Source organism: Anomaloglossus baeobatrachus, chromosome 1 (genome assembly GCF_048569485.1).
Source record: "Anomaloglossus baeobatrachus isolate aAnoBae1 chromosome 1, aAnoBae1.hap1, whole genome shotgun sequence".
NCBI lineage: Eukaryota > Metazoa > Chordata > Amphibia > Anura > Aromobatidae > Anomaloglossus > Anomaloglossus baeobatrachus.
The window spans coordinates 352,655,384-352,943,741 of NC_134353.1; positions in this window are offsets into that span (position 1 = coordinate 352,655,384).

Sequence of the window (288,358 nt, forward strand, 5' to 3'; positions counted from 1 at the left end):
ACTTTCTTCAAATCTTCTGAAACAGCCCTCTTGTGGAGCGACTGTACATGATAAAGGTCGTTGGGCCGAAACGTCAACCATTTTTTGTCGCCATCAAATAAAAAAATCACTTTTTTGCAAAGAAAAAAACCTTTTGTCTTCATTTTAACAAGAGAGTGCAGTGAACATTGTTATAGACAGTGTAGCCTCGACAGTGGTTGTGCCAGTGCATAATGTATAAAGGCTTGAAAAATATTGCCCTGGGTTATTGGTATTTTTGTTTTTGTATTGCTGCATTCTGAGAGCTATAACTATTTTTTCACTGACAGAGTACTGTTGGGGCATATATTTTGCAGGACAAGATTAGTTTTTTAGTAGTACCCATTTGATTTACATATGATTTTTTTATTGCATTTTATTCCACCTTTTTGTCTGCTTTTAATGGCGAGACATAGTTTTTGTTATGTTATTTATTTATTTTTTTTTAACAGTGTTCCCTGAAAGGATTAAATAGTATCACTGTTTTATAGATCAGGTTGTTTTGGATGTGGTGATACCAAATATGTGTACTTTTTTTTTTGTTGGTTTTTTTTACATAAATATACGTATTTATTGGTATAAATTGTTTACATTCTTTTTTTTTTTTTTACTTATTAGTACATTAACTTTTATTACTCTGATGACTGGTATAATCCATTGCAATACACTGACATAAGCGTCTTAGACCCTCTTCCGGGCTAAAGATGAGCGATCCTGAGGATTGGTTTTCAAACCAAACACCAACTAAAAAACACACGGCTCGGATCCGGAGGTTTGACCACAGAGTCTGAGCTCGAGATCTTTACTGGCGACATCTGGTTTTCTCGGCTTGACCACTAGTCTGGACTCTAGATCTTGACCCGCAACATCAGATCTTCTAGGTTTGACCACTTGGTCTGGCCTCTGAAGATGCTTCTTGGGAGCAACACAGTTTAGGCATGCTTAGATTATCAATAGGCCCAGTTGCTTCCTCAGCAGGATGGATAGAGCTCCACACTTCTGCTCGCACGTCTGCTTCCTTCTTCAATTTGGCGTCAACTCCACTCCTTCTCTAATGTACTGAGGTTTTATAACTGTGTGCTGTGCCACACATACCACCTGACCCAGAGTCTCTATGAATCTCTTAATATGAGAAAATTGTTGTGCTGCTCATCAGTTCCGGGTGGTTTGTTTGACCAGCAGATGGCAATGCTCTCCCATGGACACTGTTAAATCCAATTAAGTGCATCTGCTGCTGTTACGACTTCCCTACATAGGCTAAAACTAGAGGTCACTATGAATAAAACAAATCAACACGTACTATGTTGGGTTTTTTTTAATCAACATAGTTAAATAACTGAGGTTAATGGCAGGCTATGATGACATTATTTAATCATATTGTGTTGATATGATACTAAACACTTTATCTTATATTCTCATTTTACAGAAATGTTATGAAACTTACTGAATCAACAGTATTGGTTGTTAGCCATTAAGAATAACTCATGGAGAGTTCATTTTAATATATTTGGGTGTAAATAGCAGCACACAAGTTGTTACCATTTTTTCCTATGTGGAAAATAATTAGTACTGCGCAGAGTGTATGATGCTTGTTAAAAATCCCGACAATGGAATGTCTCCTGAACTATATTGCAACCATTTCCACCACCCAATGCTTTTTGCATCTCATTGGCATTTTAGAACATTAATTGACTCATTATTCTAATTCATATTCAGGACAGGAAGTTGATTAAGGAAGGCAGATGCAGATTCTCCAGACACATTTGTATCTGCGTTGTTTGTCCCTGCAGTTTACTCGAGTTATTAGAATACTTAGTAAGCATTACTGCAGAGGAAACAGAAAATGTGTTTCACTAAATAGTTTTCTCATAGGATTTTTTTTTTGTTTTCAGATTTTCTTTACTATCTCACCCTACAGCTGCTCAGTGCTGAATCACTCCCACCTACTTTACCGTACTTTAACCTACACCTTTAAAGTAACACACATACTAGTAACGCTACCTGAAGTATATTAATTTATAATATATACCAAGATTTTTTTTTATTTGCATGTTTCGAGATTAGATTTGTAAAAGTATCAGATATAATTGTCAGAACTTTAAAAGTATACAAAGGTGGGCATCCCTACATAGTGTAGATACTCTATTACTTATCACTTTCTTCAGAGGTAGTCTGTCTTGAATCCCTTTTATGGAAATGTCTTTCTTCTATACCAACGAATGAGAGACACATATGTATCGCTCCTTATTCTTTAAAGTACCACTCTGGCATTTTTTTTTTATTTCCCCCTAATGCATGTTCCTTGCCCTTAGTAAAATACTTACTAAGCTCATTCCAGCACTGGCCATATTGTGACTGCAGTTCCTGACTGACCAGAAGCCAGAGCAAGCGCTCACAATCTCTTAATGTAGGTCTATGAGAGCCTTGTTCTGGTTCATGAGAAGTGGGAGTCACATTATTAAATGACCAACCTGTCTACCACCCATGATGACAAGATGAGTGTTTCCTGCAGGTCAGCATTGCCAATAGACTTAATGCACATACTGTACAAAGATTGTTTACATGGTTTACACAGTTTACACGGGTGGCATGGTGGCTCAGTGGTTAGCACTGCAGTCTTGCAGCGCTGGGGTCCTGGGTTCAAATCCCACCAAGTGCACCATCTGCAAGGAGTTTGTATGTTCTCCCAGTGTTTGCATGGGTTTTCTCCGGTTTCCTCCCACATTCCAAAAGCAAACTCGTAGGGAACCTAGATTGTGAGCTCCAATAGGGACAGTGTTGCCAATGTATGTAAAGCGCCGTGGAATTAACAGTGCTATGTAAATGAAAAAATATTATTATTATTACACAATCTTTAATCCATATATATTAGACTCCTTGGTATGTAAAGAACTCTAAAATTCACAAACATACAATATGAACTGTATTACTAATGAAACTGGAGTGAAAGGTTCAAATAGGGCAAAATATTCCCGTATAGTAACAAGGCATGTGGGGAGATATTTATTTTTTTATTTTTTTAAAAGCCCTCTTATTTTGATAGACAACCAAGATAAGCACATGGCTGGTGGATTCAGCCTGTAGCTGTGGCTTTATCTGTGCTTGAATCAATACAGGGGGATCCTACACCAATTGTTTTATTTGATTATTTATTTATCGCCAGTAAAAGTACACAGACAGCATTTGTGATTCCAACCAATCGCAGACGCTGTTTCAGAGGGTGGGGGTGTGGTCCAACAGCAGCCAATCACAGACGTCGGTGGAAGGGGAAAGCAGTGAATATGGATGAGGGATAATTGTTGGCCCCAGAAGAGGCGCTGTAGCTGTGGGGAGACTTGGTAAGTATGTCCTGCTTTAACTCTTTTTTTTTTTTTTTTACAGCCCCCCACACCATTTTACAGTACATCACTTTTTTGTTTCCCCTGGAATTTAATGTGTTCGGCTAGGATTGACGATCGGATTGGCTAGGATCACCAATCCGATTGCCGATCTCAGGCAAGTTCGGTGATCCTGAACCAATCTGGTCGTTGGCAGGATCACTCATCTCTATTCTCCACCTCTGAGAAAAATGGATCCCACTCAGGTTAGACTTTGATAAAACTGTGATCAGATTCTGATTAGTCTGATTAGCATAATCGGATTGTTTTGCTCAGATGGAGAAAATACAATAGTGTAAACCCAGCCTTAGATTGTGAAAAAAAATTGCTCTCCATTACTTCTAAAACTTTGAAATATACCACATAATCATAGATCAGCACTGTTAAGGAATTAAGAGCCAATATATGCAAAGAGGTCATCCACCACCAGTATCCGACCCTGGTTACTACCATCCATCGCACACTGTTTCTTCTTTATGAAAAACATAAAAAAGTGGTATTAGTATAGTGTTTACTCATATGCTTTGTTAGTGGTCTGTAACCTGAGAAACACACAGGAGGATTGCCTCTGAGCACCTTAAGAACCTAGCTTTGGATCTCAATGACACATTCGTGATTTTTTTATGGTTTACAAAAGTTGTTCTGAGCTTAATTAGTGTTTTTGATCTATGAGTGTCATCTCTATTAGTTCAATATGTCTACATGCAAGTTGATCAATAATCACAAAAATTAATATTTAATATTACAAATATTAAGCTTGTATTGATACATAATTAAAAAAGTTACACTAAAACAGTTAGGAATACAAATACATTACAAAGTTCAGAAAAAAACACATCTGGAATAGGGTATCACATAAGTGGTATGAACATGCATTTTATGGAGTAATCACGACTCAGATTTAATATATAAAATAATTTAAGATAAAGTGCAAAAATGATATAAAGTGCAAAGTGAGCTGTTTAAACATACCATATTATAAAAGCAAGCACAGACTCCGACGTACGTTTCGCTCAGGGTTTTCTAAAAGAGAAAGTGAGAATGTTCATACCACTAATATATGATACCCTGTGCCAAATGCATATTTTTTCTGAACTTTCTTATGTGTAAGTACTCCCCACTATTGCAGTTGAATTTTTTTAATTATCAATAAAAAATGAATAGTTTTAAAAGTGAAAAAATTATTTTTGTGATCATTCTTCTTCTTGAGTATAGTCATATTTTATTGAGGTGAATTTTCTTAATCACATATTAAATTTCTTTTGCTTTGGTGTATTATATCTATTTCTTCAATGTGTCAGTTTTTACCATCAATTTTGCCATCAGAGTTTAATCAATGATTTTAACATTTGAAAAAAGCTTCTACTGTGTTTTCAAAAATATGCCCTCCCCAAAAATAAGCCCTAGCAGGAATTTTCAGCATTTTCAGTGTAAGGCTTAAATATAAGCCCTACCCTGAAAATAAGCCCTCATTGCGGTTCAATAATGAAGTGTCCATGCAGCTAAAAAACTTAAAAAAATGCTGCAGGACACTTCATTATAGAAAACAGACACCCCAAAAGAGAGAAGAAAGAATATAGAAGACCAATAATCCTACTCACCAGACACCAGAGAGGAGGACCTGCAGTGGAATGCAAACCCACACACATCAGATAAGATCACACACCCACACATCAGATTGCACACACGCACACACACAAACATCAGATCGCACACACACACACACATCAGGTCGCACACAATCACACATCAGATTACACACACAATCACACATCAGATCGCACACACACACACACACTCACATCTGGCAATACCGATTGCTTCTGGCTGGCAGGAGAAACTGGGATGCAGTGCGGTGGAGCGTGATAACCTGTGGTGCAACGCAAGGAGGACTTGGTGGTAGAATACATCAATGCGTTCCACCACAGGTCCTCTATGCGTTCCATCACAGGTCCTCACACTCAACTACACTGCATCCCATCTTTCCCTGCCGGCAATCGGTATTGCCAGATGAGGCGAGTGAGTGTGTGTGTGTGCGACGTTTGATTGTGTGTGCGATCTGATGTATGTGTTTGAGAATGAGTGTGTGTGTGCGATCAGATGTATGTGAGTGGGTTGGCCAGAAGCAGGGGAGGACCACATCAAGCATACCTGCTGGGAGTGCCCATCAAGGATTGCAGGAGGACCCTGGTAGCCACGCAGACATGTAGGGTCTGGTAAATATGATTCTCCTTGAAATGGGTCTGCTTCTTTGGGTGGTATGCAAATCAAAAAAGTCTGTGGAACCTCTGTTACGAGTCTCGACACGGAAACTAGCCAGATATTCCTCCGGGAAGGACCCAACCAAGGAGTAGCTCTTTTCAGGAAACCACCATATTAAGTGGCCCTTTTAGTCAATATCCAACTCTTTGACAAGTTTAAAGATATGACAAGGGAAATACAAGGGCCAGGTATCCATCCACAGACAGCTGTTTCGGGGTATTGCCCCTCATCAGTGTGGAGTAGGAGCCTGGCCAGGTGGTAGCAATGCCTAGTAGACCAACAAGACAAAACAATCACTGATCTCGGGGAGACCGACATAGTGAAATCCTAGGTGCATTGCCCCGTGGGAAATATGCAAATCAAAAAAGTCCATGGAGCCTCTGTTATGAGTCTCGACACAGAAACTAGCCAGATATCCCTCCGGGAAGGACCTAGCCAAGGAGTGGCTCTTCTTAGGAAACCACCATAACCATCATATTAAGTTGCCCTTTTAGTCAATATCCAACTCTTTGACCACCTACTTCACACTGATGAGGGGCAATACCCTGAAACAGCTTTCTGTGGATGGTGGTTTCCTAAAAAGAGACTCGTAACAGAGGCTCCATGGACTTTTTTGATTTGCATATTTCCCAGTGGGCAATGCACCTAGGATTTCACTGTGTTGAGCGCAATCGTTGGCTGCTGCCAGTGTTTTCTCTGGCTGGTCTCCCTGAGATCAGTAAATGTTTTGTCTTTTTGGGGGGTAAACTTACCCCAACAGTGTTTCCTCAAGAATAATTCGTAGCCGAAAATAAACCCTAGCACTTTTTGGGGGACAAAAAGTATACAGTTAGGTCCAGAAATATTTGGACAGTGACACAATTTTCGCGAGTTGGGCTCTGCATGCCACCACATTGGATTTGAAATGAAACCTCTACAACAGAATTCAAGTGCAGATTGTAACGTTTAATTTGAAGGTTTGAACAAAAATATCTGATACAAATTGTAGGAATTGTACACATTTCTTTACAAACACTCCACATTTTAGGAGGTCAAAAGTAATTGGACAAATAAACCAAACCCAAACAAAATATTTTTATTTTCAATATTTTGTTGCGAATCCTTTGGAGGCAATCACTGCCTTAAGTCTGGAACCCATGGACATCACCAAACGCTGGGTTTCCTCCTTCTTAATGCTTTGCCAGGTCTTTACAGCCGCAGCCTTCAGGTCTTGCTTGTTTGTGGGTCTTTCCGTCTTAAGTCTGGATTTGAGCAAGTGAAATGCATGCTCAATTGGGTTAAGATCTGGTGATTGACTTGGCCATTGCAGAATGTTCCACTCTTTTGCACTCATGAACTCCTGCGTAGCTTTGGCTGTATGCTTGGGGTCATTGTCCATCTGTACTATGAAGCGCTGTCCGATCAACTTTGCGGCATTTGGCTGAATCTGGGCTGAAAGTATATCCCGGTACACTTCAGAATTCATCCGGCTACTCTTGTCTGCTGTTATGTCATCAATAAACACAAGTGACCCAGTGCCATTGAAAGCCATGCATGCCCATGCCATCACGTTGCCTCCACCATGTTTTACAGAGGATGTGGTGTGCCTTGGATCATGTGCCGTTCCCCTTCTTCTCCAAACTTTTTTCTTCCCATCATTCTGGTACAGGTTGATCTTTGTCTCATCTGTCCATAGAATACTTTTCCAGAACTGAGCTGGCTTCATGATGTGTTTTTCAGCAAATTTAACTCTGGCCTGTCTATTTTTGGAATTGATGAATGGTTTGCATCTAGATGTGAACCCTTTGTATTTACTTTCATGGAGTCTTCTCTTTACTGTTGACTTAGAGACAGATACACCTACTTCACTGAGAGTGTTCTGGATTTCAGTTGATGTTGTGAACGGGTTCTTCTTCACCAAAGAAAGTATGCGGCGATCATCCACCACTGTTGTCATCCGTGGACGCCCAGGCCTTTTTGAGTTCCCAAGCTCACCAGTCAATTCCTTTTTTCTCAGAATGTACCCGACTGTTGATTTTGCTACTCCAAGCATGTCTGCTATCTCTCTGATGGATTTTTTCTTTTTCTTCAGCCTCAGGATGTTCTGCTTCACCTCAATTGAGAGTTCCTTAGACCGCATGTTGTCTGGTCACAGCAACAGCTTCCAAATGCAAAACCACACACCTGTAATCAACCCCAGACCTTTGAACTACTTCATTGATTACAGGTTAACGAGGGAGACGCCTTCAGAGTTAATTGCAGCCCTTAGAGTCCCTTGTCCAATTACTTTTGGTCCCTTTAAAAAGAGGAGGCTATGCATTACAGAGCTATGATTCCTAAACCCTTTCTCCGATTTGGATGTGAAAACTCTCATATTGCAGCTGGGAGTGTGCACTTTCAGCCCATATTATATATATAATTGTATTTCTGAACATGTTTTTGTAAACAGCTAAAATAACAAAACTTGTGTCACTGTCCAAATATTTCTCGACTCAACTGTATTACAGTGTCTTATTTTTGGAAAAACACAGTACTACAAATTGCAATTTTAATCACAGAGATCACATAGTCTGCACACAAATGACATCAGTGTGCTCTCCGTGAGTTTCACGAACCACTAGACTTATATTGGTAATTTTGATCCATGACTCAGATCAATAACGAATATGTTACCAAGATTTATTTAATGTGAACAGCACCATGTGTAGAATATATTTGTGAAAAACAGACGTCTGAATGAGGCCTATGAGTGTACTGTATTTCCTAAATAATTGCAACAAATAAAAGCAGATCAAGTCTATATTTTTCTAGAAATTATTTATTGCGTTGCATGAATGATGTTATTAAAAAATTAAAAACTTTATGCATTTTGAAAGGCTGTATTAAAAGTGGAGATTAATTCTAAACATTTATTTAAGTGTCTTCAATGTGCACATTTTTCAGCACTGCACATTTATACTGGTATGTAGCCTTTCCCATTATCTCATAAGAATGTTTTGTTAAAATTCCAGGAGTCTCATTTACTATATTTCAATGTAAAATATCATTTCAATTCAAAGATGCTAATACCATTCTCTAATAAATATAGACATACTAGTATCCGTAAAATGTGATGCTATATAAACTCTGGACTCAAACACCGCCAGCGAAACTACCCTTTATTGGATCTGGCATGATCAAGGTTTCTTAGTGCCAGAATATAAGACTTTTTAATGCAGCTGACAGAGAGCCACATTTAGACCTTTTCAAATCATCTTTATGACTTTATCGTACGATTAACAATGGCATGGGCAAAAAGGTTTGAGCCTTCTTTTTACATAGCCTGCGGTTGTAAATTAACAACATTCTCTTAAATGATCAGCAATTGAGTCATAGGTGCTAATGAGTGGAGGCTAGCCAGCAGCTATCGAAAAGACTGGAAACATACAAGTTGAGACTCCTAAAATGGCACTGTGAAAAATTCTCCACAATTCCTGAAGTCAACATGGATATTAATCACTGCTTCATGAAACTGCTGGAGACGTCATACAGTGACTTCCTTTAGCTGTAAAAGTGAAAGTCTGGTTACACATTTGCATGCTTCTGAAGGTCAAATGTCTCCTTTTCTATGTCTTCCTGATCCATATGGGCTAGAAATGCCACAATATGCAATCATCACAAAGGCAGATTGTATACTGCAAATCTTTCCCTTAACACATGCAAAGTGTACCGTATTCCAGATAATAGATATCCACCATGAAAACAGAATTTGGATCTGTTCATGCTGTACAGTGTCATAGTTGGTTTTCATATTGTATTATCAGGACACTACCAGACACGCCTACATCAAAATGACAATATGAAAAAAAGAGTAAAATACATATTAGATACAATATAACAGCTGTGAACATACCATTGGTGCAACCTGTGCGGTCGCACCAGAGCCCAAGAGGTCAGGGAGCAGACGTCTACCTGGAAAGTAGGTGCAATTATGCATTTTTATGAGCTCTTGGGCTGCAATGGACCCATATGTTCCTCTTGTGCTGGTGCCCTTTTCTGTATGAGTCCGCCAGGGCAATAGAGAGACACACAAAAACAACAAACACAATCGGTGGTGTTAACAGCACACCACCGGGTATAGGATCTCCCTTGTTAGTAGCACAGGGAGAATTTAGAGGATCAGCTACATGCATAGTGAGCACAGCTGGACCAAGGATGCAGCCCAGTTGACATCACTGGACTGTCTGGGTAGGAACGGATTGGGGATCGGTAGGACAGGAGCAGATTAGCACTGGCACCGAGCCTCCTCTTGCCCAACATCACACGTTCAACTGTATTGGCATCATGGATGAAATCAACTGTATTGGCATCATGGATGATAAAAGGCGGATAAATCCTCTCCCTCTTCCATCATTCTGCCTAAAGATAAAGTGTAACTTCTAATATCTGATTTTTGAAAAACTGTGGACATCTTTAGTGCTTCAATTGTAGAGATTCACTCACAATTAACAAACTATTTGCTCAGTGATAGTTAGAACATACTTTTGTCTAATTGGATAACTTTGAGAAAAGAAATAATAATTGTAATTATCCATTGAATTTGTTGGGGATGAGAATTAAGTAACCAGAAATACTTAATTCAGCCATTTCATACACTCAGGTATATAGTTTAGTAAGATGTAAAACTAACACATATATCTATGCATGTCTTTGTTCTCTCTTACTAACACGTATATATAGGTATATTGCATATTTAGTGATTTTCCTTGAACACAGTATATACTAGTATATGTAACTTGAAGATGGCTGCCGTATCCTGTTTGGACCCGGGACAGATGAACAAAGGAATTCCTTAAAGCCTGGACTGTCCAATCAAGAAGAGGATGTGCAGATCTCTCTACGTCATGAAGCCCCGACCTACGATACTTGATTGGACTAAAACTTTTGTTTACACCCCTTTACTTCGTGGGCTAGGTGTCCAAGAATAAAGACTTCAGTCTTGCCTCAGCATCTGTTATGAGAGGAAGAGTCATAATTGATTCAATGAATTATTATTCTTTTTCGACGTGCACACACGACATTTTAATTTGGAACAGCGGTCAGATCCAAAAAGGGATCATTTAGGTCCTGTCCTTAACAGCTGGAGGAACTGCTGAGATTGTGTAAGAAAGATTGGCCGAACTTCTCTCTCGGATCCAGGAGATCATTTCCCAATACCCAGAGACTGCCGACAGAGCTGATCACTAAAATATCGCAGGTAGGTGTCATATATAATGTATATGATGATTTACCTGAGATTCAACGGCCTGTGGCGAAGGGTTTGATCTCTGAACTGAGGGGGAGTTTACGTTTTATACCCTAACGTGGCTATTATCTTTTGCCGGTAATCTAGAACAAAGGAAAATAAACCCCACACCCATAGGTGTTTGGTAAGGGTTAAACCGATCTGACCGTCTGTCTTTATTTCTGAGTTGTAAACGGGGTTTTTTTTAGCCTCATAGCCTGTAAATTTTTCGCTTGGACTTAGTTTTCAAAGAGTTAATTGCCTGCTGCTAGCTATAGAAATGGTGGAGAAAAGCCCAGTGCCTGCAGTTTTTCTTCTTCCCTGAGAGCGAAGAGAGGGGGGGTCAGTCCCCCACTGGCTGCTTACACAGGGACAGAGAGCGTGGTCGAATTACGCAGCCTGCATTTCTTCACTGTGAACAAAGGAAGCAAGGAGGGGTCATATACCCATAGCTGCTTGGAGTGAGGAGAAAGGGAGGCCAGTGTGTAGTGAGACACGGAAGAGAAAGGAGGAGGGCAAGATAGCCCAGGGACGCAGCTGCTGTCTTTGTTCTGTGAAGGAGAAGTGGGGCCATTCACCCACGTAGCTGCAGTTTTGTGTAGCAAAAGCACAAGATGGAGTTGTAGTGATTTGTAAGAAAGACAAGTGCTATTTTGTTTGGATTAGAACAGAAACTAACTGGTTTATGCGTTTTTCAGTATTTCCGATTGAGTTTGTTTTCTTTTTGAACAGAGGTATAGGAAAAATAATAGTTTTGAATTAGCGTATCCCCTCTGCGTTTTACTAAATGCGTGCCACTGCCTGTGTGTAGGTTCGTACAGAGGCGAGGTGGGGGAAGGCTTCAGGTAACTTAAAGTGGAATTAGTGTATTCCCCTGCGTTTTAGACGCGCGTCACTGTCTGCGCATTAAATACGCAGACGAGACAGGAAAGGATGCCAGCTTAGGTAATTTAAGGTGTTGGAATTAGCGTATTCTCCTGCGTATTAGACGCGCATCACTGTCTGCGCATTAGACGCGCAGACGAGGCGAGAAAGGATTCCGTTGGAACCGGCCGGTCCAATTAGAGCACCATGTATACTCTGCTCAGGAAGAAATCCGTTTTTCCGGAGAATGCTGAAGGCGCGGTTGCCTTAGTTGGTAGACGGGAAGGGAAAAAATATACGAAAAATTGTAAGAAATTGTGTAAAGTAGTTGGATTACCACCAGGTGGCAGGCTGAAGCCCAGTGTATGGAAGTCAATATTGAGCTCTAGTAAGGATATACTTGAAGACAATAATCTGTTGGATACAGCAAAAGCTTGGTTTCGGACAGCTGCAGTTTTGCAGAAAGAGGGCTGGAAGGAGATTGAAGTAGACCAAGGACATGTTAAACTGTATGGTTATGTTTTAAGTGAAAAAATCAAAGGTTCAGGTGACAGATTCATGAACCTTATTGCCGCCGTCTTACAATAGTACCACGGCCGGTCCAGGGGTTGGTCCAGGCGGGTGGATATGCCCTGTTTGTGATTGCCAAAATCCTGATTATTGTGGTGTTTGTTATAATTGGGGAGGACAAAGACCTCATTCACTGCCTGCTATAGCTCACAGCCCCTCCCATTACCCTCCTTTGCATGTTGCTGTTTCTGACATCACTAAATGTCTTCCTCCAACTGTGCCCCATTGTTCTCCATCTTTAGGAGTTACTATATCCGGTACTAACCAAATCACTCCTTTGCATGCTGTAATGCAAACTAGTTTACAGCCATTAAAAGTAACGCCCCTGTCACCGTCTGTAGCTTCTTCCCCTCCCAGTACACCCATAGTGTCCCAACATGACAATACTCCCGGAAGTCAGGTGCCTGGAACTTCCTGTGGCGGCCATCTTGCTACACCCACTGAAAGCAATACACCTCATACACCACAACTACTTTGTCCAGTCATCACCCCAGCCGGCACCTATTATAGCCCGGTGCCCAGGGCCGTATTTACCATTAGGCACCCGTGGTCCCGTGCCTGGGGCGGCAGGATGCAGGGGGGCGGCACCTTCTAGCAGTAAAAAAAAATAATTTTTTTTTTACACATTCATTAAATCCGCTGTATTTTCGGAGGGGGGAGGGGGGAGAGGCGCACCTTTATTTATTTGTATCCACGTCAATTAAGACACGATTGCAGACAAACTGCGGCGGCGGGCACAGAGAGCTGATTGAACTGCCGGCGCCTGCACTTCCGGGGTCACAGGTGCGCTAATCAGCTCCTTCCTCTGTGCTGCGTCCAATGCTGTGTGGATTTCACATGCAGAGCTCACAGCAGGACGCCGAAGAGGACGCCGCAATGGAAGCCGGTGTCAGAAGAGGATACTCACGTGAGCCAGGAAGATGACGGCGGGCCCTGGAGCAGGTAAGTGCTCGCAGAGCTGAAGATTCATAAGGAGCGTGGGGGTGTCTCTAATGCAGACTGGAGATCTGCGTATGGGGTGGGAGGAGAGAGGCTGATACTAGGGGAGACTTGAGGGAAGAGAAGCTAATACTGGGGGAGGCTGGGAGGAGAGTCTGATGCTGGGGGAGGCTGATGTTGCGGAAGGCTGGGAGGAGGGAGGCTGATGCTGAGGGAGGCTGATGCTGGGGGAGGCTTGGAGGAGAGAGGCTGATGCTGGGGGAGGCTGATGCTGGAGGAGGCTGGGAGGAGGGAGGCTGGTGCTGGGGGAGGCTGGGAGGAGGGAGGCTGATACTGGGGGAAGCTGGGAGGGGGGAGGCTGATGCTGGGGGAGGCTGGGAGGGGGAGGGCTGATGCTGGGGGAGGCTAGGAGGGGGGAGGCTGATGCTGGGGGAGGCTGGGAGGGGGGAGGCTGATGCTGGGGGAGGCTGGGAGGAGGGAAGCTGATGCTGGGGGAGGCTAGGAGGGGGGAGGCTGATGCTGGGGGAGGCTGGGAGGGGGAGGCTGATGCTGGGGGAGGCTGGGTGGAAGGAGGCTGATGCTGAGGGAGGCTGATGCTGGGGGAGGCTGGGAGGTGAGAGGCTGATGCTGGGGGAGACTGGGAGGAGGGAGGCTGATGCTGGGGGAGACTGGGAGGAGGGAGGCTGATGCTGAGGGAGGCTGGGAGGAGGGAGGCTGATGCTGAGGGAGGCTGGGAGGAGGGAGGCTGATGCTGGGGGAGGCTGGGAGGAGGGAGGCTGATGCTGAGGGAAGCTGATGCAGGTGGAAGCTGGGAGGAGAGAGGCTGATGCTGGGGGAGGCTGGGAGGAGAGAGGCTGATGCTGGGGGAGGCTGATGCTGGGGGAGGCTGGGAGGAGGGAGGCTGATGCTGGGGGAGGCTGGGAGGAGGGAGGCTGACTCTGGGGGAGGCTGGGAGGAGGGAGGCTGATGCTGAGGGAGGCTGGGAGGGGGGAGGCTGGGAGGAGAGAGGCTGATTCTGGGGGAGGCTGGGAGGAGAGAGGCTGATTCTGGGGGAGGCTGGGAGGAGAGATGCTGATGCTGGGAGAGGCTGGGAGGAGAGAGACTGATGCTGGGGGAGGCTGGGAGGAAAGAGGCTGATGCTGAGGGAGGCTGATGCTGGGAGAGGCTGATGCTGCAGGGGGCTCGGAGGAGAGAGGCTGATGCTGAGGGAGGCTGATGCTGGGGGAGGTTGGGAGGAGAGAGGCTGATGCTGGGGGACGCTGGGGGGAGAGTGGTTGATGCTGGGGGGGGCTGGGGGGAGAGAGGCTGATGCTGGGGGAGAGGCTGCTGGTGAAGGCGGGGGAGAGCGGCTGCTGCTGGGGGAATGGGAGAGAGGGGCCAATCCTAGAGACTGAGGACAAGGGTTGAGGGATAGTGCAATAATAAAATCGATGGGGGGGAGTGTAAGGACTCAGAATGAGAGGGGGGCAGCATTGGGAGCTCATTATGGAGAAGGGGCAGCATGTGTGGGCTCAGTATGGAGTGGAGCAATGTTGGGGAGTCAATATCAAGAGTGGCGTAGTGTGTGTGTGTGTGTGGGAGGGGTGTCTCAGCATAAGCGTTAGTTTGGTGGTCTTAGTATGATGAATGGGGCAGCATGGAGGTGTCATTATGGAAAAGAGGAAGGCAGCATTAGGAGCTCATGGAGAGGGACAGCATGCATGGGACATTGTGAGGAGGGAACAGCATGCACGGGAAACTGTGAGGAGGGAGCAGCATGCATGGGACATTGTGAGGAGGGGCAGCATGCATGGGACATTGTGAGGGGGGACAGCATGCATGGGACATTGTGAGGAGGGAGCAGCATGCATGGGACACTGTGAGGAGGGGGCAGCATGCATGGGACACTGTGAGGAGGGAACAGCATGCATGGGAAACTGTGAGGAGGGAGCAGCATGCATGGGACATTGTGAGGAGGGGCAGCATGCATGGGACATTGTGAGGGGGGATAGCATGCATGGGACATTGTGAGGAGGGAGCAGCATGCATGGGACACTGTGAGGAGGGGGCAGCATGCATGGGACATTGTGAGGAGGGGGCAGCATGCATGGGACATTGTGAGGAGGGAGCAGCATGCATGGGACACTGTGAGGAGGGGGAAGCATGCATGGGACATTGTGAGGAGAGGGAAGCATGCATGGGACATTGTGAGGAGGGGGCAGCATGCATGGGACATTTTGAGGAGGGGGCAGCATGCATGGGACATTGTGAGGGGGGACAGCATGCATGGGACATTGTGAGGAGGGGGCAGCATGCATGGGACATTGTGAGGAGGGAGCAGCATGCATGGGACACTGTGAGGAGGGGGAAGCATGCATGGGACATTGTGAGGAGGGGGAAGCATGCATGGGACATTGTGAGGAGGGGGCAGCATGCATGGGACATTGTGAGGAGGGAGCAGCATGCATGGGACACTGTGAGGAGGGGGCAGCATGCATGGGACATTGGGAGGAGGGGGCAGAATGCATGGGACATTGTGAGGAGGGGGCAGCATACATGGGACATTGTGAGGAGGGGGCAGCATGCATGGGACACTGTGAGGAGGGGGCAGCATGCATGGGACATTGTGAGGAGGGGGCAGCATGCATGGGACACTGTGAGGAAGGGGCAGCATGCATGGGACATTGGGAGGAGGGTGCAGCATGCATGGGACATTGTGAGGAGGGGGCAGCATGCATGGGACATTGTGAGGAGGGGGCAGCATGCATGGGACATTGTGAGGGGGGACAGCATGCATGGGACATTGTGAGGAGGGGGCAGCATGCATGGGACATTGTGAGGAGGGAGCAGCATGCATGGGACACTGTGAGGAGGGGGAAGCATGCATGGGACATTGTGAGGAGGGGGAAGCATGCATGGGACATTGTGAGGAGGGGGCAGCATGCATGGGACATTGTGAGGAGGGAGCAGCATGCATGGGACACTGTGAGGAGGGGGCAGCATGCATGGGACATTGGGAGGAGGGGGCAGAATGCATGGGGCATTGTGAGGAGGGGGCAGCATACATGGGACATTGTGAGGAGGGGGCAGCATGCATGGGACACTGTGAGGAGGGGGCAGCATGCATGGGACATTGTGAGGAGGGGGCAGCATGCATGGGACACTGTGAGGAAGGGGCAGCATGCATGGGACATTGGGAGGAGGGTGCAGCATGCATGGGACATTGTGAGGAGGGGGCAGCATGCATGGGACATTGTGAGGAGGGGACAGCATGCATGGGACATTGTGAGGAGAGGGCAGCATGCATGGGACATTGTGAGGAGGGGGCAGCATGCATGGGACATTGTGAGGAGGGGGAAGCATGCATGGGACATTGTGAGGAGTGGGCAGCATGCATGGGACATTGTGAGGAGGGGGCAGTATGCATGGGACATTGTGAGGAGGGGGCAGCATGCATGGGACATTGTGAGGAGGGGGCAGCATTATGTGAGGTCAATGTGCAGATCATATTTCATAATTGAGGAAGGTGTGGTGGGTATAATTTATAAGGGAGGGCAGTGTGTAGTTTATTAGGGGCAGTGTGACAGTCACAGTATATAAGTGGGGACGGTGTGGTGGGAATATTTTATACTCATGCTATGTTTTGATGTGCCTGTGTGATCCCCATGGGGGAGGGGGGGTTAGTGCCCTTCGTTTCTCATTGATACTTTTTCAAGTGTTCTACAGAGTAGATCTGCCTTAAACAGATGTCGTGTGCGAAAACTCAGTGTTCCGTTGTCACTAAGGGGCGCGACCACTTAAAGTGCCTAGTAGAGATGAGCGAACCGGTCCCGGTTCGGCTCGAGGTCGGTTCGCCGAACGGAGGTCCCGTTCGAGTTCGGCTCGTTGAACGTTCGACGAACTGAACTCGAACTGCATAGGAAACAATGGCAGGCAATCACAAACACAGAAAAACACAAAGAAAACACCCTCAAAGGTGTCCAAAAGGTGACAAACAACTCACAACACAACACAAACACATGGGAAAGTGACAAGGACATATACTCATGCGAAAACAAAACAGCTGGACAAGGAAAAAGAGGAGGACACACAGATATAGGCATGGCACGCCCTTCTAAAATCATGTAAAACACCGCAAGGTGACTCCAAGCGTAGTCTCCCTTTTTTCCAAAAATTGTGCCCCACACACCCACCCATTCAGTGGCAGCACTTGTGCCCTAGTTGTACACTTCACAGCTAGATTTGCATCAAGCACATTCCAAAATATGCTATTCTTAACCGTCCCCAGGATGACACCGGGGTAGGTAGCAAAGTCTTTGCTGAACCATGACTTGTTCATCTTGGCTTCTTTTAAAAACAATGTAAGCAAGGGTTACTCCAAGCGGAGTCTCCCTTTTTTCCAAAAATTGTGCCCCACACACACCCACACCTTCAGTGGCAGCACTTGTGCCCTAGTTGTACACTTCACAGCTAGATTTGCATCAAGCACATTCCAAAATACGCCGTTCTTATCCGTCCCCAGGATGACACCGGGGTAGGTAGCAAAGTCTTTCCTGATCCCAGCTCTGTTCATCTTGGCTTCTTTTAAAAACACATCAAGCAAGGGTTACTCCAAGCGGAGCCTCCCTTTTTTCCAAAAATTGTGCCCCACACACCCACCCATTCAGTGGCAGCACTTGTGCCCTAGTTGTACACTTCACAGCTAGATTTGCATCAAGCACATTCCAAAATACGCTATTCTTAACCGTCCCCAGGATGACACCAGGGTAGGTAGCAAAGTCTTTGCTGAACCATGACTTGTTCATCTTGGCTTCTTTTAAAAACAATGTAAGCAAGGGTTACTCCAAGCGGAGTCTCCCTTTTTTCCAAAAATTGTGCCCCACACACACCCACCCCTTCAGTGGCAGCACTTGTGCCCTAGTTGTACACTTCACAGCTAGATTTGCATCAAGCACATTCCAAAATACGCCGTTCTTATCCGTCCCCAGGATGACACCGGGGTAGCTAGCAAAGTCTTTCCTGATCCCAGCTCTGTTCATCTTGGCTTCTTTTAAAAACACATCAAGCAAGGGTTACTCCAAGCGGAGCCTCCCTTTTTTCCAAAAATTGTGCCCCACACACACCCACCCCTTCAGTGGCAGCACTTGTGCCCTAGTTGTACACTTCACAGCTAGATTTGCATCAAGCACATTCCAAATCCACAAGCATTTACTCTCCCCAGGATGACACAGGGGTAGTAAATTCCTTCTGGATCCATGACTTGTTCATTTTGATGAACGTCAGTCTGTCCACATTGTCACTGGACAGACGCGTGCGCTTATCTGTCAGCACACACCCAGCAGCACTGAAGACACGTTCAGAGACAACGCTGGCAGCTGGACACGACAAAATCTCCAAGGCGTAACTGGATAGCTCTGGCCATTTTTCTAGATTTGAAGCCCAAAATGAGCAAGGCTCCATTTGCAAAGTCATGGCATCGATGTTCATTTGTAGATACTCCTGTATCATCCTCTCCAGCCGTTGACTATGTGTCAGAATTGTTGTCTCTGGTGGCCTTGCAAAGGAGGGTCTAAAAAAATTATGAAAAGATTCCATAAAATTGCTGTTACCAGCACCAGATACGGTCCTCCTGGTACATGTAGACTGTTGAAGATGACGAGCCCGTCTCATGTTTGTCAAGTTACAACTGGGAGATTCACTCCCTGCACCTGCACGGTTGTTTGGTGGAAAAGCGGATCTAAGATCGAGTAACAGCTTCTGCTGATACTCCTGCATACGTGTGTCCCTTTCTATGGCTGGAATTATGTCACAAAATTTGGACTTGTACCGGGGATCTAATAGTGTGGCAAGCCAGTAGTCATCATCACTTCTAATTTTGACAATACGAGGGTCATGTTGGAGGTAGTGCAGCAAGAAGGCACTCATGTGTCTTGCGCAGCCATGCGGACCAAGTCCACGCTGTGTTTGTGGCATAGAGGTGCTAACCGTTCTTTCTTCCTCTGACATCTCCCCCCAACCTCTTTCAACTGAAATTTGACCAAGGTCTCCCTCATCTGCTGAGTCTTCCATGTCCATGGACAGTTCGTCCTCCATTTCTTCATGTCCTCCTGCACCTTCCTCAACATCTCGCCTGCTACCATGCGCCCTTGTTGATCCCTGTCCCCCATGCTCCCATGCCTGGCGCCTTGGTGATGATGAACGTCTGGACCTTGGTGATGTTGTTGTGTCTTGCGCATATGAATACTCCTGTAGTTCATCCCCTTCCTGTTGTCCCACCCCCTGACTCCGAATAGTGTTTAGCGTGTGCTCCAGCATGTAAATGACTGGAATCGTCATGCTGATAATGGCATTGTCAGCGCTAAACATATTCGTCGCCATGTCGAAACTGTGCAGAAGGGTGCATAGGTCCTTGATCTGAGACCACTCCATCAGGGTGATCTGCCCCACCTCTGCATCTCGTTGGCCCAGGCTATACGTCATGACGTATTGCACCAGGGCACGGCGGTGCTGCCACAGTCGCTGTAACATGTGGAGAGTTGAATTCCAGCGTGTCGCCACATCACATTTCAGGCGATGAACCGGCAGGCCGAAAGACTTCTGGAGCGATGCAAGTCGCTCAGCTGCGGCGCTTGAACGGCGGAATTGAGCAAACAGTTTTCGTGCCCTGTTCAGAAGGCCATCTAGGCCGGGATAGTGTGTTAAAAATTGCTGCACGACAAGGTTCAACACGTGAGCCATACAAGGTACGTGTGTCACCTTGCCCAGGCGAAGGGCCGCACCCAGGTTTGCAGCATTGTCGCACACGGCCTTACCAGGCTGCAGGTTGAGTGGAGACAACCATTTATTAAACTCGGACCGCAGAGCTGACCACAACTCCTCAGCTGTGTGACTCTTATTCCCAAGACATGTCAAGCTAAGGACCGCCTGATGCCGTTGCGCTCTGCTGCCAGCATAGTAATGAGGGGTGCGTGATTCCTTCTGCGCAGTGAGAACGCTGGTGGCCTGACCAGGCAGGCTTGGGGCGGAGGTGGAGGACCCAGATGAGGTGGAGGATGCAGAAGCAGTGGCGGAACTTGGACAGACAGAGGATTGACACACAAGTCGTGGGGACGGCAAGACTTGTGCAGCAGACCCTTCACCATCTATCACCATAGTTACCCAGTGCCCAGTGAGCGACATGTAACGTCCCTGTCCATGCTTACTGGTCCAAGTATCGGTGGTGAAATGCACCCGTTCACACACAGAGTTTCTCAAGGAAGCGGTGATGTTGTGTGCGACATGCTGGTGTAGCGCGGGCACACCTTTCTTAGAGAAGTAGTGGCGACTAGGCATCTGGTACTGGGGCACAGCGACAGACATAAGGTCTCTAAAATCCTGTGTGTCCACTAGGCGGAAAGGCAGCATTTCGGTAGCCAACAGCTTACAGAGGGATAGAGTCAACCTCTTAGCTTTGTCATGGGTCACAGGAAATGGCCTTTTATTTGTCCACATCTGAGGGAGAGAGATCTGGCTGCTGTGTGTAGACGGTGTTGAGTAGGGTGTCCCTGGAAAAATGCAGGTTTGTGAGGAAAGTGCAGGCGGAGACATGATGTTGCCTTCATCCAAAGTTGGTGCTATCTATGTCTGAGAGAGCTGTACACACTCACTTGTTTCCCCTTCCAAAACAACTGACGACCTACCAAGCAAACTGCCTGTTGCGGTTACAGTGGTGGAAGTTGTGGGTGGAAAAACAGGTGTGACAGCTGTCCCCACAGTCCTAGAAGATGACGAGCGCGCGGATGCACTGGAAGGGGCAGGCGGTGGATGGTTCGCTCCGCTAGGCCGAATTGCAGCACGGTGAGCTTCCCACCGGGCCATATGATATTTATTCATGTGACGATTCATGGAAGAAGTTGTCAAACTGCTGAGGTTTTGACCTCTACTAAGAGAACCATGACAAATTTTACAGATCACATAATTTGGGCGATCTTTTTCTATGTTAAAAAAGGACCAGGCTAGGCAAGGCTTAGAGGCCATGCGACCTGTTGATCCACCCCGAATAATGCTCAGAGGCAGAGTGGTGGCTGAGGATGCAGTTGTAGACGTGCTACCAGTACTCCGACTCTGTCCAGGAAGGCGCAAGGTAACTTCGTCATCAGTTGCATCCTCCTCCACCACCTCTGTTGACCTCCTCGAGTGCCTGACTGTGGGTAGACAGTAGGTGGGATCTAGAACTTCATCATCAATTGTTGTGTTTGCACTCCCCTCCCCCTCAGACCGAGCCTCTTCTTGCCCTGACCGAATATTTAAGTTGTCATCCCAATCGGGTATCTGAGTCTCATCTTCATCAGTATGTTCCTCATTGTCTATAACCACAGGTGTTACAGTTTGTGACAAAGGGTCAACATTATGCTCCGAAACTTGGTCCTCACGGCCTGAATCAGAGTCACAAAGGTTCTGGGCATCACTGCAGACCATTTCCTGTTCTGTAGTCACTGTAGCTTGGGAGCAGACCTCTGATTTCCAGGCTATAGTGTGACTGAACAGCTCTGCAGACTCAGCCATCTCAGTTCCACCATACTGTGCAGGGCTGATGGAGACTTCAGAGCTGGGAGAAATCAAGTTTGATTGGGAAGACAACTCAGAGGACTGGTGTTTTTTGGATGCGGTACTTGAAGTGTCTGAGAGGGCACTTGTTGGACCACTTGAGATCCATTCAAGCATTTTCCTTTTTTGGCCATCATCTACCTTTGTTCCTGTTGTTCGTGTCCGTAAAAAAGGGAGCACATCGGATTGTCCACGGTAAGTAGTAGAAATCTTACTTTTGCTGGTAGATGGTCTATCTTCAGCAGATGATAATGGAGCTTTGCCACCTTCCCCACGGACAAAACCTTTTTTGCCTTTTCCACCACGCCTCTTCCCCTTTCCACCAGCATCTGTCATTTTGCCACTCATGTTGATTGCGACAAGATTGTGGACTGAAAATGTGGTAGTAAAAATTGAGAGGTGGTGTAGATTGCAGTGGTGGTCTAGCTTTATTAACAGCAGAATAATAAAGAATAAATATCCCTGACAATGCAACTACGGCCCTTAAACTGGCAGCAAAAATTGCTAGTATAATGGCTTAGTTATAATGAGTTGGAGTGTGCAATGCAGGCAGAGGTGCTGCAAATGTCTTTGCACTAGTGGGACTATAGCAAAGTCCAATAGCCACGTTTAGGATGCCACTAGGTACACTGAGTGTTTGCTAGTATAATGGCTTAGTTATAATGAGTTGGAGTGTGCAATGCAGGCAGAGGTGCTGCAAATGTCTTTGCACTAGTGGGACTATAGCAAAGTCCAATAGCCACGTTTAGGATGCCACTAGGTACACTGAGTGTTTGCTAGTATAATGGCTTAGTTATAATGAGTTGGAGTGTGCAATGCAGGCAGACGTGCTCTGCAAATGTCTTTGCACTAGTGTGACTAGACAAAAGTCCAATAGCCACATTTAGGATGCCACTAGGTACACTGAGTGTTTGCTAGTATAATGGCTTAGTTATAATGAGTTGGAGTGTGCAATGCAGGCAGAGGTGCTGCAAATGTCTTTGCACTAGTGGGACTATAGCAAAGTCCAATAGCCACGTTTAGGATGCCACTAGGTACACTGAGTGTTTGCTAGTATAATGGCTTAGTTATAATGAGTTGGAGTGTGCAATGCAGGCAGAGGTGCTGCAAATGTCTTTGCACTAGTGGGACTATAGCAAAGTCAAATAGCCACGTTTAGGATGCCACTAGGTACACTGAGTGTTTGCTAGTATAATGGCTTAGTTATAATGAGTTGGAGTGTGCAATGCAGGCAAAGGTGCTGCAAATGTCTTTGCACTAGTGGGACTATAGCAAAGTCCAATAGCCACGTTTAGGATGCCACTAGGTACACTGAGTGTTTGCTAGTATAATGGCTTAGTTATAATGAGTTGGAGTGTGCAATGCAGGCAGAGGTGCTGCAAATGTCTTTGCACTAGTGGGACTATAGCAAAGTCCAATAGCCACATTTAGGATGCCACTAGGTACACTGAGTGTTTGCTAGTATAATGGCTTAGTTATAATGAGTTGGAGTGTGCAATGCAGGCAGAGGTGCTGCAAATGTCTTTGCACTAGTGGGACTATAGCAAAGTCCAATAGTCACGTTTAGGATGCCACTAGGTACACTGAGTGTTTGCTAGTATAATGGCTTAGTTATAATGAGTTGGAGTGTGCAATGCAGGCAGAGGTGCTGCAAATGTCTTTGCACTAGTGGGACTATAGCAAAGTCCAATAGCCACTTTTAGGATGCCACTAGGTACACTGAGTGTTTGCTAGTATAATGGCTTAGTTATAATGAGTTGGAGTGTGCAATGCAGGCAGAGGTGCTGCAAATGTCTTTGCACTAGTGGGACTATAGCAAAGTCCAATAGCCACGTTTAGGATGCCACTAGGTACACTGAGTGTTTGCTAGTATAATGGCTTAGTTATAATGAGTTGGAGTGTGCAATGCAGGCAGAGGTGTTGCAAATGTCTTTGCACTAGTGGGACTATAGCAAAGTCCAATAGCCACGTTTAGGATGCCACTAGGTACACTGAGTGTTTGCTAGTATAATGGCTTAGTTATAATGAGTTGGAGTGTGCAATGCAGGCAGAGGTGCTGCAAATGTCTTTGCACTAGTGGGACTATAGCAAAGTCCAATAGCCACGTTTAGGATGCCACTAGGTACACTGAGTGTTTGCTAGTATAATGGCTTAGTTATAATGAGTTGGAGTGTGCAATGCAGGCAGAGGTGCTGCAAATGTCTTTGCACTAGTGGGACTATAGCAAAGTCCAATAGCCACGTTTAGGATGCCACTAGGTACACTGAGTGTTTGCTAGTATAATGGCTTAGTTATAATGAGTTGGAGTGTGCAATGCAGGCAGAGGTGCTGCAAATGTCTTTGCACTAGTGGGACTATAGCAAAGTCCAATAGCCACGTTTAGGATGCCACTAGGTACACTGAGTGTTTGCTAGTATAATGGCTTAGTTATAATGAGTTGGAGTGTGCAATGCAGGCAGAGGTGCTTCAAATGTCTTTGCACTAGTGGGACTATAGCAAAGTCCAATAGCCACGTTTAGGATGCCACTAGGTACACTGAGTGTTTGCTAGTATAATGGCTTAGTTATAATGAGTTGGAGTGTGCAGAGGACAGGAGGGTACAGTGCCAGGATTGTGGGGCTCTGGGTAGAGGAAAGGAAGCCTGCCTTTCTATTCCCTCCTAATAGGGAAATGCAGGGAGGAAATCCCTGACCTTTGCTACACAGACGCTGTCGCTGTTTTCAGGACCTGTCACCTATGGCTCTGACCCTGCCGGTTTGAGCCCTTAAAAGGACTGATAGAAAGTGCTCTCCCCAAGCTGTCCAGCGCTGTGTATGGAGCGCATACAGCTGTATCAGCGATAGGACAAAGGACGGAGCTGCGACAGTGATGTCTGACACCAAAGACGCAGAAGAGATAATGGCGTCCTGGAGGAAAATGTCCGGTTTTATAATGCAGGGACATGTGACATGGACATCCTATCACACATGCCGTTGCTTCTCTGGCTAAAAGTCCACTTAGCTGTGTGTGTGTCTGGGATTGGCTGACATGCTGGCCCGCCCCACAAGACGCGCGCGCTTAGGGAAGGAAGACAAGGAAAAAAAAAAAAAAAATGGCGATCGCCATTATAGAAACAGCAGTGATCTGAAGGCGCTGTTCCCGCACACTATACACTGAAATGTCATAATAGTGTGATTCACAGAGTGACTTACACTATTACAGCGGAAACCAAGCTAGGAATTAGCTGTTTTTTTGCTGCTAGAACCGTTCTCGAACGTTTCTAGAACTATCGAGCTTTTGCAAAAAGCTCGAGTTCTAGTTCGATCTAGAACAGGCCCCAAAATCACTCGAGCCTAGAACTGGAGAACCTCGAACCACGAACCGCGCTCAACTCTAGTGCCTAGGGCAGCATGAAGGCAAAATACAGCCCTGCCGGTGCCTGAACCTGGTTTACTTTGTCCCAGTCTTTTAGTATCCTTAGTGGCACCTCCAGTTCTGAAACCTCACAGGCCCACACCGCATAATACCCGTTCTGTACTGTCACATGAGCTTATTGATCTGGGTCCACCCGGACAGGAGGGTGTAACTTATGCACAGGACGGTGTGGCTTATGATAACCCCCATACAGATAGAGGATCACAGGATTCGTTTTCTACAGAATCCGAGGAGTGGGACCCTGTCTTTAAGCGCTATTATGCCTGTGCCAATGTCATTCTCCTCCTCTCAGTTGGAAAAGGAGACATCACTTTTTTTGTCTGTAGGAGCCGTGGTTAATCCTGCCAACGGCCACCTGCGCCACAGAGGTGGCCTAGCTGCCCGTATAGTCAAGGCTGGGGGCGAATCTATTCAACCTGACTCAGACGCCCTAGTATGTACACAAGGCCCTGTCCAACCGGGACGCATTGCTATTACAGGCCCTGGCAACCTGCCCTGCAATCTAGTCATTCATGCAGTTGGCCCACTTTATGATTCCAATCAACATGATACCAGTTGCCGGATCCTCCTAGAGGCAGTCAAAACAGCCATCATACACGCTTCCCAGACCTCTCAGACCCAGATGCCCTTACGGTCAATAGCCCTCCATTTCAGCAGGAGTTTTTGGATTCCCTAACCAAGCTTGTGCAAACGAGATTGGTAAAACCATAATGCCCCTAATCCATAGCCAGATGTTGAATTTGCAAGAAATTCATCTAGTCGGAAGTTTGGAAACGACTGTTAAGGCACTCCAGGATGCCCTCCAAGGATATGTTCGCCCATCCAAACCCACTACCACCTCCAGGAAACTACCTATTATGGTTGAAGATGCAAGTGATGATCAAGTACCAGTCTGGACACAGAAAGCCATACTTGACAAGGATGACTCAGAACCCTTGATGTATATAAAGTTTACTCCTGGACAGGCAGCTACCTTAGTCTCCACATTGCCAGACCCAGAGGCCCAACCTATGCCATTCTACCGCCGTATCGTACAGATCCAGAAGATGTATGCAGCTACATGGCAAGATTTAATGTCACTGGCCCAAATTAAAGCAGGAGAATCCTATTGGCTAGTCATGGAAAGGGCCCTGAATGATTCTCGCCTGTCTTCTGAAGAAACCTGGCAGTCCGGTGTCACTTTTTGTGAACAGTTGTAATCCTGGGCACAAGACCGTCTATCTGATCAAGCTACTAGCCTTAAGGATGCGATTCAAGAACAAGCAGAGTCAGTTGAAAAAAACGCTTCCAGACTCCCACAGATGTTCACAGACCTCGGATTCTCACAACAAATTAAGCCACAGGCTCAGCTTCTGTCACAAGCCTTTGTTGCTGGCCTGATGGAGGAGCTTAGGAATAATATAATGAAGACTCGCCCTGAAATTGAAAATGCCACCATGACAGATGCTATTATTATAGCAAAGAGCTTCCAGAAGAATATGAAGCCCTCTAAGAAGGCGATGGTTGTCCTGACGGAAGAGGACTCTGAGGACCCTCAGTACGTCATGTCTAATGTATCACCATTTCCTACACAAGTGAACCCTCCCGCCATCTATCAGGCTACAGCCGAACCTTCAACACAATTTCAAAACTACCCTGATCGGAGAGGATTCAGAGGCCCTTGTTTCCGATGCGGAAGGGATGGACATACCCAACGTGATTGTCGAACACCGGCCAATAGGTGTTATCCTCGGAATGTCAATAATCGGCAATCAAGAAGACAATACTCAGTACTTGAACAAGGGGACCGAGATCAGGCCCAGCAACGACCACAATGATGGTCAGGCACGCCTGAACCTGCCATGGCTTCTACCACAAGTGCCTTTTCTCCTTGCTCTGCAGTCAACCTATTGGTAGATGAGAACCCAATCAAATTCATGGGGGACACAGGTGCGTCCAAAACGGTTATTAGACAACAAGATTTACCATTGTCAGTTCCTCTTACTTCAGACACTTTTACTTGTGTTGGTGTAGATGGCACACCAACTAAAAAACAACTTACAGTGCCGGTCCCAATCGGCCCTTTCCCTGAAGTTTTGACCAGACTCCTGGTGTCGCCTACCTGTCCCATTAATCTTCTTGGTGCCGACCTCTTACACCATTTCCGAGCCAACATCAATTTCGACTCAGATGGCATGACGGTAATTTTCCACAATCCCAATGTGTATTGTCTCAGCATTGCCTATAATGCTCCTGTATCGAGACGATCCGTTGTATGGAATACCTGACAGTGTTATAGCCCTTATACCACAGTCTCTATGGTCAACGGGACCCGAAGATGTTGGTCGTCTGCAAGTACCTCCCGTTATGGTGCATCTTAAAACTGGGGCCCAGCTACCTCGAGTGCCGCAATATCCTCTGAAATCCATCCAGGAAGTATCACTCAAACTGCAAATATCAGCTCTCCTTGAAAACGGGGCACTCATTCACTGTGTTTCGCCATGCAATACGCCATTGTTTCCTGTCAAAAAGAAGACTTCTAAAGGAGAAGCTCCTAAGTTTCGGTTAGTGCAAGACTTGAGGGCCGTCAATGCTGCTACTCTGTTGGAGACCCCAGTGGTACCCAATCTACATACTCTTCTGGGACAGATCCCACTATCAGCGACCATTTTCACCGTCATTGATCTCGCCAACGCTTTCTTCAGTGTACCTTTACATCCAGACTGTCAATATCTGTTCGCTTTCACCTTCCAAGGGGGCCAGTATACATGGACAGTCATGCCACAAAAAGCACAAAACAGCCCTAATCAGTTCACTCAAGCAATGTCTATAATTCTCTCACCATGGCAGCAAGAGCATCCGGAAGTGGCTCTTTTACAGTATGTGGACGATCTGCTCCTCTGTGCCGGAAGTGAACAAGACTGCTACGACTTCTCCGTATCTTTGCTCCAATTCCTTGCAGCCCAAAATTGTAAGGTCTATAAAGCAAAGGTTCAGTAGTGCCAACTAGTGATGAGCGAGTACACTTGTCACTACTCGGTACTCGCACGAGTATCACTGTACTCGGGCTACTCGGCGGGTACCGAGTAATTTCGCGATACTCGTGCTGTACTCGTGGTCTTCATCCCTGCATGTTGGCGCTCTTTTGAGAGCCAGCCCTCATGCAGGGATTGTCTGGCAGACCACTGCAATGCCACAGCCCTGTTAGTTGTGGAATTGCAGTGATTGGCCGGCCCGCACAGTGTGACCGAGCCTTTATACCGGCGGGCGCGCTGTGCTCTGCACACAGCCATCTCGTATTCCCTGCTTTCCTCGCCCACAGGCGCCTATGATTGGTTGCAGTGAGACACACCCCCACGCTGAGTGACAGGTGTCTCACTGCACCCAATCACAGCAGCCGGTGGGCGTGTGTATACTGTGCCGTGAAATAAATAATTAAATAATTAAAGAAACCGGCGTGCGGTCCCCCCAATTTTAATACCAGCCAGATAAAGCCATATGGCTGAAGACTGGTATTCTCAGGATGGGGAGCCCCATGTTATGGGGAGCCCCCCAGCCTAACAATATCAGTCAGCAGCCACCCAGAATTGCCGCATACATTAGATGCGACAGTTCTGGGACTGTACCCGGCTCTTCCCGATTTGCCCTGATGCGTTGGCAAATCGGGGTAATAAGGAGTTAATGGCAGCCCATAGCTGCCAATAAGTCCTAGATTAATCATGTCAGGCGTGTCCCCGAGATACCTTCCATGATTAATCTGTGAATCACAGTAAATAAACACACACACCTGAAAAAATCATTTATTAGAAATAAAAAACACAAACCAATTCCCTCGTAACCAATTTAATAAGCCCCAAAAAGCCCTCCATGTCCGGCGTAATCCACGGACCTCCAGCGTCGGTTCCAGCTCTGCTGCATGCAGGTGACAGGAGCTGCAGAATACACAGCCGCTCCTGTCAGCTTCACACAGCAACTGAGGTGAGTAGACCATGGCTCCAGAAAACGCCCAGTTGGATACTACTCCTGCAGACTAGATACTGTGGCAAGGGCCTCACCCACCTGTCTTCGTGCGGTCCATGCTGCACATCTTCTTCTTGACAAAACGGCCGACATTACCCTTGGCCACCCCACGGTGGTTCAAGCACCCCATGATTTGAAGGCGATTCTTGACCAGACTCAACCAAGACACCTGTCTGCCCAACATCACCTTCGTCTTCAGTGCTCCCTACTGCTTCCTGACAATGTTACTCTACAGCGGTGTACCACCTTGAATCCTGCCACTCTTCTTCCACTTTCTAGGGGGGACTACCTTATATGTCAGCAAGAAGCCCATGAACGCTGAAGCTCCTGCGACATGGTTGACGTCCCTGTTTGCAGCCATGATTGCTTAAAGGAGATGGAAAAGGAAACTACTACACCTTGTCAAGTATCTGAAACACCTTTGCCAGCTGCAGATCTTACTTTGTGGACAGATGGTTCTCGGTACGCGGATGGTGGCATGTTCTACACGGGATTTGCTGTGACCACTCTGGATCAGCCAATTACATCGGGAGCCATACCATCCCACATGTCAGCACAAGAAGAAGAATTGGTAGCTCTCATCAAGGCGTGTGAAGCAGCAGAAGGGAAAAGAGTCAACATCTGTACTGACAACAGGTACGCTTTTGGGGTTGTACACGATTTTGGACTGCTATGGTTGCACAGAGGATTCATTAACACAACTGGAACTCCAGTGAAGTATGCGGTACTTGTCCAGAGACTGTTGTAGGCAGTTCAGTTGCCCAGAGAGATAACTGTCATGAAGGTCAGAGCACATGGACGGCTGGACAGCCCAGAAGCACTTTGCAATTATTATGCTGATGAACTAGCGAAGACGGCAGCCCAAGAGAAACCAGAAGAATTGGCGGATATTCTACTCATGGTAACAACCAGGACGGGAAAAACTACACAGCCAGAAGACTCAGGCAACAAGGTGGGGAGGACTCCATATGATAAACTCATATCGGAACAGATCCATGCTCCAAATGATCAAAGACAAGAATGGAAGAAGATGGGAGCCAAGGTGGATTGGAAACTTTGGAAGCTCGAGGGTCGAGTCTGTTTACCAAGAAGAATGTTCCCTGCAGTAGTAGCATGGGCCCATGGCTGTACGCACAGAGGCAAGAATCAAATGTTGGCACTCATCCAGAAGTTCTACTACGCACCAGGAATTTCCTCAGCAATATCCGCGTACACTAGAAGCTGCCAGACTTGCATAACATGTAACCCTGCACGAACAGAGAAGACACCACAAAAACATCTGGCAAAGGCTCTTTATCCATTCCAAAGGATACAAGTGGACCACATCCAACTACCCAAAGTAGGGAAGTACGAGTATGTTTTGGTAGTTGTCGACATCTTTTCAAGTTGGCCTGAAGCCTACCCAGTAGTCAACATGACTGCTAAAGTCACAGCCAAACGACTCATCACAGAAACCGTGTGCAGGTTTGGAATGCCAGAAGTCATCGAAAACGATCAAGGACCAGCCTTCACAGCTAACATTTACCAAGAACTGTGGAAAATGCTCAGAGCAAGTCTCGGACTGCATACTCCTTTTCATCCCCAGAGCAGTGGGAAAGTGGAAAGGATGAACTCAACTCTGAAGACTAAACTGCTCAAGGCCTCACAAGACAGTGCACTGCCCTGGACAGAACTTCTCCCTATAGTCCTGTACCATGTCAGAAACACCCCTGTTGCAAAACATGGCCTGACCCCCTTTGAAATACTTTTCGGTTCCGTTCCCAGATTAGGGTCTTATTTCCCTCAAAATTTGTCTGATCACCATGACTCGGTAGTGCAGTTTGTTATTGAACTAAGTCGAGAGTTAACTAAAATACATGCAGCAGTTTTCTCTTCTCTTCCAGATCCTGAGACAGATCTAGCCACCCACACATTGAAACCAGGAGAGTGGGTGGTGGTTAATAAACACGTCAGGAAGAATTGTCTGGAGCCCAGATACGAAGGCCCGTTCCAGATAATCCTGGTGACTCCCACCTCCGTGAAACTCGAATGCAGGACAACATGGATCCACGCCTCGCACTGCAGAAGGGTCGATGCACCAGAGCTGCACTGAGTGTCCTGCTCATACTTATCCTTTTCACAAAATCTGTGTGGTCTCAGGCCACTGTTACCAAAACAAATGAGGTGGTTACGTTTTGGTACAATAGTTCGACACAAGTTGTCACTTTTACGTTTGATTACTGTGATATTGTGAAATGTGAAATAGGACGGGTCCCCCAAATGGGATGTCAAGCACACTTGAGACAAGGACAACAGTACATATGTGTTACAGGAGGTGGATATGGAGACACATGTAGCTCATGGAAGGCTGTTGGGTGGAATACTGGTGAAAATTGGGGATACAAACCAAGTGTGGCCTTAAATAAACGGGATGAGAAAGGCAGATCTTTACTTACCAGGATAACACTCTTTCGTGCACCAGTCACTAGAACATGTGCTACAAATAACCAGTGCAACCCTTTAGTTCTCAACATAGAACACCCCCAACCACAGGATGAAGGTATATACCTTCTGGTTACACATATGAAGGGTGGACACAATGGTTGTACGCAGTTGGGAAAATTCAGGTTATCACAGATGACAAAAGTTCTACCAGTATTTCGAATGATTAAACATATTCAGACCTTTCACAGTATGGTAGCCATAGCTAATCCCTCCATGGAAGATGTATATGCAGTTGAACAGGGTTATACAGACACCAACCTGTGGTTAGAATGGATGAAATATACAGTACACCAAGCCAACAGGTCAGACTGTTATGTATGTGCAGGAGCCAGACCTCATTTAGGAACCGTCCCATTGAATTTAGATTACGAAGCCGAATTATGTCTTGTTAGTCTGTTTACAAATATGACAGAGGGAAATGCATGTGAAGACTGGAAAAAGAGATACCCGATAATAGCCAAGGCCTTCTCCCCTGGGAAAGGGATCACTATATATCCTGGCAACTACACCTGTTATAATGTGAGTGGTCAAGGGAGAGATATGGGTAGATTTGGATATGGGTTCTGTGAATCCTATAGCAATCTCACTCGTGATCACTTAATTAACCAGATACAGTCTGTGGCAGATGTGTTTTGGATTTGTGGGGATATGAAAATTCGATCACGAGTAGAAGGAAATTGGACGGGAGAATGCACTTTAGCTACGGCACTTATGAATATACACATAGCCCCCGCTGACCACACTGTCAAAGAAAATGACTTTCTAGCACACATCAAAGTCAACATACGGAATCGACGAAATACACCTAAAGGCTCTTTTGACCCGCATGTTTACATTGACGCTATCGGAGTGCCCAGGGGGGTCCCTGACGAATATAGAGCTAGAGACGAAGTCAGGGCGGGATTTGAATCCATTATCCCCATAATTACTGTAAATAAAAATGTAGACTGGATTAATTATATCTACTATAATCAGCAACGTTTTGTTAATTATACATGTGACGCCTTACAGGGACTGGCAGAACAACTAGATCCGACTTCCATCATGGCTTATCAAAACAGAATGGCTTTAGATATGATTCTCGCAGAGAAAGGTGGAGTCTGTAAAATGGTGGGGGATGTTTGTTGCACATATATACCAGATAACACTGGAGTGGATGGGAAGGTCACCTTAGCTATAAAGAAACTCATTACACTGTCTGAAGAATTAAAGAAAAATTCAGGAGTGACCGACCCCTGGGGAGACTATTTTGGATGAACGAGTTCTTTTAAAGGCTGGTTGATCCAGATAGGGAGCACCTTAAGTATAGTACTAGTCATATTATTAGCCATTCTGGTTTGTGTAATTCCATGTTTAAAGAAAATATTTTCCAAAACAGCTGAAGTCACATTAGGAGGGACCTTTCCTTTACTCGAAACAGAAGACCTAGGTATGACAGACGACATGCCCATAAAGACCAACATGACCCTCTACCCCAGTTACAAAACGATTCTGCTAGAATAAATGGAAGAAGAGAGGACTTAGAGAACCTTGGGACATGGGAAAGCCCCACTACAAAGGGTGAGGACTCGCCTAGGAGTCCTTGGTCTCAAACCGGTGAAGAAAACCCTTTCCCTTCTCCGCCCATGCCTCAACGTTCAGTTAGGCAGGTTTTCCAACAGGTCTTTCTACCTCTCTTCCTAAGGGAACATAGTACCCTTAGAATTCAGAAATGGCAGAAATAAGTCTTTAGGGGGGACTGTTGGGGATGAGAATTAAGTAACCAAAAATACTTAATTCAGCCATTTCATAGACTCAGTTATATAGTTTAGTAAGATGTAAACTAACACACATATCTATGCATGTCTTTGTTCTCTTTTACTAACACGTATATATAGGAATATTGCATATTTAGTGATTTTCCTTGGACACAGTATATACTAGTATATGTAACTTGAAGATGGCTGCCGTATCCTGTTTGCACCCGGGACAGATGAACAAAGGAATTCCTTAAAGCCTGGACTGTCCAATCAAGAAGAGGATGTGCAGATTTCTCTACGTCATGAAGCCCCGACCTACGATATTTAATTGGACTAAAACTTTTGTTTACACCCCTTTACTTCGTGGGCTAGGTGTCCAAAAATAAAGACTGCAGTCTTGCCTCAGCGTCTGTCGTGAGAGGAAGAGTCATAATTGATTCAATTAAATATTATTCTTTTTCGACGTGCACACACGACATTTTAATTTGGAACAGCGGTCAGATCCAAAAAAGGGATCATTTAGGTCCTGTCCTTAACAAATTTATGCCAAATGTATTCTGTATTAAACTACACATAGATTTTTATGATGAACCAGTGAAATTGAGCTTTAAGGTTTTAGACTTTTGTGAGGCTTGACAAATAGGATCTCCTTACAGTATTAAAGGGAACCTGTCACCAGATTTTTCCCTATGCAACTAAAACTACCACCTTCTGCAGCTCCTGGGCTGCATTCTATGAAGGTGCGCCTTGTATCTGGCCCCCTTTTCAGACTGCAAAAACAACTTTATAAATATTGCCTTTTCGTCTGTAAATTTTTTAGTAGGGCCTAAAGGGCGGGCGGTCTTTCTCCTTTGTTCCCCCCTCTTGCCGCTGTGCACCATCCCCTGTGTTAATTTGAATTGATGACGACAGTCCCATCATCCTCCACGCTGTGCCGAAGTCTCCCGCATGCGCCGATATTGTAGGCTACTATCACGGGCCTATGCACAAACTATCCCGCACGCGCTCCCGGGATGTATTTGTTCAGGCATGAGATTATAGATGGAAACTAGCATGATGCTGGTCAGGTCATGCACAGCACTACCCATAATCTCATGCCTGAGCAAATACATCCCAGGCACGCGATACTGGCCTACGATAACGGCGCATGCGCGAGACTTCGGCACAGAGTGGAGGATGACGGGACCATTGTCATCAATTCAAATCAACACAGGGAATGGCATAGAGCGGCAGGAGGGGGGAACGAAGGAGAAAGAGAGCCCGCCCTTTAGGCCCTACAAAAAAACTAACAGATGAAAAGGTAATATTTATAAAGTTGTTTTTGTGGTCTGAAAAGGGGGCCAGATACAAGGCGCACCTTCATAGTATGCAGCCCAGGAGCTACAGAAGGTGGTAGTTTTAGTTGCATAGGGAAAAATATGGTGACAGGTTCCCTTTAAGGCTTTAGAAAGGACTAATCTAATGGGATAGAAAACATGGTTTTGAAAACAGACATATGGAAAACAGCACAAAGTCCACAAAGCATGTGATCATTGTCTCAATAACTATGTTTATCCATTTCTAAACTGATTGTTTTCTAACTAGATTATTTACTCAACATATTGTGGAAGGACAAAGCAGTTGGTGTGAAAAAAAAAAGAAACGAGGTGCTATTGTGAACATTCTCAAAGATGGCAATAATATGTTGTCTAAGTAGGAACAAAATATGATCTGATATATACTAGAATTATCTTTGGATGTAGAGAATACATTAAATCTGTTAATGAAACAATATGTTTAAATCTATGAAATATTTTGTAAAGGGTTACAAAAAAGGAAGGAGATTTAAATGTGTAGGTTTTGTACATTTGTGTGTGTGTGTTAATACTAATTATTAGTTAATTAACATGTCTGTGTAAAAATCCTATAGCTGGTGTATGACCTGCTCCATTACATAGTTTATTTTTTATGTTATCAGAAAATATCATTATAACATGACTGTGTACATAGGTATTCTACGATGCAGTGACTAGTATCGACAATGATTTGCAACTCACCTCCATTTAAGTACATATACCATAAGTGTACATAAAAGACATGGATCACATATCTAAATATAATTCATTGTTCTATTAGGGCTAATCTAAATTTAAAAAACTCAACTTGAAGTTATTAGTTTGATCAAAATGGATAAGCCCACTGTTACGTCATGGCAAACCTATTAGCAGGTGGAGGGCCTTATGGCACCCATTCTGTCATGTTGGTTTTTTTTTTAATTACTAAAAGACTGCAAAAATGGTCTTGCACATTTTGGTGTCATCTTTTTGTCTTAGACCACATAGAAGTTGTGTTTGTTAGACCAGTCTACTCAGTGTTGGTACTGTAAGGCAGCCATTGTTGCTGTGGTTCTGTGTCTCTGCGGTGATTTTTCCGATAAGTCTGGGGACTTTGCATAACAACTTGCTGGGGAGAACCTTGGTCACTCACCCTTTTGGAGTGGTGTCAGACACATACTTGACATCACACAGTAATATTTTGCAATGGACTTATACACTTTTATTAAAATGGTAACTTAAAACTTTGAGTTCAATTTTGAAAATTACATTTAGCAGCAATAGATCAATATATAATATTTAAAAACATGACCCATGTCATTTTAAATCAGTTCACATTGTATTGATACTGTGTGACAGTCATTAGCCTGGTACTATGTCTGTGGGAAAGTGGGGCCTAGAGCCATGGGGGCCTTGCATTGCAACCTATTTAAAAAACAACATAGTAGCATCAGGACTGCGGGGCATCTTGATCGCTCTCACTGATAATGTGGTATTGCAGCACTGGTGGTCGCCGCACAGCTCTACGCATCATAAGTTATGGACTCACTAAGAGATTTGCTATGAAGTGGCAATGGGCTCATACATTCTGTTTAAACAGTTAGTCTCTTGGTAAAAACTGCACAAAAATGGTTTTCATGCAGTTTGGGCATACATTTCAGAACCAAATTTGCACCTCCTGGAAGAAAACTGCACCAAAACGGCATCAAAACCGTTTTTGTGCATTTTTTTACCAAGAGATCCAAATTTGGTGCTGATATTTTTACAACATATTCCTGCACCCAATGTACACCTCCTGGCAAAACCCCCCACATCACTACCACATCGTACCACATGTGGTAGTGATGCATTATTTTGTCAGGAGGTATAGATTGGGTGCAGGAATACATTTAAAAATTTCAGCACCAAATCTGTGTCTATTGGCAAAAAAATGCAGTTTTCTGACAGGAGATAGAGGTCTGTGAGAGTTCATTGAGGTCACCTGGGCTCAAGTTACCTGCGATCACAGGTGGAACCTTCAGCTGGGACCATAACTAATCTGAGTGACGTCACTGCTCATCGCAGCTCAGTTTCTGCCTGAACCTCGCAGCATTCGGACATGTTCCGTGATTGCGTGCTGTGCTTTCAGATGTAGCAGAGACTAAATCGTTTTGGGACCTCATGTGGAGTACATCGGACCTGCAGGTTGTTTTGAGGTTTAATAAAGTGGTGAAAGAGGGTTTTTTTTGTCTTTTATTTCAAATAAAGGATTTTATTGGTGTTTGTATTTATTTACATTCACTTACAGATTAGTAATAGGGGGTCTCATAGATGCCTGCACTTACTAATCTAAGGCTTAGTGGCAGCTGCGGGCTGTGATTAACTCCTTATTACCCCGATTGCTACTGCACCAGGCTAATCGGGAATAGCCAGATAAAGTGCTGGGATTGCCGCATCTAATGGATGTTGTAATCCTGGATGCTATTTTTAAGCTGGGGGGCTCCCAATAACTATGGGTTTCCCCAGCCTAAGAATACCAGTCCCTAGCTGTTGGGCTTTATCATGGCTGGGTATCAAAATTGGGAAGGGCTGCACACTGTTTTTTAAATTATTTAGATAAAAATTAAAAAAAGCTGCATGCGGTTCTTCTTATTGTGATACAGAGCCAACTTAAGCACACGCCTAGGGGCTGAAGCCTGTAGCTGTGGGCTTTATCTGTGCTGGGTATCATAATACGGGGAGCCCCTACTCCAATTTTTTTTAATTTACTTTTACTGTACAATATAGACTGCAGACCAGGCCTGTGATTAGAAGCATCAGACATGATGTCAGTCATGGTGGGGGCGCATCTGACTGAAACCAATCACAGACCCTGATGGGCAGTAAAAACAGTGCATATTCATGAGCCTAATGAGTGGCCCTGAAAGTGAATGGGTGGTCGCAGAAGCAGTTACAGCTATGCCGGAGGCTTGGTAAGAATGAAGCGCCACTTACTTTATTATTTTTTTCTTTATTTTTCTTGAATTACCCAAGTGCCGGCACTGATTATTAGCCAGAATTCCCTGAGAATTCCGGGGCTGGATCCGGCACCTGGATACTTTTGAAACCTTGCGGATCCGGACTTTTAGGGGTGCTTTGCACACTACGACATCGCAGCTGCGATGTCAGTGGGGTCAAATAGAAAGTGACGCTCAGCCGGCGTTATCGTAATGTGTAAAGCGTTTTTGAAATGATTAACGAGCGCAAAAGCGTCGTAATCGTATCATCGGTGTAGTGTCCGACATTTTCATAATTGCACGGCAGCGACGGTACGATGTTGTTCCTCGTTCCCCTGCGGCAGCACACATCGCTGTGTGAGAAGCTGCAGGAGCGAGGAACATCAGCTTACCTGTGTCACCGCGGCTCACGCCGGCTATGCAGAAGGAAGGAGGTGGGCGGGATGTTTACATCCCACTCGTCTCCGCCCCTCCGCTTCTATTGGCCGCCTGCCGTGTGATGTCACTGTGACGCCACACGACCCGCCCCCTTAGGAAGGAGGCGTGTCGCTGGCCAGAGCGACGTCGCAAGGCCGGTGAGTGCATGTGAAGCTGCCGGAGCGATAATGTTCGCTACGGCAGCGATCACAAGATATTGCTGCTGCGACGGGGGCGGGGACTATCGCGCTCGGCATCGCAAGCATCGGCTTGCGATGTCGTAGTGTGCAAAGTACCCCTTACAGTCTGGGTCTGCCTATCACTAGATCCTACCTATTTTGTTCTCTGCTTTTTGTCTGAGTCAAAGTAAAGGGTTGAGTTTTTTAATCATTTCACTTGGTGTTTGTGCCAATTTATAAACAGCAGCATGGCAGCATGGGCGCTGTGGGCACCTCCTTTGTTGCTCCCCCTGCTTGTGTGAAGTTGCAGCATAGGTGGTCAAAACAGCACTTGTAGCTGCTAAAAAGTGGTACGATTAACAGGTTAAGGACCCACTAATAGGTTCACTGTAAAGTGACAATAGGCTTATACATGCTGATAAAGTTTTAAAAATTTTGCTTAACCACAGTAGATCAATATTCAATACTTTAATGTGCGGTTGTGTTTATTTTACCATTAGAGTGTTTTTAAATGAAGTTGCTGAGCTGGAATACTAGTCACAACTTGTGGACTGGTGTTGGAGATAGAAGGCAGTTTTCCAATCTGCTCAATGGTTTACATGAAAGAGAAAGTTCTGATTAAATGATCAATGTTTCATATCTGGTATACAAAATGGAACTTTATTGGTAAGATTAAATACTGTTTTATGTCTCAAATGAAGACCAAGACTATCAGGATAAGCCACAGCATCACCCAGACACTTTTTTGGGTGGCTGGACAATTTCAACTATGCTCTTGTATTGAGGGCATTGTCTGCTACTCACAGCTGTAGAAAAAGACATGAATCACACATCCAAAAATCATACTTTAATCTAATGCGACTAGGTAAAGATTTATATACCTGAACATGAGGTTCTTGGTTTTTCATTCTGACTAGACTGTATGAAGCCCACTGCTACATCACGGCAAACCTCCAAGTGGGTCTCTAACCCATTTGAAGCCTTAAAGGTGCGGTGCCGCCGCAGCGACAGTGCACCAGCAGGGCAGGTGACCTGGTGCCTCACAACATCCATGCTGCAAGACTGAGCCCCATGACTCCAGACCTCACTGCCCATCTGATACAAAACCACCGCAACAATAGCCACAACACAGCACAAGCACCCTGTGAAAGGAGGTGGCCAACTCACCTTCCCAAGCTCCCAGTATGTGAATGTGGCACACCTGAGGTGTAAGGTGCCACAGGGTATTGCACCCGATAACAGGTGCAGTGCTAACCCCAGGTTCCTGGAAGACCAAAGCTGGTAAATACCATTCAAACACACACATCCATGCCCTTTCTCCCAGACTGGGTAACAGGCTAGAGATGGATCTGATGGATGGCCACCTATTGGTCGGGAATTATCCAGTCCGCTAGTCAGAAACTTGGGAGAGGGAGGGGCTAGTTAGAGCAGTTGACAGGAGATGGAAATCTTGACAGTCAGTCAGTCAGTCAGAAGTTGACGTGAAAACAGAAAGTGGAAAGTGGCTTGTTGGGCTCAAGGCATACGGTCACCAGGAAGAGTACAGTGTGAGTACTCATGGGACCGAGCACCGGCGGGGTGCAGAGTAGAGATGAGCGAACCGGTCGCGGTTCGGCTCGAGGTCGGTTCGCCGAACGGAGGTCCCGTTCGAGTTCGGTTCGTCGAACGTTCGACGAACCAAATTCGAACTGCATAGGATACAATGGCAGGCAATCACAAACACATAAAAACACCTAGAAAACACCCTCAAAGGTGTCCAAAAGGTGACAAACAACTCACAACACAACACAAACACATGGGAAAGTGACAAGGACAAATTCTCATGTGAAAACAAAACAGCATTACGAGGAAAAAGAGGATGAGACACAGATATAGGCATGGCATGCCCTTCTAAAATCATGTAAAACACCGCAAGGTGACTCCAAGCGGAGTCTCCCTTTTTTCCAAAAATTGGGCCACACAGACACCTTATCAGTGGCAGCACTTGTGCCCTAGTTGCAAACAGGATGTTTTGATTTGCATCAAGCACATTCAAAACTACGCTATTCTTAACCGTCCCCAGGATGACACCGGGGTAGGTAGCAAAGTATTTCCTGATACCAGCTCTGTTCATCTTGGATCATTTTTAAAAAACACAGCAAGCAAGGGTTACTCCAAGCGGAGTCTCCCTTTTTTTTCCAAAAATTGGGCCCCACACACACCCACCGCTTCAGTGGCAGCAGTTGTGCCCCAGTTGTACACTTCACAGCTAGATTTGCATCAAGCACATTCAAAAATACGCCATAATTAACCGTCCCCAGCATGACACCGGGGTAGGTAGATAAAGTCTTTCCTGATCCCAGCTCTGTTCATCTTGGCTCCTTTTTAAAAACACAGCAAGCAAGGGTTACTCCAAGCGGAGTCTCCCTTTTTTTCCAAAAATTGGGCCCCACACACACCCACCCATTCAGTGGCAGCAGTTGTGCCCCAGTTGTACACTTCACAGCTAGATTTGCATCAAGCACATTCAAAAATACGCCATAATTAACCGTCCCCAGCATGACACCGGGGTAGGTAGATAAAGTCTTTCCTGATCCCAGCTCTGTTCATCTTGGATCATTTTTAAAAAACACAGCAAGCAAGGTTTACTCCAAGCGGAGTCTCCCTTTTTTTCCAAAAATTGTGCCCCACACACACCCACCCATTCAGTGGCAGCAGTTGTGCCCCAGTTGTACACTTCACAGCTAGATTTGCATCAAGCACATTCAAAAATACGCCATAATTAACCGTCCCCAGCATGACACCGGGGTAGGTAGATAAAGTCTTTCCTGATCCCAGCTCTGTTCATCTTGGCTCCTTTTTAAAAACACAGCAAGCAAGAGTTACTCCAAGCGGAGTCTCCCTTTTTTTCCAAAAATTGGGCCCCACACACACCCACCCATTCAGTGGCAGCAGTTGTGCCCCAGTTGTACACTTCACAGCTAGATTTGCATCAAGCACATTCAAAAATACGCCATAATTAACCGTCCCCAGCATGACACCGGGGTAGGTAGATAAAGTCTTTCCTGATCCCAGCTCTGTTCATCTTGGATCATTTTTAAAAAACACAGCAAGCAAGGTTTACTCCAAGCGGAGTCTCCCTTTTTTTCCAAAAATTGTGCCCCACTCACACCCACCCATTCAGTGGCAGCAGTTGTGCCCCAGTTGTACACTTCACAGCTAGATTTGCATCAAGCACATTCAAAAATACGCCATAATTAACCGTCCCCAGCATGACACCGGGGTAGGTAGATAAAGTCTTTCCTGATCCCAGCTCTGTTCATCTTGGCTCCTTTTTAAAAACACAGCAAGCAAGAGTTACTCCAAGCGGAGTCTCCCTTTTTTTCCAAAAATTGGGCCACACAGACACCTTATCAGTGGCAGCACTTGTGCCCTAGTTGCAAACAGGATGTTTTGATTTGCATCAAGCACATTCCAAATCCACAAGCATTTACTCTCCCCAGGATGACACAGGGGTAGTAAATTCCTGGTGGATCCATGACTTGTTCATTTTGATGAACGTTAGTCTGTCCACATTGTCACTGGACAGACGCGTGCGCTTATCTGTCAGCACACACCCAGCAGCACTGAAGACACGTTCAGAGAAAACGCTGGCAGCTGGACACGACAAAATCTCCAAGGCGTAACTGGAGAGCTCTGGCCATTTTTCTAGATTTGAAGCCCAAAAGGAGCAAGGCTCCATTTGCAAAGTCATGGCATCGATGTTCATTTGGAGATACTCCTGTATCATCCTCTCCAGCCGTTGACTATGTGTCAGACTTGTCTCTGGTGGCCTTGCAAAGGAGGGTCTAAAAAAATTATGAAAAGATTCCATAAAATTGCTGTTACCAGCACCATATACAGTCCTACTGGTACGGGTAGACTGTTGAAGATGACGAGACCGTCCCATGTTTGTCAAGTTACAATTGGGAGAATCACTCCCTGCACCTGCACGGTTGTTTGGTGGAAAAGCTGAGCTAAGATCGAGTAACAACTTCTGCTGATACTCCTGCATACGTGCGTCCCTTTCTATGGCTGGAATTATGTCACAAAATTTGGACTTGTACCGGGGATCTAATAGTGTGGCACTCCAGTAGTCATCATCACTTCTAATTTTGACAACACGAGGGTCATGTTGGAGGTAGTGCAACAAGAAGGCACTCATGTGTCTTGCGCAGCCATGCGGACCAAGTCCACGCTGTGTTTGTGGCATAGAGGTGCTAACCGTTCTTTCTTCCTCTGACATCTCCCCCCAACCTCTTTCAACAGAAATTTGACCAAGGTCTCCCTCATCTGCTGAGTCTTCCATGTCCATGGACAGTTCGTCCTCCATTACTTCATGTTCTCCTGCACCTTCCTCAACATTTCGCCTGCTACTATGCGCCCTTGTTGATCCCTGTCCCCCATGGTCCCATGCCTGCTGCGTTGGTGATGATGAACGTCTGGACCTTGGTGATGTTGTTGTCCCTTGCGCATATGAATCCTCCTGTAGTTCCTCCCCTTCCTGTTGTCCCACCCCCTGACTCCGAATAGTGTTTAGCGTGTGCTCCAGCATGTAAATGGCTGGAATTGTCATGCTGATAATGGCATTTTCAGCGCTAAACATATTCGTCGCCATGTCGAAACTGTGCAGAAGGGTGCATAGGTCCTTGATCTGAGACCACTCCATCAGGGTGATCTGCCCCACCTCTGCATTTCGTTGGCCCAGGCTATACGTCATGACGTATTGCACCAGGGCTCGGCGGTGCTGCCACAGTCGCTGTAACATGTGGAGAGTCGAATTCCAGCGTGTCGCCACATCGCATTTCAGGCGATGAACCGGCAGGCCGAAAGACTTCTGGAGAGATGCAAGTCGGTCAGCTGCGGAGGTTGAACGGCGGAAGTGAGCAGACAGTTTTCGTGCCCTGGTCAGAAGGCCATCTAGGCCGGGATAGTGTGTTAAGAATTGCTGGACGACAAGGTTGAACACGTGAGCCATACAAGGCACGTGTGTCACCTTGCCCAGGCGAAGGGCCGCACCCAGGTTTGCAGCATTGTCGCACACGGCCTTACCAGGCTGCAGGTTGAGTGGAGACAACCATTTACTAAACTCTGACCGCAGAGCTGACCACAACTCCTCAGCTGTGTGACTCCTATTCCCAAGACATGTCAAGCTAAAGACCGCCTGATGCCGTTGCGCTCTGCTGCCAGCATAGTAATGAGGGGTGCGTGATTCCTTCTGCGCAGTGAGAACGCTGGTGGCCTGACCAGGCAGGCTTGGGGCGGAGGTTGAGGACCCAGATGAGGTTGAGGAGGCAGAAGCAGTGGCGGAACTTGGACAGACAGAGGATTGACACACAAGTCGTGGGGACGGCAAGACTTGTGCAGCAGACCCTTCACCATCTATCACCATAGTTACCCAGTGCCCAGTTAGACATGTAACGTCCCTGTCCATGCTTACTGGTCCAGGTATCGGTGGTGAAATGCACCCGTTCACACACAGAGTTTCTCAAGGAAGCGGTGATGTTGTGTGCGACATGCTGGTGTAGCGCGGGAACACCTTTCTTAGAGAAGTAGTGGCGACTAGGCATCTGGTACTGGGGCACAGCGACAGACATAAGGTCTCTAAAATCCTGTGTGTCCACTAGGCGGAAAGGCAGCATTTCGGTAGCCAAGAGCTTACAAAGGGATAGAGTCAACCTCTTAGCTTTGTCATGGGTCGCAGGAAATCGCCTTTTATTTGACCACATCTGAGGGACAGAGATCTGGCTGCTGTGTGTAGACGGTGTTGAGTAGGGTGTCCCTGGAAAAATGCAGGTTTGTGAGGAAAGTGCAGGCGGAGACATGATGTTGCCTTAATCCAACGTTGGTGCTATCGATGTCTGAGAGAGCTGTACACACTCACTTGTTTCCCCTTCCAAACCAACTGACGACCTACCAAGCAAAGTGCCTGTTGCGGTTACAGTGGTGGAAGTTGTGCGTGGAAAACCAGGTGTGACAGCTGTCCCCACAGTCCTAGAAGATGAAGAGCGCGCGGATGCACTGGAAGGGGCAGGCCGTGGATGGTTCGCTCCGCTAGACCGCATTGCAGCACAGTGAGCTTCCCACCGGGACCTATGATATTTATTCATGTGACGATTCATGGAAGAAGTTGTCAAACTGCTGAGGTTTTGACCTCTACTAACAGACTCACGACAAATTTTACACATCACATAATTTGGGCGATCTTTTTCTATGTCAAAAAAGGACCAGGCTAGGCAAGGCTTAGAGGGCATGCGACCTGCTGAGCCCCCCCGACTAGTGCTCAGAGGCAGAGTGGTGGCTGAGGATGCAGTTGTAGACGTGCTACCAGTGCTCCGACTCTGTCCAGGAAGGCGCAAGGTAACTTCGTCGTCGGTTGCATCCTCCTCCACCGCCTCTGTTGACCTCCTCGAGTGCCTGACTGGGGGTTGACAGTAGGTGGGATCTAGAACTTCATCATCAATTGTTGTGTTTGCACTCCCCTCCCCCTCAGACCGAGCCTGTTCTTGCCCTGACCGAATATTTAAGTTGTCATCCCAATCGGGTATCTGCGTCTCATCTTCATCAGTATGTTCCTCATTGTCTATAACCACAGCTGTTACAGTTTGTGACAAAGGGTCAGAAACTTGGTCCTCACGGCCTGAATCAGAGTCACAAAGGTTCTGGGCATCACTGCAGACCATTTCCTGGTCTGTACTCACTGTAGCTTGGGAGCAGACCTCTGATTCCCAGGCTATAGTGTGACTGAACAGCTCTGCAGACTCAGCCATCTCAGTTCCACCATACTGTGCAGGGCTGATGGAGACTTCAGAGCTGGGAGAAAGCAAGTTTGATTGGGATCACAACTCAGAGGACTGGTGTTTTTTGGATGCGGTACTTGAAGTGGCTGAGAGGGCACTTGTTGGACCACTTGAGATCCATTCAAGCATTTTCCTTTTTTGGCCATCATCTACCTTTGTTCCTGTTGTTCGTGTCCGTAAAAAAGGGAGCACATCGGATTGTCCACGGTAAGTAGTAGACATCTTACATTTGCTGGTAGATGGTCTATCTTCAGCAGATGATAATGGAGCTTTGCCACCTTCCCCACGGACAAACCCTTTTTTTCCTTTTCCAGCACGCCTCTTCCCCTTTCCACCAGCATCTGTCATTTTGCCACTCATGTTGATTGCGACAAGATTGTGCACTGAAAATGTGGTAGTAGAAATTGAGAGGTGGTGTAGATTGCAGCGGTGGTCTAGCTTTATTAACAGCAGAATAATAAAGAATAAATATCCCTGATAATGCAACTACGGCCCTTAAACTGGCAGCATAAATTGCTAGTATAATGGCTTAGTTATAATGAGTTGGAGTGTGCAATGCAGGCAGAGGTGCTGCAAATATCTGTGCACTAGTGGGACTATACAGAAGTCCAATAGCCATGTTTAGGATGACACTAGGTACACTCAGTGTTTGCTAGTATAATGGCTTAGTTATAATGAGTTGGAGTGTGCAATGCAGGCAGAGGTGCTGCAAATATCTGTGCACTAGTGGGACTATACAGAAGTCCAATAGCCACGTTTAGGATGACACTAGGTACACTCAGTGTTTGCTAGTATAATGGCTTAGTTATAATGAGTTGGAGTGTGCAATGCAGGCAGAAGTGCTGCAAATATCTGTGCACTAGTGGGACTATACAGAAGTCCAATAGCCACGTTTAGGATGACACTAGGTACACTCAGTGTTTGCTAGTATAATGGCTTAGTTATAATGAGTTGGAGTGTGCAATGCAGGCAGACGTGCTGCAAATATCTGTGCACTAGTGGGACTATACAGAAGTCCAATAGCCACGTTTAGGATGCCACTAGGTACACTCAGTGTTTGCTAGTATAATGGCTTAGTTATAATGAGTTGGAGTGTGCAATGCAGGCAGACGTGCTGCAAATATCTCTGCACTAGTGGGACTATACAGAAGTCCAATAGCCACGTTTAGGATGCCACTAGGTACACTCAGTGTTTGCTAGTATAATGGCTTAGTTATAATGAGTTGAAGTGTGCAATGTAGGCAGACGTGCTGCAAATATCTGTGCACTACTGGGACTATACAGAAGTGCAATAGCCACGTTTAGGATGCCACTAGGTACACTCAGTGTTTGCTAGTATAATGGCTTAGTAACTATCAGTTTGGGTGTGCAATGCAGGCAGACGTGCTGCAAATATCTGTGCACTACTGGGACTATACAGAAGTCCAATAGCCACGTTTAGGATGACACTAGGTACACTCAGTGTTTGCTAGTATAATGGCTTAGTTATAATGAGTTGGAGTGTGCAATGCAGGCAGAAGTGCTGCAAATATCTGTGCACTAGTGGGACTATACAGAAGTCCAATAGCCACGTTTAGGATGACACTAGGTACACTCAGTGTTTGCTAGTATAATGGCTTAGTTATAATGAGTTGGAGTGTGCAATGCAGGCAGAGGTGCTGCAAATATCTGTGCACTAGTGGGACTATACAGAAGTCCAATAGCCACGTTTAGGATGACACTAGGTACACTCAGTGTTTGCTAGTATAATGGCTTAGTTATAATGAGTTGGAGTGTGCAATGCAGGCAGACGTGCTGCAAATATCTGTGCACTAGTGGGACTATACAGAAGTCCAATAGCCACGTTTAGGATGCCACTAGGTACACTCAGTGTTTGCTAGTATAATGGCTTAGTTATAATGAGTTGAAGTGTGCAATGTAGGCAGACGTGCTGCAAATATCTGTGCACTACTGGGACTATACAGAAGTCCAATAGCCACGTTTAGGATGCCACTAGGTACACTCAGTGTTTTCTAGTATAATGGCTTAGTTATAATGAGTTGGAGTGTGCAATGCAGGCAGAGGTGCTGCAAATATCTGTGCACTAGTGGGACTATACAGAAGTCCAATAGCCACGTTTAGGATGCCACTAGGTACACTCAGTGTTTGCTAGTATAATGGCTTAGTTATAATGAGTTGGAGTGTGCAATGCAGGCAGACGTGCTGCAAATATCTCTGCACTAGTGGGACTATACAGAAGTCCAATAGCCACGTTTAGGATGACACTAGGTACACTCAGTGTTTGCTAGTATAATGGCTTAGTTATAATGAGTTGGAGTGTGCAATGCAGGCAGAGGTGCTGCAAATATCTGTGCACTAGTGGGACTATACAGAAGTCCAATAGCCACGTTTAGGATGCCACTAGGTACACTCAGTGTTTGCTAGTATAATGGCTTAGTTATAATGAGTTGGAGTGTGCAATGCAGGCAGACGTGCTGCAAATATCTCTGCACTAGTGGGACTATACAGAAGTCCAATAGCCACGTTTAGGATGCCACTAGGTACACTCAGTGTTTGCTAGTATAATGGCTTAGTAACTATCAGTTTGGGTGTGCAATGCAGGCAGACGTGCTGCAAATATCTGTGCACTACTGGGACTATATAGAAGTCCAATAGCCACGTTTAGGATGACACTAGGTACACTCAGTGTTTGCTAGTATAATGGCTTAGTTATAATGAGTTGGAGTGTGCAATGCAGGCAGAGGTGCTGCAAATATCTGTGCACTAGTGGGACTATACAGAAGTCCAATAGCCACGTTTAGGATGACACTAGGTACACTCAGTGTTTGCTAGTATAATGGCTTAGTTATTATGAGTTGGAGTGTGCAATGCAGGCAGAGGTGCTGCAAATATCTGTGCACTAGTGGGACTATACAGAAGTCCAATAGCCACGTTTAGGATGACACTAGGTACACTCAGTGTTTGCTAGTATAATGGCTTAGTTATAATGAGTTGGAGTGTGCAATGCAGGCAGAAGTGCTGCAAATATCTGTGCACTAGTGGGACTATACAGAAGTCCAATAGCCACGTTTAGGATGACACTAGGTACACTCAGTGTTTGCTAGTATAATGGCTTAGTTATAATGAGTTGGAGTGTGCAATGCAGGCAGAGGTGCTGCAAATATCTGTGCACTAGTGGGACTATACAGAAGTCCAATAGCCACGTTTAGGATGACACTAGGTACACTCAGTGTTTGCTAGTATAATGGCTTAGTTATAATGAGTTGGAGTGTGCAATGCAGGCAGACGTGCTGCAAATATCTGTGCACTAGTGGGACTATACAGAAGTCCAATAGCCACGTTTAGGATGCCACTAGGTACACTCAGTGTTTGCTAGTATAATGGCTTAGTTATAATGAGTTGGAGTGTGCAATGCAGGCAGACGTGCTGCAAATATCTCTGCACTAGTGGGACTATACAGAAGTCCAATAGCCACGTTTAGGATGCCACTAGGTACACTCAGTGTTTGCTAGTATAATGGCTTAGTTATAATGAGTTGAAGTGTGCAATGTAGGCAGACGTGCTGCAAATATCTGTGCACTACTGGGACTATACAGAAGTCCAATAGCCACGTTTAGGATGCCACTAGGTACACTCAGTGTTTGCTAGTATAATGGCTTAGTTATAATGAGTTGGAGTGTGCAATGCAGGCAGAGGTGCTGCAAATATCTGTGCACTAGTGGGACTATACAGAAGTCCAATAGCCACGTTTAGGATGACACTAGGTACACTCAGTGTTTGCTAGTATAATGGCTTAGTTATAATGAGTTGGAGTGTGCAATGCAGGCAGACGTGCTGCAAATATCTGTGCACTAGTGGGACTATACAGAAGTCCAATAGCCACGTTTAGGATGCCACTAGGTACACTCAGTGTTTGCTAGTATAATGGCTTAGTTATAATGAGTTGGAGTGTGCAATGCAGGCAGACGTGCTGCAAATATCTGTGCACTACTGGGACTATATAGAAGTCCAATAGCCACGTTTAGGATGACACTAGGTACACTCAGTGTTTGCTAGTATAATGGCTTAGTTATTATGAGTTGGAGTGTGCAATGCAGGCAGAGGTGCTGCAAATATCTGTGCACTAGTGGGACTATACAGAAGTCCAATAGCCACGTTTAGGATGCCACTAGGTACACTCAGTGTTTGCTAGTATAATGGCATAGTAACTATCAGTTTGGTTGTGCAATGCAGGCAGACGTGCTGCAAATATCTGTGCACTACTGGGACTATATAGAATTCCAATAGCCACGTTTAGGATGCCACTAGGTACACTCAGTGTTTGCTAGTATAATGGCTTAGTTATAATGAGTTGGAGTGTGCAATGCAGGCAGACGTGCTGCAAATATCTGTGCACTACTGGGACTATATAGAAGTCCAATAGCCACGTTTAGGATGACACTAGGTACACTCAGTGTTTGCTAGTATAATGGCTTAGTTATTATGAGTTGGAGTGTGCAATGCAGGCAGAGGTGCTGCAAATATCTGTGCACTAGTGGGACTATACAGAAGTCCAATAGCCACGTTTAGGATGCCACTAGGTACACTCAGTGTTTGCTAGTATAATGGCATAGTAACTATCAGTTTGGTTGTGCAATGCAGGCAGACGTGCTGCAAATATCTGTGCACTACTGGGACTATATAGAATTCCAATAGCCACGTTTAGGATGACACTAGGTACACTCAGTGTTTGCTAGTATAATGGCTTAGTTATAATGAGTTGGAGTGTGCAGAGGACAGGAGGGTACAGTTCCAGGGTTGTGGGGCTCTGGGTAGAGGAATGGAAGCCTGCCTTTCTATTCCCTCCTAATGGGGAAATGCAGCGAGGAAATCCCTGACCTTAGCTACACAGACGCTGTCTCTGTTTTCAGGACCTGTCACCTATGGCTCTGACCCTGCCGGTACGAGCCCTTAAAAGGACTGATAGAAAGTGCTATCCCTAAGCTGTCCAGCGCTGTGTATGGAGCGCATACAGCAGTATCGGCGATAGGACTCAGGACGGAGCTGCGCCAGTGATGTCTGACACCAAGGACGCAGAAGAGATAATGGCGTCCGGACGGGCAGATACTCGTTTTTATAATGCAGGAACATGTGACATGGACATCCTATCACACATGCCGTTGCTTCTCTGGCTAAAAGTCCACTTAGCTGTGTGTGTCTGGGATTGGCTGACATGCTGGCCCTCCCCACTACACGCGCGCGCTTAGGGAAGGAAGACAAGGAAAAAAAAAATTGGCGATCGCCATTATCCATACAGCAGTGATCTGAAGGCGCTGTTCCCGCACACTATACACTGAAATTTCATAATAGTGTGAGTCACAGAGTGACTTACACTATTACAGCGGAAAGCCAGCTGGGAATTAGCTGTTTTTTTGCTGCTAGAACCGTTCTCGAACGTATCTAGAACTATCGAGCTTTTGCAAAAAAGCTCGAGTTCTAGTTCGATCTAGAACAGGCCCCAAAAATCACTCGAGCCGCGAACTGCAGAACCACAAACCTAGAACCGCGCTCAACTCTAGTGCAGAGCCCTAGTTCATGAAGACGCTTCAAGCTCATATGATAAATTTGCCCAGTGAGAGAATTATCAAGGTTCTTCACAAACGTTAGTGTCCGGGGCACAGCAGCAAAGAGAGAACCTGGGAGTTGGGACAAAGATCCAACCCAAGAGAGGTTCAAGTTGCCTGCCATACAGGCCAGGACTGTGACAACAGGAGGGGAACCCAGAACGCTTCACGCCACGGGGATCCACCAACTGCAGACGGGTGCATGGAAGTAAAGCTCACCAGGTCACCACACTGGCACTGGGATGAAGGGAATACTAGATTATCTGAGGCCCAGATTGGTAGAGACCAGCACCAGCCGGGTTGCAGCTACTCAGAACCAGTGAGTAAAGAACAAGTTAAACTGCAGCTCCTGTGTTGTTTGAATTCTTCCTACACCTCTGCATCACCAACTTTCACCATACTACTGTGTCGCCCTGGGCAAGCCAGGGGACACAGATCACACACCACCACACTCTACATCCCAGGTAGGCACATCTAAGCTGAACCAAAAATCCTTGTTGCCTTCCTCCAGAGACTGATGATTCCCACCAGGGGGTGGGCCAGGCGGTTGGCTCCGCCCACCAAGGAGATCACAGCTCTGGAGGCGGGAGAAACCAGGCAGATTAGCCCAGGCAGGGCAAGAGTGCAGAACAGTCAGGGGGGAGGAAGTGGAAGGAGTGGAGGAGTAGCCCAGACAGGGCTAAAGTAAACAACTAAGTGAAAGTAAGGAAAGTAAAGTAGAAATGGAGGAAAGCAAGAGTGGTGACAGAGAGAGAAAAGCCTGAAGAGTCCAGCTAAGTGCAGGGCAGGTCAGCAAGGTCAGCAACGGCGGTGACTGTCTGGAGGGGGACCGTTTGGAAGTTCCTGGAAGGACCCCGTAGGCTGTGTGCCCGGTGGTCTGGAGCAGTGTTCCGAAGTCAGCACCAGGGCAGGAGCCTCTCGGACCCCGGCAAGGCTTGGAGTCGCCGTAAATTGCCGAATCCGTCAGTGAAGGGGACGTAGATCCCCCAACGACCAAGACCCGAGTGAAGGCAACAGCCCAACCTGTACAACAGAGACACCGCCACCGCCAAGGCACCAGTTTCTGAGGGCCAGCGCCTGCGGGCAAAGAGTAGAGCTCCCCCGGTCCAGCTTGAAGCCGGGGAGCGGGTTACCGGTGGGGACCCATCGCAACCAACTAGTACACAAGGTGCAAGGAAGAGGGACATCACCGTCACCTACTGGGAGAGCAATTGCAGCCGTCCGTGGGACCGTCTTACTAGCCGTTTGGTTTACCGTATAAACTGTGTCAACGTCTCAGGCTGAGTGAGTACCACAGTGCCGCAAGGCACAGCGCTGCCCCCACGTCCCTGCGCCCACCAGGCCCTGCACCTCCCAAGCCATCACCGGGCCCCGGGATCACCAACCCCTACCCACGGAGGGGCAACACAACACCTAGCTGCTCTGCATCACCATCCCCGGGATCCCCGTATTGAGCAGCGGTGGTGAAATCACCACAACCGTGGGTGGCGTCACGGACAATAAACAATCCCCACACCCAACAAACCCCTTTCACTCACGGGCGAGGAGTGCCGCTCGAGAAACCCCCGGGATCCGGCCTACAGCTCGAGCCACCACTGAGCAGCGGCCGCCGGACCCGAGCAGAAGGGGTGAGCGTAGTGTGCTGACACCCTCCTCCCCGCCCGCGACACTACAACCACCATCATTCTCCCCTGGGGCCTAGCTCTACTTGTGGAGGGCCATAACACCCAAACTGCTTAATACCACTAGTCACAGCTGTGAGAGACTTTGCAGTGGCGACTTTCCCCACATAGCCGCATACCGCAAGTGGTGTCACAAAAAAGATTTTTATTTTTATTCTCCTTCATTCCCCTTTTTTAAGCGACCCCCAGGGTCATGGAACCGGGCACCGGCCATTCACATGACACGTCCCTGTGAATCAAAGCCTGGGACCGAGTACCCCACTAGCCCTGGGCGCGTCATGAACTGAGAGCAAAAGGGCCTGTGCCAAATTTGAAGAGTGCTGGTTCAAGTAAAAAAACAGAGGGGGACAGACCATGCAATATGCCTTAGCTGTAGAAAAAGACATGAACCTCATGTTCAGGTATATAAATTTTTGCCTACCGGCATTAGATGAAAGTATGATAGAAGTATGATTTTTGGATGGGAGGTTTGTCTTTTTCTACAGCTATGGCATATTGCATGGTCTGTCCCACTCTGTTTTTTTTTTCCTTTACTTGAACCAGCACTTGGTACAGGCATTTTAAATTAATAGGAGACTGCAAGGAGGGATAGCTTGTGAAAGGTGTGTTGGCCAGCTCCTTTGACAGGATGCTGGTGCTGTGTGATGGTTTTGTGTTGGTGGGGCAGTGGGGCCTGGAGTATTTGGGGTTCAGTCATGCAGCATGAGTGTTGTGAGGCAACAGATCACCTATCCAACTGGTGCACGGTCACTATGGCAGTAGTGGGCACGCAGTGCCACACCTTTTTTTATTATTTCAATTTTTGCCTAGCAGCATTAGATCAAAGTATAATTTTGTATGTGAGGTTCATGTCTTTTTCTATAGCTATGGCATGTTGTCTACTATTCAAACAACCCCTTTACAATTTTTATGTTTTCCCCCAACAAAATAATAGCACTTAATCCCTAGATATTTTTTTGGGATTTTGGAATAACAGCAGATGTCCAGATATGTATTACAAATCAATAGGAAGATTATTGGAACTGGTGACCATCACAAGTATTCAACACTATGTGTGTCTTTAAAGAGGTTTTCCACTACTCAGACAATCCCGTCTCAACCTGTCATGTTATACTAAGGAAACACTGAAGCTAGCTGTAGGAATAACTTCAGTACGTAGTCAGATGACTAACCACTAGAGGGTGATAGAGTAGTCAGAAAGTCGGGTCTGCAACAGGAGATCTCGTCCATAGTACAGGAGAAAGCATGACGCAGTCCAGTGATAGCCAGGGATCAGGAATCGGGAGGTCACGTAAACAGCAGTAGTGAGAGATAAACCAAGGTCAAAAACGAAGATACAGGTCGGAGACCGGGAAGTAAAAGTAACATACGAGGGTGAGGAATTATGGGTCGGGACCAAGGTAAAAAAGACAGGACTAGGGTAAGCAGCAGGCAGGACTGGGGAGTCAGAGAATGGGACGTACAAACAGAGGGGATGACATGGGTCAGGACAAGGTAGCAGGGAGGCAGGACAGATCAAGACTAACTCATGAGAGCCAGGCATGCATGCTGCAAATCAGGCTCTATTACTGCTGATGTTCTAAAGGAGCAGCGCCAGGATATTGCGGCCTGTCCTCCGGAACGAGGCAGACTTGAATTAACCCCTCCCATGACCTGTAACCCTAGGATAGGATACAAGCAAAGGTTCAGCAGTGGCTGAGCCAGGCATGAATCATGACACAACCCCTATGTTTTCCTCCAAAAAAATAACACATACTCATCTTCAGTCCTGATTCCTTTATAGGGGTGTTGACACTGCCTCTCCTCTGGATCATGCCATATTGTTATGTCACATAGTCCCTGTGGCCAATGAGCTCTGACTTCACATATCCCTCTTTCAGATGTAATTGGTATTTAAAGGAAATGAGAGTTGTGGCTGCTCTTTCACATCCTTTAGATGTTTTGATTAGTATAAAGGAGGGGAGAGCAAGGCCAGCACTTTTTGTTACGTCACATTCCATTTTTTTCATGTTTGGTGCACACTACATCCGACCACGCTGTTGTTACCAATAGTGAGAGCTGTTAAAACACTGCAAGCAGCTCCTACTGGGCTAAGCTCATAGCATACCCAAGCACAGCGATACTCGCATGATTGGTTTGCATACGTAAAGCACCTGAACTCCAAACCCAAACTTTGTTTTTTCTAAGATCTGTGTTTGGTATGAACAGACCATTTGAATATTTCCCTGAGGAGCATTGCACCTATAAGACTCCTCACCACTGACAGGCAGATTGGTTTGTCAGTCTCCGCAAGGAGAACAGTTTTCCCGAGACCCCAGTAGAGCTTCTCATTCAGCCAGATCAGACCTCATACTTTGCACTGAAGAGGGACAATCATCCTGAAACACTGTGTCTGCAAATTGAGGTTCTGATCTAGCATAAATCCTACGTCATATGAAAAGGCTCTCTGGAGAGTCACTTTTGACTATTAGGATCGCTACTTCCAATAGGTGGTGCTAGAGATTATCTCCTTCATCCCTGAAGAGACAATTTGGTATAAACACTGAACACCAAACCTCGGGTTCACTCATCTCTAATAAACAGATTAAGATCATAACATTTGTCTCACTACATGATGCGTATTCTACTTAAGGATTCGGAACTGCTGTCACTTCAGCGCTCAGTAAGTTGAGAAAACTTGGGCATCAGCCACAAAGCTGTCTTAGTACTACCAATTAAAGTGGAAATAAGTTTCCAACAACAAAGATTAATATATCATATAGCTACAACTCATGTGTGTTTAATCTAATAAATGGGAAATTGAGCATTAAATGGTGTGTATTGTATTCTCTTGGCAACACCTGAGATCAAAATTAATATATGTTAATTTATTTTATAATTATGACACATATTCCAGAATCTTATTGCATTTTAATATAATACAATAATTGATCATTTGTTTTATAAAATCATTTGTTTTTTCATTTTTGTATATGAAAAAACTGGATCACAGTAATATCACAGCTTTTCCTCAATGAAATGTGTCTATGTAGATTTGTTGCTCAGATATCTGGGACAGCTGAAATAGAATACTAATGGCAGCCATATTGATTGACATTTTCCAAATTTCTAGGCTTGGTAGAGTACATAAAGACTGTTAGGCGGGCTTTGCACGTTGCGACATCGCAAGCCGATGCTGCGATGTCGCACGCGATAGTCCCCGCCCCCGTCGCAGGTACAATATCTTGTGAATATATACCCAAATCAGAAGGTTAACCGGATTTATCCACAATTGATTAATCCTACCAGGATATACAAAACAGTATAATACAATATCTTGTGAAAGCTGGCGTAGCGAAAATTATTGCTACACCGGCTTCACATGCACTCACCTGCCCTGCGACCGTCGCTCTGGTCGGCGACCCGCCTCCTTATTAAGGGGGCGGGTCGTGCGGCGTCACTGCGACGTCACACGGCAGGCGGCCAATAGGAGCGGAGGGGCGGAGATGAGCAGGATGTAAACATCCCGCCCACTTCCTTCCTTCCGCATAACCTACGGAAGCCGCGGTGAAGCCGGTAGGAGATGTTCCTCGCTCCTGCGACTTCACACACAGCGATGTGTGCTGCCGCAGGAGCGAGGAACAACATCGGACCGTCGCGTCAGCGTAATTATGGATTACGCTTACACTGTACCGATGATACGATTACGACGCTTTTGTGCTCGTTAATCGTATCATCTAGGCTTTACACACTGCGATGTCGCATGCGATGCCGGATGTGCGTCACTTTCAATTTGACCCCACCGACATCGCACCTGCGATGTCGTAGTGTGCAAAGCCTGCCTTACATTTACGGAGCAAGGAGTGATGTTATCAAAGTCACCGTCTATTGTTTAATTCTTTGTTGCAGCAAAGTTTAAAGTGTAAACAGTACATTTTATGGCAATGATAAGTTTATTATCAAATTGCAGAAGAGTTACAGCAGAGTTAACAGCAAAAGTAACAGCAGAAATGTTTGATATCAGGTAGCTATCACAGGTCAAGGTGTGAACAGCTGCAGTAAGGGTATGTGCGCACGTTGCTTTTTACCTGCTTTTTTGCTGCTTTTTCTTCTGCGCTGTTTAATGCCAAAATGGATGTGTTCTTCTATTCAAGCAAAGTCTATGGGAATTTGGGTTTCTTGTTCACACTATGTTGTTCAAAATGCTGCCTTTTTGTGGCAGAACTTTGGTCAAAAACTCAGCTTTGCAGTGCAAAACCCAAATGGCAAAAACAATTGACATGTTGCTTCTTTGAAAAGCTGAGTTTTTGACCAAAGTTCTGCCTCAAAAAGGCAGCATTTTGAACAACATAGTGTGAACAAGAAACCCAAATTCCCATAGACTTTGCTTGAATAGAAGAACACATCCATTTTGGCATTAAACAGCGCAGAAGAAAAAGCAGCAAAAAAGCAGGTAAAAAGCAGGTAAAAAGCAACGTGCGCACATACCCTAATAGGAGAAATGAGTAAAGATGAGCAAACCCATGGAAATTCAAGTTAACCTGGTTCAGCAATACTTTAGTTATAAGTTCGGTCCCGGACTTGACCCAAAATTGTCCCCGGACCATATAGGTCAATTGAGACCCAAACTAATGGACAGTAAAATGGCTGTATAATGTTCATAGTAAGAAATAGGGGGTTGCAAAAGGAAGCAAAATGAGGACAATTGCCCTGCAAACAAATGAGAATAGGAAATAAATAAACAAAAGACGTTGGCTCCGGCCTATTTTTGATAACCAGAGCTTTACCTTGGCTAGATATCAAAAATAGAGGAGACTGTGAGTTGACAGCTGACATCAAACCTAGAAGTTGGTAATGGATAGGAATCTATCATCAGACACCCACATTACTAACCCGGAAGTGTAGAGTTAAAAAACAAAAATAGACACAGAAAAATTAGTTTATTTGAATAAGAAATACCCCAGATGCCCTCTTTCACCAATTTATTGAATATAAAAAATATTTGCTGTCCCGACATAATCCAATAGGGGAAGAAACACTCCCCCACACTCCTTTGTTGACAAACGTATTAATTAACAAGAAATCCTGGATGTTCACACGTAATACAATATATACATATATATCCATAGGAAATATCAACAACATGTATTCACAAATAGAACATGCTAAAAAGCATTACAAATATCATATGGAAAAACCTGTGTGGTTAACCATAAATAGAAAATGCAAAAACCACTCAAGGAATATAAGAAAAACAGGAGAACAAATGTGGTTTGAATGCAAAAAAGGTATACACCAAATTTTATTACAACATGAAAAATTCAATGAAGCACAAGGGTAAACATATATGTGCAAAAGACAGAGTTCACATTGGCACTAGAAAAAGTAATCACATGGAAAAAGTATCATTAAATAACACCTAATTTGGATAACATTGTAAACCATGTGATAACAGAGAACAATAGCTGGTAAGAAGGTTGCTGGTAAAAAGCAATCAAACAGTCAGCAGCACACAAAAAGCCATCAGCCTGTAGCAATCACATGGAAAAAGTTTCATTAAATAGTACCTCATTTGGATAACATTGTAAACCATGTGATAACAGAGAACAATAGCTGGTAAGAAAGTTGCTGGTAAAAAGCAGTCAGTAAACAGTCAGCAGCACACAAAAAGCCATCAGCCTGTAGCAATCACATGGAAAAAGTTTCATTAAAAAGTACCTCATTTGGATAACATTGTAAACCATGTGATAGCAGAGAGCAATAGCTGGTAAGAAGCTGCTGGTAGAAAGCAGGCAGTAAACAGTCAGCAGCACAAAAAAAGCCATCAGCCTGTAGGAACTACATACCAGAGGCTGCTGAAAAAGGTAATCACCAGCAGAAATAATAAAGTGCCAATAGTGCAAGACAAGACCAGGAGGTCCCCCCAGGAAGAAGGTAACGCGCGTTTCACGTGTTGGTAACTACCGCTTCATCAGACCAAAGGGGGTAGTGAACTACTGACTGTTGCTGCTGACTGTTTGATTGCTTTTTACCAGCAACCTTTTTACCAGCTATTGTCCTCTGTTATCACATGGTTTACAATGTTATCCAAATTAGGTGTTATTTAATGATACTTTTTCCATGTGATTACTTTTTGTAGTGCCAATGTGAACTCTGTCTTTTGCACATATATGTTTACCCTTGTGCTTCATTGAATTTTTCATGTTGTAATAAAATTTGGTGTATACCTTTTTTGCATTCAAACCACATTTGTTCTCCTGTTTTTCTCACACGTAATACAATGTAGTAATGTTCCACAACATCCATCAATTCTTATGGAGCTTTACTCTGAGAACTTTCTCCATAAATCCCTCCTGGTTAGCCACAGTCCAGAATTTTTTTCACAAGTGTTTTACATTGTCCCATTGGCTTACTGTCATTTTAATAGGTTACATATAGAGTCTTAAGTGTCAGTGTACTGCCCCTGAATCCATCGGGGTGCTACAAGGTTCTGCATCCCCAGCAGGATGCAAGGCCTACCCCCTAGGGCCCTGGAAGACCATTGCCGGTAACACACAAAAACTCCAGGTCCTCCCAGTTTTCCCCAACTATCCCCCACACAATGGTACAGGACTAGGGTTGGACCAATGGATGTCTGCCTAGAGGTGGAGCCAGTCCAGTCCACTAGTTGACTAGGTGGGAGGGGCAGACTGTGGACAGGAGTCAGTACAGAGTAGAGTGTTGAGGAGTGAAGGTGGACAGGAGGAGACGCACTGACACAGAGTTGATGGTGACCTGGTGCCCAGGAGGGTAGTTGCTGATGCAGTACAGTGGAGTACTTTCGGAACTACGCACCAAAGGGGTACAGGACCCTAGGACAGGCAGTAGTTCCAAGCCGACCTGTTAACACCTGCACAGCGAGGGGACCATCAAGGACCTCCATGATCCTAAAAATCCGAGACTCAATCAAAGAGAGAGCTGGGGACAGGACCATAGAATCCCACCCTACAGGGTTCACACTACCGTCATACGGAGAGAAGTGAAAAGAAACACCATCATACGGGGACCCCCAGTTGCTTTAAGCTACGGAGACCCACTTAGCAGAAACAGGTGCAGGGTAAGAAGGTACCAGATTACTACACTGGCACTGGGACAAAGGTGACCTGAAGGTGAAACCAGCCGGCCTCGAGTAACCAGTTACCACCAGCAAAAGTGAGTAAAGACCAATTGCGCTGAACCCTTGTGTGGACTACCTTCTTCCGGTACCCATCATTACACCTACCCTCTGTGGCATGGCCCTGCTTGCGGAGGGCCTTCCATCCAGGCTGCCATTAACACCAGCCCCAGCAGTGGACATTGTGCAGCGGTGGCTCTATACACATAGCTGCAACACCGCAAGTGACGTCATGGGTGAACATTATCCTGATCCCCTGTAAATATTCCCCCTTTACAAAAAGGGCCCAGGGCACAGGACTGGGCAACGGCCACCAAAGTGTCTTTACGCAGTTATACACTGCCCGGGACCAAGTACCCCATATCCCTGGGAGCGATATCAGCATCTTTGAAATTGTTTCGAAATTGTTCCAGAAAATGAAGTAAATGTTTGTTTCCTTTTTGTGTATTGGATCAGCACAAAAAGAAAAGAGGAAATAAGCCAATTTTGACATAATATCACGCAAAACTCCAAAAATGGGCAGGACAAAATTGTTGGCCCCCTCAACTTAATATTTAGTTGCACACCCTTTGGAAAAAATAATTGCAGTCAATCACTTCCTATAACCATCAACAAGCTTCTTGAACCTCTCAAATTTAATTTTGGACCACCTTTCTTTTGCAAACTGCTCCAGGTCTCTCATATTTGAAGGATATCTTTTTCCAACAGTAATTTTAAGATCTCTCCATAGGTGTTCACTGGGATTTAGATTCAGATTAATTGCTAGCCACTTCAAATCTTTCCAGCGCTTTGTTTCCATTCATTTCTGGGTGTTTATTGAAGTATGTTTGGGATCATTGCGCTGCTGGAAAATCCATGACCTAGAACACAAACCCAGCTTTCTGACACTTTGCACCATATTGCAACCCAAATCCTTTGGTAATCTTCAGATTTCATAATGCCTTGCACACAGTCAAGGTACCCCATGACAAAGGCAGCAAATCAACTCCAAACATCTTTAAAACTTGACCATATTTAACTGTATGTACTGTGTTCTTTTCTTTGTAGTTCTTCCTTTTTTCAGTAAACATTAGTATGATATGCTTTACCAAAAAGACCTGTTTTGTAGTGATGAGCGAGTACTAAAAAGCTCGGGTGCTCGAAGCTCGGGCCGAGCCTCCCAAGATACTCGTGTACTCGGCCCGAGCACCGAGCCCAATGTTATCCTATGGGAGACCCGAGTATTTTTGTGAAATGACCCCCCGGCAGCATGTAGAAACCCTAAAAATGTCACAAGAGTCTCAGAAGAGTGCTCAAATGACATGGCATCAGCATGGGGAAGACCCCTTGAAGCATTTCTCACTCAAAAGTCACAGCTGTGAACAATTTTGTCCAAGTTTTACGCCATTTTTACGGACTCACCAGAAAACCTTCCAAAATGACACCAAAATGAATTTTCATGGCGGAAATGTTAAGGGCACATACCCAATAGTGAGATAGAGCTGGTGTATGTTACTTTTTGAGATTAATACATGAAAGATTTTACGTGAAAACCTTGTGTGGCACTCCGATGTCCAAAACGCATGTTTTGTGCTTTTTACTAACGATGTCGGTCATTTTTTTTTTCATTCTATCTCCCGTCGGTCTGTCTCTCTCTGTCTTGTCTGTCCCCCTCTCACAGTCTGTCGGTCAGTTCCCCCCCCCTCTCTCTTACTTACCGTTCCCCGATCTCCGGCGCGGCGCTGCACGGCTGTTCAAACTCCGGTGGCTTTTCCTCTTTTGAAAAAGCCGGCCGCTCATTAATCAATCTCGTATTCTCTGCTTTCCTGCTTTTCGGCACCTATGATTGGTTGCAGTGAGACACGCTCCCACACTGAGTGACAGCTGTCTCACTGCACCCAATCACAGCAGCCGGTGTGTGTATACTGTGCAGTGAAATAAATAATTAAATAATTAAAAAAAACGGCGTGCGGTCCCCCCAATTTTAATACCAGCCAGATAAAGCCATACGGCTGAAGGCTGGTATTCTCAGGATGGGGAGCTCCACGTTATGGGGAGCCCCCCACCCTAACAATATCAGCCAACAGCCGCCCAGAATTGCCGCATACATTATATGCGACAGTTCTGGGACTGTACCCGGCTCTTCCCGATTTGCCCTGGTGCGTTGGCAAATCGGGGTAATAAGGAGTTATTGGCAGCCCATAGCTGCCAATAAGTCCTAGATTAATCATGTCAGGCGTCTATGAGACACCCTCCATGATTAATCTGTAAGTTACAGTAAATAAACACACACACCAGAAAAAATCCTTTATTAGAAATAAAAACACACACATATACCCTGGTTCACCACTTTAATCAGCCCGAAAAAGCCCTCCTTGTCCGGCGTAATCCAGGATGATCCAGCGTCGCATCCAGCGCTGCTGCATGGAGGTGACCGGAGCCGCAGCACACACAGCCGCTCCGGTCACCTCCACACAGCAAATGAACACAGCCGCGCGATCAGCTGCTGTCACTGAGGTTACCCGCGGCCACCGGTGGATGCAGCGGTGGCCGCGGGTAACCTCAGTGACAGCAGCTGATCGCGCGGCTGTGTTCATTTGCTGTGTGGAGGTGACCGGAGCGGCTGTGTCTGCTGCGGCTCCGGTCACCTCCATGCAGCAGCGCTGGATGCGACGCTGGATCATCCTGGATTACGCCGGACAAGGAGGGCTTTTTCGGGCTGATTAAAGTGGTGAACCAGGGTATATGTGTGTGTTTTTATTTCTAATAAAGGATTTTTTCTGGTGTGTGTGTTTATTTACTGTAACTTACAGATTAATCATGGAGGGTGTCTCATAGACGCCTGACATGATTAATCTAGGACTTATTGGCAGCTATGGGCTGCCAATAACTCCTTATTACCCCGATTTGCCAACGCACCAGGGCAAATCGGGAAGAGCCGGGTACAGTCCCAGAACTGTCGCATATAATGTATGCGGCAATTCTGGCCAGCTGCTGACTGATATTGTTAGGGTGGGGGGCTCCCCATAACGTGGGGCTCCCCATCCTGAGAATACCAGCCTTCAGCTGTATGGCTTTATCTGGCTGGTATTAAAATTGGGGGGATCGCACGCCGTTTTTTTTAATTATTTATTTATTTATTTTACTGCACAGTATAGACACGCCCACTGGCTGCTGTGATTGGGTGCAGTGTGACACCTGTCACTCAGCGTGGGGGCGTGTCTCACTGCAACCAATCATAGGCGCCTGTGGGCGTGGAAAGCAGGGAATATGAGATGGCTGTGTACAGAGCACAGCGCGCCGGCCGGTATAAAGGCTCGGTCACGCTGTGCGGGCCGGCCAATCACTGCAATTCCACAACTAACAGGGCTGTGGCATTGCAGTGGTCTGCCAGCTAATCCCTGCATGAGGGCTGGCTCTCAAAAGAGCGCCAACATGCAGGGATGACGACCACGAGTAAAGCACGAGTATTGCAAAATTACTCGGTACCCGCCGAGTAGCCCGAGTACAGTGATACTCGTGCGAGTACCGAGTAGTTATAAGCATGCTCGCTCATCACTACTGTTTTGGTTTCCTCTGTCCAAAGATGCTTTCCTAGAAGGTTTTTAACTTACATTTTGGCAAACTGCAGTCTAGCAGTTTTAAGTTTCACTGTTAGCAGTGGGGTCTTTCTGGGTCTCCTAACATAGTATTTAATTTAATTTAAATGTCAACAGACAGTTCGCACTTAAACTGATGCACCCTGAGTCTGCAGGACAGCTTGAAATTCTTTGTGACTTGGTTCGGGATGCTTGTCCACCATCAGGGCTATACTGCATTGCAACCTTTTGTTAATTTGTCTTTGCTGTCAACATCCTTCTTAATTATGTTGGGCACCTTTGACAAAGGAACATCAAGCTCTCTGGAGTAGAGTTGAGCGCGGTTTGCGGTTCGAGGTTCTCCAGTTCGAGGTTCGAGTGATTTTGGGGGCTGTTCTAGATCGAACTAGAACTCGAGCTTTTTGCTAAAGCTCGAGAGTTCTAGATACGTTCGAGAACGGTTCTAGCAGCAAAAAGCAGGGCTTTTTACAGCTACAGTGTGCAGGAGCCATCGCTGGCAGCCTGCCACAAGCTGGTAACCAAGATAAACATCGGGTATCCAACCAAAGCGCTTTGGTTAGTAACCCGATGTTTATCCTAGTTACGTGCAGGAAGCCCACACTTCCCCGCTCAGCTCGCTCCGCCCCCTCCTGCCCGCGGCATGTACACACACACACACACACACACACACACACACACTGCACTCTGCACACATGGTCCCGCTCGGCTTACCTGCGATGATGAAGTCCCGACCTGAGTGCTGTCACTGTCCTTCATGGCCGCCGCTTGTCACATCACCTTCTCTCGCTTCCGACCCGAGACTGACTAGCGGTGACGTCACGGGCCTCTCGCGATGCTTGGCTGTGAAGGCGGCGGTCATTGAACTCAGTGACAGGTACTGTCGGCAGTGCTGGAGATCAGCGCAGGTAATGTACCTCGCTGACAGCAGCACTTGTCATGCCCTGCAGTGACCTGGGCTGACCCATTGATGTTAGCTCAGGTCACTGCATTGCTCTCCCATCCAATGGGGAACATTCTGCTCTTCATTGACTGGGACAGTGTGGATCGTCATGGCAACCCCTTGGATTACACCAGACCTGGATTTGTTTTTCTTTCTAATAAATTGGTTAAAGAGGGAATGTTTTGGGGAGTGTTTTTTCAAATAAAAATGCGTTTGTCGTCTATTTTTTTTTATTACTGACTGGGTTGGTGATGTCGGGTATCTGATAGACGCCTGACCTCACCAACCCCAGGGCTTGATGCCAGGTGACATTACACATCTGGTATTAACCCCATATATTACCCCGTTTGCCACCGCACCAGGGCGCGGGATGAGCTGGGGCGAAGCACCAGGATTGGCGCATCTAATGGATGCGCCACTTCTGGGGCGGCTGCAGCCTGCTATTTTTAGGCTGGGGAGAGTCCAATAACCATGGACCTCCCTAGTCTGAGAATATCAGACCCCAGCTGTCTGCTTTACCTTGGCTGGTGATCCAATTTTGGGGGGACCCCTACATGTTTTTTTTTTTTAATTATTTATTTAATTTAAAAAACCAGCGTGGGGTGCCCTCAGTTTTGGATTACCAGCCAAGGTGAGGTTGCCAGCTGTGGTCTGCAGGCTGCAGCCGTCTGCTTTACCCTAGCTGGCTACAAAACTAGGGGGAACCCTACGTCTTTTTTTTTTTTTTCATTTTTTTTGGCTAAATACAAAGCTAAGCACACCTTAGTGCCACATGAAAGGCATCAAAGGGTGCAAAATTACAAAATGCAGGACAGTGGGACATTATGTGTCTTTCTGCCATTATAATGACAGAAAAGACTGATATGAAGTGCACAAGCAAAAGAAAATCACCAGAGCGCTCTACGCTGTGAAAAGCAGTAGAAAATGGCACTGGAGTGAACATGTGACCGCCTCATGTAGGATGATGCTATGGATCCTGGGTAAATTTATGCATTTACCCTCCTTCAGTTTTTTTGCAGTACACAAAAAAAAACGGAAGGCACACGGATGACAAACAGATGACATACGGACCGTCTACGGAACGGAAACGGATGCCACACGGATGCACCCGTGAAAAAAAACGGACTGTTTTTTGCAGACCGCAAAAATGGATCGGTCGTGTTAATGTAGCCTTATTCTGATCTGCCGTTTATAAACAGCAGGCAGAAATAAGTGAATAACGCCCCCCGGCGTCAGAAAATCTCCGGGGTTTCAGGGCTTGCTGAGACCCTGGAGATCATGATTCAGGATGGTTTTTCCAGTCCCCGCTCACGTGATCACAGGTTTACACCGTACACCGATGATCACGTTACAGTAAATGACAGCGCCGGTAAAAAATTATTTATCTCCCATCCGGCATGAACAAACACTTCTTCTCCACTTCTTCTCCACTTCTTCTCCATTTTTTCTCCACTTTTTCTCCACTTTTTCTCCACTTTTTCTCCATTTTTTTCTCTACTTTTTCTCCATTTTTTCTCCACTTTTTCTCCACTTTTTCTCCACTTTTTCTCCACTTTTTCTCCACTTTTTCTCCACTTTTTTCTCCACTTTTTCTCCACTTTTTCTCCACTTTTTTCTCCATTTTTTCTCCACTTTTTCTCCACTTTTTTCTCCATTTTTTCTCCACTTTTTCTCCACTTTTTCTACATTTTTTCTCTATTTTTTTCTCCACTTTTTCTCCACTTTTTCTCCACTTTTTCTCCATTTTTTCTCCATTTTTTTCTCCACTTTTTCTCCACTTTTTCTCCACTTTTTCTCCACTTTTTCTCCACTTTTTTCTCCTCTTTTTCTCCACTTTTTCTCCACTTTTTCTCCATTTTTTCTCCACTTTTTCTCCACTTTTTCTCCACTTTTTCTACATTATTTTTCCATTTTTTTCTCCACTTTTTCTCCACTTTTTGTCCACTTTTTCTACATTTTTTCTCCACTTTTTCTCCACTTTTTCTCCACTTTTTCTACATTGTTTCTCCACCTTTTCTCCACCTTTTCTCCACTTTTTCTCCACTTTTTCTCCACTTTTTCTCCACTTTTTCTCCACTTTTTCTCCATTTTTTTCTCCGTTCTTTTTCTATGGTCTGTCTACCCATTAGCTCTGCCATGCATAGTGTAGCTCTACACCTACTGCACATGTTACTTTATGATTGACATCTCTTTCGTACCAGAGCGGTCTAAGCCTACTCTGACCCCATATTTGTCATTACTATATTGTCCTTGTACTGTATTATGACATTTGTATCATGTGTTTCATTTCTTGCTGTGTTGCAATTTTTTTGCTGCATCCCAATTGTACCTCTACATTGTTCGAGTTTATGTTATTGTTCTCTCACTCTTATGTGATACTGATTATTGTCATTTTTCAGGATTACATGCAGATAAGTCCAATCTGACGAAGGCTCAGGCCGAAACGTCATTTGTAACTTGTTTTGGACAAAAACATATATGCTTATGAAAAAAAATGTTTTCTTAATACGGACCAATAAAGAGTGATTTTGCATTACTATCCGTTGTGACTTACTGACTTAGTCTGGGAGATTTAGAGTGCCGAGGTTACTCACTAATTTTATCTATTATTACCTCTGAGCACCTATATACCAGTGAGCAGAGCTTCCTCTACAGTAGTTCTCCTGATTAGGTATGCCCTTACCTCATGAACAGGGCATTGCAGATTTGGTAGCAACCATTACGACATGGACTCTGCTGCTGTGGACCCGGGGAGAGTGAGTGCAGATTCATTGCACCCACACTCCTCACATGAAGGGTCCACACTCCTAGAAAAGGGGGGATACGTTCCCTGAGTGTCTCCCCCCATATTCTAGACGGTCCAGAGTCATCGTGGGACCCCTTTATTTTTTTTCTTACAATAAATTGGTGAAAGAGGAAATGTTTTGGGGACTGTTTTTTCAAATAAATTTCTTTTGTCGATTTTTTTTTTTTTTGTTAGTACTGACAGTTTATGATGTTGGGTATCTAATAGACGCCATGACATCACAAACTGCTGGGCTTGATCTCAGGTGACTTTACAGCTAGTATCAACCCGATTTGTTACCCCGTTTGCCACTGCACCAGGGCACGGGATGAGCTGGGGTTAAGCGCCAGGATTGGCGCATCTAGTGGATGCGCCACGTCTGGGGTGCATGCGGCCTGCTATTTTTAGGCTGTGAAGGCCCAATAACTATGGACCTTCCCACCCTGAGAATACCAGACCACAGCTGTCCGCTTTACCTTGGCTGGTGATCCAATTTGGGGGGGACCCTACTTTTTTTGTGTAATTATTAATATTTATAAAATAATTATAAAAAAAGAGCCTGGGGGGACCTCCACATTGGATCCCCAACCACGGTAAAGCTGCCAGCTGTGGTTTTCAGGCTACAGCCGTATGCTTTACCCTAGCTGGCTATCAATAATGGGGGGACCCAACGTCATTTTTTTTTTTAACTATTTTTTAAATAGAAAAAATTAATGGGCTTCCCTGTATTTTGATTGCCAACCAAGGTAACGGCAGGCAGATGGGGGTGGCAACCCATAGCTGTCTGCTTTATCTGCGCTGAGAATAAAAAATACCGCGGAGCGCTACGTCATTTTTTTTAAAGATTTATTTTTACAGCACTGTGATGTCCAGCAATCAAAATACAGGGAAGCCCATTTTGTTTTTAGTTATTTAAATAAATAATTAAAAAAAATATATATGGGCTCCCGCTGCATTTTTTGTATTGCTAGCTAAGGGTAATCCAAGCAGCTACTGGCTGCTAACCCCCACTGCTTCGTGTTACCTTCACTGGCAATGGAAAATCCAGGGAAGCATTTTTTATTTTTTTTGCCAAAAAACTACAAAAAAAGGACGTGAGCTTCGCCATATTTTTGTATGCTAGCCAGGTATAGCAGGCAGGTGCTGGAAGAGTTGGATACAGCGCCAGAAATTGGCGCTTCTATGAAAATGCCATTTTCTGAGGCGGCTGCAGACTGCAATTCGCAGAAGTGGGGCCCAGAAAGCTCAGGCCAACCTGTGCTGCAGATTCCAATCCCCAGCTGCCTAGTTGTACCTGGCTGGATACAAAAATGGGGCGAAGCCTACGTCATTTGTTTTCTAATGATTTCATGAAATAATAAAAAAAGGGCTTCCCTTTATTTTTGGTTCCCAGCCGGGTACAAATAGGCAACTGGGGGTTGGGGGCAGCCGTACCTGCCTGCTGTACCTGGCTAGCATACAAAAATATGGCGAAGCCCACATAATTTTTTCAGGGGGCAAAAAACTTCTGCATACAGTCCTGGATGGAGTATGCTGAGCCTTGTAGTTCTGCAGCTGCTGTCTGTCTGTATGGAGAAGAGCAGACAGCAGCTGCAGAACTACAAGGCTCAGCATACTCCATCCAGGACTGTATGCAGAAGTTTTTTGCCCACCAAAAAAATTACGTGGGCTTCGCCATATTTTTGTATGCTAGCCAGGTACAGCAGGCAGCCATGGGCTGCCTCCAACCCCCAGATGCCTATTTGTACCCGGCTGGGAACCAAAAATATAGGGAAGCCCGTTTTTTGTAATTATTTCACTTATTTCATGAAATAATTAAAAAACAAATGACGTGGGCTTTGCCCCATTTTTGTGTCCAGCCAGGTACAAATAGGCAGCTGGGGATTGGAATCCGCAGCACAGGTTAGCCCGAGGTTTCTGGGCGCCTCTGCTGCGAATTTCAGTCCGCAGCCGTCTCAGAAAATGGCGCTCTCATAGAAGCGCCATCATCTGGTGCTGTATCCAACTCTTCCAACAGCCCTGGAGCCGGGTGGCTTGTTGGGTAATCATGAGTTAATACTGGCTTTGTTTTGCTAGCCAGTATTAAGCCAGAGATTCTTAATGTCAGGCACGTTTGACCCGGCCATTAAGAATCTTCAATAAAGGGTTAAAAAAAAGACACGGAAACTAGAGTATGATCTCCAGCACTTCAAAGAAGGTTAAAAATATTTATTGAGGTTCTATTAAAAAAGATCCATCGATCATGAAAACAGTGAGGGGGGACACATTAAGAGAAATCCAACATGTTTCAGCTAGTAGAGCCTTATTCAAGGATTCAAGGATTGGCAATCCTTGAATAAGGCTCTACTAGCTGAAACATGTTGGATTTCTCTTAATGTGTCCCCCCTCACTGTTTTCATGATCGATGGATCTTTTTTAATAGAACCTCAATAAATATTTTTAACCTTCTTTGAAGTGCTGGAGATCATACTCTAGTTTCCTTGTCTGTGTTCTGCCTGAGGCCAGGGCAGCTCCGTGCACCAACACCGATCCTGACCTGGACTTTAGGAAGGGTGAGCTGAACTACTTTTTCTATTTTCTGTCAAAAAAAAGACACCACACAGAGAAAAAATTCTTTAATAGAAATAAATACACAGACACATTAGAGACTCCATCTTTATTACCCCCTGTCAGCCCAATAAATCCCCAATAAACCTTGATGAGCTGGGGCACCTCATCCTCACTACAATCCTCACTAGTGTAGTAGTAGTGACGATTGTAGTGAGGATGAGGTGCCCCAGCCCATCACTTGATGAGCTGGGGCACCTCATCCTCACTACAATCCTCACTAGTGTAGTAGTAGTAGTGACGATTGTAGTGAGGATGAGGTGCCCCAGCCCATCAAGTGATGGGCTGGGGCACCTCATCCTCACTACAATCCTCACTACAATCGGGAAGCAGCGTGCAGCCTTCACTCCGTGAGTGATCAGTGCTGCTAGCGGTAACAGCGGTAACGCTGACAGACGCGTTACCATAGCAATGGTGCTCCCGGAGCCGCGGTTAGCGGTGACGTCACCACTAACTGCGTTGCTATGGCAACGGTGATCTCCATTAATGACCGGCTGAGTCAGCCGGTCCCTAACGGAACGGGGAGTCGACCGTGTGCTAGAGCATATCGCCGGTACACGGCGACACACAAATGTGCACCGTGTACCAGAGAGATGCACTCGCAGGTCCTACATGACGCGTGATAGTCATGTGACCAGTCTGTAGCCAATGAGATAATAGCCACGTGACTGGTCACATGGCTATTTTGACGTCACGATAGGTCCTGCTTCTCTGCTGGCAGTGCCGGTCACCGGGAGGATTCAGCGATCATCGGATGGAATAGCGGCAGGAGACAGTGCAGGAGGGATCGCGGGGACCGGTAAGTGTTATGGCAATGTTTATTTACTGTATGTGTACATTTATAATGCATTTTTATGTGTTTGTGATTGCCTCCCATTATAGCCTATTGGTTCGAGTTCGGTTCGTCGAACGTTCGACGAACCGAACTCGAACGGGAGCTCCGTTCGGCGAACCGCCTCGAACCGAACCGCGACCGGTTCGCTCATCTCTACTCTGGAGATGGACTTCAAAGCTCGAAAGATTTTTCAATAATTTTATTCTCAAGTCCTCAGGTAGTTCATTTCTTGTCCTTCTGTTCTCCATGCTTAGTATGGCACACAGACATACAACGAAAAGATGGAGTCAACTGCTCTCTTTTTTATCTGGTTTCAGGCGTGATTTTTACATTGCCCACATCTGTTCCTTGCCACAGGTAAGTTTGAATGAGCATTACAAGCTTGAAACAAACTTGTTTACCCAAAAATTTGGAACTTTTTTATCCTTTGCATCTGACGCAGCCCAGGGCTGTGAGGTACTCAGATCCGGGCTGTATGTTACTGGGATATTTCACTGTACTGTTTTTAGGGTTTTTACACCCAGTTCAGATTTAGCGTTTTTGCACCCAGTTCAGACTTAGAATGGTGTTCCAGACGTTATTTCTTAATTGGGATATATCACTGGGTGGCCGTTGCCCAGTTCCGTGACCCTAGGGGTCGCTTAAAAGGGGATATTGTACAAGAGATAAATAAAAATAAAGTGTTTTTCATGACGCCAGTATGTGGCTATATGGGGAAAGCCGCCGCTGCAAAGTCTCTCACATCTAGGGCTGGTGGTATTAAGCAGCTTAGATGTGATGGCCCTCCGCAAGTAGAGCTAGGCCCCAGGGGAGGATGATGGTGGTTGTAGTATATAGATGCGGAGGTGTAGGAAGATTTCAGAAAACACAGGGGCTGCGGTTTAACTTGTGCTTTACTCACTGGTTGGGAGTTGCTGCAACCCGGCTGGTGCTGGTCTTTACCAATCTGGTATTCCCTTTGTTCCATTTCCGGTGTAGTGAATTGGTGAGCTTTACTTCCATACACCCTTTTGTAGTTGGTGGGTCCCCGTGGCCTGGAGCATTTTGGGGTCCCCTCCTGTTGTCTCCGTCCTGGCCCATATGGCAGGCAGCTTGAACCTCTCTTGGGTCGGATCTCTGTCCTCATTCCCAGGTTCCCTCTCTGCTGCTGTGCCCCGGACACTAATGTCGGTAAGGTCCTTGATGGTCCCCTTACCAGGCAGAGTGTTATCAGGTGAGACAAGCATCTTCCTGAACTAGGGCTCCGTACCTGGCAACCGTACTCCTTTTTACTCAGTAGTCACTTTACACTTTCTGTCAGCACGTCAACTTCTGACTGTCTGACTTTTCACTATCTATCTGACAAGATGTCCGTCGTCCATCCGCTCCACTGACTAGCCCATCCTCCTCCCAGGTCTCTGACTAGTTGATTGGATGAGTCCCAACCAATAGGTGGCCATCCCCCAGTTCCATCTCTAGCCTGTTACCCAGTCTGGGGAAAAGGGCGTGGATTTGTGTGTGTGTTGTGGTGGTTACCAGCACTGGTCTTCCAGGAATCTGGGGTTAGATGTAGTACCCTGTGGCACCTGACAATCAGGGGGCTCACACATCTTTGGGCTTTTGTGTGAAATTATGTACAATTTGCCTTTGTGTCGCCAGGGGTTAAGGAGATACCCAGAACCGGGCCAAGGGGTCGCTTCTGGAAAGGGGATCACGGTGTCGTGACCCGGTCTGTGCTCCCTGGTTCCACAATAAAAGGGGGGGGTTATGTTCGTGACGCCACCCGTGGAATGTGATCAGAGATGACCACCGCTGCTGCAGAACCTCCGGGGGTGATGGGAAGCAGCTTGAGATGGGACGGCTCCCCACGGGTAGAGCCTTTTCCCCGGGGCAGTGTGTTAGTCTATGGGGGGGGAGCAGGACACGAGCACAATAAACAGGCAGACTCACGGTTTTGCAGTTTCTTTGTCCTTTACTGTAGATGGCATTCAGCAGAGTACTGTCCACGGAGTCTGTGAGGGGTTCAGGGTTTCTCCCACCCAGCCGGGCCGTTTTGGCTTCCTTGCCTGCACTGTGTGTCTGTGGCCCTGCTGCTGTGTGAACTATGCAGCTGGCTCTGTGCTCCTCGGTACCGACCTGACAGGCAACTCGAGTCCTTACTAGTATGTTCCTGAACTCTGCGCTTGTTGCTTGTGTCTGTGGTACAGGTGAAAGATCTGGAATCTTCACTTCTCTGGTGGTAACTGTGCAGTATGTAACCTGCAGTCTCGGATCCAGCATCCGTTCTGTGTGCTCCACTGGGGATGAGCTCTGCAATGCTCTGTCTCCCAGGAATGTTCCTCTGTGTACTCTTTCTCCTTCCCTCAGACCCTCAGCTAGGCCTGGAATTGGTCAGTGGATCCTGAGGTGAGCTAAAGCCAGCTTCCAACCTACAGATCCTTTCTCCTCAGTGCTCTGCACTGAACTTTCAAACTGAAACTACTTCTGACCATTTCCTCCCCCCCAGCAGAATGTACAGGGAAGCAGCTTGGTCTCCCCCTTCTGGCCAGGAGGTCTTGGTGTTGTGTGTGGGGAGTTAACCCTTTGTGTTGTTACTGTGGCAACCCTGGGGTGCCACATTCCCCCTTAGTGAAGAACAGTACTCCGGGACTGTGAAACAAACAAACAAGTTATCACAACAATTATATATATATATATACAGAGTCTGAAAAGGAAAAAATACAAAAACCTTAAAGTTCAAAAAGAGTCCAAAATGTTCAAGAATATGTAAGTGGTCATACCGTATAGTCTCTGTAGGTACTGGGCTTTTGGTCTTAACGTTGCAATTAAATAAACATTTCAATCAACAAACACTTCTTAAAGGTGTCTCTACTCTGGTCATAAGTGCAGTAGGCCTCACGGCCCTCGGGCCACCAACATGTGATCAAGTTGTAACTCTCCGTGCTGCCACCTTACACCACTCTTCTCTCACCTTTACTGTACACTAAACTGTTACGGTTTTTCATATAAACATAACATATGTACATTTTATATGCAATTCCACATTAGTCTTTATATCTTGCTGGTATCTGACCCTGAGTACTACGCTGTGACCTGCGTACTGCTGGTGTACTGGGTGTACTTAGCATAATGGTGTGGGTGGAAGTGTACCTATTTGGTGTTTCTTGTACTTGTGAGGATAGGGGGCTGACTGTAGGACTGGCAAGCTCACTGGGACCAGGAATCTGTTCTTCCTCTACGGTTTCAACTTCCAGTTCTTCATGTCTTGGGACTTCTTGTGGTATGGATTCTGATGTTGGTTCCACCACTTGAGGGAAGGCGATCATTGGGACTACTACTGCTCCATAGTAATTTGGCCATGTTTTTGGGAAATCTCCTAAGACTGTATGGAACACGTCTTCTTCCTCCTTGACAGGTTGTACCTGTATGGGTAAGGTGACTTCTGGTGTCTTCAGGGTTTCAGGACACGGTTTGAGTTGATCTCTTGACACGACAGCTGATGTCCTTCCTTCATCCTTACTGATGAGACACACTTTGGGATTATCCATACTGGATGGTAAGACTGTATATGGGGTGGTTTCCCACTGATTATCCAATTTGTTTGTGCGCCGTTTCCTCTTGAGAACTTGGTCACCAGGTTGCAATGGGGTTGCTAGAGCATGCTGGTTGAAGTTTCTCTCCTGTCTTCCCCTAGCTTGTTGGAGACTTTTCTCTACGCACTCTTGTACTTGGCGATACTGTTGCTGACGTAGGGTATCCCAATTGGATTCTTGAACTTCCGCATCTGGCTTCAGAATTCCCATATCTAAATCAATTGGCAGTTTACCGGGCCTTGCACGCATGAGGTAAGCGGGGGTGCAGTTTGTAGAACTCACCGGGACATGATTGTACAAGTCCACTAGGTCTGGCAATTTCTCTGGCCATTGATTTCTTTCTGACTCTGGTAAGGTCTTCAACAGGTCAATCACAATATGGTTCATCTTCTCACATAAGCCATTTGTTTGGGGATGGTATGCTGTTGTGCGGATCTTTTTACAGCCATACATGTTGCAGAATTCTTGGAAGATCTGTGATTCGAAAGCTGGACCTTGATCTGCAAGGACTTGTTCTGGGTAACCATGGGGTCTGCAAAAGTACGTCTGGAATGCTTTAGCTGCTGTTCTAGCTGTAAGGTCTTTCACGGGTACCACCACTAAGAAGCGTGAGTAATGGTCCACGATGGTTAAGGCATAGACATAGCCGGACCGGCTTGGTGACAACTTGACGTGGTCTAATGCGACTAGCTCGAGTGGTTGCTTGGTTACTATGGACTGGAGTGGAGCTCTCTGGTTCTGTTGATCCTTTCTTCTGAGGTTGCATGGCCCGCATTTTCTACACCAATCTTCAATTGATTTTCTCATGCCAACCCAGTAGAATCTTTCTCTTAAGAGCACTTCCAACTTTTTCCAACCAAAATGACCAGCACCGTTGTGGTAAGCTTCCAGAACCATCTTGACGTCTCTCTTGGGCACGATGATCTGCCAGACCAACTCATGTGTTTTTGGATTGGTGTGCCTTCTACAGAGCTTCCCTTGGTACAGGAACAATTTACCTCTCTCCTTCCAGAGATGTTGCGTCTCAGCTGGGGCATTCTGATTAGGGTATGCACCTTGTTGTGTAAGCAGTTCTTTCACTAGCTTCACAGCTGGATCGCTGTCTTGTGTGTCAGCCCATCCGTGGTGTGCTAATGGGTTGAGAGTTGCCTGCTGTTGTTTTTGGTAGACACTCGGTTGATACTGCCCAATCTTAGGACGGTGAAAGGCCGGCAGCTCAATTTCTTCCAGTCCCTCCGGTTCCTCTTCCACGTTCCCCGAGTGTGGCATCCGGGATAAGGCATCTGCATTCCCATTCTTGTGGCCTGCCCTGTACTTGATGACAAAGTTGTAGTTTGACAGTCGGGCTATCCATCGCTGTTCCAGCGCACCTAATTTTGCCGAGTCCAGGTGGGTCAATGGATTGTTGTCAGTAAAGATGGTAAATTCTGCAGCTGCCAGGTAGTGTTTGAAACGCTCTGTTACAGCCCAAACTACTGCCAGTAGTTCTAACTTGAAGGAGCTGTAATTCGCAGGGTTTCTTTCTGTAGGCCGGAGCTTCCTGCTTGCAAAGGCAATAACTTTCTCCTTGCCTTCCTGCTTTTGAGACAATACTGCTCCCAGTCCTACGTTGCTGGCATCCGTGTACAAAATGAAGGGTTGATGGTAATCTGGATATGCCAGGATCTCTTCTCCTGTCAGTGCCCACTTCAACTTCTTAAAGGACTCTTCTCTCTCATCACTCCACTGGAAAGGAGGATTTCGGGCTGCAGACTTCTTTGACTGTCCTACCAGGATGTCTTGTAGGGGAGCTGCTAGCTTCGTGAACCCTTTTATAAATCTTCTATAGTAGCCTACCAGTCCCAGGAATTGCCTCACCTCTTTCACGCTGGTGGGTCTCGGCCAATCTCTGATCACGGTAACTTTTTCAGGATCTGGTGCTACCCCTTCTGAGCTCACGACATGTCCCAGGTACTGTACCCTTGGCTTTAGAAGGTGACACTTGGATGGCTTGATTTTCATGCCGTATCCGGATAAGGCTTCAAACACTTCTGCCAGGTCTTGTAGATGCTGTTCATAGGTCTTGGAGTAGACTATGACGTCATCCAGGTACAGGAGGACAGTTTCAAAGTTCTTATGTCCTAGGCAGCACTCCATCATTCGCTGGAAGGTTCCAGGTGCGTTGCAGAGTCCAAACGGCATACAATTGAACTCACAGAGGCCCATCGGCGTGGTGAATGCTGTCTTCTCCTTATCAGCCTCTGCCACAGGAACTTGCCAATACCCACTAGTCAGATCTAGGGTGGAAAAGTAAGTAGCGGATTTTAATGCAGCCAATGACTCTTCTATCCTAGGTAATGGGTATGCATCCTTGTGTGTAATGCGGTTGATCTGTCGGTAGTCTACACACATCCTCATGGTCCCATCTTTTTTCTTAACTAGCACTAGTGGGGCTGCCCAGGGGCTACAACTGTCTCTTATTACCCCTGCTTCTTTCATTTCTTTGAGCATGTCTTTGGCGCATTGGTAGTGAGCTGGTGGTACTGGTCTATACCTCTCCTTTATGGGTGGATGGTTACCTGTGGGTATAGTGTGCTCTACCCCTTTGATCTGCCCAAAGTCTAATGGGTGTTTGCTGAATATTTGTTCATATTCATTCACTACCCTGTATACTCCATGCTTTTGATGGGAGGGTGTAGAATCGGTACCTACATGTAGCTTTTGGCACCAATCCTCCAGCTTTCCCTCTGAGCCATTGTCCTCCGCCTGATTTGACGGCTTCAAGGGCTCAACGGTGGTGATGGCGTTGTTATCAACCGTATATAGCTTAGCCATGGTAGCATACTTAGGTAGGGTGACCTCATCTTCCCCACAATTTAGAAGGCGTATTGGCACTCTCCCCCTGTGTACCTCAACTATTCCTCTGGCCGTCAGTACAGTAGGCCTACTGTCTGAGTACACGGGTTCTACCAGGGCCTGATAGTCTCGCCCTCTGATGCCTATTGCGGCTCTACACCAGACCAGCATTTCAGTTTTGGGAGGAATTACAATAGGTATTGGGTCACTTACCCTTGCACTGCCAATTTCACCTCCTGACATTTCTACCTGCTGCTTCAGCATCAAGGCTTTAATTTCCTTCTGCAGGAGTCTCTGTTGCCCAGGTTTGGCAGTCTCGACGATCTGCTGCAAGACAGTAATTACCTCTGCAAAACAATTTTCAATTACATTCATTCCTAGCAGCATAGTTGGTTCACGTTCTCGTCGGTCAACATCAACAATGATAATACCCTGATTCTGCAATTCTACTCTCCCAATCTTAATGGTCATTTCTCTGAAACCAACCTGTGGTACTAATTCACCATTGCTAGCCCATATATTCAATGCAACATTAGATGGACCACTGCTAACGTCTGAATCAGCCCAGTACCTCTTATAAAGGACATGCGGAATTGATGATATTTGGGAACCAGTGTCCAGCAAGGCGTTGAGCGGAATGCCATCCAGCACGATGGGGATGACTGGACGTCCCCCCACATACTTGTCGTGCCAGGGTGAAGGACCTTGAGAGTTCATTCCTGAGGAGCGGCCCGCCTCCCCAGGGGATCCCCATTTAAAGCACATTCACGGGCAAAGTGACCTGGCTCATTGCAACGGCGGCAAATGGGCTGTCCATCCGGCTGGTAGCGGTCGCTGGGTCGTCCTCTCGTCGCTTGGTATCTCCTAGGCCTCATCCACGGGACATCCTCCTTGCTGGTCGCCAGCTCAATCTTGGGTGCAGACTTGGATCCACGCAGCTCCTGGACGATTCTAGCCATGGAAGCAACAGTGTCTGTAAGGGCTTCAAGCTTTTGATGGAGAGCCTCATTAGTGATCGGCTCCAGGTGGTTAGCAGCAGCCGCTGACATGGCCGATGTCACCGGCACTACTGGCTGCTGGGGTGCCACTGTAAGGTGTTGAACAGAGTCTATATCCTGCGGCTCCTCCACCTGCTGGAGGCGGATGGCTCTATCCTTTAGCTGGGCAAATGTTAGTCCTGGATCCTGGATCACCATCATGCTGAGTTGTCCCCGGTGGGAAGGGGATGAGAGTCCATCCAGGAATTGGTCTATCAGCAGCTTATCTGCTCCAGGGGCTAAGGCAGGTTCTGCTAATTTAAGTGCTCTGAGCGCCTCCTGTAAGTTTAAGGCAAAGTCTCTTGCGCTCTCTCTAGGTTTTTGCTTGCATCCAAAGAACCTCATTTTAGCCCGGCTGCCAGCAGTGGATTCAAAAGCTGCTTTTAGTCCAGCTATTATATGCTCTACAGTGTCCTTTGCATCGTCCGGCCAGGATGTAGCCTCCCGCTGGGCATTGCCGGTTAACTGTCCCATAAGCATACCAACACGCTGAGCTTCTGTCAGGGGGTACATGCTGTAGTAGATTTTTAGCTTTCCGATAAAGTCATTAAGTGTGTTGGGCTCACCTGAGTACTGCGGCAGCCACACTGCACCCGGGGTGTACGGCATCAGGAACGGCATGATAGGTGCCGCTGCACCGCCGGGTACAACAGCGTCCCCCTGCTGCGACATCTTTGCGCCCCCTTAGTTAATTTCACCAGTCTTCTTGACAGCAAGCCTGGGACACTTTTCTGCGTTTTCGTTCGGGTTGCAGCACCGAGCGCACCTCCTCTGCAAGCAGTGGGCGGAGTCTTAGTTTAAGCGCAATGTTTTCCCGCGCGTAGCAGGTAATGGCGTGATTAAAGATGGCGCCTGGAAAATTTTACCAATGATGTTTTTGGATTTTTCCAGGTATCTTTGCAAAGTTTAAAGTCCGTTCTTTGTTGCAACAATTCACAGTGCAAGTCTTTTATGCGATGCAATAAGTCTTTACAGGCGCACGTCACCCGGGTTGCAGCCGGGTCCAGTCCGCATCCTGTTCGTGACGCCAAAGTTGTGTCACCAGGGGTTAAGGAGATACCCAGAACCGGGCCAAGGGGTCGCTTCTGGAAAGGGGATCACGGTGTCGTGACCCGGTCTGTGCTCCCTGGTTCCACAATAAAAGGGGGGGGTTATGTTCGTGACGCCACCCGTGGAATGTGATCAGAGATGACCACCGCTGCTGCAGAACCTCCGGGGGTGATGGGAAGCAGCTTGAGATGGGACGGCTCCCCACGGGTAGAGCCTTTTCCCCGGGGCAGTGTGTTAGTCTATGGGGGGGGAGCAGGACACGAGCACAATAAACAGGCAGACTCACGGTTTTGCAGTTTCTTTGTCCTTTACTGTAGATGGCATTCAGCAGAGTACTGTCCACGGAGTCTGTGAGGGGTTCAGGGTTTCTCCCACCCAGCCGGGCCGTTTTGGCTTCCTTGCCTGCACTGTGTGTCTGTGGCCCTGCTGCTGTGTGAACTATGCAGCTGGCTCTGTGCTCCTCGGTACCGACCTGACAGGCAACTCGAGTCCTTACTAGTATGTTCCTGAACTCTGCGCTTGTTGCTTGTGTCTGTGGTACAGGTGAAAGATCTGGAATCTTCACTTCTCTGGTGGTAACTGTGCAGTATGTAACCTGCAGTCTCGGATCCAGCATCCGTTCTGTGTGCTCCACTGGGGATGAGCTCTGCAATGCTCTGTCTCCCAGGAATGTTCCTCTGTGTACTCTTTCTCCTTCCCTCAGACCCTCAGCTAGGCCTGGAATTGGTCAGTGGATCCTGAGGTGAGCTAAAGCCAGCTTCCAACCTACAGATCCTTTCTCCTCAGTGCTCTGCACTGAACTTTCAAACTGAAACTACTTCTGACCATTTCCTCCCCCCCAGCAGAATGTACAGGGAAGCAGCTTGGTCTCCCCCTTCTGGCCAGGAGGTCTTGGTGTTGTGTGTGGGGAGTTAACCCTTTGTGTTGTTACTGTGGCAACCCTGGGGTGCCACACCTTTTTCTTTGCTTTTTTTTGTTGTTGTTAAAATACATAGAAAGGAAATAAACGTGTGTTACAAAACGTCTGTTATGTGTTGGGGTTCCTCTTATCATGGGCCAGATCTCAGGGGCCACGGGTGTCTTGGTTTCCCATTCTGACTTTGCTGCTGTGGGTACTGCTCAGCCTAGACACCAATCTCAGCACTTGGCTTATTACTGTGATGCTCTGTTGGTTACTTGGTTTCCTGCAACTAAGTCTGAGAAATGCTCACTGCGCATGTGCGTCTCATTGGTGGTCTGGCGTCAGCAGTTCTAGTGATGTGGTATTGTGTCACTGGTAGTCTGATCTCAGCAGTTCTAATGACTTAGCACAGTCGGATTGGTCTGCAGACGACACCCATGCCGACTGAGCATGAATTGTTTGGGGCGGTGCTAAGGTTATTTAAACCTCAAGCTGGCGCATATGGGTGCGCAGTTTTCACTTTGTATCTCTGTATGAGGGTGTCTGGCTGTCCGCCATTATTGCACCCTGGTTACACACTGAGCTCCATCCTATGAGCGATACCCCTCAAATAGACAGGCCGCCTAGGCAGTTTACTTACAGACGCTCTCCTAGTTCTATGCTGTGTATGCACGCTGGTTAAGTATGTCATACTCCACTACTCCTCTATGGTCATTGGTTAAGCATTTGTTCTAAATGTAGGTGTGGGCACTAGAGTTGAGCGCGGTTCGAGGTTCGAGGTTCTCCAGTTCCCGGCTCGAGTGATTTTGGGGGCTGTTCTAGATGGAACTAGAACTCGAGCTTTTTGCTAAAGCTCGATAGTTCTGGATACGTTCGAGAACGGTTCTAGCAGCAAAAAGACCAGCTAATTACTAGCTGGCTTTCCGCTGTAATAGTGTAAGTTACTCTGTGACTCACACTATTATGAAATTTCAGTGTATAGTGTGCGTGAACAGTGCATTCAGATCACTGCTGTATGGATAATGGCGATCGCCATTTTTTTTTTTTTTTCCTTGTCTTCCTTCCCTAAGCGCGCGCGTGTAGTGGGGCAGGCCAGCATGTCAGCCAATCCCAGACACACACACAGCTAAGTGGACTTTTAGCCAGAGAAGCAACGGCATGTGTGATAGGATGTCCATGTCACATGTCCCTGCATTATAAAAACGAGTATCTGCCCGTCCGGACACCATTATCTCTTATGCGTCCTTGGTGTCAGTCACCGCTGGTGCAACGCCTATCTCCGATACTGCTGTGTACACTCTATACACAGCGCTGTACAGCATAGGGATAGCACTTTCTATCAGTCCTTTTAAGGGCTTATACCGGCAGGGTCAGAGCCATGGGTGACAGGTCCGTGAAAACAGAGTTTAACAGCTACACAAGATGACAGCGTCTGTGTAGCTAAGGTCAGGGATTTCCTCGCTGCATTTCCCCATTAGGAGGGATAGAAAGGCAGGCTTCCTCTCCTCTACCCAGAGACCCACAACCCTGCCACTGTACCCTCCTGCCCTTTGCACACTCAAACTCATTGTTACTAAGCCATTATACTAGCAAACACTGAGTGAACTTAGTGGCATCCTAAACGTGGCTGTTGGACTTCTGTATTGTCCCACTAGTGCAAAGATATTTGCAGCACGTCTGCCTGCATTGCACACTCAAACTCATTGTTACTAAGCCATTATACTAGCAAACACTGAGTGAACTTAGAGAAACCAAGGAAAAAATTGTGAAAACATACCCTGCTGTAACTAAATAAAAGCATAGTGCATATAAACATAGGGTACTTAGTAAACACTGTTTTTGATCAAAAAAAGCATAAAGCTATCCCACCAAACGTCAAGGTGTACCCAGTTGGGATAGTACCTACACTCTCTAATATTAAAACCTTACCAAGGGTCTATTATAGGCCTCAATGTGGCTAAGGGCTGAGAGCGACCGGGTCCCAACAGGACACACACAGTCAGGGGGATTCACAGAATGAAATGTCCAGCTCGCTGAGAAGGGGGCCACTCCCTGTTTGTACTGAATACAAAAAAACTACATATTTTTATGTAGCTTTTTTGTATTCAGTACAAACAGGGAGTGGCCTTCTCAGCGAGCTGGACATTTCATTCTGTGAATCCCCCTGACTGTGTGTGTCCTGTTGGGACCCGGTCGCTCCCAGCCCTTAGCCACATTGAGGCCTATTATAGACCCATGGTAAGGTTTTAATATTAGAGAGTGTAGGTACTATCCCAACTGGGTACACCTTGACGTTTGGTGGGATAGCTTTATGCTTTTTTTGATCAAAAACAGTGTTTACTAAGTACCCTATGTTTATATGCACTATGCTTTTATTTAGTTACAGCAGGGTATGTTTTCACAATTTTTTCCTTGGTTTCTCTTTGTCTCATGGCCAGTGTGAACATGGTCTCACAAGTTCCATGTATACCATCTCATACTCCGGCTCACTTTTTTGTTTTTACTGAGTGAACTTAGTGGCATCCTAAACGTGGCTGTTGGACTTCTGTATTGTCCCACAAGTGCAAAGATATTTGCAGCTTGTCTGCCTGCATTGCACACTCAAATTCATTGTTACTAAGCCATTATACTAGCAAACACTGAGTGAACTTAGTGGCATCCTAAACGTGGCTGTTGGACTTCTGTATTGTCCCACTAGTGCAAAGATATTTGCAGCACGTCTGCCTGCATTGCACACTCAAACTCAAAAGCATTGTTACTAAGCCATTATACTAGCAAACACTGAGTGAACTTAGTGGCATCCTAAACGTGGCTGTTGGACTTCTGTATTGTCCCACAAGTGCAAAGATATTTGCAGCACATCTGCCTGCATTGCACACTCAAACTCATTGTTACTAAGCCATTATACTAGCAAACACTGAGTGAACTTAGTGGCATCATAAAAGTGGCTGTTGGACTTCTGTATTGTCCCACTAGTGCAAAGATATTTGCAGCACGTCTGCCTGCATTGCACACTCAAACTCATTGTTACTAAGCCATTATACTAGCAAACACTGAGTGAACTTAGTGGCATCCTAAACGTGGCTGTTGCACTTCTGTATTGTCCCACACGTGCAAAGAAATTTGCAGCACGTCTGTCTGCATTGCACACTCAAACTCAAACTCATTGTTACTAAGCCATTATACTAGCAAACACTGAGTGAACTTAGTGGCATCCTAAACGTGGCTGTTGGACTTCTGTATTGTCCCACAAGTGCAAAGATATTTGCAGCACGTCTGCCTGCATTGCACACTCAAACTCATTGTTACTAAGCCATTATACTAGCAAACACTGAGTGAACTTAGTGGCATCCTAAACGTGGCTGTTGGACTTCTGTATTGTCCCACAAGTGCAAAGATATTTGCAGCACGTCTGCCTGCATTGCACATTCAAACTCATTGTTACTAAGCCATTATACTAGCAAACACTGAGTGAACTTAGTGGCATCCTAAACGTGGCTGTTGGACTTCTGTATTGTCCCACTAGTGCAAAGATATTTTGCAGCACGTCTGCCTGCATTGCACACTCAAACTCATTGTTACTAAGCCATTATACTAGCAAACACTGAGTGAACTTAGTGGCATCTTAAACGTGGCTGTTGGACTTCTGTATTGTCCCACTAGTGCAAAGATATTTGCAGCACGTCTGCCTGCATTGCACACTCAAACTCATTGTTACTAAGCCATTATACTAGCAAACACTGAGTGAACTTAGTGGCATCCTAAACGTGGCTGTTGCACTTCTGTATTGTCCCACACATGCAAAGATATTTGCAGCACGTCTGTCTGCATTGCACACTCAAACTCAAACTCATTGTTACTAAGCCATTATACTAGCAAACACTGAGTGAACTTAGTGGCATCCTAAACGTGGCTGTTGGACTTCTGTATTGTCCCACAAGTGCAAAGATATTTGCAGCACGTCTGCCTGCATTGCACACTCAAACTCAAACTCATTGTTACTAAGCCATTATACTAGCAAACACTGAGTGAACTTAGTGGCATCCTAAACGTGGTTGTTGGACTTCTGTATTGTCCCACTAGTGCAAAGATATTTGCAGCACGTCTGCCTGCATTGCACACTCAAACTCATTGTTACTAAGCCATTATACTAGCAAACACTGAGTGAACTTAGTGGCATCATAAACGGGGCTCTTGGACTTCTGTATTGTCCCACTAGTGCAAAGATATTTGCAGCACGTCTGCCTGCATTGCACACTCAAACTCATTGTTACTAAGCCATTATACTAGCAAACACTGAGTGAACTTAGTGGCATCCTAAACGTGGCTGTTGGACTTCTGTATTGTCCCACTAGTGCAAAGATATTTGCAGCACGTCTGCCTGCATTGCACACTCAAACTCATTGTTACTAAGCCATTATACTAGCAAACACTGCTGCCAGTTTAAGGGCCGTAGTTGCATTGTCAGGGATAATTTTTGTTGTTTATTCTGCTGTTAATAAAGCTAGACCACCGCTGAAATCTACACCACCTCTCAATTTTCACTACCACATTTTAAGTGCACAATCTTGTCGCTATCAAAATGAGTGGCAAAATGACAGATGCTGGTGGAAAGGGGAAGAGGCGTGTGGGAAAAGGAAAAAAAGGGTTTGTCCGTGGGGAAGGTGGCAAAGCTCCATTAACATCTGCTGAAGATAGACCATCTTCCAGCAAAAGTAAGATGTCTACTGCTTACCGTGGACAATCCGATGTGCTCCCTTTTTTACGGACATGAACAACTGGAACAAAGGTAGATGATGGCCAAAAAAGGAAAATGCATGAATGGATCTCAAGTGGTCCAACAAGTGCCCTCTCCGCCACCTCAACTACAGCATCCAAAAAACACCAGTCCTCTGAGTTGTCATCCCAATCAATCTTGCTTTCTCCCAGCTCTGAAGTCTCCATCCGCCCTGCACAGTATGGTGGAACTGAGATGGCTGAGTCTGCAGAGCTGTTCAGTCACACTATAGCCTGGGAATCAGAGGTCTGCTCCCAAGCTACAGTGAGTGCAGACCAGGAAATGGTCTGCAGTGATGCCCAGAACCTTTGTGACTCTGATTCAGGCCGTGAGGACCAAGTTTCTGAGCATAATGTTGACCCTTTTTCACCAACTGTAACACCTGTTGTTATAGACAATGAGGAACATACTGATGACGATGAGACGCAGATACTAGATTGGGATGACAACTTAAATATTCGGTCAGGGCAAGAAGAGGCTCGGTCTGAGGGTGAGGGGAGTGCAAACACAACAATTGATGAGGAAGTTCTAGATCCCACCTACTGTCAACCCACAGTCAGAGGCGGTGGAGGAGGATGCAACTGACGACGAAGTTACCTTGTGCCTTCCTGGACAGAGTAGGAGTACTGGTAGCACGTCTACAACTGCATCCTCAGCCACCACTGTGCCTCTGAGCACTAGTCGGGGTGGATCAGCAGGTCGCATGCCCTCTATGCCTTGCCTAGCCTGGTCCTTTTTTGACATAGCAAAAGATCGCCCAAATTATGTGATCTGTAAAATTTGTCATGATTCTGTTAGTAGAGGGCAAAACCTCAGCAGTTTAACAACTTCTTCCATGAATCGTCACATGAATAAATATCATATGTCCCGGTGGGAAGCTCACCGTGCTGCAATGCGGCCTAGCAGAGCGAACCATCCACCGCCTGCCCCTTCTAGTGCATCCACGCGCTCTTCATCTTCTAGGACTGTGGGGACAGCTGTCACACCTGGTTTTCCACGCACAACTTCCACCACTGTAACCGCAACAGGCAGTTTGCTTGGTAGGTCATCAGTTGGTTTGGAAGGGGAAACAAGTACGTGTGTACAGCTCTCTCAGACATCGATAGCACCAACGTTGGATGAAGGCGACATCATGTCTACGCCTGCACTTTCCTCACAAAGCTGCATTTTTCCAGGGACACCCTACTCAACACCTTCTACACACAGCAGCCAGATCTCTGTCCCTCAGATGTGGACAAATAAAAGGCCATTTCTTGCGACCCATGACAAAGCTAAGAGGTTGACTTTATCCCTCTGTAAGCTCTTGGCTACCGAAATGCTGCCTTTCTGCCTGGTGGACACACAGGATTTTAGAGACCTTATGTCTGTGCCTGTGCCCCAGTACCAGATTCCCAGTCGCCACTACTTCTCTAAGAAAGGTGTGCCCGCGCTACACCAGCATGTCGCACACAACATCACCGCTTCCTTGAGAAACTCTGTGTGTCAACGGGTGCATTTCACCACCGATACTTGGACCAGTAAGCATGGACAGGGACGTTGCATGTCACTGACTGGGCACTGGGTAACTATGGTGATAGATGGTGAAGGGTCTGCTGCACAAGTCTTGCCGTCCCCACGACTTGTGTGTCAATCCTCTGTCTGTGCAAGTTCCGCCACTGCTTCTGCCTCCTCCACCTCATCTGGGTCCTCCACCTCCGCCCCAAGCCTGCCTGGTCAGGCCACCAGCGTTCGCACTGTGCAGAAGGAATCATGCACCCCTCATTACTATGCTGGCAGCAGAGCGCAACGGCATCAGGCGTTCTTTAGCTTGCCATGTCTTGGAAATAGGAGTCACACAGCGGCTGAGTTGTGGGCAGCTCTGGAGACTGAGTTTAATAAATGGTTGTCTCCACTCAACCTGCAGCCTGGTAAGGCCGTGTGCGACAATGCTGCAAACCTGGGTGCGGCCCTTCGCCTGGGCAAGGTGACACACGTGCCTTGTATGGCTCATGTGTTGAACCTTGTTGTCCAGCAATTTTTAACACACTATCCCGGCCTAGATGGCCTTCTGACCAGGGCACGAAAACTGTCTGCTCACTTCCGCCGTTCAACCGCCGCAGCTGAGCGACTTGCATCGCTCCAGAAGTCTTTCGGCCTGCCGGTTCATCGCCTGAAATGCAATGTGCCGACACGCTGGAATTCAACTCTCCACATGTTACAGCGACTGTGGCAGCACCGCCGAGCCCTGGTGCAATACGTCATGACGTATAGCCTGGGCCAACGAGATGCAGAGGTGGGGCAGATCACCCTGATGGAGTGGTCTCAGATCAAGGACCTATGCACCCTTCTGCACAGTTTCGACATGACGACGAATATATTTAGCGCTGACAATGCCATTATCAGCATGACAATTCCAGTCATTTACATGCTGGAGCACACGCTAAACACTATTCGGAGTCAGGGGGTGAGACAACAGGAAAGGGAGGAACTACAGGAGGATTCATATGCGCAAGACACAACAACATCACCAAGGTCCAGACGTTCATCATCACCAACGCGGCAGGCATGGGACCATGGGGGACAGTGATCAACAAGGGCGCATGGTAGCAGGCGAAATGTTGAGGAAGGTGCTGGAGAACATGAAGAAATGGATGACGAACTGTCCATGAACATGGAAGACTCAGCGGATGAGAGAGACCTTGGTCAAATTTCAGTTGTAAGAGGTTGGGGGGGAGATGTCAGAGGAAGAAAGAACGGTTAGCACCTCTATGCCACAAACACAGCGTGGACTTGGTCCTCATGGCTGCGCAAGACACATGAGCGCCTTCTTGCTGCACTACCTCCAACATGATCCTCGTATTGTCAAAATTAGAAGTGATGATGACTACTGGCTTACCACACTATTAGATCCCCGGTACAAGTCCAAATTTTGTGACATAATTCCAGCCATAGAAAGGGACGCACGTATGCAGGAGTATCAGCAGAAGCTGTTACTCGATCTTAGCTCGGCTTTTCCACCAAACAACCGTGCAGGTGCAGGAAGTGAATCTCCCAGTTGTAACTTGAAAAACATGGGACGATCTCGTCATCTTCAACAGTCTACCCGTAGCAGTAGCACCATATCTGGTGCTGGTAACAGCAATTTTATGGAATCTTTTCATAATTTTTTTAGACCGTCCTTTGCAAGGCCACCAGAGACAACAAGTCTGACACATAGTCAACGTCTGGAGAGGATGATACAGGAGTATCTCAGAATGAACATTGATGCCATGACTTTGCAAATGGAGCCTTGCTCATTTTGGGCTTCAAATCTTGAAAAATGGCCAGAGCTCTCCAGTTACGCCTTGGAGATTTTGTCGTGTCCAGCTGCCAGCGTTGTCTCTGAACGTGTCTTCAGTGCTGCTGGGTGTGTGCTGACAGATAAGCGCACGCGTCTGTCCAGTGACAATGTGGACAGACTAACGTTCATCAAAATGAACAAGTCATGGATCCACAAGGAATTTACTACCCCTGTGTCATCCTGGGGAGAGTAAATGCTTGTGGATTTGGAATGTGCTTGATGCAAATCAAAACATCCTGTTTGCAACTAGGGCACAAGTGCTGCCACTGATGGGGTGTCTGTGTGGCCCAATTTTTGGAACAAAGGGAGACTCCGCTTGGAGTAACCCTTGCTTACATTGTTTTTAAAAATGATCCAAGATGAACAAGTCATGGTTCAGCAAAGACTTTATCTACCTACCCCGGTGTCATGCTGGGGACGGTTAATTATGGCGTATTTTTGAATGTGCTTGATGCAAATGTAGCTGTGAAGTGTACAACTGGGGCCCAACTGCTGCTACTGATGGGGTGTCTGTGTGGCCCAATTTTTGGAAAAAAGGGAGACTCCGCTTGGAGTAACCCTTGATTGCTGTGTTTTTTTAAAAGGAGCCAAAATGAACAAGTCATGGTTCAGCAAAGACTTTGCTACCTACCCCGGTGTCATCCTGGGGACGGTTAAGGATGGCGTATTTTTGAATGTGCTTGATGCAAATCTAGCTGTTTAGTGTACAACTGGGGCACAACTGCTGCCACTGAAGGGGTGGGTGTGTGTGGGGCCCAATTTTTGGAAAAAATGGAGACTCCGCTTGGAGTAACCCTTGATTGCTGTGTTTTTTTAAAAGGAGCCAAGATGAACAAGTCATGGTTCAGCAAAGACTTTGCTACCTACCCCGGTGTCATCCTGGGGACGGTTAAGGATGGCGTATTTTTGAATGTGCTTGATGAAAATCTAGCTGTGAAGTGTACAACTGGGGCACAACTGCTGCCACTGAAGGGGTGGGTGTGTGTGGGGCCCAATTTTTGGAAAAAATGGAGACTCCGCTTGGAGTAACCCTTGATTGCTGTGTTTTTTTAAAAGGAGCCAAGATGAACAAGTCATGGTTCAGCAAAGACTTTGCTACCTACCCCGGTGTCATCCTGGGGACGGTTAAGGATGGCGTATTTTTGAATGTGCTTGATGCAAATCTAGCTGTGAAGTGTACAACTGGGGCTTAACTGCTGCCACTGAAGGGGTGGGTGTGTGTGGGGCCCAATTTTTGGAAAAAAGGGAGACTCCGCTTGGAGTAATCCTTGCTTGCTGTGTTTTTTAAAAGGAGCCAAGATGAACAGAGCTGGGATCAGGAAAGACTTAGCTACCTACCCCGGTGTCATCCTGGGAACGGTTAAGGATGGCGTATTTTTGAATGTGCTTGATGCAAATCTAGCTGTGAAGTGTACAACTGGGGCACAAGTGCTGCCACTGAAGGGGTGGGTGTGTGTGGGGCCCAATTTTTAAAAAAAAGTGAGACTCCGCTTGGAGTAACCCTTGATTGCTGTGTTTTTTTAAAAGGAGCCAAAATGAACAAGTCATGGTTCAGCAAAGACTTTGCTACCTACCCCGGTGTCATCCTGGGGACGGTTAAGGATGGCGTATTTTTGAATGTGCTTGATGCAAATCTAGCTGTGAAGTGTACAACTGGGGCACAACTGCTGCCACTGAAGGGGTGGGTGTGTGTGGGGCCCAATTTTTGGAAAAAATGGAGACTCCGCTTGGAGTAACCCTTGATTGCTGTGTTTTTTTAAAAGGAGCCAAGATGAACAAGTCATGGTTCAGCAAAGACTTTGCTACCTACCCCGGTGTCATCCTGGGGACGGTTAAGGATGGCGTATTTTTGAATGTGCTTGATGCAAATCTAGCTGTGAAGTGTACAACTGGGGCACAAGTGCTGCCACTGAAGGGGTGGGTGTGTGTGGGGCCCAATTTTTGGAAAAAAGTGAGACTCCGCTTGGAGTAACCCTTGCTTGCTGTGTTTTTTAAAAGGAGCCAAGATGAACAGAGCTGGGATCAGGAAAGACTTAGCTACCTACCCCGGTGTCATCCTGGGGACGGTTAAGGATGGCGTATTTTTGAATGTGCTTGATGCAAATCTAGCTGTGAAGTGTACAACTGGGGCACAAGTGCTGCCACTGATGGGGTGTCTGTGTGGCCCACTTTTTGGAAAAAAAGGGAGACTCCGCTTGGAGTAACCCTTGCTTGCTGTGTTTTTTAAAAGGAGCCAAGATGAACAGAGCTGGGATCAGGAAAGACTTAGCTATCTACCCCGGTATCATCCTGGGGACGGTTAAGGATGGCGTATTTTTGAATGTGCTTGATGCAAATCTAGCTGTGAAGTGTACAACTGGGGCACAACTGCTGCCACTGAAGGGGTGGGTGTCTGTGGGGCCCAATTTTTGGAAAAAAAGGGAGACTCCGCTTGGAGTAACCCTTGCTTGCTGTGTTTTTTAAAAGGAGCCAAGATGAACAGAGCTGGGATCAGGAAAGACTTAGCTATCTACCCCGGTGTCATCCTGGGGACGGTTAAGGATGGCGTATTTTTGAATGTGCTTGATGCAAATCTAGCTGTGAAGTGTACAACTGGGGCACAACTGCTGCCACTGAGGGGGTGGGTGTGTGTGGGGCCCAATTTTTGGAAAAAATGGAGACTTCGCTTGGAGTAACCCTTGATTGCTGTGTTTTTTTAAAAGGAGCCAAGATGAACAAGTCATGGTTCAGCAAAGACTTTGCTACCTACCCCGGTGTCATCCTGGGGACAGTTAAGGATGGCGTATTTTTGAATGTGCTTGATGCAAATCTAGCTGTGAAGTGTACAACTGGGGCACAAGTGCTGCCACTGAAGGGGTGGGTGTGTGTGGGGCCCAATTTTTGGAAAAAATGGAGACTCCGCTTGGAGTAACCCTTGATTGCTGTGTTTTTTCAAAAGGAGCCAAGATGAACAAGTCATGGTTCAGCAAAGACTTTGCTACCTACCCCGGTGTCATCCTGGGGACGGTTAAGGATGGCGTATTTTTGAATGTGCTTGATGCAAATCTAGCTGTGAAGTGTACAACTGGGGCACAAGTGCTGCCACTGAAGGGGTGGGTGTGTGTGGGGCCCAATTTTTGGAAAAAAGGGAGACTCCGCTTGGAGTAACCCTTGCTTGCTGTGTTTTTTAAAAGGAGCCAAGATGAACAGAGCTGGGATCAGGAAAGCCTTAGCTACCTACCCCGGTGTCATCCTGGGGACGGTTAAGGATGGCGTATTTTTGAATGTGCTTGATGCAAATCTAGCTGTGAAGTGTACAACTGGGGCACAAGTGCTGCCACTGATGGGGTGTCTGTGTGGCCCAATTTTTTGGAAAAAAAGGGAGACTCCGCTTGGAGTCACCTTGCGGTGTTTTACGTGATTTTAGAAGGGCGTGCCATGCCTATATCTGTGTCTCCTCCTCTTTTTCCTTGTCCAGCTCTTTTGTTTTCGCATGAGTATATGTCCTAATCACTTTCCCATGTGTTTGTGTTGTGTTGTGAGTTGTTTGTCACCTTTTGGACACCTTTGAGGGTGTTTTCTAGGTGTTTTTATGTGTTTGTGAATGCCTGCCATTGTTTCCTATGCGGTTCGAGTTTGGTTCGTCGAACGTTCGACGAACCGAACTCGAACGGGACCTCCGTTCGACGAACCGAACTCGAGCTGAACCACGACCGGTTCGCTCATCTCTAGTGGGCACTATTGCAATGCTTGACTTTGCGTCTTCCCTGTCACCTTCTCATCCTTCGGCAGCATGGTTAGTGTTCTGCCGATCTTTCCTTTCTTTATACACTTAGTTATCTACTTCTATAACTTCTGTAAGGTCAATAGTGGTTATCACTTAAGTTGTTTATTATAACCTCTGAGAGGATAACAGCGGTTAATACTTCAAGTTGTATATTATAACCTCTGTGAGGCAACAGTGATTATCGCACATACCCTATAGTCCTGCGTGCCGTAAACACAGTATATATGGTGTGTATTTGTACCTTCTTGCAGGTGTTCCATCCACCTTGCCCTTTGGGCTACTAGCTGCAGTATTTCATCTCTGCACGGTGGAGCCCGGGTTGCGATTGGAATTATTATTTCCTTTCTATCTGCCAACCCCGTAACAATGTCTAATTTCAATAATTTTCTATCAAAAATACTTCATTTTCTGGAACAATTTCAAGGGTGCCAACACTTTTGGCCACGACTGTACTGGATTCTGCAATGAGGTTAAACGGCTTTGAAGGATTAAAATTTAGCATTTGTATCAGTATATGACAATTTTTAAATGCAAAATTTGAATGTTAGGATTGTTTACGTTTCTTCTGGAATGCATTTTATCATTTACTCCAAGTTATCAATTTGAAAATGAAAAATATTAACAATATTGGCTAAAAAAATTAAAAGATGTGTTATCTTAACGTAGGTACAAAAAAAGCTGTTAAGCATAGGCTTTATGGGTGTCTCGCCAAACATAAACCTCCAGTTTGTCTGTTCTAATTAGATTAATTGTTTCAATTATTCTTCATTTCTAGAAGATTTGTAGGAGGTTGTGCAGCACATAAGTACAATACTTACAGATTTAAGCACACATTAGTATTTATTTCTTATATCTTGCCAAAACTAAATGTTGGCATCCTTAAAGCTTGATTTTTGCCCTGTACTTTTGATGAAAATTATATTGTGTGCAGGATCTTTAATGTGCATAAAATAGTTTTGTAAATGCTTCATCTGAATAATGGACAATTTGAAGCTAAATGCAAACAATTCCAACCTGCATCAATAATCATATCCATCATTTTTCAATTCCTATCGATCTTATTTTTTTGCTGCTACATATTATTATTTCAATCATATACTTTAAATTTCTCTTATTATTATCATCATTACTATTATCATATTTGTGTTACCTGGATACATAATTTTGTGTCCTAATAGTAGTATTGTTTTTCAAGTGATTGACAGTTGAACTGGTAGGCAATACAATAAACAGCATCAAAATGTCTTAAAAATGGGGCCATAATTCTAGATTCTGTACATATTTATATTGAGTTTTATATATATGTATATATATATATATATATATATATATATATATATATATATATATATATATATAGATATAGATATATATATATCTCAAAGTGCACAAATTAAAAATATATCTTATTAAACTATTATATTTTCATACAGTATGGTAGTCTGGGTTCATTAATTTAAAATCATTACTCTTTTATTTTGAAGGGAAAAGAATCAATGTAAATACATTTATGCACCAAAATGACAAAAGTATTCTAGGAATAATACCTTTATTGGCTATCCAGAATAATTATATTTGCAAGCTTTCAGAGCATAGAGGCTCCTTCTTTAGGCAGGTATACAAATGTATTAGTGAGACAAAAGCACAACATTTAAGCGATATTTCAAGAGGCTAGTATTATGCTAGTGCGACAAACCGGGCTTACCCAAATGGGGTGTGAAGTGCCTACCAGTTTTTTACAAGAGCCTCTGAAGATGAGGATGGAATAATCTGACAGGAAAGACCAGGAACCACTCCAGGGCAGTGCCCATTATTGCAGCAGCCAACCCAAAGGTTAGGGAATGGAGGCTGACAGGATGAAGTACAGTCAAGTACTGAACTGGCAGGACAGGTTTTGGTTCAGGAGACAGGCAAGAAAGGCATGAAAAGTAAAGGTACTGGAGATGGACTGGCAGGACAGGTTCTGGTACAGGAGACAGGCAAGATAGGTTTGGGAACGTGGAGAGCAGGACGGCTTCAGGAACTAAGATGACAGGAAGAAATCAGACTGGAGCATTGACAGGGGAAAGTGCCTTAAATACCCAGTGCCTTGAAGCCAAAGGCTAAAGAACACTTTCTGATTGCATTCACTGCCCCTAGGAGCGCACACTCTGGCACCATAAGTGCACTGCCAAAAGACCTATGCAATGTGTGCATGCCATGGACCTTGGGGACTAAAAAAGGAGCATAGGAGCAAGAAGACTGGCCATTGTGGTGAGTATATTGGTGTCTCTGCCAAGGAGAAGAAGCAGGATGATGTAGAGATGCTGGCATTACAGTACCCACCTCCTGACGCCCCCTCCTCACCAGGAATTTTTTTTAGATTTTCATAAGATGAGGAGTATAAATATTCTCTCTGGGTTCCCACAACCTCTCTTCAGGACCAAATTGCTTCCAGTTAACTTGGAAAAGGGTCTTTCCTTTGACCTTTTTCATGACAATTGTTACACTTCAAAGATGTCTTCTGGGCATAGGATTGGAGCAAGGAATTCTGGAAAATCATAACTTCACAGAAGCCTTACTCATGTGATTATTGTATGAGAATTCTGACCAAGGCAACAGTTTAGCCAAGTTGTTGTGGTGCTCATTTCTGAAATTCCACAGAAAAGTTGTAAGAATCTGGTTGACCCACTCCGCATGGCTATTGGATTGAGGATGGTATACAGATGAGAAATCCAAGGACATCTTCGAGGGAGCCAAGGCACAGGAGTTGTGATGGGCGAACCTGAACTGTAAAGTTCGAGGTCCGTACCGAACACATTGTGTTCATGCACATGGTCCCGAACATGAGTTTTCCTGGGAAACTCATGTTACAGTTCGGGTCCAGTTAGTAAAAAACATTATAATTATACTTACCGGCCTTGCAACGCGTCATGCAGATTCTGTCTTACGGCAGCTTCTGCTTCCGGGTCCGATCATTAACTTCTGGTGGTATTGACGAGCCATGGACTCGATTGAACTTTGACTGTCACTGTGTGAGACTTGCATCGGTATTACCCAGCACGATGCACACTCTCCTGACAGGAGCGAGTCGGCTGCATGTATTTCCATGCAGCTGAGATGCTCCTGTCAGGAAAGTGTGCGCTGTGCTGAGTGATACCGATGCAAGACTCGCAGGAGTCATACGCAAGTGGAATCATACCCTCACTGTCAGCCTGCTTCTCTCTCTGTATAGACGCTTGTCTGTACAAAGGGATGATGCAGAGCTGACATTGGTCTCCCCGTGGACTATGTTGGACTAAGGTTATTTTATAATAAAGATGAAGTCTCTAAATTTTTTTTGTTTCATTTCTAATAAAAAAATGTTTTCTATGTGTTGTGTTTTTTTTTTACTGTTTAGTAGAAATCCATGGTGGCCATGTCTAATTTGGCGTGACACCATAAATTTCAGGCTTATTACCAGCTGATAACACAAAGCTGGTATTAATTCCTTTATTACCCAGTGTGCCACCACGATCAGGGACGAGACGGGTAAAGCGCCTGGAAATGGCACTAACATACAATTCACCATTTCCAGGGGTTGCTGTTTTTAGCATGTGGAGCCCAGAACGGCCAGCTGTGCCCCTGGGTAACCTCGACTGATGTCCCTGCAACACTGCTGTGAAGTGAGCGCTTGTCGGCAGTGAGAGCGCTGACATCAGAGTCGGGGGTTACCCGAGGGCACAGCTGACGCAACCGCAAGACGTCACTGAAGGTCCTGTAACCCATGAGGTAATAACATCATTGACGCCAGACTGGTCACATGGCTATGATGTCATGATAGTGTCATGATCCAGGACCGGTATTCTCCGCTCCAGAGTTTCACAGACCCACCCTGGTCATGTCAGGGGTTAACTCCCATCGGCCTCATTCTGGTTTCAGCAGACACTATATATGGTCTCTGAACATGCATTCCTGTGCTGGTTATAGTTTTGTTCTGCAGCCTGTGACTTGCTCTGGTGATAATAAAATATTTTTTTCTCTGTGTTGTTGTTTTATTTTACTGTTAAAATAAAAGACAATCACAGACGCTGTCACAGAGTGGGCATTTGTGATTGGATGGCAAAGATTCTTCAGGCAAAGAATCACGTCTTTATTTCATCATGCAGACACAGAGAATGACATGACCAGCACTACGCGTTTCAGGTGAAAACACTCACCCCTAATCATGATGCTGGAGAGACGGCGCTGCAGAGTTTATATGCAAATGCTAATTAGCAGAACAGATGTTTAAATCACTTAAGCACTTTACATATTCGAAAATAAAGTTACCATGAAAGTTATTACATGTAAAATAAAATGCAAATACAAATACAATATAGGTATCAATAGTTTTCTGGACTATATTAGGAATGTATATAAATTCTGACATATCAAATGTGGTGCACAAATATACATATGCAGATATGACATCTACAAGTAAGTGCACATAAAATATATGCAAATGCATGACTATATACATGAATGAATCTGCACATATATGAGGATGCACACAGGAATTTTTTATGTGCATAGCTACAATATTTTTTTTAAAAATGTATTTATCTCCCCCTCATGTGCTATTAAAAAAATCATGCTACCTTTAATTACAATTTTGGGTGCAAAATGACCAGAGTTGCCTAAAATGACCCATTTTTGTGCAAGCGCTGTACTCCAATGAATTTTTACTAAATTTTTTTAGGGAAAATTTTTTTAAAAAAAAAAAAATATTTTTTTTATTATATAGAATTTTTTTTCCCCGGTTTATTAATTTAGGCTGTACCCAAATAAGTGAGATGAAAATATATATTGTGTTCAAGCAGAGGCCACCAAATGGTATTGTGAGTTATAATTATCTGTCAGATAATACTGACAGAATAACCAAACTCTAAAAGTGCCACAACTGGATTTTGCAATGCATTCATTTCTGATTACAGCATTTGGGATTAAATTTCAACAATTTCAAGAGGAACTAAAAATGCACCCTGCGGCTAGCATGCATTCCAACCAATGTGAAAGAATCCATGCGCCGCAGACAAGGCAAAGAAAATCGCATTGTGGCTGAGCAGACATAACACACAGAAACCACACAAGCCGCACATAGTGTGAATTAGGATCACATTGATTAAGGATAAATTTTATTTTTATTTTTTTTTATGTTGTAAGTGACTAGATTACCAATAAATATTTTCAGACCTAATGCTCATGCATCTGGTCAGTGTTAATGAATATGTAATTACCTGCATTGTGGCTGAGCAAACATGACACACAGAAACCACACAAGCCGCACATAGTGTGAATTAGGATCACATTGGTTAAAAGTGAATTTTTTATGTTGTGAGTGACTGAATTACCTGTAAATATTTTCAGACCTAATGCTCATGCATCTGGTCAGTGTTAATGAATATATAATTACCAATAGATTTTTAAGATGTGGAGATTTTTTTGCCACAATATAACACTACAACGGACCTTCACTATTTTTTTTTTTAATAGAAAATCATGAGGTCTCTGCGAAGATTCAAGCCATGAGGAAAAGTAGTTCCCAGCTTGAATATCCACCAGGCCTCTCTTTTACGCAAAAGTTTTTCCATGTTGCCCCCTCTATGCGACCTGTGTACCCCCTCTATGCCATATACCCGCAGAGTGTCAATTGTACCCTGATGTTTATTAATAAAATGTTTTGATAACTGAGAGGTGCCTCTGGAGTTTTTTTTATGTGTTATATCATATAAGTGTTCTTTGATGCGTATGTGAAGTTCCCGTTTTGTGCTTCCGATGTATTTTAATTTGCAGGTTGTACATTCAGCCAAATAAATTATATATGTACTTCTGCAATTAATGAAGGCTTTTATTGCATAGCTACTGCTAGCGTTGCTGTTATCAAAAGAGGTAGTTTTTCTAGGAGTTAGTGGACATACCGTATTTTTCGGACCATAAGACGCACTTTTTTCCCCCCAAATGTTGGGAGAAAGTGGGGGGTGCGTCTTATGGTCTGACTATAGGGCTGCGGCCGGGAATGTGGGTGCTGCGGTGGAGTGGGTCATCGGGGGCACGAGCAGGCTGCAGCAGCGCCTGCCGTGACCACGTGGGCCCGCTCATTACATATGCACGCCCATCCTCCCGCCCATCATCTCTCAGCGAACACGGCGCTGACAGGTGGGCGGGGTGATGGACGGGGAGGTGCGCGCATAATTAACAGCCTGCCGTGATCACCCCTGGCAACTACAGCCTGGAGTGATCATGTGCGGCTGTATTCACTGCCCCCCGTGCATCATTATCAGCGCGGGGAGCAGTGAATCAGTACACTCACCCGTCACCGCGTGTGGAGCCTTCCCCCTGCAGCATCGCGCGATGTCTTCCTGTCTGTGCCGGTCAGCTGATCTGGTCACTAGCGGCGCGCACAGCGATGACGTCATCGCTGTGCGCGCCGCTAGTGTCCACCAGCTCAGCTGACCGGCACAGACAGGAAGACATCGCGCGATGCTGCAGACGGTGACGGCTCCACACGCGGTGACGGCTCCACACGCGGTGACGGCTCCACACGCGGTGACGGCTCCACACGCGGTGACGGCTCCACACGCGGTGACGGCTCCACACAGCGGCGCTGCAGCTGAGACAGAGATCGGTGCTTCAGGGAGTGAGGAAAGGTGAGTATAAATGTTTATTTTTTTTTTCTGTGCCACAGGCCATATACCAGGATGGGGGTATAACATGAGAAGGATGGATGGGGGAATAACATGAGCAGGATGGATGGGGGAATAACATGAGCAGGATGGATGGGGGAATAACATGAGCAGGATAAATGGGGGAATAACATGAGCAGGATGGATGGGGGAATAACATGAGCAGGATGGATGGGGGTATAACATGAGCAGGATGGATGGGGGCATAACATGAGCAGGATGGATGGGGGTATAACATGAGCAGGATGGATGGGGGAATAACATGAGCAGGATGGATGGGGGTATAACATGAGCAGGATGGATGGGGGTATAACATGAGCAGGATGGATGGGGGTATAAGATGAGCAGGATGGGGGTATAACATGAGCAGGATGGGGGTATAACATGAGCAGGATGGATGGGGGTATAACATGAGCAGGATGGGGGTATAACATGAGCAGGATGGATGGGGGAATAACATGAGCAGGATGGATGGGGGTATAACATGAGCAGGATGGGGGTATAACATGAGCAGGATGGGGGTATATGAGCAGGATCATATACAAGGCAGGAGGATCCTTACCAGAATGGGGTACCTTAGTAGAGAATTTGGGGACATTACCCCATAACAGTGTCAGCAGCAGATCCTCGCCCCATAACAGTGTGTCATGACCATATTTTTTGGTTAAAATTTTATTTTCCTATTTTCCTCCTCTAAAACCAGGGTGCGTCTTATGGTCAGGTGCGTCTTATAGTCCGAAAAATACGGTAATTTACACTGTTTTCTCGCACATTGGTAAGAACCCTTCAAAGACAACCAATTGGTGCCCGAGAGATTTGATTTTTTATTATTAATGTCACTCGGGGATAATTTATCACCCAGTGACATTGCTCTTTTGGCAACTACTCTGCAATTATTATTAAGAATTTTTTTCAAAGCTGTATCTGTTTTTAATATGCTTAGGTTGCGGAAGAAAATTTTTCGTATATCCGCAAACTGATTACTATATTGTAATGCTAAAGTGATAGCTGAGTTGGCAGCTGATTGATTTTTAGGCAAAATCTGAGTGACGGTTTTGGTTGAGGTATTTTTTGATTTTACAATTTTTTGAGCTCTGCTGAGCATCCAGTTTTTATAACCTCTTTTCTTGAGTCTTAAATTAATGGTATCTATTTCAGTTTGTAGGATTGTTTGAGAGTTGCAATTTCTATATGCTCGTTGCGTTTCCCCTACTGGTATGGCCTTAATAGTGTGTGAAGGATGATGACTTGCTGCGTGCAAGATCGTATTTCCTGATACTTTTTTTCTGTGAGTGCATGTTTCAATTCGCCCAGCATTAAAGCCCGTCATTCGCAAATCCAGAAAATTCACAGTGCACTGATGAAAGTCCACCTTAAATTTTAGGTTGAAAGGATTGTTATTTATGTAAGCAATGAGGTCCGACACGAGAGATCCACCGCTTGCCCACACCAAGAGGACGTCATCGATGAATCTCCCGTACCAGACCACATGCTCCACAAAAGGATTGTTGTCACTATAGATATATATCTCTTCCCACCAACTCATAATCAGATTTGCGACTGACGGGGAATATTTGGCGCCCATGGACACCCCAGTTTTCTGGATGAAAAACTGGGAGTCAAACAGAAAATAATTGTTTGCCATAAGAAACCTGATGGCTTCTAATATGAAAAAAAATTTTTCATTATCAAAGTTTGAGTATTTAGTTAAATGATGTTGGACTGCCATTATCGCCACCTGCTGAGGTATTGAAGTGTATAGGGAAATGACATCTGCTGTTATCCAGCCATAAGTATTTTGCCACTTGATGTTATTGACTTAATTTAAAACGTTAATAGTGTCCCTAAGATATCCTGGGACACGGCGGGCCAGAGGCTGAAACACAGAATCAATCCATTGCCCCAGCCTCTCGCCCGCCGAACCAACACCCAACACTATGGGCCGCATAGGGGGTGGATTTTCCCCCTTATGCGTTTTAGGTAGCCCATAGAGAATGGCTATTCTGGGATTATTGATTTTAAGACGCTCGGCATACTTTTTGTTATAGCAGTTAAGGGAGGCCCCTTCATCAATTAGTTTATGAATTTTTTTATTAATGGTGGAGGTGGGATCGGTGGTGATAGAAACATAAGTATCAATATCCGATAACAGAAGACGCATCCAATCTATGTAATCAGCTCTATCCATTATGACCATTGATCCCCCTTTGTCAGATTTTTTGATTATGATGTTAGGATTTTTTTCCAATTGACAGAGTGCCTCTCCTTGTTGGACATTTAAATTACTGAGACCATTGTTTTTGCCAGAGTCATGTAACAACTCTGCTCAACTCTGTTTCATCCCTCTGTACAGACATGCTTATATACAGAGCGAGAAGCAGGCTGACACTGACAATGACAGTCAAAGATCAATTGAGTCCATGGCTTAGCCATGTAAGTTACAAAAGAGAGAGGGAGATGCGCTGAGTAGCACCCGGTGGTGAAGGGGATTATGGTAATGCCCGTAGGCTGCTCACCTCAAAAGGTTGTGCACCCATGCACAACCCCGGTTGTTGCAATAAAGGATTCACGGGGTCTCACTGAAGCCTGGAGCTGTCTGAAATCCTGGAGAACAGAGTGGAGCGAATCCTTCCGGGTTGATCACGTGACCGCGAGCACCCGGAAGTACGTCACCGCAGGTCCTGTGCAGTCAGTGCAACCCGGTGTCACAGCCACCGTGGGTCCTGGTGAATGTTGTGGAGGCTCGCCGCTTCCAGAGCTGCTTCTGCCGTTAATCCCTCAAGGGGATGATGTATGTAAAGATATCAAAGTGGCGGTCAGATAGGAGCGCGAGGGAGCAGGAGGACAGGAAGGATTTTAAAATTACAAACCTTTTATTTCATTTAAAAACCCTCTAATTGCTACTACGCACTTCAACAGCTGATGAAGACAGCAATCAGCTGTTGAAACGCGTAGTGGCCATTAGAGGGTTTTTACATTAAATAAAAGGTTTGTAATTTTAAAATCCTTCCTGTCCTCCTGCTCCCTAGCGCTCCTATCTGACGGCCACTTCGATATCTTCACATGGCTTAGCCATGGATTCGGCTGAATCCTGACGTCACCACGAACACGGCAGAAAACAGCTGAATACTATCGAGGGACGAGCAGTGCAGTGAATTCCCTCGGCAGCAAATGATCGGACCCGGAAGCAGAAGCAGCCAGGAGACAGCAACCTGTAAGCCAACTAAAATACAACTTTTTCAGGTACAAAGTTTTTCAATTGGAGCACGTTAATGGACAGTTCAAGTTATATGCTCCTGCATTAATGGCTATTTTTAGAACAGGAAAACATTTCGGTTTTTGAAGAATGAAGATACTTCAGTATTTATATATTAGTAATTGTCCTAAAATTTATGTCCTCAACACGTTTTTTGAAATTCTGATAAAGTGAACAACCACATTATAAGTTGAGTCATTTTGTTTTAATTTAGATGACATGGGGGTTGATTAATATTAGTGCTAATATTTGGGGCTGATAAAAATAGGGATCTGGTCTGGGTTTGATAAATTTAGGCTGGTTTCACACATCTGGTTTTTGCCATCAGGCACAATCCGTCGAAAAAACTGATGCGACGGATCCAGCGAAAAATCGGATACATCGCATCAGTTTTTCCATGCGGTCCTTCCGTTTTTTGACGGATCTGTTGTGATACTGGGCATGCGCAGTTCAAAAAAACGGATCCGTCGTTGAATTCTGTTATATGCCGGCACCCATAGGCTTCAATTATACAACATGCCGGACTGCGCCGGATCCAGCGTGGTCCAGTTTTTTGCTGGAGACAGGAAACGCTGCATGCTGCGTCCTTTCCGGCAGCCGGATGAAGAAATTTCGCCGCATGCAACGCAAGGCCATCCGGCACAATCCAGCAATAACACAAGTCAATGGGGAATAAAACGGATTCGGCGCCGGATCCGTTTTATCTGCATTTCGTCGGATTGTGCCTGACGGCAAAAAACGGATGTGTGAAACCAGCCTTAGCTGGTCTGGTTTGGAGTCTGATTAATTTAAGGATCTGGTTTGATATCTGCTTTACTTAAGTGCACCAGTTTGGGATCTCAATTATTTCAGAGCCTGCTAAACTTAGGGTGTTTTACTGGTGTCTGGTAATTGTAGAAGGATAACCTAAGGTCTACAATTGGTAGAGGTTCTTATATGAACTCCGATTAATTTAAAGGGAATGTGTCACCAGGTTTTTCCTACCCCATTTGAGAGCAGCATAATGTAGAGACAGAGATCCTGATTCCAGCAATGTGTCACTTACTGATCTGTTTGCTGTCATTTTTATAAAATCAATGTATTCTCTGCTGCAGATCTAGCAGTTATACAGAGCTCATGAATATGCTGCACTACCTGGTAGCAGGCAATAAGTCCTTTAATGATAATTGACTGCTGATTAAACAGTGATTTTATCAAATCTACACTAAGCAGCCCAGTAAGTGAAACATCGCTGAATTCAGGATCTCTGCCCCTAAGTTATTCTGCTCTCAGATTATGTTGCAAAAACCTGGTGACAGATTCCCTTAAATGGCACTGGGTTGGGTTTTAAATCGTTTACCAATCTGTTCTGGAATAGGATGAATGCAAGACTCGGCTCTGAGATTTGATTATTTTAAGGGGTTTGATCACTGGTTGTAATATATTCAGAATTCTGAGCTAGACTAAATTTAGAATTTGGGGGTCTGAATTACTGTATTTTTCAGATTGTAAGATGCACTTTTCCTCCCAAAAATTTGGGAGGAAAATGAGGCGTGCATCTTAAAATCAGAATATAGCTTACCAGGAGGTGGAAAACTGGTATGGGTGGCTGTCTGTGCGGGTGGACATCTGTGCAGGCGGCGGTCTGTATGAGCGGCTGTCTGCCGAAGACTGTGCCGGCGGCTGTCTGTGCCGGCAGCTGTCTGTGTGGATGGCTGTCTGTGCAGACGGCTGCCTGTGCAGGCGGCTGTTTGTTCGGGCGGCTGTCTGTGTGGGCAGGTGCCTGGCTGCCTCTCTGTGTGGGCAGGTGGAAGGCTGCCTCTCTGTGCAGGCTGCAGTGGCTGTATGGAGCAGGTCGGTGCGGTGGGTGTCCCAGATGCTCTCGGTTCAAATGATGGCGCCCGGAGTCAGCTCATGCACAGATGGATCTCTTGGCTGAGAGCTCCATGTTGCATGGGCCGCTCCGGATGCCATTTCTTTGAAGCCAGAACCGCCGACAGAGCATTTGGGACACCTGCCGCATAGGCCTGCTCCACAAAACCACCGCAGCTTCCTCCGCTGCCAGGACAGACCTCATCGCTACAAGTACAGACCCAACCGCTGCCAGGAAAGACCCCACCACTGCCAGGACAGACTCCCCCGCTGCCAGGACAGACCCCACCAGCACCACCTCTGCCTACTGTGACTCCACTCCACCACCACTGCTGACCCCCACCGGTAAGACAACACCGGAGTATAAGACAGACACAATTTTTATTTTTATTTTTTAGCCTTTTTTATCTCTAAATTTGGAGTGCATTATAATCCGGTGAGTCTTATAAAATGAAAAATACGGTAGTTCAGGGGTCTTTTTAAGGTAAACACATTAATATTATGATAAAAAACACTTTACCTACTGGTAACTTTGCAAACCTTGTTTATTCTAAGGCTATGGAATAGAAATAAAGTTGATTCCAAATTTAAGGTTGACACCTCAAGACAGTGAACATTGTTATACGATGAGATGAATCAACAATTATTAATAATTTATTTAATTTCTGCCATTGAAAGTGCTGTAAAGTTTTTTCTTCAAGAGGAGTGGAAGTGTAATTTTAGTTATTGTTTAGAATTACTAAGAAATGTTAGATAAAAAGTATTTAACATCATTATTTTGCTTCCTGAGATGTACCTTGTCTCACCTTGAAAAGCCCAAATATTATTTATATAGCTCAAAGAATATGATACTTACTTTCATGTGGCTTCATCTACAGCAATTATTGTCACAGTACATCATTCGACTATGAGTTTTGTTGTCCCTAATTTTTTGAGAGACAAGTACGTAAGCTAAGTAAGAACCTGTGTTCTAAGCAAGCAATGTACTGAAAGCTATGATTATTTCCATTTAACAAATACCGAATGTGACATTCACATTTGGCCCATAAGCAGCGAGGTTCACCTGATGCAGGGTGGCCCAATTATTGCTAAAGACCCTGTCTATCTGATCCTTTTATGCTTTTGGACACCGATACAACTTCCATTTAGAAGTATTACAGAAGAATCAATCATTTGTCCTAAATGAACAGCACATTACGATTTTGCTTTCTGAGCGGAGGTAGTGTCTCTGCGGGCAATGGAGAACACATCAAGCACAGTCTATAAGAATGAAGATGACAAAAAGCCAGTCCCTATTGGCCATCAATTATACTTGGCAAAAAATGGCAACCTGATTTTTTTTTTACTATTATTATTTTATGGACCTAGATATTTTAGTTGTCATATATGGCTTACACTAAAAATGGTTTCATAAGCACAAAAGTAATGTTTTACATGAATCAATAAAAATCTGTGCTAAAAACATGTAGTTCAGAGAAAGTAACATTATAATAATGTGAAAGAAATATAATAAAATATCAAATATTTAATAAAATGTTGAATTTACTTCTAGGGCCTAGTGTACCTCAGCAATGGATGCTGTATTTTAAAGAAATTGCTGTTGTTAAAAGTTATATTCCAAATATTTGAATGGGGTTAATTCTAAAACATGTTAATGCATTTCTGCAAACCCCATTAGGATTCATTAGATTGTCACAGTAATTTCTGTAAAAAAAATCTACAGAATATAAATAAATATAAATATTTATTTATAGAATATAATTTTATTTATAGAATATAAATAAATCTATAAAATACATCTATAGTCTACTAGAGATAGTGTGTTTTTAAAAGGACAATGAACCCTGTTGACCTATAATTAGAGCCTTCAGGTTTCATTGTGGTGTCTGTTTTAATGTAAAAAAAAAGCTGCATGAATGAAATCTGGAGGAATCTGCTATGGAGGCTTGAAATAGAGAAATCTGTCAACTGTTTGCTTCCTTGGACAATTACTCCACTTTGCAGGATTCAAGATCTTCCTGGTCAATTTAACCCATAGCTTTGGTTCTTGACTTTCCTGTAGAGATTCCTTGGTTGCTTCCATAACCTAGCTGGTAACTGATGGATTGAGCTTAGGGGGGAAAAATGTACAGTGTCACGCTGCACAAAGGGCTAGTAAGATGTAGTACAGCGTATTCTCCACTAGGTATCATAGTATCATAGTTTTTAAGGTTGAAGGGAGACTCTAAGTCCATCTAGTTTAACCCGTAGCCTAACATGTTGATCCAGAGGAAGGCAAAAAAAAAAAAAAACCCCAATGTGACAAACAAGTTCCAATGGGGAAAAAATGTCCTTCCTGACTCCACATCCGGCAATCAGACTAGTTCCCTGGATCAACACCCTGTCATAAAATCTAATATACATAACTGGTAATATTACATTTTTCAAGAAAGGCATCCAGGCTCTGCTTAAATGTTAGTAGTGAATCACTCATTCCAACATCATGCGGCAGAGAGTTCCATAGTCTCACTGCTCGTACAGTAAAGAATCCTCGTCTGTGATTATGATTAAACCTTCTTTCCTCAAGACGTAGCGGATGCCCCCGTGTTCCAGTCGCAGGCCTAGGTGTAAAAAGATCTTTGGAAAGATCTGTGGTGGTAGCAGAGTAGTGAAGGAGAGACAAAGAAACACTGTAACGAAAAGGCAGCTGAAGTACAGCAGAGTAACTTCAGCAGGCATTTAACAGGTAAACCACCAGGGGGCAATAGAATAGTCAAACAGTCAGGGTCTAACCAGGAAAGTCAAGCCACTGCAAAGGTAGGATCAAAATCAAGACAGAAAACAGAACAGAATCAGAAGCCAGGAGGTCAGTAATGCAGAGGGAAACACAAACAACAGACAGTAGTGGGAAGTCAGGGACTGGGATAGATGGCCAAACGGGGGAGAGTGCAGGTCAGGGCATGGTAACAAGTTGTCAGATCAAACAGGAACTCTCACCAGAGCCAGTCACAGGCTGCAGAGCAAAACTTATAACCAGCACAGGAATGATAGTGCAGAGAACAGATATGGTGTCTCTTGAAATCAGAACAAGGCTGATGGGAGTTAACCCCTGACATGACCAGGCTGGGTCTGGGGAACTCTGGAGCGGAGAATACTGGTCCTGGATCATGACATACAGTACATGCTATATCCATGGGTCAAATTAATGGACATCCAGGAAGTTACCAAAGTTGTGTGGAAAACAGCCCAATCAAAGAACCATCAATAATAAAAAGAGCCATGCTAAGCAAGTGTGCTAAGTGGCACACATACATAAATGTACCAAAGAGTAACTGTGACGCCCTGGACTAGCCACGTGGTCACAGGTAGGCCCTTACACAAACACCTCCCCCCTTGATAAGGTGACAGCAGCCAACCTACAAAACCCTTGTCACCTCCCCCCGGGTTTGATGTTCACACCAGGGGGCGGAGCCAGGTGGTTTGCCACGCCCAACAAAGAGTTCACAGGCCCGGAGGTGGGAAAAACAGTGCAGTTCCCCGTGGGGAGCAGAAGAGTAGTCTAGTCTTGACAGTGGAGTGGAATGAAGTTCAAGGGTAGACCTGCGTCCAGGTCTGCCATAGTCTCACCTCTGGCAAGGAGGCAGATGGTGGTGGCCACCTGCAGGAGCTGGGATTACAGCCAGTGGAACCGTAGGGACTGGGGACGGGCAGTGGCCCACTGGTACCGAACCGGGGAACCGATTGGAAACCGGAGCACCAGGAGGGTAACTCAGACCCAGTATGAGGCCCAGAAACAACTGGGCTGAGTCAAATCAACTGATTGAGGACTGGACTTTAGACCCTTTCCCACCTAAGACCCGACTGAAGACAACAGCCCAACCATTAGGGTAAAGCCGCCGCCCAGGCATAGAGACCCGACGGGCCAGCGTCTGTGGGCAAAAAGGGCTCTCCCGGCACACACCAAGCTGGGTAGCGGACTACCGTTGCTCAGGCATAGAAGTCGTCATTTCTACACAAGTGAGGTGCAGGAGAAAGGCGGAAACCACCAACCTGAAAGGGGGAAAAGCGCAGCCTGCTGCGGGCACCGTTCACCCTCTTGTTTGGTTTACCAGAGACTCCAGCGTGTTTGTAATAGTAAGTACAACAGTGCCTTCGGGCCGCGCACCGAGCCGCACCACACCGACACACCAGTACCATCCATTCCCTCGCCTCAGCACCTCCCTTGGGCCCCCAGGACCATCACTCCCCTTACCCACGGAGGGGTCAACACCAAGCTGCGCAACACCGTCCCCGGGAGCCTAGTCAACGGCAGCGGTGGTGTCCATCCATTCACCACAACCCGTGGGTGGCGTCACGAAATCAAATCCCCTGCAAACAACCGTGGCTCCGGCCGTGGACCTCCCCACCGAAGTCCCTACATGTAGCGTCAACCCCCTTGCAGAGCGACGTGACCCCCGGGTCCATGAGGAGCTCAAGCCGCTTACCGATGAGCACGGATCCGAGTGGCTCATCAGCCGGCCGAGCCCCGGAGCGGTACATAACCACTACCACCATCTCTAATGCCACTGCCAGAAACAGAAAAATGTCTGGCAGAGTTAACAGGCAATAGTGGGTATTTCTATGTATGTTATACTTTGATACAGTGTTCTATTAAACATCAACAACAGTGACAGTTATATTTTAGCGGCTATAGCTGAGCAATTTCAGTACTCAAACATAGAGATATGTCTGTCCTTATCTTTGCTCTTGGGCCTGGCTCAACATATCCCATTATTGACAGCTTTAAAGAAAAAAGTATTGTATAAAAATGTTTTGTTACATTGGGATCCTTAATAACTTTATGACGGAGCCAATTTTTACCTTAATGACCAGGCCAAATTTTAGAATCTTGACCAGTGTCATTTTATGATGTAAAAACTCTGGATCACTTCAATGGACCCCAGTTATTCTGAGCTTATTTTTTTTTACATATTGTACAGTGAAAGATTATATTTTTGTTTTTTTTCTGAAAAAAAATCAGAAATTTAGCAAAGATTTGGAACATTTTGCTATTTTCATACTCTGAATTTTCATGCCCTCAAACCAGACAGTTGTCACACAAAATAGTTACAAAATAACATTTCCACATGTCTAATTTATCTCAGTACAATTTTTAAAACATTTTTTTGTGAGGAAGTTAGAAGAATTAAAGGTTTATCACCAATTTCTCATTTTTGCAACAAAAATGTACAAACCATTTTTTTAAGGACCACATCACATTTGATCAGACTTTAAAAGGCCTAAGTGATAGAACATACCCAAAAGTGACACCATGCTAAAAATTGCACCCCTCAAGCTGCTCAAAACGACATCCAAGAACTTTAATAACCCTTCAGGTGCTTCACAGGAATAAATGCAATGTGGAATGATAAAATAGCGAAATAAAATGGCCCCGAAAAAGTGCAGGGACCCCCTCAAGTGACCCCACTTTGGAAATTAGAACCCTCAAAAATTTTATCCAGGGGTTTAGTGAGCATTTTGAACCCTTGGTTACTTCACAGAATTTGATAACATTATGTTATCACATAATGTTGTTTTAGCACCAAATGTCACACTTGTACAAGAGGTACCACCAAAATGTGGACCCCACATTTTCTTTTGAGTGTGGAGATACTCAACATGTAGTCAAAAAGTTCTGTTTGGACAAATATGAAGACTCATAACAGAAGGAGCAATATTACAATTTTTGAAAGCAAATTTGGCTGCAACACATTGCGAGCACCATGTCGCATTTACAGAGCACCTAAAGTACCAAAATATCAGATACCCCCACAAATTACCCCATTTTGGAAACTGGAGCCATCAAGCAATTTATGTAGGGGTGTGTTGAGCATTTTCAACCCATAGGTGTGTCACAGGCGGAGGGGTGGGAAGGCCACTCGTCTGGAATCGCTGGCGCTCGGGTCCGGTGCTTCTGCTCTTTGCTGGCTCAAGCACGGTGCCATACCCGGGGCTCAAGCAGTGCCTCCTCACCCACGAGTGAAAAGGGGAGGTTTTTGGTGGATATTTGGGATGTCGGTCGTGACGCCACCCATGGGTTGTGGTGATGGTGGGCACCACTGCTGCTGGTGACGTGGGATCCCGGGAGCGATGGCGGAGCGCAACTAAGGTGTTGACCCCTCTGTGGGTAGGGGCTGTTGGTCCTGGGGCCCGATTGGGGAGTAGGGAGGAGGTATGGGTGCAGGTGCAGGGGCCGGATGCAGGGAGGCAGCGTGGGCACGGGTGCATTGTTGCGGTCCAGGGCGGTGCGGTGCCGGATGGCACTGTTGTACTCACTCAGACACAGAAGGACAGAGTCTCTGGTAAACCAAACGGCTGGATGGACGGGGCCCACAGCCGGCTTCGGTGTTCTCACTCTCCCTAGACAGGTTGATGGTGGCTGCCATTTTCCTGCACCTGTGTAAGTGTATTTGACTCCTATGGCTTCCCACGGGTAGTCCGCTCCCCGGCGTGTACGTGTCGGGAGAGCCCGTTTGCCCACAGGCGCTGGCCCTTGGATCTATGGCCCTTGGCAGTGGCACTTATCCGAACGGGTTGGGCTGTTGCCTTCTGACGGGACTTAGGTGGGAATGAACCCCTGAGGTCCTGACCGCAATCAGATAATTTGACCTTTACGGCGGCTCCTAGCCTAGTCGGGGTCTGAGTACCCTGCCTTGGTGCTTGGCTTCAATCTGCTCCCGGTTCGGTACTGGCAGGCCACCGCCCGACCCCGGTCCTACGGTTCTGCTGACCTACACCAACTCCTGCAGATGGCCACCACCGTCTGCCGACCTTGCTGAACGTGCCTAGGCTCCAACCCTGGGCACCTTTATGTACACTGTTTAAAATAATGTTTTCTTTTTCTGTTATCATTATTTATCACAATGTCCTTGATAAAGACCTGAATCAAGGTTGAAACGTTGGACTTTTCTATGCACAAGTTAAATAAAAACAAAAATACTTCGAAATTACGATCTTCTTTTATTTTTTGGAGTGTGCCGGAGCTTGTTCTATAGTTGGGCTCCAACCCAGACACCAACAGTTTTCACTCCTCTCACTTTCACTGTCTACCACAATCTACTGTCTTTTCCCGCCTCCAGGCCTGTGAACTCCTTGGTGGGTGGAGTCAACCGCCTGGCTCCGCCCCACCTGGTGTGGACATCAAGCCTGGAGGGTGGCAACAAGGATTTGATTGACTGGTGTCACCTACCCAGGGGAGGGTGTGTGTGTGTGATGTTAGTGTACTGTGACCCCTGGGGGTCCAGGGCGTCACAGGTGCTTCACAGAACTTTTTAAATGTGGATATGAAAATGATGGTTACAATTTTTTCAGCTAAAATTTTAATTTAGATAATAGGAGAAAATGGACCCCATAATTTATTATACAATTTCTCTCAATCATGGTAATACTCCATGCATGGTCAAAAACTAGAGTTTGGGCACATTGCAGGGCTTGGAAAGCAAACAGAGCTGGCAAACTAAACCCTATTATGAATTAATCTATTGGTGTGGTGAGTATGTTTAACGCACAAATTACACAAAATTTTATTAGATTGGGGCATGAAAATGAAAAGCGTAGGGTTTTTCTGCTAAAATTTTACTATAGCTTCAAAATTTTAATTCACGCAAAGGATAACAGGAGAAAATGGACAGGACAGTTTGTTTAGCAATTTTTACTGAATGTAGCAGTGCCCCCCATATGTGGTTATACACTACTAATTGAGTACACGGCACGGATCGGACGTAAAGGTTCATGACTTGGTATTTACAGTAGAATGCAGATTCCATCTGAATAGACCATGGTCTCCATTAAAGAAACAACAAAGAGCCAGCACCAATGTGCACTAAGGCATCAAATATTCCAAACTGCATTATAAAAATTTTTTTTTTCATGGTCTCCATTAGCAGAGCCCTAAGGAATTTATCTAAGGTTGTAGTGGTTATTTTGAACCCACAGGTGCCCAACAAAATTTTATAACATTGTGACATGGATATACTGTATAACATTGTAGGGGTAAAAATTATTTTCTTTAATTAACTGCAATTTGTAAGTTACACAAAATTGACCCCATAAATTATTGCTTAATTTCTCCCAAACGTGGTGATGCAATGTCATCAAAAAATACTGTTTGGCCACATGGCAGGGCTGAGCAGGTAGGGGCACTTTTTGTTTTTTGAGTACAAATTTTGCTAAAAGAGTTTGTGGTTGAGGAAGAGCTGTAACTTTATTTTTTTGCAAAGAGGTCTATGTAAGGGCTTATTTTTTGTATAACAAGTTGGTGAATTTTTTGAGAAATTTTGGTGAACATAAATTTTTGTTCACTGTGCAGTTAAAGTTATAATACCAATTTATTCTTTGGATCACTACAGGTAACTTTATTTTTTCCTAAAGAATCATTTTTGGGCTTTTTTTGTGGGACAGTTTGGTATTTTCATTTCTACCATTTTATTTTACATATATCTACTTGATTGCTTTTTAGTCACTTTTTTGTGTCTCAGTATCATGAAAACATGCCATTTTTGCCATGTTTTTTTTTAAATTTGCCTATGGTATTCGCCATATGGAATAAGTAACATCCCATTTTCATAGATCGAGTTGCTCTGGATATGACCAATTATGTGTACGTTTCTTTGTTTATTATTTTTTTAGCACAAAAGCTGCTATTTTAGTGGCTAAACTGGTTTTCGTGATTTGTGTGAGCTTTTTTGTGTTTTTTTCTTTTTTTTGACATCTTATTTAATTTTTTTGTTTTTTTAACCCCTTCACGACCATGGACGGATATATCCATCATGGAGCATGTCCCGTTAAGCCCCGCCCCCTGCCGCGGGCAGGTGGCGGCGGTCGGCACACATATCAGCTGTTTTCAACAGCTGACATGTGTGCCTGCTAGCCGCGGGTGGAATCGCTTCCACCCGCGGCCATTAACCCCTTAAATCTTGCTGCCAAAGTCTGGCAGCAAGATCTAAATGCGCACGGCCATGTTTTTTACTTACCGCCGCCCCCACCGGAAGTCACGTGCGTTATCACGTGACTATCGGTGGTTGCCATCATAGCACAGGGTCATGTGATGACGCCTGCAGCTATGATGTTTCACTTTTGTTTTCTCTCGGCACGGAGCAGAGGGAAACAGAAAGTGACTGTATATGCTGTTTACAGCTGTATAGCTGTGATCAGCAGATAGATAACAGCGATCGGATTGCTGATCGCTATAGCCCCCCTAGGGCGACTAGTAAAATAAAAAAAAAGTTAAAAAAAAGTTTTAAAAAATAAAAAAAAACAAAAAACCTAAAAGTTCAGATCACCCCCCTTTCCCCCCATTGAAATTTAAATGGTTAAAAAATAAATAAATATACACATATTTGGTATCGCCGCATTAAGAAATGCCCGATCTATCAAAATATAAAATCAATTAATCTGATTGGTAAACGGCATAGTGGCAAAAAAATTCCAAACGCCAAAATTACGTTTTTTGGTCACCGCATGTTTTACGCAAAATGCAATAACAGGCGATCAAAACGTAGCATCTGCGCAAAAATGGTACCATTAGAAACGTCAGCTCGAGACGCAAAAAATAAGCCATCACTGAGCCATAGATCCCAAAAAATAAAAACGCTACATCTTTCGGAAAATGGCGCAAAACATGCGCCACTTTTATTGGACAAACGTGTGATTTTTTTTAACCCCTTAGATACAAGTAAACCTATACATGTTTGGTGTCTACAAACTCGCACCGACCTCAGGCATCATACCCACACATCAGTTTTACCATATAGTGAACACTGTGAATAAAACATACCAAAAACTATTGTGCCATCACACTTTTTTTGCAATTTTTCCGCATTTGGAATATTTTTGCTGTTTTCCAGTATACCATATGGTAAAACTTATGGTTTCTTTTAAAAGTACAACTTGTCCCGCAAAAAACATGCCCTAATGTGGCAAGATTGACAGAAAAATAAAAAAGTTACGGCTCTCGGAAGAAGGGGAGCAAAAAACAAAAACGCAAAAACGGAAAGTGCCCCACTTTGTTTCACTGTGGGACATGATTTTTTTTTACATTCTGATCACTGATCTCTTGTGCTGATGTACACGTTTACAGCAGACCATAAGATCTGTCACTGTCTCACTGACACAGCCTTCAAGACCCAGCTTATAGCTAGATCTTACAAGCCACCATACTGTGGGGTTTAACAGATAACCCCATGGTACCATGACAAAGATCGGCACCCCTGATTTTAATTGAGAGGGGCTGATCCTGCCATAGTGGGGCTTTTAACTCCTGTGTGACCAATTAGATACCGGTATTTAGGGGTTAATTCGCCCCAATTGGTTCCAAAACTGGTCAGGGCTGGCGCATATGGGTATCACCTGTCATGTACAACTAGCACCTCTGAGATTTTCATTCATGGATCGCGGTATGTATTTATTTCTCAGCGCCAATAAAAACAGCCTTGAACGTCCGCATTAAATGGCGTATAAGCAGTTGTTAAGTGGTTAAACAAATTTAAGGAAAATTAAGGATGGATATGGCTGTATATTTTAACTCAATATGCTAAATATGTGTGTTATATAAATATGTCAAAGATTGACCTCTCCCATTTAAGGGCTCGGTCACACTGGCGTATAACTTGGACGAGTGCTATCTGATGTTTTATTGGATAGCACTCATTCCAATATTATACTATGGAGTAGTGCCAATTAGCGCTTTTTATCTCATGCCGATTCAGCATGATAAAAGAAATCACAGCATGCTGTGATTGGCAGCGTATCTTTTGATCACTTGCTCCCATACATGTCTATGGGTGCGTGTGAAATATCGAACTGCACTAATGATATCCAAGTGTAGTCCATGACACAGACAACGGAGAAGATGGAGAAATTAAGTTTTCAATTTTCTCCTCATTTTGTGCTCTGATTCTCGCATGGAAGCAAATCGAATCACAGTAAAATGATACTCGTTTCACGCTCACAGCAGAGTTTGAGCCGAATGTCATTTGCCCAAGTCTTCCGGATGAAAGAACATAAGCTAATGTGAGCATACCCTAAAAATGATATACATTTAAAAGCTGCACCATAAAAATTTCTAAATTTACAATATCTTTTTGAGCACAGTGTGTTACAGTAACATCACTATTGATAAATAACCCAAATTCTCTATATATTATAAGGTATTATATTATTGTAAGGAATAGGACAACACTATCTCCATTAAACATTTTTAAAATTGAATATCATATATACATTTCTTTATATTTTTTACTTTTAATCTACTGCACACACTTGATGCTAATACATGATGTAAGCAGAGGATATTTAGTCAATGATGTTTTGTGTTTGAATTGTAATTACTGTCAAAATGTAAAGGGTTAGTGAACATTTCCCAGGAGGAATGGCAGAATGACACTATATTCAAGACATCTTGTTAATAGGTCTGTGTGCAATTATTGTATGGTCCGTGATCATGGACGTTAACCCTCCCATTCTCAGTCAGTCAGACCAAAAGAACAACATCTTTTTAGTCCACTGACCTGAGAGAAAAACATGATATTGCTTTAAGATGTTATGGAATGGAACAGAATTTAGAATACAAAGAAATGATTAGATGTTTAAGCTTACATTCTATGTTTTTAAGGAACTGATGGTTAAGAGCACGCTGTTTAACATTGAATAACCTTCTTTATTTTATAGATAAACAATGTAGCTAATACAGTGCATTATTTTCCAAAGGTAAAATATAATACCATTAAGCTTACAATCTGTTGCAAAAAAAATGCCCATATTTGGCTCAGACAAACGCACATTTTCAATTAAATTTGGCAGGCGTACACTCCAACCCTGTTATTTTGATACATATTCTTTTAGCACGGTTTGTAAAGAGGATTGGAAATTTTGCCAAGTTATTCTTTTTGTGCTGTGTTTATGGGTGATCATATAATTACTGGTGATGTGGGTAAAAATTATTACTTAATATCTTGAAAATATTTTTCTCCTGCTCCCTGTATAGTCATATTAGTAACATTTTCAGAATATATTTACAGAATATAACTCGACAATGAATCTAAATGCAAGAGCAAATTCTAAATTATAATTTATATTAATTATACAATTAAATTAAATATACAAATTCTAAATTATATAAAATTTTACAAGCCGAATATTAAAAAATTCATACTTTAAAAACACATAGGTGTTTACGTGTTTAACCACTAGTTTTCTTTATAAGTCTTTTTTAAACAAGTATGGACTTTCCATTTTTTGCTAAAAACATTTGAAATATTTTATACATTTTTCTTTGCACACTATATGCCTTATCGGGTCACATTTTGTATTTTCCTTTTCTGCTTTTGGGCAAGAATAATTTACTGTGGTGTGCATTATTTAGGTTATAACTTTTAGAATCTGGTATGATTATCTAAGGCGTAGTGAGTTTTTTAGTTTTGCTAAGCTTTGTTAAGGTTCATACTTTTACATTTTTTCCCTAAATGTAAAAGTTCAGTGTAATTAAAAGTCATATATTTTATATGTAACTATTCATTTATTGCATTTTTCCTTGAAAAAAATTGGACCAAACACACAAGAAAATATATTTTAAATACCGTAATTTCTGGATTATAAGATGCACTTTTTTCCCCCAAAACTGGGGGTAAAATGGGGGTGCGTCTTATAATTTGGATATGGCTTATAGGACTAGTGGTGGTAGAGGGAGGTCACAAAAAGCAGGGCTGGCGATACTGAGGGCTCAGAGGAAGGGGTGTGACTGCAGTGAAGTGGCTCACGAGGGTCACAGGACAGAGGGTCAACAATGCAGCGGGCGCCATTGATCTGACAGTGGGACTGCACGCTTCTTTGGATCACCCGCTGATGCGATGGACTTCAAGAAAATGGCCGGGGAGGCAATGCATATAGATTGATGCAATGACTTCAAGAAAATGGCCGCGAAATCCTGTCTGAGCATGCGCCGCCTCCATGGCCATTTTCTTTAAGTCAATTTTGTCAACCGCAATGGTGCCCGCAGTCCGTTGGCAGATGAATAGTGCCTACCACTGTGACAGCCGCAACACCCCTTCCTCCAAGCCTGTAGCATAGCCGATCCTGCCTTCTGTGACTTTCCTGAGCCGTTCCACCACCGCCGCTCCCCCTGGTGAGATATTATAAGATGCACTAGGATTATAAGATGGACCCTCATTTTAACATTAAACATTAATTATTTTTTCCTTTTTGCCACCTCTAAATTTGAGGTGCATCTTATAAAACAAAAAATACGGTAAATATTCATTTAAAAGGAAGCTGTCATTAATTATGCTTGCTGAATAATGTTCAGCGTTTTAGCAACAGTGTTTGAGCTGAAGTGTGTTCTCAAATGCAACTCCAGTTGAAAATTATTGCTGAGCAGTGAGGACCACTAGCTACCTGTTCTGCGCTAATTCCGCACACATCAAAATCCAGCAGTTGCAAATCACACCAGGAGAGATGTCATTGCTTATGACATGACACCAGTGTCCTGTAAAGCTGCGGGCCTCTGAGGTTGTAGAGTAACTGCAGGACAAAGAGACAGGAGAAGGAAAAAGAGCGTGGGAGTGGGGATAAAAAAGATTTGGGTGTTTTTTGTAAATAGTAGTGTGATAAGCCATAATCATCAACATTAACAGAAATAACCACTTGAAATAGATCACTCTGTGTGTAATGACTCTATAATATGTGTTTCCCTTTTTGTATTGAATTACTGAAATATATTAACTTTTTCATGATATTCTAATTTATTGAGATGCACTTGTAGGTTTTTTGTGGGTATTTTTATAACCTCACCTTTTTTACAGGTTTCAAATTAAAGTTGTCCTTAAACAGATGTTTGTAAATTTTATTGAAAAATTGCTGCCAAATATATATATTTTTTTCTTTCTAACGTTGTAACAACCTAAAACATTATTTAATAAATGATTCTGGTATTAAGTAGACATGTGTCAAATGTTATTTATTACAGAGGGCCTGACAGCAGGATTTATCCCTATTAACTAATTACAGTGCTCTATTTGTCATTAAACACTAATTTCTAGCAACCCCAATGTTAAGGGAAAGTTTAAAGCATTAACGTAAAATCAGCATTTTAATACCATGGCTAGTAATATAACAGCAACTTGTGCTGAGCAGTGCAGCCCAGCCAGTTGATATCATACCTTTAGAAGTGCAGCTGTAGTCTTCAGTGGCTTAAGTAGAATCTGATGAGTCTCGATGTAGAGTTTGAGCCTGGGCCCCCCCATATGTTCGTCAGATGTATGGGCCATTGTAGCATTCTATATCCTATAAATACATACAAGTTGTCCCCCCTCCCCCTTCATTGTGTATTAATGTCCCCCATACTGTACTAATGTCCCCCATCCTGGGCCACTTCCTGGTAAATATATCCCCCATCCTGGTAAATATGCCCCCGTCCTTGTAAATATGTTCACATTATAGCCCCATCCTGGTGTTATGACCCCAATTATGGATATAGACTGTTATATATATGCCTCCATCCTAGTATATATGTGCTCATAATGGCCCCTCCTGGTATATATGGTCCCATCCTGGTATATATGGCCCTATGCTGGCACCGTCCTGGTATATACGGTCCCATCATGGCCTCATCCTGGGATATATGTTCTCATCATGGCCCCATCTATATTTGCTCCCTTCTTGGTTTACATGGCCCCATCCTAGATTTTATGCTCTAATGATTGTTTATATGGCCCCGTCATGTCTCTATTCTGGTATATAGCCCAATCCTCATATAAAGCCCCCATCCTGGTATAAAGCTCCCCCATCCTGAAATAGAACCCCATTCTTGAATATAGCCCCTCAACCTGGTATATAGCCACCTCAAGCTGGTATATAGTCACTTCATCCTGGTATATAGACACCTCATCCTGGCATCTAGCCACCTCATCCTAGTATATAGCCACCTCATGCTGGAATATAGTCACCTCATCCTGGTATATAGCCACCTCATCCTGGTATATAGCCACCTTTTCCTGGTATATAGCCACCTCATACTGGTATCTAGCACCCTATCCTTGAATATACAGTGGTGAAAAAAGTATTTAGTCAGCCAACAATTGTGGAAGTTCTCCCACTTAAAATATGAGAGAGGCCTATAATTGACATCATAGGTAGACCACAACTATGAGAGACTAAATGAGAAAACAAATCCAGAAAGTCTCAGATTTTATTTGCAAATTATTGTGGAAAATAAGTATTTAGTTATCTAAAAACATGCAAAATTTATGGCTCTCACAGACCTGTAACTTCTTCTTTAAGAGGCCCTCTGTCCTCCACTCATTACCTGTAGTAATAGCACCTGTTTGAACTTGTTATCAGTATCAGTATAAAAGACACCTGTCCACAACCTCAAACAAAAAGCTGTGGAGAGAAAAGCGCACATAGGGTCTTATCTGATAAACAATGCAGGCTTAGAAAATAGAGCAGGTGCTCACCTGTGGAAGTTGTGACAGGCACAACTCCTATGAAGGCAAAAATAGAATATAGAAATTGGTCAAGCAGCAGCCCCGATGATGCAATGGAGGAATATAAAAATGGATAGAAAAGTCGGGTTCAATACTGCGCTAAAACCATGAAGCCAGACGATATGATGGATTATTTTCTTTATTTTATTTTCTTTTCTTTTTTTTTTTTTATTTTCTTTATTTAGGACAAGTCAACGCGTTTCAAAGGCATGTCCGCCTTCTTCATCAGGACAAGAAAAAAACAGCATGATACATGTTGCTGCCTGAGGATACATATATACTGCTGATAGAGAGGCTCCACGTATACACAGATGACGTCAGCCAGTGAGTGACTGAACGTCACGTGGAAGAAAGCAGGAAGAAGTAGAAAAAAAGTTGGAAGAGTTAGAAAAAGGGGTAGAAAAAGAAGAAAAAGGAAAAGAGGAAGAGAAGAAAAAGAATGGGAAAAAGGTGAAAAAGTTTGAAGGGGTTAAACTTTTTACTCAACCCAAAAAAACAGAGGGGGTGTAAAAATATTTTAGAAATATATTGTAAAAAATTGCTTTAATAAAAACAAATGTGAAAAGAACGTGCTTTATTTATAAACTTGCGTCTAAATCCACATGAAAATGTAGTGTCAGGACGCTAACAAAACAATCTGCAAAAAAACTGCAGAAAATTCCTCTGGAGATCATCCAGCAGTAGAAGGTAAAAAGGATCTTATGAGATCCGAAGCATGTGAAAGAGAAAATGGGTCGCGCGTGCACAGGGAAACTCCACTGTGCAATGAGAAGTGCTGAAAGAGGTGAAGTAAGTTCAAAGCGTGGGAAAAAGATTTCTGCGCATGCGTGCGCCTGAAGGAGCCGTCAGAGCAGGGGAAACCGAGCTGAAACTAAATTCAGTGAGTGAAAAAGGAATTAATCCAATATAAGAAAAAATGAAAAAACAAAGGAAAGAGATAGTATATAGAAAGTGAATCAAATGTAGAGATCAATTTTATACCCGTAAAACAAAGGGCAAACAACAGTGTCTGATGGTATTGCATATAAATAAAGAGATACATACAATTAATATGATAAAAACAATAACGAACAAATATATAAGATAAAATTCATAAAAATTTAAATTTAAAAGAAACACGCTGTAACAAATTAATTAATTATCATATCCACAGCCAACGGGTAATGGAGTATATATAAAAACACCAAATGCAACCCCACCTTATGATAAAAAGCTGGGGGGGGGAAAGGGGGGGAGGAGGGAAAGGGGAAGGGGGAGGGAGTTTAAGGATTTCTTAATAAAATGGAGAAAAATATATCATTATTACGATAGGATAAAAAATGGGTGTATAAATACTTCATATTGTATAAATAAAAACCACATTGGATGATATAGAAAAAAATCTAAAAATATACATGTTGGGGGTTTATTCCATATAAAAACAGTACTGAAATGCCATGATTAGGAATGGGAATACAAATGGACAAAAATCAAGGGTGAGGAGGGATCAATAAAAATGGTCAGTCAATTCATTGAGACCATGCGGTTTCAGAGTGCTAAGTTTATGAATCCAAAAAGTCTCTTTCTTGCTTAATAATTCCAATCTATTTGGTATGTCTGAAGGAATTTGCTCAATGGGGGTAATCTTACAGGACATCATTTTATTGTGGAACAAAGCACAATGTCTAGATAAACTGTGTAACATATATCCAATCTTAACGTTGTGTCGATGAGAATTTAACCTATTGTGCAACGCCTGGCAAGTCCTCCCCACATACTGTTTGCCGCAGATGCAATCCAATAGGTAGACGATATGGTCTGTCTGGCAAGTCATATGTTCTTTGATAGGAAAAATCTCAGCACCCACATACGAACAAAAAGATGTCTTATTATGGCAAATGATCTTGCAGCAGAGACAATTTTTTACATTACATCTAAATGACCCCATTATAGGGGTTGTAGTATTAATTCCCCTAGTCTCTTTGAGTCTACTAGGGGCTAATATATTCTTAATGGTGGGAGCTCTCCTAAAAGTGAAGCCCGGTTGAGAGGGTAAAATACCCATTAAAATGGGGTCATTTAAAAGTATATTCCAGTGTTTTGAAAAATTTTTTCTAATCCTGAGGTTGTCACTGCTGTAAGTCGTAATGAAATTGAGGGCAAAATTATTGGCCATCGAGCTCACGTCGTCTACCTTATTACTGGGTTGGCAAACTTTTTTGGAAACAAGTAGATCCTTTTGTTCAAAAAATCTTGTGGTAGTAAAGGCTTTTTTAATTAAATTACGGGGATATTTTTTCTCTAGGAAACGCTCTTTCAAAATAGCAACCTGATCAATGAAATCCTCCTCTGTTGTGCAATTTCTCCTTAAAATAAAATAAAGAAAAGAATCCATCATATCGTCTGGCTTCATGGTTTTAGCGCAGTATTGAACCCGACTTTTCTATCCATTTTTATACACAACCTCAAACAGTCACACTCCAAACTCCACTAAGGTGAAGAACAAAGAGCTGTCAAAGGACACCAGAAACAAAATTGTAGCCCTGCAGCAGGCTGGGAAGACTGAATTTGCAATAGGCAAGCAGCTTGGTGTGATGAAATCAACTGTGGGAGCAATAATAAGAAAATGGAAGACATACAAGACCACTGATAATCTCCCTTGATCTGGGGCTCCAGAAAAGATCTCACCCCATGGGGTCAAAATGATCACAAGAACGGTGAGCAAAAATCTCAGGACCACATGGTGGGACCTAGTGAATGACCTGCATAGAGCTGGGACCACAATAACAAAGGCAACCATCATTAAAACACTATGCCGCCAGAGACTCAGATCCTGCAGTGCCAGACGTGTTCCCCTGCTAAAAACCGGTACATCTCCGGGTCCGTCTGAAGCTTGCTAGAGAGCATTTGGATTATCCAGAAGAGTAATGGGAGAATGTCATATGGTCTTATGAAACCAAAGTAGAACTGTTTGAGAGAAACACAACTTATCGTGTTTGGAGGAGACAGAATGCTGTGATACATCCAAAGAACACCGTACCTGCTGTGAAGCATGGAGGTGGCAACATCATGATTTGGGGCTGTTTCTCTGCAAAGGGACCAGGATGACTAATCCGTGCACATGAAAGAATGAGTGGGGCCATGTATCGTGAGATTTTGAGTGCAAACCTCCTTCCATCAGCAAGGGTATTGAAGATGAAACGTGGCTGGGTCTTTCAGTATGATAATGATCCCATGAACACCACCAGGGCAATGAAGGAGTGGCTTCATAAGAAGCATATGAAGTTACTGGAGTGACCTAGCCAGTCTCCAGATCTCAATCCCATTGAAAACATTTCAAGGGAGTTGAAAATCCATGCTGCCCAGTGACAGGCCCAAAACATCACTGGTCTAGAGGAGATCTGCATGGAGGAATTGGCCAACATATCACCAACAATGTGTGCCAACCTTATAAAGACTTACAGAAAATGTTTGACCTCTGTCATTGCCAACAAAGGATATATAACAAAATATTGAGATGAACTGACTAAATACTTATTTTCCACTCTAATTTAAAAAAAAAAATCTTGCCAAATCAGGCAAGGTGATTTTCTGGATTTGTTTTCTCATTTTGCCTCCCATAGTCATATATTTGTCATATCCTGGTATATAGCCACCTCATCCTGGTCTACCTATGATGTCAATTACAGGCCTCTCATCTTTTTAAGTGGGAGAACTTGCACAATTGGTTGCTAAGTAAATACTCCCCCCCCCACTGTAGCCTCTTCACCCTGGTATATAGTCACCTCATCCTGGTATATAGCCACCTCATCCTGGTATATAGCCATCTCATCTTGGTGTATAGCCACCTAATCATGGTATATAGTCACCTCATCCTCATATATAGCAGCCCAATCTGGTATATAGCTCTCCATTCTGGTATATAGCCACCTCATCCTGGTATATAGCCACCTAATCCAGGTATATAGTCACCTCATCCTGGCATATAGCCCCCCATCCTGCTATAGCGCCCCATCCTTGAATATAACCACCTCAATCTGATATATAGCTCCCTTGACCTGGTATATTGTCACCTCATCTGGGTATATAGCCACCTCATCCTGTTATATGGCCACTTCATCCTGATATATAGTCACCTCATCCTGATATATAGCTCCCATCCATGAATATAGCCCCCTCATTCTGGTATATACACTGTGTGCAGAATTATTAGGCAAATGAGTATTTTGATCACATGATACTTTTTGTACATGTTGTCCTACTCCAAGCTGTATAGGCTTGAGAGCCAACTGCAAATTAGGTAAATCAGGTGATGTGAATCTCTGTAATGAGGAGGGGTGTGGTGTAATGACCCCAAAACCCTATATAAGATGTGCCTAATTATTAGGAAACTTCCTTTCCTTTGGCAAAATGGGTCAGAAGTAGAGTTGAGCGCGGTTCGCGGTTCGAGGTTCTCCAGTTCTAGGCTCGAGTGATTTTGGGGCCTGTTCTAGATCGAACTAGAACTCGAGCTTTTTGCAAAAGCTCGATAGTTCTAGAAACGTTCGAGAACAGTTCTAGCAGCAAAAAAACAGCTAATTCCTAGCTGGCTCTCCGCTGTAATAGTGTAAGTCACTCTGTGACTCACACTATTATGAAATTTCAGTGCATAGTGTGCGGGAACAGCACCTTCAGATCACTGCTGTTTGTATAATGTATAATTTTTTTTTTTTTTCCTTGTCTTCCTTCCCTAAGCACGCGCGTGTATTGGGGAGGGCCAGCATGTCAGCCAATCCCAGACACACACACAGCTAAGTGGACTTTTAGCCAGAGAAGCAACGGCATGTGTGTTAGGATGTCCATGTCACATGTCCCTGCATTATAAAAACGAGTATCTGCCCATCCGGACGCCATTATGTCTTCTGCGTCCTTGGTGTCAGACATCACTGGCGCAGCTCCGTCCTTTGTCCTATCACCGATACTGCTGTATGCGCTCCATACACAGCGCTGGACAGCTTAGGGATAGCACTTTCTATCAGTCCTTTTAAGGGCTCGTACCGGCAGGGTCAGAGCCATAGGTGACAGGTCCTGAAAACAGAGACAGGGTCTGTGTAGCTAAGGTCAGGGATTTCCTCGCTGCATTTCCCCATTAGGAGGGAATAGAAAGGCAGGCTTCCATTCCTCTACCCAGAGCCCCACAATCCTGGCACTGTACCCTCCTGTCTTCTGCACACTCCAACTCATTATAACTAAGCCATTATACTAGCAAACACTGAGTGTACCTAGTGGCATCCTAAACGTGGCTGTTGGACTTCTGTATAGTCCCAGTAGTGCACAGATATTTGCAGCACCTCTGCCTGCATTGCACACTCCAACTCATTATAACTAAGCCATTATACTAGCAAACACTGAGTGAACTTAGTGTCATCCTAAACGTGGCTGTTGGACTTCTGTATAGTCCCAGTAGTGCACAGATATTTGCAGCACGTCTGCCTACATTGCACACTCAAACTCATTATAACTAAGCCATTATACTAGCAAACACTGAGTGAACTTAGTGTCATCCTAAACGTGGCTGTTGACCTTCTGTATAGTCCCAGTAGTGCACAGATATTTGCAGCACGTCTGCCTGCATTGCACACTCAAACTGATAGTTACTAAGCCATTATACTAGCAAACACTGAGTGTACCCAGTGGCATCCTAAACGTGGCTGTTGGACTTCTGTATAGTCCCAGTAGTGCACAGATATTTGCAGCACGTCTGCCTGCATTGCACACTCAAACTGATAGTTACTAAGCCATTATACTAGCAAACACTGAGTGTACCCAGTGGCATCCTAAACGTGGCTGTTGGACTTCTGTATAGTCCCAGTAGTGCACAGATATTTGCAGCACGTCTGCCTGCATTGCACACTCAAACTGATAGTTACTAAGCCATTATACTAGCAAACACTGAGTGTACCCAGTGGCATCCTAAACGTGGCTGTTGGACTTCTGTATAGTCCCAGTAGTGCACAGATATTTGCAGCACGTCTGCCTGCATTGCACACTCAAACTGATAGTTACTAAGCCATTATACTAGCAAACACTGAGTGTACCTAGTGGCATCTAAACGTGGCTATTGGACTTCTGTATAGTCCCAGTAGTGCACAGATATTTGCAGCACGTCTGCCTGCATTGCACATTCAAACTCATTGTTACTAAGCCATTATACTAGCAAACACTGAGTGTACCTAGTGGCATCTAAACGTGGCTATTGGACTTCTGTATTGTCCCAGTAGTGCACAGATATTTGCAGCACGTCTGCCTGCATTGCACACTCAAACTGATAGTTACTAAGGCATTATACTAGCAAACACTGAGTGTACCTAGTGGCATCCTAAACGTGGCTATTGGACTTCTGTATAGTCCCAGTAGTGCACAGATATTTGCAGCACGTCTGCCTGCATTGCACACTCAAACTGATAGTTACTAAGCCATTATACTAACAAACACTGAGTGTACCTAGTGGCATCTAAACGTGGCTATTGGACTTCTGTATAGTCCCAGTAGTTCACAGATATTTGCAGCACGTCTGCCTGCATTGCACACTCAAACTGATAGTTACTAAGCCATTATACTAGCAAACACTGAGTGAACTTAGTGTCATCTTAAACGTGGCTGTTGGACTTCAGTATAGTCCCAGTAGTGCGCAGATATTTGCAGCACGTCTGCCTGCATTGCACACTCAAACTGATAGTTACTAAGCCATTATACTAGCAAACACTGAGTGAACTTAGTGTCATCCTAAACGTGGCTGTTGGACTTCTGTATAGTCCCAGTAGTGCACAGATATTTGCAGCACGTCTGCCTGCATTGCACCCTGAAACTGATAGTTACTAAGCCATTATACTAGCAAACACTGAGTGAACTTAGTGTCATCCTAAACGTGGCTGTTGGACTTCTGTATAGTCCCAGTAGTGCACAGATATTTGCAGCACGTCTGCCTGCATTGCACACTCAAACTGATAGTTACTAAGCCATTATACTAGCAATTTATGCTGCCAGTTTAAGGTCCGTAGTTGCATTGTCAGGGATATTTATTCTTTATTATTCTGCTGTTAATAAAGCTAGACCACCGCTGCAATCTACACCACCTCTCAATTTTTACTACCACATTTTCAGTGCACAATCTTGTCGCAATCAACATGAGTGGCAAAATGACAGATGCTGGTGGAAAGGGGAAGAGGCGTGGTGGAAAAGGAAAAAAAGGGTTTGTCCGTGGGGAAGGTGGTAAAGCTCCTTTATCATCTGCTGAAGATAGACCATCTACCAGCAAAAGTAATATGTCTACTACTTACCGTGGACAATCCGATGTGCTCCCTTTTTTACGGACACGAACAACAGGAACAAAGGGAGATGATGGCCAAAAAAAGAAAATGCTTGAATGGATCTCAAGTGGTCCAACAAGTGCCCTCTCAGCCACTTCAAGTACCGCATCCAAAAAACACCAGTCCTCTGAGTTGTCATCCCAATCAAACTTGCTTTCTCCCAGCTCTGAAGTCTCCATCAGCCCTGCACAGTATGGTGAAACTGATATGGCTGAGTCTGCAGAGCTGTTCAGTCACACTATAGCCTGGGAATCAGAAGTCTGCTCCCAAGCTACAGTGAGTACAGAACAGGAAATGGTCTGCAGTGATGCCCAGAACCTTTGTAACTCTGATAAAGGCCGTGAGGACCAAGTTTCTGAGCATAATGTTGACCCTTTGTCACAAACTGTAACACCTGTGGTTATAGACAATGAGGAACATACTGATGAAGATGAGACGCAGATACCCGATTGGGATGACAACCTAAATATTCGGTCAGGGCAAGAAGAGGCTCGGTCTGAGGGGGAGGGGAGTGCAAACACAACAATTGATGATGAAGTTCTAGATCCCACCTACTGTCAACCCACAGTCAGGCACTCGAGGAGGTCAACAGAGGTGGTGGAGGATGCAACTGATGACGAAGTTACCTTGCGCCTTCCTGGACAGAGTCGGAGTACTGGTAGCACGTCTACAACTGCATCCTCAGCCACCACTCTGCCTCTGAGCACTAGTCGGGGTGGATCAACAGGTCGCATGCCCTCTAAGCCTTGCCTAGCCTGGTCCTTTTTTGACATAGCAAAAGATAGCCCAAATTATGTGATCTGTAAAATTTGTCATGGTTCTCTTAGTAGAGGTCAAAATCTCAGCAGTTTGACAACTTCTTCCATGAATCGTCACATGAATAAATATCATATGTCCCGGTGGGAAGCTCACCGTGCTGCAATGCGGCCTAGCGGAGCGAACCATCCACCGCCTGCCCCTTCCAGTGCATCCGCGTGCTCTTCATCTTCTAGGACTGTGGGGACAGCTGTCACACCTGTTTTTCCGCGCACAACTTCCACCACTGTAACCGCAACAGGCAGTTTGCTTGGTAGGTCATCAGTTGGTTTGGAAGGGGAAACAAGTGAGTGTGTACAGCTCTCTCAGACATCAATAGCACCAACGTTGGATGAAGGCAACATCATGTCTCCGCCTGCACCTTCCTCACAAACCTGCATTTTTCCAGGGACACCCTAATCAACACCGTCTACACACAGCAGCCAGATCTCTGTCCCTCAGATGTGGTCAAATAAAAGGCCACTTCCTGCGACCCATGACAAAGCTAAGAGGTTGACTCTATCCCTCTGTAAGCTGTGGGCTACCGAAATGCTGCCTTTCCGCCTAGTGGACACACAGGATTTTAGAGACCTTATGTCTGTCGCTGTGCCCCAGTACCAGATGCCTAGTCGCCACTACTTCTCTAAGAAAGGTGTGCCCGCGCTACACCAGCATGTCGCACACAACATCAATGCTTCCTTGAGAAACTCTGTGTGTGAACGGGTGCATTTCACCACCGATACTTGGACCAGTAACATGGACAGGAGTGTTACATGTCGCTGACTGGGCACTGGGTAACTATGGTGATAGATGGAGAAGGGTCTGCTGCACAAGTCTTGCCGTCCCCACGACTTGTGTGTCAATCCTCTGTCTGTCCAAGTTCCGCCACTCCTTCTGCCTCCTCCACCTCATCTGGGTCCTCCACCTCTGCCCCAAGCCTGCCTGGTAAGGCCACCAGCGTTCTCACTGCGCAGAAGGAATCACGCACCCCTCCTTACTATGCTGGCAGCAGAGCGTAACGGCATCAGGCGGTCTTTAGCTTGACATGTCTTGGGAATAAGAGTCACACAGCTGAGGAGTTGTGGTCAGCTCTGCGGTCCGAGTTTAATAAATGGTTGTCTCCACTCAACCTGCAGCCTGGTAAGGCCGTGTGCGACAATGCTGCAAACCTGGGTGCGGCCCTTCGCCTGGGCAAGGTGACACACGTACCTTGTATGGCTCACGTGTTGAACCTTGTCGTCCAGCAATTTTTAACACACTATCCCGACCTAGATGGCCTTCTGAACAGGGCACGAAAACTGTCTGCTCACTTCCGCCGTTCAAGCGCCGCAGCTGAGCGACTTGCATCGCTCCAGAAGTCTTTCGGCCTGCCGGTTCATCGCCTGAAATGCGATGTGGCGACACGCTGGAATTCGACTCTCCACATGTTACAGCGACTGTGGCAGCACCGCCGAGCCCTGGTGCAATACGTCATGACGTATAGCCTGGGCCAACGAGATGCAGAGGTGGGGCAGATCACCCTGATGGAGTGGTCTCAGATCAAGGACCTATGCACCCTTCTGCACAGTTTCGACATGGCGACGAATATGTTTAGCGCTGACAATGCCATTATCAGCATGACAATTCCAGTCATTTACATGCTGGAGCACACGCTAAACACTATTCGGAGTCAGGGGGTGGGACAACAGGAAGGGGAGGAACTACAGGAGGATTCATATGCGCAAGGGACAACAACATCACCAAGGTCCAGATGTTCATCACCACCAACGCAGCAGGCATGGGACCATGGGGGACAGGGATCAACAAGGGCACATAGTAGCAGGCTAAATGTTGAGGAAGGTGCAGGAGAACATGAAGAAATGGAGGACGAACTGTCCATGGACATGGAAGACTCAGCAGATGAGGGAGACCTTGGTCAAATTTCTGTTGAAAGAGTTTAGGGGGAGATGTCAGAGGAAGAAATAACGGTTAGCACCTCTATGCCACAAAAACAGCGTGGACTTGGTCCGCATGGCTGCGCAAGACACATGAGTGCCTTCTTGTTGCACTACCTCCAACATGACCCTCGTATTGTCAAAATTAGAAGTGATGATGACTACTGGATTGCCACACTATTAGATCCCCGGTACAAGTCCAAATTTTGTGACATAATTCCAGCCATAGAAAGGGACGCACATATGCAGGAGTATCAGCAGAAGCTGTTACTCGATCTTAGCTCGGCTTTTCCACCAAACAACCGTGCAGGTGCAGGGAGGGATTCTCCCAGTTGTAACTTGACAAACATGGGACAGTCTCGTCATCTTCAACAGTCTACCCGTACCAGTAGGACCGTATCTGGTACTGGTAACTGCAATTTTATGGAATCTTTTCATAATTTTTTTAGACCCTCCTTTGCAAGGCCACCAGAGACAACAAGTCTGACACATAGTCAACGGCTGGAGAGGATGATACAGGAGTATCTCCAAATGAACATCGATGCGATGACTTTGCAAATGGAGCCTTGCTCCTTTTGGGCTTCAAATCTAGAAAAATGGCCAGAGCTCTCCAGTTACGCCTTGGAGATTTTGTCGTGTCCAGCTGCCAGCGTTGTCTCTGAACGTGTCTTCAGTGCTGCTGGGTGTGTGCTGACAGATAAGCGCACGCGTCTGTCCAGTGACAATGTGGACAGACTGACGTTCATCAAAATGAACAAGTCATGGATCCAGAAGGAATTTACTACCCCTGTGTCATCCTGGGGAGAGTAAATGCTTGTGGATTTGGAATGTGCTTGATGCAAATCAAAACATCCTGTTTGCAACTAGGGCACAAGTGCTGCCACTGATAAGTTGTCTGTGTGGGGCCCAATTTTTGGAAAAAAAGGGAGACTCCGCTTGGAGTAACCCTTGCTTGCTGTGCTTTTTAAAAATGATCCAAGATGAACAGAGCTGGGATCAGGAAAGACTTTGCTACCAACCCCGGTGTCATCCTGGGGACGGTTAAGAATAGCGTATTTTTGAATGTGCTTGATGCAAATCTAGCTATGAATTGTACAACTGGGGCACAACTGCTGCCACTGAAGGGGTGGGTGTGTGTGGGGCCTAATTTTTAGAAAAAAGGAAGACTCCGCTTGGAGTAACCCTTGCTTACATTGTTTTTAAAAGAAGCCAAGATGAACAGAGCTGGGATCAGGAAAGACTTTGCTACCTACCCCGGTGTCATCCTGGGGACGGTTAAGAATAGCGTATTTTTGAATGTGCTTGATGCATATCTAGCTGTAAATTGTACAACTGGGGCACAACTGCTGCCACTGAAGGGGTGGGTGTGTGTGGGGCCTAATTTTTAGAAAAAAGGAAGACTCCGCTTTGAGTAACCTTTGCTTACATTGTTTTTAAAAGAAGCCAAGATGAACAGAGCTGGGATCAGGAAAGACTTTGCTACCTACCCCGGTGTCATCCTGGGGACGGTTAAGAATAGCGTATTTTTGAATGTGCTTGATGCAAATCAAAACATCCTGTTTGCAACTAGGGCACAAGTGCTGCCACTGATAAGGTGTCTGTGTGGGGCCCAATTTTTGGAAAAAAAGGGAGACTCCGCTTGGAGTAACCCTTGCTTGCTGTGTTTTTTAAAAATGATCCAAGATGAACAGAGCTGGGATCAGGAAAGACTTTGCTACCAACCCCGGTGTCATCCTGGGGACGGTTAAGAATAGCGTATTTTTGAATGTGCTTGATGCAAATCTAGCTGTGAAGTGTACAACTGGGGCACAACTGCTGCCACTGAAGGGGTGGGTGTGTGTGGGGCCCAATTTTTGGAAAAAAGGAAGACTCCGCTTGGAGTAACCCTTGCTTACATTGTTTTTAAAAGAAGCCAAGATGAACAGAGCTGGGATCAGGAAAGACTTTGCTACCAACCCTGGTGTCATCCTGGGGACGGTTAAGAATAGCGTATTTTTGAATGTGCTTGATGCAAATCTAGCTGTGAAGTATACAACTAGGGCACAAGTGCTGCCACTGAATGGGTGGGTGTGTGTGGGGCCCAATTTTTGGAAAAAAAGGGAGACTCCGCTTGGAGTCACCTTGCGGTGTTTTACATGATTTTAGAAGGGCGTGCCATGCCTATATCTGTGTGTCCTCCTCTTTTTCCTTGTCCAGCTCTTTTGTTTTCGCATGAGTATATGTCCTTGTCACTTTCCCATTTGTTTGTGTTGTGTTGTGAGTTGTTTGTCACCTTTTGGACACCTTTGAGGGTGTTTTCTAGGTGTTTTTATGTGTTTGTGATTGCCTGCCATTGTTTCCTATGCAGTTCGAGTTCGGTTCGTCGAACGTTCGACGAGCCGAACTCGAACGGGACGTCCGTTCGGCGAACCCACCTCGAGCCGAACCACGACCGGTTCGCTCATCTCTAGTCAGAAGAGAGATTTGATGGGCACTGTAAAGTCCAAAATTGTGAGATGTCTAGCAGAGGGATGCAGCAGTCTTGAAATTGCCAAACTTTTGAAGCGTGATTACTAAACAATCAAGCGTTTCATGGCAAATAGCCAACAGGGTCGCAATAAGTGTGTTGGGGAAAAAAGACGCAAAATAACTGCCCATGAATCAAGGAAAATCAAGCGTGAAGCTGCTAAGATGCCATTTGCCACCTGTGTGGCCATATTTCAGAGCTGCAATATTACTGGAGTATCAAAAAGCACAAGGTGTGCCATACTCAGGGACATGGCCAAGGTAACAAAGGCTGAAAACCAACTACCTTTGAACAAGAAACGTAAGATAAATCATCTAGGCCAAAAAGTGTCTTAAGACTGATTTTTCAAAGGTTTTATGAACTGATGAAATGAGAGTGACTCTTGATGTGCCAGATGGATGGGCTAGAGGCTAGATAAGTAAAGGGCAGAGAGCTCAACTCCGACTCAGACGCCAGCAAGGTGGAGGTGGGGTACTGGTTGTCATGATGTATGTAGTTTTCTCCATCCCATATTTTTGTATAAGATGCCATGTGATGTATTTTACCTTCTCACTGTATTTGCTGTAATACTATGTCTTGGGATGTAAGTGACTATACCTTTTCCCAGCCTGTATCATATTGCACTCAGGCTTCAGCTGTAGCTATTGTCATTGATTTGGTGGGGGTTGCATATATATTGTTCTTCTCAGCATGGGACTTCTCCAACCACAACTTGGTAAACAGAGCAGAGCCAGCAGTCTAAAGTCCATTCATGCATCAAATGGCCAGGGGGAGGTGTGCCCAACTAAGGGGCTGATCCCAGGAGAGAAGAACATGTTAGTTCAGTTAGTTGGAGCTCAGCTGGAATAGGACTAGGATCCATAGCTGAGGCTGGATCCTGGGGTCTGTGTGTGTGGACTGTTACAGACTGGAGATCCGCGGCCCGTGGGATTGTGTGGAACTCTTTGGACTACTGTAAGGACGATTGCTTTGTTATCCGGTCCGAGGATTGTTGGGAAGGGCCCCCGAATCTGTTTTATGTGGACTTATCGTGTGCTGTTCCAGTGTTCTTGTGAATAAACCTGTTGGATCGTCCCTCGGCCTTGTCCATCCTTTGCTCTGTTGTACACTCCCGTCACACTGGTATGGGCTGGTATCATCAAAGATGAACTTGTGGGACCTTTTCGGGTTGAGGATGGAGTGACGTTCAACTCCCAGACCTACTGGCAGTTTCTGGAAGACAACTTCTTCAAGCAGTGGTACAGGAAGAAGTCGGTATCGTTCAAGAAAAACATGATTTTCATGCAGGACAATGCTCCCTCACATGAATCCAACTACTTCACAGTGTGGCTGGCCAGTAAAGGTCTAAAAGATGAAAAAAAATATGACATGGCCCCTTTGTTCACCTGATCTGAACCCCATAGAGAACCTGTGGTACCTCATACAATGTGAGATCTACAGGGAGGGAAAACAGTAAACCTCTCCAAACAGTATCTGGGAGGCTGTGGTGGCTGCTGCACGCAATGTTGATCATAAACAGATCAAGCAACTGACAGAATCTATGGATGGTAGGCTGTTGAGTGTCATCATAAAGAAAGGAGGCTATATTGGTCACTAATTTTTTTGGGTTTTGTTTTTGCATGTCAGAAATGTTTATTTATAAATTTTGTGCAATTACATTGCTTTACCTGTTGAAAATAAGCAAGTGAGATGGAAATATATTTGCTTTTTATTAAGTTGCCTAATAATTCTGCACAGTAATAGTTACCTGCACAAACAGATATCCTTTAGTGATGGGCGAGTACGCTTGTCACTACTCGGTACTCGCACGAGTATCACTGTACTCGGGCTACTCGGCGGGTACCGAGTAATTTCGCGATACTCGTGCTGTACTCGTGGTCTTCATCCCTGCATGTTGGCGCTCTTTTGAGAGCCAGCCCTCATGCAGGGATTGGCAGGCAGACCACTGCAATGTCACAGCCCTGTTAGTTGTGGAATTGCAGTGATTGTCCGGCCCGCACAGCATGACTGAGCCTTTATACCGGCGGGCGCGCTGTGCTCTGCACACAGCCATCTCGTATTTCCTGCTTTTCCTGCCCACAGGCGCCTATGATTGGTTGCAGTGAGACACGCCCCCACGCTGAGTGACAGGTGTCTCACTGCACCCAATCACAGCAGCCGGTAGGCGTGTGTATACTGTGCAGTGAAATAAATAATTAAATATTTAAAGAAACTGGCGTGCGGTCCCCCCAATTTTAATACCAGCCAGATAAAACCATACGGCTGAAGGCTGGTATTCTCAGGATGCGAAGCTCCACGTTATGGGGAGCCCCCCAGCCTAACAATATCAGTCAGCAGCCACCCAGAATTGCCGCATATATTAGATGCGACAGTTCTGGGACTGTACCCGGCTCTTCCCGATTTGCCCTGGTGCGTTGGCAAATCGGGGTAATAAGGAGTTAATGGCAGCCCATAGTAGCGCGATCAGCTGAGCTGTCACTGAGGTTATCCGCGGCCACCACTGGATCCAGCGGTGGCCGTGAGTTACCTGACTTACAGCAGCTGATCGCGCTACTCACCTCAGTTGCTGTGTGGAGGTGACAGGAGCGGCGGTGTCTTCTGCAGCTCCGGTCACCTTCATGCAGCAGAGCTGGAAGCGACGCTGGAGGTCCGTGGATTACGTCGGACATGGAGGGCTTTTTGGGGCTTATTTAATTGGTTACGAGGGAATTGGTTTGTGTTTTTTATTTCTAATAAATGATTTTTTCAGGTGTGTGTGTTTATTTACTGTAATTTACAGATTAATCATGGAAGGTTTCTCGGGAAGATGCCTGACATGATTAATCTAGGATTTAGTGGCAGCTAGGGGCTGCCAATAACTCCTTATTACCCCGATTTGCCAACGCACCAGGGCAAATCGGGAAGAGCCGGGTACAGTCCCAGAACTGTCGCATCTAATGTATGCGGCAATTCTGGGCGGCTGCTGACTGATATTGTTAGGCTGGGGGGCTCCCCATAACGTGGAGCTCCCCATCCTGAGAATACCAGCCTTCAGCCGTATGGCTTTATCTGGCTGGTATTAAAATTGGGGGGACCGTATGCCGTTTTTTTTTAATTATTTATTTATTTATTTTACTGCACAGTATAGACACGCCCACCGGCGGCTGTGATTGGGTGCAGTGACACAGCTGTCACTCAGCGTGGTGGGCGTGTGTGACTGCAACCAATCACAGGCGCCTGTGGGCGTGGGAAGCAGGGAATACGAGATTGATTAATGAGCGGCCGGCTTTTTCAAAACAGTAAAAGCCGCTGAAGTTTTTATAACAGCTGTGCAGCGCCGCGCCGGAGATCTGGGAATGGTAAGTATGAAAGAGGGGGGCGAAATGACCTATAGACTTAGAGAGGGACAGACAAGACAGAGAGACGACACAGAAATAAAGAAAATGACTTTTGTGATATTTTTAGGGTTTCTACATGCTGCCAGGGGGTCATTTCATAAAAATACTCGGGTCTCCCATAGGATAACATTGGGCTCGGTGCTCGGGCCGAGTACACGAGTGTCTTGGGATGCTCGGCCCGAGCTTCGAGCACCCGAGCTTTTTAGTACTCGCTCATCACTAATATCCTTCTAAGATAGCCAAATCTAAAAAAAACCCAACACTCTAACTTCCAAAAATATTAAGCTTTGATATTTATGAGTCTTTTGGGTTGATTGAGAACAAAGTTGTTGATCAATAATAAAAAAATCCTCTAACATAAAACTTGCTTAATAATTCTGCACACAGTGTAGTTACCTCGTCCTGGTAAATAGCCAACTCATCCTGGCATACAGCCACCTCATCCTGGTATATAGCACCCCATTCTGGTATACAGCCACCTCATCCTGGTATATAGCCATCTCTTCCTCTTATATAGCCATCTCATCCTCGTACATAGTCACCTCATCCTGATATATAGTACCCCATTATAGTATATAGCGCCCAACCGTTGAATATAGCCCCTTCATCCTGGTATATAGTCACCTCGTCCTGGTATATAGCACCCCATTCTGGTAAATAGCCACCTCATCCTGGTATAGCCAGCTCATTCTGATATATTCACTCCATTCTGGTATATAGCGCCCCATCCTTGAATATAGCCCCCTCATCCTGGTATGTAGTCACCTCATCCTGGAATACAGCCACCTCATCCTAGTATATAGCACACCATACTGGTATATAGCCACCTCATCCTGGTATATAGTCACCTCATCCTGGTATATTGACACCTCAGCCTGGTATATAGTCACCTCATCCTGGTATATAGCCACCTCATCCTGGTATATAGCCACCTCATCCTGGTAGATAGCACCCCATTCTGGTATATAGCCACCTCATCCTGGTATATAGCCATCTCATCCTCTTATATAGCCACCTCATCCTGGTATATAGTCATCTTATCCTGATATATAGCACCTCATTCTGGTATATATCCGCCTCATCCTGGTATATAGCAATCTCATCCTCTTATATAGCCACCTCATCCTGGTATATAGTCATCTTATCCTGATATAGAGCACCTCATTCTGGTATATAGCCACCTCATCCTGGTATAGCCAGCTCATTCTGATATATTCACTCCATTCTGGTATATAGCGCCCCATCCTTGAATATAGCCCCCTCATCCTGGTATGTAGTCACCTCATCCTGGAATACAGCCACCTCATCCTAGTATATAGCACACCATACTGGTATATAGCCACCTCATCCTGGTATATAGTCACCTCATCCTGGTATATTGACACCTCAGCCTGGTATATAGTCACCTCATCCTGGTATATAACCACCTCATCCTGGTATATAGCCACCTCATCCTGGTAGATAGCACCCCATTCTGGTATATAGCCACCTCATCCTGGTATATAGCCATCTCATCCTCTTATATAGCCACCTCATCCTGGTATATAGTCATCTTATCCTGATATATAGCACCTCATTCTGGTATATATCCGCCTCATCCTGGTATATAGCAATCTCATCCTCTTATATAGCCACCTCATCCTGGTATACTGGTATATAGTCATCTGATCCTGATATATAGCACCCCATTCTGGTATATAGCACCCCATCTTTGAATATAGCCTCATCATCTTGGTATATAGCCACCTCATCCTGGTATACAGCCACTTCATCCTGGTACATAGCACCCCATTCTGGTTTATAGCCACCTCACCCTGGTATATACCCATCTCATCCTCGTATATAGCCACCTCATCCTGATATATAGCCACCTCATTCTGATATATAGCACTCCATTCTCGTATATAGCGCCCCATCATTGAATATAGCCCCCTCATCTTGGTATATAGCCCACTATTCTGGTATATAGCCACCTCATCCTGGTATATAGCCACCTCATCCTGGTATATAGTCACCTCATCCTGGTATATAGCCACCTCATCCTGGTATATAGCACCCCATTCTGGTATATAGCCACCTCATCCTGGTATATAGTCATCTCATCCTGATATATAGCACCCCATTATGGTATATAATGACCCATCTTTGAATATAGCCCTCTCTTCTTGGTATATAGTCACCTTGTCCTGGTATATAGCCCCCTCATCCTGGTATATAGTCCCTTCATCCTGGTATATAGCCACCTCATCCTGGTATACAGCCACCTCATCCTGTTATATAGCACCCCATTCTGGTATATAGCCATCTCATCCTGGTATATAGCCATTTCATCCTCGTATATAGCCACCTCATCCTGATATATAGCACCCCATTCTGGTATATAGTGCCCCATCATTGAATATAGCCCCTGGTCCTGGTATATAGTCACCTAGTCCTGGTATATAGCCACCCCATCCTGGTATACAGTAACATCATCCTGGTATATAGCACCCCATTCTGGCATACAGCCACCTCATCCTGGTATATAGCCACCTCATCCTGGTATATAGCCACCTCATGCTGGTATTTAGCACCCCATTATGGTTATAGCCACCTCATCCTGGTATATAGTCATCTCATCCGCTTATATAGCCACCTCATCCTGGTATATATTCATTTCATCCTGATATATAGCACCCCATTCTGGTATATAGCACCCCATTCTGGTATACAGCCACCTCATCCTGGTATATAGCCATCTCATCCTCTTATATAGCCATCTCATCCTCGTACATAGTCACCTCATCCTGATATATAGTACCCCATTATAGTATATAGTGCCCAACCGTTGAATATAGCCCCTTCATCCTGGTATATAGTCACCTCGTCCTGGTATATAACACCCCATTCTGGTATATAGCCACCTCATTCTGGTATATAGCCAGCTCATTCTGACATATTCACTCCATTCTGGTATACAGCGCCCCATCCTTGAATATAGCCCCCTCATCCTGGTATGTAGTCACCTCATCCTGGAATACAGCCACCTCATCCTAGTATATAGCACACCATTCTGGTATATAGCCACCTCATCCTGGTATATAGTCACCTCATCCTGGTATATTGACACCTCATCCTGGTATATAGTCACCTCATCCTGGTATATAGCCACCTCATCCTGGTATATAGCCACCTCATCCTGGTATATAGCACCCCATTCTGGAATATAGCCACCTCATCCTGGTATATAGACATCTCATCCTCGTATATAGCCACCTCATCCTGGTATATAGTCATCTCATCCTGATATATAGCACCCCATTATGGTATATAACGACCCATCTTTCAATATAGCCCTCTCTTCTTGGTATATAGTCACCTTGTCCTGGTATATAGCCCCCTCATCCTGGTATATAGTCCCCTCATCCTGGTATATAGCCACCTCATCCTGGTATACAGCCACCTCATCCTGTTATATAGCACCCCATTCTGGTATATAGCCATCTCATCCTGGAATATAGCCATTTCATCCTCGTATATAGCCACCTAATCCTGATATATAGCACCCCATTATGGTATATAGTGCCCCATCATTGAATATAGCCCCCTGGTCCTGGTATATAGTCACCTAGTCCTGGTATATAGCCACCCCATCCTGGTATACAGCAACATTATCCTGGTATATAACACCCCATTCTGGCATACAGCCACCTCATCCTGGTATATAGCCACCTCATCCTGGTATATAGCCACCTCATCCTGGTATTTAGCACCCCATTCTGGTTATAGCCACCTCATCCTGGTATATAGCCATCTCATCCTCTTATATAGCCACCTCATCCTGGTATATATTCATTTCATCCTGATATATAGCACCTCATTCTGGTATATAGCACCCCATTCTGGTATACAGCCACCTCATCCTGGTATATAGCTATCTCATCCTCTTATATAGCCATCTCATCCTCGTACATAGTCACCTCATCCTGATATATAGTACCCCATTATAGTATATAGCGCCCAACCGTTGAATATAGCCCTTTCATCCTGGTATATAGTCACCTCGTCCTGGTATATAGCCACCTCATCCTCATATACAGCCACCTCATCCTGGTAAATAGCACCCCATTCTGGTATATAGCCACCTCATCCTGGTATATAGCCAGCTCATTCTGATATATTCACTCCATTCTGGTATATAGCGCCCCATCCTTGAATATAGCCCCCTCATCCTGGTATGTAGTCACCTCATCCTGGAATACAGCCACCTCATCCTAGTATATAGCACACCATTCTGGTATATAGCCACCTCATCCTGGTATATAGTCACCTCATCCTGGTATATTGACACCTCATCCTGGTATATAGTCACCTCATCCTTGTATATAGCCACCTCATCCTGGTATATAGCCACCTCATCCTGGTATATAGCACCCCATTCTGGTATATAGCCACCTCATCCTGGTATATAGCCATCTCATCCTCATATATAGCCACCTCATCCTGGTATATAGTCATCTTATCCTGATATAGAGCACCTCATTCTGGTATATAGCCACCTCATCCTGGTATATAGCAATCTCATCCTCTTATATAGCCACCTCATCGTGGTATACTGGTATATAGTCATCTGATCCTGATATATAGCACCCCATTCTGGTATATAGCACCCCATCTTTGAATATAGCCCCCTCATCTTGGTATATAGTCACCTCGTCCTGGTATATAGCCACCTCATCCTGGTATACAGCCACTTCATCCTGGTACATAGCACCCCATTCTGGTTTATAGCCACCTCACCCTGGTATATACCCATCTCATCCTCGTATATAGCCACCTCATCCTGATATATAGCCACCTCATTCTGATATATAGCACTCCATTCTGGTATATAGCTCCCCATCCTTGAATATAGCCCCCTCATCCTGGTATGTAATCACCTCCTCCTGGTATACAGCCACCTTATCCTGATATATAGCACCCCATTCTGGTATATAGCCACCTCATCCTGGTATATAGCCATCTCATCCTCGTATATAGCCACCTCATACTGGTATATAGCCACCTCATCCTGGTATATAGCACCCCATTCTGGTATATAGCCAGTTCATCCTGGTATATAGCCACCTCATCCTGGTATATAGTCACCCCATTCTGGTATATAGCCACCTCATCCTGGTATATAGCCACCTCATCCTGGTATATAGTCACCTCATCCTGGTATATAGCCACCTCATCCTGGTATATAGCACCCCATTCTGGTATATAGCCACTTCATCCTGGTATATAGCCATCTCATCCTCGTATATAGCCACCTCATCCTGGTATATAGTCATCTCATCCTGATATATAGCACCCCATTATGGTATATAACGACCCATCTTTGAATATAGCCCTCTCTTCTTGGTATATAGTCACCTTGTCCTGGTATATAGCCCCCTCATCCTGGTATATAGCCACCTGATCCTGATATATAGCCACCTCATTCTGATATATAGCACTCCATTCTCGTATATAGCGCCCCATCATTGAATATAGCCCCCTCATCTTGGTATATAGCACACCATTCTGGTATATAGCCACCTCAACCTGGTATATAGCCACCTCATCCTGGTATATAGTCACCTCATCCTGGTATATAGCCACCTCATCCTGGTATATAGCACCCCATTCTGGTATATAGCCACTTCATCTTGGTATATAGCCATCTCATCCTCGTATATAGCCACCTCATCCTGGTATATAGTCATCTCATCCTGATATATAGCACCCCATTATGGTATATAACGACCCATCTTTGAATATATCTCTCTCTTCTTGGTATATAGTCACCTTGTCCTGGTAAATAGCCCCCTCATCCTGGTATATAGTCCCCTCATCCTGGTATATAGCCACCTCATCCTGGTATACAGCCACCTCATCCTGTTATATAGCACCCCATTCTGGTATATAGCCATCTCATCCTGGTATATAGCCATTTCATCCTCGTATATAGCCACCTCATCCTGATATATAGCACCCCATTCTGGTTATAGCCACCTCATCCTGGTATTTAGCACCCCATTCTGGTTATAGCCACCTCATCCTGGTATATAGCCATCTCATCCTCTTATATAGCCACCTCATCCTGGTATATATTCATTTCATCCTGATATATAGCACCCCATTCTGGTATATAGCACCCAATCTTTGAATATAGCCTCCTCATCTTGGTATATAGTAACCTCGTCCTGGTATACAGCCACCTCATCCTGGTATATAGTTCCCCATTCTGGTATATAGCCATCTCATCCTGGTATATAGCCACCTCATCCTGGTATATAGTCACCTCATCCTAGTATATAGTCTCCTCATCCTGGTATATAACCGTCTCATCCTGGTATATAGCCACCTCATCCTGTATACCCTAGTGTAGTAGCACATAGGGAGAGGATCACAAAACCCATCTGAACCTAACTCTACCAAGTGTGCTTTCACAGCAGATGTACTGTGCCTCTGTTTGTAGTGCTGAGCTGGCAAGTAGTGACACATAAGCAGAAGTTCACTGTGTATGCCACTACTTTGTGGCTCAGCATACTTGCAGATTGCAGGGGGAAGTGCTCGACCAGTTCAACTTCAGGTATGCACAGTGTCATATGAGGGCTATGTAGGCCAATCACTGTACATAGCTTAAGTCACAGTGGCCTCTTGGTAAGCATGTGATTTCATTACCAGGGAGGAAACAGAGAGGCCCTACAGAGAGTAACGGTTCCTCTATGGTCATGATACCAGCTGGATGGGCTGGACTGGACTGCTCAGCACTAAGTGCACGACATTACCAACACAAGATTTAAATGCAGATTTTACATTTAGCCCAACAACTTTCCCTTAACTTTGGGGTTTCTAGAAATCAGTGTTTAGTGACAAATTCAAAGCTGTTATTAGTTGATAGCGGTAAATCCTGCTGTCAGGTTCCCTTTAACATTTTTGCTCGATATCACTGTCTAGTTTAAAGACATAAAAAATCATGTTTTCAAACTTGCATTTTTTTATTTCCATCATAAGAGATATTTTCAGGAATAAATGCAAATAATTTTAACCTAAACCTACCACTGAAAAGTACAATGTGTCATGAGAGCCAAATCTTAGAATCATTTTGACCAGGATGAGCATTTAAACGTTATAACCACATAAAGTGATAGGTTAAATTTGAAAAATCTGATCTAGTCAGAAATGGCAGAAAGTGTTAAAATTTTGTATGTAATATACATCAATTGATTTTTGGTTTTAAATTAAAATATATTCCTATCAATTTTAAAAATGCCGTTCTTCTAAGGTTTTTTAATTTTTTAAAGATGAAAGTGTTCCGCCAATCTGCAGAATAGAGCACTTTTTATTCTTCATGCACAAAGGGCTCCAATTATAACCTAATTCCGATTAGCTAAGGGTTGATGACAATTTCATTACTCAAAAAATAAATTTATTAGCCAGTAGTAACGTGTTGTGACTATAGCTTCTCTGCTAATCAGACAAAGTTTAACTGCTTTTGGAACTTCAACTTGACTGCCATCCCCCTGCAGTTATAAGACTCGTTCAATAAAATAAATTACTGCTTCAATGTCGAAAAATCTTGAGTTACAAGGCTACATTTTATATGTATATTAATTTCATCTTTGGCCTATAAAATGCAAGTTATAATTTACATTTTATTCAAATTACCATCATTTTGACAGCAGCAAAAACTGCATATAAAAGACAGCTTAACTTAATTTGAACCTGATTTTGCAATACAAATGAGAAAAGGATTAATAAAAGGTAACTCTTTAGGAGGGCATTCATTTTTACACTCTATGAGCCTGATTCATCAGTTACGATTTATTGAAGTCACTTTTCTTTTTTTGTCTTGTAGTATTTGCAGATTTTTTTTACGCCAAATTTTTCAAAGTTTACGAATCTGTCAAAAAATTTAAAATGTATTTTTTAAATTGATTTTTTGCGGCTTTTTATCAACAAATACCTTAAAAAAAAATGCAATGCCTGTGTTAAGAAATGCTAAATTGAAAACTCTACATGAAGCCTTACTCAAGACAGGGACTTGAGTGAGATACGCCAAAAAAGTGACATTTCTGGGACTTTGAGACCCTTGCTCCCTTTTGGAAAGAGGTGAGAGAGCTTACCCATGGAGTTTTGGGGTATAGGATCAAATTGGACCCATTTAACTATCTTTTCAATGTCCCTCCACCCAGGATTGCAAAAGATTCAGCCAGGTTGCTCCTTCATATATGGACTTCGGCAAAGTGTTTAATAGCCTCATTCTGGAAACAGACTAGTCCCCAGACCCTCCAGGACCTGGAATCGAGGATCAGGGAAACAAGGAGGATGGAGTATCTTACAGCCTGCATTAACAAATCAGTTGGATAAATTGTTGCGTATATGGACTCCTTGGGACCTTTTTGTAGACGGACAATAACGGAATATCGGCGTAAAAAGTCGTCATGCCTTAGAGTCTTGTTCGGATGTTTGAAGGACATCACATGTTTGTCATCCTCCCTTCATATCTCTCCCTGCCCTGTCTTTCCCTCTGTCTTATCCCTGTCTGATGTCATGTTGATACTTTGTCAAAGCACCATGATTACACAGTATACAGTTTGAAGTTTGTAAGAAAAAGTTTAATAAATATAGAGTTTCCAAAAAAAAAGTGACATTTAGTAAAACTCACAGTTCATCAATGTGTCTAAAATATCTGGAAAAGTTATTGAGGAAAAAGAAAAACACATAGCACAAATAAAAAATGACTCATAATGAATTGTAATAAAAACGGCACTATAAAAAATTTCTTAAGAGAACTGGAAAGACTACCAGTATAGATCTTGACCCTTTCTTTTACCTTTTGATTTTTGTCTTAGAGAAAAAAAATCATTTTTATCAAAAGTATTTTTTGCTACATTTTTGTAAATCATGAGTATTTGTGAATACAACAATCTTTGTATATGATGACAGCAGTTTGTTTTTTAATTTAACCTCTCAATAGAAATTTCTTTAGTCCTTGAGGCGAAGTTTATAGACTGAGGGCATTGTTGTACCGTGAAACAGCTGTTTCTCTGCAAGATTAAATGATTGTGCAACTAAATAGTAAAAGGGCAACAGTGATAATGGGATGCTGCATTTGAATACAGTCTAAAGAAATCTATAGATTTTACTGTGAAACAGAGGAGGTGGGAGCAGATCAAAATCTCATTCAGTCCATCATTCCATCATTAATATTTTTAGGCTATGCTGATAAAGTTTTGACCACATGATCTTCTTGCAGTTCATTTTTACCAACCTAAGTGTATATAAAAAAGGTAGTGTACTGTACTGCCTAAAATCATTTTGACTAAAGGATCTTTACTAGAGATGAGCGATCCCAAAGTTCAGTGTTCGGTGTTTATACCAAACACAGACTTGACAAAAAAACCCCCAGAAAAAATAAATATCAAATTTCAGCCTATATGCTGAGTAGTGTACGCAAAAAGTAATATATATATATTAGTGGTCTCTACTTAAATGTAAATTCTCACCACCCTCTACTCAGAAATAACCATTAATATATTGGTTCAAACCATAATATGCATAACCAATTTACAAAGATCAACTAAGCACAAAAGAGTAAAATATGTATAATCTTTATTATAATGCCTCCCTGATGAAGGCTATCGCCGAAACGTATGTGGGGACTTGGCACGATTTCAGCTGGAGTCAGTGGTTCCAGGTTAGTTGAACCTTGTTTACCTTAAATGCCTATACTTTGATGTGTGTCTATTACAAGGATCTTTATTGCACTAGCTACGGATATTGTACTGGGACATTAACACTAGAACTACTGGACTCGTGACACCTATATAGAAATACATAGTGCAATGTAGTCAAAATGACTACCTCAGTAGTTCTAGTGTTAATACATCCTATATAGCACTGGCATTGTATTTTATATATTCTGACTGGTTGCCCCTCTCCTGCTTCACTGGTATGCCACCTAGCGCCCTACTTTTGGTACTACGTGCCATATTTTTATTTTTTTTGTCTCACAATAAAGATTCTACATATTTTACTCTTTTGTGATTGGTTAAATTTTGTAAATTGGTTATGTTAAAAAAAAAACAGCACGAGTTCAAGCACGGAGTTCAGGTGCTTTACATATGCTGACCACTCGCGCGAGCATCGCTGTGCTTGGGTACGCTCGGTGCTCAGCCATATATGAGTCTCTTGCTGTGTTTGAACGGCTCACATTGCAGGTAACAACAGCATAAATCGGATTTAGTGTGCATCAAACAAAAAAAAAGGAAAAACCTGCTTATCCTTTCCTGGAGTATTCTGTTTATGGCTGGCTGCATGTGGGTGCAGACCCGAACTGCCCAATTAGTGTCTTCCATTGGCGTTTGGGTCAAGTCCAGGTCCCAAACCCAATTTTACCTAAAGTCTGGCTGAACCCGGTTAACTAAATGTTTATGGGTCCGCTCAACTCTAATGTTTACTTTTATGCAAAAAAAATAGTACTGCAAAGCTATATGTGAGCGATATCATTAGCAAAGAGAGTGATTTGTGTGTTCTGTGAATCAGCATAGAATAAGTGGCATTTATGTAAATAATTGGGTGGAGAGTGCACTAAGGCATTTTGCCATACCAAGGGTTCACTGAGCATATTACAATAAAATTATTTTTGGGATAATGAGGGAACAAATTTTAAAACAAAAATCTATTTATATTATTGCTTCATCTCTTCTTAGGCCATATGGTTAGTTTGAATTTTAAATTTGGGATGACTGACACCCTTTTTGGAGACAAGGTTGCTGGAGTTCAGGCACATTGCTGTTTTTACTAAACTGTCATGACCTTGGACGTGTATATATACATCTAAGGTTGCCTCTCCCCAGTTACTGAGGGTTCCAGCATTAAGCCTGCAGAAATCCCTGCATATGTCTGCTGATCTGATCAGCAGACATGTGAAGCTAACAGGCGCGGGTGCACCAGAGATCTCTGACAGCACGATTTAAATGGCCGTGGCGGGGATCGCGTTGTTACCAGCTACTATTGGCGGGGCCGAGACGTGATTAAGGGGTGACAGGTTATTGCCTTGGTGGCACAGGCTTAGCTGATGACCCCTGACGCTACCATGACTCACTTCCTGTGAGAGCCAACAGAGCGCCAGCACTCACAGGTACAGTGCATTTTTGTGATTGAACACTGTAGTTATAAAGTCCCCTAGGTCAACTAGTAAAATCAATAAAAAAATAGTTAAAAAGTGTTTTAAAAAATCTAAAATAAAAGTTCAAATCAATCCCCTTTTGCCCCATTGAAAATAGAACAATAAAAAATAGATGTATTTGTATTGTCACATTTAGAAATTCCTGATCTATCAAAATATAACATCAATTATTCTGATCGGTACACAGCGTAGCGAGAAAAAAATTTCCAAACGCCAAAATTACATTTTTTTTGGTCTCCACAACATTGTAATAAAATGCAGTAACAGAAGATAAAAATGCTGCATCTTCGCAAAAAAGGTATAGTTAAAAATTCCAGCTCAAGACGCAAAAAGTAAGTCATCACAGAGCCTGAGATTCTAAAAAATGAGAACACAATGGTTCTTGGAAAATAGTGATAATAGCGCTGTTTTGTTTGTTTTTTTTACAAACTTCTGATTTTTTTTCTAAGACAAAAGTAAACCTATACATGTTTGATATCTACGAACTCGTACAAATGTGAGACAATTGTGCAATTGCATTTTTTTTTGCAATTTCACTGCACTTGGAATATTGTTCTTATTTTCCAGTACACTATATGGTAAAACTTATGGTTTTATTAAAAAGTATAACTTGTCCAGCAAACAAAACAGGCCTTCCAATGGCTAAATTGATGGAAAACTTAAAAGTGTATGGCTATGGGTTAATTAAAGTGAATTGACCCTTCTAATAGTAGACACTACCATTAGGACTAATTTAGCTGTTCAATATTGACCCAATGCAAGGCTACGAGATGATCAGTGAGGCCCAATCAGGGAGGTACACTTTGTTAAGCATGAACTTAGTGAAGAGAAATACACACAATTTGATTCTGAGCAAGGCAGTTTCATTTAATGAAACAGTGTACAGGTTCTTGTACCATTTACACATAAAAAGACACTCCTTGGCAAATTGCCATAGATAATTGTACCATACTCTCTAATAGCAGCAGTTTCACAGCATCTTCAGTTTGTGACTGCTGTGAAAAATCCATTCCCGGTACACATCCTAAGACTAACCATCCTCATAATTATTAAATAGCTTGGACCACATAAGAATATTAACTTTTCTATATTAATTTCCCTTTTTCGAAAATAGTATAACACATTCAATGAGTACTTACTTGGGTTATACTAATTTTATCTCTGAGAACATTCTTTTACTTCTTCATCTCATTCCCAGAGACCTATATTAAACCTCCAACGTGTAAAAATATCATACCAGTGATGAGCAATAACAATCTTCAAATCTGAGACCAAATGCACACATTTTTATTTGGCAATAACTGCACTTGTAAACACCTCATGTAATTTTATATTTTGCTATATCTACATTAAGAACAGCTTTATTGTAAACATATTAAAACCTGCTGTCTACTGGCTCCTCAGTAGTGATGGACGAACCCCCTGATGTTTGGGAGCTTCACCTAAACGTTTTTTAAAGTTCGAGTTCGGGCCCGAAGATAACACGAACTTGCGCCCGAACTCAGAATTTGGACTTTACAGTTATGGAATGGGGTGAGGGGGCTGTAAAATAAAGAATATAGTTAATAATAAACATAGTCATTACACTTACCGGTCCCGGGACATGTTCTGCAGACCCGCTCAGCTGCTGTCTCCCGGCCACTTCTGCTTCCGCTCATTAACCCTAGCAAGCGTGACATCCCAAATCTACATTTTTACGTAGCGGGGGACTTTTAGTCGAAACTCAAATAAATAACTTTTACAAGTTTATTTCAAAATTGCAAAATAAGATATGAATAATGCACATTTTAATTATCATTTTTTGCAGAAAACACCAAAAAACATTTCTTTCTCCAAATTATCAAACAAAGATATGAAAAACACGCAAAGGTATATAAATTTAGAGTAAACTAGCTGCAACTACATTTCTGTTCTAACTTTTTCTTTTCAATTTTATTAGTCTTCCAAACAATTTTCACATATTATCTTTTCTGAACAATGTTCTTTACAGACATTTTCCCCACAAGTGGTACAGTTTTCATCTCTAAGTTTCTTGGACAAATTAAACAACGCATTTGTTTTCTTTCTCCTGGCCCTGCAATATCCTGAAACTATTCACCACACCGTTTCATGCAGGATGATTTCTGGTTTCCATTTCCGGTCATGGCTGTCAATACTGTAATCATGATGCATGGTACAGAGTAAGATAACGTATTTCTCCTTCTTTGCTTTGTAAGATACCAGTGTCGCTTTGTTGTTGAAACCAAAGACATTCTTATAAAGTGCTCGCCGTGGATTGTAATTTATTGCTTGAAGAATTTCTCATCGGTTTGGCTTCATAGTACCAACAAGTGTAGCAGCTTTTTCAAGCAGAAAATTGTCCAGTGCAACATTGGTAAAATAATTGTCCACAGTAATATTTCTACCTGAATTGTATATTGGTACAGAAAGTATTTTCACAATCTTACGGGTGCTTTACACACTCCGACATCGCTAACGATATATCGTCGGGGTTATGTCATTAGTGACGCACATCCGGCGTCATTAGCGACATCGCAGCGTGTGACACCAATGAGCGGCGATCAACGAGCGCAAAAATGTGAAAAATCGTTGCTTGTTGACACGTCGTTCATTTCCTTAATATCATTGCTGCTGCAGGTACGATGTTGATCGTCGTTCCTGCGGCTGCACACATTGCTATGTGTGACACCGCAGGAACGATGAACATCTGCGTCCACCGGCAATAAGGAAGGAAGGAGGTGCGCGGCATGTTCCGGCTGCTCATCTTCGCCCCTCCTCTGCTATTGGACGGCTGCCATGTGACGTCGCTGTGACGCTGCACGAACCACTCCCTTAGAAAGGAGGTGGATCACCGCCCAGAGCGACGTCGCAGGGAATTTAAGTCCGTGTGATGGGTGTAAGCGATGTTGTGCACCACGGGCAGCGATTTGCCCGTGACGCACAACCGACGGGGGAGGGTATGATCGCTAGCGATATCGGTACCGATATCGCAGCATGTAAAGTACCATTTAGACCCTATATCTTTCTGTATTTGGTGCATTAACTTCTTTGCCACAGTAGATAAGACCATTTATGTCATAATAATTTGCAAAATCAGACATCCAGAATATTTTTATTCCGTACTTGGCTGTGTCAGTCAGATGCTTGGAGGAAGATTGTGCCATTGCTGACTAGATGTAAGTAAACTAAAAGAAAAAACAATGAACACAATCAGGGTCTACTATTTGCTTTTTTGTGACACACTGTAAAGGTAAAGTGTCCCCTTCCTCCTCTCACCCTCAGCAGCTCTAATTATTAAATTTAATAAAATTGTTAATGGTAATGTTGGAAGAAATGCACATCTATAAAATGTATTTACTGTATTTTCCTTTTCAGTATAATAAGTAAAGGGTATATGACTTCCCACATAGGTGAAGGCACGCGATATTGTTAAACATTCTTCACATGAGTTTTCATAATTTTGAAATTATTATAAAACCAAATGCTATTTAGCGTAGAAATTAACTTTTAATTATAATAGTTTAATTATAGACAAAGATAAGTTTATAAACCTTTCAATGGATTGTCTCCAGTACATAAGCACAAAACATTTGTTCCAAGATTTAACAGATGGTCCCCAAATTATTAGAGATTTGAATTTAACTGAACATCTTCCAGGAACAAAAACACAATTTATACAGATTGCCTCTCCCATTTGTTATTACACAGCAGCCAGGGCCATTCATGAACATCTAATACTGTGAATTGCTACAAAATTGCAGAAAACCCTTACAAACATGATTTAATTAGAGATGATCAAAATAATTTGATACAAATTAAAATCAATTTGAAGTTTTTGACATTCAATGTCCCAGACTATCATTTGCTCTATAAAAGCCTAAGCAAGGAAGGCAGCCATTTTAGAGTGATTATAGCAAGAGTACCTCATAGATCACAATTCAGGAATAGAGACAGGAAGAGAAACCTTAGACAACTACTCCAAACAGTAATATCTTGAATAACTGCTGCAGTGAAGAAGGTATATATATAAGGCCTAAGCCACACGGCGAGAAAACATCGCATTCCACCCCGACCAATTCTACCCTGTGTGTCAGTGCACATGAGCGATTATTTTTTCAGCCCTAATCGGATCGAGAAAACAATCGCAGCATGCTGCGATTGTAATGTGAGACTCATTTCTCTTGCACCCATTCAAGTACTCCAGTGTACCGCGCGTGCAGAGCGAGAATCGCAATAGCCGGCTACGGAGAAGAGAGGGAGATAAATCCCTCCCTCTCCTCCTCCGTGCCAGCCTGCTCCTCTGCAGCGCTGGCCCGCCCCTCCTGAGAGCCGGCCCGCCCCTTGCAGCTAAGGTCCCCACGCACAGTCGAACCGCAGTCGCAGGGATACTAGCATGACACTCGGCTCCTGCTGTGCTGCCAGCGCGAGCTGAGTGTCATGCGAGCATCGCAGTAGTGCCCCGTATGGCCCCGGCCTAATAGTCTGGAAATAACTCAAAGTTTACATTGATAGGGGGTGGGTGCAGTGTCTGACTGGCTACCGGAGAAACCGCCAGTAATACCAGGCCTGGCTGCAGTTACTTGCATTGAACTCCGGAGCTCTCACCTGAGCTCTGTAGTGCAGCCTGGACTGAACAGTGAGTTTACGGGGTTGAACTGCAAGAGCCAACTGATTCTCTGGCGACTGCAGTACAGTTCATGACAGCTGCGGACAGGCTAGGCTGCACTCCAGAGCTCAGATGAGAGCTCCGGAGTTCAATGCAGGTAACTGCAGCCAGAACTGGTATTACTGGTGGTTTCTCCGGTAGCCAGTGCGACTCTGGGTGGGTGGGAGAGAAAGGAGAGGTGGTAGCAGCAGGGACAGACTCAACGTAATTGATCAGTGATATGGTGTAGATGGCATGTCTCCTACTGCATTTGAATTACTATTACACATTTTTTCTTTATTTTAAAGCACCAAAAAACAGAAGCAAGACAACACAATAGTATTCCAGGAAAAAAAAATCAGTGCTGGAGAGGGAGAATGGGGTTAATGCCACACTACTGCCCAATTAATAAACTGTTGATTTAATAAAATTATTCTTTATTTCATGTTTGTTGATTTTTTTTTTCTGGCCTGAAGAAGGGCACTTTGATCCCTGAAATGCGTAGACCTATGAAATAAAGAAAAGTTTTATTAAATCAACAGTTTATTGATTTGGCAGCAGCACGGCAATAACATTATTCTCCCTGTCCCGCATTGAAGTTTAACTCATATGGGGCTGCAGCAGCTATAATAATCTCAAGCTTTCATAGGGGTTGTGACTACAGATGAGTGAGTACCGAAATATTCGTAATTGCTATACTCATAATCAGTACTATTTAATACACGCATATTCATTCTGAATAGCGAGTACAATGGAAGTCAATGGGAAATGCAAGTAATTTTCTGCTGGACCCAAAAAAGAGGTCTAGGGGCCTGAGAAAAAGGCTGAAATGGATGGGAAAGTGATGAAACTGAATGGGGAGAACCTACAGAATATGCATGCATGCATTTCTGACTCACATATGGTTTCTGGGAATAAGGATGTCACAGTACTAGGCCACTCTCTCTGTCTCTCTCTGTTTTCAAGTGCTTCATTCTAACTCACTGATCAGTCTGACAGGTGCAGCATGCCTGTCAGACTACTCCCACTGTCTCTTATTTTTCTTCCGGCGCCGCTCATTAGGCTCATACATATTTACTGTTTCTCCAAACCACTGGTGTCTGTGATTGTTGCAGTCAGACCCGCCCCCACGCTGAGTGACAGCTGTCTGACTGCAACCAATCACAGACACTGGTGGGCAGGAATATATCATACAGTAAAATAAATAAATAATTTTAAAAAAGCGGTATGCGGTTCCCCCAATGTTGATACACAACCAAGATAAAGCCCCACAGCTGGGGGCTGGTAATCTCAGACTGTGAAAGCCTATGGTTATTAGACTCTCACCAGCCTAAAAATATCAGCCAGCAGCCACCCGGAATTACCGCATCTACTAGATGTGACAGTCCCAGCACTTTACCCAGCTCTTCCCGATTGCCCTGGTGTGGTGGCAATCAGGTTAATAAAGAGTTAATGGCAGCGAATAGTTGCCACTAAGTCCTAGATTAGTGATGTCTATAAGACACCTTCCATTATTAATATCTAAGTGAAAGTAAATAAACACAAACACCCCAAAAATAATTTCTTTGAAATAAAAGACAAAAAAGCACCCACTTTCACCACTTTATAAAAACCAATAACACCCCTGCAGGTCGCCGTAATCCACACGAGGTCCCACGGGGATTCCAGCTCTGCTACATATGATGCTCACGAGAGCGCCATAGAATAAGACTGCCCCCTGTGAGCTCCACGCAGCAACTGAAGTGAGCCACGCGGTCAATGAGAATGTCAGTCAGGTTAGCCGTGGCAAAAACTGGAGTCCTTCCCCCGTGACAACAAATCACCCGAGTGATTGAAATGAGCTGCATGATCAGCAATAACATCACTCACATGATTTGCAGTCACAGCTGGAGTCCTCTACTGTGACCGCAAATCAGACTGCAACTGAAGGGATCGGCAGGTGGAGGACTCACCTGAGTGATATCAGTACTGATCGCACGGCTCTCTTCAGTCTCAGCCTGAACCTCACAGTGGTGAACCTGTGACGTCACTGCCGTGACACACGTCATACTGCGGGGCCCACAGCTGTGACATCAGGGGTTCACCCAAGTTCATTGTGATCACGCAGCTCAGTCTGCACTCACAGCAGGCAGTCGTGCTCTATGACGCTCGCTTTGACAGGACAGAGATGTAGCAGAGCTTAATCACCGTAGGACCCCGTGTGGATTACTTTGGACCTGCAGGAGTGTTTGGGTGTTAATAAAGTGGTAAAAGAGGGTGCTTTTTGTATTTTATTCCAAATATAGGATTTTTGGGGGGTTGTGTTTACTTTCACTTACAGATTAATGATGGGGCAGAGTCTCATAAACGATTGCCATCACTAATCTAAGACTTAGTGGAAGCTGTGGGCTGCCATTAACTCCTTATTACCCTGATTACCACTGCGCCAGGGCAAGGGGAAGAGCTGGGTCCAGCACCAGAATTGGCGAATCTTTTTTTTTTTTTTTTTCCTCAATTGTTCTATACCAGCATGTAATAACCCCCCCTTTTTACCAACAGGAATTTTGTCTGTTTTATTAATACTGAGGTTGCTATTTTTTTGTTTACATTGTTTTCTTGCAAAAAAACCTTTTTTGCATACACTATATTTAAAATGCCACCTAGCTACTATAGCCTATACAACAAATTAAACATGACAGTACCTTATGACCAATTGTCTTGATCTGTACATAGTTTGTATATATCCTGTATATATCTCTTTAAAATGTATATATTAGTTATTGTATATAATTTTTGCTGTATTTTGATCATATGTTTTGTATCTCTTTACCTAGCAACTTGACTAAGACCCTGGTGGGTCGAAACGTCGTTGGATGTTGCTTGATCACCTGTTTAAAATAAATGATTTTTCACCTTCTTGAAAATTTACATATTGAGTGCAGTGAATCTATTATTATATGGCTGCTATTGTTAGGCTGGAAAGGGACAAATAACGATGGCCCTTCCCACCATAATAATATCAGCCCCCAGATGTCTGCTTTACCGTGGCTGGTTTTAGAAAAATGGGGGCGGTTTTCATAACCAGCCAAGGTACAGCAGACAGCTGGGGATTGCAGCCTGCATCTGATTCTATTCCTGCACTGGATATAAAAATGGGGGGACCCCACATAATTTAAAAAAAATAAATAAATAAAATAATTTAAAAAAATAGAGTTTGATGCCCTCTATTTTTCATAACCATCCAAAGTACATCAGACAGCTGAGGGTTGCAGCCTGCCCCTGCTGCTGTTCCTGTGCTGGATATGAAAAACAATGGTACCCCATGCCATTTTTTTTACCCCCCCCAAAAAAAAAAAAAAGGGGTCCAAGCTAGTTATCCGTCTATCGAGCTATTCTGTTATTTATTTCTATCTATTCTCTGTTCTTATTATCTATTCTGTATGTTCTTTCTATCTATTCTATATGATCTTTCGATCTATGCATTCTTTCTATTTTTTTCTATCTATCTATCTATCGATCTATGCTAGCTATCGATCAATTATCCTACTCCTATCATATTTATTCTTCTTTAAAAAACGCATTAACAAAAAAGCGGCAAAAATGTATGCATTTTTCTGCTTTTTTTTGTCAAACGCAATATTTACAGTTGTCACAGTCTGCCAGAGGGTGGAGTTTTGTTGTCAAACCAAAACTGCAGTGTCGGAACATACCCTTATACATCCTATGATGCTGTGCAGCCAGCAAATCACAGTAATGCCACAACCAAGATGGCTGTGGTGTTACGGTGATTGGTTAAGAAGCCCAGCATGTACTGTATGACAACCGCATCCATTCCATTCCATTCCGTATACGGTCTGTTTTACATCCGTGTGCCTTCCGTTTTTTTTTTCCGGACTGCAAAAAATATGGAAGGAGGGTTACATACAGTCTAAAGTTAGAAAGATAGATAGCTGGATGGATGGTTGGATGAATAGATAGATAGATGCATTTTGTAATATTGCATCCTTTAGTGCTTTTCATGTGGCACTAAAAGGTGTTTAGCCTTGTTTTTAGCCACAAATTCATTATTTTCCCCCAAAAAATGACGTGGAGTCCCCCCTATTTTTTGTAGCCAGCTAAGGTGAAGCAGACAGCGGCAGCCTGCAGACTGCAGCTGGCAGCTCTACCTTGGCTGGTAATCCAAAACAGAGGGCAGCCCACGTTGTTATTTTAAATTAAATAAATAATTTAAAACAAAAATTGTGGGGTCCCCCCAGAATGGTTCACCTAGCAAGGTAAAGCGATCAGCTGTGCTCTGGTGTTTTCAGAGTAGGGAGGTCCACAGTTGTGGACTAAAATAGCCTAAAAATAGCAGGCCGCCCCAGAAGTGGCGCATTCATTAGATCCACCAATACTGGCGCTTTGCCCCGGCTTATCCCGATGCTGTGTTGCGCTGGCAAATGAGGTAATATATGGGGTTGATACCAGCTGTGTAATGTCACCTGGCATCAAGCTCTGGCATTGTGATGTCACGGCATCTATTAAAAACCTGACATCTCTAACCCAATCAATAATAACCATGCCACATCTATACTTCTGTGCAAGGTCTGGCTGGCAAAGTTTGGCCTGGAGGGCAAGCACAAAGCAGTGGCCCATGATTAGCTTCCTATACTTATTCCTATTTTTATTGGTGCTAATTGATTAAAGAGGTTTTCCGAAACTAAATTTTATTTTACTCCAAAATCTCGATTTATCTATTATCAAAATCCCTGCCATTCCATCACTTCTCTATCTAATGGCATTTTTTTTTTACTTTGATGACACTTCATTTGAAAATCCCCAGTGGATGCTGGGATACTCAAACGTCATCAGGCAGCAGAGACAGTGGTGACTGCTGCAGCTTGTGCCCCCTTCCTGCAATGAAGCGTGATCGGTGACCTCCGTTTTATGGGCTGAGCTAATCCCTGCTCTACTGAGCATGCATCTGTTATTAATTCTGATGGATGCTCAGTGAACTCCTGTCACTGTGTACTGTCCTTTTCAGTGCACAATGATAGTGTGTTCTCTCATCAGCTCTGATCAGATGTGACGTTGCAGGGCGGTGCTGAACTCTGCTCACTCACTCTTTACTTAAAATGGGCAAATGAAGCGCTCTGTTGCCAGCTTACTACCACTAATCCTGAGATGTGAGGGAGTGCACTGGCACTGTGCACTGAGAAGAACAGTGCACAGTGAAAGGAATCTACTGAGCATCCATTGGAATTGACAACAGATGCATGTTCAATAAAGTCTATTCCCTGAAATAGAGGTTATTGAGGATGCTTCATTTGAGGGAGAGGATAGAGGCTACGGTAGTGACCACAGCTTCTTCCCCCTGACGACGATTCATTTGTGAGTAGTTGCAGTTACACACAATGATGTCACAGTATAGAATAATACACACAGTGATGTCACAATACAGGGATAATAAGCACTATGATTTCACAGTACAGGGGTAATATGCACAATGATGTCACAGTACAAAGGTAATGTAAACAGTAATGTCACAGTACAGGGGCAATACGCACAGGGATGTCACAGTGCAGGGATAATACACACAGTGATGTCATAGTACAGGTATAATACACACAGTGATGTGACAGTACAAGCGTAATACACACATTGATGTCACAGTGCAGGGGTAATGCACACGGAGATGTCACAGTACAGGTGTGATATACACAGTGATATCCCAGTACAGGGGCAAAATGCTCAGTGATTTCACAGTATAGGAGTAATACACACAGTAATGTCACATTACAGTCGTAATACACAATGATGTCACAGTACAGGAATAATACACACAGTGATGTAACTGTACAAGGGTAATACACACATTGATGTCACAGTACAGGGATAATAAGCACGATGATGTCATAGTACAGGCGTTACACATGCAGTGATGTCACAGTATAGAGGTGATATACACAGTGATGTCACAGCACAGTGGTAATACTGTCACGCCCCCCGGCTCCCCTGCCATGCTCCCCGGCTCCCCTGCCATGCTCCCCGGCTCCCCTGCCATGCTTCCCCGCTCTCATGTCACACTCCGCCGCTCCCCTAACATGCTTCCCAGTCCCCCGCTCCACAGCCTCCATGCTTCCTCACCTGCGTCCTCCAGGCAACGCGGCCCCCGCTCCCGGCGCCCGTCGGCAATGCTGAGCCAGCCCGGCACTCCTGCCTCCTGTGCACCGCTCCCTGCTCTGGCTTCTGGCATGCGCATTAGGGCGCGCGCGCGGTCATTGACCCTCTCTTAAAGGGCCAGCGTCCTCCAACAGGATATTGAAGAATCAGGTACAGGGTATATAGGGGGATCCTTTCCAAGTGGGCGGGGCCTGTTCTTCGTGTTTGCTAAGCTAGGAGTCAGGTCTCCCTGTGTCTTGTTCCATACTTACCTATCTCTCTTGTAGAGTCGCTCCTGTCTCGCCAACCAGTCCTGACGATTCCCGAACCCCGAACGGCGACTGTCCGCCATCTCGTCAGTCCCTACCATCTCCGATCCCTGGATCCGTGTGGTGACCCACCTCCTCGCTCCGTTGGTTCCGGATTCTGCCTGACATCATCTCGGTCTCCGAACCTGAGCTCCGTCACCCGGACTACCTTCAGAGACTCCGTGGTCCCAGGGACTTCTTCACTCCACTCCTCTGAACGGACTGTCCTGCTACCCGTAGTGCTCCGGCTACCGGGCATCTTGCCCTCGGTGAGGTGTTCAGCCCACTGGATCCACCTCCTGGGCCTACCCGTCCTCCTGGTCCTAACAGTAAGAACAGGCCATGGATCCCGCCGAAGCACTAGCGGCCCAGCTGGGCAACTTGCAGCAGGAACTTGGACGACAGCGCGAGACCCAGTCCCGCATGCTGGCCTTCATGTCCTCGGTGGATACCCGCCTGAACACGCTGCAAGCAACTGCCACGTCCCTGGCATCTCAGGCTTCAACCGCACAGTCCACGGCCGCAGTTCCCGTGGCGGCTTCCTCGGAAGCCTCTAAACTCCGCTTGGCCTCTCCACCCCGATATGCCGGAGATCCTAAGACCTGCAGAGGATTCCTGAATCAGTGCTCCCTCCACTTTAAGCTGCTTCCGCACCTGTTTGCCTCCGACCAAGCCAAGGTGGCGTTTGTGATGTCCCATCTAGAGGGTGAGGCACTGGCCTGGATGAACCCCTTGTGGGAGAGGGAGGACCCTGTAACTGCTAACATCCAGGACTTCCTGCAGGCGTTTAGAACCACCTTTGACGAACCCGGACGTGCCGCCGCGTCTGCCTCATCACTTCTCAGGCTACGTCAGGGGACCTTGACGGTGGGCCAATATGCCATCCGCTTTCGCACCTTGGCCTCAGAATTGGGGTGGAACAATGAGGCCCTCACCGCCGCCTTCTGGGAAGGACTCTCCAGTCGTATTAAGGACGAGCTGGCAGGCCGCGATGTTCCTTCCACTCTGGATGCCCTGATTGCACTAGCCACCCGCGTTGACCTCCGTTTTCAGGAACGATCCAAAGAGGTGTCCCGCGAGAGACGTCCGATACGGCATTCCTCTCCTCCGCAGAAGCCCGTCGTACCTCAGTCGGCATCGTCTGGCGTCTCTGTCCACGAACCCATGCAGATTGATCGTTTGCGGCAGTCCGAACAACGCCGAGCAGAACGGCTCGCCAAGGGTCTCTGCTTCTACTGCGGAGAGGGCACACACCTGCTACGTTCCTGTCCAGAGAGGTCGGGAAAGTCCAAAGCCTAAGGTTGATAGGAGAGGCCACCCTAGGTGCTGGGACTCTCTCAGACCCGGTTACATGGACTGTTCAAGTGACAACGGGAGAGACGCGGTTCACGGCCGAGGCGTACCTCGATTCCGGGGCAGCAGGCAATTTCATCCAGCAGGCCACGGTGGACAAGTACCAGGTGCCGATTACTCCACTCGAAAAACCCCTCGTGATTGCCTCTGTAGATGGGAGACCCCTCTCTGACACCATCTCGTGGATCACCAAGCCAGTAGAACTACGTATCGGTGCCCTGCATACCGAGAACATCACTCTCTACGTCCTCCCACACATGTCTCATCAAATCCTGCTGGGACTCCCCTGGTTACGGACACACGAACCGTCGGTCAGCTGGCGTACTGGTGAAATTACCCGATGGGGCTCCTCTTGCCACGAGAACTGCCTGAAGTCCATACAGCCCATCCGACGACCTCCGGTTCCGGAGTCCCTTCCAGGACTGCCTTCAGCCTATTGGTCCTTCGCGGACGTCTTTGATAAAAAGGAGTCAGAGGTACTGCCGCCACATCGTCCTTACGACTGTGCCATCGACCTACTCCCGGGAACTACACCACCTCGTGGACGGATATATCCTTTGTCCCCTGCTGAAACAAGAGCCATGTCTGCCTACATCACTGAGAACCTGGCAAGGGGATTCATCCGGAGATCCTCCTCTCCTGCTTGAGCAGGCTGCTTCTTCGTTAAGAAGAAAGAGGGCGACCTGCGCCCATGCATTGACTACCGGGGATTGAACCAAATCACCGTAAAGAATAAATACCCCCTGCCGCTCATCCCCGAATTGCTTGATCGGCTTAGAGGAGCTCGTGTGTTTACCAAGTTGGATCTTCGGGGTGCCTACAACCTGGTCCGCATCCGCTCTGGGGACGAATGGAAGACCGCATTTAACACTCGCGATGGGCACTATGAGTATTGTGTGATGCCCTTCGGCCTGTGTAACGCACCAACAGTCTTTCAAGAATTAGTGAACGACGTGTTCCGGGACCTTCTCTACGTCTGTGTGGTGGTATATCTGGATGACATCCTGGTCTTCTCTCCGGACCTCCAGACCCACAGAGAGAACGTGCAGCTGGTACTGCAAAGACTGAGAGAGAATCGGCTGTACGCCAAGTACGAGAAGTGTGTCTTCGAGCAGTCTTCTCTTCCATTCCTGGGTTACGTAATCTCCGATACCGGCCTGCAGATGGACCCAGAGAAGGTCTCTTCCATCCTCAACTGGCCCCCTCTTTCCGGACTGAAGGCAATTCAACGGTTTCTTGGTTTTGCGAACTATTACCGTCAGTTCATCCCTCACTTCTCTGCCCTGACTGCGCCTCTCTCTGCCTTGACCAAGAAGGGGGCTAATCCAAAGGACTGGTCACCTGCGGCCGACGCCGCGTTTGGCTCCCTGAAACGGGCATTTGCTTCCTCTCCTGTGCTCCACCGTCCTGAGTTAAACCGACAGTTCACCTTGGAGGTGGATGCCTCCTCCTCTGGAGCCGGAGCAGTGCTCATGCAGAAGTCCTCCTCCGGGAAGATGGTTACTTGCGGTTTCTTCTCCAAGAGCTTCTCAGCGCCTGAACGCAACTACACCATCGGTGACCGAGAGCTATTAGCAGTCAAACTGGCTCTGGAAGAATGGCGCTACCTTCTGGAGGGAGCAGTGTACCCCGTGATCATTTACACGGACCACAAGAACCTGTAATACCTGCGGTCTGCTCAGCGACTGAACCCACGACAAGCCAGGTGGTCCTTGTTCTTTGCCAGGTTTGATTTTCAGCTCCATTTTCTGCCCGCGGATAAGAATGTGCGAGCAGATGCCTTGTCCAGGTCATTCATGCCCATGGAACAGGAGGAGGAGACATCCCAGCCCATCATCTGCCCAAGTAAAATCATTCCGGTGGCTCCTGTCACTCTGGCCCAGATACCGCCCGGGAAGACCTATGTCTCTGAAACTGACAGACAAAAAGTGCTGCATTGGGGCCATGCCTCGAAAATAGCCGGCCATGCTGGTCAGAAGAGAACATTGAGTACAATTGTACGTCACTACTGGTGGCCATCCCTTTGCACGGACGTCGCGTCTTTTGTCTCAGCCTGCTCCTCTTGTGCCCGGAACAAGACGCCCAAACACCTGCCATATGGTCGCCTTCTGCCGCTGCCAATTCCCTCCGTTCCGTGGCAACACATTGCAATGGACTTTATTACAGACTTGCCCTTGTCCGCCGGACACACAGTCATATCGGTCGTGGTGGATCAGTTCTCCAAAATGGCTCATTTCGTCCCTATGGCTGGACTGCCCTCTGCCCAGGAACTCGCTGACGCCTACATACAGCACATCTTCCGGTTGCATGGCTTTCCCTCACACGTTGTGTCCGACAGAGGAACTCAGTTTACCTCCCGCTTCTGGAGGGCTCTCTGGAAACATCTGGGAGTGGCTCTGGACTTTTCTTCAGCCTACCATCCTCAGTCGAATGGCCAAGTGGAACGAGTCAATCAGATCCTGACCTCCTTCTTGCGTCACTAAGTTAACACCCACCACGACGACTGGTCCACGCTCCTTCCTTGGGCAGAATTCTCCCATAACCATCACATCAGTGAGTCCTTCTCCAGCTCTCCCTTCCATGTCGTTTACGGACTTCAGCCTTCCGTCCCATTACCTGTATCTTCTTCCTCGGATGTCCCTGCTGCTGATACCATAGTCCGTGACTTTTCAACAATTTGGGACTCTGTCAAGATGTCCCTTGGACGTGCTTCCCTGCGGATGAAGAGACACACGGACAAAAGGCGTCTGGATCCTCCGTGTTTCTCTCCAGGAGATCTGGTCTGGCTTGCTTCCAAATATGTCCGATTGAAGCTACCATCATACAAGCTGGGCCCTCGCTACATCGGGCCGTTTAAAGTCATCGGCAAGATCAATCAGGTCTCCTACAAGCTGCAGCTCCCAGCCACGATGAGGATACCCAACTCCTTTCACGTCTCCCTGCTCAAGCCGGTTGTCCTCGGTCCCTTCTCCGCTGCTGCCAGTTCTGCTCCTCCTCCTATTGCTGACGATGACATCTATGCGGTAAGGGATATCATGGCCATGAAGACTGTGCGGGGCCGACAGTTCTTCCTGGTGGACTGGGCTGGGTATGGTCCTGAGGATAGGTCCTGGGAACCCCGGGAGAATGTGGGTACTCCCCTGATACGTGCCTTCCTGTCCCGGTTGCGGGGAGGGGGGCGTGGGGGAGGGGGTACTGTCACGCTCCCCGGCTCCCCTGCCATGCTCCCCGGCTCCCCTGCCATGCTCCCCGGCTCCCCTGCCATGCTTCCCCGCTCTCATGTCACGCTCCGCCGCTCCCGTGCCATGCTTCCCAGTCCCCCGCTCCACAGCCTCCATGCTTCCTCACCTGCGTCCTCCAGGCAACTCGGCCCCCGCTCCCGGCGCCCGTCGGCAATGCTGAGCCAGCCCGGCACTCCTGCCTCCTGTGCACCGCTCCCTGCTCTGGCTTCTGGCACCCGGGCCTCGCGCATGCGCATTAGGGCGCGCGCGCGGTCATTGACCCTCTCTTAAAGGGCCATCAAGTGATGTCACAGTATAGGATGATACATTACTTTTTGCTATGCTCTCCATTCCTTCCTCTTTGATTTTTTTTTGTTGCTGTGCTCCTTCCCGTTTGTACTGCTTTTTTCTCCTTCTTCTTGTTTGATTTGCTCTCTGATTCCTTTGTTTGCTCTTCTCTCTGCTCCTTCTTCTTGGCCTCCTTTTCCTGTTTGCTCTACTCTTTGATTCCTCTGGTTAGTGTGGTCTGTGCTTCTTGATCCTGTTTGCTCTGCTCTGATTCCTCTGTTTGCTTTGCTCTCTGATTCTTCATCCCTGCCTCTTTTGCCTGTTCACTCTGCTCTCTGACTCCTGTTTTCTCTGCTCTGTGCATCTTCTCTGCTTCTTCTTCCTGTTTGCACTGCTCGCTGATTCCTGTATTTTCTCTGTTCCTTCACCTGTTTTCTGCACTGTTTTCGATTTGCTTATGTCTCCATTCTCCCACCACTGGGCTGGAGAGTCACCTCTACTTCTCCTGTTTGGTTGTTCTGCTCCAATCCATGCTTCTGCTTGTTTGCAAATTTTGCTATCTATACATGTACCTACCTATCTAATATTTAATACTGTTCAAAAGATTGTCCAAAGTTACCGTATTTTTCGGACTATAAGATGCACTTTTTTCCCCCAAATGTTGGGGGAAAGTGGGGGGTGCATTTTATAGTCTGAATGTGGCTGCGGGGAATGAGGATGCTGCGGTGGAGCATGAGGAGGCTGTAGCAGCTGTCGTGACCATGTGGGCCCGCTCATTTCATATGCATGCATCCTACCGCCCATCATCTCTCAGCGTTGAAGCCAGCGCTGACAGGTGGGCGGGATGATGGGCAGGGGGGAGTGCGTGCATAATTAGCAGCCGGCTCGCATGATCACCCCTGGCAACTACAGCCTGGAGTGATCATGTGCGGCTATATTCACTGCCCCTCGCGCATCATCATCAGCGCGGGGAGCAGTGAATAAGTACTGTACACTGACCTCTCACCATTCCCCTGCAGCAACGCGATCTCCTCCTGTCTGCCGGCCAGCTGATCTGTGTAGAGAGCGGTGAGCACAGCAATTATGTCATCGCTGTGCACAGGGCTAGTCTCCACTAGAGATGAGCCACCCTCTAGAGGCTCGAGTTCGGTTCGGTTCATCGAACGGAGGCCGCGGTCGAGTTCGGTTCGGCGAGCCGTTCGACGAGCCTCTCGAACCCCATTGAAACCAATGGGAAGCAATCACAAGCACATAAATACACATAGAAAACACCTTCAAAGGTGTCCAAAAGGTGACAAACAACTCCCAAGACAACACAAACACATGGAAAGTGACAAGGACAAATACTCCTGCGAAAACAAAACAGCTGGACGAGGCACAGATATAGGCATGGCATGCCCTTCTAATATCATGTAAAACACAGCAAGCGGACTCCAAGCAGAGTCTCCCTTTTTTCCAAAAATTGGGCCCACACAGACACCACTTCAGTGGCAGCACTTGTGCCCCAGTTGTACACTTCACAGGTACATTTGCATCAAGCACATTCAAAAATACGCCAGCCTTAACTGTCCCCGGGATGACACCGGTGTAGGTAGCAAAGTCTTTGCTGATCCATAATTTGTTCATCTTGGATCATTTTTAAAAACAGAGCAAGGGTTACTCCAAGCAGAGTCTCCCTTTTTTCCAAAAATTGGGCCCCACAGACACCACTTCAGTGGCAGCACTTGTGCCCCAGTTGCAAACTGGACAGGTTGATTTGCATCAAAAATACATTAAAAAATACGCCAGCCTTAACTGTCCCCAGGATGACACCGGGGTAGGTAGCAAAAGTCTTTGCTGAACCATGACTTGTTCATCTTGGCTCATTTTTAAAAACACCGCAAGGGGACTCCAAGCAGAGTCTCCCTTTTTTCAAAAAATTGGGCCCCACAGACACCACTTCAGTGGCAGCACTTGTGCCCCAGTTGCAAACTGAAAAGGTTGATTTGCATCAAGCACATTCAAAAATATGCCAGCCTTTACTCTCCCCAGGATGACACAGGGGTAAGTAAAGTCCTTGCAGATCCATGACTTGTTCATCTTGATGAACGTTAGTCTGTCCACATTATCACTGGACAGACGCGTGCGCTTATCTGTCAGCACACACCCAGCAGCACTGAAGACACGTTCTGAGACAAAGCTGGCTGCGGGACACGACAAGATCTCCAAGGCGTAAGTGGCAAGCTCAGGCCATTTTTCAAGATTTGAAGCCCAAAATGAGCAAGGCTCCATTTGCAAAGTCATGGCATCGATGTTCATTTGGAGATACTCCTGTATCATCCTCTACAGCCATTGACTATGTGTCAGACTTCTTGTCTCTTATGGCCTTGCATTGGATGGTCTAAAAAAATTATGAAACGATTCCATAAAATTGCTGGTACCAGCACTAGATACGGTGTTGCTGGTACGGTTTGACTGATAATGACGAGACAGTCCCATGCTTGGCAAGTGACAACTGGGAGATTCACTCCATGCACCACTGTTGTTTGGTGGAAAAGCCGAGCTAAGATTGAGTAACAGCTTCTGCTGATACTCCTGCATATGTGCGTCCCTTGCTATGGCTGGAATTATTTCACCAAATTTGGACTTGTACCAGGGATCTAATAGTGTGGCAACCTAGTAGTCATCATCACTTCTAATTTTGACAATCTGAGGGTCATGTTAGAGGTAGTGCAGCAAGAAGTTGCTCATGTGTCTTGCGCATCCATGCGGACCAAGTCCTCACTGTGTTTGTGGCATAGAGGTGATAACCGTGATTTCTTCCGCTGACATCTCCCCCAACCCCGTTCAACCGAAATTTGACCAAGGTCTTCCTCATCTGCTGAGTCTTCCATGTCCATCGAGAGTTCATCCTCCATTTCTTCATGGTCTCCTGCACCTTCCTCAACATTTTGGCTGCTACCCCCACCGTCCCATGCCTGCCGCCTTGGTGTTGATTAACGTCTGAACCTTGTGGATGTTGGTATCCCTTGCACATATGAATCCTCCTGTACTTTCTCCCCTTCCTCTTGTCCCACCCCCTGACTCCGAATAGTGTTTAGCATGTGCTCCAGCATGTAAATGACTGGAATTGTCATGTGATAATGGCATTGTCAGCGCTAAACATATTCGTCGCCATGTCGAAACTGTGCAGAAGGGTGCATAGGTCCTTGATCTGAGACCACTCCAGCAGCGTAATCTGCCCCACATCTGCATCTCGTTGGCCCAGGCTACACGTCATAATGTATTGCACCAGGGCTCGGCGGTGCTGCCACAGTCGCTGCAACAAGTGGAGAGTCGAATTCCAGCGTGTCGGCAAATCACATTTTAGGTGATGAACTGGCAGGTCGAAAGACTTCTGGAGCGATGCAAGTTGGTCAGCTGAGTCGGTTGAATGGCGGAAGTGAGCAGAGAGTGACCGTACCCTGTGCAGAAGCCCATCTTGGCTGGGATAGTGGGTTAAAAATTGCTGGACAACAAGGTTCAACATGTGAGCTATACAAGGCATGTGTCTCATCTTGCCGAAGGGCCGCACCCAGGTTTGCAGCATTGTCGCACACAGCCTTCCCTGGCTGCAGGTTGAGGGGAGACAACCATTTACGAAACTCGCTCGCAAGAGCTGACCATAACTCCTCCGCTGTGTGACTTATTTCCAAGACATTTCAAGATAAAGACCGCCTGATGCCGTTGAGCTCTGCTGCCAGCATAGTAAGGAGGTGTGCGGGATTCCTTGTGCACAGTTACAACGCGGGTGGCCTGAGCAGGCAGGCTTGGGGCGGAGGTGCAGGACCCAGATGAGGTTGAGGAGGCAGAAGCAGCGGAGGAACTTCGACATACAGAGGATTGATGTTTTGGGGATGGCAAGACTTGTTCAGCAGACCCTTCTCCATCTATCACCATAGTTACCCAGTGCCCAGTCAGCGACATGTAACGCTCCTGTCCATGTTACTGGTCGAAGTATTGGTGGTGAAATGCACCCGGTCACACACAGAGTTTCTTAAGGAAGCGGTGATGTTGTGTGCGAAATGCTTGTGTAGCGCAGGCACACCTTTCTTGGAGAAGTAGTGGTGACTGGGCATCTGGTACTGGGGCACTGCGACGGACATAAGGTCTCAAAAATCCTCTGTGTCCACCAGGCGGAAAGGCAGCATTTCTGTAGCCAAGGGCTTACAGAGGGATAAAGTCATCCTCTTAGCTTTGTCATTGCTCAGAGGAAATGGCCTTTAATTTGTCCACATCTGAGGGACAGAGATCTGGCTACTATGTGGAGATGGTGGTGAGTAGGGTGTTCCTGGAAAACTGCAGGTCTGTGAGGAAAGTGCAGGTGGAGACATGATGTTGCCTTCATCCAAGTTCATGCTCTCGATGTCTGAGAGAGCTCTACACCAGCACTTGTTTCCCCTTCCAAACCAACTGACAACCTGCCAAGCAAACTGCCTGTTGCGGTTAAAGTGGTGGAAAGTCTGCATGGAAAAACAGGTGTGACAGCTGTTCCCACAGTCATACAAGATGAAGAGTGCGCGGAGGAACTTGAAGAGGCAGACGGTGTTTGGCCCGCTCCGCTAGGCTGCATTGCAGCACGGTGAGCTTCCCACTGGGACTTATGCTTGTTATTCATGTGACGATTCATGGAAGAAGTTGTCAAACTGGTGAGTTTTTGGCCTCTACTTATAGATTGCCAACAAATTTTATAGATCACATGATTTGGGAGATCCTTTGCAAGGTCAAAAAAGGACCAGGCTATGCAAGGCTTAAGTCTGCTTTACACCTTGCAATTAAGCATACGATATCGTATGCGATCGTACCCGCCCCCATCGTATGTGCGGCACGTTCAATTTGTTGAGTGTGTCCCACAAACGAATAACCCCCCGTCACACGTACTTACCCTTCCATACGACCTCGCGGCGAACATCCACTTCCTGAAGTGGGAGGGACGTTCGGCGTCACATCGACATCACACGGCAGCCGGCCAATAAAAGCAGAGGGGCGGAGATGAGCGGGATGTAAACATCCCGCCCACCTCCTTCCTTCCGCATTGCCGTCCGGAGCCGCAGGACGTAGGTAAGATCTGTTCATCGTTCCCGGGGTGTCACACACTGCGATGTGTGCTACCCCGGGTACAATGAACAACCTGATGTTCAATTTTTAGGAAATGAACGACGTGCATGCGATGAACATTTTACCATTCAATCGCAATCGCACATAGCTGTTACATGCTACAATGTAACTTAGGATGCCGGATGTGCGTCACTTACGACGTGACCCCGCCGACACATCGTAAGATATATTGTAGCGTCTAAAGCGCCCTTTAGAGGCCATGCGACCTGAAGAGCCACGCCGACTTGTGCTCAGAGGCAGAGTTGTGGCTGAGGATGCAGTTGTATACGTGCTTCCAGTACTCCGACTCTGTCCAGGAAGGCGCAAGGTAACTTCGTCATCAGTTGCATCCTCCTCCACTGCCTCTGGTGACTTCCTCGAGTGCATGACTGTGGGTTGACAGTAAGTGGGATCTAGAACTTCATCATCAAGCGTTGTGTTTACACTCCCCTCGCCCTCAGACCTAACCTCATCCTGCCCTGACTGAATATTATTGTCATCCCAATGAGGTATCTGCGTTTCATCATCATCAGCATGTTCCTCATTGTCTTCACCAACAGGAGTTACAGTTTGGGAATGAGGGTGTACATTATGCTCAGAAACTTGGTCATCAGGGCAAGAATCTGAGTCACAAAGCTTCTGGGCATCACTACAGACCATTTCCTGGTCTGTACTCACGGTAGCTTGGGAGCAGACCTTTGATACCCAGGCTATAGTGTGACTGAACAGCTCTGCAGACTCAGCCATCTCTGTTACACCATACTCTGCAGGGTGGGTGGAGACTTGAGAGCTGGGAGAAAGCAAGTGTGATTGGGATGACAACTCAGAGGACTGTTGTTTTTTCGATGTTGAAGTTGAGGTGGAGGAGAGGGCACTTGTTGGAGCACTTGAGATCCATTCAAGCATGCTCTTTTTTTGTGCATCATCTACCTTTGTTACAGTTGTTCGGGTCCATAAAAAAGGGAGCACATCGGATTGTCCACGGAAAGTAGTAGACATCTTACTTTTGCTGGAAGATGGCCTATCTTCAGCAGATGTTAATGTAGCTTTCCCACCTTCCCCACGGACACAAACTTTTTTTCCTTTTCCAACAAGCCTGTTCCCCTTTCCACCAGCATCTGTCCTTTTGCCACTCATTTTGGTAGCAACAAGATTGGCCACTTAAAATGTGGATGCAAAAATTGAGAGTTGGTGTAGATTGCAGAGGTGGTCTAGCTTTATTGACAGCTGAAGAACCAACACTGACTATCACAGACATTTTTGTATGCCCCCAACAGTGGCAGCACAGTTTGCAATTAGAATTGAGTATCAAAAATGGACACGTGTGTACAATGCAGAGGTGGTCTAGCTTGATAGACAGCTGAAGAACCAACACTGACTATCACAGACAATTTTTGAATGCCCCTAACAGTGGCAGCACTGTTTCCAATTAGAATTCCGTATCAAAAATGGACAGGTGTGTACAGTGCTCGGATTCTGTGAGTCAGTGGACAGGAAAAGAACAGTAATTAGTATTCCAGACACTTTTAGGATGGCAGAAATAGTGTCAGCTCTTTGGGCAAATGAAATTGCGTGGCAAAAGTGGGCAGGTGGGTACAGTTCCCGGGTTCTGTGGGTACCAGGAAAGGAAAGGAAAACTAAGTTACTATTCCAGACACTTTTAGGATGGCAGCAAAAGTGTCAGCTCTTTGGGCAAATAAAATTGCCTGGCAAAAGAGGGCAGGTGGGTACAGTGCCTGGGTTCTGTGGGTCAGTGGACAGGAAAGGAACAGTAACTTAGTATTCCAAACACTTTTAGGATGGCAGCAAAAGTGTCAGCTCTTTGGGCAAATAAAATTGCATGGCAAAAGTGGGCAGGTGGGTACAGTGCCCGGGTTCTGTGGGTCAGTGGACAGGAAAGGAACAGTAACTTAGTATTCCAGACACTTTTAGGATGGCAGCAAAAGTGTCAGCTCTTTGGGCAAATAAAATTGCATGGCAAAAGTAGGCAGGTGGGTACAATGCCCGGTTTCTGTGGGTACCAGGACAGGAAAGGAAAACTAAGTTACTATTCCAGACACTTTTAGGATGGCAGAAAAAGTGTCAGGTCTTTGGGCAAATAAAATTGCATGGCAAAAGTGGGCAGGTGGGTACAGTGCCCGGGTTCTGTGGGTACCAGGACAGGAAAGGAAAACTAAGTTACTATTCCAGACACTTTTAGGATGGCAGCAAAAGTGTCAGCTCTTTGGGCAAATAAAATTGCGTGGCAAAAGTGGGCAGGTGGGTACAGTGCCCAAGTTCTGTGGGTACCATGACAGGGAAGGAAAACTAAGTTACTATTCCAGACACTTTTAGGATGGCAGAAAAAGTGTCAGCTCTTTGGGCAAATAAAATTGCGTGGCAAAAGTGGGCAGGTGGGTACAGTGCCCGGGTTCTGTGGGTCAGTGGACAGAAAAAGGAACAGTAACTTAGCATTCCAGACACTTTTAGAATGGCAGCAAAAGTGTCAGCTCTTTGGGCAAATAAAATTGCATGGCAAAATTGGCAGGCAGGTGGATACAGTGCCCGGGTTCTGTGGGTACCAGGACAGGAAAGAAAAACTAAGTTACTATTCCAGACACTTTTAGGATGGCAGCAAAATGTCAGCTCTTTGGGCAAATAAAATTGCGTGGCAAAAGTGGGCAGGTGGGTTCTGTGCCCGGGTTCTGTGACAGGGCAGGAAAGGAAGCCTCACTTTCTATCCCTCTTAATGATGAAATGCAGCAAGGAATTCCCTGAGCTGAGGTACACAGACGCTGTTATCTAAAGCTGTACACAGCGTTTGCACGGACCTGCCTAGCATCTATGGCTATGACCGCCTGGAAATCAGCCCTGAAAAGGGCTGAAATAACCATCAGTCCCTAATCCCTACAGCGCTGTGTAGCTTGCACTATGTCTATAGCGCACACAGAAGGATTGGCAGCAGCAGTGTGAGCGGTGACTGTAACCCACATGCACAAAGGAGATAATGGCGGCGACAGGGGAAATGGCCGTATTTTATAAGGCAAGGACATGTGACATTCACAGCCTATGACACATGTGTGACGCCCTGGCAAAGCCAGGTTGTCACAGAAAGAGTTAATCCTCTTTGGTAATCTGATCCCACATGGTGCAGCAGGACAAACCACCCTCCCCCAGTGTAGGAACAAGACAGAGCAGAGGGGAGGGGCTGAGGAGAGTGTTTGGAGAGGCAGAGAGAAGAGAAGCCTGGAGTTGTAGCTCCCAGGCTGATAGCAAAGCGTGCTCCGAGAGGGCTGGAACACGCTGTGAGTGAGGAAGGGGCCAGAGGTAGCCGGGCAGGGTAGTGGCCCCCCGGTACCTGGGTGACCCGGATCACTGCACGGGAGTGTATTCCCCGTTCCCGGCTGAGGAGAAAGAGGAAGAGAGTGGAGAGAGAGGCACCTGGCTGCAGGGAAAGAACAACAGGAGCTGCTGCACCGTGTGTGGGACACTAACACCCCCCGTACTGAAGGCTGCGGACAGCGGCAATTCCTAGTTTACCAGTGACTCCGTGTGAAATACTTGTGAGTACGCCTGTGCCCTCGGGCACCGCACCGCAGCACTGCACCCTGCTCCCTGCTTACCCCATCACCGGGCCCCGGGACAACCAACCCCCTACCCACGGAGGGGAGAAATAACATCTAGCTGCTCCATATCATCACTCCCGGGATCCCCGTCCAGAGCAGCGGTGGTGTCCACACAATCACCACAACCGTGGGTGGCGTCACGGACAATAAACTATCTCCCTTAACAAACCCCCTTTTACTGTGGAGCCTGGGATCACAGACCGGGTCACGCTACCGTGATACCCGCAGAAGTGACCCTGTGGCCCGGATCTGAGTACCCCCTGGTCCCCGGGCGACACATTTGGCGTCACGAACAGGATCGAACCCATCCAGTTACCTGGAGGAAGTGCGCCTTATTCTGGACTGTCAGCGGTGATCCGCTGCAAAAATTTTGAAAGTCGCCATCTTTGCCGCCATTTTGGGTGTGAAAATCTCCCGCCCAACGCCTTCTACCCCAAGCGATGGGCGCGAAAAAGAGGCTCCGCCCCCTGAGAATGCGGGCGGAAGTGAAGCTCCGGAGGACCGGAAGCGAAAGGAAAACTTTAAAAGTTGCTGGAAGGACTGCTCCCGAGTACCAAGGGGGAGCAGGAGGAAGGAACCGCAGTTCATGTGACCAGGACTGTAAAGGCAGGGACGCCAGGACTTTGCCTAATTCCGTTCCTGGACAAGCAGTAGCCGCAACCCCGATGACATCTTACCCGGCTCCGGCAGTCCGCCCAGCCGCCACGGTGATGACGTCGGCTCCGGCAGTCCGCCCGGCCGCAACAGAGGTGGCACCCGATCGGAAGTCTGCCCCAGATGTGGCACCAGCCGCTCCCAGGTACCCCGTCACAGCTGTGGAGCAGCCGGAGTGCACCTGCAGAGAGGAGGAGCAGGCCAGTGAGAGATGGAGCCCTCGGCAGTTAGCGAGGCCGGTTGTAGCCGGCACCGAGGGCATCCAAGTGGGCCTGGCTTCTGAGCAGGAGGCACAGCACGGAACCCGTGCCCCGTACTGGGAGTGGAGGCAGCGGCAGTGGTAGCGGAGCATGGACGGCTACCCACAAGTTAAAAAGTTGACTGTTCTATGGACTGTCACCCCTGTTGAATGCCCTCAAGTTCAGGAGGAGGCCATCTGCTCCGCAGGTGTGGGGTGGCAGAACAGTTTAAAGTTTTAGAAAACTTACCTCCCGATGTGGGAAGATGTATGATTGTAATGTGTTTATTTTTCCTTTTTCCAGTTTTAATAAATGTTGGTGTCCGGACGGCCCGAGGACGGGCCGTGTTTTACCAAGGGGGTGTGTGACGCCCTGGCAAAGCCAGGTTGTCACAGAAAGAGTTAATCCTCTTTGGTAATCTGATCCCACATGGTGCAGCAGGACAAACCACACTCCCCCAGTGTAGGAACAAGACAGAGCAGAGGGGAGGGGCTGAGGAGAGTGTTTGGAGAGGCAGAGAGAAGAGAAGCCTGGAGTTGTAGCTCCCAGGCTGATAGCAAAGTGTGCTCCGAGAGGGCTGGGACAGGCTGTGAGTGAGGAAGGGGCCAGAGGTAGCCGGGCAGGGTAGTGGCCCCACGGTACCTGGGTGACCCGGATCACTGCAGGGGAGTGTATTCCCCGTTCCCGGCTGAGGAGAAAGAGGAAGAGAGTGGAGAGAGAGGCACCTGGCTGCAGGGAAAGAACAACAGGAGCTGCTGCACCGTGTGTGGGACACTAACACCCCCCGTACTGAAGGCTGCGGACAGCGGCAATTCCTAGTTTACCAGTGACTCCGTGTGAAATACTTGTGAGTACGCCCGTGCCCTCGGGCACCGCACCGCAGCACTGCGCCCTGCTCCCTGCTTACCCCATCACCGGGCCCCGGGACAATCAACCCCCTACCCACGGAGGGGAGAAAAAACATCTAGCTGCTCCATATCATCACTCCCGGGATCCCCGTCCAGAGCAGCGGTGATGTCCACACAATCACCACAACTGTGGGTGGCGTCACGGACAATAAACTATCTCCCTTAACAAACCCCCTTTTACTGTGGAGCCTGGGATCACAGACCGGGTCACGCTACCGTGATACCCGCAGAAGTGACCCTGTGGCCCGGATCTGAGTACCCCCTGGTCCCCGGGCGACACACATGCCCTTGCTTGTCTGGCAAAAATGCACTTAGCTGTGTGTGTGTCTGTGATTGGCTGACATCCTGGCCCGCCCCACTGCACGCGCTCTTAGGAAAAAAAAAAAAATGTCGATCGGCATTCTCTCTGGAGTGCACCACAGATCTAAAGCGCGTCCCCCCCGCACACTATATGCTGAAATTTGATAATAGCGTGCATCACAATGACTCACACTATTACAGTGAAAAGCCAGCTAGTAACTAGCTAGGCTTTTTGGTGATCGAACCGTTCGAGAACGTAACTCCAACTGTCGAGCTTTTAGCAAAAAGCTTGCGTTCGAGTTCGATCGAGCACCCCCAAAAATCACTCGAACATGAAATTGGCGAACCTCGAACATCGCTCAACTCTAGTCTCCACACAGGTCAGCTGACAGGCAGACAGGAGGACAGGCGATGCTGCAGACAACAGTGATGGCTCCACACTCCAGCGTCGCTGCTGCCGGCACTGACAGGAGGAGGAGCGATGCTGCATGGAGCGAGGAAAGGTGAGTATAAATGTTTATTTTTTTGTGTGCCACAGGATACAGGCCATATAGCAGGATGGGGTTATATATAAGGATGGATGGGGGTATATAGCAGGATAGATGGGGGTATATAGCAGGATGGATGGGGGTATATATCAGGATGGATGGGGGTATATAGCAGGATGGATTGGGGTATATAGCAGGATGGATGGGGTAAATAGCAGGATGGGAGTATATAGCAGGATAAGGGTATATACCAGGATGGCACTATGTACCAGGATGGGGGCTATACCATGATGGTGGTATATAGCAGGATGGGAATATATGCAAGGATGGGGATCATATACAAGGCAGGAGGATCATTACCAGGATGGGGTACCTTAATAGAGAATTTGGGGGCATTACCCCCATAACAGTATCAGCAGCAGATCCTCACCCCAAGTGTGTCATGACCACATTTTTTGCTTAGAATTTTTTTTTCACGTTTCCCCCCTCTAAAACCAGGGTGCGTTTTATGGTCCGGTGCGTCTTATAGTCCGAAAATACGGTAACTAAAGTGTTGAACAAAATGAATGGTAAACAAAAAAGTGACAGTGGCAAAGGATGGGGTACGTAAAATAAAAAAAATCAAAACATACCATGACTAATAATGTGCGAGTCTCTAGCAGCACCATCACCACTGGTACCAGTTGTCTGGGCAGTAATACTACCATACAGAGGGAACAATTATGCAGGCATCACACAATACGATCTATCGTGCGATTGCACAAGCGATTGTACCTGCCCCACGTCATTTGTGCATCACGGGCAATTAGTTGCCCATGGCACACAAAGTCGTTAAACCGCCGTCACACGTACTTACCTGTTGAGCGACGTCGCTGTGGGCGGGAGGGACGTTCGGCGTCACAGTGACGTCACACATCAGCCGGCCATTAGAAGCGGAGGGGCGGAGATGAGCGGGACGTAAACATCCCGCCCACCTCCTTCCTTCCGCATAGCCGGTGGGAGCCGCGGGATGCAGGTAAGCTGTGTTCATCATTCCCGGGGTGTCACACAGAGCGATGTGTGCTGCCCCAGGTATGATGAACAACCAGCGCAAAGAAAAATAAACAATTTTTTAAAAATAAACGATGTGTCATCGATTCACGATTTGCGAACGTTCTGCATCACTGGTAGGTGTCACATGGGACAACGTTGTAAATGGTGCTGGATGTGCATCACGAAAACCGTGACCCCAACGACATATCGCACGATAGATCGTCTCGTGTGACGCCCGCATTAGACTCCTTTGTCTCCAACAAATGCAAAAGTGGGGAAGGTTAACTGCTTAAGAGAAAGATGTATGAGGGCCCTGTAGTCATTATAAGTCGATAATTCTTGCAATGATATGCAGTTAGTTCATGAGCTGCTAGACGGTCTAAAGTTTTATGGATAGGCTTCAATGTTTTCTTCTTGCATTGATATTCTTTTGTATAGTATACAATTGCATTGGGCTTATGTTAACTGATATAATCTGTTGAACTTTATATAATTCAATAAAAACTACAGTTATACAAAAAGAATATATGACACATCATTCCTCTCAGTCACAGCAGGATGAAATTGCTTCTAACCACGACATCAACAGTATGAATTTGTGTTCTGCACAGACTTGTCTCCCTGATCATGAATAGCAAAGTGGGATAATTGTTGTGCTGTTTTCTAATATCAAAAACAATGAAAAGTCTGTCAGTGTGTTGTGTTGTTAAAAAGGCTGTTGGTTAATAGCGGCTTACTGTTTATTTTTATGGTATGCTCACACTAACATATACGCCAGGAAATTTCTTCCCAGCCTCATTCACCACACCACCACTGCCCTCCTACACTTCATCTAGCTCACTTTCACTCCTTGATCCAGTCACAGAAGAAGAAGTCACCAGGCTCCTCGCATCTTCTCGCCCTACTACCTGCACCAGTGACCCTATTCCCTCACATCTCCTTAAATCTGTCACCCCAGCTGTCACCACTCAGCTAACTAAAATTTTCAATTTCTCTCTCTCCTCTGGTGTCTTTCCCTCCTCCTTCAAACATGCCAGCATACACCCATTACTTAAAAAACAATTCCTGGACCAAAATTGTGCCGCTAACTACAGACCTCTCTCTAATCTCCAATTCATCTCAAAACTCCTGGAACGCCTGGTCCACTCCCGTCTAATTAGCTGTCAGATAATTCTCTCCTTGAGCCTCTACAATCCGGTTTTCGCTCGAGTCTTTACATTCTACTGAAACTGCTCTTACTAAAGTCTCTAATGATCTACTAACAGCTAAATCTAATGGTCACTACTCCCTGCTGATCGTCCTGGATCTCTCTGCTGCATTCGATACTGTGGATCACCAGCTCCTCCTCACTATGCTCCGCTCTATTGGGCTCAAGGACACCGTTCTTTCTTGGTTCTCCTCTTACCTCTCTGACCGCTCATTCACTGTATCCTTTGCCTGCTCCTCTTCCTCTCCTCTTCCCCTTACGGCCGGGGTTCCTCAGGGTTCAGTCCTAGGCCCCCTCCTTTTCTCTTTATACACAGCCCCTATTGGACAAATGATCAGCAGATTTGGTTTCCAGTACCATCTCTATGCTGATGACAGCCAACTGTACACATGTTCTCCTGACATCACCCCTGCACTATTACAAAATACTACCGATTGTCTGTCCGCTGTGTTCAACATCATGTCCTCCCTCTATCTAAAACTGAACCTGTCAAAAACTGAACTTCTCCTGTTTCCTCCCTCTCCTAATCTTCCGAAACCCAATATTACCATTTCTGTGTGTGGCTCAACCATTACACCCCAGCAGCATGCCCGTTGTCTTGGGGTTATATTTGACTCCGATCTCTCCTTCACTCCCCACATTCGTTCACTTGCTCATTCTTGTCAATTCCACCTCAAAAACATCTCTACAATTCGACCTTTTCTTACCCTTGACTCTGCAATAACTCTTACTGTCGCTCTCATTCATTCTCGCATGGATTATTGTAACTCTTTACTAATTAGTCTCCCTGTTACTAAACTCTCCCCTCTCCAATCCATTCTGAATGCCGCAGCCAAGATCATTTTCCTCTGCAACCGCTTCACTGATGCCTCTGCTCTTTGCCAGTCATTGCACTGGTTGCCTATCCGCTACAGAATCCAACATAAACTTATCACTCTCACTCACAAAGCTCTCCACGGTTCCACACCCCCCTACATCTCCTCCCTCATCTCTGTCTATCACCCCACCCGTGCCCTCTGCTCTGTTAATGACCTAAGACTGACATCCTCAACAATTCGAACCTCCCACTCCCGTCTTCAAGATTTATCTTGAGCTGCGCCTATGCTCTGGAACACACTACCAAGAGAAATCCGATTAATTCCCAACATCCACACCTTTAAGCGGGCCCTAAAAACGCATTTCTTTAGACTAGCCTATCACCTCACTGCCCTGATCTAATTTAGTCCCTTTCTACCCTTCATAACAAAAAATTTACTTCCAATTCTTGTCCCCTGTACCTGTATAAATTCTGGCCGATGACGGGTTCATGCATCTGGTTTTGAATACCCTATTAAATAAATGGCTGGATCATATATAACAAGCTTTCCCCCCCCATTCACCTTTTGTGCCTCCCCTATTTCCTCTTAGGCCCTGTGCGCACTAGATTTTTTTGCTGCGTTTTTAGTGGCGTTTTTTACCGTGTTTTTGCGTAGAAAACGCTGTGACATTGCTTCCCCAGCAATGTCTATGAGTTTTCATTTTTGCTGTCCGCACACAGCGTTTTTTTGTAGCTGCGTTTTTGTGGTGACCACAAAAATGCAGCATGTCAATTATTTCTGCATTTTTCACTGCGTTTTTCACTCATTGAGTTCAATGAGATGTTCAAAAACGCAATGAAAAACGCACATTGCAAATATAGCTGCGTTTCTATGACTAAAAAAGCAGCTATAAACGCAAGGGGTGGGTACTAAAGTGACGTGTACATTAAGAGGATTCCTTCTGTTGGTAAACACAGAAGCGTGAATCCTCCCGGTACCGCCACCACTGCTTCCACAACCCGCCCGGTTCCATGTCAGCTCCCATGCGGCGTCATGTCTGGGCGGGAGGTGGAGGCAGCGGCGAAAACAAAAGTGAATAGTAGAAAAAATGTCATACTCACTTGTCTGCAGGGTCCCGGTGCCATGTCCGCTCCCAGCTCCTCTCCCGGTACCACCGATCCGGCTGTGTGCAGTCTCCCCGGGCACGTCTGATGCCTGCAGGACCTGGTGGTGGATCACCTGATGCGGTCACCTGACGCATCAGCTGATCGTAATTCTCGCGGTGTCGCCGGCTTTTTAGCGCCCAGCCAGCTTAACTTATCAGCTGATCCTGCCGTCAGGAAACTTCATCAGCTGATTACCGGCAGCTCCTGCAGCAATGGGACAGGATCAGACTCTCATCCGATCGCTCCAGGAGCTGCCGGTAATCAGCACGGACGTGACTCAGTATTTTTTTTTTCTACTGATGCATCAGCTGATTGTATAATCGACTTTTATACAATCAGCTGCTGTGTGATGTGATTCACGTCCTTGAACCTGACATCATCGGATCGCTTTGCCTTCCAGCAAACCGATCAGATGATATTGGATCCAGATTGGGCGGCGTGGGACCCTTGACCCAGGATTACTGTGGAGGGGGTTCTTTATTTCAATAAAGATGGAGTCACTAATTGTGTTATGTTTTATGTATAATAAAAAATATTTTTCTGTGTGTTGTGTTTTTTTTTATCTTTACTAGAAATTCATGGTGGCTATGCCTAATATTGGCATGACACCATGAATTTCGGGCTTAGGGCCAGCTGACAATATAGAGCTAGCTGTTATGATCCGGAACCATGGAAGACCACACCACAAATCATTGGCAAAAAAGGTGACAAGAGCATTGGCAACTAATCTGGCCGCCATCCCCTTACTAACCAACACAACTAGAAGTAGCCGAGGGGTGAACTAACATCCTGTGCACCGCGAACCCAGCCGGAGAACTAGCTATCCTAAAGGTAGGAAAGATGAATAACTCTCTGCCTCAGAGAATAGACAAGAATAGCAAGCCCCCCACATTCAAAGACTGCGGTGATATAGGAAAAACACAATACACAGGTAGATGACAGGATTAGCAAAAGGTGAGGCCCCCGCTGACTAAAATAGGAAAGTACAGGAAAGGAACTGATGGTGACCAGAGAAAAACCCTGCAAAATACCAACTTCCTGATAGTACAAAATGCCCTCAGATCGCTCGATCTGAACTCCGTCCTATACCAGGTGCCCTTGTCATACCAATGAACAGAAAACAAGAATAACAAATTCAACAAGCCATAAACACATGGACCCAAAGGAGCTAAACTCCACACAGAACTGCAGGGAGTTCCTCAACAATCCCCTGAGGGGGAAAATCCCTGGAAGGAAATAAACTGAAACCAACCACAACAAATGACAACCCAGATAAACAAAAGAACCAGACAATAAATAAAGAGCAAGCACTTATCTGGAGAAGATGTGGTGTAGAGCAGGATTAAGCAGGCTGAAAATACAAAGTACAACTGACATCCGGCAACAGCCTGCAATCAGACCAGGACTTAAATAAGCAGAGAATTAGGAAAGGAAACACCCACTGCACAACCCACCTGGTCTCTGTCCAAACCCTTCCTGGCCACCAGAGAGAGCCTCCCAGCAGCCAAGACATAACTAACATTCACAACAGTACCCCCCCCTTGAGGAGGGGTCACCGAACCCTCACCCACGCCACCGGGTCGCTCGGGATGAGCATGATGGAAGGCGCGAACCAACCTGTCCGCATGAATGTCAGAAGCCACAACCCAAGAGTTATCCTCCTGCCCATATCCCTTCCATTTCACAAGGTACTGAAGCTGATGCCTACTGAGAAGGGAATCCAGAATTTTTTCGACCTCATACTCCAGTTCCCCTTGTACCAAAACAGGGTCAGGAGGCGCTGCTGCAGGAACTGCCGGCTCCACATGTTTTTTCAACAAGGACTTATGGAAGACATTGTGAATCTTAAATGACGCAGGAAGAGTCAAACGGAAAGATACAGGATTAATAATCTCCGAAATCTTATAAGGTCCAATAAATCTGGGCTTAAATTTAGGAGACGGAACTCTCATAGGAATATTTTTAGAGGACAACCACACCATGTCCCCTACTTTAAACCGGGGACCAACAGTCCGACGCCGGTTGGCAAACTTTTGGGCAGTTTCTTGGGACTGAAACAATTTATCCACTACCTGCCCCCAAATCTGCTGCATTCTGTCGACCACCGAATCCACCCCCGGACAGTCAGACGCCTCAAGCTGCCCTGAGAGGAACCTAGGGTGATACCCAAAATTGCAGAAAAAGGGGGACACCAACGTGGTAGAGATAGCTCTATTGTTAAGGGCAAATTCAGCCAGAGGCAAAAACGAAACCCAGTCATCCTGATCCGCAGAAACAAAACACCGTAAATAGGTCTCCAGGGTCTGGTTAGCCCTTTCAGTCTGACCGTTTGTCTGGGGATGAAACGCCGAGGAGAAAGACAGCTGAACACCCAAATTGGGAGCAAAAAATCCTCCAAAACCTGGATACAAACTGCACCCCTCTGTCAGAAACAATGTTTTCGGGAATACCATGCAAACGGACAACATGTTGCAAAAACAAAGGCACCAACTCTGATGAAGATGGCAACTTAAGCCCACTTTACACGCTTCAATATATCTCACAATCCGTCGTTGGGGTCAAGTTGTAAGTGACGCACATCCGGCATCGTTTGTGAGGTATCTGCGTGTGATAGCTACGTGCGATCAGGATTGAACGCAAAACCGTTGATCGCAAACACATCGTATCTTTGTCTAGAATTGAGCTTTTTGTTGCACGAACCTAGTCAAATGTAACGTGTGACATCCCTCATACGATTTTGGTGTCTGAGGCTAGGTGCGCAGGTGTGCGCTCTGCACCGCAGCTTAAAAAAGGTCCGCTTCAGAGCGCAGCTGAAAAGCTGCGTTCTGAAGCGCCTCACAATGTCTGTCATTCACTAATCTCTGTCAGTCGGTCACTATCTCTGTCCCTCACTCTCTGTCCATGTCAGTCTATCCCCCTCTCTCATATACTCACCGATCCCCGATCCCCGGCGCTGCACGGCGTTCACACTGCTCCGGCGGCTTTTACTGTTTTGAAAAAGCCGGCCGCCCATTAAACAATCTCGTATTCCCTGCTTTCCCCGCCCACCGGCGCCTATGATTGGTTACAGTGAGACACGCCCCCACGCTGAGTGACAGGTGTTACACTGCACCCAATCACAGCAGCCGGTGGGCGTGTCTATACTGTGTAGTGAATTAAATAATTAAAAAAAACGGCGTGCGGTCCCCCCCAATTTTAAAACCAGCCAGATAAAGCCATACGGCTGAAGGCTGGTATTCTCAGGATGGGGAGCTCCACGTTATGGGGAGCCCCCCAGCCTAACAAAATCAGCCAACAGCCGCCCAGAATTGCCGCATACATTAGATGCGACAGTTCTGGGACTGTACCCGGCTCTTCCCGATTTGCCCTCGTGCGTTGGCAAATCGGGGTAATAAGGAGTTATTGGCAGCCCATAGCTACCAATAAGTTCTAGATTAATCATGTCAGGCATCTATGAGACACCTTCTATGATTAATCTGTAAATTACAGTAAATAAACACACACACGCCCGAAAAAATCCTTTATTAGAAATAAAAAACACAAACATATACCCTGGTTAACCACTTTAATCAGCCCCAAAAAGCCCTCCATGTCCGGCGTAATCCAGGATGCTCCAGCGTCGCTTCCAGCGCTGCTGCATGGAGGTGACCGGAGCTGCAGCAGACACAGCCGCTCCGGTCACCTCCACGCAGCTAATGAAGACAGCCGTGCGATCAGCTGAGCTGTCAGTGAGGTTACCCGCTGTCACTGGATCCAGCGGTGGCCGCGGGTACCCTCAGTGACAGCTCAGCTGATCGCGCTACTCACCTCAGTTGCTGCGAGGAGGTGAGAGGAGCGGCGGTGAGTAGCGCGATCAGCTGAGCTGTCACTGAGGTTACCCGAAGCCACCGCTGCATCCAGTGACAGTGGGTAACCTCAGTGACAGCTCAGCTAATCGCGCGGCACTCTTCAGTTGCTGTGTGGAGGTGACCGGAGCGGCGGTGTATTCTGCAGCTCCGGTCACCTCTATGCAGCAGCGCTGGAAGCGACGCTGGAGCATCCTGGATTACGCCGGACATGGAGGGCTTTTTGGGGCTGATTAAAGTGGTGAACCAGGGTATATGTTTGTGTTTTTTATTTCTAATAAAGGATTTTTTTCGGGTGTGTGTGTTTATTTACTGTAATTTACAGATTAATCATGGGAGGTGTCTCATAGACGCCTGACATGATTAATCTAGGACTTATTGGCAGCTATGGGCTGCCATTAACTCCTTTTACCCCGATTTGCCAACGCACCAGGGCAAATCGGGAAGAGCCGGGTACAGTTCCAGAACTGTCGCATCTAATGTATGCGGCAATTCTGGGCGGCTGTTGGCTGATATTGTTAGGCTGGGGGGCTCCCCATAACGTGGAGCTCCCCATCCTGAGAATACCAGCCTTCAGCCGTATGGCTTTATCTGGCTGGTTTTAAAATTGGGGGGGACCGCACGCCGTTTTTTTTAATTATTTAATTCACTACACAGTATAGACACGCCCAACGGCTGCTGTGATTGGGTGCAGTGTAACACCTGTCACTCAGCGTGGGGGCGTGTCTCACTGTAACCAATCATAGGCGCCGGTGGGCTGGGAAAGCACGGAATACGAGATTGTTTAATGGGCGGCCGGCTTTTTCAAAACAGTAAAAGCCGCCGGAGCAGTGTGAATGCCGTGCAGAGCCGGGGATCGGGGATTGGTGAGTATGAGAGAAGGCTGCTAACTTCAGTCACTTAGGAGATTAGCGGTCACTGGTGAGTCCTTCAGGGGTGACCGCTAATCAGGACGCGACACAGACAGAGCCGCAGCATGACCATGAAGTCGGGTGAAGTTCACCCGAGTTCATTCTGACAGTGCGGCTCTTTCTGTGTCTGCTGTCATCTGCCATTCAGCTCTGCTACACGGCTGTCTATGTCTGCTGTCAGCGGCCATGTAGCAGAGCTGAATGGCAGATGACATAGTAAAAACGCATCCCTACACATTACACATGCTTGGCAAGTCAATAAATAAATAAAAAAAAAAAAGGTGCCCAATGCATACGTCACAGAACACATGATCTAAAGCAGGGGTCAGGAACCTTTTTGGCTAAGAGAGCCGTAAACGCCACATATTTTGAAATATAATTCCGCGAGAGCCGTACAATATGTTTAAAGGGCCATTGACAGATCAATCGCTCCAATGTTCACTTAGTACAGCAAGGAATGCTCCTCCCTGCTGTATAAAGCCACAACTGGACTGAAACAATGGTAATTAGCAGTAAAAAAATCAAATAAATAACTTACATTGTGAACTTGCGATGCATGACATCAGTCCAGCAGTCTGGCTTCTTCTTTTTCCTGCGCATGACTGGAAGCTGGCATTCTTCCCACCTGATGTTGAGAGAATGCCAGCTTTGAGGCATTCGCAGAAGAAAGAAGCTGGAATATTGGACATGTCACACAACGCATTGTCAGTTATGTCAATTATCTATTTTATTATTTTACAGCGAATTATTGTTTAGGTCCAGCGGTGGCTTAGTGCAGCAGAGAGGAACACTCCTTTGTGTACTAAGTGACCGCTGGAGCAATTGTATCTGTCAGTGGCCCAGACACCCTTCTTCCCATACAGCCTGCACCCCCCATATCACACACACACACTGCTCCCCATACAGCCTGCACCCCCCATATCACACACACACACTGCTCCCCATACAGCCTGCACCCCCCATATCCCACACACTACACCCCCATATGTCGCATACCCTGCTCCCCATACAGCCTGCACGCCCATATCACACACACTACACCCCCATATCTCACACACCCTGCTTCCCATACAGCCTACACCCCCATATCTCTCACACCCTGCTTCCCATACAGCCTGCACCCCCCATATCACACACACACACACACACACTGCTCCCTATACGGCCTGCACCCCCCATATCCCACACACACACACACACACTGCTTCCCATACAGCCTGCACCCCCCAGATCTCACACACTACACCCCCATATCACACACACCCTGCTTCCCATACAGCCTGCACCCCCCAGATCTCACACACTACACCCCCATATGTCACATACCCTGCTTCCCATACAGCCTGCACCCCCCATATCACACACAATACACCCCCATATCTCACACACCCTGCTCACATATCTCACCCTGCCTGTACCCCAACTTACCCCTCTCAAACACTCTGCACCCCTTCACATGCTTCTGTCACAGTCTGCAGCCCTCACATGCCACTAACCCTGCAGCCCCCCTCACCCTCATGTCCCCTCTTTTCTTATTACCAGTCATGTGTCCAAATCTCCTTCAGGATTCAGTTCTCTTGCTTTCTGCCCGGCATCCTGTGTCTCCTCCCACACAGTCACATGGGCGTGACATCATCGCAGGTCCTGCAGGATGGAGATTCCGTCTGCTGTGCAGGTCAGGAGCACTCCTGCAGCTCAGACACGGCTGGTGGCCTCTCCAGGTCAGGGGCCCCTCTACTGACACTGGGCTCCCCTGACTCACAGGCCGGCCACTACACAGCAGCACTACACATAGACGCAGAGCGGCTGCCGGGCCCCTATGTGTAGTGCCGCTGTGTAGTGGCCGGCCTGTGAGTCAGGGGAGCCCAGTGTCAGTAGAGGGGCGGCTCACTTCTCGTTCCCCCGCTGATCCGGTCTCCTCGGCGCGTCGTCCATTGCTGTCGCTCGCTCTGACCTCTCAGCAGGCGCGCAGTGATGACGTCACCGCGCTCGCTGCAGAGCTGTCAGAAGAACGCCGACAGTCACAGCGGGGAGAATGATAAGAGAGAGAGCACGCCGCTCACTCTCTCATCATTGCTCTCAATTGTGCTGGCGCCGGCCCTGATCCTTCCCATAGACAGGTAGGAGCCCTGTCTGCGAGCCAGATACGGCCATCAAAAGAGCCATATCTGGCTCGCGAGCCATAGGTTCCCGACCCCTGATCTAAAGGATCGCACACAAAATTGATCAATTTAACATAGACTACTAACGCACGTGTGACAGCAAATGAACGACCTACGTGTGATTTCATAAGATCCCGTATGCAACCTGGGCGTGTCACATCGCAAATGCGATTGTACAACTAATTGCAACGTGTAAAGCAGGCTTTAGATAGGGGAACCAAGTGGACCATCTTGGAGAATCTGTCACAGATCACCCAAATCACAGTCATTTTCTGAGAGACGGGAAGCTCTGAAATAAAATCCATAGAGATGTGCGTCCAAGGTTTCTTAGGTACAGGCAAAGGCAATAATAGCCCACTAGAACGTGAACAACAGGGCTTGGACCTAGAACAAACTCCACACGACTGCACAAAATGATGGACATCTCGGGACAGGGAAGGCCACCAAAAAGAGCGTCTCACAAGATCCCGAGTACCAAAAATGCCAGGATGACCCGCCAAAACAGAGCAATGAACCTCAGAGACAACTCGGTCTCTCCATTGGTCTGGGACAAACAGTTTCCCTGTAGGACATCTCTCAGGTTTATCCCCCTGAAATTCCGCCAGTGCCAACCGCAGATCAGGCGAAATAGCCGAGAAAACGACACCATCATTCAGGATAGTAGACGGTTCGACAACCTCCAAAGAGTCAGCGCAGAAACTCCTGGAAAGGGCATCGGCCTTAACATTCTTGGTGCCCGGCAAAAAAGAGACCACAAAATTAAACCGGGTAAAAAACAAAGCCCACCTGGCCTGTCGAGGATTCAACCTCTTGGCCGATTCCAGATAGATGAGATTCTTGTGGTCCGTAAGCACCACCACTTGATGCCTAGCCCCCTCCAACCAATGCCTCCACTCTTCAAATGCCCACTTCATAGCCAATAATTCCCGGTTCCCCACATCATAATTCCGTTCAGAAGGAGCAAACTTCCGAGAGAAAAAGGCACAGGGCTTAAGTTTACCCGAAGTAGCGTCTCGTTGAGACAGAACAGCACCTGCTCCGATCTCTGAGGCATCAATCTCAACTTGAAATGGGCGAGACACATCAGGTTGCTGCAGAACTGGGGCAGAAGTGAATCGCCTTTTAAGCTCCTGGAAGGCCACAATAGCCTCAGGGGTCCAATGCTCAGCATCAGCTCCCTTCTTTGTCAAATCTGTCAAAGGTTTGACAATGGCAGAAAAATTGGCTATAAATTTACGGTAAAAATTAGCAAACCCCAAAAACCGCTGCAGGGATTTTAGAGAAGTCGGTTGCACCCAGTCGTAAATAGCCTGAACCTTAACCGGGTCCATTTCAATAGCGGAGGGAGACAGGATGAAGCCCAAAAAGGAAATCCTTTGCACCCCAAAGAGGCACTTTGACCCCTTAACGTACAGTGCATTATCCTTAAGTATCTGAAAAACCTCCTGCACTTGCCCCACATGAGAGTCCCAATCATCAGAAAAAATCAAGATGTCATCCAAATACACAATCAAAAATTTACCAATAAGGTCCCGAAAAATATCATTCATGAAGGCCTGGAAGACGGAGGGTGCATTAGTGAGCCCAAAAGGCATCACTAGGTACTCAAAATGCCCCTCAGGAGTATTAAAAGCCGTCTTCCATTCATCACCCTCCTTAAAACGGATGAGATTATACGCACCCTTGAGATCCAGTTTCGTAAACCATTTGGCACTCTGCACTCTAGAGAACAGATCAGACATCAGAGGCAAAGGGTACTGATATTTGACTGTAATTTTATTAAGAAGACGGTAATCAATACAAGGCCTCAACGAACCATCTTTCTTAGCAACAAAGAAGAAGCCAGCACCCAAAGGAGAAGATGAGGGCCGAATGTGCCCCTTCTCCAATGATTCTCTGATGTATGACCGCATGGCATCATGTTCGGGCACAGACAAGTTGAAAATCCGCCCCTTGGGAAATTTACAACTGGGCACCAACTCAATAGCACAGTCACAGTCCCGGTGTGGGGGCAGAGAATCAGATTCCTGGTCATTAAATACATCACGGCAATCAGACAAGAAAGCTGGAACATCAACTGCCTGAGCAGACGTGGACGACACGGAAAGGTCCTGATGCAAACCTTGACAACCCCAACTAACTACCGATAAGGATCTCCAGTCAAGAACCGGATTATGGGTCTGCAACCACGGAAATCCCAGTACCAAGGTATCCTGTAGATTATGCAATACTAAAAATGTACAAGTCTCCTGATGCGCTGGTGCAACTTTCATAGGCACCTGGGTCCAAAATTGGGGTTTATGTTCTGCCAAAGGGGTAGCATCAATGCCCCTTAAAGGAATAGGAGTTTGCAAAGGAACCATTGGAAAACCACAATCCCTAGCAAACCCAAAATCCATCAAATTGAGGGCTGCCCCTGAGTCCACAAAGGCAAATGCAGAAAAGGAAGACAAAGAGCAAATCAATGTGACAGACAAAAGAAACTTTGGTTGCAAAGAACCCACAGTAACAGAAGTAGCCAATCTCCTTTCACGTTTAGGGCAGACAGAGATGTTATGAGAAGCGTCTCCACAATAGAAGCACAGTCTATTCTTCCGTCTGAACCCCTGCCGACTAGCATTAGAAAGGACCCTATCACACTCCATAGGCTCCAAAGGCTGTTCCACAGGCACAAAACCAGCAGGTATCTTCCTGCGCTCACGTAAACGCCTATCAATCTGAATGGCCAAGGTCATAGAGGCATCAAGACCAGAAGGGACGGGAAATCCTACCATTACATCCTTCACAGCATCCGCAATACCCTTGCGAAAAAGAGCCGCAAGCGCATCATCATTCCATTTGGTAAGGACCGCCCACTTACGAAATTTCTGACAAAACGTTTCCGCAGAATCCCAACCCTGAGTTAAGGACAACAAGACCTTTTCTGCTTGGTCCACAAAATTGGGTTCGTCATATAATAATCCCAAGGCCTGGAAAAAGGAGTCCACATCATTGAGAATCGGATCATCAGACGCTAAAGAGAAGGCCCAGTCCTGAGGGTCACCACGCAGCAAGGAGATGACAATCTTAACCTGCTGTACGGGATTCCCTGAGGACTTAGGGCGCAGGTCATAAAATAATTTACAATTATTTTTGAAGCTCAAAAATCTCGACCTATCTCCCGAAAAAAATTCAGGAACGGGAATCTTAGGCTCTGCAAGGGGAGTCTGTGCAAGATAAGACTCTATATGACGAACCTTAGCATCAAGACGAGCAACACGCTCACCCAATTCATCCATGCTAGACAAAAGGAATCTTCCACAGAACCCAAAGAAGAAGAGGAAAAACACCAAAAAAAAAAAAAATTCTCAGCAGCTTTTTTTTTTTTTTTTCTTTCTTCTTTTTCCTTCTTAAAGGTGCTTTCACACATCCGGATTTTTGCTCTGCGGCACAATACGGCGTTCTGCAGAAAAACCGCCACCGGCTTTTGTAACGCCGGTGGCGGGTTTTTTTGCATAGACTTACATTAGTGCCGTATTGTGCCGCAGGGGCTTGCGTTCGGTCCGGTTTTGGCCGCATGCGGCAGATTTAGCCGATGCGGCGGCCGGATCGAACGTCCCCTGCAACGTTTTTTGCTCCGGCAAAAAACACCGCATCGCGCCGCATCCGGCCGCTGCGGCGCATTTTTCAATGCATACCTATGGCGGCCGGATGCGGCGCGATGCGGAAAAAACCGCATTCGGTCGCCGCATGCGGTTTTTTCCACTGCGCATGCTCAGTAGCATGCCGCAACCGGAAAAAAACGGACGGGCCGCATGTAAAAACTTATGCAAAGGATGCGGTGTTTTCGCCGCATCCGTTGCATAGTTTTCACAGCCGGATTGAGCCGCAGGGCTCAAACCGGAGGTGTGAAAAGTAGCCTAAGAGTACCCTTTAAATTTGTTGGCCGGATGTACTGTTATGATCCGGAACCATGGAAGACCACCACAAATCATTGGCAAAAAAGGTGACAAGAGCATTGGCAACTAATCTGGCCGCCATCCCCTTACTAACCAACACAACTAGAAGTAGCCGAGGGGTGAACTAACATCCTGTGCACCGCGAACCCAGCCGGAGAACTAACTATCCTAAAGGTAGGAAAGATGAATAACTCTTTGCCTCAGAGAATAGACAAGAATAGCAAGCCCCCCACATTCAAAGACTGCGGTGATATAGGAAAAACACAATACACAGGTAGATGACAGGATTAGCAAAAGGTGAGGCCCCCGCTGACTAAAATAGGAAAGTACAGGAAAGGAACTGATGGTGACCAGAGAAAAACCCTGCAAATACCAACTTCCTGATAGTACAAAATGCCCTCAGATCGCTCGATCTGAACTCCGTCCTATACCAGGTGCCCTTGTCATACCAATGAACAGAAAACAAGAATAACAAATTCAACAAGCCATAAACACATGGACCCAAAAGAGCTAAACTCCACACAGAACTGCAGGGAGTTCCTCAACAATCCCCTGAGGGGGAAAATCCCGGGAAGGAAATAAACTGAAACCAACCACAACAAATGACAAACCCAGATAAACAAAAGAACCAGACAATAAATAAAGAGCAAGCACTTATCTTGGGAAGATGTGGTGTAGAGCAGGATTAAGCAGGCTGAAAATACAAAGTACAACTGACATCCGGCAACAGCCTGCAATCAGACCAGGACTTAAATAAGCAGAGAATTAGGAAAGGAAACACCCACTGCACAACCCACCTGGTCTCTGTCCAAACCCTTCCTGGCCACCAGAGGGAGCCTCCCAGCAGCCAAGACATAACTAACATTCACAACAGCTAGCCCTAACCCCATTATTACCCAGCGAGCCACCCGTCACCAGGGCAGCTGGAAGAGTTGGATACAGCGCCAGAAGACGGCGCTTCTATGGAAGCGCCATTTTCTGGGGTGGCTGCGGACTGCAATTTGCAGCGGTGGTGCCCAGAAAGCTTGGGCACTCTGCACTGCGGATTCCAATCCTCAGCTGCCTAGTTTTACCTGGCTGGACTCAAAAATTGGACGAAGCCTATGTCATTTTTTTTTTAATTAATTCTTGAAATTCAGGAAATAATTAAAAAAAAAAAAGGGGCTTCCCTATATTTTTGATTCCCAAACAGGTACAAATAGGCAGCTGGGGGTTGGGGGCAGCCCGTACCTGGCTGCTGTACCTGGCTAGCATACAAAAATATAGCGAAGCCCATGTCATTTTTTTTTTTTTGGGCAAAAAACTCCTGCATACAGTCCTGGATGGAGGATGCTGAGCCTTGTAGTTCTGCAGCTGCTGTCTACTCTCCTGTATATACTAGTTCTGCAGCTGTCTGTTCTCCTGCATACATTGAAGAACATACTGAAGAAGGAAATGACATCAGACCTTTTTTTTTCATCAACAATCTTAATGGCATTGTTCACTGATTAAAAACGCAGTGAGCAAAAACGCAGCAACAAAACGCACCAAAATGCGGTAAAAATGCATGCATTTTTGCCGCGTTTTTTGCCGCGGGTGCGCTTTTTGAGACAAATACGCACATAAAAACGCAGCGTGAAAAAAACACCTAGTGCTCACATACCCTTAGACTGTAACGTTACGTTACGAGCAGGGTCCTCACTCCTTCCTCCTGGTATCTTAATTTAGTTTTTTTGTATTGTCTTAAATTGTCTGTACATGTCCCCTCTGAATTGTAAAGCGCTGTGGAATATGTTGGCGCAATAGAAATAAAACTTTATTATTATTATTATTATTATTACCGTGTTTTTCCAAAAATAAGACACTGTCTTATATTTTTTTTGCCCCCCAAAAGAAGGGAATTTTGTTACTTACCGTAAATTCCTTTTCTTCTAGCTCTTATTGGGAGACCCAGACGATTGGGGTATAGCTACTGCCCTCCGGAGGCCACACAAAGCACTACACTAAAAAGTGCAAGGCCCCTCCCCTTCTGGCTATACCCCCCCGTGGTATCACGGGTACTCCAGTTTTAGTGCCAAAGCAAGAAGGAGGAAGCCAATAACTGGTTTAAACAAATTAACTCCGAGAGACATCGGAGAACCGAAAAAACCGTTCAACATGAACAACATGTGTACCCGCAAACAACAAAAAAATCCCGAAGGACAACAGGGCGGGTGCTGGGTCTCCCAATAAGAGCTAGAAGAAAAGGAATTTACGGTAAGTAACAAAATTCCCTTCTTCTTCAGCGCTCTATTGGGAGACCCAGACGATTGGGACGTCCAAAAGCTGTCCCTGGGTGGGTAAAGAAATACCTCATGTTAGAGCTGCAAAAAAACAGCCCTCCCCTATGGGGATGTCACTGCCGCCTGCAGGACTCTTCTACCTAAGCTGGCATCCGCCGAAGCATAGGTATGCACCTGATAATGCTTGGTGAAAGTGTGCAGACTGGACCAGGTTGCTGCCTGGCACACCTGTTGAGCCGAAGCCTGGTGTCGTAATGCCCAGGACGCACCCACGGCTCTGGTTGAGTGGGCTTTTAGCCCTGAAGGAACCGGAAGCCCCGCAGAGCGGTAGGCCTCTAGAATTGGTTCTTTGATCCATCGAGCCAGGGTGGCTTTAGAAGCCTGCAATCCCTTGCGCGGACCAGCGACAAGGACAAAAAGAGCATCGGAACGGCGCATGGGCGCCGTTCGGGAAATGTAGATTCTGAGTGCTCTCACCAGATCTAGCAAACGTAAGTCCTTTTCATACCGGTGAACCGGATGAGGGTAAAAGGAAGGCAAGGATATATCCTGATTAAGATGAAACGAGGATACGACCTTAGGGAGAAACTCCGGAATGGGGCGCAGCACTACCTTGTCCTGGTGGAACACCAGGAAAGGAGCCTTGGATGACAAAGCTGCCAGCTCAGACACTCGCCGAAGCGATGTGATCGCGACAAGAAACGCCACTTTCTGTGACAGGCGAGAAAAGGAAACGTCCTTTAGAGGCTCGAAGGGCGGCTTTTGCAGAGCAACAAGTACTCTGTTCAGATCCCATGGATCTAACGGCCGCTTGTACGGGGGCACAATATGACAGACCCCCTGTAGGAACGTGCGCACCTTAGGAAGACGTGCTAGACGCTTCTGAAAAAACACGGATAGTGCCGAGACTTGCCCTTTAAGGGAGCTGAGCGACAAGCCCTTTTCCAACCCCGATTGCAGGAAGGAAAGAAAGGTGGGCAATGCAAATGGCCAAGGGGATACTCTCTGTGCAGAGCACCAAGATAAGAAAATCTTCCACGTTCTGTGGTAGATCTTAGCAGACGTTGACTTCCTAGCTTGTCTCATTGTGGCTACGACTCCTTGAGATAATCCTGCAGACGCTAGGATCCAGGACTCAATGGCCACACAGTCAGGTTCAGGGCCGCAGAATTCTGATGGAAAAACGGCCCTTGGGACAGTAAGTCTGGTCGGTCTGGCAGTGACCACGGTCGACCGACCGTGAGATGCCACAGATCCGGATACCACGATCTCCTCGGCCAGTCTGGGGCGACGAGTATGACGCGGCTGCAATCGGATCTGATCTTGCGTAACACTCTGGGCAAGAGTGCCAGAGGTGGAAAGACGTATGGGAGCCGGAACTGCGACCAATCTTGAACCAATGCGTCTGCCGCCAGAGCTCTTTGATCGCGCGACCTCGCCATGAATGCCGGGACCTTGTTGTTGTGCCGGGACGCCATTAGGTCGACGTCCGGCACTCCCCATCGGCGACAGATTTCCTGAAACACGTCCGGGTGAAGGGACCATTCCCCTGCGTCCATGCCCTGGCGACTGAGGAAGTCTGCTTCCCAGTTTTCTACGCCGGGGATGTGAACTGCGGATATGGTGGAAGCTGTGGCTTCCACCCACATCAGAATCCGCCGGACTTCCTGGAAGGCTTGCCGACTGCGTGTCCCCCCTTGGTGGTTGATGTATGCCACCGCTGTGGAGTTGTCCGACTGAATTCGGATCTGCCTTCCTTCCAGCCACTGCTGGAAGGCTAGTAGGGCAAGATACACTGCTCTGATTTCCAGAACATTGATCTGAAGGGTGGACTCCTGCGGAGTCCACGTCCCCTGAGCCCTGTGGTGGAGAAACACTGCTCCCCACCCTGACAGACTCGCATCTGTCGTGACCACTGCCCAGGATGGGGGCAGGAAGGATCTTCCCTGAGACAATGAGGTGGGAAGGAGCCACCATTGTAGAGAGTCCTTGGCCGTCTGGGAAAGAGAGACTTTCCTGTCCAGGGACGTTGACTTCCCGTCCCATTGGCGGAGAATGTCCCATTGAAGTGGACGCAGATGAAACTGCGCAAAGGGAACTGCTTCCATGGCTGCCACCATCTTCCCGAGGAAGTGCATGAGGCGCCGTAAGGGGTGCGACTGGCCTTGAAGGAGGGATTGCACCCCTGTCTGTAGTGACCGCTGCTTGTTCAGCGGAAGCTTCACTCTCGCTGCTCGAGTATGGAACTCCATGCCAAGATACGTTAGTGACTGTGTCGGAGACAGATTCGACTTTGGAAAGTTGATGATCCATCCGAACGTCTGTAGAGTCTCCAGCGTAGCATGTAGACTGAGTTGGCATGCCTCTTGAGAGGGTGCCTTGACAAGTAGATCGTCTAGGTAAGGGATCACCGAGTGTCCCTGAGAGTGCAAGACCGCTACCACTGCCGCCATGACCTTGGTGAAAACCCGTGGGGCTGTCGCCAGACCGAATGGCAGAGCTACGAACTGAAGATGTTCGTTTCCTATCACAAAACGTAGAAAACGTTGATGTTCTGTAGCAATTGGCACGTGGAGATAAGCATCTTTGATGTCTATTGAGGCAAGGAAGTCTCCTTGAGACATTGAGGCCACGACAGAACGGAGGGTTTCCATCCGGAACCGCCTGGCGTGCACATGTTTGTTGAGCAGCTTTAGATCTAGAACAGGACGGAACGAGCCGTCCTTTTTTGGAACCACAAAGAGATTGGAGTAAAACCCTCTCCCTTGTTCCTGAGGCGGTACAGGAACCACTACTCCTTCCGCTCTTAGGGAGTCCACCGCCTGCAGCAGGGCATCTGCTCGGTCTGGATGTGGGGAGGTTCTGAAGAACCGAGCTGGAGGACGAGAACTGAACTCGATTCTGTACCCGCGAGACAAAATGTCTGTCACCCACCGGTCTTTGACCTGTGACATCCAAATAACGGAAAAGCGGGAGAGCCTGCCCCCGACCGGAGATGCGGAAGGGGGGAGCTGGAAGTCATGAGGTAGCCGCTTTGGAAGCGGTTCCTCCATTTGCTTTCTTGGGGCGCGCGTGAGCCCGCCAGGAATCTGAGCTTCTTTGCGTCCTCTGAGTCCCTTTGGACGAGGAGAATTGTGTCTTGCCCGAACCTCGAAAGGACTGAAACTTCTGCTGCCATCTTTTCTGCTGAGGTTTGCTTGATCTGGGCTGGGGCAAAGAAGAGTCTTTAGCCTTGGACTGTTTAATGATGTCAGCCAATGGCTCGCCAAACAGTCTATCTCTAGATAAAGGCAGGCTGGTTAAACATTTTTTGGAACCAGCATCTGCTTTCCAGTCCTTTAACCACAAGGCTCTGCGCAAAACTACCGAATTGGCGGACGCCATTGAGGTGCGGCTGGTAGATTCTAGGACCGCATTGATAGCGTAAGACGCAAACGCGGACATCTGCGAGGTAAGGGACGCCACTTGCGGCACCGCTGGATGTAAGATAGCATCCACTTTTGCTAACCCTGCTGAAATAGCTTGGAGTGCCCATACGGCTGCGAATGCTGGAGCAAACGACGCGCCGATAGCTTCATAGACAGATTTTAACCAGAGGTCCATCTGTCTGTCATTGGCATCCTTAAGTGAAGCGCCATCCTCCACTGCAACTATGGATCTAGCTGCAAGTTTGGAAATCGGGGGGTCAACTTTTGGACACTGGGTCCAGCGCTTGACCACATCAGGGGGGAACGGAAAACGTGTATCCTTAGAACGTTTAGAGAAACGCCTTTCTGGATGAGCGTCGTGTTTCTGGATTGACTCTCTGAAGTCAGAGTGATCCAAGAAAGCACTTAATTTACGCTTGGGATAGAGGAAACGAAACTTCTCCTGCTCTGCAGCTGCCTCCTCTGCTGAAGGAGCTGGGGGAGAAATATCTAACAGTCTATTGATGGCTGATATAAGATCGTTTACCATGGCGTCCCCATCCGGGGTATCCAGATTGAGAGGGGTTCCAGGATAAGACTCCTGATCACTCTCATCAGACGCATCACAGAGCGACTGATTGCGCTGAGACCCTGAGCTGTGATGACGTTGAGGGTCTTTCCCAGCGAGCTCGCTTAGGGTGGCTGGGGCTATCATCTGAGTCATAATACTCAGCCTGTGAAGCCGGGGACCCCCTTGCAGTCTGGATTAAATCCAACTGAGGGGGATTAGAGGACAGAGACCTCGCCGTGTCCATAGACTGAGCCCCAGGCATGGATTGCAAAGTTTCAAGGATTTTTGCCATAGTCACAGACATATTATCAGCAAAAACTGCAAAGTCTGTCCCTGACACCGGGGCAGGACTTACAGGCGTCTCAGCCTGGGTCACTATCTCTCCTGACTCCGGCTGGCGAAGCAGCACCGGATCTGAGCATTGCACACAATGGGGGTCCTTGGAGCCTGCTGGTAGAGCAGCCCCACATGCAGCACACGCAGTGTACACAGCCCTAGCCTTGGCAGCCTTGCGTTTTGTGGATGACATGTTGCTGCCTCCTCAGAGCGATCTGGGTATACAGCCAGGAAGCGACCTCACAGTGCAAGCAATAAGGAAATATATATATATGTCCAGTGACACAGTACACTAATACACACTGAGGCACTAGAGGGGCCAGCTGAAAAGCCGCTTACCGCCCGCTTAAGAGCGGGTGTGTGATCTCCAAAGCCCCCTAGTCCAGGTCTCCCAGAGCCTTGCGTCCTTCCTCCAGCCAGACATGCATGTAATGGCTGCCGGCGTCCTGAGAGAGGAGGGGGGGCGGGCCCTGGGCGTTCCTGACTAAGAGCGGGAAGCCTGCTTCCCTCTGTGCCTAGTGAGAGGGCTGGAGCATGTAAATCAGGCTCCAGCCCTCGTCGCTGCCGTGAAACAGCGTCTCTCCCCTACCCTGATTGACAGGGTGGGGGCGGGAACGAATCGGAGCTGCCGGCGTCCTAGGCCGCAAAAGCCGGGGACTAGATTTATAAACGCCACCGCCGTAAAAGCGCGGTCGGCGTGTCCCCGGCGAACTAAAAGTCACAGCAGCGCCGCCGGTCCAGCGGGGGTCGGCGCTGCGTTCCCACAACACAGAAAAAAGTCCCCCAGTTAAACTGTAGGAACACTAGCTCTAGCGTTACGGTCCCCGGCGCACTACAACACCCAGCCAGCCCGGAGTGTGTCTGTGCCTGCCGGGGACACAGAGTACCTGTATGATGCAGGGCCTTGTCCCTGATGGTACTCCTGCTCGGCATCCACCAGGTGCTATGGGTCTGTGGATGGAGCCCGGCGTCAGAGCTTTGAGGCCGGCAGGATCCCACTTCCACAGAGCCCTACAAGGGGATGTGGAAGGAAAACAGCATGTGGGGCTCCAGCCCCTGTACCAGCAATAGGTACCTCAACCTTACAACACCATCTACGGGTGAGAAGGGAGCATGCTGGGAACCCTATATGGGCCCTCTTTTCTTCCATCCGAAATAGTCAGCAGCTACTGCTGACTAAAATCTGTGGAGCTATGCATGGAATGTCTGACCTCCTTCGCACAAAGCTTGAAAACTGGAGTACCCGTGATACCACGGGGGGGTATAGCCAGAAGGGGAGGGGCCTTGCACTTTTTAGTGTAGTGCTTTGTGTGGCCTCCGGAGGGCAGTAGCTATACCCCAATCGTCTGGGTCTCCCAATAGAGCGCTGAAGAAAAGCACTAGGGCTTATTTTTGGAGGAGATCTTATTCTTGGAGAAACATAGTTGGGGGTAAGTTTACGCCACAAAAAAACAGACCCCCCCACTTCCCAGGAGACTCATACTTACCAGACCCGGATGTCTGCATGGCTCCCAGGTCCTCCCTGTGATCTCCGGTCGGTGCTGCATGCCGTTCTCCCCTGCTGCTGGCTGACACGCTGACACACACAGCCGATCGCAGTCACACACAGCAAATCACACACACAGCCCGATCGCAGACACACACAGCAAATCACACACACAGCCTGATCGCAGACACACACAGCAAATCACACACACAGTAAATCACACACAGACACAGCAAATCACACACATACAGCAAATCACACACACAGCAAATCACACACACAGCAGATCACACACACAGCAGATCACACACAGCAAATCACACACACAGCAGATCACACACACACACACACACACACACACACAGCAGAGAGCAGACACACACAGCCGATCGCAGGCACACACAGCCAATCACAGATACACACAGCCAATCGCAGGCACACACAGCCGATCGCAGGCACACACAGCCGATCACAGATACACACAGCCGATCGCAGGCACACACAGCCGATCACAGATACACACAGCCGATCGCAGGCACACACAGCCGATCATAGATACACAAAGTTGATCGCAGGCACACACAGCCTATCACAGATACACACAGCAGATAGCAGACACACACAGCCGATCGCAGATACAGATACACACAGCCAATCGCAGGCACACACAGCAGATCACAGATACACACACCCGAACTCAGACACACACAGCCGATCACAGATACACACAGCCGATCCCAGACACACACAGCAGATCACAGACACACACAGCAGATCCCAGACACACAGCCTATCGCACACATCACATCACATCCAGCGCTTACGGCCACAGGGAATGATGAAAGCAAGTCATGTGTCTGGCCGCAGGTCCTGTTCGTTGCGATCCACCGCACTGCCTCTCCGGATTCTGCCGGCGAGAAAAACGGTGTCGCTGGATGAGGTGAGTGTGTATGCGATCCGATGTGTGTGTGCGATCCGATATTTGTGTGTGTGATTTGATGTTTGCGTGTGATCCGATGTTTGTGTGTGCGATCTGATTATGTGTACGAGCTGACTGCGTGTGTGATCCGATGTTTGTGTGTGCAATCTGATTATGTGTGCGATCTGACTGTGTGTGCGATCCAATGTTTGTGTGTGGGATCTGGTGTGTGAGTGAGATCTGATTGTGTGTGTGTGTGTGTGTGTGTGTGTTTGTGAAAGAGAGATCTGATGTGTGCGGGTGTGTGATCACTGCAGGTCCTGCTGCTCAGCATCGGGTAAGTGTAATTGCCGGGTGCCGCTGTGTATAATGAAGTGTTCTGCAGTATCCTTTAACTTTTTTAGCTGCACGGACACTTCATTATTGATCCGGGACTAGGGCTTATTTTCGGGGGAGGGCTTATATTTAAGCCTTGCTCCGAAAATGCTGAAAATGCCTGCTAGGGCTTATTTTTGGGGGAGGTCTTATTTTTGGAAAAACACGGTATTATACTACAGCTGGATTTGTGGCAAAGAGATTGAAGGGAGTTGTACACAGTCCTAGGAGACCTCCAGAGTGTTATATACATGATTTCAGGGAAATTGGACTATCTACGATTTTTGGAGAATTAAATTATCCTGAATCTATTTTTTGGTAAAATTTGCTAAATGTCAAGAATTTGAATTTCAAAAGGTCCTATTATCTCCAGTTCTAACACAAAAAGAGCTAGCACACAAGACTTAAATGAATAATCTAATATATAAAGCTGAGTGTATGTGTGACTCCCTGGTCTATCAGGTCGTCAAAGGGTATTGTGCAATCTGCCCTTCTGCATGATATCGACCTCCTCCTTGGTTACGGGTCCCTGGCCTTTGGTGTTGCTAAGAACAAGCTAATCAAAATCCTAGAAACATTCTGCACCACACCCACCAGACACACCAATGGGTAGCCTGAAGGGAATAGGGCCGCCCACTTTATGGGTTGGTTAGGGAGGGTCAGGAGTGTCAGGAGAAAGTCAGTTGTGTGGTGACTCTCATGAGGAGAGGTCACAAGTCAGATGGAGGAGGACAGGAGCTGGGCTAGGTGGCAGACGTTGGTCTGGGCCTGGTAGGAGCTGGAACCCCGGTCGCAGGGGATCGTGACAAGGGGCATAGAACTGCCGAGGAGGGCAGCCGTTGGCCTTGTGCCATCTCCGGGCAGGGGCCAGGGCATGATGGGAACCTAGGCCGGGAAGTAGCTTCAAGCATCCTGGTAATTAACCCGACGAGGACAAAGTCTTCAAGATTCGTTCTCCACCCGCTCCAAAATCGGGGTACTAGCGCAACGAGGGGGATAGGAAGTTTCCAATACACAGTCCAGAAAATCCCAAGTGCAAACCCTGAGAGCAAGTTCACTCTGTTAGCCATACTAGTGAGCGGGACCCGACTAGTTCTACACTACAGGGGCCAACCAGTAAAGAAGGTGCCAACAAGGGAAAGGTCACAGGCTAACAAGCAACACCATCGGGCACGGGATCCAGGCGTGCTCCCTCCCTGCTGCAGCGGTGCTCAGAATTTCGGTTTACAAGTTGTCAGTGTTAGCGTTATTGGACTGAGTGAGTACGCAGTGACCCTTTCCTCCCCAACGGTATCCCCTTACTACCATCACCGAGCCCCGGGACGGAGGGGTTAAACACCTAGCTGTCATCCCATCACCACCGGGCGCTCCCAACAGCAGTGGTGGTACTCCACCTTACCACACACCATGGGTGGCGTCACGAACTCTAAATACACAAACCCCTGTAATACCCCCCTTTTATTTCGAGTGGCCGCATGACCCCTCCCGGGTCTGGAGACCCCTCGAGCCACCGTGGATCCGGATCCGAGCAGTCTTGGCTACTAATGCTGGGGTGTTACATATGTATGTGTGTGTGTGCGTGTGTGTGTATGTATGTCCGCTAAAGGAATCCGCACCATCGCATTTACAATCCCGAAATTTTGCACAGACACCCCATGTGAGTCAGGGAACGTCATAGACTATGTTTGGGCGGGAAAATTTAACCCCGTGCTTTACACTTACTCTCCAAAACTCCTGCCTCTATTAAACTGAATAGAGTTGGGAGCTACAGGCTATAAATAGCAACTGTCAGTGGTTGCTATAGGAACAAAATAAACTGTTAGTATAAGAAGCTTCTGTGTGAGGTAATATAATGTTGGTGGGGAGACGGATAGAGAGAGACAGAAAAAGACAGACAGACAGACACACACAGTAAGAGGCAGCCCTGAGAAGAGACAGAGAAATAGACGGCCAAAGAGAGACCTGGAAAGAGACAGCCCTGGAAAGAGACAGCCCTGGAAAGAGACAGCCCTGGAAAGAGACAGCCGGGCAAAGAGACAGCCGGGCAAAGAGACAGATGGGCAAAGAGACAGCCCTGTAAAGAGACAGCCCGGGCAAAGAGACAGCCTGGGAAAAGAGACAGACTGGGCAAAGAGACAGCCGGGCAAAGAGACAGATGGGCAAAGAGACAGCCCTGTAAAGAGACAGCCCGGGCAAAGAGACAGCCTGGGAAAAGAGACAGACTGGGCAAAGAGACAGACCGGGCAAAGAGACAGACCGGGCAAAGAGACAGCCGGGGAAAGAGACAGCCAGGGAAAGAGACAGCCAGACAAAGAGACAGTCGGGCAAAGAGATAGCCGGGCAAAGAGACAGCCGGGCAAAGAGACAGACCTAGAAAGAGACAGAGGGGCAAAGAGACAGAAATAGAAAGATAGAAAGAGACAGACCTAGAAAGAGACAGACCGGGCAAAGAGACAGCCAGGCAAAGAGACAGACCGGGCAAAGAGACAGCCCTGGCAAAGAGACAGCCCTAGAAAGAGACAGTGGGGCAAAGAGACAGCCGGGCAAAGAGACAGCCGGGCAAAGGGAGAGCCCTGGAAAGAGACAGCCCTGGAAAGAGACAGCCGGGCAAAGAGACAGACCGGGCAAAGAGACAGACCGGGCAAAGAGACAGACCGGGCAAAGAGACAGCCGGGCAAAGAGACAGACCGGGCAAAGAGACAGCCGGGCAAAGAGACAGACCTAAAAAGAGACAGCTGGGCAAAGAGACAGACCGGGCAAAGAGACAGACCGGGCAAAGAGAAAGCCGGGCAAAGAGACAGCCCTGGAAAGAGACAGCCCCAGAAAGAGACACCCCTGGCAAAGAGACAGCCCTGGCAAAGAGACAGACTGGGCAAAGAGACAGATGGGGAAAGAGACAGCCAGGGAAAGAGACAGCCAGAGAAAAAGACAGCCAGAGAAAAAGACAGCCAGAGAAAAAGACAGCCGGGGAAAGGGACAGCCCTAGAAAGAGACAGCTGGGCAAAGAGACAGACTGGGCAAAGAGATAGACCTGGAAAGAGACAGACAGGGAAAGAGACAACCAGAGAAAAAGACAGCCGGGGAAAGAAACAGCACTGGAAAGAGACAGTTGGGCAAAGAGACAGACCTAAAAAGAGACAGACTGGGCAAAGAGAGATCCCGGGCAAAGAGACAGACCGGGCAAAGAGACAGCCGGGGAAAGAGACAGCCGGGCAAAGAGACAGTCGGGCAAAGAGACAGCCGGGCAAAGAGACAGAAATAGAAAGATAGAAAGAGACAGACCTAGAAAGAGACAGACCGGGCAAAGAGACAGCCCTGGAAAGAGACAGCCTTAGAAAGAGACAGTGGGGCAAAGAGACAGCCGGGCAAAGGGAGAGCCCTGGAAAGAGACAGCCCCGGAAAGAGACAGCCCTGGAAAGAGACAGCCGGGCAAAGACACAGTCGGACAAAGAGACAGTCGGGCAAAGAGACAGCCGGGCAAAGAGACAGCCGGGCAAAGAGACAGCCGGGCAAAGAGACAGACCTAGAAAGAGACAGCCGGGCAAAGAGACAGACCGGGCAAAGAGACAGCCGGGCAAAGAGACAGCCGGGCAAAGAGACAGACCTAAAATGAGACAGCTGGGCAAAGAGACAGACCGGGCAAAGAGACAGACTGGGCAAAGAGACAGCCCTGGAAAGAGACAGCCCCAGAAAGAGACAGCCCTGGCAAAGAGACAGCCCTGGTAAAGAGACAGACTGGGCAAAGAGACAGACGTGGAAAAAGACAGCCAGGGAAAGAAACAGCCAGAGAAAAAGACAGCCAGAGAAAAAGACAGCCGGGGAAAGGGACAGCCCTAGAAAGAGACAGCTGGGCAAAGAGACAGACTGGGCAAAGAGATAGACCTGGAAAGAGACAGACAGGGAAAGAGACAACCAGAGAAAAAGACAGCCGGGGAAAGAGACAGCACTGGACAGAGACAGCTGGGCAAAGAGACAGACCTAGAAAGAGACAGATCTAGAAAGAGACAGACCTAGAAAGAGACAGACTGGGCAAAGAGAGATCCTGGGCAAAGAGACAGACCGGGCAAAGAGACAGACTGGGCAAAGAGACAGACCTGGCAAAGAGACAGACCTGGCAAAGAGACAGAGGGGCAAAGAGACAGTCAGGCAAAGAGACAGCCCTGGAAAGAGACAGCTCCGGAAAGAGACAGAGGGGCAAAGAGACAGACCAGGCAAAGAGACAGACCTGGAAAGAGACAAACGGGGAAAGAGACAGCTGGAGAAAGAGACAGCCGGAGAAAGAGACAGCCAGGGAAAGAGACAGCCCTGGAAAGTGACAGCCGGGCAAAGAGACAGCCGGGCAAAGAGACAGCCGGGCAAAGAGACATTCCTAGAAAGAGACAGCCAGGCAAAGAGACAGACCTAGAAAGAGACAGGCCTAGAAAGAGACAAACCTAGAAAGAGACAGCCCAGGCAAAGAGACAGACCGGGCAAAGAGAAAGACCGGGCAAAGAGACAGCCAGGCAAAGAGACAGCCGGGCAAAGAGACAGCTGGGCAAGGAGACAGCCAGGCAAAGAGACAGCTGGGGAAAGAGACAGCCGGAGAAAGAGACAGTCAGGCAAAGAGACAGCCCTGGAAAGTGACAGCCGGGCAAAGAGACAGCCGGGCAAAGAGACAGCCTGGCAAAGAGACATTCCTAGAAAGAGACTGCTGGGCAAAGAGACAGACCTAGAAAGAGACAGACCTAGAAAGAGACAGACCTAGAAAGAGACAGCCCAGGCAAAGAGACAGCCGGGCAAAGAGACAGACCGGGCAAAGAGACAGATGGGCAAAGAGAGAAACAAACAGACACACATAGAGACAGACACACTGATAGACAGAAAATACCAAACAACTGCAGCACCTAAAGTCACTGACCGCCTGTGTAAACACACAAACTGGCAGTATTATGACGCTCGTCCAATACCAGGGGATCACTTGGTTTCACATACCATGCAGAAAACAAGAATGACAGCATCCAGTTGAGTGAAAAATCTTCCTTCTTTTTATTCCATCAGAGTGCCAAAAACAGTGCAACGTTTCGACATAGAATGTTTGACAAAGACATTCTATGTCGAAATGTTGCACTGTTTTTTGCACTCTGATGGAATAAAAAGAAAGAAGATTTTTCACTCAAGTGGATGCTGTCATTCTTGTTTTCTACAGAGATAGAGACAGACAAGGAAAGAGACAGGCAAACAGCGACACACAGACAGAGACTGGGAGAGAGACAGAGAGAATGTAACTATCCCGGGCAATGCCGGGTACTACAGCTAGTAAACATATATAATGCACAAAACATACTGTATATCGTAGCACTTCCTTCTTTATTGCATTGATTATTAAAAAATCAAAGTGTGACTGAATTGCTTGAAATATCTTGAAATTGTTGTACTGTTGTAATATAAATAGATTTTTTTACAGAGACATTGAGGTTAATTTAATAGTCTTTAGTAACCTAACTTTGACAAAGTAAAAGCAATGACTAAACAGTTTTACAGTTTTACAATGCACCAAATTTATTAAAGTTATTTATGTTTTTTTTTTACTTTGTTGACTGTCTAGTCAAACTTTACACCATTTATGGCCTGGTTTCCATTGCAACAATAATTTTTGCTTAAAGGGAACCTGTCAGCAGATTTGGTGACTATAAGCTGCGGCCATCACCAGTGAGCTCTTATAGTTGGGCCATATGGGAGTCTTCGTTCTCCGGTGTCGGCGCCTCCTCTTTCGGCCATCTTCGTTCTCCTTCAAAATCCTGTGTACATGATGCGTCCTAGGTCATACACACTCACCAGTCTCCCGCAGGTGCACTACAATACTTTGATCTGCTTAGGGTAGATCAGAGTGTACCTGCTCATCTGCTCAGGGCCTCAATGCCGGTGAGTGTGGATGACCTAGGACGCGTCATGCACCCCAGCTTCAGAAGAAGGATGACAAAGATGGTCGAAAGAGGAGGTGCCGACATCTGAGAACGGAGACAACCATATGACCCAACTCCACCGCAGCGACCATTTAGGTAACAATTAAAAAGGGGTTTTTACGTTCTACACAGCGGCTTGGGCTCTTATATACAGCATGTTACAATGCTCTATATAAGAGCTCACTGGTGGAGGCCACAGCTTATAGGACTCAAATCTGGTGACAGGTTCCCTTTAATTTTGATACATGATATAAAAAATTAGGCCATGTTCCTTTTCCCTACACGCCAGGTACAATTTTCACTAAGCCACACCACTTGTCAGTTAAGTTGTAAAAGTGCCTCGAACATCACAACACAAGTCCTACACATTAAATAAAGAAACACGACACCTAAATAATTAAAAATGGCCGTGACATTTATTAAGGTTTACATAAATAATTAATAAATTTCAATAAAATAATGGATAAATGAACCAATTTTCTTTGTCGCTCTATTGGGAGACCCAGACAATTGGGTTGTATAGGCTATGCCTCCGGAGGCCGCACAAAGTATTACACTCAAAAGTGTTAAGCCCCTCCCCTTCTGCCTATACACCCCCCGTGCTCCCACGGGCTCCTCAGTTTTTTGCTTTGTGCGAAGGAGGTCAGACACGCACAGCACAGCTCCACAGATTGGTCAGCAGCAGCTGCTGACCATGTCGGATGGAAGAAAAGTGGGCCCATATAGGGCCCCCAGCATGCTCCCTTCTCACCCCACTCTTGTCGGCGGTGTTGTTAAGGTTGAGGTATCCATTGCGGGTACAGAGGCTGGAGCCCACATGCTGCTTTCCTTCCCCATCCCCCTCAGGGCTCTGGGTGAAGTGGGATTCTATCGGTCTCCAGGCACTGAGACCGTGCTTCATCCACAACTCCTGTGGAGCCTGCTGGATAGGAGCCGGGTACCGTTCAGGGACATGGCCCTGCTACTGGAAGGTACTCTGTATCCCTGTGGGGACCGCGCACGGCAACACCTCAGCTTTGCTGGGTGTGCTAGTGCACCGGGGACCGCGGCGCTGACCGGGTTTAACTGTGCCATTACACACTCAGCGTCGCTGAGTGTGTTTATATGTAGGGGCTACCGCGCTAACCGCCGCTGCCATGGGAAACTGCGGCGCGGCTGGGACTTGTAGTTCGCCGGGGACTTCGGCGCCGGCCGCGCTTTTACGGCGGCCATGCTTATACTCGAGTCCCCGGCTTTCTTGCGGCCTAGCTTCCTTTTCTCCCGCCCCCAGCCCTGACAGGCAGGGGAAGGGCGGGACGCTGCACGGAACGAGCAGCACTGAGGGCTGGAGTATGATTTGCATACTCCACCCCCCTCACTGTGCACAGTGTGAGCACCAGTTCCCGCACTTTCTCGGCCACGCCCACGGCTCCCTCCTCTCGTCAGGACGCCGCAGCCATTCCTGTCAGCTCCTCCGACGCTGCAGAGAGGGACAAACTCTGGGAGACCCAGACACGGTCTCTGGTGGCCTCACAACCGCTTTAGGCGGCTGGTAAGCAGCACCTGTGGTGCTAGCCCCATGGTGCTGTAGTGTATTGATACATTATTTGTTTATAGTATATACTCTACACTGTATGAGCACAGTTCATTCTGGCTATATACCCTATTGTGTTACTCAGGGAAAACAATAGCATGGCGCCCACAAAAGGCAGGGGTGCCAAAACACAGGCTTATTATGCTGCCTGCGCCGCATGTAAGACCCCACTACCGGCAGGTTCCACTGACCCTCATTGTGTGCACTGTTCGGCCCCTGTGACACTTCTTCAGCCAGAGCCTCTGCTAAGAGAGACCCAGGGGGAGCCACCTGTTGACACTGTCCAGGTGACGGGGACTGAGTTTGCAAAACTCTCTGAGACTATGGCTAAGATACTAGAAGCCTTGCAGTCCAGGCCGGTATCTCAGCAAAGGGACTCTGTTGAATCATTGTTCCCTGACCCCCCTCAGTTGGTCCAACAATGTCCTCCCGGGGTATCTCATACATCCCAGGCTGAGGGTTATGACTTAGACCCCAGCCCCAGACCGAATAAGCGGGCTCGCTTAGAATTTCCCTCGACATCATATTGTTTAGGGTCTCAGCGGGGGGAATCTCTGGTTGATGATGCGGAGACAGCTGATCAGGATTCTGATCCTGAGGGCGCTCTCAATCTTAATACTCCAGACGGGGACGCCATAGTGAACGATCTTATTGCGTCCATCAATCAAATGCTGGATATTTCTCCCTCAGCTCCTCCGGCGGAGGAGTCAGCGTCTCAGCAGGAGAAATTCCGTTTCAGGTTCCCCAAGCGCACACCGAGTATGTTTCTAGACCACTCTGATTTCAGAGAGGCAGTCCAGAATCACCATGCTTGTCCAGATAAGCGTTTTTCTAAGCGCCTTAAGGATACACGTTATCCTTTTCCCCCTGACGTGGTTAAAGGTTGGACTCAGTGTCCCAAAGTGGACCCTCCAATCTCCAGACTGGCGGCTAGATCCATACTTGCAGTGGAAGATGGGGCCTCGCTCAAAGATGCCACTGACAGGCAGATGGAGCTCTGGTTGAAATCCATCTATGAAGCTATCGGAGCTTCTTTTGCCCCAGCATTCGCAGCCGTTTGGGCGCTACAAGCTATCTCAGCAGGTCAAGCGCAAATTGAAGCAGCCACATGCACGGCCGCGCCACAAGTGGCATCCATTACCACCCAGACCTCGGCAATTGCGTCTTACGCTATTAATGCGGTCCTGGACTCTGCGAGCCGTACGGCGGTTGTGGCCGCCAATTCGGTGGTACTCCGCAGGGCCTTGTGGCTACGGGAATGGAAGGCAGATTCTGCTTCCAAAAAGCGCTTAACCAGTTTGCCAATTTCTGGCGACAGGCTGTTTGGCGAGCGTCTGGATGAAATCATCAAACAATCCAAGGGAAAGGATACATCCTTACCCCAGCCCAAACAGAACATACCCCAACAGAGGAGAGGGCAGTCGAGGTTTCGGTCCTTTCGGGGCGCGGGCAGGTCCCAATTCTCCTCGTCCAAAAGGCCTCAGAAAGAACAAGGGAACTCTGATGCATGGCGGTCTAAGTCACGTCCTAAAAAGACCACTGGAGGCGCCGCTAACAAAGCGGCTTCCTCATGACTTTCGACCTCCTCTAGTAGCATCATCGGTCGGTGGCAGGCTCTCCCGCTTTTGCGACACCTGGCTGCCACAAATAAAAGACCGCTGGGTGAGAGACATTCTGTCTCACGGTTACAAGATAGAGTTCACCTCTCGTCCCCCGACTCGATTCTTCAGGTCATCCCCGCCTCCCGAGCGAGCCGAGGCTCTTCTGCAGGCGCTGGGCACTCTGAAGGCAGAAGGAGTGGTGGTCCCTGTTCCTCTTCAGCAACAGAGCCACGGTTTTTACTCCAACTTGTTTGTGGTCCCAAAGAAGGACGGGTCTTTCCGTCCGGTCCTGGACCTGAAACTGCTCAACAAGCACGATAAAACCCGACGGTTCAGAATGGAATCCCTCCGCTCCGTCATCGCCTCAATGTCCCAAGGAGATTTCCTTGCATCGATCGATATCAAAGATGCTTATTTCCACGTACCGATTGCTCCAGAGCACCAGCGCTTCTTGCGCTTCGCCATAGGAAACGAACACCTGCAGTTCGTGGCACTGCCGTTCGGCCTGGCAACAGCCCCACGGGTTTTTACCAAGGTTATGGCTACTGTAGTAGCGCTCCTACACTCGCAGGGTCACTCGGTGATCCCGTACTTGGACGATCTGCTGATCAAGGCACCCTCTCAAGAGGCATGCCAACGCAGCCTCGACGCTACCCTGGAGACTCTCCAGGGTTTCGGGTGGATCATCAATTTTCCAAAGTCAAATCTGACACCGGCTCAATCGCTGACATATCTTGGCATGGAGTTTCATACCCTCTCAGCGATAGTGAAGCTTCCGCTGATCAAGCAGCAGTCACTACAGAAAGGGGTACAATCTCTCCTTCAAGGCCAGTCACACCCCTTGAGGCGCCTCATGCACTTCCTGGGGAAGATGGTGGCAGCAATGGAGGCAGTCCCTTTCGCGCAGTTTCACCTGCGTCCCCTTCAATGGGACATCTTACGCAAATGGGACAGGAAGCCGATCCTTCCCACTTCATTATCGAAGGGGAAATCCTTCCTACCCCCATCCTGGGAAGTAGTCACGACGGACGCGAGTCTGTCAGGGTGGGGAGCGGTTTTTCTCCACCACAGGGCTCAGGGTACGTGGACCCAGCAAGAGTCCTCGCTTCAGATCAATGTTCTGGAAATACGGGCAGTGTATCTTGCCCTGAAAGCGTTCCAGCAGTGGCTGAAGGGCAAGCAGATCCGAATTCAGTCGGACAACTCCACAGCGGTGGCATACATCAACCACCAAGGCGGCACACGCAGCCGGCAAGCCTTCCAGGAAGTCCGGCGGATTTTGATGTGGGTGGAAGCCACGGCCTCCACCATATCCGCAGTTCACATCCCAGGCGTGGAAAACTGGGAAGCAGATTATCTCAGTCGCCAGGGCATGGACGCAGGGGAATGGTCCCTTCACCCGGACGTGTTTCAGGAGATCTGTTGCCGCTGGGGGGTGCCGGACGTCGACCTCATGGCGTCCCGGCACAACAACAAGGTACCAATGTTCATGGCACGGTCTCAAGATCCCAGAGCTCTGGCGGCAGACGCCTTAGTTCAGGATTGGTCGCAGTTTCAGCTCCCTTATGTGTTTCCTCCGCTGGCACTGTTGCCCAGAGCATTACGCAAGATCAGGGCCGACTGCCGCCGTGTCATCCTCGTCGCTCCAGACTGGCCGAGGCTGTCGTGGTACCCGGATCTGTGGCATCTCACGGTCGGCCAACCGTGGGCGCTACCAGACCGACCAGACTTGCTATCTCAAGGGCCGTTTTTCCATCTGAATTCTGCGGCCCTCAACCTGACTGTGTGGCCATTGAGTCCTGGATCCTAGCGTCTTCAGGGTTATCTCAAGACGTCATTGCCACTATGAGACAAGCTAGGAAACCAACGTCCGCTAAAATCTACCACAGGACGTGGAAAATTTTCCTGTCGTGGTGTTCTGCTCAGGGTATTTCTCCCTGGCCTTTTGCCTTGCCCACTTTTCTGTCCTTCCTTCAATCTGGACTGGAAAAGGGTTTGTCGCTCGGCTCTCTTAAGGGACAAGTCTCAGCGCTCTCTGTGTTTTTCCAGAAGCGCCTAGCCAGACTTCCACAGGTACGCACGTTCCTGCAGGGGGTTTGTCACATCGTCCCTCCTTACAAGCGGCCGTTAGAACCCTGGGATCTGAACAGGGTGCTGGTGGCTCTTCAGAAACCACCATTCGAGCCAATGAGGGATATTCCTCTCTCACGCCTTTCGCAGAAAGTGGTTTTTCTAGTAGCAGTCACTTCACTTCGGAGAGTGTCTGAGCTAGCAGCGCTTTCATGCAAAACCCCTTTCCTGGTGTTTCACCAGGACAAGGTGGTTCTGCGTCCGGTTCCGGAATTTCTCCCTAAGGTGGTATCCCCCTTTCATCTCAATCAGGATATCTCCTTACCTTCTTTTTGTCCTCATCCAGTTCACCAATGTGAAAAGGATTTGCATTTGTTAGATCTGGTGAGAGCACTCAGAATCTACATTTCTCGTACGGCGCCCCTGCGCCGCTCGGATGCACTCTTTGTCCTTGTCGCTGGCCAGCGTAAAGGGTCACAGGCTTCCAAATCAACCCTGGCTCGGTGGATCAAGGAGCCAATTATCAAAGCTTACCGTTCGGCTGGGCTTCCGGTTCCCTCAGGGCTGAAGGCCCATTCTACCAGAGCCGTGGGCGCGTCCTGGGCTTTGAGGCACCAGGCTACGGCTCAGCAGGTGTGTCAGGCGGCTACCTGGTCGAGTCTGCACACTTTCACGAAGCACTATCAAGTGCATACCTATGCTTCGGCGGATGCCAGCCTAGGTAGACGAGTCCTTCAGGCGGCGGTTGCCCACCTGTAGGAAGAGGCCGTTTTACGGCTCTCTTACGAGGTATTATTTTACCCACCCAGGGACTGCTTTTGGACGTCCCAATTGTCTGGGTCTCCCAATAGAGCGACAAAGAAGAAGGGAATTTTGTTTACTTACCGTAAATTCCTTTTCTTCTAGCTCTAATTGGGAGACCCAGCACCCGCCCCTGTTTTTTTGTGTGTACACATGTTGTTCATGTTGAATGGTTTCAGTTCTCCGATATTCCTTCGGATTGAAGTTACTTTAAACCAGTTTATAATTCTTTTTCCTCCTTCTTGCTTTTGCACCAAAACTGAGGAGCCCGTGGGAGCACGGGGGGTGTATAGGCAGAAGGGGAGGGGCTTAACACTTTTGAGTGTAATACTTTGTGCGGCCTCCGGAGGCATAGCCTATACAACCCAATTGTCTGGGTCTCCCAATTAGAGCTAGAAGAAAAGGAATTTACGGTAAGTAAACAAAATTCCCTTCTTTTATTAAATCATCCAAACAAGCAGTCCATAAAACCAGTCCACCAACAAACCTGGCAACTTTTTCCTCTAATAAGCGTCACAATGAGTGCAGTCTTCAGGATGCCTTTCTCAAGGGAGGGAGGATGTTCTTCTTGAACTTCAAAGATTCTGACAGCCAGCTGATGGAATGCCGATTCTTTTATACTTAAATTTCCTGCACTTTTCTAACAGCTGAACCAATCAGCTGATAGAAAAAATGGGCTCGCAAAACCGTAAAAAAAAACAACAGATCTCCACATATCCACCAACTAATTTATTAACTCTTACAGTACCTTAACACAGAAAAAACAATCACCATTATAAAACCACAAAATTGAGGCCTGTGCCGTCATGTATTCACTATGGTATACTAGATACCGTGCCCTAAACATGACAACACAAGACCTACATATTAAATAAGGAAGCACGACACCTAAATAATTAAAAATAGCATTAAATGGCCATGATATTTATTAAGGGTTACATAAATAATTAATAAATCTCAAAATAATCCATAAATAAACCAATTCTTTATTAAATCATCCATACAAACAGTCCAGAAAACCAGTCCGCCAGCAAGGCTGATGACTTTTCCCACATGCCAAGGACTAAAGCCTGCTTTACACGTTGCAATTTCGCATATGATATCGTATGCGATTTGCAACGCCCCATCGTATGTGTGGCACGTTCAATTTGTTGAACGTGCCGCACAAACGATTAACCCCCGTCACACGTACTTACCTTCCATACGACCTCGATGTGGGCGGCGAACGTTCACTTCCTGGAGTGGGAGGGACATTCGGCTTCACATCGACGTCACGCGGCAGCCGGCCAATAGAAGCGGAGGGGCGAAGCTGAGCGGGACGTAAACATCCCGCCCACCTCCTTCCTTCCGCATTGTGGGCTGGGAGCCGCAGGACGCAGGTAAGACCTACCTTCTCTCCATATAGTGTAGATTTTTTTAGGTTTTTGCACCCAGTTCAGACTCAGAATGGTGTTCCAGACGTTATTTCTTGATTGATTTGTAGTTTTTCGTTTGTGAACCCGACCCCACCCAATAGCCAGTCCACATTATATGCATATATAGCCTGGGTCTCAGCTTCCCATACACGGTAAGTTTCTAACTGCATGAGAGGACACACACTAGCTAGGGACTTCAACGTAGAGAAATACTTTGGCGTAGTGTTGGGGTTCTGTTGAATTGATCAATTCAATAGCTAAATTTCTCTTTATTCATATGTTCATGGCAGTAATGCAGATTCCATTTTTCATATTTTCATTCTTACATATAGCTTTTTGGATTTTTCATGTCAGTATCACACAGCAGTTTCTGCTTTTCATATATTCTTTTACATAGTCACTGGTGTGCATACCTTCTCTCCATATAGTGTAGATTTTTTTAGGTTTTTGCACTCAGTTCAGACTCAGAATGGTGTTCCAGACGTTATTTCTTGATTGATTTGTAGTTTTTCGTTTGTGAACCTGGCCCCCCCAATAGCCAGTCCACATTATATGCATATATAGCCTGGGTCTCAGCTTCCCATACACGGTAAGTTTTTTTAACTGCATGAGAGGACACACACTAGCTAGTGACCCCAACGTAGAGAAATACTTTGGCGTAGTGTTGGGGCTCTGTTGCTTTGATCAATTCAATAGCTAAATTTCTCTTTATTCATATGTTCATGGCAGTAATGCAGATTCCATTTTTCATATTTTCATTCTTACATATAGCTATTGGATTTTTCATGTCAGTATTCACACAGCAGTTTCTGCTTTTCATATATTCCCCTTACATAGTCACTGGTGTGCATACCTTCTCTCCATATAGTAAAAACTTAATTATACTGAAAAACTGTCACTGGACTCCCATCCTGATGGAGCAGAAACACTCCATCATATGCAGGTCTAATTCACAACCAACTGTTAACATATAAAATAGGACAGATAACCAAATTCTTTATCCTAAATAACCTGACTTGTGTCCCAAAACCATCTTGATCAGACTTAGACTTACCAGCTAAAATAAGCAATGATTTATTAGTCATAAAAACGTCCGAAAACAGTAATCACGACAACTTAGTCCTACTTACCGAAACCAATTTGCTAATACTAAAAGTTTCGAAGTACGCTAAAATGAATGCTACTCTAAAGACTGTTGATTCAAAAATATTAAAACAAACAGACAGCAACGTATTCCACAATACAGCACCAACAAGCTAACAGAAATCGGCCTATGATTATCTGGCATCCACGTACTCCTCCTAAAACCTTTCAATGCCTGTTGCACCAGGACATTTTTTTCAATGACAACAGATAATGCAGCTTCAAAAAAACGACACCCCTGAAAAAAATATTAGAAACTGACCTTACAGCTAAAGTTCTCTTAATCAAAAATTCCAAGAAACTTAATGCCAATTTCACAATACTTTGAAAACAATCAACTTTGCATACAGCACAAAAATTCTGCCATTCTAACCATGTGGCGGAATACATGGCCCATGTTGAATCAGCCATAGACCTCTTAGGGTATGTGCGCACTAGGCGTTTTTTTCACGCTGCGTTTTTATGTGCGTTTTTGTCTCAAATAACGCACCCGCGGCTAAAAAACGCGACAAAAACGCATGCGTTTTTGCCGCGATTTGGTGCGTTTTTTGCTGCGTTTTTGCTCACTGCGTTTTTAATCAGTGCACAATGCCATTAAAGATTGTTGATGAAAAAAAAAAAAAAAAAAGGTCTGATGTCATTTCCTTCTTCAAAATGTTCATTGTATGCAGGAGAGCAGACAGACAGCTGCAGAACTAGTGTATGCAGGAGAGCAGACAGCAGCTGGAGAACTACAAGGCTCAGCATCCTCCATTCACTAGTGTATGTAGGAGAGCAGACAGCAGCTGCAGAACTACAAGGCTCAGCATCCTCCATTCACTAGTGTATGCAGGAGAGCAGACAGCAGCTGCAGAACTACAAGGCTCAGCATCCTCCATCCAGGACTGTATGCAGTTTTTTGCCCAAAAAGAAAAAAAAAATGACATGGGCTTCGCCATATTTTTGTATGCTAGCCGGGTACAGCAGGCAGGTACGGGCTGCCCCCAACCCCCAGCTGCCTATTTGTACCTGGCTGGGAACCAAAAATATAGAGAAGCCCTTTTTTTTTTAATTATTTCATGAATTTCATGAAATAATTAAAAAAAAAAATGACGTGAGCTTCGCCTAATTTTTGAGTCCAGCCGGGTACAACTAGGCAGCTGGGGATTGGAATCCACAGTGCAGGGTGCCCAAGCTTTCTGGGCACCCCCACTGCGAATTGCAGTCCGCAGCTACCCCAGAAAATGGCGCTTTCATAGAAGCGCCATCTTCTGGCGCTGTATCCAACTCTTCTAGCTGCCCTGATGCCGGGTGGCTAGCTAGGTAATAATGGAGTTAGGGCTAGCTGTATATTATCAGCTAGCCCTAAGCCCGAAATTCATGGTGTCACGCCAATATTAGACATGGCCACCATGAATTTCTAGTAATGATAAAAAAAAAAACACAACACAGAAAAATATTTTTATTAGAAATAAAAACACAACACAATTAGTGACTCCATCTTTATTGAAATAAAGAACCCCCCTCCGCAGTAATCCTGGGTCAGGGTCCCGCGCCGTCCAATCCGGATCCAATATCATCTGATCGGTTTGCTGGAAGGCAAAGCGATCAGATGATGTGTCAGGATCAAGTGCCTGAACCACATCACACTTCAGCTGATTGTATAAAAGCCGGTTATACAATCAGCTGATGCATCAGTAGAAAAAAAAAAATAATACTCACTTATGTTCTGTGCTGATTACCGGCAGCTCCTGCAGCGATCGATTGGACAGGAGTCTGATCCCGTCCGATCGCTGCAGGAGCTGCCGGTAATCAGCTGATGAAGTCCCCTGACGGCAGGATCAGCTGATAGCCGGCCGGGCGCGATAAAGCCGGCGAGACTACGATCAGCTGATGCGTCAGGTGACTGCATCAGGTGATCCACCGCCAGGTCCTGCAAGCAAGGTCCTGCCCCGGGGAGACTGCACACAGCCAGAGCGGCGGTACCGAGACAGGGGCTGGGAGCGGGCATGGCACCGGGACCCTGCAGACAGGTGAGTATATATGACTTTTTTTTTTTTTCTACTGTTCACTTTGGTTTTCGCCGCTGCCTCCACCTCCCGCCCAGACATGGCGCCGCACGGAGCTGACATGCACAGGACGGGAGGTGGACGCAGCGGTAACGGTACCGGGAGGATTCATGCTTCTGTGTTTACCAACAGAAGGAATCCTCTTCCTGTACACGTCACTATACTGCCCACCCATTGCGTTTATAGCTGCGTTTTTAGTCATAGAAACGCGGCTATATGCGTTTTTCATTGCGTTGTTGAACATCTCATTGAACTCAATGGGTGAAAAACGCAGTGAAAAACGCAGAAATAATTGACATGCTGCATTTTTGTGGTCACCACAAAAACGCAGCTACAAAAAAACGCTGTGTGAGGACAGCACTTCTGAAAACCCATAGACATTGCTGGGGAAGCAATGTCACTGCGTTTTCAGCACAAAAACGCGGTAAAAAACGCCGCTAAAAATGCGGCAAAAACGCCTAGTGCGCACAAGGCCTTAATGATCAAAGGAACTAATCTATCACCACATTCCATAAACTCTCTGGACAAGGACTTCCAAGAGGAATTGCCTTTGGAGCAATATGCAGAAGTTGTTCGAGATCCTACCGATAAAGAGCATCTCCCAATTTGTTAATCCTACCTGATTCAAACCACGCTTTTACCCAAATATTATGTTTAAGACAAGTCAAGACTAACTGCCTCAAAATTCCAACTCCCCAACAACATCGAGCAGCCATTGTATTAATGGTAAATACCAAATTCTTACTATCAGATAACAATAAAATTCTCTGATTTGCCAACCTGTCACCCCATACCTCAAGTAAAACTAGAACTGGGAATAAAGATATAGCTGCGACACTTACCCATAACACTTTTAACCTTCCAAGAACCATGCCAAGAGTCAAATAAAAATTTTCCCTGGAAAAATCACAAAGTTACCATGACCAAAAAACAACTGCAAATCATCAGAATTCCTAAACGCCTCCTCGCAAACTGCTCTACCATTAAAATTCCAGCAAAAATAAAACCACATAAACAAATCTTCCTTAAGCTACTGAGTCAAACAAATATGTGCTCCTGTAGACAATACTCCCTTGGTGGCCTTGTACAACCTTCTAGAAAAAAACCCTACCAATAGGAAAAATCTGCAAACTAAAATTCAACAGCCCTAACAATTACTGCAGGTTCTTTAAAGTTGTCTTTTTCCTGCCAATTACAGTGCCTTACGAAAGTATTCGGCCCCTTTGAATTTTTCAACCTTCTCCTACATTTCAGGGTTCAAACATAAAGATAAAAATTTTAATGTTATGGTGAAAAATCAACAACAAGTGGGACACAATTATGAAGTTGAACAAAATGTATTGCTTATTTTAAACTTTTGTAAAAAAAAAATAAACTGAAAATTAGGGCATTCAATATTATTCAGCCCCTTTACTTTCAGTGCAGCAAACTCACTCCAGAAGTTCATTGAGGATCTCTGAATGATCCAATGTTGTCCTAAATGACTGATGATGATAAATATAAGCCACCTGTGTGTAATCTAGTCTCTGTATAAATGCACTTGCTCTGTGATAGTCTCAGTGTTCTGTTTAAAGCGCAGATAGCATAATGAAGACCAAGGAACACAACAGGCAGGTCCGTGATACTGTTATGGAGTTTAAAGCCAGATTTGGTTACAAAAAGATCTCCACAACTTTAAACATCCCAAGAAGCACTGTGCAAGTGATTTTATTGAAATGAAATGAGTATCATACCACTGCCAATCTATTAAGACCCAGCCATCCCTTAAAAATTTCATTTCAAACATGGAAAAGACTGATCAGAGCAGCCAAGAGGCCCATGATCACTCTGGATGAACTACAGAGATCTACAACTGAGTTGGGAGTGTCTGTCCATAGGACAACAATGAATCGTATACTGCCTTTATGGAACAGTGGCAAGAAGAAAGCCATTTCTCAAAGATATCCACAAAAAGTGTCATGTAAAGTTTGCCACAAGCCACCTGTGAGACACACCAAACATGTGGAAAAAGGTCCTCTCTTTAGATGAAACCAAAATCGAACATTTTTGGCACAATGAGAAACGATATGTTTGGCATAAATGCAACACAGCTCATCATCACCCTGAATACACCATCCCCACTGTCAAACATGGTGGTGGCAGCATCATAGTTTGGGCCGGCTTTTCTTCAGCAGGGACTGGGAAGATGGTTAAAATTGATGGGAAGATGGATAGAGATAAATACAGGACCATTCTTGAAGAAAACCTGTTGAAATCTGCAAAAGACCTGAGACTGGGACGGAGATTTGTCTTTCAACAAGATACATTTTTTGTTGTGTACCCTGGCTCTGTTTTTTTTAAACATTTGAAGGCGGCATGATTGCCCCCACAAAAGAAGCCCTCTTGCAGAAATCTACAGTTAGATGCAAATTGACATGTCAACTCATTAAATGCGAAACAGAATCCTCTTTTTACATTAGGATTATTAGTAATCAATCTATTAAGATTACTCCTCTGAGGAAGCATGAGATTCAGCCAAAGATCAATGTCTTTTTGGCCTCATAGCATGTTGCCGTGAATGACTAATTTTTGACAAAACTCTCATCATAATTCAGCCATGCAATTCCACAGAAATTGCAATATGCTTCTAATATGCTATCAAGGTGTTGAAATAGGCCCAAACAGACTGCCAGGTTCCTTTTTCCTAATACTGAGGAAAAAATACAGAATGCCTGCAGCCAGTTATAAAAAGATTTAGGGGAACCCTTCTTTTTGTTATCTAAATCCGTCTTCTCATCTTTTCTAACTTTTTTTCTATTAGACGTAGTAAAGAGAACAAATCAGTAAATTCCCCTCTATAAATCTTTTTTTTAAATGGCAGCAGCAAATGAAACCCCAGGGGGGACAAGTCACATGTCAAAGCCTCTTTAAATAAATAGCCAGGCAATAACATTGACTCCTGACTACCACTACTGCCTGTACTACTCTCCCTAGCCCCTGCTCCGCTGCTAACAGATCTCCTAGCACTTTCCTTACTAGTGACTCTATGCTAACAGAAAGAGGGCCAGTACACAAGAAAGACAAGGGAACATTGATCATCTCACCCATTCCTGTGCTCTGTGATCCTCGGTCCTCTTATGGTTATCCAGTCTCCTCTGCAGAGCTGTGCTTTAGCTGGCACATCCTCTTCTTCAAATGGGGATTGGGACCAGGAGGTCCCCGTCGCTCTTCCGACCTCCAGAACGATCATCCTTGCTGGCGAGACCTAGCTCCTGCTGGGCTTTTCAAATCCCTTGGTCGGTGCCTAGCTTTTATGGCGGCGCCAACTAGATGAAGCGCTCTTGCTCTTCCTGGCCACATCATGGCCTTAGCAGAAGGATAGGCGGGCAGTCTTCAGCATCAGAGCTTGCTCTGTTCTCTCGCGTTGAAGCTGGAGGGAAGCTGCGTCACTGGGACCACCTTCATTCAGGGATCTGTACTCTCAGTGCTGCCATTTCTTCTGGAGCAGTAAGTTGAATCACAGCAGCATCCCACTCCATCGATTCCTCCGCTTCTGCTGGCCACCTGGGCACCTCCAGGCACTGCCTAAGCCAGGCTTCACCGCCGTCTTCCTCTGCCCTCTTCATGAACTCAGCTGTTCTTCTTGAACGTCAAAGATTCTGACAGCCAGCTGATGGAAAGCTGTTACTTTTATACTTGAATTTTCCTTGAATAGTTTTCTGGCATGTGCAAGTTATCTTTAGCAAACTGGAGATGGACAGCAAGGTTCTCACTACGAACATCATCACTGTTCAGTGATGCCCTGATGTTGGATTCATGAATAGAGATGAGCGAACTGGTCGCGTTTCGGCTCGAGGTTGGTTTGCCGAACGGAGCTCCCGTTCGAGTTCGGTTCGTCGAACGTTCGACGAACCGAACTCGAACCAATAGCCTATAATGGCAGCAAGAATCAAATATCCAGCATCAAGGAGGATAAAAATAAAACTTGTATTTATTTGTATAAGTATAAAAACATACAGACTGTGCAGTGGACACAGAGGCACAAGTGCAAAAAGTGGATCTATCCGACGCGTTTCGACCAGAGAGTCTTATTCACATGCCATGAATAAGACTCTCTGGTCGAAACGCGTCGGATAGATCCACTTTTTGCACTTGTGCCTCTGTGTCCACTGCACAGTCTGTATGTTTTTATACTTATACAAATAAATACAAGTTTTATTTTTATCCTCCTTGATGCTGGATATTTGATTCTTGCTGCCTTCGTCTCCGCCCGGGCCAGGGCGTTCCTTGCATCGGTGCAGAGTCCAGGAGTGAAGAGGGGTGAGCTGACAAATTTCTCTTTCTACAATAGCCTATAATGGGAGGCAATCACAAACACATAAAAATGCATTATAAATGTACACATACAGTTAATAAACATTGCCATAACACTTACCGATCCCCGCGATCCCTCCTGCACTCTGTCTCCTGCCGCTATTCCATCCGATGATCGCTGAATCCTCCCGGTGACCGGCACTGCCAGCAGAGATGCAGGACCTATCGTGACGTCAAAATAGCCATGTGACCAGTCACGTGGCTATTATCTGATTGGCTACAGACTGGTCACATGACTATGACGCGTCATGTAGGACATGCGAGTGCATCTCTCCGGTACACGGTGCACATTTGTGTATCGCCGTGTACCGCAGAATAAGTGTAATGCAGAATAAGTGGAGAAAAAGTGGAGAAAAAATGAAGAAAAAGTGGAGAAAAAGTGGAGAAAAAATGTAGAAAAAGTGGAGAAAAAATGGAGAAAAAGTGGAGAAAAGGTGGAGAAAAAGTGGAGAAAAAGTGGAGACAAAAATGGAGAAAAAGTGGAGAAAAAGTGGAGAAAAAATGGAGAAAAAGTGGAGAAAAAGAGGAGAAAAAGTGGAGAAAAAATGGAGAAAAAGTAAAGAAAAAATGGAGAAAAAGTGGAGAAGAAGTGGAGAAAAAGTGGAGAAGAAGTGGAGAAGAAGTGGAGAAGTGTTTGTTCATGCCAGATGGGAGATAAATAAATTTTTACCGGCGCTGTCATTTACTGTAACGTGATCATCGGTGTACGGTGTATACCGGTGATCACGTGAGCGGGGACCGGAAAAACCGTCCTGAATCATGATCTCCAGGGTCTCAGCTAGCCCTGAAACCCCGGAGATTTTCTGACACCGGGGGGCGTTATTCACTTATTTCTGCCTGCTGTTTATAAACGGCAGATCAGAATAAGGCTACATTAACACGACCGATCCACTTTTGCGGTCTGCATAAAACAGTCCCTTTTTTTTCACGGGTGCATCCGTGTGGCATCCGTTTCCATTCCGTAGACGGTCCGTATGTCATCTGTTTGTCATCCGTGTGCCTTCCGTTTTTTTGTGTACTGCAAAAAAACTGAATGAGGGTAAATACATAAATTTACCCAGGATCCATAGCTTAATCCTACATGAGGCGGTCACATGTTCACTCCAGTGCCATTTTCTACTGCTTTTCACAGCGTAGAGCGCTCTGGTGATTTTCTTGTGCTTGTGCACTTCATATCAGTCTTTTCTGTCATTATAATGGCAGAAAGACACATAATGTCCCACTCTCCTGCATTTTGTAATTTTGCACCCTTTGGTGCCTTTCATGTGGCACTAAGGGGTGCTTAGCTTTGTATTTAGCCAAAAAAATGAAAAAAAAAAAAAATGACGTAGGGTTCCCCCTAGTTTTGTAGCCAGCTAGGGTAAAGCAGATGGCTGCAGCCTGCAGACCACAGCTGGCAACCTCACCTTGGCTGGTAATCCAAAACTGAGGGCACCCCACGCTGTTATTTTAAATTAAATAAATAATTAAAAAAAAAAAACACGTAGGGGTCCCCCCAAAATTGGATCACCAGCCAAGGTAAAGCAGACAGCTGGGGTCTGATATCCTCAGACTAGGGAGGTCCATGGTTATTGGACTCTCCCCAGCCTAAAAATAGCAGGCCGCAGCCGCCCCAGAAGTGGCGCATCCATTAGATGCGCCAATCCTGGTGCTTCGCCCCAGCTCATCCCGCGCCCTGGTGCGGTGGCAAACGGGGTAATATATGGGGTTAATACCAGATGTGTAATGTCACCTGGCATCAAGCCCTGGGGTTGGTGAGGTCAGGCGTCTATCAGATACCCGACATCACCAACCCAGTCAGTAATAAAAAAAAATAGAGGACAACCACATTTTTATTTGAAAAAACACTCCCCAAAACATTCCCTCTTTAACCAATTTATTAGAAAGAAAAACAAATCCAGGTCTGGTGTAATCCAAGGGGTTGCCATGACGATCCACATTGTCCCAGTCAATGAAGAGCAGAATGTTCCCCATTGGCTGGGAGAGCAATGCAGTGACCTGAGCTAACATCAATAGGTCAGCCCAGGTCACTGCAGGGCATGACAAGTGCTGCTGTCAGCGAGGTACATTACCTGCGCTGATGTCCTGCACTGCCAACAGCACCTGTCACTGAGTTCAATGACCTTCACAGCTAAGTATCGCGAGAGGCCCGTGACGTCACCGCTAGTCAGTCTCGGGTCGGAAGCGAGAGAAGGTGATGTGACAAGCGGCGGCCATGGAAGACAGTGACAGCGCTGAGGTCGGGATGGTGGGACTTCATCACCGCAGGTAAGCCGAGCGGGACCATGTGTGCAGAGTGTGTGTCCAGAGTGTGTGTGTGTGCTTGTGTGTGTGTGTGTGAGTGTGTACATGCCGCGGGCAGGAGGGGGCGGAGCGAGCTGAGCGGGGAAGTGTGGGCTTCCTGCACGTAACTAGGATAAACATCGGGTTACTAACCAAAGCGCTTTGCTTGGATACCCGATGTTTATCTTGGTTACGAGCTTCTGGCAGGCTGCCAGCGATGGCTCCTGCACACTGTAGCTGTAAAAAGCCCTGCTTTTTGCTGCTAGAACCGTTCTCGAAGGTATCTAGAACTATCGAATTTTAGCAAAAAAGCTCGAGTTCTAGTTCGATCTAGAACAGCCCCAAAATCACTCGAGCCGCGAACTGGAGAATCTCGAACCGCGAACCGCGCTCAACTCTATTCATGAACTTCATATTGACTAATGTGAGAGAAGCCTTTAATTGCTTTAAATGATGTTTTCACTCACCTGTTTACTCTCTAGATCTCAGCTCACACTTGGATAATGGAAAATAGGTATTACATATACGTAGGGCACACAAACTGTACGTCAAGCTTGAGAAATGTTTATTCACTATGCAGGAATTACCGTTTCAGGGTTACATTATTTCTGGCTCTGTCTTTAGGATGGATCCCTCCAAGTTACAGGCTATTTTAAATTGGGACCATCCTGAAAAACTTAAAGCGCTGCAGCGGTTCTTGGGTTTTGCCAATTATTATAGAAAGTTTATAAAGGATTTTTCTGCCATAGCGAGACCTCTAATTGATATGACAAAAAGGGTATGGACTTTTATGACTGGTCTGAAAGTGCTTTATATGCAATTGTCTGAAAAAAATATTTGCGTCAGCATCACGACTTGTATAGCGCAATGTGTCACTTACTTTTACAGTGGAGATGGATGCTTCTGAATAAGGGGTGGGGCTGTGTATCTCAGGGTCCGCCACTTGGTAAACTTTGAACATGTGCCTTCTTTTCTAAAAAGTTGTCCCCAGCCAAATATAACTATGACATAGGTAATAGGGAATGACTCACCATCAAGTTGGCATTTGAGGAATGGTGACACTTTTTGGAGGCGGCCTTTCACCCTGTTACTGTTATAGACCATAAAAATCTCTTGTATCTCGAGTTTGCCAAGCATGTTTTTTTTCCTGAGACAAGCTTGGTGGTCATTATTCTTTAACAGTTTTGATTTTTTGTTACCTGCTGTCCTGGGTTTAAAAACACTAAGACCAATGCGTTGTCCAGGAGTTTTGCAGTTGGAGAATCACACAAGGAACCCGGTGCCCATCCTGCAGAAAGGGGTGGTGGTGTTGGCACTCAGTACTGAGGTTGGGCCAGAGATTGCAGAGGCCCAGGATGAGGCAGCATCAGGGGCTCCAGGCAACAAGTCATTTGTTCCCCTGAGCCTTCGCCGTAAGGTTTTGGGGAAGCATCATGAATTTGTCCTGGCTGGTCACCCTGAGGTGTAGGGCACACTGGATCTTCTGTTACATCATTTTATGTGTGGCCAAAAATCTGGGCGGATGTGGTCTCCTACAGTTAGGTCCAGAAATATTTGGACAGTGACACAATTTTCGCGAGTTGGGCTCTGCATGCCACCACATTGGATTTGAAATGAAACCTCTACAACAGAATTCAAGTGCAGATTGTAACGTTTAATTTGAAGGTTTGATCAAAAATATCTGATAGAAATTGTAGGAATTGTACACATTTCTTTACAAACACTCCACATTTTAGGAGGTCAAAAGTAATTGGACAAATAAACCAAACGCAAACAAAATATTTTTATTTTCAATATTTTGTTGCGAATCCTTTGGAGGCAATCACTGCCTTAAGTCTGGAACCCATGGACATCACCAAACGCTGGGTTTCCTCCTTCTTAATGCTTTGCCAGGCCTTTACAGCCGCAGTCTTCAGGTCTTGCTTGTTTGTGGGTCTTTCCATCTTAAGTCTGGATTTGAGCAAGTGAAATGCATGCTCAATTGGGTTAAGATCTGGTGATTGACTTGGCCATTGCAGAATGTTCCACTTTTTTGCACTCATGAACTCCTGGGTAGCTTTGTCTGTATGCTTGGGGTCATTGTCCATCTGTACTATGAAGCGCCGTCCGATCAACTTTGCGGCATTTGGCTGAATCTGGGCTGAAAGTATATCCTGGTACACTTCAGAATTCATCCGGCTACTCTTGTCTGCTGTTATGTCATCAATAAACACAAGTGACCCAGTGCCATTGAAAGCCATGCATGCCCATGCCATCACGTTGCCTCCACCATGTTTTACAGAGGATGTGGTGTGCCTTGGATCATGTGCCGTTCCCTTTCTTCTCCAAACTTTTTTCTTCCCATCATTCTGGTACAGGTTGATCTTTGTCTCATCTGTCCATAGAATACTTTTCCAGAACTGAGCTGGCTTCATGAGGTGTTTTTCAGCAAATTTAACTCTGGCCTGTCTATTTTTGGAATTGATGAATGGTTTGCATCTAGATGTGAACCCTTTGTATTTACTTTCATGGAGTCTTCTCTTTACTGTTGACTTAGAGACAGATACACCTACTTCACTGAGAGTGTTCTGGACTTCAGTTGATGTTGTGAACGGGTTCTTCTTCACCAAAGAAAGTATGCGGCGATCATCCACCACTGTTGTCATCCGTGGACGCCCAGGCCTTTTTGAGTTCCCAAGCTCACCAGTCAATTCCTTTTTTCTCAGAATGTACCCGACTGTTGATTTTGCTACTCCAAGCATGTCTGCTATCTCTCTGATGGATTTTTTCTTTTTTTTCAGCCTCAGGATGTTCTGCTTCACCTCAATTGAGAGTTCCTTAGACCGCATGTTGTCTGGTCACAGCAACAGCTTCCAAATGCAAAACCACACACCTGTAATCAACCCCAGACCTTTTAACTACTTCATTGATTACAGGTTAACGAGGGAGACACCTTCAGAGTTAATTGCAGCCCTTAGAGTCCCTTGTCCAATTACTTTTGGTCCCTTGAAAAAGAGGAGGCTATGCATTACAGAGCTATGATTCCTAAACCCTTTCTCCGATTTGGATGTGAAAACTCTCATATTGCAGCTGGGAGTGTGCACTTTCAGCCCATATTATATATATAATTGTATTTCTGAACATGTTTTTGTAAACAGCTAAAATAACAAAACTTGTGTCACTGTCCAAATATTTCTGGACCTAACTGTATGTGTCCACTTGTACCACCTGTGCATGTTCTAAGCCATCCACGGACCAAAAAACGTCAGTATAAGATAATGGAGTAAACTGGAATCTCCTCTGGGGTTACAGCGACTACAGGTACAAATGTGCAGGGAATGAGACCATGGTCCTTTATGTGTACTTAGTGGTCGCACATATAATGTTCCATGCCTAGGGGAGAGACATGTAGAGATACACCAATTGTCTGATCTTAATCTTGTTATAATGCAATATATAAGTAAAGTCAGCAGTCCTCAAATAGAGGGAAGCCATTCAGGATAATAATATAGACAGCAAATAAGAGGCTAAAATTTAACTTTTAATCCTATTAGATTAAAAACCCAGATTGGGTACACGTAACCAATAACTCCCTAGTGTTCTGACATCTCAGACAGTACCAATGTTGTTAGATATGGTAACCAGGGAGCCAAAAGATGTATAACAAAAATAATAAAAAAAACCACAAAAAACATAAACAATAATTGAGTAGATTGTTTAACCCAGAGGGACAGTGGTCCACTAAATGAGTACTAAAAAACAATCAAACAAACTCAATATACATAAATAAAGAACTGTATATTGGTCCTCAAAGGAGAGACTAACAATATATCCTATTACTCAATATGAGAAAAAAATGGGAACAATCTCACCCATGTTCAGCAGCCTTGGGCATCTCAGGATTTCCTCCTTGCATTATCAGGTTTTCACTGACCCTACACAGCCCTAAGGAAATAGCTTATCCTGTTGCCCCAAGCTTCTGCCCTAACAAGGACAGACCACAGCTAACCCTCTCTTAATACCCCTACACTGTTCCTAGCCACGTCCCGACGCGTTTCATCATGTAAGACTCATCAGTGGACTCCGGTGTTTTGGTAGAGGTTAGAGGTCTTGTGCCCATGCTCCCAGAATAACACAAGGGAACCAGAGCAGCAGTGGTAGAGGGTATATAAGCAACATCAGACTATGATTGATTAGAAAAACACACACCCTGACTGTATGGTGAATGAGCTGATGTGCATGTGACGCGCTAACCCTGCCCACCGCTACATCACTTCTGGCCTGTGAATGGAGCGCTGGATCTGCGCTCCACGGATGGAGCCTGCGTGGTATCGCAGAGCAGCGCCCCGCCCTAGGCGTGACGCACTTCCGGTTCATCGCTATGCGAGATCCAGATGCTCTTCCTGGATGGAGCCTAATGTGGAACGCACGCTGTTTGCGTTCCACAAGACCATGAGACCGGCATATGAAGGGGCTGTACCAGCGGAGTTTTGCTGTGCATTACATTTGATATGGATTCACCTGTACACCTGAATCACCACTGTTGAGTTTCCTAATTGATTCCTAAATCCTATTAGTCTGATGTTGCTTATATACCCTCTACCACTGCTGCTCTGGTTCCCTTGTGTTATTCTGGGAGCTTGGGCACAAGACCTCTAACCTCTACCACAACACCGGAGTCCCCTGATGATTCTTACATGATGAAATGCGTCAGAACGTGGCTAGGAACGGTGTAAGGGTATAATAGAGAGGGTTAGCTGTGGTCTGTCCTTGTTAGGGCAGAAGCTTGGGGCAACAGGATAAGCTATTTTCCTTAGGGCTGTGTAGGGTCAGTGACAACCTGATAATGCAAGGAGGACCCACACGGAGGAAATCCTGAGATGCCCCAGGCTGCTGAACATGGGAGAGATTGTTCCCATTTTTTCTCATATTGAGTAATAGGATATATTGTTAGTCTCTCCTTTGAGGACCAATATACAGCTCTTTATTTATGTATATTGAGTTTGTTTGATTGTTTTTTAGTACTCATTTAGTGGACCACTGTCCCTCTGGGTTAAACAATCTACTCAATTATTGTTTATGTTTTTTGTGTTTTTTTTTTTATTATTTTTGCTATACATCTTTTGGCTCCCTGGTTACCATATCTAACAACATTGGTACTGTCTGAGATGTCAGAACACTAGGGAATTATTGGTTACATGTACCCAATCTGCGTTTTTAATCTAATAGGATTAAAAGTTAAATTTTAGCCTCTTATTTGCTGTCTATATTATAATGCAATATAAATGCAATGACGTCAGGTCAGTGATAATGGCAAACACTGTGAGGTAGGGGGAAGCCTCTGTAATAGATAGTTCTTGTGTTGTTTTGTAGACCAAGAGAGTAATTAGTGCAGAGTTGGTAACTGAGCCAGAAGACAGAGGACTCTCCCTAAGCTTGATTAGTTACACAGAATACTCTGAATTTTTGGTCCGTGGACTTCTTTGGTTCCTAATACCATTAGATCATCGTCACACTGAATCAGATTGTAACACCACATCTATCGATTATAGACTTCAGTGACTTTTTTGATCCTACAGATATCTAAGGTAGACGATAATCAATATAATATTTTTTTGTGCATAATTATTCATTGTCAACTCACAGACACATCAATTGACATGTTCCCTGAAAAAGGCTGTTGCATCAGCTGATACGTTGGAACAAGCATGTCTGTTCATTAATTTTCTTCAAACAAATAAATAGCATTATGAAAAGACTATTACTTTATTTTCCTTTTTTTCCCCTAAAGTGTGCCAAAGTTTAACTTTATTAGGTTTTCCAAAATCACACATTTTTTTGCCTTACCATCTCTGCCTAATGCTAAGATGTTAGCCTAGGTTTTTATATATGAGATTGTCAGTTTACATGGAGTCCCATCTGACATTGTCTCTGATAGGTGTAATTTATTGCTAATTTTTGGAAAACATTCTGCTTTCACCTAGGGAATAAATTGTCACACTCATCGGCTTTCCATCCACAGTCTAATGGGCAAATTGAGCACATGAATCAGAACCTGGAGCAATATGTGCTCTGTTTTGTCTCTCACAACCAGGAGGAGTGGTCCTTCTTCCTTCCTCTTGCCGAATTTGCTTTTATTAACCATCGTCATAAGTCTTCTGAGGTGTCTCTTTAATTCTGTGTCTGTGGTCAACATCCTCAGTTCTGTGTTTTTCTTAAAGGTTGCTCTTGCGTTGTACCTAGACAGGACCAAGTAGAGTCAGCATTGCAGTCTACATGGGGAAAAGTTCAGAAGCACTTGCTTAGCATGGGTCACTAGGTATAAACGTGTGGCTGACTGTGGACATGTGCCTGGTCTGGACCTGTGTATAGCCTGCTTTACACATTGCAATTTCGCATACCATTTCGTATGCGATTTGCAACGCCCCCATTGTATGTGCAGCACGTTCAATTTATTGAACATGCCGCACAAACGATTAACCCCCGTCACACATACTTACCTTCCATACGACCTCAATGTGGGCGGCGAACGTCCACTTCCTGGAATGGGAGGGACATTCGGCGTCACCTCGACGTCACGCGGCAGCCAATAGAAGCAGAGGGGCGGACCTGAGCGGGACGTAAACATCCCGCCCACCTCCTTCCTTCCGCATTGTGGGCCAGGAGCCGCAGGAGGCAGGTGAGATCTGTTCATCGTTCCCGGGGTGTCACACACTGCGATGTGCGCTACCCGATGAACAATCTGACGTTCAATTCATCAGGAATGAACAACGTGCATGCGATGAACGGTTTTTCGTTCAATCGCAATTGCACGTCGCTGTCACACACTACAACATACCTTACGATGCCGGATGTGCGTCACTTACGACGTGACCCCGCCGACACATCGTAAGATATCTTGTAGCGTGTAAAGCAGGCTTATGGGTGATTTGGTGTGGTTATCAACTAACAATATCAAGCTGAAGATACCCTCACTTTTGTTAGGACCTCGTTTCATTGGTCTGTTCAGAATATCTGCTATCATCAACCCACTGTCCTCTTGCACTCAAGTAAAGGGAAGGAAAAAAGAACAAGAATGTAGATAGTGAAATTTGGGATGTAAAAACCATCTACATTCTTGTTTTTTCTCCTTCCCTTTACTTGAGTGCAACTGTTATTTTGGATATTGTATGTTCAGTATGCACCAGTTCAGACTATGAGATTAGGAAGTATGTGAGCAAGGATGGTTGACCTTAGGGAGATCAACATCCACCACTGCGGAGACACCATCACGTGTTTCTCAACGCAGTGATTCTAGAGCAATGCCCCCTGGGAAATATTCAAAGCAAGAAGGCCTGCGGAGACACCATCACATGTTTCTCAACGCTGGCAGGAAACTAGCCAGGTCTTTCACCGGGAAGGAACAACCACGGGAAGGGCAGTCTCCAGTCAAGGAGACCACCTATGCCAAACATGGTATCCATCCACAGACAGCCGTTTCGGGGTATTTGCCCCTCATCAGTGTGGAGTAGGAATCTGGCTAGTGGGAGCATTGCCTAGTAAAAGACTATGTGAGCAAGGATGGTTGACCTTAGGGAGATCAACATCCACCACTGCGGAGACACCATCACGTGTTTCTCAACGCAGTGATTCTAGAGCAATGCCCCCTGGGAAATATTCAAAGCAAGAAGGCCTGCGGAGACACCATCACATGTTTCTCAACGCTGGCAGGAAACTAGCCAGGTCTTTCACCGGGAAGGAACAACCACGGGAAGGGCAGTCTCCAGTCAAGGAGACCACCTATGCCAAACATGGTATCCATCCACAGACAGCCGTTTCGGGGTATTTGCCCCTCATCAGTGTGGAGTAGGAATCTGGCTAGTGGGAGCATTGCCTAGTAAAAGACTATGTGAGCAAGGATGGTTGACCTTAGGGAGATCAACATCCACCACTGCGCTGCGGAGACACCATCACGTGTTTCTCAACGCAGTGATTCTAGAGCAATGCCCCCTGGGAAATATTACTATATTTTAGTAATATTTAGTGAAATAGTACCTTTTTATGTCCCTGGTGAAGGCTCGATTAAGAGCCGAAACGTCGGACTTTAATGCAACTCCTTGTTGTCATGAAAAGACTGTATTACAACTTCCTATCGTTGTGAAAACATTTTTTGAATAAAACTAGAACATACAACAAGAACCATTGACTGTTTTCCTCCTTCCATACTGTGTGCCGGGGTTCTCTATTTGTATATGGACTATTTTTTCTCCTGAGCACCAGGTCCAAAGTAGTGAGCCCAGCTTATCCCTTACTATTTCTGCTGTTCTGGCATTTCATGGGCTTTGCTAATGTGACATTGCAGCTGCAAACCACTTCAGCAAATTTTGAATTTCAATATGGTGCTCCTTCTTTTATCAGCTTTTTACTGTACCTAAAAAGTAGTTCCTGATTACATTACGAGTATTAGTGCACTCAAAAAAAATTACACAACAAGCTGTGTGGTCCATTTTTTTTCTTATTAGCCTTTTTTAAAAATTTAAAACTTCGGACTAAAACAACATTTTAATGAAAAATATGTAATTAATTCTATCTTCACCACCCAATGATATAAAATTTGGGGACATACCTGTGGTTTCAATTTGCTTACTGCACCTTATATGAAATCATTAGTAGTGTGGTTTGTAAAATGGGATTACCTATAGGGGATATGCTTTTTACGCATGTCAGGGTCTCTGCCAATATGACAAACTATTCCAATTAATTCTCAACTCCAATATAGTGCTCCTTCCATTCTGAGCCTGTGCCTCTAAAGTCGTTTTTGACCATATATGTGGTATTGGTGTACTCAGGAGAAATTGTAGAACAAATTGTATTAAGAACTTACCAAGATGGGTTTACTTGTGGGGAGTTTCTGCTGTTTTGGCATGTCAGGGAATTTTCTAATGTGACGTGTCAGCAATCAAATGCAGCTAAAATGGCGCTCCAAAATTCAAATAGCACGCCTTCCCTTCTGAGCCATGCTATGAGCTTTAAGGGCTTGTTCGCACGTAAATGCTGAGATTTCTGCAGCAATTTGACAGCACATGTGCGCATCAAATCGCTGCAGAAACACTGCGTAATGGATGCAGTGTTTCAGCAGAATAAATCCCGATTTCATGCGCTCTGGATGCTGTCCCCACCATAGACAGAGTGGGAGCTGCACCTAAAGCGCACAAAAGAATTGACATGCTGCATTTTTGAACGCACGGATTTGGGTCAATATTTTAGCATCCAAGTCGCTGCGTTCAAAAAAGTATTGTGCGCAAGGATTTTGCGCAATCTACATAGATTGTGCTGGGGACAGGACGCATGCATTTACTTTGCAGTGCTATACGCAGCGTAAATGCATGAAATTACGCAATGTGCGCAGAAGCCGTAACAGTAGTTTTCCACCACACATGGGGTATCTATCTAATCAGGAGAAATTGAGCAACAAACTGTATGGTGCATTTTTTCATTTAACTCTTGAGAAAATGAAACTTTTGGGGTTAAAGGAACATTTTTGTGGTAACAATGTATTTTTTAATTTTCACGGTTCAACATTATAAATTTCTGTAAAGCATCTTTGGGTTCAAGGCGCTCCTCACACCGGTAGATAAATTACATGAGGGGTGTGTTTTCTAAAATGAGCTCACTTATGGGGGGTTTCCATGATTTAAGTACATTAGGAGCATCACAAATGTAACTGTCACGCTCCCCGGGTCCCCTGCTCTGCTCCCCGGCTCCTCTGTCAGGCGTCCCCCGCTCCACAGTCTCCAGCCTCCATCACCTGCGGTCCCCAGGCGGCCCGGTCCCCGCTCCCGGCGCCCGTCGGCAGCTCTGCTCCAGGCCGGCTCCCCTGCTTCCTATACACCGCTCCCTGCCCTGGCTTCTGGCACCCAGGCCTTGCGCAAGCGCATTAGGGCGCGCGCGCGGTCATTGACCCTCTCTTAAAGAGCCAGCGTCCACTGACAGGAAATTGAACACACAGGTACAGGGTATAAAGGGGTTTAATGTCCAAGTGGGCAGGGCCTGTTCTTCGTGTTTCCTAAGCTAGGAGTCAGGTCTCCTTGTGTCTGTGATATACTTACCTATCTCTCTTCTAGAGCCGCTCCTGCCTCGCCATCCGGTCCTGCCGATTCCCGAACCCCGAACGCTGACTATCTGCCATCCCGTCAGTCCGTACCATCTCTGATCCCTGTGGTGATCCGTCCTCTCGCTCCATCGGTTCCGGACTCTGCCTGACAACATCTCGGCCTCCGAACCTGAGCTCCGTCACCCGGACTACCATCAGTGACTCCGTGGTCCCAGGGACTTCTCCATTCCACTCTTTTGCACGGACTGTCCTGCTACCCGTAGTGCTCCGGCTACCGGACCCCTTGCCTTCAGTAAGGTGTTCGGCCCAGTGGATCCACCTCCTGGGTCTGCCCGTCCACCTGGCCCTAACAGTAACATGGTGTCTGCTAAAGATTGCAAACAATCTTGTGCTCCAAAATTCAAATACCGCTCTTTCTTTTCTGGGCCCTGCCATGTGCCCAAACAGTAGTTTTCTATCACATATGGGGTATCCCTGTACTCAAGAGAAATTGAACACCAAATTGTAGGGTCCTTTTTCTAATGTTACCCTTGTGAAAATTAAATAAATTAGGGGTTAAAGGAAGATTGTGGTAAATTTTTTTCTTTTTTTCATTTTCATGGCTCAACGTTATAAACTCTATGAAGCACCTGTGGGTTCACGTTGCGCAACACAGATCTTGTTAAATTCCTTGAGTGGCCTAGTTTCCAAAATGGGTTGACTTGCTGGTGGTTTCACTATTTAGGTTCTGCAATTGCTATATGGCACCTGCTATTTATTTCAGCCAATTTTGCTCTGTAAATTCAAATAGTGCTCCTTCCATTTCCAGCCCTGTTGTGCACACAAACATTAGTTTTCCACCACATATGGGGTATCGGTGTACTAAGGAGAAATTGCAAAACATATTCTATGGTCCATTGTCTCCTATTAGCCTTGTAAAAATGAAAAATTTGGGGCTAAAACAAAATTTTTGTGGGAAAAAGTAAAATTTTAATTTTTTTCCTTCAACAGTGCTTTAATACCTGTGAAGCACCTAAAGGTTAATAAAATGTCATATTTTGAGCACTTTGAGGGGTGAATTTTTTTAAATGGTGTCACATTTTGGTATTTTCTGTCACATAGGTCCTTCAAAGTCACATCAAATGGGAAGTGGTCCCTTAAAAAAATTTTGTTTCAAAAATGAGAAATTGTTGATAAACTCTTAACCCTTCTAAATTTTTAGCAAAACAAATATTTTTCAAAAATGGTGCTTATGTAAATTAGACATGTGGCAAATGTTATTTATTAATGATTTTGAGTGACATAACTACCGTATTTTATGGATTATAAGATGCACATTTCCTCCCAAAAATTTGGGAGGAAAATGAGAAATGCATATTAAAATCCGAATATTGCTTACCAGGTGGAGATTTGGCATGGGTGACTGTCTGTGTGGGCGGCAGGCTGCCTCTCCATGCGGGCAGGTGGCAGGCTGCCTTACCATGCGGCGAGGCGGCAGGCTGCCTCTTCATGGCACCAGGCTGCCTCTTCTGTGCGGTCCAGCGGCAGGCTGCCTCTCTGTGCGGGCAGGCGGTGGGCTGCCTCTCCAAGCGGGCAGGCGGCAGGCTGCCTCTCCGTGTGGGCAGGCGGCAGGCTGCTTCTTTGTGCAGGCAGAGGGGCTGTGGTAGCTGTATGGAGCAGGCTGGTGAAGCGGGTATCCCAAATGCTCTGGGTCCAAATGATCTTGGCTGAAAGCTCCATCTGCGCATGCGCCACTCCAGGTGCCATTTCTTTGAAGCCAAGCCCGCAACAGAGCATCAGGGACACCTGCCGCAGAGGCCTGCTCTACACAGCCACCACATCTTCCGCTGCCAGGACTGACCCCACCTCTGTCAGGACCGACCCCATCGTTGCAAAGACTGACCCCACCAGCACTGCCCCTGCCTCCTCTGACTCCACTCCACCACCGCTACCAACTCCCTAAGGTAAGACAACACCGGAGTATAAGACGGACTACATTTTTTTTTTTACCTTTTTTTATCTCTAAATTTGGGATGCAACTTATAATCAGGTGCGTCTTGAAAAATACGGTAGCTTGTTTAAATGCATACAAATTCAAAGTTTGTAAATTGTGAAATATCCACTTTTTAGTTTGTTTTTGTTATTTTCATAAATATAAGCAATTCATATTGATTAATATTTACTACTAACCTGAAGTATAATGTGTCATGGAAATACAGTCTCAGAATCACTGGGAAATGTTAAAGCGTCCCAGAGGTTTTAGCACATAATGTGACACTGGTTAGAATTGTAAAATTTGGCCTGGTCAAGAAAGTAAAAACAGGCTTGGAGGCAAAGCGATTCAAATCGGACATGTCACCATTATTTGATGTTCATCATTCGGTCCTTAAAAATACATGAACATATGAATAGCCCCATAGACAATAACAGATACTAGTTCTAAGCGATGATAACATGAATAAAACTCGTTGCCCAAAAAAAGATGTCTAAATGAGTTAATGAGCTCAACTTCGGACCTTGAGCTGCAATAGCACTTTGATTTAACAAATTTCTCATCTGTTGACTTACCTGCTGTGTGTACTGTGTATTAGGAAAATGTCTTTTTTATCTTTCTTTCATGCCAGATAAACTGAATTTATAGATTCACATGAGAGTATGTCCATCTTTCATACATATTGCATAAACAGTGAACTAAATATGAAATGCTGATTTTTCTAGCTATAGAAGCACAAACAACATTTTCAACTCCTGCTTTCTCTTTTTACAGTACACCATATTTGTATACCAAGGACCAGCAGAGGGCACTCTGTCATATGCAGACACAAGAAATGGAATGATCACATCAGTTTTACAAGACTTAAATACAGCAAATCTGGCAAATGATTAAATATACTAATGTTAGATTGTAACATTATCCAAATAGGAGGCTTTACATGGTAAATGCAGTTATTCATGAAAGTTAGTGAGGAAAAAAGTATGTAGAAATACAAATAAGCGCAAAATATTAAACTTTTTTTAGTTGTTTCTTATCTGAGAAAACTGTCAGCTGCCTACCTGTTGGTTACTAGAGTTGAAAGGTCATGTTTGTAGCAATGTCTGTGGCCACTTCAAAATCTTAGCATTAGCGTATGTGCCCACGATCAGGACTCACTGCACCCTGGACACAGAGGGTCCTGACCTGCGAGCCCACGAGTCTCCTCCACTTGAGAACTCACGATCAGGGCTCAGTGCGCTGCGGTCTCTCGCTTTTTCTCTCCCTACGGAGGACACATGCGAATCCACAGCAAATAATTGACATGCTGTAGTCTGGAAAGACGCACAGCAGGTCAGTGTTTGCTGCGGAAAAAACAAGCACAGTGGACACGGGATTTCTAGACATCTCATCCACTATGTATTACTGTACAACACAGCATTTTGGATTCAGCTGAAGCATGCTGCGTCCAAAACGCTGCAAACACTGATCGTGGGCACGCACCCTAAAGGGTGCTTTACACACTGCGACATCGCTAATGATATATCGTCGGGGTCACGGTGTTTGTGATGCACATCCGGCGTCGTTAGTGACATTGCAGCATGTGACAGCTAGGAGCGACACTCAACAATCACAAAAACGTCAAAAATCGTTGATCGTTGACACGTCGCTCCTTTTCATAATATCATTGGTGGTGCATGCCGCTGGTTGTTCGTCATTCCTGCGGCATCACACATCGCTATGTGTGACACCGAAGGAACGATGAACATCTTACCTGCGTCCACCGGCAATGAGGAAGGAAGGAGGTTGGCAGCATGTTCCGGCCGCTCATCTCTGCCCCTCCACTGCTATTGGGCGGCCACTTAGTGACGTCGCTGTGACGCCGAACGCACGTCCCCCTTGAAGGAGGGATTGTTCGGCGGTCACAGCAACATCACTGAACAGGTATGTGAGTGTGACGCTGCCGTAGCGATATTGTTCGCTACGGCAGCGATCACCAAATGTCGTACGAACGATGGGGGCGGGTGCTATCGCTCGCAACATCACTAGCAATCTCTAGCGATGTCGCAGCGTGTAAAGCACTCTTAAGTCTGTAGAGCCAATTCATCAAGACTAGTGTAGTCCATGTTTACGTTATGACAGTCTTGCTGTAGTGCAGTACACTGAATGCATTCAAAGGTGGTGCATGTCTGGGTTGTCAGCCATTCAAAAATTCCAGGACAGTCTGTAAATAAAATTTAAGGCATCCATGATTTTTTTAAGGCTGAAAAATCTTATATGGATTATTTTCACTGTAATTATCATCATTTTACAGTTTACTAATGCCTTCATATTAAAACTATCTGCTGTATTACTTATCATCATAATGATATATTATGGGTTCTCAATGTGTCCGCAAAAGATATTGTCTGTTTGTGATTTTTTTATAAACTGTCCAGAAAAAATAAAAAGTCAAGATGGCAACCTTGGTGCATACCGGTTAATGAATTTGGCGCTTCCACTGAGTGTCTTGCTCCTCTGTGTGCCATGCTAGAAATGTCACACCAATCAATGACTCCAATAGAATTTCAGGTGTACCAAATGTCGACATTTTTGAGGAATTTGATGGGCGTGTGAGGTTGTGCCCCCATCTTTCACCAGCTCTGACACAGCTATATCCATTTCAGTTGATCTGATTCAAACTGGCTTGAAAATGCCAAAAGTCGCATAATTTTCAGCTCTCTAGAATTTTTACTTAAGTTTTCTGGTGTTAAAGCTTTGATGAATCAGCCCCTTTGGTTTTATTAATGCATTAAATAATTTCATTTTTCCCATTATAATAGCTATTCAAGGGAGATAATTGCTGTTCTTATTTTTAAAACGATTTTGGTAGTCATTACTGCTCCACTGGAGTAGGATTTAAATGTTTAACAACAGGTTCCCAAAATATGTTATGAAACCATGCCCATTTAAAAACCACACACATTTTGAATGTCACACCCACATTTTCACACACCACACATTTTTCTTTAACCAGAAAATACAAGTTACAGTAGTAAATGTAAAAGAGCTTTACCCTTCTTACCCCACCTCTACCTTAATTTATAGTCTCATTGACTCCTGTCAAGTGCATGGTATTCCAGTCATTGTGAATCACTTCTTAATATGGTGAACAATATTAAAGGGGTTTCTAAAAGTTTTGATTAGTATTAAAGGAACCTGCTAAAGTTGGAAAGCATGACCACCTGTCCATCTGTCAGTACAACTGTCTGTTCCACCTTATCTCTGACCTGATACATGGATACATACCACCCCACTGTGACCAGACCACATATTACCACTATTACTACTTTCAAGAGAGAATTGCCAACACGCTATGACCAGAACACATATTACCACCACATAGCGACAGAATAGTACTATATAGAAGAGAGAAATACCACCACACCATGAGCAGACCACATATTACCACCACATAGTGACTGAAAAATACTACATACATCAGAAAAATGCCACCACACCATGACACCACATATTACCACAACACAGTGACTAAATAATACCACATACAAAGGACAAATACCACCACACCATGACCATACAACATTGTATTAACACATACCACCACACCATGACCAGACTACATATTACCACCACATAGTGACCGAACACTGCAATACTGGTAATTAATAAAAACCACCATACTAATAACCCCAATATTACCATCAGTGACATTATGCCCAGGAGCTCAGGTTGTACAGTGATCACCCGTGACACTATACACAGAGCTCTGTATATAGTGTATAGTGTACAGGTAATAAAGTGATAACCAGTGACATTAAATACAAGAACTCTGCATATAGTGTATCATGTATAGTGTACAGGTAATGCAATAATCACCAGTGACATTATACACCGCAGCTCTCTGTATAATATAAAGTGTATAATGTACAGGTAATAGAGTGATCATCAGTGATATTATACACAGGAGCTTTGTATATAGTATTGTATATAGTGTATAGAATACAGTTAGTACAGTGATCACGGTGAAATTATACACAGCAGATTTTTATACATTATATTATGTATAATGTAGAGATAATACAGTGATCACCCATAACATTATACACAGGAGCTCCGTATATGGTATATTGTGTATAGTGTATTTGTAATACATTGATTTCCAGTGACATTATAAACAAGATCTCTGTATATAGTGTAAAGTGTATTTGTAATTCACTGACTTACCAATGACATCTGTAGTTGAAGTAATTAATTTTTGATTTTGATCTTCATCTGACACAGACTGCTATTACTTCTTTCTGCCAGGACTCAGCTCTGCAAAAACTCCTGTTAAAATATCCCTCATCTTAGCCCCTTAATTCAATGTCCCCCATTCAAGGCCGCTTCCTGTAGTGAAGTCCAATATCGTGAGCCCTTATGTCTTCCCATCATGGACCTCCATGTCACATTCTTGGGTCCGTATGTCCCCACATCCTGATCCCCCAGCCAGGGACCTTAAATTACCCATCCTTGTCCCCATATGTTCCCCATTTTTGGTCCTTATACACACTCTCCTTGTCTCCTATGTCATCCAACCTGGGCCGATCTGTCCCTCATCCTGGCCATGTATGTCTTCCATCCTGGGCCCATATGTTCTCAATCTGGTGCCCTTATGTCCACCACCTTGGGCCCATGTGTGCCCTATCTTTGGTCTCCATGTTCCCCATCCTTATGTCATCCATCCTGTTCCCTCATCCTAGGGTCTTATAACCCCTGTCCTGGTCCCCATATGTCCTCCATTCAGTGCTTTTACATCTCCCATCCTGGTCTCCTATGACCTCCATGCTGAGACAATATGTTCCCCATCCTGGGTCAGTATGTCCTCCATCTTGGGCCCATATGTACCCCATTCTGGAACTGTATATGCCTCATCCTGGGACTTTATGACCTCTATACTGGTCACCTATTCTGTAACACAAAAAAAGATTCTTCTTATTTCTCTGCTTGCCCAAGGCATCCTCTTCTTCCTTCATATTCAGTGTGGAAGAGGCTGGTAGCAGCCGTAGAACATAGCCAAATGACGTCACTGTGTGTCAACATCAGCTACCAGCCAGTGATAGACTGGCGAACATTTTAACTACTGTGGTGAACAAAGCCAGTGGCTTCATGCATCCAAATCCCTTTCAACTAAGTAAGCATCCTCAGACACACATTCAGTTGAAATAGTCAAATCGTTGATCTTCCCTACTGAATTGAGATACTGTTTCTTGCTGGTTCAAAGACCCAGTAACAATTTTAACAACTGGAAATAACTGTCTGAATCTCACCCCTGCATGCAAACCCTACATTATATCTATTTAGCAGTCTTCTAAGCTTAAATTTCTTTTTAGACCTATGCAGCCTATAAACATCTGAAAATTTTCATAAATTCATGCACACACAGGCATACATGCATGAATGTACACATGTACATAAAAATACATATGCAAGTATATTAACTCCTCATCTTCAATTTTTTTTTAACACCTAGCAATGCCAGTTTCACACATTCATGTTTCACGCCCCGGGTATGGACCATAAAACATGGACCAGTCCCTGCTCTATAAATGGGTATCACGCTATTGTGGCTTCAATAAACATAGATTGGGTCACCTTCTACTGTATAAACAGTACATATGTTTCTAACTTCATATTAGGACAAGGTGAGCTCCATATGTACTTGAGGAATAGACTTGGGTAATTATTATGTTTTTATTGTGGTTTTGGCTTTTGTGAGCTATCTTTTTCAGGCTCACTTGAGGATTATTTTTTATGGTGCTCACAGATATATATGATTGTGTCTATATTATAGGGGACTGCATATACTAACCTTACTGGAGGAATACTTTCTATTAGGTCTATTGTAACATATGGTAATATGTATTAGCTTAGCCATCTTGCACATTATATTTATATCCTTCAAATAACCTGAATTAAATGGATAGCATTTATTTGCCCTAGCATCTTACAATGTGGCAATTATTGTTCACACTAAATTCATGTATACTAGTCATTATTCCTAGACTTATTACTTCTATATCTATAATAAACTGTATTATGACACCATTTTTTGTATCTGTCCTTCAGTATTATTTGTCTGTTTAAAGTATTTTATGTGAATTTTGAAAATGACTAAAAAATATTCTGTATTTATTTATAGGATTATTATACTTATATTGGGACATACAGCTTTATACATGAACCTAAAAAAAGAAAAGGTTGTGGTATGCTTCATTGCATACAGTAAATACAAAAATTGTAGAAACTGCTTAAAAGCATACATAACAAATAATGCATATTCTAATTTCTACAAAATATGCCTCTTGTCACTGATTTTTGGGGAAATTTGTTGCAAATGTCATTTATAGCTTGACAACGGCAAGGTCTACATTGTAACCCTGGTAAAAATTCACCTCCGACACAAGAAATATGAATGTTCCTACATATTCCAGGCCATTCTGTTGTGGATGTCATTCTTCTGCATGTGAACCTGGTATTAATTAATTCAAAATGGCTAAGGACTTTCATCTTTCGTTAACAGATGCCCATAATATAAGTATGATTATATTCTCAATTCAATTGTGCAAGGCTTAGGTTATGTTCACATTGGCATTTTTCTGCTATTCCATAATAGCAAAGTGTGCTGAGATGAAGGATCCCAACAGGAAAAAGGATTCGGGCAGTTTCTTTTATTGTGTTTGTGCAAGTTCTGACTTATGATACCAGTTTTGTCCATTACATTACTACAAATATGTACACCACAGAAGACGATTTCTACATTTTGAGGATTTTTGTATAAACAGCAGTTTGTCCCAGCAATAAAAAAAACAATCTATGTTATAATCTCGGAGGGTTATGTATCTACTGGGAAATTATTCAGGGTTGCTAATCACTGGTATTATTATAATGCAACGACAAGCATGAAGGGATAACAGTATCAAGCTGTCAATTACAGAGGGGACAGCACTTAACATTTTTAATAGTTGTGCTGTCCTCAGCCAATACTAGACATTAAGAACCTCATTTATCAATGTCCAGTAAGAAAAAAAACTGCAAAGGTATCCATGCATTGTCACGTTATTACGAGGGGAGAATTTTTTTAAAAAAATATTGTAGTTCTCATGCAATGTAAAAACTATACAATAAATTGTGCTTGTCTCTGCTTTAAATATCTTATGTCATTAGTTTGTGAAGAAAGAATTATTTTACAGAAAGGGTACATCCTTCTTGAAGTGTAAGGCTGACGCACTTGAAGACAATAAATTTGTTTAAATACATTTATCAATTACCAAAAGGACAAAGAGATAAATGCATGATCAATATCTCCCTATAGTCTTTACATCGTAAAAAAAAAATAATAATAAATGGAACCAGTATTTGATAACTTTGATTAATTTTATCTGCAGCAAGCCATGTTGGTTATTATTGTGGGAATAGTCCCTTTAAATAGTTAATATACTGCATAAGCAGCCTGAGGAATTCTGTACAGAATGAAATGTGTCAGTGACACCAGGCACATGAGGCACATTCAGGACACTGCTGCCGGGCCCCTATGTGTACTAGTGCCGCTGTGTAGTGGCCGGCCTGTGAGTCAGGGGAGCCCAGTGTCAGTAGAGGGGCGGCTCACTTCTCGTTCGCCCGCTGATCCGGTCTCCTCGGCGCGTCGTCCATTGCTGTCGCTCGCTCTGACCTCTCAGCAGGCGCGCAGTGATGACGTCACCGCGGTCCTCTGCAGAGCTGTCAGAAGAACGCCGACAGTCACAGCGGGGAGAATGATAAGAGAGAGAGCGCGCCACTCACTCTCTCATCATTGCTCTCAATTGTATCGGCACCTGCGATGCCGATGCAATTGAAAGCTCGATCCTCGGCGGGGGGCGGTGACAGCGCGGCCACCGGGACCCCCTGAGTAGCGGTGCGCCACTCCTGCCACCGCGAGTGGGGCCCCCCGGCACCTCAGGGCCCCGGCATTTGACCGGGTTTGCCGGGTGCTGGCGCCGGCCCTGAGTAGATGACAACTTCTTCCATAGGCAAAATATGGAAGAGAACCCTTGTAGGACTGTGAATTAGGCATATTCCGAAATGCGTCCCTCGTCCAGGTTTTTAACCTTTTTAATATGTATTAATAAAGAAAAGACAGTTTTATATTTTGGATGTTGTGCTGGACATTTTCAGTTTTCCTATACACTTAACTGATGCCTCTTTGCCTTTAAGAGAGAGAGACTGTACCCTGTTTCCTTCAGTAAAGTGTTAATGCAAGTTCCCCCTTGTGTCCGGCTGCTTGTAACTGCACAAACATCATGGGCACTCCAACACCTGCACTCAGACACCACCTCCATAGGAGCGCCCCCGGGGGGTCCTATACCATCTCCATAAGTGCCACTTCCTGCTATTGACAATTGTTGTGGACACGAGGGAAGAGTTTAGGGGTCCAGCGAACCATTTCAGCTACCGTTACAGTACCCTCTGCTGCTAGAGGAACTACATATTCAAGCTGGCCCCTCTGCAACATCTGGTGCCTCCCCCTGTGGGTCACCCACTACTATGCCAATGTCTGCATGGAATTGGACATCTAGTGTGAACAGTGTATCACTAGTTGTGATATTGTGTATTTTAAGACACTCCCCCCATCACCCCAAATCATCGATAAAAGCAATGTCACTGCAATCCTTATGAGAAGGCATGTTGGAGCCAGATGCTTCCTAATTAGAGATGGGTGAGCAGAAAAATGCTCCTTACTCAATATGAGCTGGTCAGACACTTGGACGACCTCGGCATGAGTAAGAGCATTATGGAAAGTCAACAATTGGCCTGTTTGAGTCTCTACCCACATGGAACCAGTCATAAATAGAGCATTTCCAGAGAGAGGGAGGACAGAACTTTTTGGGGCTGACACTGCATAATTGAAAGTTGTTTTATCCCACAGGAGAGCCATTCAGAGACTATGACTGCATTTCACTGGGGTGCCTGCACAGATCATGCAATAAAGCAAGCCTGTGCAATGTGGTCATTGTTTTATGGATGAAATGTTTGAGCACCTGTGATAATTGGCAAAGCTCTGCGAGTACCTGAGCACACTAATGCTCGATAAAGTAACGAGCAGTGCCAAGCAAATTTTTGCTCATCACTACTCCTAAGTAGAGTTGAGTGATATTTGAGGTTCGCCAATTTCATGTTCGAATGATTTTGGGGGTACTCGAGATCGAACACGAACGTGAGCTTTATGCTAAAAGCTCGATCACTCGAGTTACGTTCGAGAATGGTTCGATCAGTAAAAAGCCTAGCTAGTTACTAGCTGGCTTTTCACTGTAATAGTGAGAGTCACTCTGTGATTCACAGTATTATCTAATTTCAGCGTATAGTGTGCGGGGGTGGCACGTTTAGATCAGTGCTGCTGTAATAATGGCGATCGCCATTTTTTTTTTCCCCTAAGCGCGCGTGTAGTGGGGCAGGCCAGCATGTCAGCCAATCCCAGACACACACACAGCTAAGTGGTCTTTTTTGCCAGACAAGCAAGGGAATGTGTCATAGGCTATCCATGTCACATGTCCTTGCATTATAAATACAGGCATTTTCCCTCAAGGCGCCATTATCTGCTTTCTGCATGTAGGTGACAGTCACCGCTCATGCAGCTCCTGGTGCCGCTCCGGCTGTGTACGCTATACACACAGCGCTCTACAGATTAGGGACAGAAGTTTATTTCAGCCCTTTCCAGGGCTCATTTTCTCGTGCTCAGAGCCATAGGTGACAGTTAGGTCCATGGAAACGCTGTATACAGCTTCAGATAACAGCGTCTGTGTACCTAAGCTCAGGAAATTCCTTGCTGCATTTCACCATTAGGAGGGATAGAAAGTGAGGCTTCCTTTCCATATCCACTGACCCAGAGAACCCGGCCACTGTACCCACCTGCCCACTTTTGCCACGCTTTTTATAGCAAACAGTGCTGGACATAAGTGGCATCCAAACAGTGGCTGCTATACTAATTTTGTATCATACCGGTGCCAAGCATTTTCCAGCACCTCTGCATTAAACCCTAATGCACATTTTGCTACGCTATTTTTATAGCAAACAGTGCTCAACATAAGTGGCATCCAAAAATGGCTGCTCTACTAATTTTGTGTCCCACTGGTGCCAAGCATTTTCCAGCACCTCTGCATTAAACCCTAATGCACATTTTGCTATGCTATTTTTATAGCAAACAGTGCTGGACATAAGCGGCATCCAAAAAGTGGCTGCTATACTAATTTTGTGTCCCACCGGTGCCAAGCATTTTCCAGCACCTCTGCATTCTACCCTCATGCACATTTTGCTACGCTATTTTTATAGCAAACAGTGATGAACATAAGTGGCATCCAAACAGTGGCTGCTATACTAATTTTGTGTCCCACTGGTGCCAAGCAATTTCCAGCACCTCTGCATTAAACCCGGATGCACATTTTGCTACGCTATTTTTATAGCAAACAGTGCTGGACATAAGTGGCATCCAAAAAGTGGCTGCTATACTAATTTTGTGTCCCACCAGTGCCAAGCATTTTCCAGCACCTCTGCATTAAACCCTGATGCACATTTTGCTATGCTATTTTTATAGCAAACAGTGCTGAACATAAGTGGCATCCAAAAAGTGGCTGCTATACTAATTTTGTGTCCCACTGGTGCCAAGCATTTTCCAGCACCTCTGCATTAAACCCTGATGCACATTTTGCTACGCTATTTTTATAGCAAACAGTGCTGAACATAAGTGGCATCCAAAAAGTGGCTGCTATACTAATTTTGTGTCCCACTGGTGCCAAGCATTTTCCAGCACCTCTGCATTAAACCATGATGCACATTTTGCTACGCTATTTTTATAGCAAACAGTGCTGGACATAAGTGGCATCCAAAAAGTGGCTGCTATACTATTTTTATGTCCCACCGGTGCCAAGTATTTTCCAGCACCTCTGCATTAAACCCTCTTGCACATTTTGCTACGCTATTTTTATAGCAAACAGTGCTGGACATAAGTGGCATCCACAAAGTGTCTGCTATACTAATTTTGTGTCTCACTTGTGCCAAGCATTTTCCAGCACCTCTGCATTAAACCCTCATGCACATTTTCCTACGCTTTTTATAGCAAACAGTGCTGAACATAAGTGGCATCCAAAAAGTGGCTGCTATACTAATTTTGTGTCCCACTGGTGCCAAGCATTTTCCAGCACCTCTGCATTAAACCTTCATGCATATTTTGCTACGTTATTTTTATAGCAAACTCTGGGAATTTCTTGCTGCACTTCATCATTAGGGGGGATAGAAAGTGAGGCTTCCTTTACTGTCCTGGTGCCCACAGAACACGGCCACTGTACCCACCTACCCACTTTTGCCGTGCTATTTAATTTGCCCAAAGAGCTGACACTTTTTTTGCCATCCTAAAATTGTTTGGAATCTTAAGTTAGTGTTCCTTTGCTGCCAAGCAAGGTACAACACATGGGCATTCTACACTCCTTTCCATTTATGGAACGCAATTATTAACTGGAGGTAGCCAAGCCCATCTGTGACGAAGGTGCAGGCTTGGATATAATGTTGCCTTCATCCAATGGTGGTTCTCTCGATGTCTGACAGCTCAACAATACCATCTGTTTCCACTTCCAAAACAAGTGACGACCTGCCAATCACACTCCCGCTTACGTTTAAAGGGGTGGAAGTTCAGCGTGAAAAAGCATGTGTGACTGCTGTCCCCACAGTCACAGAGGATGAAGAGCACGCAGATGCACTTGATGGGGCAGGCGGTGGTTGGTTGCACAGTCCCGCTAGGCCGCATTGTAGCACAGTGAAATTCCCATTGCGACTTATGCTTCATTTTAAGTCTTGTACTTGGTGGGCTCCACAGTATGCAGCAAAACCACGCAACAGGAAAAGGACTCTAGGCAGTTGGGTTGATAAATGATTGTTTAACTTTCCCCAAACAAACAATAAAAACAAAGCATAAAATTGAAATAATAGAACAATCTATTCAGTTGCCTACTACCTGCGAATTCCACTATGTGTATCGGCAGTAATTGTGTTTTTGTGCGTGTGTGTGTGTGTGTGTGCGAACACGACTTGCCAGTGGCGCATCACAAGAGCTTCAAAGTTATCTACCTAAACATAGACAAAACACATTACCCCCCTGACTACCCTTGTTAGCTGAAGCCTCACAGATAACGCAGATGATAACAGTGTGAATGTAAACCACACAGCTCTGCAACACAGTCATGGAAATCTTGAAAAGCAACAGTCAATGCAAACATGTGTTGCTGTCCCTCTATGATTTAAACTGTACGTGACAATTTGACAGTGCAGAGGCAGCAAGTCTTATTGTCTATATAGTCGGCCAACCAAGAACAGATATGTGTTTTGCTAATAAAACAAAGTGCTGTGTGCACGCATTACTGTCTGGGCACAGCCTACCGTACCCGTGTACTGTGATGTCCAGTTGCCAGAAATACAGACTTTACGCTCCTCTCATGGTGAACAGTATAGACAGCACCGGAAGAATGTTGGTTTGTGGCACAGGATGCTGCTCACTGGCGTTACGGTGCTCCTCACCAAACTCCAACATGACTCCCCTCACTATTGAACGAAATGTTTCCGCGGTGGCTCCATGCTGTAACACACACCTTTAGCTTTTCCTTCTGTTCATAGACAGCATCTCCAAGTCCATACCCAAAGACCAATTTGATATTGCTACAGTGACCAAACAGACAAAGGCAGATCCAAAAAAACAGCAGCCCTGTTATGCTCACCGAGGAGCAGCGAGCGTCCGGAGGTGGACCCACTGGACCGTGCACCGGACTCCCCCGAGAAGGCGACCAGCAGCGAACCCCTATACAGGGACTGTGCGGCGCTTCCCCAGAAGGCCTAAATGCACGGCAGCCAGGAACCGGTAGTAGGAGTCTCTGAAGGGCCAGGTGTAGCAAGGTTGTGACGTCCACAGCCGGCAGAACACGGAAACGGCACCGGAGATGTTCACAGCAGGTGACGTCCACAGCAGATACGGTACAGATAATGTCCACAGCAGGTAGGGCACGGTGGCGTCCACTGTCGGTACGAGCGGTGATGTCCACTGCGGGTATGTATAGATAGTGTCCACGGCAGGTATGGCACGGTGACGTCCACGGTAGGTATAAGTGGTGACGTCCACAGCCGGAATGGTATAGATGGCACTACGGTGAGACACAGGATTAGAATCAGGAAACAAATGCACGGATCACAAACAATAGCACAAACGGATTTGGACACTGGCAATGCACTAATAGAGGCATTGCTCGGGCGCCTGCTGACGGGGGAGGTGAACTTAAATACCTATTAGGCAACAGGTGACCTCTGAGGTCACTTCCAGAAAATGGGGCATGCCACTTTAAGAAAGGGGGCGTGGCCTCGCGCGCAGCCTAGAGTCACTTACAGCAATTCTGTGTGAGGAGGAGACTGCAGCAGGCCTAGGAGTGGGAGCAGCGTCCGCAGAGCCATGGGGCCGGTAAGAGGAAGGCCTTCGCTGCCTGGGAGTGGGGGCAGGAGTGCACGTGGGAGCCATGCTGGGACTGGGCAGATGTGAGTGAGAGCTCCCCCTCCGGGGTCTGGTGGGACCAGGCGTTACAGTACCCCCCCTGAAGCCCCCTCCTCCGCAGGAAGCTCCGGAGGAGACGAGGAGCATCCACGTCCTCTGCAGGTACCCACGTCCTCTCCTCAGGACCGAACCCCTTCCAGTCCACCAGATAGTAGGATTTACCTCGGACCTCCTTAGCCGCAAGGATGGCTTTTACCTCATAGACGTCATCATCACCAACAGGAGGAGGCGAAGCCCCAGGATCACTGTGGAAACGGCTCAGGACCACAGGCTTGAGGAGGGACACATGGAAGGAGTTCGGAATGCGAAGCGTCGACGGCAGCTTCAACTTGTAGGACACCTCATTGATCTGTCGGAGCACTTCAAAGGGACCAATGAAGCGGGGACCCAGCTTGTAAGACGGCTGTTTCAGGCGGACATACTTAGACGAGAGCCAGACTTTATCTCCGGGTTGGAAGAAAGGAACATCCAGACGGTTCTTGTCAGCGTGTTTCTTCATGCGGACAGAGGACCGTTCCAGAGCCGACTTGGTCTCAGCCCAGACGGCGGAAAAGGACCCCATGAGGTCATCAGCTGCAGGGTTGCTTGAGGAACATGTCACAGGACACGGCACTTTGGGTCGCTGTCCATACACTACCTGGAACGGAAATTTAGCAGAGGACTCACTTTCATGGTTGTTATAGGAGAACTCGGCCCATGGAAGCAGTTTGACCCAATTGCTGTGGTGTTCGTCCACGAAGTGGCGGAGACAGTTAGTCAGGACTTGGTTAATGCGCTCCACTTGCCCATTGGACTGAGGGTGGTAGGCAGAAGAAAAGTCCAATTCCACATCCATCATCTTGCAGACTGCTCTCCAAAACCGAGCGGTGAACTGGACCCCTCTGTCAGACACGATATGGAGAGGCAAGCCGTGAAGCCGGAAGATATGTTGAATGAATAATTCATTAAAAACTGGAGCGGACGGTAGCCCGGAGAGTGGTGTGAAGTGGGCCATCTTGGAGAACCTGTCCACCACCACCCAGATGACTGTGCAGCCAGACGATTTTGGCAGGTCCGTGATGAAATCCATGCCGATATGTTGCCATGGAGCGGATGTTACGGGTAAAGGAAGCAAAGGGCCCGCCGGAAGAGTCTTCGGGACCTTGTTCCGGGCACAGGAGGAACAGGATGAACAAAAGTCCTGGACGTCTCGACGTAGTCCTGGCCACCAGTAATTTCTGGATATCAATTGCAGAGATTTCTTTTGACCCACGTGACCTGCTATTCGGGAAGAGTGTCCCCACCGGAGTACACGTTCTCTATCGACCTCAGCAACAAACGTCTTACCGGGAGGAAGGTGGTGCATGCCAACTGGTGTCGCCATTAGCTTGGAAGGTTCAATGATGTGCCGAGGTTCATCTTCCTGATTCTCTAACAGGAATGATCGAGACAGCGCATCGGCCTTCAGGTTCTTCTCGGCTGGACGGAAATGCAGAACAAAATCAAAGCGGGCGAAGAATAATGACCATCGGGCCTGTCGGGGTTTAGCCTGTGGGCTGTCTGGAGATATGCCAGATTCTTGTGGTCAGTACAGATGGTAACTGGATGCAATGACCCTTCCAGCAGGTATTGCCATTCTTCCAGGGCCAGCTTGACTGCCAGCAACTCACGGTCTCCGATTGAGTAGTTTCGTTCTGCTGGGGAGAAAGCCTTAGAAAAGAAGCCACAGGTTACTGTCTTACCCTCTGACGTTTTCTGTGTAAGAACTGCACCGGCTCCGGATGAGGAGGCATCTACCTCAAGAATAAACGGCTTGTTCGTGTCGGGTCTGTGTAAGGCTGGAGCAGAAGCGAAGGCTCGTTTAAGGGACAGGATCGATCCTTCAGCTTCCAGGGTCCATTTCTTTGGGTTTTCCCCTTTGCGAGTGAGAGAGGTTATGGGACGCACCAGAGACGAGAAGTGTGGAATGAATTGCCGGTAATAGTTGGCGAATCCCAGGAATCGCTGGATAGCCTTTAACCCTTCCGGACGGGACCAATTCAGTACGGCTGATACCTTATCGGGATCCATCTTCAGGCCGGTATCAGAGACTATGTGGCCAAGGAAGGGTAGAGAGGTCTGCTCAAACAGGCATTTCTCGAGTTTGGCGTAAAGGCGATTCTCTCTCAATCTCCGCAGGACAAGACGGACATGTCTTCGATGGGTATGCAAGTCCGGAGAGAAGATAAGGATGTCGTCCAAATACACGACTACACAGGTGTATAGAAGATTACGGAAGACGTCGTTCACGAACTCCTGGAAGACCACTGGAGCGTTACTGAGCCCGAAGGGCATCACTCGATATTCATAGTGCCCATCCCAAGTGTTGAACGCAGTCTTCCATTCGTCTCCCGACCGAATGCGGACCAGATTGTACGCACCCCGGAGATCTAATTTGGAGAAGATCTTGGCACCTTGAAAGCGGTCAAACAGTTCCGGTATCAGGGGTAGCGGGTATCTGTTCTTCACCGTGATCTTATTCAATCCGCGGTAGTCAATGCAAGGCCGTAGACCCCCGTCCTTTTTTCCCACAAAGAAGAAACCCGCTCCGGCAGGAGAGGAGGAATTTTGGATGAAACCTCGTGCTAGATTTTCCTTTATGTAATCAGACATGGCTTGGGTCTCTTCTCGGGACAGAGGGTAGATGCGCCCACGCGGAGGGGTTGCCCCGGGGAGCAGGTCGATGGGACAATCGTAGGGTCTGTGTGGCGGCAATGTCTCAGCCTCCTTCTTGTCAAAGACATCGGCATAGGCCCAATAGGCAGGGGGTAACCCGGGAAGCATGACCGGTTCAACGGGTCGATGCGGAGGATGCACTGGTTTCAGGCAGTTGCTGTGGCAAGATGCACCCCATTGCAGGATGTCTCCAGAATCCCAGTCCAGTACTGGCTTGTGTGACCGAAGCCAGGGTATTTCCAGTAGTAGGGCATGCGTCATGCCAGGGAGTACATGGAAGGCGATGGTCTCAGAGTGTAGCAACCCCACTTGCATAGTACAGTTCTCCGTGATGTACCGGATGGGTTCGGATAGCGGTTTTCCATCCACGGAAGAAAGACTGATGGGGGTAGCAAGACATCGGACGGGAATCCGGTGTAGGTCCACCACGGCTTGTTGGATAAAGTTTCTGGCAGAGCCTGAATCCAGGAACGCATGCTCTGACAACCGGATGGAACTACAGGACAAGGATACAGGTACATGGAGAAAAGGAGAGGACTTGGCATGACCTAGGGTGGCCTCTCCGATGGACCCTAGGCTCTGTAGTTTCCCGGCTTTACTGGACAGTCCTGAATCAGATGTTTGGCACTTCCGCAGTAGAAACACTCTCCTGCCATTCTCCGATTCCTCTGTCGCAGTCTGGACTCACTGACGCGATCGACCTCCATGGGCTCGGGCGGAGCAGTAGGCCGGGTGGAAGGAGGCGACATCGGCCTTTGGAAGGTGGGTGCAAGGCGCGGGATTCTTTTCGCCCGGGTGACTTCTCTGGCATGCTCTTGGAAGCGGAGATCAATATGGGTAGCCAGAGAGATCAGCTCTTCCAGGGTGGTAGGTACATCCCGGCCGGCCAGTTCATCCTTGATTTTACCGGATAACCCTTCCCAGAAGGCAGCTACCAAGGCGTCATTGTTCCACTTGAGTTCAGAGGACAGAGTGCGGAATTCGATTGCATACTGTCCCACGGTGAGATTCCCCTGGTGGATTCTCATGAGCGAAGAGGCAGTAGACGAGAGACGGCCTGGCTCATCGAACACCTTACAGAAGGTGGTCAGAAAGATGGACAGGACTTGAACGGTCGGGTCATTCCTCTCCCAGAGCGGATTCATCCAAGCCAGAGCCTGACCAGTCAGATGAGACATGATAAATGCGATTTTCAAGCGATCAGTCGCTCGCTGCAGTGGCGACAGCTCAAAGTACAGGGAGCACTGGTTTAAGAAACCGCGACACAAACGGGGATTCCCTCCATACATAGGTGGTGAGGCCAGGTGGAAAGGAGACATGCATGTCGGTAATCCCGCAGTCGGGGGTTGTTGAGGAGGCCGGATTCTGCAGGGCGTATAGACGGGAATCCACGGACGCCATATATTCAGCCATGCGTCTCTGGGCCTCATGCTGGCAGGACAGCTCCTTCTGTAGTTCACTTAACTGGGAGCCGTCGGAGGATCCGGAGGTTTGCATGGATGCCAGACGGGATTCCACAGACTTCATGTAAGTTACTAGTCTTGCTTGGGTCTCGCGTTGGCGGGAGAGCTCCTGTTGCAGGTCAGTCAGCGGGTTAACCTTGATCCCGGCGGAGTCCATGGCCCGAGCAAACTGTTACGCTCACCGAGGAGCGGCGAGCGTCTGGAGGTGGACCCACTGGACCGTGCACCGGACTCCCCCGAGAGGGCGACCAGCAGCGAACCCCTATACAGGGACTGTGTGGCGCCTCCCCAGAAGGCCTAAATGCACGGCAGCCAGGAACCGGTAGTAGGAGTCTCTGAAGGGCCAGGTGTAGCAAGGTTGTGACGTCCACAGCCGGCAGAACACGGAAACGGCACTGGAGATGTTCACAGCAGGTGACGTCCACAGCAGATACGGTACAGATAATGTCCACAGCAGGTAGGGCACGGTGACGTCCACTGTCGGTACGAGCGGTGACGTCCACTGCGGGTATGTATAGATAGTGTCCACGGCAGGTATGGCACGGTGACATCCACGGTAGGTATAAGTGGTGACGTCCACAGCCGGAATGGTATAGATGGCACTACGGTGAGACACAGGATTAGAATCAGAAAACAAATGCACGGATCACAAACAATAGCACAAACGGATTTGGACACTGGCAATGCACTAATAGAGGCGTTGCTCGGGCGCCTGCTGCCGGGGGTGGTGAACTTAAATACCTATTAGGCAACAGGTGACCTCTGAGGTCACTTCCAGAAAATGGGGCATGCCACTTTAAGAAAGGGGGCGTGGCCTCGCGCGCAGCCTTGAGTCACTTACAGCAATTCTGTGTGAGGAGGAGACTGCAGCAGGCCTAGGAGTGGGAGCAGCGTCCGCAGAGCCATGGGGCCGGTAAGAGGAAGGCCTTCGCTGCCTGGGAGTGGGGGCAGGAGTGCACGTGGGAGCCATGCTGGGACTGGGCAGATGTGAGGGAGAGCTCCCCCCCCGGGGTCTGGTGGGACCAGGCGTTACAAGCCCCTTGTGTGTAGTCTGCAACAATGCATGCAATGAACGGCAAATAAGCATGTTGCATTGATAGTGGCTAAAGCAATACACCCTCACTCTATCAATTCATATCCATGTGACAGTTCATGGAGGAAGTACTCAAAGTTGTGAGTTTTTGCCTTCTACTTAGAGATTGTTGACAAATCTTACAGATTACATGACTTGGGTGATCCTTTGCGATGTCCAAAAAGTCCCAAGCTAGGCAAGGCTTACAGCCCATGCGACCTGCATAGCCAAAATGACTTATGCGCAGAGGTAGAGTTGTGGCCGAAGATTCAGTTGTTGACGTGCTTCCAGTACTTTGTCTGTGTCCAGGAAGACACAACGTAAACTCGTCGTCAGTAGCATCCTCCTCCACCTCCTCTGCTGACGTCATCGACTGGCTGACTTTGGTTTGATAGTAAGTGGGGTCTCCAACGTCATCATCACCCTGTGTTTTTCATTCCCCTCATCCCTCGTCCTCCATGACAACCTCTTCCTGCCCTGACCGAATAGCAAAGTTGTCGTTACAATCAGGTATCTGAGTCTCCTCATCATGTTCCCCATTGTCTCCATCAGGATGATGTATGGTTTGGAAATGAGGGTGTAGATGATGCTCAGCACCTTCTTCATCGGGGCCTGGATCCGACTCACAAAGCTTCTGGCCATCTGTGCAGATCATTTCCCCTGTCTCCTGGAACTCACTGCCTCAACACGTCAGATTATCTGCTACACCCGTAAGCTTCAAACGGAAAATGAAAACTCATCTGTTCAGAAATGACTATAACCTTCAATGACCCCACCACCGTGCGTAGCTGCTGCCCAACCTACACCCCACCTACTGTCTCCTCCCCAAAATACTTTACAATATAATCCCACAAGGGCAGGGCCCTCTTCTCTCTGTATCAGTCTATCTATTGTTACTTGTATATGTATTCTGTATGTAACCCCCTTCTCATGTACAGCACCATGGAATCAATGGTGCTCTATAAATAAATAATAATAATAACTTCTTTGTCTGTACTCACTGCAGCTTTGGAGCAGACCTCTGATTCCCAGGCTATAGTGTGACTGAACAGCTCTGCAGACTCAACCATCTCTGTTACCCCATACTCAGCAGGGCTGGTGGAAACTTGAGAGGTGTTATGAAGCAAGTGCGATTGGGTTGACACCACAGTGGAATGGAATATTTGTGATATTGAACTTGAGGTGGAGGAGAGGCCACTTTATGGCGCACTTGAGATCCATTGAAGCAGCTGCTGTTTTGGTTCCTCATCTACTTTTGTTAGCAATGGTCGTGTCCGTGAAAAAAGGATCATATCAGATTATCCACGGGAAGAAGTACACCTGTTATTTTTGCTCTTATTTGTTGTTACGAATCGGTGCCGCCGTAAACAGAAGCAACCTGCTGCGGTTCCAGTTGCGCCCAGGCGTCAGCTGCCATTTAGGGCTGTGCCTCGGGTTGTCCAGCTGACTGCTTTCTCCTCCATGTCTAAGTGTGGAGAGGCGCTAGTGCGCATGCGTGTGCCGATTTACCCCAGCCCTAGCCTAACTCCAGTGTTTCGCCTACTGAGTATGCTCAGCCTGACTGTGCCATTCCTGAGGCTAAGTCTTAATTTTGGGCTACAGCGCATGCTCCCACACTTTGTGCGAAAAGCCTCTTTGCACAGATAGTTGGATTTCTGGCAGGGTCTAAGTCCTGTGTTGTGCCTAGACAGCATGCTGAAGCTGATAGTCTTTTTTCGGAGACTGTATTTCATGCTACTGAGCATGCTCAGGCACTTACTGCATCAGAGGTCAGGTCCAGTAATGAACTCTTTGGCCCTGCCCCTGATGTGGGGGGCACATATAGACCACAGGGCATCAGGTGTCCTAACGATGTGGCCAGGCCACTCCCAACTGGCTTGCAGAGGCCCGCCCCTATGACTTGTCACCTCATTATTGTTGGTCAGACGATGACTGGTGAGGTGTTTGGGTCGTGGCTGCCATGAGGTCATCATTGAACTGGCGATTCCGAATAGGACGCTAGGTATGTGTCACACTTCCCGGTCCCCTGGCCCCGCTCTCCGGTCCCCGTGGCCCGCTCCCCGGCGGCGTCCCCTGCTCACCACTCCGGACCCGGCCTCCTCTTCCCCGCCTGCGGCCTCCATGCATCCAGCTCCCCGCTCCCGGCGCTCCTCTGCGACGTGGGACTCCCAGCCGGGCACCCCTGCTTCCTCTGCACCGCTCCCTGGACTGGCTTCTGGTACTCGGGCCTCGCGCATGCGCATTAGGGCGCGCGCGCGGTCATTGACCCTTTCTTAAAGGGCCAGCACCTAGAAACAGGAAATTGCTTAGACAGGTACAGGGTATATTAAGATTCACTTTCCTGGTGGGCGGGGCCTGTTCTACGTGTTTAGCAAGCTAGTGTTCAGGTCCCCGTATTGCTTTGCCCTGTGCTTTGCCTTGCATTAACCCTGTCTGTCTCGCAGAGCCTGCCCTGCCACGCCAGTCGCTCCGAACCAAGTCCATCCCTGGACCCTAACGGTGACTTCGGCGGATGTTCCACCACCTCTGCAGCTCCGCCAGTCTCCAGTCCCTGGCTCCGTTCGGTGACCCGTTCCATCGCTCAGCAGGTTCCGGATCCCGCCTGACCCTACAACCCGGCCTCGGACCCTGAGCTTCGTCACCCGGGCTACCGTCCAGAACTTTGTGTGCTCTGCGCCATCCACCTTTCCTGCTCCTCTACGGACTGTCCAGCTACCAATTGTGCTTCGGCTGCCGTGCATCAGGACCCTCTGGCGGGGTGACCGGCCTGGCTGCCTCCTCAGGGGAAATCAGTGTACGGTCCAGTGTTTCCACCACCCGGACGTAACAGCTAGAACAGGCCATGGATCCCGCCGAAGCACTAGCGGCCTTGCAGCAGGAACTCGTACGCCAGCGCGAGACCCAGACCCGCATGCTGAACTTTATGTCTTCTGTGGATACCCGCCTGAACACGCTACAAGCGACGGCCACATCCTTGGCATCTCAGGTTTCCACTGTACAATCCACGGCCACAGCTCCCGTGGCAGCCTCCTCGGATGCTTCCAAACTTCGTTTGGCCTCACCACCCCGGTACGCCGGAGATGCCAAGACCTGCAGGGGATTCATCAATCAATGCTCCCTCCATTTCAAGCTGCTGTCGCACCTTTTTGCCTCTGACCAAGCCAAGGTCGCGTTCATGATGTCCCATCTAGAGGGAGAGGCACTGGCCTGGATGAACCCCTTGTGGGAGAAGGAGGATCCGGTAACCACCAACATCCAGGAATTCCTGCAGGCATTTCGCAGCACCTTTTACGAGCCCGGACGCGCCTCCGCGTCTGCCTCATCCCTCATCTGGCTACGTCAGGGGACTCTGACGGTGGGCCAATATGCCATTCGTTTTCGCACCTTGGCCTCGGAACTCGGGTGGAACAATGAGGCCCTAACCGCCGCCTTCTGGGAGGGATTCTCGGGTCGTATTAAAGATGAGCTGGCTGGTCGCGACGTGCCATCCACCCTGGATACCCTGATTGCTCTAGCGACTCGAGTGGATCTTCGCTTTCAGGAACGATCCAAAGAGGTGTCCCGCGAGAGGCGTCCGATACGGCACTCCTCCCCACCACAGAAGTCCATCGCTCCCCAGTTGGCGTCACCTGGCGCGTCTACCTACGAGAACATGCAGATTGACCGCCTGAGGCAGTCGGAGCAACGCCGAGCAGAACGACTAGCAAAGGGTCTCTGCTTCTACTGCGGTGATGGCACACACCTGCTACGCTACTGTCCTGAGAAGCCGGGAAACTCCAAAGCCTAGGCTTGGTAGGAGAGGCCACCCTAGGTGCTGGGACTCTCTCAGACTCCGTTACCTGGACTATTCAAGTCACTACAGAAGAGACCCGGTTCTCGGCAGAGGCGTATCTCGATTCCGGAGCAGCAGGCAACTTCATCCAGCAGGCCACGGTGGATAAGTACCAGGTGCCTGTCCTCCCACTAGAGAAACCACTGGTGATCGCCTCTGTAGATGGGTGACCCCTCTCTGACACCGTCTCACTGATCACCAAGCCTGTGGAAGTACGGATCGGTGCTCTGCACACCGAGAAGATCACCTTCTACGTTCTCCCGCGCATGTCTCATCACATCCTGCTGGGACTCCCATAGTTACGGACACATGAACCATCTGTCAGCTGGAGTACAGGTGAAATCACCCGATGGGGCTCCTCGTGTCACGAGAGATGTCTGAAATCCATCCAGCCCGTCCGACGCCCTCCGGTTCCAGAGTCTCTACCAGGACTGCCTTCTGCCTACTGGTCCTTCTCGGACGTTTTTGACAAAAAAGAGTCAGAGGTACTACCGCCTCATCGTCCCTACGACTGTGCCATTGATTTACTGCCAGGAACTACGCCTCCTAGAGGACGGATATACCCCTTGTCCCCTGCTGAAACACGAGCTATGTCTGCCTATATCACCGAGAGCCTGGCTAAGGGGTTCATTCGGAGGTCCTCGTCCCCTGCCGGAGCAGGGTTTTTCTTCGTCAAGAAGAAGGAAGGTGATCTGCGCCCTTGCATTGACTACCGGGGATTAAACCAGATTACCGTAAAAAACAAATAACCTCTGCCGCTTATCCCCGAACTATTCGATCGGCTCCGAGGAGCCCGTGTATTCACCAAGTTGGACCTTCGTGGGGCCTATAACCTGGTTCGCATTCGCTCTGGAGATGAATGGAAAACCGCATTCAACACTCGGGATGGGCACTACGAGTATTGTGTCATGCCCTTTCGTCTGTGTAATGCTCCGGCAGTATTCCAAGAACTGGTGAACGACGTGTTTAGAGATCTCCTCTATGTCTGTGTCGTGGTGTATCTGGACGACATCCTGGTCTTCTCTCCGGATCTACAAACCCACCGAGAGAACGTGCAGCTAGTTCTCCAGAGGCTTAGAGAGATTCGTCTATACGCCAAGTACGAGAAATGCATCTTTGAAAAGTCATCTCTTCCCTTCCTGGGTTATGTAATCTCGGACACTGGCCTTCAGATGGACCCAGAGAAAGTGTCTGCCATCATCAACTGGCCTCCTCCTTCCGGACTGAAGGCTATCCAACGCTTTCTCGGCTTTGCGAACTATTACCGTCAATTCATCCCGCATTTCTCTGCCTTGACTGCACCTCTTTCTGCCTTGACTAAGAAAGGAGCTAATCCTAAGGACTGGTCCCCGGCGGCCGATGCCGCGTTCTGCTCCTTGAAACAGGCGTTTGCTTCTTCCCCGGTTCTCCATCTCCCTGAATTGAACCGACAGTTCACCTTAGAGGTGGATGCCTCCTCCACAGGAGCCGGGGCAGTGTTGATGCAGTACTCCCCCTCCGAAAAGATGTTCACTTGTGGATTCATCTCCAAGAGCTTTTCGGCACCCGAACGCAACTACACCATCGGGGATCGGGAGCTACTGGCCATGGAGCTAGCCTTGGAGGAATGGCGCTACCTCTTGGAGGGAGCTGTATACCCTGTGATCATATACACGGACCACAAGAATCTGGAGTACCTGCGGTCTGCCCAAAGACTGAACCCACGACAAGCCCGCTGGTCCTTGTTTTTTGCTCGATTTGATTTCCAACTCCATTTTCAGCCTGCGGAGAAGAACGTGCGGGCAGACGCTTTGTCCAGGTCCTTCGTGCCCGTGGAGTTGGAGGAGGAGACATACCAGCCCATCATCAACCCCAGTAAAGTCATTCCGGTGACTCCTGTCGCTCTAACTCAGATACCCCCTGGGAAAACCTATGTCTCAGATACTGACAGACAGAGAGTCCTGCACTGGGTCCATGCCTCTAAGATCGCCGGCCATGCTGGTCAGAAGAAGACTTGGAGTACGATTGTCCGTCACTACTGGTGGCCGTCCCTCCGTAAAGACGTCGCAACCTTCGTCTCAGCCTGTCCATCCTGTGCCCGGAACAAGACACCCAAGCACCTACCATATGGACGTCTTCTGCCTTTGCCCATTCCTTCCGTTCCATGGCAACATATCGCAATGGACTTCATTACGGACTTACCCTTATCCTCCGGACATACGGTCATATGGGTTGTGGTGGATCGCTTCTCAAAGATGGCCCACTTCGTTCCCATGGCAGGGCTGCCCTCTGCCCAGGAGCTAGCTGACTCCTTCATACAGCACATATTCCGATTGCATGGCTTCCCCGTACACATTGTATCCGACAGAGGAACTCAGTTTACCTCGCGCTTCTGGAGGGCTCTCTGCAAACATCTGGGAGTGTCCTTGGACTTTTCTTCGGCCTACCATCCTCAGTCGAATGGCCAAGTGGAACGGGTCAATCAGATCCTGACCTCCTTCCTGCGCCACTACGTCAACATCCATTATGACGATTGGTCCACGCTCCTTCCTTGGGCTGAATTCTCCCACAACCAACACATCAGCGAGTCCACCTCCAGCTCTCCCTTCCAGGTCGTTTACGGACTGCAGCCTTCTGTCCCGTTGCCAGTATCCTCGGCTTCCGACGTCCCCGCAGCAGATGCTCTGGTTCGGGACTTCTCAGCTATATGGAACTCTGTCAAGTCTTCCCTAGAACGTGCTTCATTGCGGATGAAGAGACATGCGTACAAGAGGCGCCTGGATCCCCCGTGTTTCTCCCCAGGTGATCTGGTCTGGCTTGCATCCAGATATGTCCGATTGAAGTTACCCTCGTACAAGTTGGGTCCTCGCTACATCGGGCCGTTTAAGATCATCAGCAAGATCAATGCAGTCTCCTACAAGCTGCAGCTACCGGCCACGATGCGGAAACCCAACTCCTTCCATGTCTCCTTGCTCAAGCCTGTTGTCCTTGGTCCCTTCTCCGCTGAGGTTGGTACTGCTCCCCCTCCTATTGCTGACGATGACATCTATGCGGTAAGGGATATCGTGGCCATGAAGACCGTGCGAGGTCGGCAATACTTCCTGGTAGACTGGGCGGGTTATGGTCCCGAGGATAGGTCCTAGGAGCCCCGGGAGAATGTTGGCACTCCTCTGATTCGTGCCTTCCTGTCCCGCTTGCGGGGAGGGGGGCGTGGGGGAGGGGGTACTGTCACACTTCCCGGTCTCCTGGCCCCGCTCTCCGGTCCCCGTGGCCCGCTCCCCGCTCCCCGGCGGTGTCCCCTGCTCACCACTCCGGTCCCGGCCTCCTCTTCCCCGCCTGCGGCCTCCATGCGTCCAGCTCCCCGCTCCCGGCGCTCCTCTGCGACGTGGGACTCCCAGCCGGGCACCCCTGCTTCCTCTGCACCGCTCCCTGGACTGGCTTCTGGTACTCGGGCCTCGCGCATGCGCATTAGGGCGCGCGCGCGGTCATTGACCCTTTCTTAAAGGGCCAGCACCTAGAAACAGGAAATTGCTTAGACAGGTACAGGGTATATTAAGATTCACTTTCCTGGAGGGCGGGGCCTGTTCTACATGTTTAGCAAGCTAGTGTTCAGGTCCCCGTATTGCTTTGCCCTGTGCTTTGCCTTGCATTAACCCTGTCTGTCTCGCAGAGCCTGCCCTGCCACGCCAGTCGCTCCGAACCAAGTCCATCCCTGGACCCTGACGGTGACTTCGGCGGATGTTCCACCACCTCTGCAGCTCCGCCAGTCTCCAGTCCCTGGCTCCGTTCGGTGACCCGTTCCATCGCTCAGCAGGTTCCGGATCCCGCCTGACCCTACAACCCGGCCTCGGACCCTGAGCTTCGTCACCCGGGCTACCGTCCAGAACTTTGTGTGCTCTGCGCCATCCACCTTTCCTGCTCCTCTATGGACTGTCCAGCTACCAATTGTGCTTCGGCTGCCGTGCATCAGGACCCTCTGGCGGGGTGACCGGCCTGGCTGCCTCCTCAGGGGAAATCGGTGTACGGTCCAGTGTTTCCACCACCCAGACGTAACAGTATGCCACTCATGATGTGTCACTCTGCTTTTGTCTCCAGGAGGTGCATTGTGGTCCACCCTGGTTTGGGGCTACCCCAGGTTAGAAAAGGGGCTGGAGCCAACAAGGAGGTGCGCAGTCTTCTATTACGCTCCAAAAGAGCACACCTCCATGTGTTGAACCCATTGCGGCTTTAGACCAGAGGTAGGCAGGGATAGGGCGTCGATGCAGGCCGCCACCACAGTTGGTAACGCAGAACGGTTAAGACCAGCTCCTGTCCTACCAGTCCTGCTAGTGCAGCCCAGTGGCATTAACAGGCCTGCTGCTGCTGATGCACCTGCTGTCCACAGGTGTGTCCCCTACGCACACGGACAACGTACCCAATGGCCCCTGTGTTGTTAACAGGGAGTTCCTGGGCTGGGTGGGCGTGTGTACCCTGTGACGCTAACAGGGCTCCCAGTCTCCAGATCCGAGTTGCGTCTAACTCGGTTCAGGCTACTATTAGTTTCAGAGTCACCCAGTTCTGTATCATCCACCTAACCTTCCAGTTGCCAACCTTTCCTTTTCCATCTGGGAGCATGGTGGACACCGACTAGCGATAGGGATATATACCTTTCTCTTTCTTTTCTTCTTAATTATTTTATATAGCGGTAACATAGTATATACCACCGTATTTAAATCTGCCAGTCCAACCATAACAGATGTTGTTTCTTCAGCAAATGTTACTGTTGCTTAACTACCAAACCCACAGACACAAACTTTGTTCCCCTTTCCAACACACCTGTTCCCCTTTCCACTAGCATCTATCCTTTTTCAACTCATTTTGTATATGACCAAAAGTACAACTCTGCAGGGACACCGTATTCAACGCCGTCTCAGCACAGCAGCCAGCCCTCGGTCCCTCAGATGTGGACAAGTAAAAGACCATTTCCTCCTATCCATGACAAAGCGTTGAGATTAACTCTGTGCACCACTGGTGTTTAGTAGAAAAGCAGATCTAAGATCGCGTACCACCTTCTGCTGATACTCCTGCATACATGCGTCCCTTTCTATGGCAGGAATTATTTCGCAAAGTTTTGTGTTGTACCGGGGATCTAACAGTGTGGTAACCCAATAGTCAGCATTACTTCGAATTCGTACAATCCGAGGGTCATGTTGTAGGTAGGGCAGCAAGAAGGCGCTCATGTGTCTTGTGCATCCAGGAGGACCAAGTCCTTGGTGTGTTGGTGGCGGAGAGGTGAGAATTGTGTCTCCTTCCTCTGCCCTCTCCCCCCAACCTCGCACAACCGAAATGTGAGCAAGCTCCCACTCATCTGCTGAGTCTTCCATGCCCATCGCCAGTTCGTCCTCCATTTTTTCCTGGGCTCCTGCACCTTCCTCAACAGTTTTGCTGATACTATGCGCCCTTGATAATCCCTCTCCCCCACTGTCCCATGACTGCCGCCTAGGTGCCGCTGACCGTCTGGACCTCGTAGATCTTGTTATCCCTTACACATATGACTCCTCCTGCACTTCCTCCCCTTCCTCTTGTCCCAACACCTGACACTGAATAATGCTTACAGTGTGCTCCATCATGTAGATGACCAGAATTGTCACGCTGAGAATGGCATCGCCAGTGCTAAATATCTTCGTCGACATTTGTAAACTGTGTAGAAGGGTGCATAGGTCTTTGATCTGACACGACTCCAGCAGCGTGATCTGCACCACCTCTGGATCAAGTTAGCCCAGGGTATACGTCATAACGTATTTCAGCAGGGCTCAGCGGTGCTGCCACAGACGCTGCAACATGTGCAGATTCAAATTCCTGCGTGTCGGCACATCTCATTTCAGGCGTTTAACTGCCAAACCTAAAGACTTCTGGAGCGATGAAAGTTGTTGAGCTGCTGGGTGTGAACGATGGAAGTGAGCACAGAGCGAGCGTGCATGCTGCACAAGGCCATGTAGGCCGGGATGGTGTTTTAAAAATTGTTGGAGAATCAGATTCAACACGTGAGCCATACAAGGCACGTGTGTCACATTGCCCTGACGAAGGCCCGCAGCCAGGTTTGCACACGGCTGTTAAGTCACCACCGGAGTCCGCTCCATCAATTTGTACTCCGGTCGCCAGGTGACAATGTGTTCCTTTCGTGCATAGTGCTGATGATAGGAGAGGAGTCGATGCCAGCGGCGCAGGTGGATGCAGGTTATGCTCACCCACTCGGCTGCGTTACCTTGACAGATGCAGAAACACTGGCTGAATGTAGGTGGTGGGTGTCTCACAGATGAAGTACCATCATTCAGCTACAACCAATGGGAAGACATCACACCCTTTTTTAGGCCCATCCTGTCTGCTGACCACTGCCAGACATAGCTATGAACCTCTGGTTATTGTTACCCCCAGTTCTGTTTTGTGATTTTGTGTGCTTGTTACCTGACTACTTTTCCTACTTGCTGTTTATGTACCTCGTTGGCCGATCCGCATTTCACCTCTGCTTGTTTTCTGATTAAGTCATGTCCCTCCCATTCTGTTCCTCTTCCTCATTTAATGTTTTGACCCTGCATAACTACTATTCTCTGGAACTGCAGCCTTCCACAGGTATTGATCACCTTGGGCCCTGTGTAATTCCAAATCCCTGTATAGGGGTTAAAGGGTTTCAGGGTTCTGGGGGTCCTGCTTGGTGAGTGGCTTCCCTCTAGCCTATCCTTTACAGCCTGTCTGAGTGTGTGGATCAAGGAAGGCATTACACTGTGCTCTCTGCAGAAGGCCATGTAGGCCAGGATAGTGCTTTAAAAATTGCTGGACAACCAGGTTCAACACGTGAGCCACACAAGGCTCGTGTGTCCCTTTGTCTCGGCGAAGGGCCGCACCCAGGTTTGCATCATTGTCGCACCCGGCCTTCCCTGGCTTCTGGTTGAGTGGAGACAACCATTGATCAAACTCGGTCTCCAGAGCTAACCGTCCACAACTGCTCAGCAGACTCTCACAATTCCCATACAATTCAAAGCAAACATTTGACCACCTGATGGCATTGAGCTATGCTGCCAACATAGTAAGGAGGTGTGTGGGATTCCTTGTGCTCAGTTACAAGGAAGGGTGGCCTGACCACACAGGGTTTGGGCCGAGGTGGAGGACTCAGACGAGGTTGAGGAGGCAGAAGCAGTGTATTAACTTCTACATACAGAAGAAGGATTGACACACAACTCGTGGGGACGGCAAGACTTGTACAGCGAACCCATCTCCATCTCACCCCATAGTAACCCATTGCCCAGTCAGCGACATGTAACGCCCCTGTCCATGCTTACTGGGCCAAGTATCTGTGGTGAAATACACCCTGTCACACACAGTTTCTCAAAGAAGCGGTGATGTTTGGCGCGACATGCTGGTGTAGCGCGGGCACGCCTTTGTTGGAGAAGGAATGGCGCCTGGGCATCGGCTCTTGGGGCACTGCGATGGGCATAAGGTCTCGAAAATCCTTGGTTAAAAAGGTTGGAACGGCAGCATTTCAGTAGCCAACAGTTTGCAGATGCTGAAAGTCAACCTCTAAGCCATGTCATGCCCTTTTAAAAGCATGTAAAACACAGCAAGGGGACTCCAATCACAGTCTCCCTCGTTTCCATAAACTGGTTCACACACACCCCACTTGACTGGCATCAGTTGACCCCCATTTTCAAGATGAAAAAGATGCTTTGCATGAAGCACTCTCAAAAATACACATGCCTTTCGCCTCCCCTAGATGACCCAGGGGAAGAAAAGTCCTCTGAGAGCCATGACTTGTTCATCTTGGTTCTTTTTTCAAAAGCGAGGGGACTCCAACCACAGTCTCCCTCGTTTCCACTAATTGGGCCACACACACCCCACTTGACTGTCATCAGTTGTCCCCCATTTTCAAGATGAAAAAGTTGCTTTGCATGAAGCACTCTCAAAAATACACGTGCCTTTCGCCTCCCCTGGATGACCCAGGGGAAGAAAAGTCCTCTGAGATCCATGACTTCCTCATCTTGATGAACATTAGTCTGTCCACTTTGTCAGAGGACAGATGCGTGAGCTTATCTGTCAGCACACCCCCAGCAGCACTGAAGACACGTTCCGAGAGAACACTGGCTGCGGGACACGACAAGATACCCAAGGCGTACGTGGCAAGCTCAGGCAATTTATCCAGATTGTAAGCCTAAAATGAGCAGGGCTCAAGTTGCACAGTAATGGCATCGATGTTCCCTTGCATATACTCATACATCTGTGTCTCCTCCTCTTTTCCTCATCCAGATGTTTAGTTTTCGCATGAGTATTTGTCCTTTTCACTTTCCCATGTGTTTGTGTTGTCTTGGGAGTTGTTTGGTACCTTTTGGACAACTTTGAGGGTGTTTTCCAGGTGTGTTTAGGTGTTTGTGATTGCCTCCCATTGTTTTCAATGGGGTTCAAGAGGTTTGTCGAACGGGGCACCATTTGACGAACCGAACCGAACTCGAACTCTAGGGGGGTAGCTCATCTCTACTCCTAAGGCATTAGGAGTGTCTGAGAAGTGGCATGTGCGTCTGTGCCCCTCACCACAAATCTTACTCGAGTGATGGACTGAAGTAAGATTTCTAGTCCATGGAACCCTTTAGCTTCTTATGAATTAGACAAGCTGTCATTCTGCCTCTGCTCCGCCCATTTTGGGTGAAACTAGTTTGAAAGTGCCAAAAGTTGCAAAATTTAGGCATAACTCTGTATTGCGCAAAAATTTTGCGACTTTTCTGATCGAATCAACAGACGTGCTGGGAATAATGCTGGAATAATTTTATTATCGCTTGGAAGTCAGGAGAAGCTATAGGCTGCTTTACACGGTACGACCGATTGTGCGATTTCACAATCGATCATACCTGCCCCCGTCCTTTTTGCGTCACGGGCAAATCGCTGCCCGTGTCGCACAAAGTTAGTAACCCCCGTCACACATACTTACCTCTCGTGCGACCTCGCTGTGGGCGGCGAATGTCCACTTCCTGGAGTGGGAGGGACGTTCGGCGTCACAGCGACGTCACACGGCCATCGGCCAATAGAAGCAGAGGGGCGGAGATGAGCGGGACGTAAACATCCCGCCCACCTCCTTCCTTCCACATAGAGCCGGCGGCGGCTGCGGGAGGCAGGTGAGCTGCTCATCGTTCCCGTGGTGTCACATGGAGCGGCGTGTGCTACCACGGAAACGATGGTCAACTAAATTAAACGATATTATGGAACCTAGCGAGCAGTACCCGACTCACGATTTGTGAGAGATACTGCGTCGCTAGGAGGTGTCACACAGGCCGGCATCGCCAACGATACCGGATGTGCGTCACAAAAACCGTGACCCCGACGATCTATCGCACGATAGATTGTCTGGTGTAAAGCAGCCTTAAGGAGATGACAAATGTGTACTTTAAGATTAGCCAAGAGAAATAGAATAAAATTCCTGACACACTTGAAACATTTCTAGACATTTCTACTTAACCCAGTTACAGCATCCGCTGTACATGTATGGCACATGGGTGTATGGAGCTAGCTCATGCGGTGTTTTTGTGTCGCCCAGGGAATGGGGTACTCGGTACCGGGTGGTTGGCAACTGGGCAATGTCACTTTGGTGGCCGTTGCCCGGTCCCGTGCCCTGGGTGCTTTTTTTAATGGGGAGTATTTACAGGGGAGATTAAAGTCATTAGTGTGATCACTCCTGTGAGTTGCGGTTAATATGGTTGAACCGCCACTGCTGCATTGATTATCCCTAGGGCTTGTGATAATGGCAGCTGTCAGGATAGGCCCTCCGCAGGTAGGGCTGAGCCCGGGGAGATGTATGGTGGAGACTTTCGCCGAATAAGGGAGGCCACACCGTGGTTGTAATTAACAGTCTCTACTCACTCTTGACCCTCAGATGGCTGGTTCAGGTCCCTGTAGTTCCAGAGCCAGTTTGATGACTCAGTTGCTCTGTCCCCAGCACCCTTAGTGTGGTTGGGTCCCCCGTAGCTTGAAGCGGTTTGAGGCCCAACTGTCCCTTTTTGTGGCAGTCTTTTTGTCCATATGGTGGGCAGTGTGGACCCTGTAGGGCTGGTCTGTGTCTCGAACCCTGATCCTTGCTTTACTGCTGGTGCCCCCGGGTCTGGGTCAGTGAGGTCCATGAAGGTCCCCTCACTGTGCAGGTATTTGCCAGGCCATGTAAAACTGTCACCTGACCTAGGGTCCTGTGCCCCGTCGGTGCTTTGGTCCCAGTGGTACGCGGGTGTACCGACCCTGGCGACCACTCTCCTGTGCCCCCGGGTCACCGCTTCCACATCCCAGCTCAAGACACGTCCTTTCACTTCACTCTCAACTACTGACTAACTACTGTCCCCTCCCACCAAGCTGTCTAGTCCCCTGGTCTGGCTCCACCCTCTAAGTGGCCATCCCCTTGTATCCGACTAGCCATTGACCCCTGGTGTGGAGTGGGAACTGGGATTTTACTGTGTCTAGGTGTTGCTGGAACTGGTGTTCGAGGTCCCTGGGGGTAGGCCCTGCATCCTGGTGAGGATGCAGTACCTAATAGTGCCATGAGTGGCTCAGGGGCACTACATATTGGGTGTGTGTTGCAGCCAAGACCTGCCGCTGTCAATCATGGGTGGAGCGACGCTCTGCCCATGATTGTTGTCCTGTTAAATTCTGCTATCTAACTCTGACAGCGGGATTTAACACATGCTGGCATGGGAGAGCAACATTTTAATCACCCATTGGCCCACCCATGACTTGATCAATGATGGGTTGCTATGACAGCAGTGGGACTGCTGAAGATGTCCGTGCTTGATACAGCAGCAGTCCTTTGAAACACTGCCTGTGGCCGAGCTTCAAATGAGACAGTGATTTTTACGATATACAGAAATGCTGTGGCATTGCGGTATATAGCACAAGCGATCAGACGATTACAGATTATACGGGACTGTTAAAAATGGTGAAAAGTAAAAAAGAAACAATTGTTTTAAAAAAATATGAAAATACTTAAAAGTTGAAATCACCCCCTTTTTTGCCTCATAAAAAAAAAAATATATATATATACACATATGGGCTACTGCTGTGTTCAGAAAAGTCCAATCTATCAAAATGTAATAATAATTAACGTTTGGTAGGCATAAACACTGTAAACAAAATATTCAAGAATGCCAATATGATTTATTTTGATTGCTGCAAAACCATAAAAAAATGCTGTAATATGCGATGAAAACATAATATCTACCCCAAAATAGTATCAATGCAAACTTTGTCTTGCCATTTGAAAAATAAGCCATCACACAACTCCATCATCTGATAAATTATAATGTTATAGGTCTTGAATAATGGCAACACAACCCCCCAAATTTTTTTGCAAACTTCAATTTTTTTTCCACAGATAAAATACTAAAGAAACTGCACATGTTTAGCATCGCCGTAATTGTATCATAAGGAGAATCATATTGTAAGATCATTTTTGAACAAAATGTACACTGTGAAAAAAAAATATTTAGGTTTCTCATGCTTCTCAAAATAACCAGTCTGTGAAATATTGACAGCATATGCATGGTATGCAAAAGTGTTTCTGATGAAACCATAAACTTCCAAAGGCAAGTTTGAGCTGATACTCAGACCAAACTCCGACATGATATCATGCTACCTGGAACAATAAAATTTTTTTTTAAAAAAGTTCACAAACACACAAAAATAGAAAAAATGTGTTCAAAAAGTCGTATATAAAAATATTGGTATCCCTGGAAACATCATCTCATCTTCTCAAAAAATAACTCATATTGCTCTATTGGTAAAAAATAAAAAAGTTACAGCTTTCATAATAGGACAATGTAAAAACAAATTATGTTTGGTAAAGTATTGTTTTCAGTGTGCAAAAGTAATAAATCATAAAAAAGTTTAAAGAAATGTGGTATCACTGCAATCATATTAACCCAAAGAATAAAGCGCTCTGATATCTACTGCACAATGAAAGGTTAAGAAATAAAATATAATCAATTACTGGGTTTTGTTCCTTCTACACCTGAAAAATCTGATAAAAAGTAATCAAAAAATGTAATTTACCCCAAAAAGGTAAGACTAAAAACGTGAAATCATTCTGCAAAAAAACAATCTCTTTTTGGCTCTGTCAGATGAAAAATATAGCAATAATGGGTCTGAGAAAACAGCAACAAAAGACAAAGAATACATTTTTTACATATACTGCTTAAAAAAAATAAAGGGAACACTAAAATCCCATTGTGTTGTTTAAGTGTTCTCTTTATTTTTTTTGAGCAGTGTATATATACGGTATAAATATAAAAAAAATCATTCTAATATGCAAAAGTAGAAAAACATAACTAAACCTATGTTAATCTGGTAATTCTGTAATTGTAATAACCTGAAGAACAAAGCTGTCTTATTACTGTTCCGCATTGTGATTGGAGCAAAAAAAAAAAAATCCAAATTTTAAACTGGTTTATTTGCTAATTCTACTTACCAAACATCAGTATAAGTATTATAGCACTTCTGCTGGTCAGAGCGATGCTGATAGTGCAAGTATAAAGTCCCCTAGGATGACTAGTAAAATCAATAAAAATAAAAAATAAAATATTTAAAATATGGAAAAAAAAAATACCTGAAAGTTCAAATTGCTCCTCTTTTGCCCCATTGAAAATAAAACTATAATAAAAAAACACATATTTGTTATTGCTGATTTTCAGAAATATCCAATATCTGAAAATATAAAATCAATTAATCTGACCAGTAAAGGGCATAGCTAGAAAAAAACAGAACGCCAGATTTAAGATTTTTTGCTTGCCGCAACATAGCAATAAAATGCAATAACAGGAGATCAAAACATCTCATCTACGCAAAAATGGTATAATTAAAAACATCAACTCATGGCGCAAAAAATAAGCCATGACTGAGTCCTAGATGCTGAAAAATAAGAATGCACTGGATCTCAGAAAAAATGGCTACAAAAGCAATAAAGCAATACTTTATTTTTATATATATAAATTTCTGAATTTTTCTTCACTATCTAGATAAAAGTAAAACTATACATGTTTGGTATCTACAAAGCCATACTGACCTAGGGAATCATAATGGCAGGTAAGTTTTACCATAGAGTATACATGGTAAATGAAAAACCCAAAAGACAGTTGTGCAATTACACTTTTTTTGTAATGTCACCGACTTTGGAATTTTTTCCTGTTTTCCAGTAAAATATAGTGTTCAATGAATGATGTAATTCAAAAGTACAACTCATCCCGCAAAAAACAAGCCTTCATATAGCTATATGAAGGCATACATAAAAAGTTATGGCTCTTGGAAGAAGGGAAGGAAAAACTGAAAAAGAAGGGGGTCAAAGGGGTTAAAGGAAATGATAGTAATGTAAACATAAATTCTAGGTGGATTGAAACAGAATATATTTACAGTTGCATATCTTTTTGTACAGCATGATCTAATATCTGTCAAGATTTGTTCCTTCTGTGCGTAAATAGGGTTTTGAAAATCCCATCCACAAATATTTTACTGTAAAGTGATGCAGATTTTGAAGTTAATTCTACACAAAAATAAATTTCTCCTGAATGACCTAACAATTATATTTGCGGGTCTTGAATTCTAAATATTGTCCACAAAGACTAAAGGGGGCTTTACATGGTAGCGATATCGCTAGCAATTTGTAGCGATAGCAAGCGTGTAAGTACCCGCCCCGTCGCGCATGCGATTGTTCGTGATCGCTGCCGTAGCGAACATTATCGCTACGGTAGCGTCACATGTACTTACCTGGTCGGCGTCGTCGCTGTGACTGCCAAACAATCCCTCCTTCAAGGAGGAGGGACGTTCAGCATCACAGCAACGTCACCGCAACGTCACACAGCGGCCGGCCAATCAAAGCGGAGGGGCGGAGCTGAGCGTGATGTAAACATCCCGCCCACCTCTTCCTTCCGCATTGGGGCCGGTGGCAGGTAAGTAGACGTTCCTCGCTCATGCGGTGACACACATAGCCATGTGTGCTGCCGCATGAGCGATGAATCACAACGCTAAACAACCCTTACCGATTTTTGAGTTTGGGACGACCTCTCCATGGTGAACGATTTTCACCATTTTTGAGGTCGCCTAAGGTTGCTGGTAAGTATCACACGCTGCGATATTGTTAATGACGCCGGATGTGCGTCACTAACAATGTGACCCCGACGATCAAACATTAACGATATCGTAGCGTGTAAAGCCCCCTTAAGTGTAGGCAAACAAATTGTCTAGCTGGCACTGAAGAAGTAAAGTACTGCAGTGCCTTGGTAAAGGAGTAAGTGAAATTGTAGCAAAAATGTTTCTTGCTAATTTTATTAACTGATTGACATGAGTTAATGCATTTGAATATTTGATTGTGTCATAAAATCTGAGTTAACCTCATTATTCAATTTAATGCAGCTATTACATTAGACTAAATTAAAAGAATTTTATGTAAAAAAAATTACAATTAAAGCTAAAGTTGATTACTTTTATAACTTGAAGAAATATATCAAACTCTATTGAGAATGGTACACAGCAATAAAACCAATATAGCAAAATGGAATAACAATGATTAAGCTGGAAAAAAAACAAGCACGGGTGACTATATACAGTTTATACAGAATATTACAAGTTAGATACAAAATTAAAAATGAAGAATGAATATTAACACATTTTATTCCCTTCACTCTCATGCTCAATATTCAATTACCCTCTCAGGAACACCTCTGTTCACTTTTTGATCCTATAGACATCATGCTTTGGAAAGCGACAATTCTTCCTGTTCAAGCTTTGTTAGGCCCCTTTCACACATCAGATTTTTGCCATCAGTCAAAATCTGTTTTCTCGACAGATTGATGGATCTGTTGCAGATTGTGGATAAACAGATGTGACAGATCCGTTTTTTGATGGCTCCAACTAGCTGGGGGCTAAATAATAAATTGGAGCATGCTCAGTTAAAAAAAACGGAATCCGTCACCGGATTCCGTCATTTGTTGGATTACGACGGATCCTGCACTAATAGGCTTCCTTTCTACAAAACCATAGCGATGGATCTGTGGCTGTCCGTTTTTTTCGACGCACATAAAAACGTTACTATGGATGTCGTCTCCGTCCAATGAACAATCATTCTTCGATGGATCCGTCAAATGACGGATGAAACGTGAGGCCATCTGTCACACTCCGTTGCTAATACAAGTCAATTAGAAAAAAAAACGTATCCAGCGGCATCAGTCGCCGGAAATGTTTTTTTTAAAAAATTCAATGGATTGTGACTGATGGCAAAAAAACTGATGTGTGAAAGGGCCCTTAAGGCCGCTTTACACGCTGCAATCTCACTAGCGAGATTGCTAGCGTGCATACCCACACCCATCGTTTGTGCGTCACGGGCAAATCGCTACCCGTGGTGCACAAATTCGCGCGGATCCGTCACACTACTTACCTGGCTAGCGACGTCGCTGTGACCAGTGAACCGCCTCCTTTCTAAGGGGGCGGTTTGTGCGGCGTCACAGCGACGTCACTAAGCGGCCGCCCGATAGAAGCGGAGGGGCAGAGATGAGCGGAACGTAACATCCCGTCCACCTCCTTCCTTCCTCATTGCCGGCGGCCGCAGGTAAGGTGAGGTTCCTCGTTCCTGCTGTGTCACACATAACGATGTGTGCTGCCGCAGGAACAAGGAACAACATCGTACCTGCAGCAGCAACGATAATTGGGAATAGGGGGGCATGTCACCGAGTAGCGATTTTGAACGTTTTTGCAACTATTCAAAATCGCTCATAGGTGTCATACGCAACGACATTGCTAACGCGGCCGGATGTGCATCACAAAATCCGTGACCCCTGCGACATCGCTTTAGCGATGTCGTAGCGAGTAAAGCGGCCTTTAGCCCGTGTTCATACATGTGAAAATGTTGCTTTTCATCCACTACATTTTTTTAGAGGTATAAACAAACGACAAAAGCAGTTTTATAGTGCAATAAGAATGGTTTTATCGAAGTGTAATGTAAAAATAGTAAAAGGACATATAATAGGGTAAGGTAAAGGCCCAGTCACACTAAACAACTTACAAGCGATCCCAACAACGATACAACCTGATAGGGATCGCTGGTAAGTTGCTAGGAGGTCGCTGGTGAGATGTCACACTAAGCAACGCTCCAGCGATCCCACCAGCAACCTGACCTGGCAGGGATCGCTGGAGCATCGCTACACGGGTTGCTGGTGAGCTGTCACACAGGCAGATCTCACCAGCAACCAGTGACCAGCCCCCAGCGCCGTGTGGAAGCGATGTTGCTCTTGGTAACTAAGGTAAATATCAGGTAACCAACCCGATATTTACCTTGGTTACCAGCGCACACCGCTTACCGCTGGTTCCCTGCACACCTAGCCACAGTACACATCGGGTTAATTACCCGATGTGTACTCTGCTATGTGTGCAGGCAGCAGGAGCTGGCTTCTGCGGACGCTGGTAACCACGGTAAACATCGGGTAACCAAGAAGCCCTTATCTTGGTTACCCGATATTTACCTTTGTTACCAGCGTCCGCCGCTCTCACACTGCCAGTGCCAGCTCCCTGTTCCCTGCACTCCTAGCCACAGTATACATCGGGTTAATTACCCGATGTGTACTCCAGCTACGTGTGCAGAGAGCAGGGAGCCGGCACTGACAGCTGAGAGCGGCGGACGCTGGTAGCGAAGGTAAATATCGGGTAACCAAGGTAAGGGCTTCTTGGTTACCCGATGTTTACCGTGCTTACCAGCGTCTGCAGAAGCCGGCTCCTGCTGCCTGCACATTTAGTTGTTGCTCTGTTGCTGTCACACACAGCAATGTGTGCTTCACAGCGGGAGAGCAACAACTAAAAATGGCCCAGGACATTCAGCAACAACCAGCGACCTCACAGCAGGGGCCAGGATGTTGCTGGATGTCCCACACAGCAACATCACTAGCAACATCGCTGCTACGTCACAAAAGTTGTTCCTTAGCAGCGATGTTGCTAGCGATGTTGCTATTAGTGTGACATAGCCTTAAGGGGCTGACTCAAAGATCCCACGAATCACAAAAAGTAATAACAACACATGATAAGATATCAGATATCAAGAACCTGCCTATGTGCAAAGTCTACAGGAGATAAACCAAATAAACAATGTAATAGATTAAGACACTGCAGGGGGTATGGGTATCCCAAAATCAATTAACCCATTGCTTGGAGAAGTAATAAGCAATGGAGTAGAACTAAAGTGTGGATATGCATGAGGCCTGAAACACACATCCGTGAAACACGTGCGTGTTTGGTCCGTTTCCGTATATACCGGAGACACGATCAAACGTACACCATTGTTATTTAATGTTTGAGGACACATGTGCGTTTTTCATTAAAGTCCGTGGGTCCGTGTGCGTGCTACGTTTATGTCTCCGTTTTGCACGGAAGCATGTCCGTTTTCAGCACGCAACACGCAGCACGGACCCAATGAAAGTCAATGGGTCTGTGCGCACGTCCGAGTGACATGGACGCATCTCTGTTTGCTCCCTGTACGTTTTGTGCTTTTTTCATGTGATGTCGGTCTTTTTTCTTTTTCTGTTTCGTTCTCTCCCTCAGTCCGTCGGTCTCTCTCTATGTCTGTCGGTCGGTCTCTCTATCTTATCTGTCCCTCTCGCTGTCTGTTGGTCAGTTCCCCCCCTCTCTCATACTTACCGTTTCCTGATCTCCGGCGCGGCGCTGCACGGCTGTTCTCTAAACTCCGGCGGCTTATCCTCTTTTGAAAAAGCCGGCCGCTCATTAATCAATCTCGTATTCCCTGCTTTACCCGCCCACCGGCAAATATGATTGGTTGCAGTGAGAAACGCCCACACGCCGAGTGACAGCTGTCTTACTGTAATCAATCACAGCCACTGGTGGGTGTGTCACTATGAAGCAGAGAAATAAATAAATAAATAATTAAAAAAAACAGCGTGCGGTCCCCCCCTATTTTAATACCAGCCAGATAAAGCCATACGGCTGCAGGCTGGTATTCTCAGGATGGGGAGCCCCACGTTATGGGGAGCCCCCGAGCCTAACAATATCAGCCAACAGACGCCCAGAATTGCCGCATACATTATATGCGACAGTTCTGGGACTGTACCCGGCTCTTCCTGAATTGCCCAGGTGCGTTGGCAATCGGGGTAATAAGGAGTTAATGGCAGCCCATAGCTGCCACTAAAACCTAGATTAATCATGGCAGGCGTCTCCCCGAGATACCTTCCATGATTAATCCGTAAGTTACAGTTAAAAAACAGACACACCCGAAAAATCCTTTATTAGAAATAAAAAACACTAACAAATTCCCTCATTACCAATTTATTAACCCCAACAAAGCCCTCCATGTCCGGCGTAATCCAGGATGGTCCAGCGTCGCATCCAGCTCTGCTGCATGAAGGTGACATGAGCAGCAGAATACACCGCAGCTCCTGTCAGCTCCACGCAACAAATGAGGTGAGAAGCGCGATCAGCTGCTGTCAGTCACATAACTCACGGCCACCGCTGGATCCAGCGGTGGCCGCGGGTAACCTCACTAACAGCTCAGCTGATCGCGCTACTCACCTCATTTGCTGCGTGGAGCTGACAGGAGCGGCTGTGTATTCTGCTGCTCCTGTCACCTTCATGCAGCAGAGCTGGATGCGATGCTGGAGGTCTACGCCAGACATGGAGGGCTTTGGTGGGGTTAATAAATTGGTAATGAGGGAATTTGTTAGTGTTTTTTATTTCTAATAAAGGATTTTTCGGGTGTGTCTGTTTTTTACCTGTAACTTACAGATTAATCATGGAAGGTATCTCGGGGAGACGCCTGACATGATTAATCTAGGATTTAGTGGCAGCTATGGGCTGCCATTAACTCCTTATCAGCCCGATTGCCTACGCACCAGGGCAAATCGGGAAGAGCCGGGTACAGTCCCAGAACTGTCGCATATAATGTATGTGGCAATTCTGGGCGTCTGCTGGCTGATATTGTTAGGCTGGGGGCTCCCCATAATGTGGAGCTCCCCATCCTGAGAATACCAGCCTGCAGCCGTATGGCTTTATCTGGCTGGTATTAAAATAGGGGGGGGACAGCACGCTGTTTTTTTTTAATTATTTATTTATTAATTTTACTGCACAGTATAGACACGCCCACCGGCTGCTGTGATTGGGTGCAGTGACACAGCTGTCACTCAGCGTGGTGGGCGTATATGACTGCAACCAATCATAGGCGCCTGTGGGCGGGTAAAGCAGGGAATACGAGATTGATTAATCATAGTAAAAGCCGCCGGAACGGTAAGTATGAGAGAGGGCTGCTCAATTCAGTCACTCAGGGGATTAGCGGTCACCGGTGAGTCCTTCATGGGTGACCGCTAATCAGTACGCGGCACACAGACAGAGCCGCTGCATGACAATGAAGTCGGGTGAAGTTCATCCGAGTTCATTCTCATCGCGCAACTCTGTCTGCTGTCAGTCGTCATGTATCAACGACATTGTGCATCACACACACACACACGGAACATTTCACACGGGCAACATACACACGTCAGTTATTTCACTCACGCACACACGGACATTCCACACGCACATATGGCTAGCATACGGGATACACACGCAGGCCACACATACCATAAAAACGGACCTAAAAAAACGGAAAACGGACCTGAAATCGGCCCGTTTTACACAGACGTGTTTTTAACGGATGTGTGTTTCAGGCCTAAGGTGCAGTCCAATAAAGTGACTAGTGTCAGTACCACATGTTTAGGGTGCGCTCAGACGAGCGTGAAAATCGGACAAGTGCAATGCGAGAATATCTCGCATTGCACTCTGACCAATGTTAGTCATTGAGGGACAGTAATTGGTCAGCTTTTCTCGCATCCAGAGTCTGGATGCGAGAAAAGCAGCAGTATGCTGCGATTTGATACAGAATACGTCCGAGACTCGCCAATGCAAGTCAATGGGTGCGAGGAAAAATCTGATGTCACACGGATGGCACACGGACCATCCTAGTGACATCCGTTTTTCTAAATACAATCCTATCATTTGTACATGACTGTAAATGAGTTACAGCTGCTGAAGAAAAAAATGGATTGCACACTGACAGCACACGGATGAAAAGTGAGAAAAAAATAGTCCTACTCTCGCAAACGAGAATGGGACCGTTCATGTGAGTCCAGCCTTAAAAGAACAATAGGGCTTAAGGAGATAACACTTACCCTAGTACAAGAGTAAGGGTACCGTCTCACTAAACGACTTAGCAGCGATTCCGACCACGATACGACCTGGTTAGGATCGCTGATGCATCACTACATGGTCGCTGGTGAGCTGTTAATCAGGCAGATCTCACCAGCGACCAGTGACCAGCCACCAGCGACTCGTGGAAACGATGCTGCGCTTGGTAACCAAGGTAAATATCAAGTAACTAAGCAAAATGCTTTGCTTGGTTACCCGATATTTTCCCTGGTTACCAGCGCACACCGCTTAGCGCTGGCTCCCTGCACTCGTAGCCAGGGTATACATCGTGTTACTAAGCAAAGCGCTTCGCTTAGTTACCCGATGTCTACTCTGGCTACGTGTGCAGGGAGCCAGTACTGGCAGCATGAGAGCGGCGTACGCTAGTAACCAAGGTAAATATTGGGTAACCAAGCAAAGCGCTTCGCTTAGTTACCCGATGTGTATCTTGGTTATCAGCGTCCGCAGCTTCCAGACGCCGGCTCCCTGCACATTCAGATCGTTGCTCTTTCGCTGTCAAAGACAGCGATGTGTGCTTCACAGCGGGAGAGCAATGAGCAAAAAATGAACCAGAGCAGTGTGTAACGATCAGCAATTTCACAGCAGGGGCCAGGTCGCTGCTTAGTGTCACACACAGCGAGATCGCTGATGAGGTCACTGGTACGTCACAAAACCTGTGACTCAGCAGCGATCTCACTAGCGATCTCACTATGTGAGAAGTACCCCTAATAGTAGTACAAGGGGAACTAAGGGACAAGGTGAGGAAACCTTGACACAGCAACATTGTAATAAAATACAATAAGGGCGGCTTTGCACGTTGCGATATTGCACGTGCGATGTCGGTGGGGTCAAATCGAAAGTGACGCACATCCAGCGTCGCAGTCGATATCGCAACATGTAAAACCTTTTTGATATGATGAACGAGCGCAAAAGCGTCGTTATCGTATCATCGCTGCAGCCTCCGACATTTCCATAATGCCGGTGCAGCGACAGGTACGATGTTGTTCCTCGCTCCTGCGGCAGCACACATCGCTGTGTGTGAAGCCGCAGGAGCGAGGAACATCTCCTACCTGCCTCCGGCTGCAATGAGAAGGACGGAGGTGGGCGGGATGTTTACATCCTGCTCATCTCCGCCCCTCCGCTTCAATTGGCCGCCTGCCGTGTGACGCCGCACGACCCGCCCCCTAAGGAAGGAGGCGGGTCGCCGGCCAGAGGGACGTCGCATGGCAGATATGTGCATGTAAAGCTGCAGTAGCGATAATATCGCTACGGCAGCTTTCACTAGATATTGAACGTGCGACGGGGGCGGGATTATCGCTGCAGCATCGGTAACATATTGTTACCGATGTTGCAACGTGCAAAGCCCGCCTAAGAGGTAATCAAAACATCCCATCTACTCAAAAATGGTATCAGTAAAAAGTCAGCTCAGAGAGCAAAAAATAAGCCATCACTTAGACCCAGATAGTGAAAAAGAAAACGTTATGGTTCTTGGAAAATGGTTAGAAAAGCGATATTCTTTTTATTTTTCAAATGCCTAATTTTTTTCTCACCACTTAAATAAAAAAAACTATACATATTTGGTATCTATGAACTTGTACTGACCTGGGGAATCATACTGCGAGATCAATTTTAACATATAGTGAACTTGGTAAATAAAAAAAAAAATAAAAAATTGTAGAATCACAAACACTGGCTTTGTCCTTTTACTAGAAAAATAAGGTATTCAGCTCACCCATGTAAAGTCCTCCAGTCTGCGGTGGATCCACGTAGTCCCTCGGGCAGGCAGGCCCGGTTCCGGAATGAGTAGCAGCAAAAAAAGTGAGTGGGACTCAGCACCAATGCGGATGAATAAAAATCTTCATGCTTTATTGAGGTAAATTAAAATTAGAAAAGGGATCACAGATCATCCAAAACCGCCATGCGGCTTGCCATGCGGCTTGACGCGTTTCGGACACAAAAGGGGAATTTAAAAACAGTCCTTAATCATAAGCCATGTAGGATAGAAGGCAAGGGATATATATAGCACTTTGAGAAACAGTGAAACACAGAAGCAAGGTGGAAAGCCGGAAGGGAATTCACTCGAAAAATGCAAATTAGTAAAAGGGTTAGTATATCATTGAATTCTATTAACCCCATAAACGTGTATGCATGCATTGGAATATTCATTGAAAAAAAGAAAAACGATTCACTAGATTATAAGAGGGCCACAAAAAATAAAGTGTGTACGTTCATGCATATATATATGTGCATTATTCTATTTTTCTATATATTTTGTTGTTTTGTATATACCATTATATCGTTAAAGGAGCAAAAAGGTACTTTATTGCACTATAAAAAATATGATTCTACCATTATTGTGGTGAATAAATATATTTTATATAAAAATATTTTATATAAACAGATGTTAATTTCTAAAATATGTATGTGAATATATATGCATGTACATATGTTAATTATTATTTACTATATATTTGTCCCCTTCGTACAAGGAAGGGGACAAATATATAGTAAATAATAATTAACATAACAATACAAAAATATAATGAAATAATGAAAAAATTAATTTTTTAAAGTAAAAATGATAAATAACATAAAAATACATATAAATAGATAACTTTATATATATCAATAGGAAAATAGTAGTGACTTATTAGTGAACCAGTCATGATCCAGAGTAGAGCATACATTTTTCCAATAATTTTCATAATCAGATTTTGGGCATCTCATATGCCTTCTATATTGTATCTATGCGTATATAGAATCCCCATAATCCTACACACATAATAGAATTTGCCCACAAATCTGGCACGCATAAATCTATATTTACACTGGAAATTATATAATACTTAATCCATATATATGCATATCCATTTTTTCCCTGCCCCACATCCATAAAATATATGCATCCATATATAAATGTACATGCATATATATTCACATACATATTTTAGAAATTAACATCTGTTTATATAAAATATTTTTATATAAAATATATTTATTCACCACAATAATGGTAGAATCATATTTTTTATAGTGCAATAAAGTACCTTTTTGCTCCTTTAACGATATAATGGTATATACAAAACAACAAAATATATAGAAAAATAGAATAATGCACATATATATATATATATGCATGAACGTACACACTTTATTTTTTGTGGCCCTCTTATAATCTAGTGAATCGTTTTTCTTTTTTCCAATGAATACTCCAATGCATGCATACACGTTTATGGGGTTAATAGAATTCAATGATATACTAACCCTTTTACTAATTTGCATTTTTCGAGTGAACTCCCTTCTGGCTTTCCACCTTGCTTCTGTGTTTCACTGTTTCTCAAAGTGCTATATATATCCCTTGCCTTCTATCCTACATGGCTTATGATTAAGGACTGTTTTTAAATTCCCCTTTTGTGTCCGAAACGCGTCAAGCCGCATGGCAAGCCGCATGGCGGTTTTGGATGATCTGTGATCCCTTTTCTAATTTTAATTTACCTCAATAAAGCATGAAGATTTTTATTCATCCGCATTGGTGCTGGGTCCCACTCACTTTTTTTGCTGCTACTTTGTACTTTTACTAGTGATAGATAAATAAAATAAAAAAAAAATTGGTATAAGGGTAAGTTTTTCGAGGCGTTTTTGCGCATTTTTCGGGTGCGTTTTTGCTCAGAAAACTGCATGAATTTGCTTCCCAGCAAAATCTATGAGTTTTCATTTTTGCTAACTGCAAACAGCATTTTTTTAGCTGCGTTTTTGTGGGCACCACAAAAACGTAGCATGTCAATTATTGTTGCATTTTTCACTGCGTTTTCCACCCATTGAGTTCAATGAGATGTTCAAAAACGCAATGAAAACCGCAAATTGCAAATATAGCTGCGTTTTAGTGCATTTTTATGACTAAAAACGCAGCAATAAGCGCAAGGGGTGGGTAGTAAAGTGACATGTACAGGAAGAGGATTCCTTCTGTCAGTAAACACAGAAGCGTGAATCCTCCCGGTACCGCCACCGCCGCTTCAATTTCCCGCCCAGTGCCATGTCCGCTCCCGTGCAGGAGGTGGAAGCGGCTGCTAAATCAAAAGGTAACAGTAGAAAAATGTCATACTCACCTGTCTGCAGACTCCCGGTGCCATGTTTGCTCCCAGCTCCCCTTCCCGGTACCGCCACCCCCCCCTCTGGCTGTGTGCCAGCTCCCAGGCACGTACGATAGCTGCAGGACTTGGCGGTGATCACCTGATGCGGTCACCTTACGCATCAGCTGATCGTAAGTTTCGCGGTGACACCGGATTTTACCGCCCGGCCGGCTATCAGTTGATGCCGTCAGGAGACTTCATCAGTGGTTACTGGCAGCTCCTGCAGCGGTCGGACGGGAGTCAGGACGAACGTGTCTAGTTGTTTTTTTGCTGTTTTTTTTGCACTGATGCATCAGCCTAGACTGTACAGCGAGCAAGCACTGAGTGACTGATTCCCCGGCACTTGCAGTCAGTTCATGACAGCTGCAGACAGGCCGGGGTGATCTCCGGAGTTCAGGTGAGAGCACCGGAGATTAGCCCGGGATGTCTGCAGCTGTCATGAACTGAACCGCAATCACCGGGGAATCAGTCACTCGGCGCTCGCTGTACAGTCTCGGCTGCACTCTGGAGCTCAGGTGAGAGCTCCAGAGTGCAGTGCAGGTATCTGAATCCAGGCCTGGCATTACTGGAGTTTCCTCCGGTAGGCAGTCCGACACTGCACAGACGTGTGTAGTTTGTTTTTTTTGGGTTTTTTTGCACTGATGCATCAGCTGATTGTATAAAAGCCGTTTATACAGTCAGCTGATGTGTCATGTGATTCAGGCCTTGAACCTGACACATTATCTGATCGCTTTGCCTTCCAGCAAACCGATCAGATGATATTGGATCCGGATTGGGCGGCGCGGGACCCTTGACCCAGGATTACTGCGGAGGGGGGTTCTTTATTTCAATAAAGATGAGGTCACAAATTGTGTTGTGTTTTATTTCTAATAAAAATATTTTTCTGTGTGTTGTGTTTTTTTTTTTATCTTTACTAGAAATTCATGGTGGCCATGTCTAATATTGGTGTGACACCATGAAATTCGGGCTTAGGCCCAGCTGATAATACATAGCTAGCCCTAACCCCATTATTACCCAGTGAGCCACTCGGCATCAGGGCAGCTGGAAGAGTTGGATACAGCACCAGAAGATGGCGCTTCTATGAAAGCGCCATTTTCTGGGGTGGCTGCGGACTGAAATTCGCAGCGGGTGCCCAGAAAGCTTGGGCACCCTGCATTGCGGATTCCAATCCCCAGCTGCCTAGTTGTACTTGGCTGGACACAAAAATTGGGCGAAGCGCACGGAATTTTTTTTTTTAATTATTTCATGAAATTCATTAAATAATTAAAAAAAAGGGCTTCCCTATATTTTTGGTTCCCAGCCAGGTACAAATAGGCAGCTGGGGGTTGGGGGCAGCCCGTAGGTGCCTACTGTACCCAGCTAGCATACAAAAATATGGCAAAGCCCATGTCATTTTATTTGTTTGGAGGGCAAAGAAATCCTGCATACAGTCCTGGAAGGAGGATGCTGAGCCTTGTAGTTCGGCAGCTGCTATCTGCTCTCCTGCATACACTATTGGATGGAGGATGCTGAGCCTTGTAGTTTGGCAGCTGCTGTCTGCTCTCCTGCATCCACTAGTGGATGGAGTATGCTGAGCCTTGTAGGTCTGCTCCCCCTGACTCTCCTTCCAGCATACAGTCCTGGATGGAGCATGCTGAGCCTTGTAGTTCTGCAGCGGTCTGCTCTCCTGCATACACTAGTGGAGAATGAAGAACATATTGAAGAAGGAAATGAGATCAGACCTTTTTGCTTTTTTTTTTTCAACAATCTTTAATGGCAATGTTCACTGATAAAAAACACATAAAAACACAGTGAGCAAAAATGCAGCAAAAAACGCACTAAAACGCTGTAAAAACGCATGCGTTTTTGCTGCGGGTTTTTGCCGCGGGTGTGTTTTTGTGCATTTTTTGAGGCAATAATGCACAAAAACGCAGCGTCAAAAAGACACAGTGTGTGAACTTAGCCTAAGGTCCCCCAAGTATTGATACCAGCCAGAGATAAAGCCAAGGCTACAGGCTGCAGCCCCCAGCTGTGCGCTTATCTTGGCTGTGTATCAAAATAAGAGGAATCACATGCGCTTTTAAAAAAATATATTTAAATAAATAATTTATACAATCGACATGTACCCCACCTCAATTTTGATACCCAGCCAAGATAAAGCCCAACAGCTGGGGGCTGGTATTCTCAGGCTGGGTGTCCATGGTTATTGCACCCCCCAAGCTAAAAATAGTTTGCAGTTGCCCAAGATTGTGATCTTGTGGGGCCATTCAGGGTAATAAGGGGTTGATGGCAGCCCCCAGCTTCCACCAAGCCCTGGATTAATAATGGGAAGGATCTATGGGACCTTCCACCACTAATATTAAAAGTAAAAAGAAATAGACACAAACACACAGAAAATTCTTTTATTTTTCAAAACAGCAAACAAAAAAACACCAATTTATTAACCCACAAAACACCCAGGTATGAAGTAATCCACATTAGGTTCTCTACATGTCACTGCAGGTTACCTGACCTCAGGGGACCTCAAAGAACTCAAAGAACCCCACCTCAGAGGGTCCCCTGAGGTCAGGTTACCTGTGGTCACACGTGAAGGATTGTTAGAGCCTCCAGCTGTGACTGCAACTTACCTGAGTGACGTCACCGCTGATCACACGGCTAACTCAATGTGTGCAGGAAACTCACAGCGGGCAGTCATGTTCTAGCATGCTTGCTGTGAATTCAAATGTAGCAGTGCTGAAAGCGTTGTGGACCTCTTGTGGATTACATTGGACGTTCAGGGGTGTTTTCGGGTTAATAATGGGGTAAAAGAGGGTGCTTATTTGTCTTTTATTTCAAATATTGGCTTTTTTCAGTATTTGTGTTTATCTACGTTCACTTACAGATTAGTAATAGGCAGGTCTCATAGATGCCTGCCATTACTAATCCAGGGCTTAGTAGCAGCTGTGAGCTGTCATTAACCCCTCATTATCCTGATTCCCACTGCACCAGTGCAATCTGGAAGAGCCAAGTAAAGTGCTCAGATTGTCGCATTTAATGGATGTGACAATCTTGGGTCACTACAGGCTGCTATTTTTAGGCTGGGGGCCCCCCAATAAGCTTGAGTCTCCCCAGCCTGAGAGTACTAGCCCCCCAGCTGTCGGCTTTATCATGGCTGTGTATCAAAATTAGGGGGGACCGCACATCCGTTTTTTTAAATATTTATTTAAATAATTAAAAAAAATAAAAGCTGCATGTGGCTCCTCTGAATTTGATACACAGCCACAATAAGCGCATAGCTAGTGGCTTTATCTGTGCTTCTCTCAATAGACGGAAGACCCTACACCATTTTTTAAATGTATTATTTATCACCAGTATAAAGACACCAATCACAGACACTGTCTCAGAGGGTGAGGGCGTGGTCCAATGGCAGCCAATCAGAGACACCAGTGAATGGGGAAAGCACATGAATATGCAGTAGAGATCTTTATCGGACCCAGATGTAGCGCTCAAGCCGTAGGCACTTGGTAAGTTTGTACTGCTTTTACCGTTTTGTTTCCTTTTTTAACATATATCATGTATCTATATAGGATAAGATATATCTATATCTGAGTTCTTGTATGAGCTGTTATTATGGTTATGTCAGGGATATTACCTAGATGCATACATTATTTATACTTATACTAATATCCATGCTAATTGTAAACTGGTGTAATACTTTATACAGCTGGCATTTGTCCTTTTCCTTAAAGGGGTGGTTCACCCATTTTTTTTATTTTCTGTATGAGTTCTACTTACCATTCTAGGCGTTTTCTCCATTGGCTTCTGTTTCCAGTTCTGGCACTGAGCGGCGCTATCCTGCACGCTCAGTGCCTGTCACATGACCCCCTGGAGCTGTGGCCGCCAGTATCCTCTGACGTCCTGGCAATTCCGGGCTCTCAAACTTGTCGGGTACGTCAGAGGAGGCTGGCACCACTCAGATTGAGTGACAGGGCTGTGGGCGGTGACTACCGCACGGCACAGCCCAGCATCGAGGGCAGGAGCCGGAGGACGTCAGTGTGGAGCCGGCTAAGCGTCCTGCAGATGGTGAGGCACGGGGCGCCAGTGTGCAGTACAGGGGGGGTTCTTCAGCTGAAATCCCCCCCTTCACGTAAGTATCTGATCACACTCTCCACCAGCCCGCTCTGCTGCGATGTCAGGAGAGCGGCCGGTGTCGGCCATTGTGATCATTTGCTCCTCCCAGCAGCACTGCAGGATGCAGCAAGACACTGACAGGCATGTCACCGCTGTGCTCTGCCATCTGTCATGCTGCATGGGACCAACTGTCTGCACTCTGTCACCTGCACCACAAGTCACAGAGTGGAGACAGTTAATGACAGAGCACGTCTGCCCCCCCACTCTTCTCCCCCTCTCTCTTTTCCCTTGCTCACTCTCTTTTCCCTCGCTCTCTTTTCCCTCGCTCTCTTTCCCCCCTTGCTCTCTCCCCCCTCGCTCTCTTTCCCCCCCCTCGCGCTCTCTTCCCCCCTCGCTCTCTTCCCCCCTCGCTCTCTCCCCCCCTCGCTCTCTTCCCCCCCTCGCTCTCTCTCCCTACTCTCTTCTCTCCGCCCACTCTTTTCCCTCGCTCTCTTTTCCCTCGCTCTCTTTTCCCTCGCTCTCTTTTCCCTCGCTCTCTTTTCCCTCGCTCTCTTTCCCCCCTCGCTCTCTTTCCCCCCTCGCTCTCTTCCCCTCCCTCGCTCTCTTCCCCCCCTCGCTCTCTTTCCCACCTCGCTCTCTTCCCCCCCCTCGCTCTCTTCCCCCACCCTCGTTCTCTCCCCCCCTTGCTCTCTTCCCCCCCTCGCTCTCTTTACCCCACCCTCGCTCTCTTTCCCCCCCTCGCTCTCTTTCCCCCCCTCGCTCTCTTTCCCCCCCTTGCTCTCTTTCCCCCCCTCGCTCTCTTCTCCCCCCTTGCTATCTTTTCCCCCTCGTTCTCTTCCCCCCCTCGCTCTCTTTCCCCCCGCTCTCTTTCCCCCCCTCGCTCTCTTTCCCCCCCTCGCTCTCTTTCCCCCCCTCGCTCTCTTTCCCCCCTCGCTCTCTTTCCCCCCCTCGCTCTCTTTCCCCCCCTCGCTTTCCCCCTCACTCTCTTCCCCCCCTCGCTCTCTCCCCCCCCTCGCTCTCTTTCCCCCCCTCGCTCTCTCTCTCTTTTCCCTCGCTCTCTCCTGGCATGGTTAGTACAGAAATCTCTCCATCGTGGAGGGGTGAGAGAGAGTAATAAACATGGAGTCCCTACTGTGTCTGTGTATTTATTTCTAATAAAGTATTTTACTCTGTGTGATGTCTTTTTTTTTTTTAAACCCTTTATTGGAGATTCTTAATGGTTAGGTCAAACTTGGCCTGACATTAAGAATCTCGGGTTTTATACCAGCTGGTAAAACATAGCTGGTATTAACCCCTTATTACCCAGCGTGCCACCTGCCACCAGGGCCACTGGAAGAGTTGGATACAGCACCAGAAGATGGCGCTTCTATGAAAGCACCATTTTCTGGGGCGGCTGTGGACTGCAATTCGCAGCGGGGAGGCCCAGAAAGTTTGGGCACCCTGCACTGCGGATTCCAATCCCCAGCTGCCTAGTTGTACCTGGCTGGACTCAAAAATTCGTCGAAGCCCATGTCATTTTTTATTTTTTTTTAATTATTTCATGAAATTCATGAAATAAAAAAAAAAGGGCTTCTCTATATTTTTGGTTCCAAGCTGGGTACAAATAGGCAGCTGGGGGTTGGGGGCAGCCCGTAGCTGCCTGCTGTACCTGGCTAGCATACAAAAATATGGTGAAGCCCACGTCATTTTTTTAAAAAAGTTTTCAGGCAAAAACCTTTATAAAAAAAAAAAAAATGCTTCCCTGGATTTCTATTGCCAGTGAAAGTAACACCAAGCAGCGGGGGTTAGCAGACAGTAGCTGCTTGGGTTACCCTTAGCAATAGAAAATGCAGCGGGAGCCCACAAACAATGTGATTTTTTTTTTATTTTTTTTTTAATGAATTTTTTTAAAAAAAAAAAATCGACATGGGCTTTGCCCATCGAGCACCAGAGTGTTTTACTGCTCAATTCATCCCAAGTAATCAGATGACTCCATTGTCGGCCTATTACTTGTTCTGTGTCCCCCTGCATCCATTGCAGCGTGTACGGGCTGTGAGGTCAGCGGAGTTCAGTCCAGCATTGGAGTCAGCTGATCTGAACTCAGCTGACCTCCAGCCTGCACACGCTGCGATGGATGCAGGGGGACATAGAACAAGTAAGGTCTAAGCCACACGGCGAATAAAACAGTGCGATTGGAGTGCGACAAAACATTGCATTCCACTCGGACCAATATTAGCCTGTGTGTCAGCACACATGAGCGATTATTTTCTCAGCCCTAATTGGACCGAGAAAACAATCGCAGCATGCTGCAACTGTAATGCAAGACTCTCTCTTTTACCCATTCAAGTGTATGTGGTGAGAGAAACATCGCACTGCACTTGCGGTACATCGGTGAACTACGGAGGAGAGAGGGAGAGAAATCACTCCCACCCCTCCTCAGTGCTGGCCCACCCCTCGAGTGGCGGACCGCCTCCCGCAGCTGAGGTCTGCTCGCACAGTCGGACCTCAGTCGCAGGGACACACGCATGACACTCAGCTCTGCTGTACTGAGCGTGCACCAAGTGTAATGCGAGGGGATCGCAGTAATCCCCGTGTGGCCCCAGCCTGATCGTCCGACACTTGAGTCAGCTGATCTGAACTCAGCTGAACTCCTGTACACACAGCCCGCACACACAGCCCGCACACGGTCACATGTGATCGGCAGCAGGCAGTGACTGCTGTTAAGGCTACATTCACATGACCGTTCCGTTTTTGCGGGCCACAAAAAACGGTCCTTTTTTTTCACACATGCATCCTAGTGGCATCCGTGTGACATCTGCGTGCCTTCCGTTTTTTTTGCGGACCGCAAATAACGGAAGCAGCAAGAAAAATAAATAGATGAGTAGATATAGAGATGAATAGATAGATATAGAGACAGAGGGATAGAGGGATGAATGAATGAATGAATGAATAGAGGGATGGATAGATAGATAGATAGATAAGAAAGACATATATAATGTCCTACCCCCTGCATATTCTAAGCTGGCACCCTTTTGTGACTTTCATGTGGCACTAAGGTGCTTAGTCTTGTATTTAGCCAAAAAATAAATAAATAATAAAAAAAATGACATGCGGTCCCCCTATCTTTTGTAGGCAGCTAGGGTAAAGCAAATGGCTGCAGCCTGCAAACCACAGCTGGCAGCTTCACCTTGGCTGGTAATCCAAAACAGAGGGCACCCACGCTGTTATTTTAAATTAAATAAATAATTTAAAACAAAAAATTGGATCACCAGCCAAGGTAAAGCGGACAGCTGTGGACTGGTATTCTCAGACTAGGGAGGTTCACAGTTATTGGACACTCCCCAGCCTAAAATTAGCAGGCTGCAGCCACCCCAGAAGTAGCGCATCCATTAGATGTGCCAGTCCTGGTGCTTCGCGCCAGCTCATCCCGTTGCCCTGGTGCGGTGGCAAACGGGGTAATATATGGGGTTAATACCAGATGTGTAATGTCACCTGGCATCAAGCCCTGGAGTTAGTGATGTCAGGTGTGTATCAGATACCCGACATCACCAACCCAGGCAGTAATAAAAAAAAAAAAATAGACAACAAACACATTTTTATTTGAAAAAACACTCCCCAACACATTCCCTCTTTCACCAATTTATTAGAAAGAAAAACAAATCCAGGTCTGGTGTAATACAAGGGGGTCCCACGATGATCGATACCATAGTCAATGTCCCAGTCAATGAAGAACAGAATGTTCCCTATTTGCTGGGAGAGCTGTGCAGGGACCTGAGCTAACATCAATAGGTCAGCCCAGGTCACTGCAGGGCATGATGAGTGCTGCTATCAGGAGGTTAGCGAGGTATATTACCTGCGATGATCTCTGAACTCCTGACAGCAGCACTGTCACCGAGTTCAATGACCGCCGCCTTCACAAACAAAGTATCGCGAGCGGCCCGTGACGTCACCACTAGTCACAGTCTCGGGTTGACTGCGAGAGGTGATGTGACAAGTGGCGGACATAGAAGGCAGTGACGACCGCTGACGTCAGGAGGGCAGGACTTCATCACCGTAGGTAATGAACTTACTAACCTCCTGACGATAGCGCTTGTCATCCCCGCGGCTGCTGACACTGCAGTGCGGGCCGCTGCTGACACTGCTGAGCGGGCAGCCGCGGGGCTGGGGCTGGAGCGGGACACTGACTGCACGGGCACCCAACGGAAGTCACATGGAAGTGCTTCCGTGTTGCTTCCGGGAATTTTGCGGACCCATTGACTTGCATTGAGTCACAGTTCGTTATTACGGAACAGAATAGGACATGTTCCATAATAACGGAGCGGACATACGGCATCCGATGTGGTTTTTTTTGTAGGATCGGATGCACAGGGAAGTGCTACCGTGTGCCA